Source organism: Vulpes vulpes, chromosome 14 (genome assembly GCF_048418805.1).
Source record: "Vulpes vulpes isolate BD-2025 chromosome 14, VulVul3, whole genome shotgun sequence".
NCBI classification, from domain to species: Eukaryota; Metazoa; Chordata; class Mammalia; order Carnivora; family Canidae; genus Vulpes; species Vulpes vulpes.
The window spans coordinates 92,956,796-93,217,500 of NC_132793.1; the positions used below are offsets into that span (position 1 = coordinate 92,956,796).

The 260,705-nt window shown below is 37.6% G+C and overlaps 3 long non-coding RNA genes across 4 annotated transcripts in view; 1 reads left to right on the top strand and 2 right to left on the bottom strand.

The window, feature by feature from the left end:
- Positions 1–110,298: 110,298 nt before the first annotated feature.
- On the bottom strand, positions 110,299–234,258 carry LOC140595463 (uncharacterized). Of its 2 annotated transcripts, XR_011997093.1 has the most exons (4): positions 234,125–234,258; positions 154,860–155,065; positions 123,020–123,067; positions 110,299–111,558 (listed from the first exon to the last, which is right to left on the bottom strand). It is a non-coding gene; the product is annotated as an uncharacterized lncRNA (long non-coding RNA). The 2 variants fall into 2 exon arrangements; XR_011997094.1 differs by lacking the exons at positions 110,299–111,558; positions 123,020–123,067; positions 154,860–155,065 and adding exons at positions 200,695–202,347; positions 203,342–203,461.
- Positions 234,259–234,491: 233 nt separating this feature from the next.
- On the bottom strand, positions 234,492–243,533 carry LOC140595305 (uncharacterized). The gene is made up of 4 exons (XR_011996797.1): positions 243,238–243,533; positions 242,677–242,732; positions 236,530–236,613; positions 234,492–234,864 (listed from the first exon to the last, which is right to left on the bottom strand). It is a non-coding gene; the product is annotated as an uncharacterized lncRNA (long non-coding RNA).
- A 9,438-nt stretch (positions 243,534–252,971) lies between these two features.
- The window catches only part of LOC140595462 (uncharacterized), a 14,824-nt gene continuing 7,090 nt past the window's right edge, over positions 252,972–260,705 (top strand). Inside the window, exon 1 of the long non-coding RNA XR_011997092.1 lies at positions 252,972–253,287. This is a non-coding gene — a long non-coding RNA (uncharacterized lncRNA). The remainder of the gene's footprint in view (positions 253,288–260,705) is intronic.

Below are 260,705 nucleotides of genomic sequence, written 5' to 3' on the forward strand. Positions count from 1 at the left end.
AACTAATTAATTAATCTTATACTTACAAAATTTGTTGTAATAATTGAGAATTTAATGTTAATGAGAAGTCTGAAATCTGTACATATTTAGATTTCTGAATATCTTTGACATTTCTCAGATCATCACCTATTGCCACAATTGCAAGGACTGGGATTGGTTACATTTTAGTCAGTTATCAATCTCACTAGGGAGATTTTTTAAATTGTTTAAAACCAGGGGCCTGACAGAGATGGTGCCATCTTGTGTAGTAGTCCTTTAATTCAAGTATACTGGGAATTTGTTGCTTTTAATCTCTGCAAGTAAACTAGGCAGTTTCATTTAGTCCACAATTATGGCAATAAGCCATAATTTTGCTTTGCTTTGCTTTGCTTTGTCAGGCAGGCTTGGATAAGATTGCCTCTAGGTGGCTCGATGCTGCTTTATCTTTTTGCTATATATGCCACCTCTCCAGAGAGCCAGGGATAGATATATCCAAGCATTCAAAAAACAAAATCACTTACATTTGTCATTTTAGCATTTAGGCTCCTAAGATTGTCTACTGGATTTCTGATATAAAATGAAGACATCTCTGTACAGGAGGGAGTAGAGGGATGTTTGCATGGCGCTTCTCCTAATGTATGCAGCATACACAGCAGTTCCCTCTTGGAGCCAATGGGGGGAGGAAGCGAGAGAACCCTGCACGAGACCCACTTGAGAAGTTTTCTCCAATGTGTCATTAAGGTGTTTCAGAGCATCTGTGTGGCTGCCATATGAACTGGATGGGAACACAAAGTAATCAATTTCAGTTGAGAGCACTAATTTATCACCTTGCCATCTTTTATTGCAGGGTAGAGAATCTCAATCTCTCATTCTCTTGCTCTCTCTCCCTCTCTCATGAACATGTGCACGCACACACACACATACCTCACACACACACCTACTTCCCATACACAATCACAAACTTTACATTCACTCAACACCACCCCCACCTTTTATTTTTTATTTTTATTTTTTTTTAGTATTAAACTGCAGAGATTTTTTATCTTTGTTGACTTTTTGTAGGTTTGGATTCAGGGTTGGAGATATAGCTGCTCACTCAACACTTCCTTTTCAAATTTTGAACATGTTTCACATTATCTTCCTTTGACTCCTAAAATAAGCTTGAGTATGATTACAATATTAATATAAAACTGCTTCCCAAATGTGCTGTCAGTAAGCAAAGTATTTGGCTTGTAGAGCTGAAAATCCCAAACTGAGGGAACAATTTGATACAGTGGTTGGAATCTTAATTCTTTGGGTCAATATGGCAACAAAAGTCAAACTTTCAAAATGGAAACTCAAACCTTATTGAGTACATATAAGGAAGCACAGCCTGAGAGCCTGCAGGACGATAGCCTTGTTGGGCCTTCATTAAAGCCAGAGAGCATCACCATGCCCCATACCTGCAAATCCTGTGGAGTGCATGGCAAGGCAAGTTGAAGGCAAGCTCCCTATCAGACACAGAACAAGGGAAAGAAAGGAAAAGCACCGGAATGAGCACGACGAGATGGCACTCACCTTCCAAAAATAAATTTTGCTTGTCTTATGAGTCCTCAAGGCTCAAAGCAAATGTTGAATACTTTTTCTCAGCATTGGAAGTTCAGATTTCTAAAAAGCCTAAGAAAGCAGCTGGTGTATTTTATTGAGCCCCTACTTTTAACCTTTTTTTTTTTTTTGATTTAGATTTTCAAGATTCAGCTTTGCATCTTGGCCCACTGAACTTATTCATTACACCATAATGGAAGAGCTCTCATTATTCACCATAAATATCTTAAGAGTGTGCTTTTTCTGGAAGTCTGGCAATTGTGTGTGTTATTTATATTATGATATGTGGCACATTCCCCCCACCACCAAAATAAATAAATAAATAAATCTCTTCTGGCCAGTAGGGCCAAAGTTCACCTGTCCACCCCAGATGTGTTTTCTTTCAGAATCCCTACAAGATCTCGGTGTTTTTTTTTTCCCCCCCATAAAATCTAAAATCCCACCACAAACATTTTTTTTCCCTTTTAACTCCTAATATATATATTTTTTTTCTGCAAGGCCTGATGTTCTCTGTTACTCCCAATATTTCTCCCTAGACCCCAATTTCCTAACCAAAGCACATTACTGATCTGATGCTTTCAACAGCCTGGTAGCACATCAATAAACTAAAGATTATTGTGCTTTGTCAGGTTTTATTTTGTAACATTATGGGAAATTCTCCGCTGTCTTGGATGAGTGCATAAACTCTGATTGCTTGACAATTAACAGAGCTAGTAATAGAAAAGGCAATGTAATTTACCTTCGTACAAGGGATCTCAGTTAACAAAAATTAAACTATTGAACTCTCTCTCCAAGAAAAGGGATGTCGCCTCATTATATTAAAAAGAAAAACAGATTCCAGTTGCAAGTGGGCCCTCAGTCTGGCTGGCTGAATTTATTGTTCAGATTATGTGTTTTTCTGACATGCATACAAAATTATGGCTTTTAAACTGGACCAAACTCTCTCTTCATTAAATGAGTATTTCCCCCCCTTTGGTACTATAACTCAAAGAGAGCATTCTAGATAAATAATGTCGAAGGGAGTATCTAAGTGTGTTTCGTGGTTTAGATGTTGAGGGTTCCCTTATCTACAGGGCTGAAGGGAACCTCTTGCTCTATCTCTTCCACTCTCTGTCTCTGTCTTTCTGTATTACAGCACTAAAGAAGAAAATATACAGTGTAATTAAATACAGAGCCATCACGCTAAAAGTGAAGAACTCCCACAGAGCAGAGCGCTGGGTTTTACAGACTCCCACGGAGACCATATGAAGCTTGCATTCAAAATGGCATCTGCAGCTTTGAGCCTGCCTTCTGCCCTTTCTGAGATTCTGCTTAGTTCAAAGAAATACTGTGTTTGCACATAGACATCCACATAACTTAGCAAAGTTACAAGGGAAGTTGAGATTTTGCTTCCCTCTTCCTTGGGAATTTCCACCTCTAAAATCTCCATCTCTCTGTCTCTCTCTGACTCTTTAAAAGTTCCTACATGCCCTCCTAATGTTCTCAATTTGGACAGCTAAAATTGTTATGTGAATTATGAGTAACTGAAGCTTTAAACTATGTGAATGATGAACAACTGTTGGACTCTAAAAGAAGATTGTTACAGTTCTGGTTACCATGGAAGACACAAAAAATAATAAGACAAGTTTCTGCCTTCGAGAAGTTTATAATCTTGGGGTCATTGAACTATGGCCCAGGGGTCAGGTCCAGCCTGCCATCTGTTTTTCTATCGTCTGCAAACTAACAATGGTCTTTACATTTTTTGATGGTTGAAAATCAAAAGAATAATGTTTCATGTCATGTGAAAATGACATAAAATTCAAATTTTAGTGCCAATGAATAAAGTTTTATTGGAACACACCCATTTCCACTCATGTGCATGTATGTGGTCTATGGCTGCTTTCACCCTTTAGTAGAGGAGTTCAGTAACAGCTGTGACAGACTGAATGACCTGCAACATCTAAAGTATTTACTATCTGGCCCTTTCCAGAAAGGATTTGCAACCTCTGTTATGAGCTCATTGGACAGCCACTTCTAATAATCATAAAATAATGAATGAGTGAAGAAATATAACACATTACCAACTGGTAAATGGGAATCTTGTGGAAAATCACTGTATTAACCCAGGAAGATATGTATCATTGATAATTGTTCTGTTTGAAGAAGCCCTCAAGGTAAAAAAAAAAGGACAGGAGCAGAGTTTTAAGTTCTGACTGGAGACAGAGTAAAAGGAAGGACATTTCAGGTTGGCCATTCAAAGAGGAATCTGACATGGCAAGAGTGAGGCTCCAAGAAGAGATGTTTGTGATCTACAATGAGAGTAAAAAGTCTAGGTTATGTAAAATATCAAGGGTAAATGAATTCTTATCTATCCTGATTTTGATATTTAGGAATAGAAAAAGAGTCGCTGAGAAGAGAAAATGTGAACTTTAAAAGTAAAATCAAGTTCCAGTAAGCTGGGCTGGGGAATGAAGGATCTGTGCTCAATGTCACCAAAACAGTTAATCTTGCTTCAAAAAGTGAAAAATGACTGCTGAAAAAGAAGTATCATGAGCAATAAGGATCTTATTTATTGACAATACACACTAAGAATATGATGGTGTCCTAAGGTTAAAAAAAAAAAAACACAGAAGCATATCTAGCATTTTTCATATTGCATTTGGATCCTTTTTTTTCTGTGACCATTTTGTAATGGGTTGAGATGACTACTGTAATTTTAATTACACAGTTAATTCTAAGCTATTATCTAATGAAATCATGGTGTATGAGAAAAATTCAACGTGTAGTTTTTCATATGGTCATTTCAACTTTAGAATAAAACACAGGATGCAGAGGGTTAAGAACATGATGAGCTGTTTGCTGGTGGAGGCCTTCATATTATGAAACATTGATGGAGGATCATTTAAAATGTGATAGACTTTGGGATTTAATTAGAAAGTAATGTAAAATAAAATGCTTAATTATGAAATTATAATACAGTTGCATTAAAGTTGACTTGTCATGTCATTTAAACATATTTGTCTTGTTTCCCTTGTCTTGGGGTTTGGGCAACTTCAAGGGCTATCTTCCTTTTTATTTACTCTCTGTTCACAGGATGCCACTTGACCTTATTTATGATATTATTGCATTATTTGGAAATAGTTTCCTCCTTCATTTATGGCTCTGGTATGAAGGGTGCAAAAAGCATATAAAGCTTTTATTGCCAGGTGTTTAAGATGCCTTGAATAATTCAGGAGCCGTAACAGAGAAGTTGTGAAAGCAGGCCTGGGCGGTGCTCAACCGTGACATAGTTGAAGGACAGAAAAGTTGTTCCTGAAAGACAACACAACTAGTTAAATATGTGGGCTTGAGCGGTGTAGACACTGAATGTTATATATACAAGGGTGTGTGTAGTGGGGTGAGGTCACATCAAATAGGCATGACTTGGGTGTTCACTGACTCACTTGTGAAACATTTATTGAGCACATACTCTGTTCTCAGAACTGTGTCAAGCTCTAGGGACATAGAGGCAAATGAGGCAGAAGTAGACCATTAAATTAATAGTCTAGATTAAATGTAGAGTGATAGATGAGTGAACTGTTTGAAATATGCAAAGGACGTTCAGAAAAAAAGTCCCTTAACCAAGACCCAAAGGCAGGAGTAGAGGTTAGTGCAAAGGCTTGGAGGTGGGGGTAAGGGAGCATCATCCTGCCCTCCTCCCCGTTTCTCAATGTTCTTGGAGGGTAGCAAGTGGTTTTGCTTGGCCTTCATTCACGGTGTGAATTTTGGGGTGTGAGGCAGTGGTCAGCCATCCTCTGCTTTACTTTTCTTATTTTATTTTCAAGATTTATTTATTTATTTGAGAGAAAGAGAGAGCCTGGGAGTGGGGCAGGAAGAGGGGGCAGAGGGAAAGAATCTCAAGTAGGCTCCCCTAACAACATGGGATTTGATCTAAGAACCCTGAGACCTGAGTCGAAATCAAGAGTCAGAGCCTCAACCAAAGGAGCGACCCCAGGCGACCCTACTTTTCTTACTTTTTATTCTCCTTGTCTTTCTTTGTCTCTGCCTGCATCTCTCTCTCTGCTAAAATATAATTTTGAAAAACAGTGATGTCATTGAGGTAAGGGGAACCTTTAGTACCATTCTTAGAGATTTGTAATAAAAGTGCTTGAGAATGGAATCTACCCCCCTTAGACAAACAGTAATATGCTTAAAGCATGAATAGGCATCTGTCAAGAAAAAAAAGATCGCCATAGACATTTAAAAAGTAGAGAGTAAGTGTCCCATTTCAATATGTAAGAATACTCTCTTATTTTGCTGTGACAATTTCTGCTAAACTAAAAAGATCTTCAATTGGTTCTTAATTCACTAATGCAATCCAGTGTGACCTGGTCAAGCTAATGCAGCGGCCATATTTGAACAGCAAGCTGTGAGGCTGTATAATGGTTCTCAAAGATAATGATGAATGTTATGGATTTGTGTATTGGGGTTTAAGATCGCCCTGTGCTGCCCTGAGCCTCCTTACACATACACATAGTACAAAGAGTTTAAGATGGTGGGGGAGGGGTACTGGGCTGACTGGTGAAAAGCTTTTCTCTTCTCACGAAGAACAAACCTCTATCAGATGTGTTGAAATCTCCTACTTGACCCTTGTTTGACCTTCAGCCCAAAACGCACAAAGTAAGATAGAGCTAATCCCAGAAAGCAGGTTTAAACAAACAGGCCAATAGTCTACAATGTCTTTGAGGAGCCTGATTTTCCCACTTTCCTCACACACGAGCTGTTTGGGAGACAGGAAGCCTGCAACTCTGAGGTAGGCAATGACGTCCTTGTTGGGAGGTTGTAAAACTCACTACAGCTACTTGACCACTGGTTTCTAGAATACCTGGTTTCCTGCTGCCTGGCTTTTCCTCAGGGAGACTGTATGGTTCTGCCATCTCTTTGTGGATTTTCATAATATATAAGAGTTTTAGAATTCCTGGCAACAGTATCTTAATTAACTTAAAGCATCCTCATTTATTTACTGGGGAACTTCTTTTAATAGATTGGTATTTTTAAAAATTAGCATGGTTGTTTTTTTGTAGAGCTAACTGATAGCTCTTCCTTTTTTAAGCTCCTTTTGGGTTAAACCTGGTGATTTCTAGTGTCGGTAAGGAAAAAAATCGTGAGCCATTTCCTACTCAGGATGAGCTCTTCATTAATACTAAAATTTAGTTGTTGTTTTTGCCGTAACAAATTATGTAGGAAACTGAATATTCTGATTATGTATGGAAGATATTAAGTAGGAATTATAAAAATTAATTGCAGGGCACCTGGGTGGCTTGGTGGTTGAGCATCTGCCTTTGGCTCAGGGCATGACCCCAGGGTCCTGGGATCAATTCCCCCGCATCAGGCTCCCTACGGGGAGCCTGTTTCTCCCTCTGTCCATGTCTCTGCCTCTCTGTGTGTCTCTCATGAACAAATAATTAAAATCTTAAAAAAAAAATTACTCATTAGTTGTAAAAATAGAGATACTTTGGATATTATACATGTTTGAATATAACCACTATACTGACTTGACTGGCTAATGAAATCTATAGATGCTTTCACCAAAAAAATCCATAGACTAACATTCCTCCTTACACAGTTATGCCAAGTATTGCACACATCAAATCCTTTTGACTTTATAGTGAATTTTAACTACATAGATTTATCCACATACGAATGTGTATTTATTTTTAGTCCTTTTCATAATGGGTACCTGAAACTTCAAATTCTGAAGTCTGCATTTGCTGTGTAAGTCCAATCTGTGAAAGAATTCTTGTTTATGAAAGGCTAACTGCTCTTATTTTGTCAATGATGATAGGGCAGAGATACAAACACTTCGGAATTGATTTAAAGACCAATACTTATGCTGGGATATGAAAGCTTCATTTACTTCTCCTATGGCCCAGACACAGAAGAGGCACAGAAAAGAGCCTGGAGTTCTTTGATGATATGAACAGAAGACACAAGACTAGCAAGATGCTGTTGAGTAGGATCTAGGAGATTGAGAGTGTGAACTGAGAAGGATACACATCATGAGAATAATCCAGGAAACCACCACATTTTGGTATTCTTAACTTCCAACCTCTCATTTTTATCTGTAGAAAACAAACACAGAAACAGTACTGGAAAGTACTGATCTCAAATAGGGACAGAACTGAAAGTAGACCACAGGATTTCTAATTTCCAATATAGTCCTTCTAGAGCATGAAGCTGCAATTCCATTTTTTTTTTTTTTTTTAATCTGATACCTGATGATGTTAGGGCACCATAACAAGCAGGGATGTGTCTGAAGTCTGCTGTTGAGCCCATGGGCTTTTATAAGTAATCTCCCTTTCTCTTCATTCTTGAAGTCAGTACAAAATATCTGTGTGTAGACTTAATTAAGTGTAGCCTAATTAGTATTTAGTAGAATTTTTAATAACTTCAGTACTTTCTCCTTTCTAAAAATTTTTCGTCTCGTATTTCTGTGAACACTGACTTTCCATTCTTTTCTCTGGTCTCCACTTCCACAAGTCCTTTCAAATGCAGAATACACTTCCTCTTCCTATACCCAAAGTTTCTTAGTTCATCATCCACAATTTTTATCACCTTATGACTCTGTGATATTTTTGTTTTCCAATCTTTAATTTTCTTTTCTACAGTATCTAATCTACTGTTCTATCTTCTGATATTTCTTCTCTTATAAGGGCTTGGTCAGAACATCAAATCTTTTTAAGAATGCTTGAGAGTGCATGTGTGTATTTAATCATATGCTAAGCATTTGGAACAGTTTTGTGGTGTATTAGATTTTCCTTGGTTTGTATTCTCTTCACCTTTGCACATTCATGTTGATTATTTCCTCTTTGTACTTATATCATATAGCACTTCAACATAATTTTAAGTAAAAATAACATATAAATTGACTCCAATTAAGATAACCAATATGCTTTTTATAATTTTTTTAAAAGATTTTATTTTTAAGTCATCTCTATACCCACCATGGGGCTCAAATTCACAACCCTGAGATCAAGAATTGCTTGTTTTACCAACTGAGCCAGCCAGGTTCCCCATTAATTAGTACCTTTGTTGAAGTATTCTAATGAATTAATTTTTTTTTTTTTTTTTTTTTTGATTCTGAAAGGAACGGGTGTCATCATCCTGTCTGATTTTCAGGCAAAGATCTGTATATTGGTGAAGCAAATTCATACTCCTCTATGGTTATTTTCTCATCTGACTACTCCTCTTGGAAATTTACAGGTCAGCCATTCTAATTCTGTGTTTCTTCCCTTCTGCCTCCAGTACTGGGATTTTGGTAGTGCCTAGCTTATAGACATGCAGTAGAGTTGGTTTTCTCACTGCATCTAAAGATACCACGTTTCAAAATATTTTGTTGATGTCACTAAGTTCATGCTGGTAGTGGTTTGGCATGTGACTAAAACCTGGTTATCTGTCTTCCAGATAGTTGTCTTCCATCAACTGCTCTCAATCATGTGTGATAGCCACATGTTATGCTACATAGCATTTCAAGCCCTTGGGGGAAATGTCAGAGAAAGTTCAAAGTTAACAATGATTTTTTTTTTTTCTGTGTAACTTACCAATGGATACAACACTGTACTGAGCTGTATAGTACTCCCTTATGATATTTAATTCAAACCATTAAGATTCTGAACTAGTAGAAAATACATGAGACAGTATGTCTTTAACATTAGGATCCTAAAAATTCTTATAAATTTAACTAATAACTACTAAACAATACTATGTAGTTGTTACTGTCTGCCTTACTCTGAGTTTCCTAGGAGGCAAAGTCTTAGACAGTAATTAATATGCTAGTGTCTCATTTGTGAGTACAATCCTAGAAAGAAAAAGGTAAAGAGAAAATCCTAGAATGAAAACGGTAAAGGGAAAAGCCTATATGAGGGTCTCTTACTAAGCCGGCTACTACACTCTTAACAGATTTTGCATAGCTGTTTTCCAAGAGATCATTTAAGTGGATTGTGCCTTGTGACAGTCCATTCTGGAGGAGGAATCAAGAAAACTTTATCCACTTGGTCTGGTTCCCTATTGGTCTAAGGTTTGCCACACACAATGTGAATTTCTCTGCATTTCTGTATTACACATGCCTCAGCCTCAACAGTGAAGCCTTGGAAAAGGATGGGTAAGGAGTGAAGTGTGCTCTAGGATTGTGCCTCTAGACACTGGGTGGAGTCCTTGCAGAGCTGGTTTTTCTGGTGTTCGCAGAAATCAGAAAAAAGAGCCAAAGGTCCTGGATAACAGTGAAGCTGATAGGATCTGATAGATATGCTAAGAAAACCACAATAGAGGTTTTCTCCTTCCAAGGAGGGTAATGATTCCACATGAGTACCACACCACCACCACCACCAACAACAACAACAAAAATCACAATCTCTCGGGGCACCTGGGTAGCTCAGTGGTTGAGTGTCTCCCTTTGGCTCGGGTCATGATGCTGAGGTCCTGGGATAAAGTTCTGCATCAGGCTTCCCTCAGGAAGCCTGCTTCTCCCTCTGCCTGTATCTCTCTCTCTGTATGTCTCTCATGAGTGAATAAATAAAATCTTAAAAAAAAAAAATCACAATTGCTATATAAGTTCCACCACAGTGATGCCATGAGGCGAAATATGAGGGAAAATTAATGCTGTTTATTGAAAGGAGAGAAAGTGTAGCTAAGGGAAGTTATGTAGTCAAAAAGAGATTAGATAGAAGATAGAGGGAAGGGTATTTTAGGGCAGAACAGAGGAAACAGAATGTACAAAATTACAGATAAGAGTGGTCCTAAGGGGGTAGAGATGTAGACTACAATAGCTCCATCCAAAGTGTATGGGCTGTGTGTGTAGCAATAAAAAATCTTTCTACTTGTAAGCAAAAATTTTTATTGCAAAAGAGGTATACCAAAAGCACTTCGTAGATATAACCTGTATGTATGTTATCTATGGGATAAAGAAAAGAGCTGTATTTGAATGAGGGGGAGAGGGTAGCTCACTGTTTAACCATCCATCCCTCCATCAAATATTCTTATTGTAATATAATAACAATAATTAATAAGGATGATAGACAACCATTTGTATTTGCAGCAAAAGAGTAATTGTTGCTCATTTTCCTCTGGTAGTGCCACTATTGAATTAATCACATCCTTGATGAATTACTGAAATAGTGTTATGCTATTGTAGGTATCCCTGGTCTTTGCAGCTGTTTCAGATTATTTTAATCATGAAGTTTTATAGCCTGGTAGCAACCAAATTACAGAACTGATAGAGATGGGGAAAAGCTAACTCTTCTGGCTATTTCTTTAAAAATGTGTCTTTACTTTTGCATGTGTGAGTTTAAAATATGTATACATGTATTATTGTTATTCTTGATTGAGGACCAATTGCTTTTGAAAGAAATCCCTATGCAAGAAGGGTAGAGAAAAAAAGAATAGAATTTCTTCTCCCTGATTTTGGTGGATTGAAGCCAGGAACATAATGACAATTTAATGTGCTTCATCGTGTCATGTAGAAATATAAAACCCATTAATGTGAAGAGAGAAGGAAGCTCCTGTGTAAGGTTAAGGAATTAGAAAATGCATGTTCCTGAGTCATTGAAATCTTACTGGTTGGTTTGGTAGTTTGCTGTTTAGCATAGAAATCCAATGTGACAACTTCAAATAGTTTAGGAATTTGGTATAAGTATCCTGTTCTAGAAGTGATTTGTTCAGTCCATTTATTCCTACAATGCTGCTAAACTAATTCTACAGAACAAACTCCCTTCAGTGATTTCTAATTCTCTAAATGACCCCCAAATTCCTTATTATGAAGATTACAACATAACTTTGTTAAATGGTCATCGTCTTTCCACATGGGTGAAATGCCATGTGGTTGAAAAAATATTAAGAACTAATGTCATGCTTTGCTGATCAACTTTGGTGACGGTCTCAAAATAGTGGTAACTTTGTCATTGTTGATTATGAAGTTGGCAACGTAACTTGATCTTTTGTTCATCCACTGGGTATTAATGCATAGCAAATAGCATAATTATATTAGTGAAAATTCCATAAGCCCCAGCATGTCTTTCCACAGTAGCAAACACACTGTGGCCATTATGGCCAAAATTGCTAGATTCCTTAGCTGACGCTAGCATAATGTCTGATGACATCAGAGGCTTTTAGCAGTCCTGTTGTTACAAATTGACAGCATTTTAATGGCATGCAAGAACAAGATAGCTCTGCCCAGTAGTATTTTCTGTATTCAGAAAAACTGTGTGTTAGCACAGCTCATCATTACATGGATTTAGATGGGAAAGAATCCTATCTTGTCCCTTGAAATATAATTACATGACCGCACTGCAATATGTCTACCATATGACATATGTTATATGTTAGTCCCTCCCTAACCAGTATTATAAAGCTGTTCTACTCTACTGGCTAAATATTTTCATTCTGTGTTGAGTACCTCAAAAACTGAAGCTGCTGATAACAGAGTTTGCTCCTAGAACTATCTTTGGGACTTGTTGGACAGCTCATTCTGAGCTAGCTGAGAAAAACAGATCCGTGTACATGGAAATCAGAATATGATGTTTATTCAAGTTGGGTGGGAGAGCATTGATTTAGGTTTAGTGTCCAAGTGGTGTTGCTCATAGTGCACTCTTGAATTTAATTTTAATTTACTACCCTATGGCAGATAGCACTGGAAACCAGGGAGCAGCTTCAGGGAAAAGACCATCTCTGCTAAGCCAACTCCCAGATCAAGAGATCTTGATCCCCCTACTGGTAGACAGGGAAGTAAGTAGCTGAGAGCCAGAGGGAGTCAGTCCCTTCTTCCAAATTCAGCCATCATATAAATCTGCTTCATCCTGTGGAAGGAGGGAGCTAGGGAGAGAAGTGATAAGTTTTCACTGGACCTTTCTCCAGGAGGACACGGGATCCTTTGCCCCTGTTGCCAACATCCAGGGGCTCAGAGAAAGCTGCCTTAATGACTTTCCATACCTTTTATAAACTATGTCATGCTACACAAACATGATTGAGGTTACGATGCATAAGTTATTGGCCAATTAGGCAGGACAATTTTTAACACCCTGTCTTGTAATTCCAGGAATGCTTGAAAAGCATATCCCTTTCCACTCTGTCCAGTCAATGGCTCCCCATTGCCCTCTGGATAAAAATAAAAACCTGTGGGCATTAAATCCAGAGTCCTGTGGTATCTGGCCTGCTTAACCTCACCTATTTGTCTCTTCTGTTCCCACCTGTACCCTAACTTCCTGTCTTACTGGATGATAGCCAGGTCCAGGGACAGGCCATGCTGTGTTTCTGGGGAAGCTTTGCACACACCACTTCACCGGCTTTTGTTTGACTCAAATAAAATTACTGCCATTAATATGCCCATTTTGTAGATAAGAAATCTGATGTTTGATTACAAGAATTGCTCAAGGTCACACAGTAGGTGCTAGAGTTGAGAATTAAACCCATTTGTATCAATCCAGAGACCAAGCTCTTTATCTCTGGGCTACAGCTTCTGAATTTAAAGCAGCTTTAACATGTTTTGAAACAGCAAACACTTAAAAGATATTTGTCGCCCCCATCACAGAAATATAAATTTCAGCGATTTATAAATAGGTGATTAATCTATTCCCATTGTCCATATTTCAAATTTTACATAAAAATAAGTTGAATAATAGTTTGTTTTAAGTTTCTACTATTGGAATTTGGGAAACTTTGGTAATTTTACAGATTCTCTGAAATTTGTGAGCAATAATGATAGAAACATCCTACAGTTTCCGAGAATCAGATGACAGGTCTGAGAAACTGATATTAGCTTGAATAATCACAAAGTTTTAAATAATATTTGATCTACTTTCTCCTACCATAGAGACTTTTTTTCAGCAAATATGTTTTTAGTGAACCAAGAGCACCTGCATTGTCTCTAAGAATTCTATTCCATACATGATATCACTTTAATAATACAACTACTGGGAAATATAAACTGATAAAGCTAACTCAATAGAGCTAATCAGTGCTATTGTATTTTTTAAATAGAGCTTATTCAATTAATTTTATTATAAAAATGTTTTATTGTAAAAAAATTGGAAAATACTTAAAAATATCAAAGAAAAAAACCTCAACCATATTACCTACAGATGACTTTGACTGATATTTGGTATCAATCTTTAAAATTTTATTTATTTGGTTAGCTTTTGTTTTATCATAATGCTATTCTGTATATAGAGCTTTGAATCCTGCTCTATCGCTTAGCAATTTATCATTTCCTTATTACCACAAACAATACATAAACAGAAATTGAATTCATTGTTCCACTTTGAGGATGCTTCCCAATTTATTAACCATTTCCCTGTTGGATATCTTCTTATACCCTGATTTTTGCCACTATCAGTAACATGATGTTGATCACTATGGGACATCAAGCATAAAACTTTATTTCTTTGCCTTGGATAATTTCTTTGGTCTGTATTCTAAAAACTGAAATTGTTAGATCAGTGAGCACCCTATTTTAAAGGCTCCTGACACAGATTGTCAATTTGCTTTAGAAAAAAAAAATAAAAAACACCATAAAAGCATGTGTCAATTTACAATCATACTAGTTATTGTCTCCTTCAGTCTCTAAGTTCTGTTTTCTAAGTCTAGAATTAACAACAACAACAAAACCACTTATTAAGGAAGTTGCAGTGTGCCATCTTGTAGAGAAGCTGCAATTAAACCAGTTTCTACACATGGTCCTCAGTCCATGCTTTGTATTCTTTCATCTTCATGTTGTCTTTGCTTGAGATTTGAGGCTGAGGTATGGGAGCACTTAGCATGAACCTCTCTTATTGCTATGCTCTTCAGTAAGACCAGCCTTTGTTGGCTTACATGAAATTTTCAAGCACAGAGGGAGGAAGGAGAGTTAAATGGGCACCTCTTGTTAATCATTTTATTCTATTTTTCTCTTCTATTTTATTCTTTGTATTATTCTCTATTTCTCTCTCTCTCTCTCATGGTTTTCTGCTTCACACACTCTCCCATTGGTGACAATCATTGCCAGAATCCTCTAGAAGCAGGGTAAAAAATAAAAAAAATAGATCAAAAGTTGAGTGTACACATACTGAGGAGTGGTGTGTATATGTGTGTGGAATGGAATGTGTGTGTGTGTGTGTGTGTGTGTGTGTGTGTGTCTATGTCTGTGTCTGTGTCTGTGTGTATGAGAGAAAGATAGGGTGTCACTAAGAGGTAGAATGGGTGATAAGGGAATAAAAAGATTGATATAACAAATATGGCACAGAAATTATTTAACCTGAGGCTAAGTGTATGATCACTTGGAAACTAGTTAAAATATAGATTTACACTGCGGGTCTAATGAAATAATATTAGTTACTACATTTGCCTTTCCATATAAAGTCTTTTCCCAAAATAGATTTTGTTTTTGAGATGGGTCACTTATGTAAGTTTGATTAATTATCTGTGCAGTAAAAACAGAAAAGGCTGTTTGAAGATCTGGGTGGACAAGTTACAAAAGTACAGTTGGCACTGTGTACATGTTCCTTGGTAAAGAAAAATGATGAACTTACACGTTAGGAGATTTTTGGCTCATTGACCTTGAGCTATGAAATAAACTTAATTCCCCTTATATTTAACATCTAAATTTAGTACCTACAATCTGTCACTCTTGACTTTTTGTTGTATGATATTAAAATAATTATACTTATAGTACTCTGTACGTTTTATTTTTCTTCATCTCTCTCAGAATAATAATACTCTACCCAGTTAGCTGCATTCATAATGCATCTTGTCATTGAGGCATTTCTGTGACGTTAGGCATGGGTGAAGTCTATTTGACATTTTCACACCTTGAGCTGTTTTTCTTAGGTATCTCCATCTCTTGTATTGTATTGTACATTGTTTTCTTCTGTCTTCAGGTGTGCTTAAATACCATCTAAAAGCTACATTTTATTTTTAATCCCTAAAATAAATATAATTTGAATGTGGGTCCACATATAGTTTCAGAGGAAAGTGACAGCTATATAAGAGAAAAAAACAAAAACATATATTATAGATCACACACACATACACAGCAATTTATATGGCAATGTGTTTCTTTTTTTTTTTTTTTTTCTTGTGAGAGAGAGGCAGGGGGAGGGGCAGAGAGAGAGGGAGAGACAGAATCTTAAGAAGTCAAGACTCCCAGTGTTGAGCCTGATGTGGGACTTAAGCTCATGTTCCTGAGATAGTAACCTGAGCCAAAATCAAGAGTCAGATGCTTAACCGACTGAGCCACCCAGGCACCCCATGGCAATGTGTTTCTTGAACTTTACCACAGTCTAGACAACCTTAAACCTACCACACTTTTTGGAGAGTATGGGTTATATTTCTAGGAACAAGTAAGTATTGTCATATAGCTGTATAATTAGCTTTAGAGACTTCACATATAGATGCATTTCTGAGCCTACTTATGTCTATCCTGCCACTCCTAGATCTCATCTCTGCCAGTAACTCTGAAGTAGAAAATTAGACATTTGTGGTCTGTTGACTATGTCACCTTTGTTTTTATTTTTGTTTTATTTTCTGATTTACATAGAATCAATTCGTGTTCCAAAACATGAATATTTTAAAACTTTGCCAGGACATCTTTGTCAGGGGAGTGAGGGTTACATGATTCCCTATACTATAGAAATGGGATACTCACTGTTTTATCCTCATAAGATGGCTGAATAACAATGGTTTAACAAAATAGCCACAGATAAAATGGCTGTCATGTTCCCTGTTACACTTCCAAAAAATATTTAAAAATTAATAAGGCTAATACTCCTTAGTCTAGGGCTAATAAAGCTAAAATACTATTCTTTGTATTGGGCAGGGGACAGAGGATAAGGCAAACATCACCACATCCCTGGGTGGCCCAGGAGCCCTTCATAAGCAAATCATATTTTAACTATGAATGTCACCTTCTATCACTACCTCCTATGTATCCCCAGGCCCTGGGAATTGTGCTTTCCCCAGAATGGCTTATTCTATTTTGTATCCCTTGCCTTGCCTAACACCTCTCTTGCCTTGCCTAACACCTCTCTGGCTGCAATATATACTTTCCCCCAAATCCCTACTCTTGTCCATGACCTAACTCAGAAGTTGGCTGGGTCTTCTCTCCAGGCAATCATCAACTCTGTTCTTTGAGATACCGACAGCACTATCTACTGTATTGCAAATATCTGTTTACATGTCAATTCAAAGGTCCTCAAGTAGAAGCTCATAATAAAAACAGTCATGTCTACCTCTTCCTTCCCCTAACACCCAATGCTAGGTCTGGAAGGGAATAGCCAATAAATAAATGTTGTTTAAATGAATAAATGAATGAATGGCCTTGGGTCAACCATAGTCTCTCTAAAAGATTACTACTGTGGTACCAAGAAGCAGATAACTAATATTATTTCACTAGTTTTAGAAAGCCTGGGAGCTTAGGGTCCTACCTATGTTTCAATTCATACAGGATCAGCAGTTGTGTGTTACATCCCTCTGAAGACCAGGCTTTTACTCATAATTACATTTTTTTTTTTTCTATAAAGGGTAAATCAATCATGAAGGTTTAAGGGTAAATCAATTGTGAAGGGTTTTTTTTTTTTTTCAATCGTGAAGGTTTAAGGCTATAATGATGCTGAAGAAATGAGGGAAATCCTAAATAATTAGAATATCCAAATGATAGAAAATCATACAAGCAAAGTCTGAGAATGTGTGTTGATCAAGAGAGGGAGTTCCTCAAGTCTGAGTTGAAGTAAGGAAGGAATTGAGAAAAAAAAATGGTTAAGTAGAAATTCATTTGAAAGATGGACCCAAGTCTTCATGATACAATTTCAAACATCTTTCATCACCATTCATTTTTATCTCGAAAACCATGTTAGTAGTCCCAAATTTCCAAGCCTTGGGTTTCTCCTTCAGTGTGATGTTTTCAGCTGGAAGGGAAAGCTGGCCATGAAACTGTAATGTTCAGCACTTTTCCACAGAAACTTATTGCTTTAATAAGTTGGGAAAATGCTCTTAAGGAAAAAAATACAGTCACTGAAGATTCATTAGAGGGAAAAAAAAGAAACAAAAACCCAAAACCCCTATACTTGATTCTCCATAAAATCCATACTTCCATTACCATGGAATGCTGCACGTAGCCTGAGATCTTAGCAGAGTAGAAGTTAAACACTTACTCCTTACTGGGGGGAGCATTTTATGTTCTCAGGCACAGCACAGGAAGATAAAAGTACATCTACCCATGGTGTATACAGTCTGCACTTCTTCCAGTGCCCCAGCAGACTAGGGATTCCAAGATAAACAATGCCTCACACAGGTAAGCACTCAATAAATATTTTTTGAAAGCATGAGTGAGTCAGAAAACATGCTAGTGCTCTTTGATGACTATATTCCCCCAGTGTAGATGAAATTCTTACCTTTACATAAGCGTATGGGAAATAAATAACAATTACTTCATATCCAAGAGGATTTGCATGTCAGTATAATCTGTGCCCCCCCCCAATCTCTTTAGAAGTTAATGTTTATTCTAATAGTCTTAGAGTCATTAACCAATTTTGAAAGCAATGTGCAACAATACAGTAAGCATGCTTTATGGCCTAAATGGAAAGATATAGATCTTTTCTCTGACAAGATTCTTTTTCTAGTTAACCTCATTGATGACACCTAGGCTTTTGGAAAAGACTTGTGACTTAGATCATCTGAGGGTTAAAAAAACAACACTACAAGTATTATAAAATAAGAATAATAATCTGAGTCATGTGGGTACCTGATGAAAGCAAGAGGTGATGGTCCACTTTCCCAGCAGCAAGCTGCCCTCTCTGGGCTTCCTGCCTTCCCATCACTTCCCTCCACTGTCCCACAAAACCTCACCCTGAGGGAAGGCCTGGCAATTTTTCCTGCGAGGAGGCTACAAAACTTGGATACTTTTGCGTGAGGTTGTTTTAAAGTCTCCGTCCGGTGTGGTAAGCAAGGTCAGGAGCAGGAGATGGGGTGGGCTCTCTACATCCATATTCTGTCTGTGACTAAAATCCAAAAACGTTCTCAGGTTCAAAGCAATCACCCACTCACCCAATGGTCTCTCTGGATGATTGAAAATGGCTTAAGCCAGTACATATGGGTTTAAAGAGCCACTCAAAATGACTGAAAAGCAGGCCGTCCACAGAGAAGCCATGTCACTCCGTTGACAAATAAACATGAGCAGAGCAGGCGATGGGCTTCCCGGGGGCTGGCAGACAGAGAGAGAGAGAGAGAGAGAGAGGAACCCTCAGTGAGTGTGGGAATCATAAGAGTCCGTAGCATCCTCCCCATTCCTACTATTATATAAATGTTATATTTGTTAGGCTAGCTCCCTCCCTGAGCACCCCCCAAGCAGTTCATAGACAATAAAACACCAGGAATCCCTGAAGAGCGGTAAAATGCTGACATGATTTAAGAAGGAAGACTCTGATAAGAAGATAAAAATCTAATAAACAGAGTCTGGAGAAACTTGGTGCGTCTCAGGCTCTTGCCAGTGTAAGCAAAACCCTCCCAAGGAAAACAAAAGGAGCCTTAATCGTGAGGACATTCCACTCACAGACCATCTGAAGGAGAAAGTTAAGGCCGTGACCTCCACAGGCTGCAGTTATGAGTGCTCTGACAAGAAAATATTTGATTTGGTTCAAGAAGCAAAATCAGTCACCGGATTTTTTAATATCTTTTTTCCTTCGATAAAATAAAATAATAAAATAAAATAAAATAAAATAAAATAAAATAAAATAAAAACATATTTTGTTTGTGCCTGAGAGTGAGTTGTGCATATGCGGTAAATGCTTCTCCCACCCAGGTAGTTTTTCTATTTAACTTGTTCCTAATTTCTTCTTGGATTTTAATCAACCCCAGGAAAAGGTAGCTTCACAGGCCCATTGGTTTCCTTTTCTTAATTAACACGAGGCTCCTGAAGGCTAAGCTCAAATTTCTCACATGAATCTGCAAATATGTAAAGATGTACATTCCCTATAAGAACCAGACTGGGAGAGCCTACGAAGCTGTGAAGTTTATTGCTGAAGATTTCAGAAGTACTCAGGGAGTCTATCAGAGTCTCTGAAATCTAGAACAGAGAATTTGATGGCAAAATGTTTACCTGCTGCCAAGACTCTGCCTGCCACCCCCCCCCCCCAAGCTTGAAACAAAACTTTAAAAAAATGGTTGCAGTTCTGAGCAATTTTGCTTCATCAGTGATAAAACATGACATAAGAAATCCTACTGGACTTATGTATGAGGAGAAAACTCATGGAGCTTTTGAAGGGTTCTCTGAGTACATTTATAGGCGCTTCAATACTTGTTGACACTAGTTTATATTATGATTAGTTTGATTTTAAGATTCAAGGCTTTCTTTTCTTTTCTTTTTTTTTTTTTTTTTTTTTTTTGCTCTTATAGGCAAGGACTGCATTTATGCTCATCAGGCACAATTAGTTGATTTTTTAAATATTTATTTCTTTTTTCCCCCAAGAGGAAAAGCAAGGGGACAGAAGTGAAAGTGGGCATGATCTTGAGGAAATAGAGAAGAAATGAGCCTTTTAGGACAGAAGTGAGAGCAGAATGATCTGGAATGAAGGGAAGACTATAAGCAGTGGAAGAAAGACAAAAGAAGAGATTCAGTTCCTGGTACCCTAATCCACTGGGCAGGCAGCAGGAAGCAAGACCAGGGGAATAAATGGAAGCAAGCCTGGAGAATCATGTAGGGCTCAGAGGCTCTTCCAGGCTATATGATGATCAAAGGTCCACAGGGAGACAAATGAGGCGACAGGTGAGGGGAAGTACTGAGAAGGTGGGGAGCAGGTTCAGAGCACAGCCTTGGGCTAGGCAGCAGGTGAAAGGCTGGCCAGAAATTACCCCTGGTTTTATTCCCTTAAAACCTTGGGGGGCAGAGTCAATTTCCTTATGGACATATTTACATTTCAAATTTTAGAGCTCTAAGGGAACTTGCCAAGAGAAAACTCGAGGCATAGGTATAGGCAGGTACTTTCTTATACCATGAGAACTTTTGTTCTTTTAAGGAAGTCCTTTTCCTAGGAACAAACATATTTAAAGATTTTTTTTATGACCATACATATGTCAAATTGAACTGGAGATTCAGCAACTCTGTAATCAATCTGAGAATATTAGTACAAAATTGTTTCCTTTAGGTTTTTGGAATAGTCTATCCTTACTGATATCATTACCAGAAGAAAAACCTCTTTATTGGTAACATATAGACATGGCGGCAAGATCCGATCTTTGATGCCATCTGTGACCTTGCACCTGGAAGGTCAAAATTGCCTATGATAAACTTGTTAGCAAAAACTACAACTAGAATAAAGAAAAGTTAATTCTATAAAATTACACAATTCTGAACCTTGACATAAGAAAGATGTTAATGGCTTGTTATTCAGATATAGGCAGCTTTTACTTGGGTTTGCTTGAGCTTATGTTATCCTCCTGGGTAATAACATTTAGTTTTTAAAATTGTGTAATCATAAATATGCTGTTTGGATGACCTGTTTTATTTAGAAAGTATATTAAAAGCATGAACCTTGGAGTCAGGCAACCAGGGTTCAAATCTTGGCATGGTGATGTACCAGCTGTATGACCTTGAGCAAATTTACTTAACCTCTTGAGAATCAATGCCTTCATTTATAAAATGAGATAAAAATAATACTTATCTCATGAGAATTAAATGAGTTAGTTTATGTAAGTACTTAAAACATAGTAACAAATAGCTATTATTGTTTTTTTAATTATAAAACGAATATGTGCATGCCAAAATTTTAGGATGCAGAAATGTATTTAAAAAGGAAAATAAAAATGATATCTTCATCCTAACAGCTAGGAATGATCACTGCTTGTCCTAGTTCTTATACTTTGTGGGTACTTTTTTTTTTTACAAAATTGCAATTACAGCATATATATGGCTTAATTTATTTCATTTATCTTTTTCTCATTCAAGGTGATAGATACATGGATAATTTAATATTCTCTCATGTGTATGTAACAAAGTTTGTTCAAACCCACTAGAGGTTCGGATGCTTTATAAATGTATGCCACGATAAATAATGCTGAACTGGACATCTTTCAGTACAATCCTATTCCTGTTTTTCCTATATACTTTGGGTGATTAAAAAGAAATATTGAATTACTATGTGGGCAATGCCAAAATACAAGAAAATCATCATTAAATAGTTTCAAATTTGGAAGCAGGGACACAGCAAAAGTTGAACTCCTTGAGGTCACCATTAAAATTTAAGAGTACCAATGTATTTATCCCTTCTTCTTCATCTCTTTCTCCATATTCAATTCTCTGGATTTCTTGAAATTCATCATTTTAAATTTTGAAAACCTAGGGTAGAAAGATTCATACACATTAACATACTTAAGCTTAATTAAAAACTAATATGAATGGCTTGATTTGATAACATAGAAATGAAGGAAGTAGACATCTCAATTGAATGAGTTTCATTTGGAATCTCTATTAATACTACCTAAAAGTGTAAGCTAAAATTGATAGAATCTGCCCCTCAAACAACCTACTTTGATATGCAGTGCAAAATGACATATTCTACTGTGTTGTATAATGACTTCTAGGCTGAGATGTTTTCATACTGTTCAATGTCATAATATATCATGGGTCATAAAAAATTCTACTACCTCTACTTGAGATTAGAGATATTTGCGATATATAATATCAGTTTGCAGATTTCAACCTCTAATTGAAGACTTCTTTTTTAAAAAAAATTATTTATTTATTTATTCATGAGAGACACACAGAGAAGAAGCAGAGACATAGGCAGAAGGAGAAGCAGTCTCCTCACAAGGAGCCTGATGCAGGACTCGATCCCCGAACTGGGATCAAGCCCTGAGCCAAAGGCAGATGCCTAACTGCTGAGCCACCCCAGTGTCCCTGAGGACTTCTTCCTAATTCCATGGATGCAACTTGATTTCTCAAAAAGGATTATTCTCATTATGATTTCAAGGAGGGTGAACACTAACATTTAAGGCCATCTGAATGAGTTCTAATTTCAAAAATGTCTACAAATATTCATGAATGCATCCCTAGTAGTCATTTTGAGTACAAGAGTCACTTAATGTTAAGTGTATTGAGTATTCTAAGTGCAATTTGAGTTTTTCCAAATTCAGGCAGTATGGATTTTGTCTACAAAATAATAAATTTGAAAAAGAAAATTTTGCATGGAGAAAGATTAAGAATAAAAGTCTAAAATATATTTACAGAGACAAAGTAAAAAGATAAAATGCAACAATAGACGTAAAAACAGCACAATTGAATGTTGGATGGATTATTTAATTCCTTAAGTTTAGGTCAAGTATATTTTGTAAGGTAAATGTGCTCTTATTATCTTTTTAGAGAAACAACCATTAATACTTGATAATCTTTGGATGTCAAGAAATATCCTGAAAAGAAAAATTTACCAAATGGCATCTGAAAAAGTGAGTACTTTTCAAACAACATTTCAAAGATCCTTTTTTATTTATAAACTTATCTAGAGCAATGAGAAGCAAGACATACATATTCATTTTTACTTCAAAAGTAGTAATTGTTTTTGTGACATGTCAAAAATTACCAAAAATATCTTTAATGTTTTCCTTATTTCAACTTCTAACAATTCATCTCATTGAAGGCAACCAAAGTTAAATACTTGTTCATTCATTTTATAGTGTGACCAACATAAATATAATTATGTCATATATATTATTTTGCAGTTTGCTTTTAAGAATTATCAATATATTGAAAAAAATGTGTTCCTTTTCCATACCTGTGGCCTTCTTTATTTTGTTAGTATTTTAATTTATAAGTGAAGACTTTGTTTTTACATCTTGCTGTGATACTGGTTGAAAAGTAAAAATGTTAATGAAATAATGTGGAGGGTTGCTTAGAGGAGGTTAGATATTAGAAGGATACTAAAGAATTATCTGCATGGGATTAATGATATCTTCGTCACGTTCTACATAGGTAGGCAACAGTTGCCAGACATTTGCAATCCAAGATGGTTGTAGGTTCTTCCTGATTCTACAACTGTCTATTTTGCTCTGGCAAAAACCACGTAGAAAAGATTGTACAGTGTCTAGGAGGACCTACTTAGGATTGTGCAAGCCAAATTCCTGAGAAACCTACTTGTGCAGAATTTGGACAGAATCTGGGAGAAAGATGAGTTGCCTCAGTTATATACACCATTCCTACGCTGAGCAGCCCAAACACATTTCTCAGGCTGCTAGCCAAATGACAGGTGGCCCAAAGTGTGGAAGAAATACCTCAAAGGTAATTTTCCTTATTCAAGTGGAAGTTGAAGGCTGGATTTCCTTATTTCTTCCCTCTCTTCAGATCCCAACGAAGCAGCCCTCTCCAACTACGTTATGATTCCCAGGACCCGTCACTTGTAGCATAAGCAGCCCTCCCCAAAACAAAATATAACATCATAACTTGTTGCCCTTTTTCCCTTCCAAAAGGGTAATGCCTCAGTGCTGTTGCTAAACCACTAATCAAAACACCCCTCTTCTCATCTTCTTCCCAGAAACATTCAGAGTCCTACTCCGTGAAAAACTGAGACATGTGTTTGCTTTTTTTCTCTCATAATCAGTGAGAAGATGTAGATCTTGATGTAGAGGTGTGGAAGAAAGCAAAACTCTTTTGCTCAAAGAGGAAAAAAAAATGGATGGGGGAGGAAGGAAGAAAGGACAGTATTTTAAATAAATCTAAAGACTGAATGGATTTGATTCTAGCTAAATCATCAGGCTGACCTTTATAACATCTAATGCAAATGAATTTCCACTCAAATTTCTCATGTTCTGTATGCAGTCTTTACATCAGAACCCAATCTAGAATAAATTCACACAAATGCCTTGCCTTCCCTCCACATGGCAGACTTAGAATTCTCTAACCTGCCCCATGCCTTTGCTTGTTTTTCCTCTTCCCCTACCCTCTAAGGGTGTATTCTTAGGCCCGGGAAGAAGTCAGAGCCAGCAATTGTGCACAAATCATCTCCCGCCTGAAGTTTTTGGTGGCAGCCAAGAGAGGAGAAGGGAAAAAAAAAATTAGAAAAATTTCAATTTCAGGACCATTATTATTTTCATTAATCATAAGAGGCGCTGTCACCCCTGTCCTTATTCTTTAGAAGGAGATCTATTATACGGTCCATTTAGTCCAAGCCATATTACCTCATATGTTTTCCTGGCTGACCAAATAAGACTTAAGAGATAAAACAATTTACTGTTCATTATGATCCGTGTCACTGGAATCAATCTATTAACCTACATTAACTGGATATGTGACGATATCTCACATACACGCTTCCTCAGTTTAAAGAAAAGGCGAGAATCTGGGGAGGGGGCAGGAAGAGCGAGGGGAAAGGAAAGGAAAGGAAATCAGGGCCCATAAAATGCAGCAGACGTATAATTTGCCAAGCGAATACAACTTCATTTTCCAGTGCCCACTGCTGCGCCCTCCACATCTTCACGCAGCCCCTGACCTGTAAAGAAGTCTAACAAATTGGCTTCTATTGTGGAGGCAAAAGGTGCCATCAAAGAAGGGACGGTTCGCTGGTCCTAAAGTATGATGGGAAATCTCAGGCTGGAATAAAGAGCTGCCGTTTTATGAAGTTAACCCATTAAGGTTAAAAGCAAGCAGGAAGCTCCTCGCTGGTGGGGCAGCAGCATCAGGAGAGAATCCCTCCAACCTCCTCATTCAAACAGAGGGAAGGAAGCACCAGGTGAAGGAAGAGCCACACAAAGTTAAATAAAAATCAACATCATCTTGCCATTATAAGCCATGACTATCCCCCTGTGGGGTCTCTGGACAACCCCCTCTGTTTCATTGTCTCTTCTTCTCTCTCCATGGATGAAGGGTCATAAGCATCTTAAAAGGAAAGAAATCGATGGGCTATCTCGATGTACCTCTATGTGGCAATATAACTGTAGAGTAGACAGTAGAGAGGTTAAGGTGGCAAACTCATTAGAGTGTGAATCTAGTATCTCATTTATCCTACCTTTGCAACTACTTGTTAGGGGCTCATCTGGGTGTTGGCTGGCATGATGTAAATTTCCTTCTGAGACACCAGGGCCTAGGCCATGGCTTCCCAGCCCACAAGCAGATTCTTGCATTTCTGGTGCATTAATTCAGACCATCCAAGATGTCAATGAACTGAGCATGGTTAACTCACAGCCAGACCATGTTGTGCTCAGTGTGGGTGTAGTGCCTGATTTCATTGTGGAGTGGAGGGAAAAAATTCTGATTGTATTCATTTCCATTTATTAGGTGATTTGTCTCACAATTACCATAGGAACCTGGGCTAAAAGGATAAAAATGCAAAACTCTGTTCCTTACTCAGTCTTCTCAGTTCTAGGAAGAAGGAAAAAACACCTGTCGCATCATTGACTCCTCCCTAACTCGAGGTACAGTTAGTGTGGGCAAACTTCCAGGCATTGTGGGCCTTTGGGTGAAGGGTGAGGAGTGAGGATGTATTTCTTGACAGCTATACCTGAGTTATTGCTTACTGATCTATCCTGCTCTGGAGAAGAGGAAGTGGAAGGTGGTTGGCATTATTGGGAAGCCATGTTTTTCCTAACTCGCAAAAGGCTAGACATTACTCACAAACATGAAAAATGCTGAAAAAATATAGAGTTACTTTGTGTGCTGGAGACATCACTACACATCCTCATGGGTGTTCATGGTTGCATCCCAGGCCAATGAAGTCATATTTCTTTTGGCCCATATCAAGAGAGTCATATTTTAAAAGACCAAGAGGTGTCTCTTCCACTTGAAAATATACACGTAGTCCCTTCCTGCTTTCTCCAGAAGTACTGAGAGAAATAAAAAAAGATAAAGCTAATAGGAGAAATGTCTTTATATCCTTCATTTCTCCACAAAGCTATTGAAATGAGAAAAAATAGCTTGAACGGTATTTCCACACAAACTTCTAAATCACTTTAAACATGCTGTAGCAACATTTCGGGTGTCTTTCTTTGATCTCTTCATTTTCTCTCTTTATTCTTGCCACGCTGAAAAGTAGGGAATGTATTTTTTCGTCTCTGTACTTGCAACACCGGAGAGAGTAAGGGGGACAGAGAAAGAAAGCAGGGATCGGGGAGGACAGGTATTCCACGAGTGTTATGGAATGAAGGGGAACTGTCAAATCCTTCCAGAAATGAGTCCAGGGAGAGGTTAGTATTCTGCAGTTCCCCTGAAAAGAACTCTTCATCAGGATTTGACTTGATTCTGATAATCATCTCCATTTGGGTTTTGTCTGAGCTCTTCAGATTGAATTTCCCTAACTCATTTTCCTTCTAGGACTCTTCCCTTGGAGTCATGTATTAAGACCTTTAGAAAGTGTGCTTCAAGGGGAAGGTGAAGATATTTGGCATTTGGGGCCATTCCAGATGTTGTATCCATAAGAGTCTACAGTCATAAGAGTATGTTAAGTATTTTCATTTTTTTTTTAATGGGCTTGTTATACTTAGTAAAAGCAAACTTAGGAAAATAAACTAAATTAAATGAATGAATCCATTCAACACATATTTTTTGAATGTCTAACTTATGATATGTTCCAGGCATGAGAGATATTGTAGTGAATAAGACAAAGTCCCCGCCTTCCCAGGGCCTGGATTCCAGTGGGGTAAGGGGACAATAACAAACAGATGAGCCTTCAGTAAGCCAGATGGTGATAAGAGAGCTATGGGAGAAAAATAAAGCAGGGGAAGGAGGATGTGGAGCATCACTATGTATGTAAGGGCAAGGGAGGCATGCAATGTGTATTGATTTCTATCTAGATACTTATTGTTGCACAGTGAAGCACCATAAAATGTACTGGCTGAAAAAAAAATGCTTTATTTCCATGATTCTGTAACTTGACTGGACTCAGCTGGGAAGTTCTCAGTGGGGGTCCTCATGAAGTTGCAGTCATCTGCCAACCAGAACCAGAGTCATCTGAAGAACTGAATGGGCTGGATGTTTAAGACAGTGTCTTTACTCACCTTGCTGTCAGGTGGAGTCTGCTCAGACACACTCTGCTTCTGCATAACATTTCCATGTAGCTATTCTGGGCTTCCTCACAGTGTAGGGGGCACAGATAGTCAGGTTTCCTATATGTTACCCACCTTCTTCTAGAGCCAAGGATGACATGCAATCCATGTGAAAGCTGCAAGGCTGCTTATGACCTCACCTTGAAAGTTATAAAGAATCACTTCTTCCACATCCTAGTGGTCAAAAGAAAGTTGTAGGGCCCCTCAGATAAAAAGGGTACATGAATAACAGGAAATGTGGTTCCTTTGGAGGGCCATCTTTGCAAACTGAGCTGTCATGATTGATAAAGGGTTGGCCTCACTGATAAAGTGACAGGGGTGGAGCTCTAAGGAAGTGAAGGAGCCACCTGTGATATCCATAGAAGAGATTTCCAAGCAGGTTGAACAACATGCCTGAGGCAGGAGTACCTGTGCTGTGTTTGAGGAAGGCAAGGAGGCCAGGGTGGCTCTAGTCAGGTAAACTTAGTGAAGAGACTTAAGAATTACGTCAGGAAAGGAAGAGAGAGGCAGAAAGTGGATAGCCTTAGAGGTCATTGTAAGGATTTGGGATTTCATTTTGAGTTATACAAGAAGACAATTGATTTTAAGCAGAACAAGGATGAGATCAGTTAGTTTTCTATCTAAAGAATTACTCATTTGTGAGAGTTTCTAACTGAAGACTTGAACAACCACTTTATTGAAAGTGTCATGGGATAACCAAATGAAAATAGGATGGATAATGGAAGGTCTGCTTTCAGGTTTAGACTCTCCAAAAACTTACCTCCTAGAAATTATTTGATTTTTCTTGACTTTAGATGCTCTATCTGTAAAATGAAGAGTTGGGTCAGATACAGAGCTTTAAAAGGAGCTCAATAACCAGCCCCAAGAGGGGGAGGATGAATCCTATCCACCTCCCTCCTTTCAATCTGAGAAGCATTGTTTTATTCTGCTTCCTGTATTGGACTTCCATGTAAGGTTTTGTTTGATGACAGGTTTTGCCATTAAAATACATTTGAGAACCCACTAGTCTAGACAAACCCTAAGTTCCTTTGAGCTTGAAACTTCTAGAGTCTTGCTAAGGTTGTTGGGCACATTGAAGGGAAGATAAAACCGGAAGGCCTGGGTAGCTCAGTGGTTTAGCATTTGCCTTTGGCCCAGGATATGATCATGGAGTCCCAGGATCGAGTCCCACATCGGGATCCCTGCATGGAGCCTGTTTCTCCCTCTGCCTATGTCTCCTCACCCCCCCCCCCCCCCCGGCCCCGACTCATGACTCATGAATAAATAAATAAAATCTTAAAAAAAAAAAAAAAAAAAAGGAAGATAAAATAAAACCAAAAATGTGTTTAGGCCTTGACTCATATTCAAGCAGAAGCAATACTTAAAGGTTTCTTCTGGGAGCCCCCAGGTAGCCTCACCCTGGGATACTCCCTCTGTGTATTCCTGTTTACTTCTCATTGAGAAATGGAGAAACAAAACAGATGGGAAAGATTGGCAAGTAGGGAGGGCAAAGATAAAACGCTTATATAATGAAGACCCAACCTTAAGTTTTGGAAGCTGGGAGAACTGTACCCTTGAGGGCTTTCAAGCAGTTTCTGTTTTCTAGGTGGGGACTGGAATTTGCCTTGTAGGCAGACCCTCCATTTATAATGGGAGGGTCTGTTTGGTGAGACCTTTTAATTAACCTTTTGTTCTTTGGGGAAGCTTCAGTGCTTCAAAGCTGGTTAATACTGAAAATCAAAGGGTTGGTAAAGCTGTGTCCCAGCAGAAGCCCAGGTGGCTCACTATTTCTAGCAATAGTTGTGGGCTTCTAAGGCGTGGTACATCCCATACCCCCAGGGTTTTAGTTGAGTGCTTAGTAAAGCTTGGTCAAGTCTCAAAAGGGGATGTGGGGAATTGGAGAAAGCAGTGTGCCCGCCTTCCCAGAGGCCAGCAAGGAGACCACTTGTGCCCAGGGAACTCTGGTCTCAAAAGGGTCATCAGTAAAGAGTATAAGCTCCAACAGAGAAAGGGCTGCCATGTTCATAGCTGCCCCATTAGCCCTCCTAGGTCTCAGAGAGCACCGAGGGACTGCCTGCCTTCCAGAAGCTGGAAGAGCCAAGTAGCAAGCAGAAGAGGGTAGAGTGGGCTTGTCACAGGACACTGTGAGGCTGTCATACGGAATCCCACAGAAGGAGCGGGGACAGAAATTACGCAGGAGGCCTTGTGCAATAAAATAGTAGGCACAAAAGGGAGGGCAGTCTCACTCTAGTTACAGGCTGATTGGGACCAGTGTTACATCTATTACGGGAGATTGACTGAGGAGAAGATTCATTCCTGGATGTAAAGCTATAAAAACATCCAGGCAACAGATTCCAAATGGACAACTGAATTGCTCTTAGATTCTGGCACTCCATAGTGTATTCTAATTTTGGAGAGAACGAAAGGCTCTAGAAGCTTTATCTTACTAGTTTCTCTCTCTCGTGCAGTGACATTTTCTTGTATTCCAACAGTGGTTCTGTTGCTTCAAAGTCAACCCAGTTGCTCATGTAATGTATTTTACTGATGGAGCAAACACCTCTCTCTCTTGCTTCTCTTTACCGTGTCCTTCCTTATTCTCTCACCTCACTAAAGTCCTTGGTAGACTCAGAAACTATAAGTAAGTAATAATTTGGTCACTTGATGTCTTAGCTCAATACCTGAAACATAATAACCAATATATGGGAACTGTTATTTTGACATTATTGTTAATGTTGTCTCCCGTTAGTCCAAAGACTAGATCAGCACTCTCCAATAAAACTTTCTGCAGTGATGGAAATGTTTTGTATCTGTGCTGTCCCTTAGATGGTCACCAGTTGCCTGTGGCTATTGAGTACTTAAAATGTGGCTAATTCAAATAAGAAACTAAATTTTTAATTTCATTTAATTTAAACTCAATTGCATTGAAATAACCATAGGACAGTATACGCCTAGATTTATTTTTTAGGGTGAGGGTTGGGACATCTCTGTCATTTAAACCTGGCTAGAGAATTTGCATCAGAATGACCTAGAGGAGGGACACCTGAGTGGCTCAACCATTGAGGGTCTCTCTTTGGCTCAGGACAAGATCCTGGGTCCCTGGATTGAGTCCTGCATTGGGGTCCCTAATGAGGAGCCTGCTTCTCCCTCTGTCTATTTCCCTGCCTCTCTCTGTGTGTGTCTCTCGTGAATTCATAAATAAAATCTTAAAAAAAAAAAATGACCTAGAGGAAATGTTAAAACACAGACTGCCGGGCTCCCATCCCAGAGTTTCTGAGTTGGTGTGTCTAGGGGATGGCTTGTGAATTTGCGTTTTAACGAATAATGTGGATGTTATCACTCTAGGGATGAGACTTTGAGAACCACTCACTGCTTCAGAGCCATCCACGGTTCTCAATTTGAGATGTACGTGGGGACTGGTGGCCAGGCTATGTCCCAGAAAAACTAAACCAGCATTTTTTTTTTTTCTAAACCAGCATTTTTAAAGTTTGAGGTCATTTCCTTGTACAGTCAAGAATTCAATAAAATTCTTAAATCAGAAGGCGTGTGGAATTAGGTCAGTGGTTCTCAAATTGGAATGTGCTTATGAATCACCTGGTGATCTTGAGAAAAAGCAAGTATGAATGTACTAGGTCTGGGACAAGACCTAGGATCAGCTCAATAACCAGTTCCCAGGCCCTGTTGATGCTGCTGGTTCAAGGCCCACACCTTGAGTAGCAAGAGATTCAATAATCCCTGTGGTTGATTCCAACCTTTGCATTCTGCAATTCTGGAATAGAGCAGACTATGTGAATCCTGGCATGCCTGCCAAAGTCTAGCACTGCTGGAGAAGAATGAGAGAGCTGTCAACAGCAGTGACAGGACTGGCCAGTGTTGGGAAGGAAGAAAGAAAAGTGGCTCCCTCCAGATGGCTGGGCCTCGCTGCTGTGAAGCTGCCAAGGATGAATGACGCAGGCAAGCACCTTCCTCCCTCTGAGCAGGAGCGGGGCAGGCAGACTCAGACTATGGCTATGAATATTATGCAAGAGCCTGTGTCGTTCAAAGCCTATAAAACAGGTTTTTCTCCATGGTTTCAGCCACTGGAGAAAGGAGCTGGAGGCCAGACTGCCTGATGGTTAAACAGGGCAGTTCCATGCTCATAGCTGTCAAGTTGTCCAGCATTAAGATCCTTTAAATTAAGGAAGAAAACCAAACACTGAGGGCTCCATTACATGATTGGATAATAACCAAGGGGCAGTACAGTACTTGTAATGTCAAATAAAAAGAACACTTATTGTTACTTTTCCTCATTTCAGGTCAGAGGTGAGTTACAATTGAGGCTTCAGAGTTTAAACAGTTGATAGTGAGGTAAAGCGAAAAAGAGGATGTACCAGTCCACCAAAGGGGGTCCCAGGAAGGATGAGGGGGTGTGGAAAGCCTCTGCATTAGCCTTGGGCTTGTTTTTTATTTTTATGTTGTTGTTTTTTTTTCCCCTCAGGGAGAGGATGAGCATTAAGTTAATTGGAAGTTAATCATCCTATTGAAACTATCCTTTGCAAAGCTGTATATCCCCTTCTGTACAGTCAAACAGAAAGAAAAAAGTTTTATTTCCATACAGTTGTAGCCTATTACCATGAATAGAAATGATATCTAATAATGATGATTGCCTGGTGGTCTGCGTAACTTTCTTTTTCCTTTTATGGAAGGAGGAAGGAGGAGGAGAAGAAGAGGTGGAGGACAGGGAGGAAGAGGAGAAGAAGGAGGTGGAGATGGGGGGTGGGGGGAGGAGGAACACTTAAACCATCCAAAGCAAAGCACTTGTTTTGAATTTCAAGTACACAACCAGTGAGACCATAGCAAGTTTGTTATAAACGGCTATTTAACAGTGATTGAAATAAGCCAAGATGAATTTTCTTCAACATGTTCATTTAGAAAAGCTTTTAATTCTCTTTTCTTTCTGTCTCTCTTTCTCTCTCTCTTAAACACACACACACACACACACACACACACAGTTACCTACAGGGTTGATATTATAATATCCCAGGACACCACAGAGAGAGAAAATAGTGCAGGAATGCAGTGTTTTAAACATAGAACTCAAAGAAGTTCCTCTGCAACCTTGTTTTCCGCTGAATTTGGAATTTCATGTGAGAACATTTCTCTCTTGTCTCTAGTAAAAATGACTCTATTTGTTCTTTTTCAGGGACCCCCTCAAGGGTCCTGTCCCAGAACAAAATGAATAATGATGCTTTATTTTTCATAGTACCTTTTCCCAAGAAGCTCACAATGCTTTAGAAAACTGATCTCATAAACTTTTAAAACACCCTTGAGAGGTAGAAAGCAGTCGTCTCAAGCCCATTATACAGGTCAAGAAACTGAGAACTGCATGGAGTTTAAATTACAGAGCCTGAAAGAAGCTGATCTTAGCTTTTCTAAATCAGCCTCCTGAGTATATGCATGCCTTCCTCATTAATGTGTCATATATGCTACTATCCACTGGCATAAGGGACTTATTTAAAAAATTCAAGAAAATGTCTCCTATTTTTTTGAAGTAAATTATACTAACTACAACTAAATTGTCTAAATAGTTGGCCAATGATGCAGATTGCACTAAATAAATGCATATGAGTGTCTATGTATGCATGCTGACTCCATATGTATAATGAATATCATTTTGGGTTATGGAACTTTCCTGAACATGTTTTTAATATGTTTTGAAAGACAAGAACATACTCCAATCTGTTGGCTTCAAGATTAAGCTGAAATACCTCCTTGTGGAGGTCTCCCTTTTGATACCTTTGCACTAGTTGGCATATTCAGAGAAACAGGTGACAGAATCAAGACCTCGGTGAAAATCAGCGACACTCTTGGATTTGTCGCTCTTCACATCCCGGAAGGAGGTACAAGGCTCAGCTAAGAGTTCTCAGCATGAATATCACGGGCACATTACCTGACTTCAGTTGCCCTTTTCTTCTGGTGTCAGCCTTTTAGAAAGTAGAGAACTTAACACTTAGAACTTGGACTTGTCATGGATATGCTTAAAGCATGATGATTGTATTGTATATTAATATAAATGATCAACTTAAGACACTATGAGTCGACGTGTTCAGGATTTTGAAGCAATGTAATTACGGACACTCTTCTCACTGCTGGCAGAAGTGCCTCCTGATGTCTTCCTGGTCAGGAGAAAGATAGCTCAGGATTTCTTAGGTTAGGGACATCACAGATGATTAGGAAGAATTTGAGACTGGATAAAAGAGATGAATTCAGCTGGTACAGATTTCTCAGATGACTTGAGCTTTTGAAGATTCACCTTTTCTCCCCCACCCAAGTGCTCAAACAATGAGAAGACACCCACCCAATCAGACAGCAAAATATTTATTCCTTCATGCCTCTTTTTTTCCTCTTTTTGAGCAGTTGGAGACTATCTAATCAATATCAACTCTACTTTTACAGTTTATTAGGGGTAAATCTTTATCCTATTCAAAGAAAGAAACTCGCCATTCAGCTCCCCTTTCAGTTTGGGGGTCCCTGACTTCAGAGTGAACACTTCCAGGTCTGGAGCTCACTGCTTCATAAGAAGATGTGCTCCACTTCCACTGATAGAAAATTCTTTCTTATTTAAAGCCCAAATCTCCTTCCCTGTCATTTCTACTCATTTGTTCCAGTTTCGTCTCTGGATCAATATAAGTCCCTTCTCTCTTTCAACTATTTAAAAGCAACAATGAGTCCCCCCCACCCCCCAGCCCCCAATCTCTTTTCAGATGTTTCAACTGCCATTCTTTTATTACTTTTTCTTGAGTCAATTCTATGGTATGTTAAGCATTAATATAAGGAAAATAAAGGGCAGCGCTTTTTAATTAAATATAGTTAACTCACCAACTTAGACTCACGCACTATTCCTCAGGAAGATCACAGAGGAATAACATGGCCATTGGAAAAGGACATCTAAGCTCTTTATAGCTAAGGAAGATGAAAGGAATATTTCCAGCAGGGTGGGGGCTCGAAATGGCTCAGGCTTAAAAAGACATTGGGTAACTGAGACTGAATTTAAACAACACTAGAGAATAAAACGATTGAAAAAAAAAAGATAATTATGTCTTACAACAATTACCCTGGCTATGAAGCAAAATTAGCATAGTCCTTTCTAATTTAAATGTGTTGAAAGTGGCTGAGCATGACAGCAGGAAATTACAAGGTTTAAGACAGAGGCTTTGGTTAAAGTGATAGCAATCGGATTATTGTAGCTCTTTTCTGCTGATAGTAATGATTACAAAGTTACCTATAAATATTAACTGTTTAATGCTAGGTGAGTTTTTATTTTGTTGGCCAATACAGAGTCAATCCACACTTCAGGTGGGTTTTGTCTATTTTGTTTTTACTTAGTTCAATTTTGGTTGATTTTAACTCATCATTAATAGATTTAATTGCTTTTTTAGTTCCATACAATTCTTTCCTCCTTTCTTCCTTTCCTCCCTTCCTTCTTTCCATTTTTGGCCCCAACAAGAAAATGAAGAAGTCTTAGAGATGGAGTTTCTTCCACGGACTTTTTTTTTCAACTTTACCCACTTTCCCATAGTAGACATCTCATTCCAATGTCTCAATTTCCAATTCAACTATGGCTTTATTTCCAAACAAAAGCTTACCAACCTGCATAACCATCTTTAGTTGACACTGCAACATAATTTGTTTAGCTGCTGTGCATAATACATTGACCCATTTAATTACTTAGCACTTTCTCATGCTTCTTCATCCTGCTCTACTTTTTTTTTTTTTAATCTTTTTTCTTTTTTTTTTTTCTTTTTTATTTATTTACTTATGATAGTCACAGAGAGAGATAGAGAGGCAGAGACATAGGCAGAGGGAGAAGCAGGCTCCAGGCTCCATGCACCGGGAGCCCGACGTGGGATTCGATCCCGGGTCTCCAGGATCGCGCCCTGGGCCAAAGGCAGGCGCTAAACCGCTGCGCCACCCAGGGATCCCCCATCCTGCTCTACTTTTATGAGGGAAAAGTCATTGGGCCAATACTTTGTATATTACACACCCTCCCATCTCATCACATACAAAGTAAAATATACTTTTATTTAATACATTTTGCTTCAAGATTTGAAGTGACATGACAATATTTGGTGTAGGCAAAGGCAACAAACAGGCTTACATTGAAAAGCAAACATTAATCAATAGTTAAAGGTCAAGTGGGCTGTGTAGGCAGCTTAAGTAATAAAAGATTTACCCCAGAGTTTCTTAACCTTGGCAGTATTCACGTTTTGGTCTAGATAACTTTTTCGTTGTAGGGTTCTGTCCTATGCACTGTGAGGCAATGAGCAGCACTCATGGCTGCTTCCCATTGGATGCCAGTAGCCACACCCCCAACTCCCAGCTGGGGCAACCAAAATATCTCCTGTCTCCCCACATTTTCAGATACCTGAAGGAGGAGTAGAGGAGAAACCCTGACTGGAGAATCACTGATTTAACTCAAACCAAAAATAAGACTCAGTTGTGGTGGAAAGAAGTAACATACTGCTCTCGATGGGATTGGTTTGTAGATTCTATATGTCAAATTTTAGCAATAGGAACTTGTAATGATTTGAATCTATTAGAAAAACTTCTGTTGAGGGGCACCTGGGTGGCTCCATTGGTTAAGCGACCGATCTTGATTTTGGCTCAGGTCATGATCTCTGGATCCTGGGATTGAGACCCACATTGGGCTCCCCACTCAGTGAGGAGTCTGCTTGTCTCCTTCTCTCCACCCCTTGCCTGCTCATGCTCTTTCTCTGTCTCTCTCAAAAAATAAATAAATAAATAGACCTTTAAAAAATGCTGTTGAGCTACTACTAGTAGCAGAACAGGAAACAGGAGTTTAAGTAGGATGGAAACTTATTTTTCTATTATGCCAAAGACGTCTGGAAGTAGGCCTTTCATCGCTGGTCTGGGGGGCTTCAACATACTTTCAGGGCCCTGGGCTCCATACATGCTTTTGATGTCATTGGTGGTGACTTTGGTTTGTTTGTTTGTTTGTTTTTGCTTTATCATTCCTAAAGCTTGACTTTCATTTTCATAATACAGCTCCCAGATATTGGTGGGTCATCAAGCCAGCTGGGTTGCTCTATTTCTAAATTGGAAGCAAGAAGAGGAACTTTCCAAGAAACCCCACAACCACTTGGAAGTGGGAAGGAAGGACATGTGTTTTTCAGGTGAACTATTGTCAGTATTTTGAGAGTGAGAAAAAACAAAAAAGGGAGAATGTATTTTGTGTTCACAACCAGAAGAGTTTCCTATTTATTCATTCTTTGATATTTTGGCAACTCCTTCTTAAATGTTTATAACGGCTAGATATTCTGCTCTGCATTGGAGATTACAAATAAGGAGTCAGCTTTGCTATCTGGGAGCATACAGCCTAGAGAGGTAGAAATGTATTATTACATGATTAATTAAGCAATTAATGCATAAATTGTGACTGTTAAAATGCTAGAAAAACACAGAGGATTTCCTGAACCTCTTCAAGACAAAATGAGTTTTTATATTTCTTCAGTACCTATAAGTGGTTTTGTATATAGTATATACTCAATAAGCCTTTGGGGACAGTTGTACCATCTGATCTGGGAATCATCAGGCTGATATCAAATATTTATGGCAATTGTCCTTATATGAATTTCTGAAATAAAAATAATAGCATAGCTATACAAGTAAACATCAGTCAGCTTCCATTATATTTTAGTTTCACAAATTGTAATGCTAAACCCAAATTGCAAAATATACTATCTTCAGTAAAGTCCTACAGAAATTCTATCCCCATGTTAAGGGAGTTTACCTTCAGTGATATTTGTACCAGAAAGTTCAACTGCTGAAATATTTCATTTATTATTTCTGCAGTCAATTAATATGAATTTTGCTGAACAACTTTGCAACTTGGGTGGCTCAAAAAACAAAGCTGAACCCAATTTTCCCCCCAGAATCCTATTTTTATAATCCTTTTTTGCATTTATATCATACTTCCTATATAAATAACTCTCTGTGGTGGGCGAGCAATTTAAAGTTGTTTTATCGGAATCTAGAAATCAACACATTTGGAGAGTAAACAAATTCATTTCAACCATATTAACCTTATGTATTACTCTGATTTGTGCAACACTGAAGCTTACCCACACTCAGACACAAACCCATCCAGAGACACATAAATAAGAGACTGTCAAAAATATCCCCATTATTATCTAGTATCATCCAGTCAGTTCAGAAAACAATAACAATTGAAATATGTCTGTACTAGGAGACACCTTCCTTTTATTGCCTTAAGAGATATTTCTCTATGGTTTTATTTTGCTACAAGAGAGCAATGGGCAAACTCAGGAGTTTTCTGTTTCTCGTGTGAACCTAAACTAACTAGCTCTTTTATAAAAACTATATAAGTGAACTCCTACTCTGAGATTTTGTTTTTCTATTGCTACTTGAACATCATTTAAAAAAAAAGTCTTAAAGACTCTAAGTTTCTTAACATCAGAGTCATTACATGGTTTAATCTCTAGATGTTAAATTGGCAACAAAGCTCATTTCTCTGAAAAAAACAAAAACAGTCAAATGCATTTTACTTCCAAAACACAATATAAGTTAAAGAACTAATAAAGCTGCTACTATTTAGAGTGAGAAATACATTTGTCTCTTGAACATTAAAATGTATTCTCCTTTGACCAGTCTTGAGAATCAACAATCTGAAGATACCTAGAAAATTATGTGTGCAGTTCATCAGACACACATACTTAGTAATTAAGCATGTGTAGCAACTGGAAGCACAATTACTATTAATAGAATGAGAAATAATTGGTTGAAGTTTTGCATGAAAGTTATGAATACCCCTGAATGGATAAAGCATTGAAGTAACTATTCACAACCACTGAATCTAATATGTTTCTACCTGCATTAGTTAATGGTGGAAAAATCAGGTGGAACATTTTATCGGTGTGTTACATGCATGATCTAATTGGTGTCTTGGCATGGTGCTGTCTGTGCTATTAGTGCCAAGCTGGAAAAGGGCAATTAGCCAGTATTTAACAGATTATGTTTCTATTTATATTAACTCTTCCTACATTTCTCAGGTTGGCCTTTTAGATTGAAGACCGATATTGGTCCAATATCAGGTCCAAATTCAGAGTGGAGGGGATGAGAAAGAACCAACACATGGAAGCATGGGTCAAGTGGATCAGAAGCAGTCAGAATGGTCATTTTTGAAGAAAAGCATTATTTGGAGTTTAAGAGAGTTTGCCTTAGAAGTTAAGAGTTTAAGTTGATTTTTTAAAAGCATAGTCATAGTTCCTTTGAGCTCTCAAGATCTCTCCTCAATAATCTATTTTTTCTTTCAAGAACCCTAAGAATTTGTTCCTATCCAATGCAATTTGAGTATTTAAGTGATTTGAGAATACTGAATATATAAATATTTGAGATGATTTGTTTATTTTTAAAGATATTAACTTAAATTTCATTTAATACACTTTTATTTTAGAAACTTCAGATTGTCAGAATTATTTTGAAGGTAGTACAGATTATCCCACATCCAAGGTTTCCTATTATTAACATCTTACATTAATACAATATATTTGTCATAGTTGATAAGCCAATATTGATACACTATTATTAACCAAAGAACTATATTTGATTAGGATACCCCCATTTCCCCCCCTACTGTCCTTGTTCTGGTCTAGGAACTCAATCAAGATACTATCTTACATTTAGTTGCTATGTCTTCACAGGCTTCTTTTGGTTGTGACAGCTTCTCAGACTTTGTTTGCTTTGGATGACCTTGAAAGTTTTGAGGAATACTGGCTGGGTATTTGTAGAATTTTCTGTAATTGAGATGTGTGTGATTTTTGTTGCTGTTGGTTCTCATCATTAGACTCAGGTTGTATGTTTTTGGCAGGAAGAACACCGAGGTAAAGTGCCATTCTCATCACATCATATCAATATACCTTACCACTGTTATTAACCTTGCTCACCCAGCTGAGGCTAAGGTAGTGTTTGTCAGGCTTCCCCACTGCAAAGTTACTCATTTTCCACCCTTTCCTTACCGGGCTGCTGGAAGGAAGTCATGATGCACAGCTCACTCTGAAGGACAAAGTGTTATGCTCCCTCATTTATTTATTTATTTGATAAATTACTTATATTGACATAGGCTCATGGATATTCATTTTATACTTCAGTTATAATTCAATTGTAATTTCTTTATTTTATTTGTCAAATTGTTCCAGTTTTGACCACTGAGCACCCTTTCCATTGACTTCTGTGTTCTTTTGATATATCCCTATTAATGTGAGTATAACCCTACAGATTCATCTTGGATTTTGCCTTAGCCTTCAAATCAGGCATTTCTCCAAGGAGCTCTGGCTCTGGCTCCTTTCATTGGAGAATAAAAAACAAATGTGGGGCACCTGGGTGGCTCAGTTGGTTAAGCATCTGCCTTTAGTCAGGTCATGATATTGAGGTTCTGGGATCCAGCCCCATATTGGGCTCCCTGCTCAGCAGGGAATCTGTTTCTCTCTCTGCTCCTCCCTCCCTGCTCTTGTGTGCTCTCTCTTTCAAATAAATAAATAAAATCTTAAAAAAAAAAAAAAAAAGCCGAGATCTGTGTGTTCTAGGTCCTGGGGTTTTTGAGATATTGCTTAGAATAGAATAAGAAACATGATGCAGCTTTACCACAGCAGATACTCTTATAAGGAACTAATCATTATTAATGATTGCTTTGTGCCTCTTATCCTAATATTTGTTTAAAGCAACTATATTATGTAAAATTATAGTAAATTTTCCAGATTAAAGAGTTCCTTTTACCTATCTTTTTGTCTTCTTGTTTAAAATATCTTTCCTTTCATAAGACCAGTTGGGGCAGGGCTGAATTAAAGGAACATAATGAAAACAGGTTTGTATTAGTAACAAGGCAAAGGGTTTCCATACAATGTTCCCATTCAGCTTTTATAACAAATTCTTCAGAAGATGAATGTTCTAGTGTCTCACACTGATTGCATTATAAAATGGGAAAATAACTACATTTTAAGAGGCATATAGAAGCGCTACCACATATTTCTCCTAAGAACACTCACACACTCATATATGAATACATTAAATAATACAGTCCGCAAATATAGATCTGCCCCCACACACAGATAATTTACAGGATGTGTATGTGTGTGGGTATTCAGACACACAAATACGCACACACACACACAGCTTTAAGTATCACAAATCCATGATCTTTGTTTTTCTTACTGTTCATTTTGTCACTGATTTTTATGCATGTGCTCATTTACGTTGCTTACGGGGAGAAAAAGCTGTACATAAAAACAGATTATCTTTTAGAGCACTCCAGGGTTAGTTTCATTTTCCCCTCTTCTTTTTATGAAGAAAATGATAGGAAACATAAACCGGTGCCCTTAAAGAAGAAAATGCATGAAATGAAACAAGTAAGCTTTCAAAAATACGCAAAACACGACAGGCAGACCTCCAGCTTAGCGGGAGGGCCGGGGGTAAAATATGCACTGCGTACACGCGCCGGTATATCTTCAGCACTTAAAAAAAGATAAAAGTGGTCTTGAAAGTGAATGAAGTTGACTCTCAAAAAGTGGGTTTTAGATGTTGAATATTTAATTCACTGATAAAAGGGACCTGATTTCCTGCACACGGCTGCCATAAATAAAAAAAAGCACATCTTAAAAGAGAAGCAATGAGCAGAAACTGACCTTTCTGTGAGCAAGCAGATGAGAGAAGGTATTTGGCTAATCCCAGCTGTCTCTGATTGGCCAGACAGCACCGTGTTGAAAATGTCTCCATCTGGGCTAATCTGCTCTCAGTTGGATGAGCTGAGGCCTTCAGAGTTAACCTGACATTTAACAATAATTACCCTTTTGAATGACCCCGGCCCAATCGCCTGCTCTCTTAGAAATCTCTTTTTTTGTGCGTGCTCCTAAACCTCTTGACTTTTGTGTTAGAGATAGGGAAAAAAAAAAAAAGATGAGATGATATTGCTTGTGTGTGTAAACACGCAGAGGTGGGTGGTTGTGTATATTTATATATCTATACATTATATACAAATACTTATATAATATCATGCATGATAGCTGAGGATCTCCGACTAGTAATGGGGCCTGATTTCATGACACTATTTTACAGTCCTTCATTCTGCCTTTTATTAATTCTGCCAGTTTATCAATGCTTTCTGGTATTAAAAAAAAAAAAAAAAGGTGGAGGGAACTATATCACCAATTAAAGTGGGACAGAATTTGTTTACTAGCTATTTTATAAAAGTCAAAGTTCCAATCTGGTCTTGCTCGAGTATTGAGTGTCCCTTATCAGACACCAGGAGAAATGGTGCATGAAAAGAGGTGCAGATAGAAAAACCAGGTTCAGGGGTCATGGAGGCTAACTGTAGATGAAATGTGGCCATTTCTTTTTACCTGAGGCTGGCTTCATCTTTTCTTAGAAAGGTCATTGTGATAAAACAAAAACACATCTTGGAAAGAAAATCCGTTCTGGGGTTTTATTTGCTTAAAAAAAAATAAATAAAAAGCCTTTCCCAGTTTAGGTCTGCATTTTTTCCAGTTTCCCTATCAAAGGCCATCCTGAGAAAAGGGAGTTTCTAACACTAATATTTAGTAAGGATCTTCCATAAGGCAGAAGGTTGGAATTGGATAGCCACCCAGAAGTTCAAGTACTTTCTGTTAAGTCCAAAATAACAGGGTTGGTTAGCTTGGTGAAAGTGATGTGGAAATTGCATAAGCAAAATTTCCTTTAAGCTTTGTGTTATTTGCATTTTGTCTTTACTTTAAATACCAAGAGAAAAAAAAATTTTTTTTTAAATATCTCTCACTACTTCCTCTGTAACAAAGACAGAGAAAGCTAATATGGAAATACGCCTAGGCAGGCGTAATACACCTATGTAAGAAGCTCTGTCGGTGGTCCTACTCCACTGTGGATTTTCTTTTGAGCTGATTCTTCAGGCCCGTGCAAGGAGGTTGTAGAGAATAAGCACTCAGCCTGGTCTACTGCATGGTTGCCAGTTTCACACACCCTGCTTCTGAGGGTCTCAGGCACCACTTGTTTAGAATTTGGGAAATTCTTTCCTTGGAATAATCCCCAGACCCTTCTATCACTCCACCCACCTACTTTCTAAGGTTGGAATTGACTTGATGTGTTGTTCCCCTTCAATAGCCCAAATCCTAACTATCGTCACCACTGGCCAACCTCATGGCACTGTTGCCATGGCTTGAGCTCAATGACAGTCATCAGAAACTGGACGAACAGGATTATGTTAGGATTCTGAAGGATAGCAGAATATGTCACCCCAAAATGTGCCACTTGGTTATATTGATTATCATGAGCTGTAGGCACTTGAAAACCGGCAAAGGCAGGGAGAGGCTTTCCCTGAACTCCCCTTATGGACCTAAAGATAAATCCTCTAAGAGGAACTTAATTGTAATAAGTCCCTTCCCTGAGAGTTTCATCAATCAGGGAAGACTGATTCTTATCACAGGAGAGGCAACTAGAAGTCAACACCACACCCAGATAAATTTTGTCACAAATTTCTTACCTCCCATCTATTCTTCTAATCCCCTTTCATCTTTCCTAAAAATTACCTTTCCCCAAAATCCTTACTCTCCCCTAAGAGGCCAACCTCCCCCTTCTCCTTTCCCTACAAGATGGTATTTAATCCTGAATTCTAAAGTCACTTTTTGAGTTGCTCATTTTTCCTGGGTATCTCCATTATGTAATTGAGATATACATGCTACTCAACTTCTGCCCATTTTTCTCTTGTCAATCTGTTTTTTATTATAGGGGTCTCAGCTAAAAACTCAGAAGGATGGAGCGAAAATTATTCACTCCCACAGGGAGGGTAAAAGGGAAAGGGAAAGAGAATCATAAGCAGGCTCCATGTCCAGCATAGAGTGTGATTTGGGCCCTAGTCTCACAACTATGAGATCATAACCTGAGCTGAAATCAAGAGTCTGACACTTAACTGACTGAGCCACCCAGGTGCTTCCACAATTCCATTGTTAATAATAATTAGACTCTGTAGCATTAGATTCAAGAAGATAGAAAGACCTTTCGTCTATGTATACACACTGTCTTTCCTCAAAAATAATCAGTACAACTTCACCTTTTTTCCAGCGTCAGCCCCCAAGAACACTGCAAATCCTCAATAAAGTGGCATTATTATTATTATTTTTTGAACCATTACCCAATCACTGTTCTTATAAATGAGAATTCTTTTGCATAAGTGGTGCCTAAAAGTGTCTCTTTAGCATGCTCAGAATTTTCATTATCTCCAAGTTTAACTTGAAAATAAATCATCTTAGTTGAGTTCAAGATGCTGGCAAACTTCACTGGCTATATTGTAAGAGTTGGATGATTGTCAAATGAAAAAGATACCTGCTAAGTTGGCCTTACCATACAACTCCTCAAATTTCCCACTTCCTTAATAATGAGAAAAAAATATACCCGTGGTCATTAACTTAGCAACAAAGTCTCTCTTCTTTTAAAAATGATATTTTTAAGGGATGCCTAGGTAGCTCAGTCGGTTAAGTGTCCAACTTTTGATTTCAGCTCAGGTCATGATCTCAGTCATAGTCATGAACTCAAGCTCTACCTTGGCCTCCTCCCTGTGCGTGGAGCCTGCTTAAGATTCTCTCTCTCCCTCTCCCTCGGCCCCTCCTAGCCTCTTGTGCATATACACTCTCTCTCTTTCTCTAAAAAAAATAAAAATAAGAACAATATTTTAAATATCTGGTATATAACCAATTATGCTTATGGGAGAAAGTTTGGAAAAAAATTGGAAAATTTGAAGGAATGAAAAAAGTTTTTTACTTGCTACCATTCCTTTCTGTTTCTAAAAAAAAATGATGGAACAGTGATAGATAAATCATATAATTTCATTGTGAATTGACTTAAGCCAGAATAAAGTTTCCTTCAGAGATTATTTCATTTAATTCCACCAAACAATCTGATTTGGTAGGTATTATTGTTTTGTTTTGTTTTTAAGATTTTATTTATTTTATTTTAGAGAGAGAGAGAGAGAGCATGAGTGGGGCAAGGAGCAGAGAGAGAGAGAGAATCTCAAGCAGACTCATCACAGACCACAGAGCCCAACTCAGGGCTTGATATCACAATCCATGGGATCATGACCCAAGCAGAAACCAAGAGTTGTCGCTCAACTGACTGAGCACCCAGGTGCCCTGGTATTATTGTTTTTATTTTTAGATTTTAGCAAACACATTTAGAGAAGTCATGGAATTCATTTGATGCTGTTTCTCAACCTTAGCCATTCTCACATTTGAGCTAAAAGTCTTGGTTGTGGGGGCTGCTCTGTACATAATAGGATGTTTAGCAGCATCTTTAGCCCACTAAATGCCAGTATCTTTCTCTCCCAAGCTGTGACCATAAAGGTATCCCTATATATTGCCAAATAACCCCTGCACAGCAAAATCGTCACTAGTTGGGAACTAACTACTGTTTCAAGGTCATACTTACTGATGTGGACAAGAAAAAAAAAACAAAAACAAAAACAAACAAACAAACAAACAAAAAAGGTTATATCCTGCTTCATAGCTGTGATGTGATTTCAAATATATTTTGCTTTTTTTTCCTTTTAACATGGGTTATAATTGGCTTTATCATTTCCCTTTTGTTCTGCTTTCCTTTTTTTTGTGGATAATACAAATAACTAACGCTTTAATGATTCTAGTTATACATAATCTTTGTTTTCTTCTATCATTACAATTTTCCTCATGGTATGTAATTCAAGCTGAAATTTCTGAGTGATAATGTGTGAAATTTGTAAGATTTTTGATATACATTCCCCTATTAGTTGAGTCAACTTATATTCCAAACAATCTTACATGTGAAAGTATCTTCTCTCTGCCCCTGCCTACCATGTTTGTTTGAGGTTTGTAAATGGTTAGTTTTAAAATTGTGTGTCCCTTAAACATCCAAGGTGGGTTAAAATGACCCTTGAGAAATAAAAGTATGTGTGTCACTATTAATGTCATTAGTGCAATAACTTTTATGTAAATTACAGCAATTAATTCCAACTACAGCTAGCCTATTAATACTTACTGAGGTTCCTTCCCTTTCTGAATCCCACTGGCTATCCACAATATCCCAGGGGAAGTGCTAGACCATGAAACAATTTTTACTAACACTTCTGAGATGAGTCATTATCTTCTGTGTTGCAACAGAATCCACTAGTATCCATTCTCTCTACTGGACCCCATTTCCTTCCCAAGAGCTAGACATCTGTACCTCAAAGAAAGAAGAGTAAAGGAAGCGTAACTTACATAGTTGCTTGATTCAGGGTTATACTGTTTTATGTATCCCATTTAATATGTGTAGAAAGTATTATTCTTTTGCATTTTGAGATTTAATATTAATTATAGAAATTCACAAGCTAGAAAGCTGTAACACTTAGTATTTTAAACTGAACCTTGGCTGTTTGGACTTCTATCAGATGAGTAGATGTCAAACATCTTCCCTGACAAAAGCCTTAAAGCTTACAGATACCTTGAAGATATTTCTAAAACCAGCAGTGCAGGTCACACATGAGAACTTGCTAAAAATGCAAATAGGGATCTCTGGGAGTGAGATCCAGCAATCCCTTGTAACAAGTGCTCCAAGTGATTCTGAGGCATGCTCAAGTTCTCTGGCACTACTCTCCCAAAAGACCTCCCCCTCTACCCTGCTGCCCCACCGTGGCCACTAATGTCTGCCACCTGAATATGATTCGTGTAAAGACAAGGTGTCATACAAAACATCAAATTTTTTTTTTAATTTTTATTTATTTATGATAGTCACAGAGAGAGAGAGAGAGAGAGGCAGAGACACAGGCAGAGGGAGAAGCAGGCTCCATGCACCGGGAGCCTGACGTGGGATTCAATCCCGGGTCTCCAGGATCGCGCCCTGGGCCAAAGGCAGGCGCCAAACCGCTGCGCCACCCAGGGATCCCCCAAAACATCAAATTTTAACAAAGGCTTTTAGCCTGACTTTACAAAATAACTACGTTTAAAATTTCTCCAGTTTTCCTTCTTGCTTACTATCCACCCTACTTGGAGCTTATCTTCTGACTTTTTATACCTCTTTCCTATTGGTAAGCCTGATTCCTACTGGACTCTTGCCTGGCCAAGGCTGAAGAGAATAATGTGCAATACATTAGGGTCAATGATTCTAATCCTGCTATTTTCATTGATGCATCCCATCCTTGTATCGAAATTATGATCAAGAATCGTGGTGACTGGATGTTTCCTTTTTCTATATGGTTTTAGAATAAACATATGGCCTGATCAAACTATCGAGCTTTTTTTCCTTAAGTTGACTACCTTTCCCAAACTGTACTGAAGTTTCCAAAAACTGATCTCTTCAGACCGCTGCATTTTCCACTTTCACAATTAGTGATGGCTACCAGAATTGGTCAGGGCAGAAGAATTGGAGCTCTGCCCTTGAGAAAATGCCATGATGAGATTTTGCCATTGAAGACATGTCATCAAAGATAATAAGATAACTGAAGCGTTCTCATTTAGGCAAAAGCATATGGTCAAACTTATGAAAATTGCTTAGACATCCATATCTTTACCATGGACTTTAGCAACTAGGCTAACACAAATGATATAAATAAAGAAACCTGGAAATATTTGAGATTAGGAAATTAATTCAGCATAGGCCATGAAGTCAGTACTCATATACAAATTCTACCCTCATCATACATTTCAAACAAGGTGTCCTAATCATTCAGTGCAAGCCATGTATGGGTTTCATTGACAGGCTTTAAATGTGGCCTTTCTCTCAGAGTATTTTAGGGTCTCTTCTCTCCTGGGGGCTACTTGGAGAACCCCAATGGGCCAATAAATGATTCTTTCTGCACAATACCCAGCCACAATCTATATAGCAAAGACACGTGCATTAGTGACTCATCTCCACTGTGCTATTTTCTCTGTGGTATAATAAAAGTAGTTAATTAGATCACACCGGAATGCCTATCAGTAAACTGCAGAAGTAGAAATGGCTGCTTTTAAAGCTATGCAGCTGAGACAAAGCTCCTTGCGAAATTCTTCTGAAATGAACACATGTCTCTTCCCAAGAAACTTACCTCCCTTCCTTCCTTTCATCTACACCACCCTTCCCCCTGCTTTATTTTTTAAGTCACCCAGACCTTGTCTTCTGGTAATGTCATAATCAGCAGGCTGAAAGCAAGGTTGCTGATAATTGTTCTTTATGTTGCTCTTTGTTTAGTATCTGATTCAATACATCTGTGTGGACAGCATTTCATCACCTTCTTAGTAACAGAGGTGAAAAAAATCAATGGCAATCAGATTACCTTGTTAACAGAAAGGCTAAAGGGCCAGTGTGTTAAGTTCACAGTGCATCACCTTTCATTTAAAACATTTCACTTTTTTATTATTTATCTTTATTATTATTTATAGCACCCAACCCAGAGTGTTGCCTAACGTAGACTATGGCCTTGCATTTGTCTTCTGCAGAACCAAGCTTTTCTGCCATATCCCAGAGCAGGTCAGGGACCCCTAGTGCAGACCCGATTAAAAGCTTGCAGGGAAGCCCACTGTTGCCATCTCTCACAAAGTGCTTTGGGCCAGTCCCGAAGGACTCGGCTTGCAGGGCTGATTCTGTGATCTGAGTGGTCATAGGATATTGTATCTGTTGTCGTGTTTGTTATTTGCTGTTGATCCTTATTAAGATCACTGCTATCATCCACAGCACCAATGTGCCCTGGGCTACACAAGGAATTTTATAATGGGCCCAAAGAACAAAGGGTCTCAACAGGGGTTTTCCAGATGAAAGATGTGATGTGAGACTGCAGAGGCTAAAACAATTGGGACAGGTACAGATGCAGGGTAGTCAGACACAGAGGGTTAGGTGATTCCTGTGAGAGGAAGTGCTTTGAAGAACAGGTGGGTATGGAGAAGGTTTTAGAAAGTGGAGAAGGATGTTTTGTTATTGCAAACATGTTATTGTTTGAGCTTAATGGATAGTTCAACAACATTTTTTAACAACTGAAGGCAGTATTGAACCTAAAACTGATAACTGGTGAAGTGAAAATACAAGAGGCATGTGGGCAGGCAGAAAGTTTCATTCGAAATGATTAAATATCAAGGCAGCCCAGGTGGCTCAGCAGTTTAGCGCTGCCTTCAGCCCAGGGTGTGATCCTGGAGACCCAGGATCAAGTCCCATATCAGGCTCCCTGCATGGAGCCTGCTTCTCCCTCTTCCTGTGACTCTGTGTCTCTCATGAGTAAATAAATAAAATCTTTTAAATAAATAAATAAATGGTTAAAGATCAAATGTTATGGAGAGGGACCACCTCTTACCCTTCATCACAATACAATTGGTCAAATGTCAGCTGCCTGTGCTCCATTAGGAGACTCACTAGTGCCCATGTAGGTGGGTTCCATGAGCCTGAGCTCATATCTCTGCATTCTTGGCATTTCAGGGGCTCACAGGAACCTTCAGAGGACATGAACTTGGCCTGAGTATCAGGAGGCAAGGCCCTCAAGTGAGCTGAGGTAAGATGGTCCTAGAGGTTGATATAGGTGGCAAGCTGATTCCACTTGTCAAGTTTTTGTTTTGTTTTGGAAAACCAAATCAAACTCTGATTATAGGCTGAGATTATGCTAAATATTCAGATTTTGGATCAAATCCAGCAGGTCATGCCCACTGTAGCTGCAGATCAGCTGCAAGATCAACAGGCAGGTGAAAGTATTATCTTCAGAGATACATGAAATTTAGAAACTTTGTTCCTCTGACTTCATAATGCTCTCAACGGCGTTTCCATCAGAATTCCCTTTGATGCGTGGAAATTGGAAGGTCATCTCATGTCAACTATAGGTGGTGGAGTCTGAGTTTGAAACTCAAGTTCCTTTGACTTAGAATCTATTTATACCACCCTATTGTTGGTTCTTAGAGTGTGGTCCCTGGACTGTTAGCATAGCATCAGCATCTCCCTAGGAGCTTGTTAGAAATGCACATTCTTATATGGAAACTTTGCACAAGTATGTACAGATGATTAACCTCATCTTTTCAGAGAACTATGCTCTCCTCAATGGATTTTAGGTCACTGCAGACACCCTGAACCAGAATCTCTGGGCATGGAGTCCAACAGTCTGTGTTTTAATAAGATTCTGATGAGTATCCAAGTTTCTGAACCACACATTCCACCATGTCGTGGTCCTACCATCCTTAGAATCATTCTGATATGCTGGTGGATAAACTAGGACAGCACATGGTAGAGGACTCGGCGAGGTCTCCCAACATGTCTTCAATGTCATTAGAACAATTCCAGAGCAATTTGGGTTCCTTAGTAGAAGATACTTGGGTATTGAACAATTAAGCACAGGTCCTTATTACAAGATGCAATACTATAAAATAAAGTCATATGTAGATTAGATTGATTAGATTAACTAGGGAGGCTAAGATAGGAAACCAATGGTGTTTACCTCAGAGCAATAAAAAGCTATTGTTTTCTCAAGACAGGTATTGCCTTGCCCTACATATCAAATTTGAAAGTGATTTTTAGGTACTAAATTCTCAAGAGACTTTTTAATGCATTTTTTTTTTTAATTTTAAGCATAAGACATGCAATTACAGTTCAGGGCTCTTCAAAATTGTCAGAAGTTTAAAAAAAAGATATGATAAAGAAACAGGGTGAGTTTCTTTGATTCCATTCATCCAGGACAAATGTTGCTGAAAAACAAGTGCTGCTATTGGCTTCAGATTCTGTTCTGTTAGCTAACTAAACTACACATTAGAAAATGAATAATATGGATCAAGATTGTACTTTTCATTTATGCTTGTTAAATATGCACAGATAGAGATAAATATATGGATTGGATACTGGTCCAAGGAAGATCATCAAAACCCATTGCACTTTTCTTAATGCTCAAATTGCCCTACCTTTGGGTTCTTTTGATATAATCTCAACAGTCTTCAATAATTTCCTTGCTTCCTGCTAAACCAACATTTTTTGTTTTATTGGATATAGAATTATTTTCTTCTCTATCTTTGCTACTTATGTATTTTAGCTTTTTTAAAAATATATTTCATTTATTTATTCATGATAGACAGAGAGAGAGGCAGAGACATAGGCAGAGTGAAAAGCAGGCTCCATGCAGGGAGCCTGACACGGGACTTGATCCCGGTCCTCCAGGGTCATGCCTTGGGCCAAAGGCAGGCACTAAACTGCTGAGCCACCCAGGGATCCCCTGTATTTTAGCTTTGATAGTGATTTTTGTTTCAATTTTTTCGGGGTTTTACTGTAATACATCTGCACTATAAATAAGCAACACATACATATAAATACATTCTGAGCCAACAACTCTTTCCAGGTACCATTTTGGCTGGAGATATTAAAGATATTTGTATAGTGTTCAGACCCTTTGGCAGAAAACATGTACTTCTGAGAGTCTATCCTGAGGAAATACCCATGATTTGTGTATATAACCTGTGTGTATAGTGGTGTTATTTTTTCAAAGCAAAAAAAAAAAAAAAAAGAAAAAAAAAGAAAAGAAAAGGTAATAAATACAAAAACTGAAGCCTATAGTGCTAAACCCAATAAGATGGGATGAATAAGGTGAATATCATGCAGTCTTTAAATATTAAATAGGAAAACATTTTGGCATCTTGAAAAGTACTTCCATAATTAAATGTGAAAAAGCACAACATGAAGTTGTATAGACACCGATCACAACTATCAAAAGACATAAGCCTATGATAGAGATATCTCAGATGATAAAAACAAATGAATAATGATTGTGTATGGTGGATTAATGGTACAATCAAAATAAATTTTTCTTGGTTTCTTAAAGTTTCCGTGATGCTGTCATATTACTTTTATAATTAAAAAAAATTTATTTAAACCATTCAAAACAACCCTGGCATTAACACAGTTGAAATGTATTGATTAGCTCTCTCTTATTTTTGCTCATTGCTTTATATAATCTGTGAATATTGTCTGGAAAAAGAAAACAGAGCATGCTGATCTCTTTTAGAAGCACTTGGCTGCTTTGCCCAGCCAGTTCTCTCCTGGTTTCCTTCCGCTGAACAACTCATCCCCACTGCGTGTACTTAAACTGCCCACAACATGCACTTTTGATTCCATTCATCCAGGACAAATGTTACTGAAAAACAAGTGCTGCTATTGGCTTCAGATTCTGTTTTGCTAGCTAACTAAACTACACATTAGAAAATAAATAACATGGAACAAGATTGTACTTTTCATTTATGCTTGTTAAATATGCACAGATAGAGATAAATATATGGCTAGTTTTAAAATCCATTGAGACAATCAATCTTTATATTCAGGGCAACAGAATCTGTGTCTCAAATCAAGATCACACTATATAAATTCATATGTAAGTGTTATATACATTTCGATGCTAAGTCCCACATGCCTTTTATTTTGCATTTCAAATATGGATGGAACTTAATGAGAATGAAAATACAATCATGAAATCTTGGAACTCTATACCTGACACTATTCCTTCGAATCTTTCTCCTCACTGCTGTGGATATGACAGAAAAAATAATACAGTTTTTATAGGAAGACTGGAATATGAAGCCTATTTGGATACTCACATATAAAGTTGGGTGGCTTTGAACATGTTCCAATTTCTCAATTGCCACATGTAAAAAAAAAAATGGGTCATGAGGCCTTGCCAATTTTGTGTACTCCTTTGAGATCATTGTGGAAAAAGAAAATCAAAAAGTGTGAGAAAAAGTTGTAAGGAATTGCGTTTCTAATTAAACTCATGAAGGTGGAATTTTGTTCTAATTTGTTTCACTGTCTCTTTTTTCCATTTTTTTTTTCTCTTTGGTTAATTTCACTACTAGTGTAGTGGTTAGCTACACTACTCTTTTAGAATTTCTAAGGGTGGGAAGGGGGATCCATGGGAATGTCATGACCCCAGCTTACCCTCTAGATTCAACAAAATACTGACCATGAGAAGCGAAAATAAAGAAGTTGTGATTCATGTTTACGAGTTTGTAAGCTATGACATCTCCTCCAGACTTGAAGAGTCACATCTGCCTTCAGATCTCAGAGTCTTCACCCATTTTCATTTACTTATTATAACTGCTTTCATTGATCAAGGAAAATTATGAAATCTTATCAGATTTCATCTTACTTCCATGTCTTTTTCCTATAGTAATACAGTAGGCTACACATACACATCACCCACAGAACTTAATCACCCTGTGCTGAACACAATCCACTGTTTTACTTCCCTATCTCTTTCCTTTTAATTCCCTGTAGGCAGCGTGGACTTCTTCTCTTTCCCCTCCCCTTCCACATCTTCTTCCTCCTCCTCCTTCTTCTACTCTTCTTCCTCCTTTTTTTCAAGTATCTGGTCCCAGATCCCATCAAGGCTTCCAGCTGATTTCAAGCACCTGAGAAATATTTGTGCAAAACCTTTTGAGGAAGCAGTTGACCACATTGATGGGAACAAGAAGTGCTGGGTATAAATTACAGATTGAGGGGGATGAGAGAAGGTCTTAAATAGATGGCTACATTCTTCAGACTTTATCTCAAAGCAATAAATATTTATTGAGGATGATGTGAGGAGTGTTTGAGAAAGACTAATCATGTGGAAAGCAGTATAAGTCCTAGACGAGGAAAGAAGACAGAGATATTGCATAAGTTAAAAGAACCCTCCACTGCAGGTGTGGATGTGGGAATAAATTAAAAAAAAAATCAGAGGAAGAGAAAAGAGACACTATCAAGGTAATGTCAAAATACCAGTTGTTCCATATTTAAATATCAGTCACTTGTTTTTCAGGTACTATCCTAAGATTTCAAAGGCTAAGACTATTTTGTTAATTTTTGGCACACTCAACTTGGTCTAAGTTCTAAAGGTCTTGATGAGCTATACATAAATATGTGGTAAATGGGTTTATTCTTCAGTGGGAAAAGCTCTTTAAACAAGATTTTGATGTCAATGATACTGTTGCCTTTCTCAATAGCCATATTTATCAGACTAGTTTGGTGTTAATCCACATGAGAACATTTTGATGAAATGAATTAGACATGTACTTTGGCATTTTTAACTAAAAAAAAATTGTAACAATCATCTCATCAACATTTAGTCTTTTCTATATGTCTACTAAGCAAGAGCATTTTAAACATTTATTTAGCAAGAAAAAAAATAAATGTATTAAATCTCAAAGGAAAAACAAGATACAGGAGAGGAAGAAAAAAAGAGGCGAATGATTGATTAAATTTAACTGGGTCTTCATTTTTCATTCATTGACGTATGTTTAAGTATCCTTCAGTTTTAACTGAATTTCAGGTTGAATCACACATAACTACTAGGAACCTCTTTGCCACAGAATCCCACGGCTGGAGTCATTTCAATTAATTAAGTGTTGCAGAGGTTAGTAACGATTTTAGGCTACGGAATGAAATTATTTCATGAAGTGGCAAGTTTCTTGTGTGTTTTCTCTTCCTTCATCTGGATTATAGCAGGCAGAAATTGAATTTTGTCAATAGATTAGAAAAAGCCTTATCCCTGGAATGACTTGAAAAACCAATCCAATGCCTTGTGTGAAAAAAAAAGAAGAAAAATAAGTAAATAATCACATATAATCAAAAGTACTTCACTCCCAATTGAGAGGTTCGTACAACTTTCTATAATGTGGTTAAGTTAAAGAAGAGATATCATTATAAATTCTCCTATCATTCTAAAGTTTATAAAATATTAAAGAAAATCAGTTTCTTGTTCAATCCTTAATATCTAATGTAAAAAACCCCCACATAGACAAAATAAGAAAAAAATACCTCAAACAATCAATAAATATATATTGAATTCATTCTGAATCTCAGCAACTACAGTACTACACTAATTGAAGTTAAAAATAGTAGAAAGACTATGATCTTGTACCCAGGTGCTTTATAATCTTATTCTCTTTTCAAGATGTATACATAAACAACACTTAAAAATAAAGGCAACAGTAATAAAACAACAATTCACACAGTGGAAGGGAGGAGGGTATGAAAGAGTCTTAAAAACTTAAGATCATTCAAAGCTTACATTGTAACACACCTTATGCTAACAATTTTAGCTAAAAAAAGTCATTGTTTTTTCTAGCAAAAAGGTAATAACAAAAACAATTTGTTATATTTGCTAAAGTTGAGAAAGCACATGTGAGAATAAAAGAAATGAAAACCTTCTGTAAATTGACTATCTATTAACCAACATTAAAATTTTGACATGACATGTCTTCCAGCATTTCCTATGATAATGGCATATCAATATATATTGATCATATCATGTAAGCAATTTAACTGAATTTTTCACTTAACATCATGAGCACTATTCCGTGTCATTAAATTTTTTTTTTTCTGTAACATTATTGTAAATCTCTAAAACATTCCACTTTATGGATATACCATCATTCATTGAATTAATCTTTTAGTTACTCTTAAGTTATCTCACTTAATTTTAGCAATCTCTGATTTTAAAAGAAAGTTTCCCACCTCATTAATCTATGCTATAATACTATATTTACTTGCTATACTAATTATATATAATAAATATCACATTACATTATATTATATATGTACATATAAGTACTACATTAGTGACTAAAAATTAGCATTGTGCCAGAAATAGGAAGAAACATGAAGCATTGTCATGTGACCCTAAATTCCTGGGAGATGCTATCTGTGCTAGACATTCTCTTTGCTAATGCAATGCCAATGGTAATCAATAAATATTTATGGATGATCACAAAACTTTATAATAAGCACATATACAGTCTTCTTTATTTGTGCCTGTGCATAGGGAAAAAAAGGAAGAAAGGATTGCCTAAATCAATGTACTAACATGCAAGCTGCTTAAGTAATAAGAAAATTAGAGAAGTAGAACTAGGGCAAGGGAGTATTTTACTCTGGAAGCTAAAGAGACAAATGATAAAGAAAGAAGTAAATTGGTTCAAACACATGGAAATTAAGGACAGGACATTGTATTTGATGAAATTCCATAAAAAGAGAGTGGTGATATAATTAAAGCCAGAGAAAAAGAGAGTGGTAACAGGGTAATAGTGTTTAAATAGAAATATTTTTACAAGTTATGCTAGAGAGAAGGTAAGCAAGGACTTCTGTTTTTTAACCAAGAGGCAGTAACAGAAAACAGATTTGCTCTCTTGTCTAAAACAACCAAAAAATCCAGACAAAACAATGATTTCCATGATATTGGATGTCAGGCAGAAAAACAGTAATGCCTAAGAGATAGGAAACGAGTGATGAATCTTATGACTTCTTCAACTCACCACCTTGAGGGAGTTCCTGGGCTGTGAAAGAGAGGTGGGATGCCAAGCTGACCATGGCCATCTTCCCAAGCTGAGGAGACAGAGATGAAAGTCTGGAGAGGCTCATTTGGTGAGAAGTCACAGGGTTGAAGTCATGAAGTAGAAAGCTGAACAAAGTGAGAATTGCAAAGATCTGCAAAGGGCTCCTCTTGAGCATTCAGCAGAATACTGAGCAGCACATGTGTGTGATGAATATACCCCAAGCTAGGGTAAGAGCCACTTGAAAAGATTAGCAGGAACAGTATCCAGCATCATACAGGGTTGAAAATAGTGTTTTCTCCCTATTGCCAACTGGAGAACTTCATAATTCAGAACTTACTGAGTACTGAGAAGAGTTTTACCTTAGCACTGGGGGAATAATTGGTCCTAGATACTGCCCTGACCTTGCCTGAAAAATACTAAAAGCAAGACAGAAAAACATCAAACTGTGTTCAGGTAACACAACTGCATCCTAGAACAGAATTCAAGAATATTTATTGGAATACAAAATTATTCAACACTCAATATGAAAAAGTTCACAATTGTCTGGTGTCTAATCAAAGATTACTAGGAGGAATGCAAGCAAGCAGGAAACAGGAACCATTATTATGAGAAAAAGCAATCACTTAAACTAATAGAGAGCTGATATAGATCTTAGAATTTTCATTAAACATTAAAACATTCAACATTAAGCATAATAAACATTAAAAGAATTATACTATATTTTATATGTTCTAATGATAAATATTAACATGAAGATATAAAAAAATGGCCCAAATCTGAATTTTAAAGAAAAATTCCACAGTGTCTGGGATAAAATGCACAGTGGATGGGTGTCTAAGTTAGCTTGAGCTGCTATAACAAATTACCATAGATTGGATGGCATAAACAACACACATTTATTTCTCACTATTCTGGATCCTGGGAAGGCTGAGATCAAGGTGCCAGCAGATTCAGTGTCTGATGAGCACCCTCTCCCTGGTACGCAGACATTGATCTTATGTTGGAGAGAGCTACTGGCTGGTCTCTTCTTATGATGGCACTAGTCTCATAATGAGAAGACCACCCTCATCTAAACCTAATTACTTCCTCAAGTTTTCACCTCCAAATATATCACATTGGGGATCAGAGTTTCAACAAATGAATGTGTGACAAACACTCATAGCAGTAGAATTAACAGCAGAGGAAATGATAAGTGAATTTTAATACAAAATAATAAAAACATTCCAAAATTAAACACACATAGAAAAATAATTTTAATTAATTAATTAAGAGTTTTAAAAATAAAAAAAAAAAGGCATCTATTTGACAGAGAGGGAACAATAATTGTATCCTGTTAAGGTTTTCACTACAGATACAAGAGAAAAGTTTCCTGGAGCTTTCTGTCTGAGTATGGCAGTCAAGATTGAATGAGGGAATATAGTAATTACAAAATACAGAGGTGGGGGAAATATTTTCTTGCAACTCAGAAACAAACTTGTAAATAGCAAAGAGCTTGGTTATACCACAAAAGTAATATAAAATTTGAGATTTTTAAAAGATGGAAAATGGTCTGTGAGCTGAATGACAACTTCAGGTGGCCCAAAATACATATAATTGGAGTTCTTGAAGAAGATGGGAGATAGACTAAACCATATTTGAGAAATAAGGAGCAGAGCATTTTCAAATTTGATGAAAACCGTAAACTTCCAGATCTAAGATGTTCAATAAAATCCATAGACAGGAAATGTTAAGAAAAAGCACATGCTAATAATCAAATTTCTCAAAACCGGTAGTATAAAGAAAAATTTAAAAGCAACCAGAGTATGTATGTATGTATGTATGTATAAATAAATAATAAGTAAATAAGTAAATAAACATAAATAAATAGGGTAAAAATGTTACATACAAAGAAACAAAGACAAGAATAGCAGAGAATTTTTTTTTAACAATGCAAATGAGAAGTCAGTGAAACAATAAGTAAATTACTAAAAGAAAACAAACCTGTTAAATTTGAATTATACACCTATAGAAAATATATTGTCAAAACAAAGGTGAAGTAACCATTCAAATAAAAGTAAAGACTCAATTGAAATGATTCATATTAAAGCTGAAAAAATTAAAAGAAGTCCCAAGTTATTTGTGCCAGGGATGAATTTATAGTGCTGAGTGATGATGATACAGAAAGATCAATGCCACGCAAAAGAGTTTCAATGTTGGGCAGCCCAGGTGGCTTAGCAGTTTAGCGCCACCTTCAGTCCAGGGTGTGATCCTGGAGACCCGGGATTGAGCCCCACATTGGGCTGCCTGCATGGAGCCTGCTTCTCCCTCTGCCTGTGTCTCTGCCTCTCTCTCTCTCTTTCTCTCTGTGTGTGTGTGTGTGTGTGTCTCTCATGAATAAATAAAATCTTAAAAATAAAAAAAAAAGAGGTTCAATGTCACAGTTCCCCTAGAAATGAGAGGCATGACTACAGGAGGTAGCATGTGTGTCAGCCCAGAAGCAGAAAGGAACAAGGAGAAAACCTAGAGTCACAGCCTCTATTGTGTGTTTTGTGGGAAAGGCAAGGCAAGGAAGGGCAAATAGCTTAGAGTTCACTAGTTAGAATTATTCCAGCAGGCCTTGGGATCTAGGGACTGCTGCTAGTTATCTGGTTCCTGGTTCTGGATCAATTTAAGGTAGGAGACATTAAATTGGTGTGTGAATTAAATAAAGGAGGTGGTCAGAGATATGGACACAGAATTGGTTGGTTGTATAGGAAAAACAGGTAGGTTCTCCTATAAGTTGTTTATTGTCTCTAGGAATTAGTATGCTCTGGGAGGAGCAGTCTCTTCCCTGACAGTAGGGCTTCCTTAAAGATGTCAAAACACCATAAAATATATTATTTAAAAAAAGAAAAATATGATGAACACAATTGGCTTTGTAATATTTAACATAATATGTGAATAGCATATTAAGGAAATTTTGGGGTATTGATAGCGGAGACTTTAAGAGCATAGGGCTTGTGTTACTCTAAACAGAATAAAAAGCATTTTATTATGAGAGTAGAAAGGCAGAACACAAATAGAAATATAGAGTCCATGCAGGCCTGCCCATAACTTAAGTTTTCCATTTATATGGCATTAGCCAGGAAAGTAGACTTGGAATTTTTGTCCTTAATAATATTTTGGTGGAGTTGTAAAGTATGTTAGAAATATGTTCAGGTCAAGGTGGCTGGTCTGGCAGGCATATTGTTAGAGGATACAAACTGATAAGATTGTGAAGATTAGTGATATTTGCATGTAGCCAAGGGGAAGGAATGGTCATGGTGAGAGATGCAGGGCAGTAGGTCTCAGCAGAGGATAGCAGTAGGAAAGGAGCTGGGGAGTAAGTGGTCCTCTCCTAGAAGGTTGATGGGGTTGGCTGATATGAGGCAGGCACCTTCTGAGGAAAGCAATAATCTCTATTGGGTTTTAGAAAGCACAGATCATAGCAAACACTACCAGATTTCCCTTTAGACATGACAGTGTAAGGACATAGCTGGGAACAGAGAGCATACCAGGATCCTGGGCTAAGCAGATGGCAAACTCAGAAACATACTAGAATTCTTGAATATTACAAAGGGAGACAAGCAAAACTACCCTAGGTCCAAGTTGTGTCTTAGGAGAAACAGCCCATGTGTGTTGCTGGGACAGAGAGTGCCCAGGATAATGTTGTCTCTGGTTCAGGGGAAGGTCTTGGGTTGGGGTGATGTCATCTGAGTCAATGTCATTTCCAGGGATGATCATCTAGGCCAGGAAGATTCCATCTGGAATGTGGAACTGGGAGTATTCTTTCTCAACACCCAGTTTGGGATGACATGGATCTCAGCATTTGCCATATTTGGTTGAAATAAACATGAGAGATTGGGCCTTTACACCAAAATCAATGAAAGTACCTATGATGAGATGTCATATGACCAATAGTCACCTGACCAGTGTGCCACTGCACTTGGAAGGGTTTTGTTTTTGTTTTTTTTTGGTGGAAGTGTAGGTTCAAATGGGACTCATATCAAATGATTCATGGGTAAACCTATGATTAATAGGCCCTAGTAGAATATGTGCCCTCAATCTATCTGACCACCAGCCTTTATGGGATGGGGATAGGATTGAAAATCTGTAAAGACAGGGGCAAAATATAGGCTCATCTGTCAGACTAGAATTTGAAAAGGAGTTTTTGAATAGACCACATGTTTCCCAGTAAAACCAGCAGATGGGACCTATTGGGACATCAAAGTTCCATTAAATGCCTTTTCCAAGAGCCCAGAATTATGCATATTGTAAAGTAAAATGTAGGTCTTAGCTGCAACTGGTAATGTTGATAACTCCAAAAGAAATAAAGTGTTTTCACAAGGCCTTGTATTGAAACCTTAGGACATGTAGGGACTTGCAAGATTCTGATTTATATTTGGGGTATCTATAAGACAAGAGGTGCCTAGGGTTTTATTTCCTTGAAGGGGCAACTTTTTGGTAATAGCTTAATAGTTTATAATAAATAAGAAGATCATTTATTGGTAGGAGCATCCAGTGTTAAGATGACTGCTTGACCAAGTGTGTTGCCCTTTGGGTCCTGTCCTTCATATCTTGGCTAAGCAATGGAAAGCAGTAACATTCCAATGAGCTCTATCACATGTAATGGTTAGTAGTGCTGTTCTCATAGTCTACAAACTCCCATTGCTGTTCACTCAGCTAATCCCAAGGGCTCAAGGTTGTGGGGTGTTGTTCTCATGACCCAAAGCATAATGGACAGCTGAGTGTGCAGGGTCATTGGCTTAGGATCATTTCCAGGAGACCCTACTGTGAAGCCAATGATTTGATTATTCTTTCAATGATGTAGTCTATCAGACCAAAAGGGGCAGGTTTTCATATCAGAAGACATTGAGTAAGTAATGAGTATCAAGGGTGGTTCAGAAACTCCCAGAGGCATGAGAGGCATGAGAAAAGAAGAGAAAGGAACCCTATGTTTCCTGAGTTTGACAATGATTTCTCAGGAGTGACACCAAAAGCATGATCCATAAAGGGCAAATAAAAATAACTTAATCAAATGTAAAACTGATATTCCTCCAAATTCACTAAGAAATGAAAAAGACCAGAACAGACTAGCAAAAACAAACAAACAAAAAAACAAAAACAAACAAAAAAACTTAGCAAAGAACTAATATCTAGAATACATAAAGACCATTCAAGCTGCATAATAAGTTGAACAACTCACTAAAAAATAAATAAAAAAGGTGTGCCAACACTTCAAAGAAAGCCTACAGATGGCAAATAAGCATATACAATATTTGACATAATTAGTTAGAATAAAATTTTTTAAAAGTGAAATACTATTACATACCAATTCAAATGTCTACAATCAGGAGAGGAAAAAAAGTTGACCTTATGAAGTATTTGCAAGTATGTGAGGAACTAGAACTGGAATTCCCAACCACTTTGGAAAGTCATTGGCATTTCTTTAAAAAGTTTAGTATCATATACCATATGCTCTAGCCATTCCACTTCTAGGTGTTTACCCAAGAAGAATAAAAGTCTATAACCATAAAAAGACCTGCATATAAATATTCACAGGGCTTTATTTGTAATAGCCTAGACCTGGAACCAAACCAAATGGCAATCAAAATGGAGCTGCAGGCATAAATTTTGGTGTCTCTCTAAAATGGTTTAGTACATAGCAACAAGAAGGAATAGAGTATTGATACATGCAAACACCTGGGTAAATCAGACAAGATTGAGCCTGTTCAGGGAGGTATGGCAGTGGACACATCTGGATAAATCAAAGAGTGATTGCACGGAATTAAATAATCTTGAGAAAAGAGGATATATATTGAAGAATTTTGTTTACATAAATCCCTGGAAAATGAAAATTAACATAAAGTGACAGAAAGCAAATCAATGGTTGTTTGAGGATGGAGGATTTACAAGGAGGGGCAGAAGGAAATTTAAAGGGGTACCAGGAAATCTTTACCTTTGCCTTTGGGGGTGATATTTACTACGTTGATTGTGGTGATGGTTTCACAGTTTTGTATGTATGTCAAAGTGTGTCAAAATGTGCACTTTAATCATGTGCCCTCTATTTCTGAATTAAGTGTCTTAAAAAAATGACAGCTTAGGAAATATACATGGAATGATACTTATATTGTTGGTGGGATGCAATCCTGATAATCTCTGAAATAAAAATGAACAAAGGTGTGGCAAAACTATCAACTGAGTATTTTAGAAGTCCCTAGCTTCACTGCTGATAGATGATAGATAAATGATGGAGAGATGGAGAGACAGAGAGACAGAGAGAAATGGATAGAAAGAGAGAGAAAGAGAGAGGGAAGACTGTCTAGTTAAAACAAATGAGCTGTCTTCTTTCTCAGCTGTTTAGATATCAGAGTAAATTCCATAATATAGGAAGGTCTTCGTTTTACAGAAGGGGCAAGTCAAGGTGAAGAGGGTCAATGGTCCTGCCTGAGGCTGTCAGGCTACAGAGAGGTCAGTACCTGAGCCCCTTTGCATTATCCCCTCTGTCTGATAACAATTGGAAAGGTCTGGAAAGGGCTGAGAGGCAATCCCTTGTGTCCCACCCCCTCATGCCCAGAGCTTTGTCACTCTCAAAAGACATTGAATAGCAGACCCATATTTCTCACTTAACCCCTGTATAAACTTAACCATGGCTACCCAGGCTGGTAACATGAATTTGTTGAAAGTTCAGAATGTTCTCAGCATATGATGCAGCAACTCTGCAGGGAGATTTTAGTTCATTCTGGGTACTTCTGCTACTCTAACAAGATATACAATAGCACTGAACTACTCATCGGATGATTTCCAGGAACAAAGCACTTTGCAGATCTATTAGGAAGCCATGAGGTCAGTGCCTAATGCTTCTGTACATGGGAGTTTGGGCTTTGCAGTTTCCCATTCTGGCCAGGCTCTAAGGGAATGAATAAGGCTTTTAGTTTGGAAAAGAAGTAGGAAGGAACAGTTATCAAATTGCATAGTGGGGAATAGGGTTCCTCTTATCTTATTAAACCCTGAAAACTTTTATCACTGAACATCACTCAGGACTTTGAAAAGCGAGACTAAAATAATTATGTGGTGCTTCTTTTTTTTTCTTCAAGTCAAAGATTAAAGAGCCAATCCCCTCTCCCCCCAACCTCAAAAAAAGTTATAGCATAGAGAAAAAGCCTTGGAAAATTTAAACGGGGCACTGGTAAAGCCTTCCCAGCAAATGAAAGGAGAACAAAAGTATGAGTTAATTGTGGCGCGTTATATTATCTGAACAGAATAGTTAACTGTAAGAAAGACAATTTGAAAGCTCAAGAAATGGCTGGAACTCTCTCTCTCTTTCTCTCCATTCCATCTCTCCCTTCCTCCCATCCGTTTTTGTATAAAGAGTAATATTCAGAGGCAATCTAATAAAAAAAGTGATTCTAGAATTCTAGAGGAATGAGATGCACAATAATAAAAAATTTGGAGTATATTTGATTTTTAGCAAGCAGAATATCACTTACTTTATCAAGAAGTTGAAAATATCACAGATTTTACCCAAATACTTCTAATATTATTAAATTGTCAAGTTACAAATCAGACAGAAAGAAGCATTTCTGTAAAATAAGAGAGTTTTGGAGACATTTACCATTCTAAGAACAGAAGTGAGAACAATGGGTGATGCCTGGGGGGCTCAGTTGGATAAGTGTCTGACTCTTGATTTTGGCTCAGGTCATTATCTTAGGGTTGTGAGATTGAGCCTAGTGTGGGGCTCTATGATCAGTGTGGAGTGCACTTGTCCCTCCCCCACCACTTGCTCTCTCTCTATCTCTCTCAAATAAATAAATAAATAAATAAATAAATAAATAAATAAAATCTTTTAAAAAAGGAAATGGGAGCAAAAGGGTGTTTTTCACATATACACAAATTATATACTTATCCAATTTGAATGTTAAGTATTTCTATAAGTATCTAAGGTCCTTCTGGATGGGATCAATGAGTATTCAGTTGTGGCACCATGAGGCATTTTCTCAGGGATTCTAGTAACTTTCATGATTATATCATTAAAATCTACAAATATATCACATACATCCTTGACTCCATTCTAATAAAACAGTACTTACCATTATCAATGGTTTTACCTAAAATCACTTGAATATTTATATAGTCATCTTACTTCATTAGAATATGAAATAATACAGTTAATCTCTAGGGTTCAAAAAGTGTATGTGCTTATAAATGATTAAAGTAATGTGGTAAGCTCTTGAATTTAGGATCTCATTTAATTCTAACAATGACTCTGTGCAGCGAGTACACTTATGGATCTCTTTTTGGCAGATAAACCTGAGGCATTGACAAGATAAGTTAAATTTCCCAGGGTTACAAAACTAGTTGACGTTAGAATTATGTCATGAATTTAGATATGATTTTAATAGCCAGCATTTTGCATTTCAGAGATTATCTCTCAGTACTGGTGTTCTGAGATTTGAGGAAAAGTTCTATATTGATCTTATATATCATCCTGATTTTATGGAAAAAAAAGATCCTCATGATAAATCATTAAAAATGATTCAAGAACTGGATTTACCACTTAAATATGAATCTGTTGTTTAAATCCAGTTATGCTTTCTATTTTAATCTCCACATAAACATTAATAAATCATCATCATAATTATAATCATTATCATTACCATCATAACTTTGTTTAGAACTTTTGAATTTATTTTTGGTGTATTGTAGAAGGGGCTTCATGGGTCCTTGTTCTGTATGGCACTTAAATTTTAAATAGAACTTTGAGTAGAACAAATTTACACATAACTCCCTTGATGAAATTAACAGAAGTGGACACACAGACATAGTTGGAAGGTGTTATTGGATGGAGTAATTTTGTTGATAAAGATGTTGCAATTATAGCAATAAAAAAAGACTTCTCTTTGTCTCTGGACTTACATAGTGTTTGTTACACAATGATAGCCTATCCTTGGTGGAATGCTGAAACTCAGCACTGCTATGTGTGTGGTTCAACAGCTCCTAAAACTATTTACTTAGAGTAACAATACTTTCCACTGTGCATTGTAAATGAAGAACTGAAATGAATGTAGTACCATTGCATTTAATTGGAAGATTTAGTGAGGCAGGCAAGAAAATCCCCTAACCAGAAATAGCGACATGTGGGCTAGTGTTCTAGCCACTAGTAATTGCTTAATGGTACAGAGAATCCCAGTGAAAAGCCCACGAGATAGTCTTACTATTAGTGTAAACCAAATTCAAAGCTTTGGTTTGCTTGCTTGGGTATTATGTGCACTTATGAGATTAGATTAATAATAGCCCAAACGGGTTCTGTTATGGCAAGTACAATCTTAATGTGTCATGGCTTTAACCATATTATTTCAGCAAGTCCCAGGTCTTAAATGAACCTCATTATTACAATCGAAGTGACTGTGAATGAATTCAATCCCATAATAAAAAAATGTCTAAGTCTCTCCTTCAATTTCCCTCATTTTGTCTGCAGTCTTATAACACCATTCCCATCCTCAGAGCTTTGAGTTACCTTGTATTCTACTCTCCCATGGAAAGGCCTGGGCTAGTCCATTCTAGTACTTTCCACAGCAACTTCATATCAAATATTTTCCTATTCATCTTGACAATTACAAACCTTCTTTAAGCCTAGCCATCTTACTCATGATGGAGACTAGAAGCCTGCCATCCAGCATCCATGATGTCAGACCCTGGGCTGCCTAGAGTTTTCAATCACAGTGGTCCTAGTTGTTTTCCTTTGGGGTTTAAAAAAATCTTAGAGACTCAATTGCCTCTTCCATCAAATGGTAACATCAATTTTCTGAATAATTAGTTAACTTCATGTTTGTCATTATTTGCTTTCTTAAGCCTTCTCCCCTTTCCCCTTATTCATGTCTGTCTAGATCATCTTAGAAAGTTACCCAGACCTAAAGTGAGGAGTCCCCTTTGAACCCTTCCTTCATGTTCCATTCTTTATGGGTGATCCAATCGATTTCCACTCCCCACGTGGTGTTCCTTCACACCTATCCCTGCCTTTTCATGCCTCCTATGTTCACCTCACTCCAGGCTTGCACCTCTTGTGACTAGATAACCTTAGTCACTTCTTGAATGGCCTCTCAGATTCTCCTAAAGCATACTCTTGTCAATTCAAATATCCTCAAACAAACACCACTAGGTTAATTGTGAAGTATTCAAATTTCATAGCACTTTATCATGTTACTTTATAATGCAGATTCTTCCCACCTGCAATGCATAAATAAGAGACTCGGAGTGCCCCAAATGGGACAGGCTTGTTTGGGAGATCAAGGCATATATGGATCATAACTTGGGGCCTGCCAGTCCTATCTTCCATCTTACCATATGGCCACCTCCAGCTCCTGATTTCTCTTCTCCAAAGTGGTACAGCCTCATGAAGGAGGCACTATGTATGTAAGGTTTTCATTAAGTAAAGATGTGGGGTAAGCCACAGCTAAAAAAAAGTCACATATAAGAAAAAATAAAGTTCAAAATGATTGTCTACCAACCATGAGCTGTTCAAATAGTTGTATATTATATCACTGAATCTGCGTTATTATGCTTTCAAAGATGATTTATCACCATGAGGAAATGTTCATGATATGATTTTTTAAAAATGATATTAATTGTAGTAATCATGTTAGTTCTGAGCCTCACTGAATGCTCAGCCTTTTACCTGAATTCCTTTTGTAATGCTCACTGTGAAAGCAAGATATAAAGCTGTCCAAAATGAGATATTTTTTGACTTGTGTGAATTTTTCTGATTTTTGTATTAATCAGAAAACAATTTTTTTTCAAAAAAAGTTAAATAATAATTCAAGTCCAAACACAATTAGGCATCTCATTTATATTTTGTCAAAGCAATCTTGCAAGTACCTTTAAAGGATCATTAATCACACCCTGTGATTATCACATGTACAATTTACCAGAACATACATGCCTTACTAAAATGTAAGCTTCTACAAGGAAAGGGAAAAAAGGGGAGGGGGGCAAACCAAGAAACAGAATCTTCACCATGGAGAACACTCTGATGTCCCCCAGAGGGGTGATGAGTGGGGGGATGGGTGAAATAGGTGATGGGGATGAAGGAGTGCACTTGTGATGAGCACTGGGTGGTATATGGAAGTGTTGAATCACTACATTGTGCATCTGACATTAATATTACATTGTATGTCAACTACCTGATTTTAAATAAAAACTTAAAAAAATATGTTACACGAGGGAAGAGCCACGTTCATCTTTTTAAACACACTGTTGGACACAGTAGGCATTCAGAACACATCCATAGGGACAAAATATCTTGGGCTATGATGGTAGGAAAAAAAATTGTGTTTTCTAAATTTCTACGATGAGTGTATAACTACACAGGTAGCAAGAAAATAACCCTATTATTAAAAAAGGAATTTTGATGAAGAAGAAAATAGTCAAATAAGCCAGACATACCTAGAAGTGTATTACTCTCACTCACAAAATCAATATGAATTTATAACATAAAAGAATATAAATGTATGGTTTAAAAACTCAAAACAACCAGAGTAAAAAGTGAAACAAAGACTCCCTTTCAACAAACTCCATCAGATCCTTAAATGCAACCTATGTACCTAATTTCTTATGATTTTTTCCAGAAGCCCTAAAGACTCATCAATGTATTAGTTTATGCAGTACATGAGCACATATACATATGTGTTTATATTTATATGTAATAGACATAAAAATATATAAAACACATGTGCATACATAAAGGTGCATATATGCAATAGATAAAAAATATCATGTATTCCTAAGAAATCACATCACATACATCAGTGTACATTTGATTTTGTTCACTTAATATACCTAGGGATATTGCTATCCAGTGGAGGATATCATAACTTCGCACTCTTGTATAGACAGATATTTTGTTGCCAAAATTATTTTTAATAACAGTTTGCAAAAAACCTATATATTTATAACACACACATATGAATTATATATGGGAAATATTTGTGTGTGTGTGTGTGTGTGTGTGTGTGTGTTTAGTATTTATTTTTAGGTTGGAAATGCATCAGTACGTAGCTTCTCAGAAAGTTTGGAGAAGGTGGTAGCCTGCCTGCACACTCACCAGCTCTGGGGAGAAACCAACCTTGGCATTTTTTCTGTCAGTAAGATAAAACACAATAACCTCTGATTATTTTGATATGCAATTTTAAAAATTGTAAGTAAAACTGAGAAGCTGAGTATATTTATTGGCCACTTGTATTTCTCTGTAAACTGCCAGTTTTCTAATTTTCCTATTCATGTGTTTGTTTGAGTTTTTATCAATTAAAAAGTAGACCTTCATGAATCGGTGAACACATCCCCTCACACCCCACCCCCAGCCTGGGTTTGATTTTTAGACTTTATAAAATTGTGGTATTTGTTCTTGTTGTTATCCAGAATATTTTTACTCAAGTATTTCTACTATTTTCTTATAGTATCCAAATTTTGTTTGTTAGGAAGACCTACCCATCCTAAGTCAATAAAAAAAATCTACCTATGGTTTTTCCTAACCTTGATGCATTTGGATTTACATTTTTAAAAAGAAAATTATTTATATATATTCTTGGGTGTATAGAAAGGTAAGGTCAAGGATCCTGGTTTTGTTTGTTTATTTTTTTTGTTTTTGTGTTATCTTACAAAATGTCTTGTTCCTCCCTATTCATTTCTCACCCCCCCCCTCCCTGGATGGGCACCCCTGCCCTCAACACTCCATGTGTCCTCTATCCTAAGAAACAGAGTTTGAGGGCTGGGTTATCTGAAGCCTGAGGATTCAAGATAGGGTCTATATGTAACCCTGGTAGCTAGACCTTTCCTCATGTTTAATGTCCAATGTCAAGGTTGGCCTCTCAGTGGTATATTTCATTCTAGCAGGAGAGACACAATGTGGGAATGAAGACTTATTCACATCAGATATAGCATGGGCTGTTCCCTCTCCTCTTCATTTTTCACTCCCTATAAACCCAAGAGACAAAAGACTTTTAGCTTCTTCCTTTGCAGTGAAGACAGCTAGATGAAAGAGCCTTTGGGGCTGCCCAGATGCTTTTTTCCACCTCTACCCTCAGCAGACCACAAAACTCGAGCAGGGTCTCTGGGCTCCAGCTTGTGAGGAAGCTTTGGAGCTTCCTGCAATGTCTCCTGCCACCTTTACTTAATGATGTGGATTATTGGAAGCTTCTGGCCACCAGCCCTTTCCACATTTGAGGGCTGCTGATGGAATTTTGTCATTGCTTGTTTGTTTTCATTATGCTTATATAGAGATGCTGGAGGGTGGGAGTAGGAAGCATAGGAGATCTGGTTTTACTCTCTATCTCAAATAACAGGAAGTTCAAACTATTGTAATCATTTCTAAATCATCCACTGCCATGGGAAAATGACTAAAATAAATAGCTCACAGCAATCGCTTCTGGAAAGAAAGTCGTGTCTCTTGAGAAAAGGTTAAAAATCCAAGGAAGAGTTCAAAAGAGAATTTCGATCAATGTTATTAATCGATCCATACTAATATAGGAGAATTATTTCTTATTCAAATCTTCTCTTTGAAAGTAGCAATTCTTATCAAATTCTTCAAAAGGCACTTAAATTGGAAAGGATATAACATTAATCCTTTCTGTTCCTGCTTCTTATCACCATAGAATCGGGCAGAAACAACATTAAAAAATTATGAACCTAGAATACTAATCTAACTATTGAATCTGTGGATTTTTCTTCCCATGGCAATTCAACAGCTATTCTATGGGGACCAAGCACCTTGACTGTTAAAATAATATAGAAAATTAGTAATTCTGAGCACAGTTTAGATCATTGCTTTACTTACTGTTTTCAGGCTCAAGTCAGATTTTAAGTGTATGTGAACAGGCTTTAAACACATGTCAAAAAATTGAATTGCAGCAGGAATGATTTGACAACATTGATTATGCAAGCCTTAAATTTTTCATAACACAGATTCAAATAATCATCATCTATTCTTTCCTCATTTTTCAAAATCGTGATTTTTCTTCACATTTAGAACAGTTGCATTTTCACAAAGCTGGTGGGATTGGACTCTTTAAAAAACAAAACAAAACAAAACAAAACAAATATATGACTCTGAGTCCAATGTTTGGGCTATGACTCTATATAAGCTTCCTGTTTTTCATTCATACAGGGCCCATGGAAGATGCCCTCCAGGACAAATTTTCTCCTGTACCTCCAAAGATGAAAGACTCCTACCAAAAGGATGAAATTTGCCTCAAGCTTTCAAAATATCATATCCAAGTTCATTACTCGTGTGCCATTCCAGTCAACTGGAGTCAAATCCACCAAGCAGAATCATTGCCCGCGACCTTGTCTGCCATTTAGAAAATGACTTCCCAAACCACAGAGGGTTAATCTGGAGCACACCTCTCCACACAGAGGTCTGCTTTTATATCTGAAGAAACCAAGGCAATATCTTGTCCCACACTGATATTTCCGTTTTCAAAAAGAAAAGTTTGTAATTGCTGTTATTTATTTATTTTTTAAACCTCCCATATAAGGGTCCCAAACTATAGCCCTGAGCCTGTGGGTTCCTCAGAAGCCACCAGATTGTGCAGTGTACTATCACAGAATGTCATATTAGAGCCCTGCCACAGTCTCATCCAGTAAGTAATCTGGCATGAAGAAAAGTTAACTGAATTAGTGGCCAACTGGGACACTTGGTGACCTACTCTTTAGGAACTAAGTCCTCTGAACTTTTCCATTCTGCTTTGCCTTCATACTTTAATAGGGACTGAATCCCCATTAACAATTGAGCGGCGACAATAAGTGCCATCAGGAAAAGGAAATTCAATTTTCGTGGGGGATGACAGCCTTACCTTTTCGCGCTTAATTGGCCGTATTGTCTCCAAAAGTTAATTGGTTACTTAGTCCAGGTAGTTAGTAAAATGTTTAGCTGCGTCAAAAAGCTCAGGCTCCCGCTGTTAATGGGGCATGAAATGGAATGTTTGATACTGCAAATAAAATCAGTGATATTCAAGGATGTTATGGTAGGTAATGCGTTGAAACTGCCATTTAATGGGTCCTGGAAGATTAGGGTAGTGTCAGCCGGAACCGCCCGGTCTCTTTTCTGACATTGTTAGTTGCCTCTTCATTTACTTAACGGCTGTCTGCACTGATTACATAGGCATAAAACTCCCTACAAAAAAACAACAGAGACACGCTCTATTAGCAGTCCAATTAGAACTATTTGCATATTACAGTTCATTTCTGCTTAAGTGAATCCCTAATACAACTTTAGGAAAAAAAAAATTCTATTGTGTCATTTGAAAGAAAGAGAAAAGAAAAGACTTAAAGGTGATCTCTCTCTTCCTTTCGCTCACTTCATTTTTTTCCCCCTCTTCTCTCTCTGTCTCTGTTTCTCTTTCTCCTTTCCTTTCTCTGCTCGACCTCAGATCTATTATTACCTACTTTGGGGAGAAAAGGAGAAAAGACAAACTCTAAAACTTGAGATAATTTGGTGGATATTTGTGAAGACGAAGGCACCGTTATGATCATTCAGTCCTGCAAATATTCCGAGTGGTGCCATGTCCTGTTCAGCTTCATTCAGAGAAAGTATATATATTTCTGAGCGGTGGTACTAGCTTGTGTTAGACCAGCTATTGCTTTGAATTTTCGAGCACAGCAGTTAACAACGTCCCCGGTGAGTCAGAGCCCCTTACGTGGCATCGGTGTCACACAATCACCGAGAGCAGAAATGGGGCTCTGGTGTCTGCCTCTGTGTCTCTAAGGACATCTACCATATACATCTGGTGGATGTGCCACCACACATAATATTAACACATATGAAATCAATTCGTTTTCACACAGATGTGGGTAGTGGTGAGTCTGGTTAGAGCAAGGCTAGAGATCTTCCCTTGCCAGACGTTTCTCTGTTTTCCAAAACCTAGTGCTTAGAAATGACATCGCTTGATGGCTGTTTATAAAGGCACTAGATATATTTTATTTATATTGTTATTAATATTAATAATGATGATAATATGGAAATCAGAGAGCCTTTTAGTGAGGTTGGAAAGGAGACTTTTCGCTAGCACGGGCTGTGATAAATACTAATGAATTAAGAGCAGCGTGCTGTCTTCAGCTGGTGCTTTAAGATGATATGAAGGGTTTTGAGATCGCAAACAGAGTTTGCAGTGGATGTTTCCAAGATGAGCCATGGACATTCACACCCTTTCCAAGTCTCTTTGAGCCCTGGGAGTTAATGGGAGACTGAGAGATTGTAGAGGGGCTGCTGGCCAAGAGGGCTGTCTGTTGGGAAAGAGATGCAGGCCCACCGCACAGGTGTCTGTTAGGTCCTGCTGTGGAGGGGAGGGGAGTGTGACCCCCGTGTGGGAAGGTCTCATAGACAGCGAGAGGCTGAAGATGCCGTGTTAGGAAAGTTCAAAGCACTGAGGTCCACGCAGCAGTCACTGTTCTTGATTCCCATCAGCAGCTTTTCAATCTTATGCTGACCATTTTATTTGGGATGAATAAACAGCTCTTTCAAATAAATAAATGCGTGGAGGGGGCAAGACTGGAAGCCACCCTCAAAGCATCTGGTCTGGACAAAGCAGGAGTGGAGCTTGGGGGGATGCGACATTTTTATTTCAGGGATCATCATGATAGTGACTCTGGTGGGACTGGCATGCGTCCCTCTGCACAGAGCATTGGGTCCCAGCCCTGGCTCAAAATCATGCCCTTGAACTTCTTCGGGCCCAAGACTAATGAGAGTCCCCACCCCTGACAATGGATCAGCCCTCTCCTCCTAGATGGATTCTGGGGTGATGTCTGTGAATGGGGAAAAATTGCAGCCCTTGGGTTGGTACTCTGCTCAGTTACCCAGAAAAGCTCGGGGCACCACTGCTGTTTACATGCCTCCGCAAATATCATCGGGGTGTTTCCACAGCTCCTGCCACCCACTTTCCTTTTCACCTGCAGCCCTAATTTCACGGGTCAGCCCACCCACCTACACAATTACCTGGATTTGTCAATAGACGGAGGAGTTCAGGAGTTGACCACAACAAATAGGGGAACAGAGAAGGAGATATTGAAGGTGACAAAAAACCATTGGAGAAACACCAGTGTTTCCTAAGTGGCCGTCTCCCCTTTTCGTGTCTCATCCATTATTTCAAGTGTAACATGTACACAGTTGTAAGAAAATGCACAGAGGGAGAACAAGCGACAGCAATACCAGCCGTGCCACCCCAGAGCAGTGTAAACAAACCAAACAAAAAAGCCAAACAGAGGCAAAGGTAAAATCCTCGATCTGTCATTTTCAATTCTTCTCGCCACATGAGCGGAGCCACAGTGTGAAATGTGTTGGCTCTGCCTGCCATAGGTATTGTTGTGATGCCCTGTTGGGTCCTTCGTGCGCTCTCTCCAGCTTTTATCCAGTGCTCATTAACACCACCACCAGATGAGCACCGTCAGAAGCAGAGGCTGACATGCCAGCCCATTGCCTCAGTGCAGTGGCCCTGCCAGTGGGGGCGAGGCAGTGCCAGGGGTGGTGAGCAAGACAGCGCTGAGACACGCACTTCTGCCCCTGAAAGCACTGTTTGCACCCTGCCAGGAAAACAGCTCTCTGGAAAAGCACTGCCTGCTAGTAAAATGGACTAAATCAGTAAACAGTGATTAAGGCTCTTGCTCCACTGACTGTTGTCACCACCTCAGACACATGGCTTCTCCGCCCTACACACACACACACACACACACACACACACATGCATACACATACATGCACACACATATATGCAAAAATAAATCAAAATAAAAACAAGCTAACTAGAGCCAAAGCTAAGATCCAGAGGGAGCAAGGTGAGAAGTTAGGAAGATTCATGTTCCTTGAAGGTGAGATGTTCTATTTCCCTGAAAAATAAAATAAATATTTCAGGATATTCATTTCCCTTACTTTTTTATTTTTAGACTTGTGATGGGAATCGGCTTTCTAAATAGAACACACAGTGATGAATGTAAGTGGTCATTGTCTAGATCTGTAATATGCATAATATAATCCCAATCCCTTGAATAACAGGGATAAATCCAAAGCATTATAACAAACCTTGATGTGCACTGTTTAGTAGGAACATGTCACTTCATCGAATTGCTTTCTTAAGTCAGGAGAATAAACACCACATGCACCAATCTACATTCATTCATATCCATCCATCTATCTACTTACAGATAGATCCTATATATACATATGTTTGCACACCCTGTGTTTTACTCTTCTTTATAACACTATAACCAAAATAATTGAAAATAGATTTGGTTTTCACCTCAAAAATGTGTTTACATGAAGCATACGCCTTATACCTGTGCTTTGAACCAAACAGAGAAGGATGACTGGAACTCTAGAATACAGGAGTATAAATCAAAAAGACTCTGACAAGTTGGAGAAATGGTCAGAAACAAGCAGAATGAGGTCTTCTGAGTGCAGGGTCACACATCAGAGAAGACAAAAAAAACAATGAACTCCACAAATGTGGAATTCAGGGCTCATAGTCACTGACAGGCTGATCATGAATCAGAAATGAGAAGCTGTGTAGGCTCATGGACTCAGGAGAAGTTATAGCACCTGTCAGGCCCCTACAGGGGATGTATCTAGCCCTAGAGAACCCAACTTGGGGTGTAACCTTGACCCTGGTTCAGAGTGGGATGGTGCACAGTTGCTTAGGAAGAGTCAAGGAAGTAGGACTTTCTAATCAAAAAGAATTTTTAAAAAATGAAATATTTAACATCCTCACATATGTAGATGATAGTCCTCGAGGTAAATCAGCAAATATTTGCATAGATTCTTTCCCTAATGTCTCTAAAAACAACAGTTTATGAAAAAAAACTCAAGTTATTCGTGGAGGAACTATCAAACTCAGAAGTGCATGGCATCTTCATTTGTGATCCTTACTGTGATCTGACACTATTCAGGGATGGTTCTGAGGGCTGGAAACTACACAGGATGGGAGGAAGAGGACATAATGAGGTGGGAAAGAAAGCCCAGATTGAGAAGAAAAGAACAGGAACATAAGTGCACTTACAGACATACAACCACATCATGCTCAGGAGGTGATGTGGCCAGTGATGGTACAAATGGGTACAGGGAAAATTCTTTTCTTTTCTTTTCTTAAAAGATTTATTTATTTATTTATTTATTTGAGAGAGGGGAGGAAGGAGCAGAGGGAGAGGGAGAGAGGGAATCTCGAGCAGATTCCCTGCTAAGCATGGAGCCGAACATGGGGCTCGATCTCACAACCTTGAAACCATGACCTGAACCAAAATCAAGAGTTGGGCACTCAACCAACTGAGCCACCCAGCTGCCCCAAGTTTCAGGGATCTTAATTTCTTTATTTGATCCAGAATTGTCAGTGTCAGGCAATAATAATAGTAGTAGTGGCAAGCAGAAGAAGAAAGGAGAAGGAGGAAGAAGGGGAAGAAAAGGGAGAAGAAATATTTACAGAAATGTTAAAACTTTGTTGATCATTAACAATCATTCTTATCTCCACTTTGGTCACAAGGAAACTGAGACCTAGAAGAGGCTCTGAGTAACTTACTAACCCACTATCCCTAGGGATTGCTGACTAGCATTTAATAGCTTCCTTGTTAACAACAAGTGTACTAGGAAAATTCTGTAAACATAGGAAAATCACTAAACCATTATAAGGCTTTTATTATTTCCCAGTCTAACTTCTGTTTGTGTCTATGTTGGGGGTGGTGCTTGGAACATCAATATTATTGAAGTGCTTTGGAGAGGTGAGGCCACTTCATGTTTGAAGGCGACATTCCTTTTGAGGCTTTGTGTGAGTGTTTACACATGCAGGATTGACTCTTTAATTTTCAGGGCTGAGTGAAAAATGAAAATATAGGTGAGGCCAAGGACCCAGAAGCTCCCTACCCAAAAGAGTAACCATCTAAGACATGGAGGGTATCTTCCTACCTTCACTCACATTCTTCATTTTAAATATTTATTTATTTATTTTAGAGAAAGAGCATGAGTTGGGGGAGGGATAGAGGTAGACAGAATCTCAATAGACTCCCCGTGGAGCATGGAGCCCACCTAGGGCTCAAACTCAAGATCCTGAGATCGCCACCTGAGACAAAACTAAGAGTTAGACATTTAACCAACTGAGCTACCCAGGTACCCCAAATTCACTCCCATTCTCAATGGACTCTAACTTCTGCATTGGGATGTGTTCAGTATCTGGAGTGGCCTCTGCTGGTATGCCTACTGAATGTACCCTAACACTAACAACACAGGTCCTAAACACTGTGCACAAAGCTGGTGATGTGTTTGTGTGTGCATGTGTATGTGTATGAGTGTGCATGACAGAGAGAAAGAGAGAGAAATAATTTTTCTAAATAACTTAAAAATATATTTTTATTACAGTATTATCCAAAGTAAATACTATCCTGAAAATTAGCTCCCTTAAGGCTGTGAGGCTATGAACTATTTTCAACACTCAAAATAGTTCACTGGCTCTTATCAACATTTGGAGGCCAGTTTATAGTTTCATTACTAAAAGTCATTGCTCTCCTTACATAGAAACATACAATAGAATTATATGTACATATGTTAAAATATGCATATATATAAAGTTATACACAAATATATGTGCATTTAATAAAAGATGCAGACCATATTAATTCTGAGGTTTAATTTCGAAAACAATTGCCTTTCTAGGAAGTGACCTTTTCATTAATCTCTCTCTCTCTTTTTTTTGTCTCTATAGTAAGAGACAAACCCTCTAAATCACTGTTAAGTACAATGTGTCTCATTAAGATTGTATTTTTGAGAAACTGGCAAATAGGATTGAAAATATCATAAGGGGATGAAACAGTAGAATAAAATAGCCTCAAATCCCTCTAATTCCCACTTGATTTCATCTTTACTCAGAGATAATCACTGATATGCAACTCATTGTTTATTAGCTTTTTAAGACATTCTAGGAATCCTTAGGCCTTTGAGAAGTTCACTTGAAGATCTAGAATGCTATCTCAAATTTAGTGAAGCTCCTTTTGCAAGCAGTTTACATCAATATTGATTACAAATGGGCAGGACAATGTCATCGTACAAGTGGTCAATGTAAGTGAATTGAAGCAACTCTTGCCTTCTTGTCAACCTTCCTCCTCTCTCGCAGTGTAGCTATGATCAGGAGTGGGGGTGGCAGGTAGTCTTTCAAACCTGCTAAATAATCACCAATCCAAGTAAAAGGATGTTCACTTGTAAATAAAGCTTCAAAATAAGTTTCCTTCCAATGATGGCTACCCTAATTCCCTCCCATTCCAATTGCCAGTTGCCATTGTTCTTCAACTCTGTCAACAATTGCTGGTATTAAAAAAGTCAAAGTTGCCAATACAGAATTGGAAAGGATACCAGGCCACTTACTAAGCTTTCTGAGTAGCACCCACACCCTCCCATTAATATCAAACATCAACTGGGAGAACCAATTGTGATGCTTCCTTCTCTAAACTGCCCTTTACCCTAAAGATCAATCTTACACATCAATCTATCTGTCCCTCAAATTAATCCAATATAAATTCCTCCTTTGTATTAAGGAGCCATCTTCAAAAAATACCGGATGGCTGTCAATGTTATTATGATACAGCATAGTTTCATGGAAAAAGTGTGGACATTGAAGAGACCCAAATGCTGATTCTACTCCCATTCACTGAGTAAACTAATAGAAGTAGCCTGATCTCTCTGATCCTCAGATTTTTTAACCAAAAAAAAAAAAAAAAAAAAAAGTGATAGTGATAAATGGGATAACCTATGTGTTTGTGCCACATAAATTACAAAGTGACATACATGCTTGATTATTACCTACTTCAGTAGATATGTAACATAAAATGTAATAGTGTTATTTTTTTTTCTGTGATCAAGAACCTAAGGAAATGGAGAAGGTTATGATATTTTTATAAATATAAGATGTGACTTGGAGAGAGAAGAGTAGAGCCAATGTAAACATCCCAGTTTATATTGTTGATAACCAAGGTGTAATCCAAGGAAGGGCAGCACCATAAGCTTTGAGAAAAGAGAAGGTAATTATAAATCAAAATGGAAAAGAAAAATCAGTTTATTTTCCAATTTTTTTAGCATCAACTTCACCCATATACTCCTCAATTATCCCACTGTGCAGATTGTCATATGGGTGCTCATTGCCCCTGCACCAACAAAGTTGAGTGCTGTTTGCACACACACTGAATCAGCTCCATTTGGGAAAAGTGATCAGAAATTTTATTTCCTATATGCACCTCTGTTAATAAGAAATGTAAATCCTGGGGAAAAGCTTGGATGAAAAAGAATTCCATGGGTGTGGTTGCAACCCTTCATCAGAATAACAACTTGAAATTGAAGCAGAGAGTCTTAGAGCAAAATGCAAATCAAATACGTGAATATACCCCCATACATTCACATACTATCTTCATCATTGATTAACCAGCCACATGACCTTTTCAGTAAGAGAAATAATTGGCAGTTTTAACAAACGAAAAATTGATCCCATTACTCAGGATAGAATTTTCCACCTTTTTCAAAAGAGATGCTTATTAAAGAGGTCAGTTCCTTTTTTTTTTTTTCTTTTCTCAGGGTCATGCATATGTAAGTAAGCATGGCTATTATGTGCCATCTATGAGAATGGACGGGTGAGCCATAAACACAAACATTCAGACACAACCAGGTCTCCAGCATTTCTGTTCGCCAATTACAGTAATGCTGATGACATATCTAGTTTAATGCACATGGCATTAAAGTAGTCCCCCCTTTTCTAGGAAAATCTAATTACAACAAACCCAAGCACTCAATCAAACCTGTTATTCTGTGGCTAAACAGCCTGGCGTTAATGCAATTTGAGGAGATCCAGGCCGTGACTGGAAACGTCATGTATTAACAATAGCTAATGGGGGCTCCCGTAGGTAAATGAATATGCTAACAAGCAAGATCACTGCTAAATCTAATATCTTTAAGCTGTTTAATTCCAAACAGTCCCTTAATAAATCAATTGACCGGGAGAGCTGATGCCCCTATCAATTATTCAAGAGAGCAAATAAATATTTCAGATGATTTGATAGGAAGGCTAGTGCTGGTCTTATAGAAAGCTTTGCATTTCATTAGCCTCTTGCTAAAAGTTTTATAATGAGCGGAACACAGGTGGCATCCCCACTGCAGAAATGGGAATGAGAGAAATAAGAGATTGGAGACGAAGACTCCCTTCATCTCCACATTATTCCATTATCCATACTTTTCTTTTGTAATGTGAAAATTGGAGTCAAGTCCCCCAAAGAATTATCATTCTCTGCAATCACAAAGGAAATTAAAATGATCAAAAGTATGTCATATTGTAAGGGTCTTAATTGTAATTCCTATTGGAAATGCAATTATCAGATACCAATATTGTGGATATAATTTATGCAGTTCCACATCCAAATAGCCCTTCACCAAATATTTAATATTATCAATTCCATTTTCCAGAAGAAGAAACTGAGTTCCCCATGTCATTTATAAAGTGCTGACTAGGTCACCTGTGTTTGAAAGAAGCTGCTTTTTTTTTTCAGTGTTAGAGACCATTATTCATATTGAAAGCATACATTTCTGTTTAACATGATATCTGTCTTATGAATAATCTTCATTCAGGCTCCTGATCTTTTGTACCAGGAGAAGAAAGAAATGAAAGAAAGAAAGAAAGAAAGAAAGAAAGAAAGAAAGAAAGAAAGAAAAGGAAGGATGGAAGGATAAAGGTATTAAAGTGATTGACATCATTTTTTAAAAAGATTATTTATTTTAGAAAGAGAGAGAGAGAGGGAGAGAGCACATTTGAACAGAGGTGGGGGGCAGAGGGAGAGTGAAAAAGAAAAGCAGACTTCCCACTGAGTGCATGGAGCTTGACATAGGGCTCAATCTCATGACCCTGAGATCATGACCTGAGCTCAAATCAAAAGTTGGACCCTAAGTGACTAGGCCACCCAGATGCCCTGATTGACATCATTTTCCTTAATGTGTATGTGAAAACTTAAATGTTTAAAATGAACCTGGTAGAGAAAGATGAGAGGAAGCAAATGGTTGAAAGCAAAGTCCTTACTCCTGACAGAATGGACAGGAAGAGAGACACCCTATTGCTTTTTTGTTTTACTCTGTGGGTGTAGTGATCCATGTTATTGGAAATGCTTGAAAATTGCTGGTGTCTTAAAGAAGTATTTCCATACTACATGTGAAAGGAGAGGATTCATCTATTTTTTCCTAAGCTTTGAAATTGATCAAACAATAACTTGATCAAATTTTGCATTTGCAGGCCTTGAAACTAAAATGGCATGCCATGTCCTCACAACATTTTATAGTTTACAAATGTAAAATCCCTGTTAAATTACTGTAAGTGTTATTGTTATGAGAAGTACTGTGAAAGAGAAAAAGAATTGAGATTATTTGAAAAATAAAACTTAATTGTCAGAAGGTTTGAATATAAAAACAGTTGACAACTATTTCTCTAAATGGTAAGATCCATATAAAAGTCACTGCATGAGGATTTTCTGTGCAAGCAGTTATACTCTACAAAATACTCAATGAGCTATGAAAGAGACATCTCAGCTACAGAAAATCATAATTTAAATGTTAGGTTTGTTCATTTTCAGCTTCATGAATCAATAGAGTAAATCCTTTCTATTATTCTGTAAGTAAAATCTGGTCATGTTTAAAATCAGATTTTGGTTCTTCCACCCCCTAGAAACATCCTTTCAGGGGAGCCATTTAATTAAGTGTTTTTTGTTTGTTTTGTTTTATTTAATAATCTAACCTCCACAGGAATCACGAAGGATTTGAACAAGTTGGTAGCCTCAACATATGAGGCAATGTCCCCATTCTGTCTTACCCCAAATACTTAGTAATTATTAAAAATAAATATTTAAAAAAACTAACTTCATCTAAAAAAAAAAAGAAAGGAAAGTCATATTGCATCAGAAATTAAAAAGAGGCGGATCCCTGGGTGGCTCAGCGGTTTGGCGCCTGCCTTTGGCCCAGGGCATGATCCTGGAGTCCCGGGATTGAGTCCCACGTTGGGCTCCTGGCATGGAGCCTGCTTCTCCCTCCTCCTGTCTCTCTCTCTCTCTCTCTCTGTATCATAAATAAATAAATAAATAAATAAATAAATAAATAAATAAATCTTTTTAAAAAAGAAATTATAAAGAAATTTCAAAGATGAAAGACATGTGAAATAGGACCTAAGAAAAAGATAAGATCCAGAAATCTATCAAGAAAGAACATATACTATAGCAGGTGCAATTTTCTCCTGAGGAACTCTAAAGAGGAATGGCATAATGGACATCTCATGGAGTTATACCACATCAGAGTGATTCAGGGAACCAAGGTCACTCCAACTCTCAACTTTGTGAAGGCATGGAGAAACCGAATAGTGGTATCTACCTGGAAAGGAACATCTCCATACTCAAAAGACTAAGCAGGAACACTTCCTCCTCACCAGATGACTCATGCTGTGCGTCTACACCATCACTGGAGGAAGGCCTCTGTAATTATATACATAAATTTGTGCTCATGTCAAGAAATACACACAATTGAGCAAAAATAAGAAGAACCCCTACCTCCACAAAATATACCTGGGGAAGCAAGAAAGTTAATAGAAAAAAAACAGATCAACATGTTAAAATAAGCACCATTAAGCTTATTATTAATTCTACTAATAGCAGTAATATAATTTTGATCCAATGAGCAAATAATATATTAAGCATAACTAAGAGCATATATAGTGCTCTGGAAAAGTATCTTATATTTATCTAGGTCCCTGTCAGACTATTCAGCTGGAAATTGATCTTACACTAATGCTTGCCAAAGACTAGCTTGAGATGTAATATTTCAGAGTAGTGGTTGAAGTGAAGGTACAAATAAACATCCTTCCCCTCTTCTGGAATCCCCACGTTTTATTCTCAGATTAAAGTAAAATCATCAGGGCAGCCCCGGTGACGCATCAGTTTGGCGCAGCCTGGGGTGTGATCCTGGAGACCCGGGATCGAGTCCCCACATCGGGCTCCCTGCATGGAGCCTGCTTCTCCCTCTGCCTGTGTCTCTGCCTCTTTCTCTCTGTGTCTATGAATCAATAAATATAATCTTAAAAAAAAATAAAGTAAATCATCAGACTACAATTACCAGGACAGAAACACTTAATTTTTTCAGAGCAATGCCTTCTTTGCGTTGAGATTTAACATTATGCTCTCAGCTTTCATTAAAAGATAGTGTAGGAAATACTCTTTTGAAGAATGTTCTGTTCTTTTGGAAGATCAGAATTGAAGATATTGCTCATTACAATACCTAATGTCCCTTAGATGAAGATTTATATAATACTTTTGGTGTGACACATTTAGCACCGGAAACAAATTTTTTCCCTAGGTGATTTCCTTTACATGGTGATAAGAAATCTATATTTCAATATGTATCCCTTTTACTTTGTCTGCCAGGAAGCCCCTAGCTAAATTTATCAATGAACTAAATGATTATAGATATGAAAACATACAATTTTAGGTTCTTCATCTTTAACCCTATTTTATTTTTTAAAATTTAACTCTCAGTAATTAAAATGAAAAAAATAATGCTTGATATTTTAAGCTGCCTAAAATTTTGTCCAAGTATATGAAAATATATAATAAATAAATAAGAAGCCATAAATTAAGTAGAGTACCATAATTCATCCAAAAGAGGGGCCTCTAAGTGATTCAGTAAGGGCCTAGCACACAGTATATTGAGTTCTGTCTTATTAGGATCAAAATAACATACCCTAACCTCCAATTACTCTTAACAGTGTTCAAAACTTACACCTCATAACTCTTGTAGACATTTCGTCTCTATGCTAACATCTGTACCACCCACCTTCTTTCTCATCTGCATCTATGATTTCCCCACCTCCTCAGAAAGAGAAGCTTTAGTGAGAGATTTATTTTTCCTTACTATCAGTTGTGTAAACTCACTGATATCTTCCATTCCTGTCTTTTCAAGAATTGGGTTTGAAGGAAAAGAATCTGAAGGAAGATGTAGCATTTAGACAGATTTTTTTTTTAAAGATTTTATTTATTTATTCATGAGAGACACACACAGAGAGAGAGAGAGAGAGAGAGAGAGGTAGAGACACAGGCAGAGGGAGAAGCAGGCTCCATGCAGGGAGCCCGATATGGGACTCGATCCCGGGACTCTAGGATCACGCTCTGAGCCAAAGGCAGGTGCTAAACCACTGAGCCACCCAGGGATCCCATAGAAGTAATTTTTATTTTATTATATTTTCTAGTAGAGATCTATAAGGGAATTGAGGTCTTGAACAACATTATAAACCAACTAGACAATATAGATGATAGATGATGATAGATAGATGATAGATGATAGATAGATAGATAGATAGATAGATAGATAGATAGGTAGATAGATAGATAGATGATAGATAGAGAACACGCCACCCAATGAGAGCAGAATACTTTTTTCTCAAGTGCACATGGAACATTTTATAGTATAGACCATATGTTAGACTGTAACATAGGTCTTAATAAATTTTAAAGGATTAACATTACATAAAGTTCTTTTTCAGTCTCAGTGCAATGAAACTAAAAAATTAATATCAGAAGGAAAACTAGATAATTTGGAAATACATGATAAGAGGAAAAGGCATTTCTCAATGATAACAAAGAGAAGAGGGCAAATAGGGATGGAAATAGGTGGGCATACACAATGGGCAGTTGGGAAAAGAGAATCTTTATTTAAAGTAGGGCATAATATTCCCCAATTATCGTTGTAGAACTGTCTATTTCTCTCTTCAATTCTGTCAATATTTGCTTCATAAATTTTGCTTCATTGATTAGTGTATGTATACTTGAAATTGACATATCTTCATGATGACTTGATCCTTTTGTCAATATGTAATTTTTCTTGTCTGTTAGAATACTTTTTAGTTTAAAGTTTATTTTGTTTAATATTAATATAGCCACCCCTACTCTTATTTTGTTACTATTTGTATGGAATGTCTTTTTCCATCCTTTCACTTTCAATCTCTTTGTGTCTCTAGATCTAAAGTGAATCTAGGTCTAAAGTGACACTAATTTTAATGGATACCAAATTAACTTCAATTGCAAACAAAATTTCTACAATTGTACAGCTCCATGCTGTTACTGATGTCACAAGCATTATGTCTAGTCAAAAATATGGATTGATATTTTATGTATTTAAGTCCTATTGTAAATACAAAGAGGAGTTACAAACCAACATTACAATAATACTGGCTTTTACATTTGCCTATGCATTTACCTTTATCAGAGATCTTTTTATCTTCATATGACTTTGAGTTACTGTCTAGCCTCATTTCATTTCAACCTGAAGGAGTCTCTTTAGAATTTCTTATAGGAAAAATCTCAGCTTTTGTTTATCATAAAATATCTTAATTTCCCCATCATTTTTGTAAGACTGTTTGGATATACTAATGTGGTGAATCCTATTTTTCTTGTTTTTCTCAGGATTGTCCTTGTCTCTTGAGTTTAACTATAATGTGTCTCTGCTTAGGTCTATTGAGTTTGTACAACTTAGTGTTTATTAGATTTCTTGAATTTGAGGATTTATGCATGTCATCAAGTTTGGTTAAGTTTTCAGCCATTATTTCTTCAAATCTTTCTGTCCCTACATTTCTCTCTTTTCTGTTTCTGGGACTTGAATAGTGCATATGTTGGTCTGCTTGATAGTGTTTCAGAAGTCCCTTAGGTTTTATTAACTTTTTTCATTCTTTCGTTCTGATCTTCATAATCCATATTTTCAATTGTTCTGCCTTCAAGTTTAGTGGTTCTTTCTTATAATTACTCAAATCAGCTGCCTAGCAACTTTTTCATTTTTGTCATTGTACTTTTCACCTTTAGAATTTCTGTTTCATTCTTTTATATTGTTTCTAACTTATGGTATTCTCATTTAGTTTATGTATTGTTTTCTTTATATCCTTTAGTTCTTTTCTGTTTTTCTTTAGCTACTTGAGCATATTTTAGATAGTTTTCTTAAAGCCTTTGTCTAGCAACTCATTTCTGAATTTCTTTGGGGATTATGTCTGTTGATTAATTTTGTTGTCTTGTATGAATTATGTTTTCTTATTTCTTTGTATGTCTTGTGATTTTTTTTGTTAAAGATTGGACATTCAGATTCTCTCTCTTTCCCAGAGTTTGATTCCTTTATCTCTCTGATTCTATGTGTGTGTATGTTCCAAAAACATGGACACACACACACACACACACACACACACACACACACACACTTTTGATTGTTGAAGGCTTTAGTAGTCGACTTGTTTGAGACTTTTCCAAATTTCCTTTTAAAAATATTTCTTATCATATATGATCACTAAATTTTTTGTTTCTTTGTCTTATGATCAGCTAGAGCTTTGACAGAGATTTCTTTGAATGCCAGAAGCTCTTCTACTTTACAGATTGACTTTTTCTGGGGTGTAGATCAACACTCATTTAGGCCTGCTCTGGACCTAGGATTTAGCCCAAGGTGAAAGCTTAAGGTCTTCATAAGACTTTTCTGAGCATGCATCTAGCCTGAAAATGTGCTTGACCTTCTAAATTTCCCTTTAAATATAACTGCTTTTGAATGTCCTAATTTCTCTAATTTCACTCCACCTTCTTCTCCAGGCCTTAGATGGTTTATTGTATAATCCAATTATATTTCCATGCTCTATGTGTCTGTAAGGGTCTGTAGTCCCCTTGTAGCTTTTACAAAAAGTGCCTGCTGTATTTCTGCCTGAATTTAGAACCAGGAAAAATAGAGAGAGCCACCTTTTTTAGTCCTTGTGTATCTCTCAAACAGGTTAGAACAGATGTCTATGATAACTTGCAGATTATGTCTGCTCTGCTCCTTCTGGTTTGGTGGAGGAAACTGGGAGCCAGACTGCTGCCACTTCAAAACCACAACGACTGTTTTGCTAGGGGAAAGTAGGGTTAAGGGTGATTCAGAATACCACAAAATTTTCCTACCTTGTAAAGATGACTTTTTCTTGATTGGTTGCTATGAACCTTGGACTCTTTTCTAGAGCACTAACAAGGTTAGTTCAAATAGTTTGTCTTTAAATAATTCTTTTGGGGGGCACCTGGGTGGCTTGGTGGTTGAGCATCTGCCTTCAGCCCAGGTCATGATCCTGGAGTCCTGGGATCAAGTCCCATATCAGGCTCCCTGTAAGGAACCTGCTTCTCCCTTTGGCTATGTCTCTGCCTCTCTCTCTGTGTCTCTCATGAATAAATAAATAAAATCTTTAAAATATAAATGAAATACATATTTCTTTTGGGGGAACAAAAGCTTGGGTAGTCCTAGGTCACCAATTTGTCCTCTATATGCATTTTTAAGTTGCCACATTGCCAAAAGTCTTGAACAGTTGGGTGGAGAAGCCCCAAGACTCAATTAAATAAACAACAATAACAACAGAACAAGTTGTGATAGTTTGAAAATGCTATCAGGTTTGAAAATAAAAGCAGTAAATCAGTGGATTTTACTCAGGATAAAAGTAAACAATGTAAGGACTGACAAGTATTCCACTATGTGGCCTGCAAGTTTTTGTAAAAGGGGATCTTTAAATTTCTGCAATAAAAAAATAGTAAGAACAAGAAGAGACATGAACAGCTAAGAGTACATGAAGTTTGTTGAAAGGTAAAGGTTTATTCAGTTTTTATTTTTTTCAGTGATTTCTAAGATTATACACAGCTAGTTTTGCTTAGAGACTATTTTCAGTAGATGCCAAAGCAGGTAATATGAAAGGTAAGTGAAAATAGTCCATTTTAAGAAGTCAGGTTTATCTTCAGAAAAGACAAGCAGGATTTATTTATTTATTTTTTTTTTATTTTTTATTTTTATTTTTTATTTTTTTGACAAGCAGGATTTAAAAGTAGCTGATTCTTCAGCAGAAGCTAGAAATAATATCAGTGTCCAAAAACTATGCTGATCATGAATATGTTTTGCCATCAAGAGAACCATCCTAGTATGCCTAAACACACCACAATAAATAAATAACTCTTTCAGAAGCAACTGGGCATCCATTCTCTGTAGTCCAGGAGCCACATCAGCTGAGGATCAAAATGTTACATTCATCAACTTCAGCTGAATTAATTTTAGTGAAAGAAGACCCTCCATCATTGCTTCTGAGGCACAATAGAATTTCTCACTTGTTATAAGCTCTCAGATCCAAATGTTATTTTTGGATTAACATTTCTTGAATATTTCACCATTTTTGGGGAGCACTTTTGTGGGCGTTATCTCAGACATCTAGTATTTCACTCCCATTATAGAGAAGAAATTGGGCTTAAAGATTTAAAATCTGACCCAAATCTCAAGACTAGTAAATGATAATGCTGGAATTTATTGTGGGTCTTTTGATGTTGCTAACACCGAAACTGATATATTTTCTTTAGTTTTGCTGCAGATATGATGCTGAATCTCCCTTATGGAAACTCTTTTTCTCTCAATCACCTATGATCAGCTATTTTATATTTAACAGAAATCCATCAGTGGCTCCATCCCATTGACCATACGTTCACTTATTTCACGATGTTTGTTAGTTTTTTTTCCTGCATCTTTTCTATGACAAACCAAACACCCCCTTGTTCTTTAGCTATCAGAAGAATAGGTGAATGCTATAACATACCATCACATACAACAGGCAGAACAGCTTGGAATCAGATAGCATCAGTTCAGGAGTGAGACATACTAGCTTCAGACCCTGCACCAGCACTTGCTAACTCTATGACTATGAGAATATTATTTACCAAAAAAAAAAAACCTGAGGATAAAAGTGATGCCATCCACAGTGGGCCAATACGAGGGACAAATGAAATCATCTATATAAAAGCTTAGCACAGATGTTCCTTTTTATTTGCAGGCTGGGATGATGCCTGATTCATGAATCATTGGATATAACCAATTAGATCTTTATAAATAAACAAACAAATTTAGCACAGATTTGATACATAACTAGTGGTAGTTGTTACTAACATTCTTCTTACCCTTTTCTAATATTCCAGTTACCTCTTTTCCTCTAAAACTTGATATCTAGAACACTACAAACTACCCCCAAGTTTATCTGTTTAGTATTGAGTGCCATGAGCCTCGTCCAGATATAGATATTTTATTGTACCCTATCCCCAATCATAGCACTTTGCCACCACATCTTTCTGGTAACTTAAATGATGCTTACTCTTAATTTAAGCCCTTAACTATTTTTTCCTTTTAGTCTATAGACAGACAGACAGATACAGATACTACAACTAAGCCACATTTTCTCTAATCTGTTTTTCAGAATTTGGAATTTGAATCCTAAGTGCAAGGCCTCACATTTTTGTAAGTGTCATCTTCTTAATTTGAGTCCATTTTGGGTATCAGTTTTGTTATCTAGTTGTCAATACCCTTATTCTTATACTATTAGTAGCTTCCATTAACATGTCTTTTATCTTCCTACAAGTTGTCAATAAAAACATGACAAAGATAGCTATGTAGAGAGAGTCCTGTGGCAGGCTACAAGTACCTCCTCAAATGTGTCACTTGACATATATTTACACAATCTCATGGCATAGTAATAAAAGCTAATTTTTTTTTTAGAGCTTATTCTTTTTGGAGGGCACTGTGTAGTTTGATTTAAAAAAATAAACTCTTCCGAGCATTAAAAAACAGCTTGAAAATTAAATATCAACGTCTACATTTTGCTAATAAGGAAATTAAATCATAGAGATGTTCACAAATTTTCTTAAGGTCACTTGGAAATCTTCCCTTTCTGTAGCCCAACAGGATTTGTTGCCAACAAATGGCACTAATCATTAAAAAGGCTGCATCAGATAACTTACAAAACAAACAAATGATGTTTTGAGCCCTTTTAAGAATTACTTTCCTTTTCTTATATTGGACACTTTAGATTTGTCATCATATTTTGGAAATTGATTAAAAAATTCAGAGCAGTTTGAACTGATAGTCTAAAATCAAAGTATAGGGACGCCTGGGTGGCTCAGCGGTTTAGTGCCTGCCTTTGGCCCAGAGCATGATCCTGGAGTCTTGGGATCGAGTCCCACGTCGGGCTTCCTGCATGGAGCCTGCTTCTCCTTCTGCCTATGTCTCTGCCTATGTCTCTGCCTCTCTCATAAGTAAATAAATAAATAAAATCTTTTAAAAAATAAATAAAATAAAGTCAAAGAATAGAGAATATGCTGATTTAATTAGAAGTATCTATTGTTGTGAGTTCAGATTGCCACCATTTACCAAGATGACATTCTGATACTGGGTGATATGTGCTATAGATTCTGGGAACACTGTACAAAATCATTAGTCTCCTCATCAATATATCAGTGTTGGTGCAGGAGAGACTCACTACATCTCATTGAATTTAAAACCTGATGATAATTTTACTCATAAGTGTTAACAGGTGCCAAACAGATACTATTTTTGTTAACATAGAGTATTTCAGAACTAATTTCCAACTGATATTTGAACAAGCATGGAAAGGAAATGTGTGAAATATTTTAACTGGTGTCTCATCCCAGATATGGATAGAGCCTCACTGGGGATGAGTTAGCTGTTTCTCTACACATGCTTTTCTTCTGTTTTCATTAATTTAATTTAATTCCATTTATATGTAACCTGAGAGTAGCATTCCCCTGCAGTATGCCCACTCCATTTGTAAACTGAATTGAAGTCATCATCCCTGCTTTAATGGCTGTGAAGGGCTGAGAAATTAATAGCTCTCTCTTGAATTAGTAAATTATATTTTTCCAAAGAGAGAAAAGTACCTCATAAAAATAAGTGACTAGAGTCACTTTTATTTTATTTTTATAACAAGTCTTTTTATGCTATAGTTTTAAACCTCCTTTTACAATAACATCTTATGTTTATATAGTGCTTTATACTTTTCGAAGCACTAGCTTGCACATTATCCTATTTTATCTTCCCAACAACCTTCAGACTTATGTGGAGTAGAGCTAAGAGGAGGTCTCTGCCTCAGACCGAAGCATGAGAATATTAAAAGACTTTTCACAAAGTGAGCTGATGGGCCAGGGCTGGGCCTCCTGGCTGCCAGTCTGGAATGTTCTGTGATGTTCCTGATTGCCAGGAATTGGCATATAGAGAAAGCACTAGTGGAAAAAGAGTTTCTTGCTAGGATATGCATCCAATGATTAAAACAAGTCACAAAACCAAAAAATAAAAAAAACTAACATACTGCCAAATGCCATGTGTTCATAATAATAAAGTAAATAAAAGTCCTTAAGAACCTTCTTACCTAAACTTCAGAAAATAACATATACTCCATAGTTTAAAACCTTAATACCCACATGCACACACAAATATGAAAATTTAATATTATGAAGGGTAAAGTCATCTTCTGATTTGAATACACAAGGGTAGTTCTAAAAGGTATTTTTTTATGCTGTGTATTTTATTTTAAAAAAATATTTCATTTATTTTTTTGACCAAGATATAGAGCCAGAGAACACAAGCAGGAGGAATGGCAGAGGGAAAGGGAGAAGCAGACTCCCCACTGAGTAGGGAGCCTAACCTGGGTTCAATCCCAGGACCCTGAGATCATGACTTGAGATGATGGCAGACACTTAACTGAGTCACCCGGGTGCCTCTAAGCTGTGTATTTTAACGTAATAATTTAGTTCTATAAGAAAAAATGAAGGAAAATATTAGTGTATCCTTTAAAAATTTCATTTTAATGTATTCCTTCATTATTACTACCCTATATTTGTTACATAGCCTATATTAAGTCTATGTGTTGATTTATCCTAAATATCATATGCAGTTTAGAGTTTTCGCACTATTTCAGAGTATAAAACTGTAGAGTTTTACAGTACTACACACTTTGTTTCCAGAGTTCACAAAATCTCACCAATACCTAATAAATTTCCAGGGATGTTTGCTTAGTTCAATCATACAGAAACACATTTAGTTTTTTTCTGAGCACCTACTATGCCCCAGACTCCATCCTAAGTGATGAAGTTAAAAAGGTAAATAAGGGGTATGTGGATGGCTCAGTCTTTTAAGCACCAGATTCCTGGTTTTGGCTCAGGTCATGATCTCATGAGTCATGAGAGAGGCTAGAAAATGTTAAGTTTACATCATACACAATGGGAAACCACTAAAAAGGGTAAACCACTAAAAGGGTAAATGGGAAACCACTAAAAAGACCATGCCTATGTTTCAATTAAAATGGCAAAGTATGACCAATATACTTGAAAACATTTTATGTGTATAAAGCATAGAAACTCACTCAACCTGGCTTAAATGTCATGAGCTTTTCCAAACACAGGCACCACACACACACACACACACACACACACACACACACACACAAGCCCTGAGGTCACAGGTTTTTCCTACTAAGCAAGGGCATGGCATGCAGCCAGGAAAACTCACAAACATCAAAGAAGAAAGTCAGGAAGGCACTCAGGAACTGTGGAAACTCATCCCATTCTCTCTTCAGGGCCTTGTGGGTCTCTATATTTGCTGATCTTTCTATGTGCTTTCCTGTCTTTCTCCACAGATTGCCTCATTGACCATGACAGATGAGGAGTGATCCACATTCTTGAGTTTGCAAGTTCCCTTAATTTGAGTTCTGCACCATCCAGTGTGTGATGAGACACTTTGACTGAGCTAGGTTGAACCAACTGAATAGAATCATATTAGGGTAGCAACACATGGAACAAGGTTGCCTTTGGAGGTTCCTTGACTGTAGTTGAAGGGATTTGAGGCCATGCTAGATCTTGGCTAGGAGCACAGATGCTGAATCTGAATGGTCTGTTTTCAAATCCCAGGATCAACCTCCTTGTGTGACTTTGAGCAATTTCCTTAACACAAGATATCATACACTACATTACCACCCTTCTACTAGCTAGGACCATGGAGGCCAGAGAAATTAAGTAAATAGTTTAGTGCACGTATGGGTCAGTGCAACGATTTGCAGTCTTGTCTTAGAGAACACTCTCTTTACCACTAAGTAATTCTAATTGTAAGGAAACTCATTGACGTGCCTTCTTTCTTTGCTAAGACATTTAAAAATATTTCTTTGCTTAATCAGGGCAGTAGCTATTAATAATCAAGCAGTCAAGGGAGATAAAGACTTGGAAAAGACGATACTTAGTATTTACCTGTAAAAATATCATCTCTTTTAAAGGAAATATAATGAGATTTTTTTCCAGCGCTTACTGTTTAAAAGTGGAGGGTTTTTTTTCAATACATGTATTGTGGTTCCAGATGTATCTTTCTGTGAAAAATAGCCTTTAATATATTTCTAGCAAACAATGTGGGTGGCAAATTCTTGCTAATTCTTTTACTCTTCTCCACTCTGGAAGATTAGCTTGCTGTCAAATTCTGGATAATTGTGAAAATATCTAAGTTAGTTTTTGTAATATTATTTATCTTTATTGCTGAAAACCCAGCAGGTGAAGAAAAATGAAGACAATTTGGTAAATAATGAATGCAGAGATGACTTATTGTTTTTCGGCAATGAGAAATAAGCACAGTTTATTATGTGACCTTTCTTCAAGTACCTGTCAAGAACCCAGAAGTAATAAAGCTTTACTTGCAAAGAGTGACTGATTAAAAAAAAAAAGATATACACTTAAAATGTATCTCTTTATTAAAACCTAATCTTCCATTTGTGTATCTACAGAAATAACAGTAGATATAATTCCTGCCCCCTCCAAAAAAAAAAAATACTCATGATTGTCCTCCACGTAATTCACATCAATGCGTCTACCCTAGATGATCACATTTTTGGATACACTTCGATTTACAATGCACTAGAAAAGAGGATCTTCTGCAACATATGTGTGTTTTTTCTTCTTTACAAAAGGTCATCTTGGATGCTGATCATTTTTCTCCTGGTGGGGCTTGAAGGTAGAAAGCTATTTTGACTTCCAGAGTTCTTTAGCATCCAGCTGCAGGTTTTATTTCTATGAATAGGCAAAGTCTTGCAGTTTCTTTTCAAGCATCAATTCTAGAACATCACCTAATTAGAACATTTTGGAACTACATGTGCATCACACGACATTTCAGAATGACCATGCCTATCATAAAATATTGTGGTAGAGCAGCTTCAGGAATGCTGCATTCAACAATCTGGTGTATTGGAAAGATTTTGTTTCATTTAACCCTGTTGGTATTCTAAAGTTTTAAGATTACTCACAAACTAGACAAGATGATTTTGTAAAGGCATAAACATTTAACACATGTTCCTTTTGTCAGGCCAAGTTTTTATGGAGATCTTAAATAAAAGCTCTTTTTACATGGAAAGTTCTTATAAAAATAAAATGGGAAATGCCCTCCGAAATAAATGCAAAATTAATAAAACAAATGAAACACAGCAATTGTAAATCAACTCACAGCAACAGAGTTTACTTATGATGGCATATGGGAATAATGATTTTCAATTTCTATTTGGTTTTCTGTAAAGAACACAAGAACCTATTTTTTTAGAACACACTATTTAAAAATGTGTCTTTTCTGGTCTAGGCTCTGTAATTAGCAAGATGTTGAATTATCTTCCCACACAAGAAAGAATGCACTGGGATTCTGTGCATCAAAATGATTGCTTGACCAAACATACACACACACACACACACACACACACACACACACACACTGAACACAGAATAATAGTAGAATCTTTTTGTTGCTAAATGTTTGTAATTAGTTTTAAAATGTCAGAAAGGAGAGAAGGGTTTGCTGCAAATTTCACAAACAGTAATCACGTAAGCTTTTAATTTTACCTATAAAAGCTCATAACCCAAAAAGGAAGAAAACTCAGAAAATATGAGTAATCCTTTAATAAAATATATTCTAGGCCAGGTGTAGTTTTGTTTTGTTCTCATACTTTTATGCAACTGTTTGGCCTTGGGCTTTGAAAGGTTTTTCAAGAAAACGTATTTTACTTCTATTTGCTTGTAGCTGACAGAGAAAAAAAAAAAAAAAAGAAAAGAAAAGAAAAAATTAAAAAAAGGAAAAAAATTCCCAAATAATGAAAACTCCTTTTAATATTTTTTAAAGAAAATATATCCTATAGGGTTTTTTTTTCTTCCTTGAAATTATCAGGCTTTGAAAATCCTAATCAGTTTCTTAAATATGAGATTAATTTGCCTTATTTTCACTCAGAAGAAAGGTTAGGTTGCACTTTATTTGTAAACTGACTCAAAACAGTTGAAATAAATAATTCTTCTAAGACATCCTAGAGCAACTGAAAGACAAAACAACAACAAACATTTTGTGTGGTGTGCTCATTTGTATTACCAATTCTAAACACAGTGCTCAGATTTTTTTGTTTTTTATTGTTTCCAGAAGAGAACCAAAAACTGTGTGTGTGAATGTGTGAAAGGGAGAGAAAGAAAGGATGTATGGATGTTCTCTTTTCGTGCTGGTATCTTAGCCTGATGACTGATATGGTAGAAAAATCATATCAAGCATAACAGGAGAATAAAGGAATTTGTCAAAGCAAGCTGGGAATCAGGCTTAAGAAGTCTTGCATTCTACCTTCATCTAATCAAAGTAGATGGCTTTGCGATACTTTTGTTAGATCAGATATTTTGGAATATTAGAGGCTCAAAGATCAATAAAAATTATGAGTTTGTTTTTGTAAGTCTTTTAAACCATGTCAATAATTAAGTCTATCACTTTTTTTTTTTGAGCATTTTCCCCAGCACTGGTGGATAATTATATGAAAATTTAAAAATTCATTTCCCAGTCATACTGTACCTCTCTGTATTTTCCCCTTTAGTCTATTTCTCCATACTGCTTTCTTAAGACATGCACAGGCGCAAACTCACACGCACAAACACATATGCTAATCCCATATAAATATCAGCAACTCATAGCCATAAAATTATCCCTGTCTACCTTATTTCATTCTTCATGAGAGTGAATGAGATGGAGGTGTAATTGTATCTGTGCTCTCCTTTGGACACTAAGAACCGATTTTTAAAATACAGAACTTAAAATTTAGAAACTTATAAGTTCAATGTCAGAACATAGGAAATGTGCCCTGTACCTTTAATATGTAAATCTATTGAAATCCAGCCCTCCACATGGTTAGGGTCTCCCTGCTTATTACTTTATGACATTTCCAGACTAAAGGTGCAGGAGGGGCTCACATTAATTTGCTTTATGTTTGACTAGAGATGCTTCCCATAACTATTAGAGCCCACTTCGGGCCCACTTCATTTCAGAGTTGTTGTCAGTCATTTGAGAGTGATATGGCCGGCGGCCTGGGAAGAATAAACACATCATATATTAGGTAAAGCTGTGATGTATGGGGGTTGCTGAAAGCCAACACCTCTTTCTGAGGATAGAGAAGATCACAAAGTGGGAATGAGATTAGGGTAGGAAAATGTATTACAGGCAGGGGTGCAGCTAGTTTTTCCAGAACATTCCAGCTCAGGATAAACTGAGTGGGCAAAGCTGGTTCATTTTATTTATGCTTTACTGTGTTTTGTGGTGGTTGTTTTGAAAAAAAAAAGGGGGGGGAGCGGATAGGCAAGGGAATATGTTATTTGTTTCTCTTTCCTTTAGCCAACACGGAAATAAAACAACATTGAAGAACTGATACCACAGTTCAATCTGCAATACTTCGATCTCAACCACGATTAACAAGTGCTCAGGAGTTGATGGATTTCTCTAAGTCATCATTGGAATCCACACATTTTGCTTTTATTATGCTCTTAAGTGCTTCATTTTGCATATTTTTGAAAGGAGATTTAAAAAAAATTAAAAAGTTAGCTTTTAGAGAACAGGAAAATAATTTTTTCATTCTAGAAATGCCCTTGAGCTACAGAATGCATTAGTGACTATCATAATTTCAAGTTGGGGAAGTCAATGAATGACAGCATTATTTAGTGAGAAGTTTCAAAATTTTAGAAAAAGAAAGTTTCACCCAGAGGGATAGGTTTTATTTTTCCATATGTTCAATATCAATTTGTTCTAGCTTCTCTGTACTTCATCTTGAAGTGATTGTCTGTTAGTCTGATTTGAGCACAGGCATTTGCACTTATGGTGTAGCTGGTTTTGTTGTGAGGCCATATAATTCCTATTGAAAATTAATTATGTCATCCAGCTTTGATACTGCCCGATCTTGATGATGGTGGGCATATATTATTATCTCACAGAGTGTATTAAGCAACCATATCTCACATCTCCATTGTATCACCACTCTGCATGCCTACCTTGCCTTGAGTTTCATTTTCTAGGACTGTCTCTTGGCCTATTCACTGTCATCTGAGTTAAGAGAATATCCCATTGCCTGCTTTTCTTCCTTGTGAATGAATCAAGGGAGCTCCATTTGTTGAAAGGAAGAACCTGTTTATGAAATTACAAGTTGGAAATTAAAATCTAATAATACTCTCCCTACGGCCACAAATCTGAGCCTTTGGGAGGGAGTCCAGTGATACTACAGTGTTATCCCTCCTCTGTGTGGTTTGCCTTAAACAACCCAACAGCACATTTTTTATGTAGTTAAAAGAAGTGGGGAAAGCAGGGTGAACCAAACTTAATGTAAGTGGTTTTATGACATATATGTAGGTACCAAAAATTATATGTATGTGTATACCAGGCAAGTGTATACATGCATATACAGATCTGAAACCAGAAGATATGCAAATGTTTCTATATACCTTTAAAAATACACAAATAATAGTGAGCCACAATGGTGAAAACTATTCAGCAGTTACAATAAGTAAAGAGTAAAACAAAAACAGTTTTTGTCCTAGGAGAATGGGAAAAATAACATAGTAGAGAGACCATATTTTTACCTAAGTTGTAATTTTCTTGAAGATGAATGAAGAGTAATGGTTTCTTTTCCAGAAGCCTAGAATCTTGATTCATCATGGTGAATAAATAAAGATGATTCTTAATTTCTTTTTATGGACCTTTTAATATTGGTTGGTTAGGAATACTTGAACTCTCTAAATGGGATGGGATGAAATTACTTAAAATAATGCACACTCACATGTTCGTAGCATTTATAGCAATGGTTAACATTTGCCTATTGTGCCTAAGGACTCTTCCTGAATATCGTGGTCCCAACCACCTAGAAGTAGTCACTTTTAGCAATACCCATTGAGCCATTTAGTTTTGGAAAATTAGAAAAAAATAAAATAAAGATGTCCATGAGAGTGGCTCTCCATACTGACATAGTCTTATCAACATTGCCAATAAGGTTTTATCAGCTTCAGGCATGAGGCAAATCTATCTTATTAGTGTGAAAACTAATGAAAGATCATCCTGACAATGATAATTAATTGCAGTTGTTGACAAGGACTCCGTCCCTTTGCACTCCCTTTTCTGTTGCTCTTTCTCAGTCTTTCAGCTCTCCTCTCTCAATTAGACATATGAAAAGTGCGGCCCTCCCCTTTGAGAAAGAAGCTTTTAGATTAATCATATTATCTTAAGGTTCCAAATCTCCATGCCTGCGTGACCTTTCTTCCGTTAGAATCCATTATCTTAAACTATCACAATAATCCTGGCTTTAGGGAGGGAGAGAGGGAAGAGGAATCAAACCTAATAGATGGCAAATAAGATTAATCTATGATCTAAGTGCCGATTACACTTGGCCCTGCCCTTGAACACCCAGGTGTAACCTTGAAATTCACATCCACTAAGACACGGCAATTGGATTGAGTGTCCCTGAAGGCCTTAAGGGCAGCTGGCCAAGCTTTACCCATTACTCCCCAGCGAGATCCTGAGCTGTCTCAACCTCCAACTCTCTTTACTTGTGGAATTTGGCAGCTGTGCTTTTTCATGTTTGTTTTGGGATAGTTCACATTTTTTAGATAAAATACTTATTTTGGGTCCTTGGTTTTTGTTTGTCAGAAGCACCCGGCCATGGAGGGAATGAACTTTTACCTGGACCTCACAAGAGGAAAACAAATGATCCAGCTCCTCAAAATCTGATAGCTGCACCAAAATAAATTCAAGTCTTTGCTCCTTTCCAAACACTGACACACTGATCTCTAAAACTACATGTGTTTAAGAACAATCAAGAGGAGGGGGAAAATCCCCTTTGCAACATTTGTCTTCTGAACTTTGAGCTGATTATTTTTCTTCTGCATGGCCTGAGGTCTTCGAAAGGACACTCTCTTGGTAAAATGGAACGTGACATAGGGAAGTTCAGGCTACTGGTGATATGGACAGGAAAAAGAATTGGGCTTAATGAAAATGGTTTCAGCCTAAGAGAAAGATCACTGGCTCAAAGAGAGGAAGGAAATGAAATCATAATGCATTCCCATTAAGAGTGAGCCCTGTCTCTGAAAATTCAAAGTTCACCAGGTAGCATGTCCTCTTTTCATGAATCTGGGCAGTCCAGATCTCTTCCCCAGTCTCAGATGTCCTGTGACTGGGGAAGCTAGCAAATAACTAACCCAAAATGAGAGTGAGAAGGAAAAGTGAGGTGTAAATGAGGAAAAACGAGTAGGTTTTAAAAAATAAATAAATAAAGATAATATGTAAAACGTGGTGGGCAGAAGTGATGACCATTTCTTCTGAAAAAGAAAAAAAAAGGCAAAATAAAAAGTGTAAGGGATACCAGGTAGATAGCCCTTCCTGAGACATTCTTATGAGTATTGAGCTTTGCTCAGTATTCTCTCTTGGGCATGTTCTCAACCACAGCTTCTCTCTCAACCCAGAGCCACTCTGGCAGGCTTTGTTTTCTAAAGGCTTTCTTAAGTGTTTTAATAAAAAATTAACACTTGTTTCCTCTTCTATTTTTGTGAAGCCTGTGGGACAAGGGCCTCCTCTTCTTAGCCACTGAGTGGTTATTTTCAAATTTTCTTGTAATTCTATAACTTGATAAGATATTAAAAATAAATTCAAACTTACACTTTCAATCTGTTTCCTTCTTTTTCTTTCAAAGGCAAATTACAACTTTTTTTTCCTTAATGGGTTTAATACATCAGGTCTACAAATGGAGATGAGTTACATGATCTTGGGCTTGTTGCATGACATCTCTGAGTCACAAATGTGAGGAAGGACATGGAATCAGCTCTGTTTCCATCCAGGGTGGAGGACTCAACCACTGTATGGATAAAAGTGTGTGAGAATGGCTGGCTGATTGAGTTGAATCCTGGCTCTGCAGCGTTTCAGCTGTGTGGCCCTGGGTAGACTGCTGAACCACTCTGTACTTTAATTTCCTCATCTTACAGTGGGCATATTCATGCCATTTACCTTAATGCATTTTCGTGAGGACTTAAGTGAGTTAAAAGAGTGTTAAACTGCTTGGAAGATATTTAATAAGTGCTGCATGCCTGTTAACCGTTGTTGTGCTTGATGAGGCCATCATTAGTGTCTCAGTCAACACCATTTCTCTTTTTTTTCTTTTCGCTGTGAACCTAAGAACACTGGAAAACAACAACGCTGTTGGCTTCTTAGGTGTTTGAAGGGATCGCAGCTGAAAAAACATCAAAGAAATGAAGGATTCTGGGCACGATGGGAAAAACACAAAGGATTCTTCGGGGCCTCCCTTCTCTTGTGTGTTAGGACGGTGACATTTTGACTGAATGTAGGAGCCCTCGTCAGCTGTCCGAGGAGGGTTAACTCACACCTCAGCGGGAGCCTCGTGCCATTAAGTCAGGGAGAGTAATGAAATTTCATTTAATTTGTCAGGAAGAAAGTGCTAATGTTAAAAGGCATTTAATAAAAAAGGGAGAGATTCTTTGAAAGGGAGGCCTTAAGTAATTACTTCAAGTGTCTTAGGCCTACTCACCAGAATATTTACATTAGTGTCTTACAGAGCCAGTGTGTAATTAAATTAGTGCAGCATTTACATGCCCTGTCTTTTTTTTTTTTTAAAGGAAGTGTGATTTTATTAATAATCATTCTTAAGAAAGAGAGAAAAGAACTTTATCTAATCAAATTAGATATTAGTGTTTTTTGAAACATTCTTAGTGAAAGAATTGCTGAGTGAAAGGGGTGTGTGTGTGTGTGTGTGTGTGTGTGTGTGCTTGTGTGACCGGAAGGACTGGTTCCAGGGTGCAGGCTGTGCTCCTTCCTCATTTCCACTTGGGAGGACAGCATCTTTTATCTTCTCAAACCTGACGTGGAAAGTCAGGTCAGCAACCACGGACTGTCAGCATATTGCCGTGGATATCCTTGTCTAGCTCGGGTTCTCTTTTCAACGTGCCTGGGAGGACAGGATGGATACAGATGTGTGAGTGAAAGGAAGTCCTGCGAAGCTGGGGGAGGCAGGCTCACCCCTCTTGCCTCCGCTCGTGTGTGGAGAAGCTCAGCGCTATCACCACCCTTGGCAAGGGGTGATAACTAACGTGCCAGCAGCGGCGGGAGGCTCTTGGGGCTACCACCAGCTGGGTTTGGATCTCCAGAGGCAGGGCCACATTAGGAGATTCTGGAACATCTCTCTGGAAGTAACCAGCTGCTGCTTTCCACATTGATTTATAAAACATCCTCGTGTGTGAATCTGCACAAATACCATGGGAATGTTTGAGTTGTATCAGGTTTGTCTTCTGAGAGAGTGTTGGTGTGAACATAGGTTGCTGAGGTGAAGACAAAGTAAGTAAAGACATGTAAAAGATGATACGATACAGGTATATCTCACATAGATGAATGCAAGATTAAATGAGGTCAGAAAAGTTTGTCAACAATAAATTGCTGATAATTCAGGCTGTTTTTCTAATTACCGCTAGAGTGATTTTACAAAAATACAAACCCTTCTCCTGGATTTCCATAGCCCTCCATAGAAGTCTGAATTTTTCAGGAAGCCATTCATTGCTCTGTTAATTTCCAAAAGGATCATCCTTCATGGATCTGTTCCTCAAAATGTCAGGTCTTCGGAATTTAGAAACTCCCTCATCTCTGAAACTTCACACATGTTTTTCCCTCTGTCCAGAGCTGTGTTGCCTAGCAGAGTAGTCACTAGGTGCATGTGGCTATTTAAATTTAAATTAAAAATTAAATAACACTAAAAATTGAGTTCCTCACATGCACTAGCACACATGTCAAGCCTTCAGTCACTTATATGTAGTTAGTGGCCACAATGTCGGACAGTACAGCCATAGACCATCACTGCAGAGAGTTCTCTTGGACACTATATGTCTACAACATTCAGGAGATCACTACCTTCTGATTCCATTAACTCTCAAGCTTAGATATCAATTTTACAAGGAACTGTTTCCTACCCCCACCTCATGCCTTAAAGAAGAGTTAGATTGTCTTAAATATCCCACCACAGAGAAGTTGTCTATATGCTCATCCAAATGTATTTTTTGTTTATCTACTTATTTTTTAATCAGAGTATGGTTGCCACATAATGTTCCATTAGTTTCAGCTGTATAACGTAGTGATTCAACAAGTCTACATGTTAGTTCTCTGATCAACAGTGAACTCAGTGACCTCAGGGACTCCTTGTCAGTATTGATTAGCCTTGTATTGCCCTTTTAAAGAGTAAACCATAGCAAAAGCATTCACTGAGGGTTAACTAGGTGCCATTCTATGTACTCTATATGTATAATCTCAATACCTAAGCAAGTACTATCTACCTCACTTAGTACATAAATAGGTACTACTTATTATCTTAATACTCCAAGTGGAGAGCCTGACACACAGAGAGGTGCATCACTAGCTCAGGTCTGATGGATATTAAAATGGAGGTTAAGTGCAAACCAGGGCAGCCTAACACCAGCGCTTCTACTCTGAATGTCCCTGTGGTTAGCACTCACTCGATTTTGTTGCAAGAATGAGGAGTACCCAGCAACAGGCATTAAAGTAGATGATTTCTCTCCCCTTCATTGCTGTGTTTTAAAATTGTACCAATTTTCCCACCAGCCCTACTGCAGAAAGTATTTCTCTTTTCATAAGTGTTTTCTGCTCACTCCTTTCAGCTCTCAACTGGAGTGTGAAGAAAAAAAGGCACAGCATACCTGCTCTACAGTTAAGAAATCTGAAAGTCCAGAGGGGGAAGCAAGATGAAAGACCATTGGGCAAACACCATGAGGTCACAGGAAGGCAATCCTGGCAAGGATTCAAGTGACATGGAGCATTTGAGCAAGGAATCAGTCGTGGAGTTTGAGTTTTCTTAGCTCTCATGTTTTTGTTTTCTGACCACCCTAGTCATATTAATTAGCAGTATTGTTTCTTTTTTCATAGCAGCATGTGCTGCTGATGTTAATTGTTAGATAATGAAATAACTCGACATCATTTGCAACAAATTAAGACGATGTCTAGAAATAGGTCCCCATTCAGATATTAAGCATCATGACTACTGTATCACTACAGCTAATAATAACACAATACTGTGGTTGTCTTCATAGACTATTATTATTATTATTGTTAGTATTATTATTATTGCTATTATTTCAGATGGGATGCTGATACTAAAAAAAAGAATTTTTTTTTTCTTAAAAAAGTAACTTTGTTAATCCACACTTTTGGTTAAGTGAGGTTCTTATTATGACTGAAACTTTAAGACTGAATGTCTTTCTAGTGTCCATATAAATGAGTCAATATGACTAATTGAATCCCCAGTGAGATTAGACTCTATTTTGTAAAAAAACAAAACAAAAAAGGGGCACCTAGGTGGCTCAGTGGTTGAGCATCTGCCTTTGGTTCGGGCATGATCCTGGAGTCCCAGGATCAAGTCCCACATTGGGCTCCCCACAGGGAGCCTGCTTCTCCCTCTGCCTGTGTCTCTGCCCCTCTCTCTGTGTCTTTCATGAATAAATAAAATCTTTAAGAAAACAAACAAATCAAAACAAAAAATCCTAACGTGTCAAAATGGGGAACTTCATGACTTTATGTTCTGGATTTTGTACATTCAGAGGACTTAATATCAGCCAAGGAATTGTCTGTGAACTTTACCTATATTGACCCTTTTACTCCAGGTAAGAAATCTGTAAGATTATTATCCTCATTATACAGATGAGAAAATTAGAATGTAAGACTATAATAACTTGCCCAAATCATAGAGCTGGTGAATGGGAGTGGGGATTTGAATTTAGGCCACCTCGTTCCATAGCCCATTGCTTAACCACTACCCTTTATCATTTCCTCCTCAACAGGTGCACACACACATAAATACATACAGAAGTACATATTTCGTATAGGAGTTTAGAATGACTTTTCTAAAGAAATAGGGAAAATAGAAAGAGTCTCCCAAGTTTTTATCTGAGAATAGCATCTATGTGTCATATACAATTTGGAGTGTCCACACATTTAAAAAGCACCAGAAAAAAAAAAGAAAAACACAACTGGTGTCCATGCCTAAGCGGGAAAATAAAAGAAGTGGTTCCTAGTAAAAGTGAGCTTTTCAATCTGACAAATGTATTTGGTTCAGTAAAGAAGGGTATCAGGGAATAAATATTGTATAATCCATTTTATGCTTCTATTTTCTTACTCTGCAAGGTAATGTCACTTTTGTTCGATGGAAGCAAAAAGCTTTAGCTGATAGTTGCTTAGAATCTTTCTAAATTGATGCCACTTGGTGAATTTTAATCTTTAAATAAACCTGTGTATCTGGTTATTGTCTGATACTGGCGAAATTTACAATCTCTTATTCCAAACATTAAAAAAAAAAAAAAAGCAGAAATAAGGTAGCTAAAAATACATTCACAATTTCCTATTAGCAACAGCTTTAATCAAAACCCAGACCTAATATTTTCTTCTCCCATGTCCATAATGACATTTTATAAATATACGGAATGTATCTTTTCTTAAGAGCTATTTATAAGGAGTGTAAAATGAATGGTTCATCCCGGCGTTTGGCCATCTTAGTTACTTAGCAGACTGACTGAAGAACCAATGTGATCGGGTCTTGCTGTAATCAATCTGTCCTTTAAATAAGAGAGGGCCTCACAAAATCAGAAGCTAGGGAAAGAGTCAATCCAAGTGAAAGGAAAACACACCCACGCTGTTGAAAACCCTAAAGTAGTTGAAAAAACAAGAACCGGTAGATTTGACCCAGTAGATTTAAGGCTCATTCTAAGCCAGGGGAAGAAAAGAACAACAAGAGCAGACCACTTTGCTTTCCGAAAGAATGCTTTTTGGAAAAAGTAGCATTCCGCAGAAGGACATAAATGCAATTAAAACAATTGCTGACATTATTTAGAGTTAACTCCTGACAAAAGAAAACACTCAATGTCCAAAACCCATGTTTGTGGCACTGAATATATATGTATATATTTAATATATATATAAATACATATATTTAATATATATTTCAGAAGAAATGATTTGTAAGGATGTGGTTAAAACTATTTATATACCGGGTTCTATTTGTTTTACAGCTAGTGGTGCACGGACAGCATGAAAGGTTATCTTTGACAAGGTTTTAGCTATTATTTTCTTCCAGTGAAATGGTATTTCTTGAGAAAAAAAGGTCTTTGGAACAAAATAACAATAAATCCTGATTTAGATACATAAACCTGCCACTGATATCACATAATATCAGTGTTCTTTCTCACTCGATACAGGCGTTTTAAAGATAAATGGTAAAACTGAACTGGAAATCCATCTGGCCGGCTGCCTGCTCTAATGAATAACCCCACTTTGGCTCGTGCAATGTAAGCAGAAAGTTCTCTCCCGGCCTCTTTCGTCTGTCATGAATCTACGAGACAGCCGACATAATATCTGGGCGACAACGGTGCGCTAACAGTGCGGTGACTTCCATTTTCTTTGCTTTCTATTGATTTTCACTTAATAACTGGCGAAATACTAAACGTCCGCCCTGAGTACCTAATAAATCCTGCCTGAGCTTTTTATTGAGGAGAATTTAATAAAAACAACCATTGCGGCTGAGGGATTTTTCTTCTGGATAGAACATAGGGGTAGGGGACAGTGGGGTTGGGGCAAGAGGAAGCCATTTGATTTTTTTCTTTCTTTCTTTCTCTTCTTCTTTCTTCTTCTTCTTCTTCTTCTTCTTCTTCTTCTTCTTCTTCTTCTTCTTCTTCTTCTTCTCATCCTCCCTCTTTTTCTTCCAAAGGGACTTTCACCCCTTTGGAAAAGCAGCACCGTGTCAAGGATGCCCAGTGTTTGAAGGGGGTTCCTTCGAGAAGCCACCATAAGTTCTGCATGCAGGTGGTCTGGCCAACGTCAGGAAAGAATGCAAAGGTTTGGCAGAGACTAACTTTTCGGTCCTCTGGTGTGTCCTCTGACATCTGATTTCCAGCTTTGGCCAAGGACTTCCTCAGCGTTACCAGCGGCTGCCAAAAATCTGTAGGAATATGTATTTTACTATTCAAACAGTCGCCTACATATGATGGCAACTTGTGTTTTGTTTTGTTTTGTTTTTGATATGCACTCAGTGGAAACTGTTCCTTGAATTTTGAATCTGGATCTTTTCTAGGATTAGTGACACACAGTATGATACTCTCTCTGCGATGCCAGGGGGTAGGTGGCAGCTCCCAGCAGGTCCCAGTCAACCACATGATCAGAAAGGTGAACAACAGATGTACTTACAACCTTTCTGTTTTTCGCATTCAGTATAGTATCCAATCAATTCCATGAAATGTGTAACATTTCATTATAAAATGGGCTTCATGTTAGATGATTTTGCCCAAATATAGGCTAACATAAGTGCTCTGAGTACATTTAAGGTAGGCGAGGCTAAGCCATCCTGTAGGTTAGCTTTATTAAATGTATTTTTGACATAAGATATTTTCAATTTACTGTGGGCTTATCAGAACATAGCCTCATTTTATGTTGAGAGAGATCCATATTATTTGATCCTTGTTTTGTATCTGCTATTAGAGATGAAAGCATGACATGGCTGTTGGAGTCCTTCCATACTTTACCAGAATTCTAGAAATTAAAGGAAGTGGTAAACATCATCTGAGGGGTGAGAGCACATACACATTATTCCATTTAAAGCTAATTTAGACTCACAAATTCACTTTTTGCTCAACAAGTTTTATTTGTGGCTATTTAAAACCCAAAGAAAAATGGAAAGCACAGGCTTTACACCCCACGCCATTTTCTTCTGCATAAACTTCTAGAACAATTTCCATTGTTGATACTTAAGAAAACCCTGTATTCTGCTATGTGGTCTTTTAGGAACATTTCACAGCTGATGGTTCTCACCCCCTTACATTTTAATTGCTCCTGAGGTTATTTTCAATTCACTGGGTTTAGTGACCAAGTATTTTAGAATTTCCTCCTGTATATACACCCATTCCACTCCATTCTTGGTAAAATGCTTAAAAAGGAATCCACATAGTTATAAAAATAAAAATAGAAATCTTTTGTTAAAATGAAGTGCTTTGTTTTGTTTTACAAAATCCATGGGTGTCAGGTTTGAGTATCAATGTTATAAAAATCAGTCACTCAAGCAAAGCTATGTATGACTCAGTTATTCATTTACAATTCCATGGTTGCCTTTCCTAAATGGGGACAGAGGCGGTATAATGTAGGGCAGGTTTCATGTCACGGGACCTTTATGGAAATCTTGGCTTACTTCCCCTTTGCTATTTGGTTACTTTGTCGATGCAATAGGGATCTTGTTGCCAAACAAGCATGGTGACACCATCTTGGCAAAAATCAATACATGTGGTGAATGCTCAACAAATGATGTTGATTAATTTCACTGAGATACCTCAATAATGAGTAATGGTTAATTAACCGGCTTAAGGTTTGAAATTAGACAAATCCTAGAAATCACCCATTCCCCTCCTCTTAAATCTTTTAAGTGGTTAAAAGATTTACTGGTGTGAACTACACATTCTGGGTGGTTGTGATGTGTTGATGTAGGTTCATCGATGATAATAAATGGGCCATTCTGACTAGACATGCTGGTAACTGGAGAGACTGTACCTTTGGCAGGGGTCTGGGTGGGGAGAGGGTAAGGAGAAATCTTTTCCTCAACTTTTCTAGGAGCCTAAAACTGCTCCAAATAATAATAATAATAATAATAATAATAATAATAATAATAAATAATAATAATAGTAACTCAATCAAAAAAAAGAAAGAATACAGGCAAAAAATAACCCAAAAAACAAACAAAGCAAAACAAAACAAAAAACAAAACTAACACAAGAGTTAGTTTCTTTCTGTGCCTAGAAACACTCAATAATGTTTGCTTTTATTATTTAAAAGTATTGTTTATGAGTAACTGAATTCAAGTCGTGAATCTTTACAAAGGAGAGCCTGAGCACTATTCTGATGATGAGACTTTCACTTACTTTAGGTATCGATGCTTTTTTGTTAATCCCAGTTCTTTTTTTGGGTATCCTATCCTTTCTTTGTCCAGTTTTATGAAAAAATAAAGAGGATTTAGTAAAACCTTTAACACTTTCCTTTTTCTGATCATTTTGTTTCACCACCACCCTTCTCTGAGAAGGTCTTGTTTTGTTTTGTTTTAGGTTTCTGTGAAACTCAGTCCATTCTCTCTTCAGCAGAACATTTTGGTTCCATATCATCAGAGAGGGTAACACCGCAAAATATACAGCAAGGTTCAGTGCGCATCCCTGAGCTGAGATTTGGGGGAGGACATGTCAGACTGGGAATTCTCAGGTTTTTGCTGGGCCGCTGGGTGTAAGCACCCTCTAATCAGCTCACATAAAGGTGTATTGCTATTCAGATAATGTCTTCCACTGCTCAACAAAGGTTGTTGTACTGAGCTGTGATTGTGACAAATGATTTACTATTAGGAACATTCTGTAATTATTGTTCGGTGGGACCGCAGACCGATACATCATTAACATGATAGACGGCCTTTTATATCAGCAAAAATAACTAAATTAATAAAAATGGCTTCATTCCAAACCCTGTCAGAAAGCCAATACTCAGAACAATCAAGTAGCAGTGATACCTGAGAAAGCCATAGTTTATATCCCCCAACAAACCATATTTTATGCATAAGTAATAAAATATTTGTATATATAATCTCTATTATATGGATCTGTGTAACATAACAGATTTTTATAGATATCAGCTCTAAACAAAAATATAGGATATTTAAATGTTTTCTCCCAAATGATTTAGATTTAAATTTACGCTTTAATGCAATTGGATTGCACATTTGGAATATTAGAATCTGCCTTATGACAACTTTTCTTTCCATTCTCAAGCCCTGGGGAAGGTTTTAAACGACCATCCTGCAGACCAGAATCTTTCCTTCAACTTCCTCTCTTCCCTCCTTACTTTTTTCCTTTCCTTCTTCCTTCTAGTCAATAAACTCCTCATTTATGCTTTCAATTCTTAGCCTCACATTTCTTACTTTTTCACAGAGAATTCAATAATTAAACATTTTATGATTAAACAGTTTTTGGGTGCTTAGCAGTTGAGTGTCTGCCTTTGGTTCATGGTGTGATCCTGGGGTCCTGGGATTGAGTCCCGCATCAGGCTCCCTGCATGGAGTCTGCTTCTCCCTCTGCCTCTGAGAGTCTCTGCCTCTCTCTCTGTGTCTCTCATGCATAAAAAAAAAAAAAAAAAAAAAAAAAAAGCAGTTTTCTTGCCCTGAAAACACGGCAAAGCCTCCAACACTTTAGTCAAAACTGCCTCACTGGTACCTGAATTAGAACCTCTGGGGATCCCTGGGTGGCGCAGCGGTTTGGCGCCTGCCTTTGGCCCAGGGCGCGATCCTGGAGACCGGAGATCGAATCCCACATCGGGCTCCCGGTGCATGGAGCCTGCTTCTCCCTCTGCCTGTGTCTCTGCCTCTCTCTCTCTCTCTCTCTCTCTCTCTCTCTATCATAAATAAATACAAAATTAAAAAAAAAAAAAAGAACCTCTGAAAGGATTGACGACCAAGTAATGATATTTGTAAAGAAAATTAACATGACAGCATTAGTTGAAATTAGCGGATTGTCGAAATTTTTAGCCTCTGCTAACCTTGGAATTTCTGTTGTGCTGTGAGGCTAACATAGATGAAATTCTCTAGAAACTTTGACTAATTTAGGTAACTGTTGTTGCTGCCACCTTACAGAAAAGGAAACTGAGGTTTAGGATGGTCGGAAACTTGCCCAAGTTCTGTTTCTTTAAGATTTTCACCCATATACTTGGGGTCTATGTTGAAAACCAGGACACACAGGATTTATCATTGAAGAATAGGGCAAGCACTCAATTTTGCCATCTCAAACAAATATTACTCCACAGAAGTAAAATCTACCACTGTGTTTTTCATTTTGCTCATATTGCTGTGATCCTTACACTTAAAAAAAAAAAAAGAAACTATTAACCACAAGAATTAGTATGATTAACTATAATAATTAGTATGATTAAGCCAGCAAAATATCTTTTAAAATCTAGATTATCTGCTAAAAATTCTAGTATCCTTAAAAAGTATGTGCTTTTTTCCAGGGACACCTGGGTGGCTCAGTCAGTTAAGCATCTGCCTTAGGCTCAGATCATGATTCCAGGGCCCTGGGATCAGGCCAGGTGTCAGGCACCCCATTCAGCGGGAGAACCAGCTTCCCTGTCTCCCTTTGCCCCTTCGTCTTGTGCGCTCATGCTCTCTCTCTCTCTCTCTCCAATAAATAAATAAAATCTTTAAAAAATATATATATTTTTCCAGTATGCATTTAAAGGCAAAATACCCTTTGCCTTGCCCTGAATAATCATTGGAGGATGATTACGATGTCTGCCTCACCCTTCATGCATTAGTCAAGTTGCATAAAGTATATACAAGCATGTAGAATTCAGTAATTTGGCAGATAGAGTACAGGAACTATGTAAATTAATGACTGGGATTAAGAAAGCAAGAGGAAAGAAAAAATATTTCTGAAAATGAAATGAATATAGTCACACTTTATGTTTCAGTGAATATGTATCTAGAATATCATTTTAGATTTAAAGGTGTAACTAAGTTACTTGGACCTATCGGCTGGCCCACAGTTTGAAACTTACAACAGCAGCAAGTGCCTTACTATTCATTTTAATGGAATTTTAACATGTTGAGTTAAAATTAATTAATTAAAAAAATAATTTTTAAAATCAATCAATTACTTTTTAAAAACACACTAAGGTAAATGCCTAGGAACATAACTATAATGTTTAAAAAAATAAACCCCAAAAATGTGATTAGTTAGACTATTTTCTTGGACCTAAGTTTGCTGAAATTAAAAGTACACTGGCTTTCAAACACACGCATTGTCTCATTATCCTAAAGCAATGAGTCATCCAATCATAGTTCATTGATGGTTTAGAGGAAAGAAAGCCATGTTTCTGGGTACTCTTTTGGAATAGACTTACAGATACAGAATGTGCACTGTAAGTATTCATATAAAAATCTTTAAGATATATCTGAGTAGAAATCACAATTATTTTAGTAGGTTTTAACACTTTACTGCTGATAGTAAATTTCAGTAAAGAGCGACCATTATAATAATGAGGATCTAAAAAGACACCTAAGAAATCAGAAAAGCGATAAAATAGAACTCAGTGGTTTCCTATTCTATTCTTTCTTTCCTGCTTTCTGTAGTTCAGTGTATTTGTTCCAAAATCTCTTGTCTAAGATTCTTGAGGTAAATGTATTTTATAATTTAGAACGGTTTGGGTTTGGGAAAGTGACATGGCACATATATCCATATATTATCCATATCACCAGTGATGTTTGGGGTGGCATCATTAACATGACTGCAACAACACACATGAGCACTCACACTCAGTGGGATAAAGACTATGAATACCCCATATCAGTTTGGGTCATATTTTGCTACATATGATTTAAAGTCAATTTATATTGGCTGATCCCTCTGCCAAAAAAAATGTAAACACATGTTGATATCTTAGATTAAGACTCAGATTTGCAAATGAGGTATTATGGATCTATACACCCCAACTCTGAGCCTCGTGTTAATTTAAATACATTCTAAATTAACTTTTGCACATTTTTTAAAGATCTTATATTTTAGAGCTGTTTTTTGGGGGGGGTTCACAGCAAGATTGAGTGGAAGATACAGAGATTTTCCATCAGGCCCCTAGACCCCCACATATGCCTGGCCTCCCTCATTACCTAAATGTCTACCAGAATGGTACAAGTTGTCACAAGGGATGAACATAAGTTGACAAGTCATTATTACCCCTACTCAAAGTGCATAGTTTACATTCGAGTTCAGATGGGTATTTGTTGTCATTATACATTTGTCCTTTTGCACCTTTTTGCAGGGTTTTTCCACTCTTGATTGTAGCTTAAGAAAATATGTATCACCATTTAGTAGATGCTCAATAAAATCCCCGTTATTCATTGAGTAATAAATATTCAAGAAGATAAACCTTTTAGAAGGACACTCTTGTTACTTCGTTCTTTTTTTCTTAAGATTATATTTATTTATTCATGAGAGACACAGAGAGAAAGGCAGAGACATAGGTAGAGGGAGAAGAAGGTTCCCCATAGGGAGCCTGATGTGGGACTGGATCCCAGGATCCTGGGATCACATCCTGAGCCAAAGGCAGACGCTCAACCACTGAGCTACCCAGATGCTACCCTGTTATGTCATTCTTGTATGGAAACTTTGAATGATCTAATGCTTCAAACTGTCACTCCCATAACTATTTTCAGAAGCATTCATGCCTTGTGGAAAAGGTGCAGACATAGTCCATAATTTCCTATAAACAAGACATTTTATTAAATAAATACACGGTTTTAAAGCAAAATCCAAATCTAAAAAGATTTGGAAAAATCTTGTTATGGTAGGCTCTGTTCTTCAAATTCTTACTGTGTAAGTGAAAGCAGACTCCGAGGCTGGTTGTAATGGGAAACATGGTCCAGAACTGTAGCTCAAAGACACTTAGGTGATATTAGAAGTCATCTTAATTCTGAAAGCAAAGAAAAAAAAATAATCCAGTCAAGTATCGGGCAAGGTGAGGGGAGGCATGCGGTCAAAGGACCCAGACCACCGACCTTCTCCAGGTCCACAGGGAGAGAATCCGTAATTGTTTTTATGGCTAAAGCTTGATTGAGACCTATTTTAAACCTCGTCTTTTCTGCTTTGGCCTTCTCTTCAAGGAAGACAAATGTCCTTGAAAAGGAGTCTTAAAAATATGATTCACAGACTTGGGAAGAATGACAGGATGTAGACAGCCTAGAGCAGTGTCTTTCCCCAGAGGAGTTCACATTTCCTTCCTCTTAATCTGAGTGAACCATTAAAAAGTTAGTTAGTTCCCTGGAGGCCCTTCCCAACGAATCTCCTAAAAGGAAAATACCCTGCACTGGAAAGGTAATTTACGTAGGCAGGCTTTAAAAAGTGAAGTTCCAGTTCAGAGATAACCAATGACTTCACAGGGGCTGCTGTCTTGCATCTTTTCAGGATTCTCCCTGAAATTAGGTAGCAGACCAGAGGTGGGCAGAACAAATACACAACTACTCTTGTGCACACTTTCTTTCTTTATTCTCATAAGCAGTGAAATCCCAAATAGGACACTTTCATTGCTGTTAAGATGTCAAAGTGGAAACACGCGATCAATTGATTATTCCTGAAAATAGGCTTCTGGTGAAGCCAACCACATAGGGTTTCTATTCTGAGAATGTTTTTAATTATTTTATCTAGTGGGAAAACTCTTTGCTCAGGGAGAGGGATGTGGGAGGGGAGCAGAATTCTGTGTTCAGGACCTTAGGGAGTGCTGTGGTAACTCAGTGTCTAAGGTCTTCGGGAAGCCGGATTTAAGAGTTGATTACCTTTTATGGCAAAATCCCTTATGAATTTGCCTTTTTAAAGTCCACTGGAAAGGGAGCATGGCTATGGGGAGCTGTGAATATTTGCAAAGCAGCTTGGTTTCCCATCCCTGGCAATTCTGTCTCCTCTCCCCCACCCTGTCAAGGCTCTTACCCCCTTTTTGAGTAAATGGTAGAGCAGGAAAGAATGAATGAGGACTTTGGAGCATATCAATTCCTAGCAACCAACTAATTTCTTTGCTAACATTTTGTAGGCGACAGAAACGGAGTTGACCACTGCGTGACATTTATTAGGCATTTCTGTAAGTCGTAGATCGAGACTCACATAAGAAGGAATTTTACTGATGGCCGTGAGAACTCAGTCCCTGTGGTATTGCTCAAATAGTATCAGGACACGCATTCAACGTTTACACACTCTTTCGGCTGATTACTTTAAAGTTCTCTCTGCAGAAAATGGAGAGGAACTATAAACAGTAATGTAAAGAAATTAAAACACTGATGCTGGCCCATGTAAGTCAGATTTTCTGACATACCAAAAACACGGACTAATCGGGGAGGAGGCTGGGCAAGAGAAGAAAGCATGTTCTCATACTTCCATTTTCTGAAACTAGGAAGGACTGGAGTCTGAAACGCTGTCAGATTAAAACAACAACCACAACAAACAGGATCTTGTTTTCCTCAAGGTGCTTAAAGTTTCTGAGCTATAGGCCTGGGTTCTGCTACTCTACTTTATTAAAAACCAAATCAGGCAAGTAAAATGTTTTGGGAATGCTGAGATTTTCATCTTTCTAATTGAAGCAAACCCTTTAGCAGGTGAAACAGAAGGAAAATGGTGGGGAAAAGGAAGTTTCTATTTATCAAATAGTCACATCTAAATTATCTGATTATAACCCAAAATTAGGAGAGATATTTTAAAGCTACCCTTGTATCGCCTAATTTGACATTTAAAAAAAATGGGAAAACCACCCCCATTTGATAACTAATTTGTCCCATTATTTCTTTTTCTATGAACTATGAAAAAGAGCTAAGAAAAATCTCTCTCCTTTTGTTTTTTTCTTTTCATAAAACTCAATTTGCAGGCCTGCATATATTATTCACATTTTTCTTGTGTGCTTCCTTCTGTATTTTTTGGCTGCACTGGTGGAATTTCTGTGATAAGAGGACCACCAATCCAGTGTGCATGGTGTGGGGTTGGCCACAGTTGAGTGGGCCCCACTGGGGATCTGAGAGAGAGGGCCAGGAATTCACAGGGCTTGATTACTGCAAGAGCTTATTCTGCTTTTAAGTTAACTATGCTCTTCCTGGTAAATCAGCCCCTAAACCTTGGAGTCTTAACACCAACTCAATGATTGAGCAGACTTTCTGTAAAAAAAAGAAGCCCTGGCCATTTGTACATGACATTTCTCTAAGCTCGCTTGCAAGTGAAATGACAAAGATTCAAGGGGAAGCAAGGTTCATTATGTGAACTACATTTAGGGCTTTGACAAATTTCAAATCAGCCATAGTGAAACATGCAAACATGAGTAAAAGTGTCTTCATTCATAAAGGATGACCACTTTGAGTTTAAAGCTTTTCATTTTGTGCTCATGTCTGTCCACCATGAATATTTTCTTAAAAAAAAAAAAAGGAAAAACAAAGACGTCGGGATTCTTTCAATTCTGATTTTTAAAATGTCCTATCTGTGATCCAACTTAATTTAGTAACTATTTATGGACCACATAAGCCATTAAATTGTTGGGTACAATTACATAATAGTGGTACTATGAGGATAAAAAAGATAATATTGGTGTTTAGTCAAATGGCTCTAAAAGTTAGGAACCAATATTCTATTCTTCCTTTAATATAGTTATAAGTATTTCCTTCTTGGTAGATTTCATTTCATTACTGTGACTGGTTTTTTTATCTCTCATTTCCTTGCCCTTGGATATGTGAGTTTGTCATATGACTAAAGCCAAAGAGTCTATTTGCTTGTCCTTTGACTTAGGGTTACTCATGCGGGGCTCAATCTCAAGACCATGAGTTCATGACCTGAGCCAAAACCAAAAGTACAACGCAACTGCCTGAGCCACCCAGGACCCCCAAAGCCACAGCATTTTAGAGTAGTTTGTTGTACAGCAGTAGTTATCTGATACAATACAATTCAATTGTTCATTCACTTATTCATCCTCAAACATCAGTTGGATACCTAACAGGCTTCATATTCTGTGGCCACAGCCTGAGATACACAGTACAAACTTCCAGTGGAAAGAGATAAATGGAGCAGTAAATGAAATAGACATGCAAAGTGCTGACATAAAAGCATGCATGATGTGCTGTGGTGAATCCTTAATAGAGTGCCATACCAAAAGCATTCTGGAAGAGAAAGGATAGAGCCTAGAAAAATTGTAAAGAGTATGGAGGGATTAAGAAGACACTAATGTTGGATTTTGAAAGGGAGAAGTACAGAAAGGCTTTCTAGGCACAGAAAGCCAAACAGCATTTGCAAATGTCCCATTGAAGAGAAAAGAGCCTGGTGCCTTGAGAGCAAAGCAATAAATTAACCAGAGGCAGGAAATATGCCTCACATTTTCTTAAATTCCACATGGTTCTAGCATAGGGAAGTCAGCAATGCTTCAAGAATGGCTTGGCAGTATTATTGGTCACTGTCTTGAGTGGAACCTAGAGATAATGTTTAAAGAGAGTCCCTTAACATTGCTCAGCTCTATCTAAATTCAGACCTAACTTCTTGAGAATGTCAGACTAACACAGGAAGCCTTTTGATTACTTGTGGTGTTTTTCTCTTCACTTCCTGCTTTAATCTTATAGCACAGGGACCAAACTATTCTAAAGGGAACTACATCCTTGGTATTTTTGGCATGTCTCTTACCAGGAAACTGGTGGAAGTGTCAGAGCTACCCTTTTCAAGAGATTTCCACTTCAGCCAAGGGGGGTTGCATCCACTTCCTAACCATTCAAAGCTTTAGCCATTTGTGGTTTACTCATGTTCTCTAGCATGAAGACTTGTTGAGAAAAAGTCAGGAAGTCCTTAAAGATCCCACAATCATGTTTTCTTAACTGTCAAGTTATGACCCTGCCATTTGTATGAAAGGGTTGTAGAAGTAGAGAGATATAGAAAATTAGTATATCCTGATTGGAAGGATACTTTGAGGTCATTTATGCCTAGTGCTCCCTATTTACCAAGTTAGAAGGGACTGGAAAAAAATTGGGTCAAGGTCTTATTAATTAAAGACAAAATTAGCTCCCAGGCTACTTACTTGGTACCACACCCCGTTGCATTCTTGACTTATATACTGCTCATATTTTCTAGAATTCTAAACTTGAACTAGAGACAACGCTTCTAAAGAGAGAAACAAAAATGTTTCCAGTGTCTTGAAACAAGAAAGAACAAGTCAAAAGAGAAAATGGTATCAAGAATTTGAAACAGAGCTGAAAGAAAGTGCTTGGCAGGTATGGTGACTATTTTATAGTACTAAAACTATTCGTAAACTTAAGAGGCATGTGTAGGCAGTAAGGAAATGGCCAAGAAAGGAAGAGGAGGAAAGAAGACACTACATCTTTAAATTAAATTGAATGTTCTGTGACTTTAAATGAAAGCTCTTCTGTTGTTGGGCAAATAAATTTAAACCACTTAACATGGCAGAGAAGGTCAGGCAAGCTTATTATAGTGATCATAGCGTTACAGCTATTGCGATTGACCGCTGCTCTCTGGAATCACCAATAATCAGAGACCGCAAGCTGTGTTTGCAGAGAAAGGTCATCATTCATTTTTTTCAAAGCATTAATATCTTTTGTTTGTTTGGCTCAACATGAAACAGGAATCGATAGAGGTAATTCACAGAGCAATTAGCCCCTCATCTGTCAAACGGCATCTGGGTGTATTTAACAAAAAGACCTTTGGAAAGGTTTAAAAAGGAAGAAAGTGCCTGTACGATCAACAATTTATATTTTCTACATGACATGTTGTGTATGTATCTGTGAAAAGGGGGGCCTTGGGACTAAGAAAATATACATAAAGCATGCTATAAATCTACACTTCAATGTTATGGTGTCTCAGTGTAGAGATACACCAAAAAAAAAAAAAAAAAAAAAAGCTCGGATTACATTCTTGCCTCGTTCCCATGAAGACAGTACATAGCGTTTGGGGTCTTTCTATCATGGACGGTCACAGTCCTAGAACGTAGATTTCTCATAAAAGAAGACCTCAAGGAAAAACTTATTATGGGCAATTTAACAAATTGGAGAGGTTCGACCATCAGGAACAAATGCCCACTTTTGGTATCAGAGCCTACTTTTGTGCTGGGCTAGACGTCTCCTCCTGAGACTGGCCAAGGCCATGCTGTGTGACTCACTGCATGGACACAGCTCCCACCCAGCCCAACACTAGCCACACCACTCTTAAGTTGGCCCTGTCTTCACATCTAGTTTATTTGTATTAAAATAAGAAGTGAAAAAGTGAAATGCAAGATTAATATAAAAGAGTCTAGAACTTAAAAAAAATGAATTCGGGATCCCTGGGTGGCGCAGCGGTTTGGCGCCTGCCTTTGGCCCAGGGCGCGATCCTGGAGACTCGGGATCGAATCCCACATCTGGCTCCCGGTGCATGGAGCCTGCTTCTCCCTCTGCCTGTGTCTCTGCCTCTCTCTCTCTCTCCCTGTGACTATCATAAATAAATTAAAAAAATAAAAAAAAAAAACAGTATGTTTAAAAAAAAAAAAAAAAAGAATTCTGTTCTGGATCCATATTTCTTTACTGAATTTCAAATGTATGTACTATGAGATTTGTACAGTTAGTATCAAAGAGGTATAGGCTTTAAAAAAATCATCTTAGGGACTTGTCTACACATTTACATAAATGCTATTACTCTCAGCAGGACCAGATGTATTTCAGGAATGTGGTATTTTCTTTTAAATTTTCTGGCTCTTCTCATTTTTTCTTGACTTTTCTTTCTGTCTTTTTCTTTTTTTTTTTTTTTTTCCTGCCCTCACTCCACTTTTTAAAAAATTTTGGTCTTTACTCAGTCCATAAGATGATGGCCAAAAAAGAAGTCATGAGGTAAAAAAGGAAGTCACAAAATTTTTGCTTATTTTGTGACTTGAGATAACACATTTTTCGGTTTAGATTTTAGCTTCATTCTGAATATCCAAACATTTTAACAGGTTACCTGTCCATCTCTAAGGCTTTTTCAGATTAATTATGAATGTCTTATCTGGAAATTATATTATACAGTTAAGTGAAAAGCAAGAGACTCCACTGAACTCTGAGTATAATAATGACTGTAAAAAAATACCATAGCAAAGATGGAAAGGAAGCAATTCTTAACTAATGCTTTTGGGTGGAGGTCATTTTTATTTAACTTGAAATTTCAATATTTTCAAAATTTTGTATCATAAACACAATACTATTTTAATTGGAAAAAGTAAAGCATTACTTACATTTAATACAGTAACACGAACAAGGCAATCATGTCTTTGCAAAGCCGTTATGTTCCATACTGACCTCAGATAACCAGAATTTTACTTTTTGTAAACACTGTCAAGCACTCTTATAGAATTTGTTTCATGGCTAGAACTAATATGAGTTCTTAGAGCCTCAAGAAATTGTACAGAGCATGTACAAGTCCAATCACTACAAGATTGAAGTTGAGGGCAGTGTAGCTCGTGGCACATCTACATTTCTCAAATAATGAAATCCTGTTATAAAAGAATTTCATTGTCAAGTACTTGAGTACATCTTATTTTCCTGGCTGTGGAATTTAATTCTGGAGGCATTGTGACACAGTGTTTCCTTCCTCCTACCTCCCAACTTTTTTGTTATTTTTTCTGTTCATGTGAGCTATGTTAGAAGTTTCCATACATTCAATACACAGCTTCCTTTAATTAGAAAGGTTCTCTGTAACTCATAGATACTGACTAATAATCATTTTCCACACTTCCCAGTTACTAAAACAAACATCACAGTCAGCAGTTGCCTAGGGTCTATTTTGCTCTCATGTAAATACTATATTATACTTCAACAATAATCCAAATCATTCCACTGTCCAAATGGTTATTCACAAGCAGAGGTCATTATTTCCTTGTTAGACTATGTTAAGGGTGGGTCTGGCTTCCATGGGCTTTGCACATTCTTCTGATTTGTAAATCAAACCTGAGTTAGAAAGATGGACTGCCACCTCCTCCTGGCTCTGCTTAGTGTCACAGGGGTACAGTTCATCAGACAAACACCTCATAAGCATCAGTTCTGGCTGCCTTCCAGGGAAAACCATGTCATGCCATTGAATAACACTTAGGACCCAATCTTTCATCCTCCTCCTCCATAACTAAATAAATTGGGTAAAGGTCTTGCCCTGTCTCAAGATAACAAGAAGTTTAAAGAACTTACTAGTGTTTCATGTTGCAGACACTAAGCTTTAGAGAAGTGAACAAAAACAAGATGGCGGCTTTCCTGAAGTTCAAAGGCAGCTCTGATAGCAAATGAATACTGATGGGCACAAATAATATTGCTAAAAGAAACAGGGAAGAGGATCTGGACTGAGGGAGAAAAGAGAATGAGCCTGGACTTTTCTAATGCTCTCCTACTCAAAACCTAATCATCTTGGGCCAGAGTTGCAAACTTTTTCTCTAGAAGACCAGATGGTAAATAGGGGTTTGCTTTAGGGGTTATATCATGTCTGTAGCAGTTACTCCGTTAGCTTTTGTAGTGTGGAACTGCCACTGAGATATGCAAACAGATGAGTATTGTCCATGTTTCAATAAAACTTTATTATGGGGACACCTGGGTGGCTCAGCAGTTGAGAGTCTGTCTTGGGCTCAGGTCGTGATCCCAGGATCCAGGATCAATTCCCACATCCAACTCCCTATGGGGAGCCTGCTTTTCCTTCTGCCTAATGTCTCTTCTCTCTCTGTGTGTCTCTCGTGAATAAATAAATAAATCTTTAAAAAATAAAACTTTATTATGGACAGTGAAATATGAATTTCCTATAATTTTTATGTGTCAGAAAATATCATTCTTCTTTAGATTTTTTTCCAACTACTTCAAATGCAAAAATTAAACCAAATTAAGCATTCTTGGCTCAAAAGGGATAGAAAAGCAGCTATTGGATTGGAATTGGCCTTTGGGTCATAGTTTGCCTGCACCTTGTTCTAGAATTCAAACTCCTACTACACGTTAGTGAATCGAAACTTACAAAATGACAGGTCAACTGCCTACGCTCTGTTCTAGAGTTCAAAGTTTTAGTTCAAGTTTGTGAGTCAGCTCTTACAGAATGATAGGTAGACTTGTTTACCATTTAACTACCTATCATCTCCTGTGAGTAAGGGTGTTTTTCTTTAACTTGAATCTTATTTTTTGTTATTTCAGAAAAAGCTCATTAAACCTTTAAAAATCACTGAATTTAGAAGAGGATCTCAATTATTATTGGGGTTGGAGTGGAATGGGGGATATGTAGAACCAAACCAAGCTGTATAAAATCATGTCTTTCTTTGGTGACAAAAGAAAATGTTCCCCTTCTGATATAAGTGAAAGCAAATCAGAGTGCAAAATTCTACATTTATCTGTATATGTATTTTATATAACAGAAAGATATAAATTAAAATGTCAGCATTATGGGGCAGTGGGGCTAATACTTCATGTTTTTTTTTCTACTTTCTAAATATTTCACAAAGTGTATACTGCTTTTATAAATAGAAAATACTACAACATTATAAGAATATCCTTTACTTCCAACTTTTTAAGTATTTCTATGGACAGATCTCTGCCACTACAGCAATCTTGGATGAAGAATCATGAAATATGCTGCATGATTCATTGACTGCTGTACAGCTTTGTGATAGCATCGAAGATAACCTCCAAGGAGCTCATAAAAATAATTACCTGAAAGTTAGACAAATTCAGCATTTTTGTGACATGCAAATAAAGAAAAGGAAGGAAGAAACATGAGATAACACAAGAAAGATTTCATAAAAGGGACAGAGATAACTATATGTAAGAAGGAATAATGGATGTTACTAAGTTCTGTAAAATTTTGGCAGGTCAATAGAACTGAATGAGAGAGAGCCAACAAACCTCCCTCACTTGTTATTCAAAAGAGGAACAAAGCACTAATTACTCTCTGGCATTAAAATCTTATTTATATTTATAACCAAAACTTTCTTAAAAGCTTGTCTTCCTTTTCATTTGTAAGTTTCCTGAAAAAAAAAAAAAAGTGGCCAAGGCCAATTAAACTCTCATTCATGGGGACAATGAAATAAAGAGAGATTCTTCTTGGCATCATTTAGAGCAGTTTTATTTCAACTTTTTGAATAAAGTGGATCTCAATCCACAGCTCAACACATGACTCCTACCTATGTGTTTATTCCTATTACATTCTAGACACCTCCAGAAAGAGGTTAATGTAGTTTGACTTCTCTTTACTAAAAAAAAAAAAAAAAAAAAAAAAATTAAAGAGACTGTGAAAGCATCTCTGAAAAAAGTATTATTTTAAAGGTTTATTATTAGTGACCGATTTTAAATGACCAAGTTTTTTGTTGTTTTGTTTTTTAATTCATGAGAGACACAAAGAGAGAGTCAGAGACATAGGCAGAAGGAGAAGCAGGCTCTCTGTGGGGAGCCTGATGCAGGACTCCATCCCAGGACCCTGGGATCCTGACCTGAGCTGAAGGCAGTTGCTCAACTACTGAGCCATCCAGGCATCCCAATGGCCAAGCTTCAAAACAGCTTTATTTATGTCCTCAATGATTGGAGGACAAGCAGGAATATGAGAATAAAAGAACTAGTGGATTCTCACACCTAAAATAAAGGCATTTTGGCCAAAAAGCTTGAGATTTAATTGTTAGCTTTGACATCAAAAATTTTTGACTGAAAATACCAATAGAAACATATCTGAGAGAGATACTGTCTCTGCTTCTCTCTCTTTTTCTGCTTCTGTCCCATAGAAACCTAGTTCCCAAGCAATCTACTTGACTGACGGAATTGCAAGGGAGAAGAAATTATAGCTGTAGGACCCAACTACTTTACTTCACCTTATCAAATGCACTCACCAATTTATGTTCTTAGCACTTTTCCACAGTCTGACAAGAGTCAGGACTATTCTGGGGCTCTTGTCTCTGGGGATGGTGAGGACATTCTATCTTGACAACTCCAATCCAGCCACCAGGCACCACCCACAGGCCATTGATAGCTTTTCAACTTGTTCTAGGTGAAGAGGAAGCATGCAGACTTCAGTTGTCACCACTCTGTATTATAACTCATAAATTTACCTTCACATTCAAAACTCAACTCAAAAAGATTCACCTTTTCATTATAAACTGCTGATTGAACGCTTATAATAAATAGTCATGGATTCTATGGGTGTGGGCGTGCTGCTCTGATTTTTGATGGGGACTTCACTAAGTGCAGGAAGTTGCCTGTAAGTGGAGAGTTGTACAGAAAATGTACTTAAGAGATTGGTATCATAGCTGCTCAGAAAGAGTCACAGAAGGCTTTGGGAAGGACTCAAATGGAGATTGAGATTTAAAAGATTGGTAAATCTGAGTGGGTACAGAGAGGAGGAGAGGCAAAAGAAAGTAATGACTCATGTTACTAACCAATGTATGGTGCCCCAGAGCCTATGTTGGTTGCTGTACACACACTCCCTCTTGCTTCTCATCAGGAAACTGAGGCTCAGAGAAAGTAGAGTTCTCCTAAGATTGGACAGCCAAGAAATATGGAAAAATTGATTTAAGCTCATATCTGCCTCTTTCTTAAGCTTATGTCTTTTTCAATGCAGTGAACTCTATCAAGGATGTTTTTTGGAAAACAGATTGAGAGGAGCAAGAGTAAGGAGGATGAATACACAAGAGCTTCAGGATAGGTAGATCTTCCTTCCTAGAAACAGTGGTTGGGATGAAGCAACCAATCAAAAAAAAAATTTTTTTTTCTTTCTAGGAAGAGCAGAATTTAAATGACAAGGAGATGAGATTTACTTCCTGATTGCAAAAGTATTCCATGTTAGTAGTAGAAAATTAGGCAATTATGTAAAGAATCATTAGTATAAAATCAACCAGGGCTAGCTAACTGTTTCTGTTCTAACATATTGTTTTCCGGTCTTTTTTTTCCTTCAAATACATACATGTATTTATATATTAGAGTTTTTATAAAGTTAGAATTTGGTTTTCATATTTTTATAATCTGATATCTGAGTTAATAACATACCACAACCATATTGCATCTCATGTTCTCTTTGAAAACATATTTTTAATATATTGAAATATCTGATATGCATGGATTGCCATATTTTATTAAACTCCTATCATTTATTTTATTTTTTTTATTTTATTTTTTTAAACTCCTATCATTAAACATTGAAGTTATTTCTAGTTTTTCTAGCTTTTTAATTCAAAATGATGTCAAAATTTTCATGTCAATCATTTTGTTCATTTTTTATTTTTCTTTTAGAAATAATTTCTAAACAAAAAATTCAGCTTATCTGATTTCTAAGGTTATAGAAAACTGAAATCTATACTTAAATCTTATACCATTTTAGAAACTGAAGCTCAGGGCAGACTCTTGATAGAATAAACCAAAACCCTAGCAGAAGCTTGACCCAATCATCACTATCATTATCATTACCATCCTCCTCCTCCTTCTCTTCTTTTTCTTCCTTCTCCTTGTTAGCATCTGGAAGAGAGAGAGATTGAAGAGATTAAGGAAGGAGGCAGAGGGGAAAAAGAATACTGAAAAAGAAAATTAGTTTTCCTTTCTTTGGGGCAGATGCATTTTTTCCAAGTAAATGACTTTTTTTTTTTTTTTAAGAGTAAACTCTAGTGTTCTTGGGAGTGGAGGGAAGCACGCATTTCAGTCTTTGTCAAAGTAGATATTGGCTTTTTAATATCCAGTAACATTCAGAGGTGGTGCATCTACATCACTGCCGATGCATTTCCTCATTCGGACACCACCCAGTGGATAAAATCACCAGGTTTCGATTCTCGCTGCTCAATTTAACAGTTCTGAGACTTTGAACAAGGCCTTTAACTTCTCTGAACCTCAACTTCCACAGGAGTAGAGGATAATAAAGGGAATGTTTGGATCACGATGGTTAAATTAGATCCTGTATCATCATCCAACCATATATACTAGCTCCTTTCTCCCTTTCCTCTACACTTTTCCTTTCCCAGAGGGCAAGAAAGATCTTATTATTCTAAGAGATTTTTTTCAGTTTCAAAAGCTGTGTTCAATCATTCCACAAAGTTCTGAGTCTCTGGACACTGAGGATTCAAAGGCATTACCCATTCCCTTACGGGGACAGTCCAGCAAACAAGACAGGGAGGGTGACATAGAAATGAGCTAAGATTTCCAAGGGAGAGAATTTGGCACAGAGTTGTGTGTGTCCTCAAATAAGGAAGGGTCAAATCTATGTGAGGAGAGGGGTGCCAGACAAATTATCATTGAGATGAGTCTTACAAGATAAGTGTATGCTTGCCTGGCAAGGGAAGGAAAGAGAACATCCCTGGCATGGGTTAATGCTTGATCCAGGGGTGGCGGGGAGAGATTGGAGGTTGGCATAAGAGTCCTTAACAGAAGCTAAAAGTTATTCAAATGGCACTTCCTCTGTAGAGCCCTGTCTGGTCCCTTATACAGGAAACCCTCCCTACCTCCTTAGCACTTTATTTGTACCACATCTGTGGATTTCTTTGACATTTACTACTTCCTGCTTTGCATTAGAGCTATTTGTGGACTTATTTTACTTTCATACACACTAGAGAAACAGGGAACTGTTTTATCCTGGTATTCCCTACAGTGCCTTCAACTTAAAATTATATATACATATACATGTATGTGTACATACATATACATATATAAAATATATACATATAGTATATATAAATACATGTAATATTATATAGAGATTGGTCTTTCTGTTGCTTATATTAAATTATTAGTCAAGTCAGAAGGCAAATATATATAAATACATAAATATATAATATAAATATAAATATGTATTATATGTAATATATTATAATTATATATATTATATTATATATAAACATATTATATATATATATATATATATATATATATATATTTAAAGGATGAAGGCCAAGCTACTATCTTTCACATTCATTCTCTTTATCATGGTGGGGTTCTTGGGTTTTTTATTTATGGATTTACTATCAGTGAAAAGAGTTTTGTCTTTTAAGCATTGATAGACATACAACACTTTCTACTTCACCAATGAAAACAACCGAACAGGTTTTGCTCTGATGCCATTGATTCTTCTAGAATAGAGAAATAGTGCCATCTCCTTTCTTATTGCCCACCCAACTTAGAATATCTCAGGCAGAGACTGGGACTTGACAAGGAACCCCCAGAAAACTGATTTGCTAAGTTCCTAGTAAAGATGGAGAGTTGCTGGGATCCTGGGCCAGATGGGGGTGGGGGGCCAATTCAGGGACTTTTTTTCCTTCAATATTCCAGGTTTAGAACTCTTTTAATCAACTAATGGACTATTCTAGTTGGCTCCAAGTCAAACCTGCCAAGAAGACTGTTAATATTCACCTCATTAACTTGATTATTATGGGTAGTAATAGAAGTAATACTATATTACAATAATATCATTCATAATGGCTTCTGTTTATCGAGCATTAGGCCAGGCACTTTCTAAACACTTTGTCAATACTAACTAGATTCATATCTGAAGCTATGCAATGACTTGGTTACTATTAGCATCCTCATTTAGTAGATGATGAAACTGAGTCATAGAAAGCATAAGTATCTGTAACTTGCCCAAGAATCATCTGGTAAGTGGCGACCTTGAATTTGAGCCAAGAGCAATTTGCTAAGGAGTCTGAGCTTTTATCCTCTGTTCAGTTTCATCGACCCACCTGCTGGAGGAAATATTTTCTGTATCTTACAAATAAGGTGTAGAGACTTTAAGCTACTTGCCCAAGTCCACATGTTGGAAATGGTAGAGCCAGGATTTGGAGTCTAGTCCAGTCAACTCCAAAGCCTGAATCTGGGACTCTACGCTTTCCATTCAAGGTTTGTAATACATCTGCTTATAACTGCATGGTATCTTCTTTTACCTACAGGCTTTATCAGGCGATGGTTTCCTATGATGAAAGAGAAATGAAAATAGGATGGATCATGACCCTAGTATAGTAGTCATTGAGGTCAATTGAAATCATATTTGATATCTCTGTGAGTAAATTAATTTCAGGATATTTAAGGTCCTATGAGTGTTTCCTATATGATCTGTTGAAGATGACTTACCCCTCTTTGTTTTGCAGTGAAAACTGTAGTCACTTTACTACATTTTGTTATAGGCCAGGCTTCAGGCTATGGTTTAAGACAAAAGGTGTCAAGAATCCAGGTCAAAGAGGGGTGCTTGGGTGGCTCAGTCAGTTAAGCATGGGACTCTTGAGCTCAGGTCATGATCTCAGGGCTGTGAGATGGAGCCCACCCCCTCCCCATGGCTCTGTGCTGAGCATGGGGCCTGCTTGAGATTTTCATTCTCTCTCTCTCTCTGCCTTTCCTCCTCCCCCACATGTGCATTCTCTCTTTCTCTCTTTAAAAAAAGAAAGAAAGAAAGAGAGAAAGAAAGAAAGAAACCATATCAAAGAGTCAAAAGGAAGTATTTCAGAGGGATAAAAGATACAAAGCACAGTACCTCAAGATCAAATTCACCCTTTGAAATACTGAACTGATATAAACCAAAGATTAGGGAAGACAAATATGTTTTCATGCCCAGAATCAAGGTCTGTCTGGGTGCCTGAACGCAAAGGCCAAAGCAAGTAAACCCTTCATGTGGGTTTGGTGGACAAGTGGGGATGAAGGCTGCTCTAGATTGAGTTAAGTAGGAAATATATGATAAATAAAAGTAGTTGGTTGATTGATATTAGTGTAATTTGTTGTTTGTGAAGTCTTAAATGGGAAATCCCCTGTTCTTTCTCATTGGGGTTGTGTTTATACCCCATCAAATCTGTGGGATCAGAAGATGGACTAATAAATTTGATCACCACAACAAAATCATGCTAATTAACCTGAAATGTCTATCTTATGTGTCTCTTTCTTCTGATAATATACAATAAAATTGCCAGCTTGGGATTTGATTCCCTGAAGTACCAAAAGAGACCTCACAGAAAGCATAAAGCAAGCTGTGATTTCTTATCTATTCTGAGGGTGAAATCGGTGATATGTGTTTATTTATAGTTGGTGCCTACAATTGTCCCCCTTAAATGAAATCTGACAATTGGAAGTGGCTGCAAGAAATGGCAGTGAGTGCTTCTAAATAAATAAGATAGTATGGAAGCGAGGGACTTTCTTCCCACTCCTGTAACTAAATTTGACAAAGCCATCACAGTTTGCTTTGTAATCATCAACAACTACTTATATGACACATAATCCCTTAACAATCTACTTAGGCCTTACTGTTGCTTAAATTATTAAGCAGGTCAGAAGGTGATTGTTTTGGTCAAATTGGCAGCTAGAATAATTAACTTCTTAGCATTATAAATGATTTATTAAGGAAACTTAACAAATTGGGTCAGAAACAAAACAGGCTTTTTCTGTGATTTTAGTTTAGGTTTTTTTTTTTTTTTTTTTTTTTTTTTTTTTTTTTTTTTTTTTTTTTTCTGATCCTGATCTTCATGCTATGTCATAATCTTACTTTCCCATTCTTTAAAAATATCTTGGCAAGGTCCTATAACTTTTCCGTCCTTCTCAGATATTAAAACTCGGGTTAGACCATTTAAATTTGAGTCTCACATGAGATTCAAATTTCTTCTCCTTCCTCCCAACTGTCCCCAAAGCAGACTGGACTCTGGTTGCTTGAATTAAATTCTCTATCCTCTTGGTCAAGCTCTCCAGGCCTTCCTGATCTGACTCTGAGCAGGAAGAATTAAAGGCACAGGAGATTTCTATGTCCTTGATTGACCTGGTGTTGCAAAGAGGATGTCAGGGAAGAAGGTAAAAGAGGAAGGATCTCTCTAAATTGCTAGGAAGTCAGGTGGGGGTGGGGTTCTTGGCTTCACTGGTTCTCTTTGCAACTGGTAACCAACACTCATGGTATACTGTTTCTCCCTCAGGTAGTATAATAGTTTAACCCCCAAGACATCTTTCTCAAGATCATGTCTATTCCCTTGATATGTCCAGAAGTTCTCAGCCTACCTCTCCACTGGCCAACTGGTCTCCTGGGCAGCCATAAGTCTCCTGGCTCCCCTTTAGTCTCATTGCTTCCTCAATTGGAGATGGAACCAATGGGCCATCTTTGCACACTCTGAGGGTCAGGGAGGCCACTTAGATTGAGGAGGTGGCTCTGTCTTCTTCCCAGGAATACTGTATCATAGTCCCAGCAGGCCTCACTCTCGCAGGTTACTTTGATCTACGTCCTTAGTAGACTTCCCGCCTCTGAGGACCTCTCTTGACCAAACCTAGGCAAAGTCTCTGTGAGCATTTTGCCCCAAAACACAAGTAGGCCTTTGTTAAAGCCACACAAAATCTCTTTCAACCCTGGTCTCCTCTCTTATGGCAGCACTGGGACATGCTACAGTTTGTGGGTTCTAGCAAGACCATGGCTAGAGAATAAAAAGTAAGTTCCCCTTTCTCACAGGCACCTTCAGGATCTACCACTAATTCTTTTGAATCCTTGATTGTGCAACCGGTTATCTTTGAAATGAGGAGGAAGTATCCTCTCCCCATGAACCTGCACTCCCCAAATAGCTGAAAGATGTTCTCCTCATCTTTCAAATGGGTACTGTGCCCTTCTCTATGATGCTTTCTATAGGTAGACCAGCAATAAGTTGTGAAGTTGAGTTGAATGAACTATGGTAGGTGGTAGCAGACTCCATTCACATCACCTGGGAAAAGCGTCTGGCCCCAACTATACTTGGCTTAGTGGTGACTTGACAGTGTGGGGATCCTTATTTTGCAGTTGTAGATTCTGATTGTTGATTTCAGAAAAATATAAAAACTTAAGTCCCACTACACACACACACACACACGAGTTTTTGTTTGCAAGGGTAAAATAGATTTCATGTAAATTCTACTTCTCCTTTCCACAGCATCCTTTACTATCCCAAAAGCCAATACATGGAGAATCCCTGAAATTCTAATGCTAGCACTAGAAGGGAGTTGCCAAGTGCTGCTCTCTCACAAATTAACAGTACAACTGGAACACTTGTCCTTCTCTTGGTTGGAGTTCTTTCCAGAAGCAGTCATGCTTTTGACCACAATGTTCACTTATGATCCTTGATTCATCCTTGTTCCTATTATGCTAGGGAGCAGAGGCATGGGAAGAAGCACATGTGGTAACTAGGGCGAATTTTGTTTGCAAAAGTCAAATGGGTACTGTGCCCTTCTCCTGCCCACTGCATCCCCTACTTCCGGAAGAGCCAGAGCATTTCCTCCTCCTTTCCCTCAAGTGTCCTTTAGAGTTGTCCATGCTGCTTCTTAATAAGCATAACCCTGCTCCTTGTGCCTTACTGGAAATAAGCTCAGTGCTGACGGGATCTGATCTCTTGGGGGGTGGAGGGGAATGAGGGGTCAAAGCTACATTTGACCTTTTGTTCTACAGACTTACTTCATAGCTGAGCAGTCAAATTTTGATTTAAAGTTCTTTTTTTTCTAGGCCCTAGATCAGTTCCTTACCTTGGAGCATGTCCCCTCTGCTGATCTCATACATTTTTATTTTATTTGATACTTGATGTTATGCTTGGATTATAGAACTTCCATTCAGTAAAGGTTCTGTAACAAATTGTTCTTTTGTACAATTGCCAACTATCTCAGACTAAAAACATATTGGGGGAAAAAGCCAGATAAAAAATTAAATGGAGTCAAAATTAGGGACTGGCTAATAAAATCAGATTTTCCTGACACTTTTAGTCAATGCAAAAATAATTGTGGGAATATAAAAGGTTTTTTATGGTCAATTATTCTTGTCTTAGTAAGTATCTATAATCATAGCCCCTTTGGAATAGGTAATAATCCTCATAGAAAAAAAGTGAGACTTCCCTACAGATCCATAAGAAAGGTAAAACGTTATCACATGCATGCATAAAATATATTAATATTGAAATGTGCTAGCTTTAAGGTCAGCTGGGTAGATATCTTCTTTTCTACTCCGAAAAAAAATATATATATATACGTATACTATCTGACGTTATTGGGTTGCTGACATCCAATTGATCTGCATTATTCTTAGCTGGCAAGAGCCTATATACCTAAATGCCTCAGATAATAGGTATTACAGTATTAGGTAAAAAGCCTCCATGCAGTCTATAGCAATATCAAAAAGGTAGAAAGTGTAAAATAAGGGAGATTAAGATGACACCAGAAAGCTTTGAATGAGGTGTCATTTTGCATTTAGAGAGACAACCAGGGAAGTTAAGACAGAAGAAAAAAAATGCCGCTTTCTCACCAGCTGCCCTTAAAGGTTTACAAATGATCTGTTAACAGAAATGAGTTTCTCTTGGGCTTCAGACACCATTTATTACGCTGGGAGAGAGACAAAAAAAAAAAAAGAAAAAAAAGAGAGAGAGATGGAAAAGACCGGAAAATTATGCTTATTTGAAGGCAAAATGCTTCCCATCAGCAACATGATGAAAATGTAGCAAAGGTGTCAGCCAGATGTTGACATGTTAATATTTTTCATGAGGTCTTTCAGTGAGGAATGAGTACAAAGAACTTTTTGGGTGTTCTTTAGAATATGAATTGAAATGCATTGTTAGGCTAGATGCCTGGTCCAGGAAATCACGATTGTAGTTGATGATGAAGAGGAAGAGGAAGTGTGTCCCAAATAGGGGGCTTGAACCTCGATTCCCTGGCTGCCTCCCAGATGTCTTGTGCTACGAATGGGCTCATCTGATCTCTCCTAGTCAATTTCATTCTGGAAAGTAGCCAGTGGGCCTAGTTCATGACCCAGTGATGTCATTATAATTCATTCTCCCTACCACAAAGACTTCGAAACTTTCCAATTTACAATGGGTCTTTTTAATAAAGAAGAATGTCATGCCCAGAATTTTTAAGTGTTTCTAATGATTCATCTTTTTTTTTTCTATTTTAGCCTCAAAATGGCCTATCTTATTCTACTAAAGATCGGACTACCAAAATCATTCAAGGATTTTATGTCTTTGTTAAGTTTTACAGGCTGAACAAGGGTAACTGAATCTCATTATGAGAGCATCTTGTCTCAACAGCAGTAACAAAAACAACTTTATATCTTATGCATTAATCAGAATAGGGCACCTCAAATGTAATATGATTCAACTGATGCTTCATCTGGAAGGCTCACGTAGTAACTCTAAGTGGCATAAGTACCATTTTTAGTGATGTTCTGTCTTTTGAGCCAGGCTTTACAAGGGAGGGGAGGGGCGAGGGGCTGAGAGAGACACATGTAAGTCATTTAAGAGCAGGGGCTAAGGTATCATCTGTGTGTTCTCTCAACACCTCTCATAAGCTTTGTAAGGAAATATTCACTGATGAAGGTCATGCATAAATTGAGCTTAACGCTGGAGAGTTGGGACCCTCTCCCTGAACCTCACCTCTTTGAACTTGGTTAACCCTCTCTGCTAAAAAAAACTTTGCTGAGATGACTTCACTTATCCTTGGCCTGTATCTTTAAAATCCTGGGTAGTACAAGCTGAGTGGATGATCAATGCATCTGTGGCTTGCGCTGTAATTTAACTTGCTCTGTCTGACAGGAGATGTGGAATAGCTAAAGAGAGGCTTTACTTGTAATCTGCTTATCACCTTATCCTGGAGTGTTTGTGAAGAGCGAGACCTTTCCCGTACTCAGTCCCAGTTGAGGGTTAATGCTAAGAAAGAGAAATTGCCCTTTGGTGTGTCTGACGGAGCCACCAGATAAAGCCTCCTCCAGACACCTTGGGAACCCCCACCTTTATAGAAGGAACAGACACTGGCTTTCCTGAGCTAGCATCACTTGCTTCTCTTTATACACTCATTAACAGAAATAACTTACTATAATTAAGATGCGCCAGGAGTTGAGGTGTGTATGCGTGTGTGTGTGTGTGTGTGTGTGTAAATCCATATATTTTTTTCTACTGCTTTTCTCATGGATAGATTCTAAGTCAGATCTTCACTGCTGGATCATGATTAGCAAGAGACTTTGAGGAATAAGAGAGAGGCGGCCAGACCACCAGTGCAGGATGGAGAAGAGATATTGCTCATCTGAGTGTTGATGGACAACAGTGGCTAGGCCAAAGGGACAGGAGTGAAGGTGGAGGGAATTTAGTAGGAAGAAAGAAAAGAGAGAGAGAGTGAAAAAAGGCAAGGAGAGGGTTTTTAATAAGAAATCACAGTGTGGAGGAGTGCAGAAGGCAGGCAACTGAGGATAAGACAAAATCAAGGAGGGTTGGATGCAGAAGAATGGCTGTACCTAGAAAGGCATCAACCATTTCAGGAAGCAGTTTTTCTATTTTTACTGAAAGCTGAACCATAGCAGAGAGTCTGACAGTCTTAGGGTCTCATCGTCAGGGAATTAAGTCTCTTCCTGTTGACTTGCAGGTACATACAATTATTTGAAGTGAGTCGTCTATGAATCTGATAGAGGAAACATTGTCTTTCAAGGGAGCAGATCCTGGATTGTACGTGCTCTCAAAATGATCATATGTTAGTAGGACTGCTAGTTACATAAGCCAGTGATCACAGCCAAGGGGAAAAGTGTTATGGCCATGGGTATGAAGGCCTAGAAGGACCTTTACAGAGAGTAAGTAGGAGGGGACACAGGACAAGCTTAACAGAAGGGATACAATAATGACGATGGTAATGTGGTAATAAAAAAAAAACAATTGCAACGATAAAATTAAGAGCAGCTACTGCTGTTTTTTTGTTTCTGTTATGGGCATGTCTCTTCTGTAAACATGTCTGAATATGCATGGATCTGTAAACATGTATGTATGCAAATATGTGTGGATCTGTAAATTTGTCTAATGCTCACAGAATCTCACAATTTTATATCTGAGGATATTAAAGCCTAGAGAGCTTGTAAAACTCACTCAAAGAAGCATGCCCACATATTGATAAAATTTGACTATAGTATATTGGTATAAACATGCAATGATATCTACAGGATCCATAATGTACATATCAGAGCAAGGAAGAAGGGGGAAGATGTTAATGAAGGAAGGCACCATTAGAAGATTTGTTGGAAACCAGCTCAGTGAATAGTTTATATGCTGCCCATAGGAAACCACATTGTATCTAACAGGCACTAGGAAGGTTGGGGAGGTTTTCAGCAGGGGAGTCATATGGTTAGACTTGTATTTGTGATAGATAATTGATTAGAAGAGAGAAGAGAATTCAGATAGGGTGCCAATGAGAGGTTATGGCAATAGGCCAAGAAAACCATAATATGGACCAATAATCCATAGAAACAAACATGGCAATTTATTTGATCCCAACACTGACATCTACCACTCCTAGTGCCATCCCCTTTTTACGGCAAAGAGGATATAAATAATCTTCCCATGGTAGCAACATTAGTCATGGCAGAACTGGAACTGACACCCAGGTTCCAGAACTTGTTCTTATATTGACCACACCATATGTTTGAGAATGATAGTAAGAGGAGAGATGGAAAGTAAAACTTTGAGCCAAGGGATCCCTGGATGGCTCAGCAGTTCAGCATCTGCCTTCAGCCCAGGGCATAGAGTCCTGGAGTCCCGGGATCGAGTCCCACATCAGGATCCCTGCATGGAGCCTGCTTCTCTCTCTGCCTATGTCTCTGCCTCTCTCTCTGTGTGTCTCTCATGAATAAATAAATAAAATCTTAAAAAAAAAACTTTGAGGCAGATTTTAAAATCTTTAGTGAGTTAGAGCAAAATGAAGACATGTATAGATAAAGGAGAAGAGGGTGGAGAGTTGATGCAGGCATTTTTATAGGAGCGTGGGGGAATTGTGGTCAAGGTGATATGAAACATCAAGATAGTGACCACAGTTCTGACCCTGAAGAATTTGGAAATAAGCAATAATCATCCTTTTCTTTTGGGGGATGCAGAGGGAGCAGTGTCCTGCAGGTCCAGCCCCTATCTACAAAAGTGGATTCAATTGGACTGATGTGTACTCTGGGCATCTATTTTTTCCCCAAGCTCCCCCTAGGAGTCTAACATAAACCCTCAATTGAGAGCCATTGATTAAAGTCAAGGAAGGGAGAACATTTTCTGACAAGTAGAAGACAGGCAAAAATTTGCTGCTCACAGAGTGGGAATCCTAGTAGGATAAGTGGAAGTGTTTGAAAGAGAAGGAAAAGCAGCCATTCATGTTATTAATGCCATTGTACATGGATCTTTGAGTAACTTCCCCCTCTATTGCTTGATTTTATATTTATTCCACGACAATGATTCAGTCTGATTGCATTATTCTTTTACTGTAAGCTTCTAAAGTATTTTTGATAAGAGAGAAGTGGGATGTGAATACTAAAAAATAATAATGATAATAAGATGTAGAGATGTGTGACTGACTATTGGCTTGCCAATACGTAGAAGCTACAATTCATTAACTGCTGCCAGAAGGGTGCGTTTTTAACTATTCAGGCAGTGAGGGGTGATGGCTTGGGTTGAACCATCTATAACGCTGTATGCTGGCACCTCCTCTGCATTTCCCTTTCTCAGATATTCATCACCCCATATAACAACAGCAACAATAACAGCAAAGCCTGTGACCTCATTTAAACCAGGTTTATAATTAACAGAGAGAGAGAGGAAGGAAGGAAAGGAGGGAGGAAGAGAGAGGAAAGAAAAATGAAGGTGGGAGGAAAGGAAAGAAGAAGAGGGAGGAGGGAAGAAGGAAAAAGGAAGGAGGGAGAGAGAAAAGGAAGGAGGGAGAAAGGAAGAAAAGCGGGTGGAATGAGGGAGGGAGGAAGGAAAGAAAATAACCAGAAGAAGGAATTACACAGCAAGAACAAATAAAATGAATTTGATGGCAAGCCTAAGAGTGGAAGGAATGGCTGGAGGACAGGTTCATGACTAGCTATTGGGCTAATAAGAAGAAATAAGAGATGTGATCAAACTATTCCCTGAACTATGTATGGCACGTGTAGACAGAGTCACAGAATGTTGCAGTTTCACCTTTGTTTGTGCCCAGTTGATGCTCCTATAGAAGCAGGTGGAATTAATTAAAACACTTTTTTTAAAAAAAGATTATTGGGCAGCCCTGGTGGCTCAGCGGTTTAGCACTGCCTTATAGCCCTGGGCGTGATCCTGGAGACCCGGATCAAGTCCCACATTGGCTCCCTGCATGGAGCCTGCTTCTCCCTCTGCCTGTGTCTCTGCCTCTCTCTCTCTCTTTCTGTGTGTCTCATGAATAAATAAAATAAAATCTTTAAAAAAAAGATTATTAAGGAATAGTTTCTTTTAGTATTAAATGTCAGTTCAAAAACTTCATTTTGATTATATTTGAGAAATACATTATACTGTAAGAATAAGGAAACCATACTATCTTGGAAACCACTTAATTGCAGGTACTTGAGTTTGTCAGCTAAATACCAACTCTATCTTTGCGTCCAAGCCCCTTATTTGCATAAGGACAGTGTGATTTGACTTATAAGTGGCATATGTGTCAGCTGTACAACATGGCCGCATAAGAAGCAAAGTGGCGTGGTTGTGGCATAGATGACCCAGAGCAGGGAGGAACCTCATCTTGCTTACCTATGGGCTGTGCCATCACACCTATACATGAGGCTCTGTTCAGAACTTTAAGAGGGACACTGATGAGCTTAGGTACAGAGAAGATAACCATCATATATATTTTTTTCTTGGCTAGAAGACTTCCAGTGACATAATAATCTTCAAAATGTTGGTTGTCTTTTAAATACCATCCTAGAAAGTCTGTTAAAAATAATTTTGAGAAGGTCGATTGTCAGCTGGCTATAAGGAAGAACATTCTAATAACTAGAATTTTACTGGAGTTAGAATGGACCTCTCTAGGAGATACTAAGTTCACTTTAGCAAGAGGGATTCATCTCAATACTAGGTAATCACTTATTGGATCCATTGACAAAAGAGATTTGGGTATCGGGTGGGGAGAAAAAGTAGTAGAAATAATAATAGTAATAGTAATAATGAGTTCTAGTTATTAAGTACTTACTATATACCAAACACTGCTTTATATGTATCCTCATATGTATCCCAAAGACTGTTCTGTGAGATTAGTGATACCCTCCCTATCATACAGATAAGAAAAATGAAGCCCAGAAAATTGCTTCTAAATGGTGTAGCCCAAATTCAGCTCCACACTTTTAACAACCACCCTCACCTGCCTTTTAAGGTAGTTGCAATAAGAGATCTTCAAGGTCAGTTTAAACTCTAATGATCATTGATTTTAAAAGTTACACTTCAGGAGTTTAGATTAGTGGTTTGGAGTCAAACCAGGGTTCAAATCTGGATTCTTTCCTGTTATTAATGTGTAACCTTGGGTGAAGTACTTAAACCCTTTGAAGCTCATTTTCTTCATCTGTGTAACATAGATTACAATATTTAATTCACAACATTGTGAGGATGAAATAAGGTCATGCATACAGCTGTTCAGCAATGCCTAGTATTAGTTATTACCTTAACAAAAAGGGTGGCTATTACTTAAACAATACACAATAATAATAATATGTTCTAAGAATAAGATATTAAGATGATGTCTTGCACTACGTGTGACACTCCTAAGTTTTAGTATGTAATATTAAAAAAAAAAAAAAAAGAGAGAGAGAGAGACCCGACTGATTACTAGACCAGGTTTAAATCCTTCAAGAGAACAACCATTTGATTTCCTCCCTCAACCTCTTTTTTGCAGGTGGAGGAACGGACAGTTTGAGGAAAATATTTGCAATATGTATAGAAAAAGACATAGTATCAAGAATATAAGAAGACAACCCAATAAAGTAGGCAAAGAACAGGTGCTTCACGGAAAAAGATGCATGGGGTGAGTGAACATAGGAAAATAGGAAAACCTGATCAAACAAGTTATTCTGAGTTCAACTCTTTGGAAAAATAATCATCGCCAGTATAATAATTACAACATCCCACTCATTGTCTTACTTCTTCATCCATATTATCATATCATCACTCCATGTCTCTGCTCCCTTTATAGGAAACTTTAAAGGTTGGTCCATACTCACTTTTCCCACTTCCTAACTCCTCTCTTGCATTTGAATCAATTCAAACCCAGGTTTTTCTCTCTTTCTTTCTCATTGTAAAAGAGAAAATATGTTTCTCCTGGACTTGTCAACTGCGATTTTGAAATTGTGAAGGAAATTAATTCTACATAAATCATAGCAGAAAAGTAGGAGGAAACCAGGTCTTTAGTGAAATTACCAAGAATTCTAACTGGCTTTTTGGGGGGCGTGGGCAGAGGGAGAGGGAGAGAGGGAAGCTCAAGCAGATTCCATGCCAAACATGGAGCCTGATGCAGAGGCTTGATTCCACAACCTGGAGACCACCACCTGAGATAAAACCAGGAGTTGGATGCTTAACTGAATGAGCCACTCAGGTGCCCTAAGAGGGAGAATCTTAAGCAGGTTCCATGCCTAGCACAGAACCCAAGGCAGGGCTTGATCTCACACGCCAGAGATCATGATCTATGCCGAAATCAAGGATGGGATGCTTAACTGAAATGAGCCGCCCAGGCACCCCTGGAACTAACTTTGAAGCTTACTCTACTTTGGGACATTTTTCTTGTTATTTAACCAGTTCAAATGGGGTTTCTGTTTCCTGGAATAAACACGGATGAGAAGAGACACTGCTCTAAGACAGTCTCAGGATGAAGATGGATTCCCTGAGAAGACAGAATACGTGGGGAGGCAATTACTGGCAGCTTTTAAGGAGAAAATTTTTAGAGAATTTGGCCTATAAAAATGCCAGTCAGCATTCAATCTATGTAATTCCTGCAGATTTGTATCTAAATTGCACAGGACAATTCACATATGAGCCAAGACAATCAGTGAGAGATTCAACCAAGGTCTGAAAAGGTTTGTGCAAGGATGAGTCATAGGCTTTGAAAAAAAAACATCAAGACACTTTGAATTAAAATATACGACTTTTTGCTCTAGGATTCAGACTAAAACAATTGTAAAGTACGAGCTGTTTATCATTGAATTATAGAAGCTTTGTCTCCTTCTCTCCTCACGCTTTTTTTTTTTTCCAGTTACTTTTGCCAATATTTAGCTCTGACTTGGTAAGGTGTTAGAGACACAATTATAAAGAAGATATTCCTTATGTCCCTATGTAATATCACACAGTATAATGGGGTGGAAGATATATATGAAAATTATTGTTTATTTTCAGTATGGTGAGTGAATTTCTTGGGTTTGATTTTTTCTTTCAAGATTTTATTTAAATTCAAAAATTTTGTTAAAGTCTTTTTTTTTTAAGATTTTATTTATTTATTCCTGAGAGAGAGAGAGAGAGAGAGAGAGAGAGAGAGGCAGAGGGAGAAACAGGCTCCATGCAGGGAGCCTGATGTGGGACTCGATTCCTGGTCTCCAGGATTAGGCCCTGGGCCAAAAGCAGGCTCTAAACTGCTGAGCCACCGAGGGATCCCCTAAATTCAAATTTGTTCACATACAGTGTAGTGTTAATTTCAGCGGTTGGATTTCATGATTCTTCAGTTCCTCATTACATCAAGTGCTCTCCTTAATGCCCATCACTCAGTTACCCCATCCTCCCACCCCACCCAACCCCTTCCAACCATCCTCAGTTTGTTTCCTATGTTTAAGAATCTTATGGCTTGGGTTTGATTTTTAAAAGCCTAATTGAAGTTCTTTAACCTTCTTTAGAAATACTCTTTTTTGTTTGTTTGTTTGTTTTAAGATTTTATTTACTTACTGACAGAGAGATAGAAAGCAAGAGCAGGCGCAGAGGTAGTGGAGAAGCAGACTGTCTGCTGACCAGGAAGCCCTATGTGGGGCTGGATCTTAGGACCCTGGGATCCTGACCTGAGCTGAAGGAAAACACTGACTGAGCGACACAGGCACCCCAGAAGTACACTCTTTAAGTTCAATATTAACCAAGAAATATGGCTTCCTTAAGTCCTTTGTCAGTCCCACTTCTTTCTGTGCTTTTTGACCTTAAAGAACCAAAGAGGGGGATGTGGGAGAGGGAAGATGGCAATGTAAGACCTTCTCTATGGGGAACCAAACAGATCTTGGGAAGCTCAGGACTATGAGGAATTGAACAAAAAGTAAGGTCTGGAAATCTTTGACGTGAAAGGGAATTGAGAAGTTATTCCATCTTCAGGTGGTTTATTTCAAAGTTTTAATCATGACATGGAAAGTGATCCTCAAAAGCCTGGATTGTAAATCTCGACTGTCAGAGAGTTGCAAGGATGCAAATTGTAGTCCATGACCTTTACCCATGGGTCCATTCAAACCATTTTCTCTGTTATGCGTGCTCTGTTGTGCTAAATAATTTTTATAGAGCATTTGTAGATGATTTTTTTCTCCAGAAAATAGTCTCTACTCAAGCTATACATTTTCCAAGTAATCCCTATATAGCTATATATTTTAGAAATGTAAATTATGTTCTAGTTTATGGCATTCATGAACATCCATTCCATAATTAATATTTGTATACGACTCCTGAACCTGAGGAAGAATCATTACAAGTACGATGGATACTAAAAGGAAGGTCATCTGAGAAGTAGAGATTTGCTTTCAGGGAAAGGCACATTTAACTGTGCTTTGAATTAAAGAAAGAAAATATTTCCTTCACTGAGAATTTCTTTAGTGTGTTTTATAATAATGATTAAGTCCCCTGGATTGAATTCAGTTGTTTCCCCATAATAATATGTTTTTGCTTATCATAATCTATAAATTCTTAAAGCCTATATTAAACACTATATCCAACACAGAATAAAATAAATGGTCACAGCACATCAGGTTATCAATACATTTGAGTATATTTATGTTTGGCAGAGTAAGACATCCTGACTCTGTGTTTATAGATACTCATGTTTATGTTATAATAATGTATACACAGTAAGTACTTGTGTATTTGGAGAGTGCTTCATTACATCTTCTATTGTACCAAAGAAGATTTATTATGTGGAAAAATAACCTCATATCTCATATTTCCTACTATTTCAACCAAAAGAATTGTCATCATTATGTTCACTGTTATCTTCAAACAAACTCATGGTCATTCTGCTGGTTTGTGAGTGCCAATAAATTCAATAAAATAAAATAACAACATTAAACAAACAAAAAACATGGTCCCTACATTTGAGGGGATGGAACTCTTCTTGGACAGGAACTATTAATGTGCATGTGATGTGTGCATTAAAGAAAAGCTAAAAAAAAAAAAAAAAGCTAAGCATGAAAAGCAATCCGTGTGAATACCTACATCTATGTAGAAAGCAGTGATAGAGTTGGTAAATAAGACCCTGTTGGAGAAGGGAGAAGGCTTTCTGAATTGTATATGCATAGGTATATTTGGGAAAGAGTTTTCATGGAAGGAACATCTCTAAGCTTTAGAGGACTAGTAGATGTCAGATTGTGGAAGGATGGGAGGGAGAAATCTATTTCATATATTAAGAAAGGAAGGAAAGAAGGAAGGAGGAATGAAGAAAGGAGGAAGAGAGGGGAGGGAGGGAGGGAGGGAGAGAGGAAAGAAAGAAGAAACTCTAGAGGCTTCCATTTTTGTTTTGTGTGGAATACAGAACAATGAAAGATTTTAGCTCTCAGGAAATAGCAAGAAATCATCAGTTAACAATAATAGAAATAATTTAAAAACAAAACGTTTTTCTAATTAATATCAGTTAATCAAGTAACTGATTAAGTTAATCAGTTTTCTAGTTAATATCAAAAAGCTGTGGATAAAAAGAAATTTAAACCCACACATACACACACACACACACACACACACACACACACACACACAAATGAAAAAACAATGAATAATAACAGCAACAAAAATCCCTAAATACTAGAAAGATAATTTTTTTCTAAGTGAAAAATATAAGACACATTCAAACCTAGAGTCAATTCCTGAAGCTAGAGGCAGGTGGTCTGAGGAGCAAACCTGTAAGAAAGTTTAGTCAGTGCTTAGAAAAGGAAATAGACTTTTTGATGAATCTATAGGCTGCCATTTCAGACTGCATCTGAAGGAGCCCTGAATGCAAAGTATCCTTTCAGCCAAGATGCTTACAAAGAAATTTAGATGATTGAGCAGAGGCTGGGAATGGAGGCTGGAAGATTTCACAGACTCCCAGTTGTCAGAATCTCAGTTTCTTCCATCTCCCTGGGGTTCCAACATCATGCAGCCTCACAGTCTTCTGGGCCTTGGTTGAATGGTACATATAGAGACTACTTTCTTAAATTCTTTAAAAGTCAAACATTCTTTAAAAGACTAGGTAAAGGGAAAAAAATCACAACAATATATTACGGGGTTTATAGCATGTAAAAGCATAAAGATAGCACACAAGATAGGATGAAGTATAAATGAAATTATGCTGTTATAAGGTTATTTCATTACATACAGAAATGATATAAAACTAATTCAAGATTGTGATAAGAATGCATGCTGTAATCTCTAGTGTAACCTCAAAAATGACAACACAAAGAGGTATAACAAAAAGCCAACAGAAGAGGGGAGCCTGGGTAGCTCAGTCAGTTAAGCATCCACCTCTTGATTTTGGCTCAGGTGGTTATCTCGGGGTCATGAGATTGAGTCCTGAGTCTGCCTCTGCACTGTTCCTGGAGCCTTTCTGAGATTCTGTCTCTCCCTCTTCATCTGCCCCTCCCCCACAACTCGTGTGCTCTCTCTCCAAAGAAAACAAAACAAAAGCCAGTAGAAGAGATAGAATGGAATATTGAAAATTTCTAAATTTGGGGCCCCTGGGTGTCTCAGTCAGTTCAGTGTCTGCCTTTGGTTCCCATCATGATCCCAGTGTCCTGGGATGGAGCTCTGCCATGGGCTCCCTGCTCAGTGGGGAGTCTGCTGCTCCCTCTGCTCCCCCTCACCCCGCTCATGCTCTCTCTCTCTCTGTCAAATAAATAAATAAAATCTTAAAAAAAAAACTAAAATTAATCCAAAAAGAGGACTAGAAATGTGAAACAAGGAAACAACCACAAAATAGAGAGAACAAGTAGAATGTGAAACTTAAATTCAGACATATAGATAAGCACAATAAATGCATATGGGTAGAAAAAATTCCATAAAAAACATTAGACATTTCAAAATGAATAGAAAATAAGACTACACAAATGCTTTTTATAAACGTGTGCTTTAAATAATAAACTCACAGATAAGTTGAAAGTAAAAGAATGGGAGAAAATATGCCATGGGAACAGTAAGTAAGAGAAAGCTTGCATTGCTATATTAATATCAGACAGACTAGACTTGAAAACGAGGAATATTATTTCCAGAAATAAATTGGGTCACTTCATAATGAAAAAAGGATCAATTCATCACAAAGATAAAACAATCCTAAATGTATATTCATCTAAACACAGTTTCAAAATAAATTAAGCAAAAATTGATAGACCTAAAGGGAAAATTAGATAAATCCAGAGTCACATTTGAAGCTTTCTTTCTTTCTTTTCTTTCTTTCTTTCTTTCTTTCTTTCTTTCTTTCTTTCTTTCTTTCTTTCTTTCTTTCTTTCTTTTTCTTTCTTTCTTTCTTCTTTCTTTCTTTCTCCTTCTTTTTTCCTTCCTTCCTTCCTTCCTTCCTTCCTTCCTTCTCCCTTCTTCTCTATCAGGAATTAATAGAACAACTAAAGAAAAAAATTATTATAAATATAGAAGATTTGAACAACACTCAAGAACTTGACCTAATGGACACAGATCATTATACAACTATGAACACATATTCTTTTCAGTTACACAAGAGACAGTTCAAGATACACCACATTTCAATAAATTTAAAAGGTTGAAATCTTATAAACTATTTCCTCTGACATCAGTGAAATTACATTAGAAGCCAGAAACAATAAAATATATAGGAAAGCCTAAAACATATCAAAGTTAAACAATAGACTTCTAAATAACACACGGTCAAATAAAATATCACAAGGGAAATTAGAAATTATTCTAACTGAATGATAATGAAAGTACAACATATCAAAATGTGTGGAATGCAGCTAAAACTGCTCTTAGGGGAAATTTATATATTTAGGTACTTAAAAGGGAAAAGAGTCAAGGTTAAAAAGTAGTCTATAATCTAAATTTCCACTCTAAGAAACTAGTAAAAGAAGCACAAAGTAAATCCCAAGAAATTATAAGTAAAGAAATTAAAAGATCAAGGCAGAAAGCAATGACAAAAAATAGGCGAGCAATAAAGAAAATCATCAAAATGGTAAATAGCTTTAAAAAAATGAATACAATTAATAGAAAAAATAGACAATACAAATTACTAATATCAAGAAAGAAAAGAGGGGTATCATTATAGGTTCTATAGAAGTTAAAGGGATAATAATCAGATATTCTGAACAACTGTTTCCAATAAGTTCAACAGCCTAGACAAAATTGACAAAATGGCTGTCTTCCTGCTATGGTATCACATAGTCTTTTCTTGTCACTTTGGAGTCCCTTGACAGGACACTAGTACTATCAGATCAGAGGCCAATCCTTATGACCTAATTTAACCTTAAATACTTTTTAGAGGCCCCATTTCCAAATAGCCACAATGGGAGTTAGGGCTTCAAAATACACATTTTGGGGAACAGAAACATTTAGTCTCTAGAACTCTATATCTATTAAAATGTTAAATATAAAATTTTAAAAGTTTCTTATTCCCCCCACTCCAAGAAAAAAAAACAAAGAAACAGACAAAACAGGCCTGTTTCCAGGCCCAGATGCCTCAATGGTGACGACTTTCTAAAATTTAAGGAAGAATTAATACCAATGTCACACAATGTTCATAAAATTGGAAGGAAGGAAGATACACTAATTTGGTTTATGAGTTCAGGATAACATTGATTCCAAAATGTTAAGAAATTGAATACATCAGTCTATAAAAACAATAATATATACTGCCTAGACATGGTTTGTCCCAGGAAGGCAAGGTTAGTTCAACATACAAAAGTTAATTTAAATTTACCACATTATTAGCATAAGTGAGAAAAAAAATCACATGATTATCTCAATAAATGCAGAAAAAATTATTTAATAGAATTCATTAGTCATTCATGATAAAAACTCAGATAAAATTAGGCATATTTTCAATCTAATTAAGGGATATGTATATAAAAATTCACTTAATTGTGATATATTCACAAAGTAAATTTTTCATCAAATTAAATATTTTCATCTAAGATCAGAAAGCTAGTAAGGAAGTCCATTCTATAACTTTTATTTCATTTTTCTTAAAAGTTGAGACAGTGTAATAAAGAAATGGCTCAAAGATTTGAAAAGAAAATGGAAAGTTGTTGTTATTTACAGGAAACAAAACTATTGCAAAGAAAATCCTAAGGAAACTACCAACGAAAGTCCAAAACTCAGAATTTATGAGAGAGGGAATGTAGCAATATTGCAGAATTCCAGGTCAATAAAAAAAAATCAGTGGCATTTCTCTTATATATTAATATTTTACAAATAATAAGAAAATAAAATTTTAAGAGATGCTGCTATGTAAAAAAAAAGTCAGAATAAAACAAATCATTTACAAATAGATTTGACAAAAGATGTACATTGAAAACTAATTAATAAATTTAAAGATAAATAAATTAAGAAAACTAAAGAAAGAGGACTGAAAATTTTTAATATGACAAATTTCTCTCAAAGTATAAATTCAAAGCAATAGGAATCAAAATCCCAGCAGGCTGTTTTTAGTGTAAATTATCAGTCTGATTCTAAAATTAATATTAAAATGCAAAGCTGAAACTGTTTTAAAAATAAAAAATATTGGCAAATTTTCTTACTTGATTTTAAGAATTTTTATGAAGGTATAATAAAAATCAAGACAACATAGGCTGGTTAGGCAAAATAGAGAGTCTAGAAATAGAACCACACATATATGACCCAGTAATTTTCAACCAAGGTGCTAATACAACTCAAGATGGAAAAGGATAATAGTCAAATTTAGTGTTTTTAAGTTGTTGAATGTTCAGGGAAAATATTTTAAAACTCAGAACTCTTATAATTGGCAAATTCAGGTAAAAGTTTTAATTACTGTCAAATAGGAATACCTTTTGAGGGAGAACCTTTTTCAAGTCTTTTCACATGATTTCAGGCCATTTCAGTTGCTCTTGAGGAGTAAAATACTCTGACATCGCTCATTAACTAAACTGACTCCTTCTAGTGAAATACTATTTGTAATTTCTCAGTGTGAATGTTTTACATCAAATCATCTCATATTTATTTTTCCCCCCAATGTATTGATGTGATTCACTACTTTTGATTATTTATAAGAGCATATTTGAGGCCATTCCTACAGTAGGATTGCTAAAACAAACTAACTACATGTAGAAGTGACAGTAAGTCATGTAAATGAATTCTCATAGATCCAGACTGAGCAGATTCCCAACTCATCCCCTAATAACTAAAGGGAATCCCTCAAATAACTGGGGCCACTCCAGTGATTTACCCAACACAAGGGAAAATGTGAACAAGTCAAAGTCAAAGAAGAAAGAGAAGTCGTAGCTCATTATATCTAAAATATCTTTTGCAGGGGTACTTGAGTGGCTCGGTTGGTTGGGTGACCAACTCTTGATTTCAGCTGGGGTTATGATTTCAGGGTCATGAGGTCCATCTCCATGTGGGCTCCATGTTCAGGTGGGGATTCTGCTGAGTGTTCTCTCTCCCTCTCCCTCTGCTCCTCCATCTCTCCACACTCTCTTTCTCTCTCTAAAATAAATAAATAAATCTTCAAAATATATTTTGCAAATGGTACAAAACCAAATGACCCAGTGTTGGGTTCCCTACTTGGACCTTTGAAGGCTCAAGCAAGTAAAGGGTCTTGAGGCTAATGCTTCCATACCTTCCCCATGATTTTGCCTGTATCTATTTTGCCTGTATCTCTGTTTCCATCGCCATTGCCATCTATAGATATACTAAAAAGAAATAACATATCTATATTTTCATCCATATTTATGCTCCATAAATCCTCTCCTAGCCAGCACAATGCCCTATGCCTAAAATAGTTTCTTACTTATGGTAAGCACAAGATACGAGCTTTTAGAATTAGTTGAATTGAACTAAATTTGACAGAGTGTAAAAAATTTAATTGGATCAGTTCTTATTCTTTTTATGCCTTATGGCAAAATGAGAAGAATGCAGACTTTGAAATTGCTTACTAGCTTTTTTTTTAATTTAGGAAAAATTATTTTACCTCTCTTAGATTCTGTTTCCTAACCTGCAAAACGGGAAAAATAATATCATTCCAGAGATAGCTAATAGTCTTTCAATATACCTTCTTGCGTTCTTCTACAGTTAGACAGTAAGACAAGTTCTGGTTTTAGCTGGCACATGGCTGCCCAGAATAAAAGCTATAATTCTCAGACTCTTTTGCAGTTAACTTTGGATGGATAAGATGTAAATGTCATGTAACTACTTTCCAGAAACTTTCTGGAAAAAAAAAAAAAAAAGAACTGAGGCAGGTCCTTGCTTTTCTGCTTTGTCTGTTCCTCATCTTGACACTCAACATGCACATGAGAAGCTAGAGTTCTAAACACCATCTCGGACCATGAGGGACAGGACCACACCCTCTGGGGAACCAAAAAATGGGGTAAAAGGCTAATCATCTGGTGCAACATTAGGGGCAGAGTCACAATGTCAATCCCAAACTGCTCACCTCGACATAGTTTTGTTTCAAAGAAATACCACCTTGTCTTATCAAAATCACTATTATTTTGAGCTTCTGTTGCTTGAACTCAATTTAATACAGACAAGTGCTATGCAGTGTTTGTGAAGATAGAATATGCAAGGTGCCTAGTACAGTGTCAGGCAAAGAATTGATGTCTAATAATAGCAACTACTCACCCTTTTCTTATCTAGATAATTTTGCTTGCCCAAAGAGGTGGCCCTTTAAAGTATTATTTATATTTCTGATCCTAGCTAGTAAATATCTTCATTCCTTAATTATCTAAAAATAAGTCTTCTTAATGATATCTATGACTTAAAGTCTCTAGTCTGATCTATTTTATCAACTGTTAGGAGGAGAACATTCCAGGATGGGATTACTATTTTGCTACTGTGTAGACTTTTCAGAATGTACTGGGGTATAATTTTGCCCAGCATATAATTTTCATCCTATTTTCTATTTTTTCATCTTGCTGTTGTCAGCTATAACTTAGAAAACATCTTTAAATAGATATCTGGAGGGGAAAAAAAGCACTGCATTTTCTTTTAATTTACAGCACAAGCATCTGTGTACTGTTTACAGAATGACCAAATTTTATCCTTATAATAGAGATCTCTGAAGCAGGGTTGGAGAAGGCCTATGCCTGAATCTCCATGAAACTGAAACAGAAGAAAAAGATGGCATTATTCTTTACCCCCAAGATGTGAATTGAATTCTTTTTTTAACAGAGATTATACACATGTTCAGTCTTACTTTTCCAGATTCCCATTTTTCATGAAAGTTTTCTTCTTCTACCACGCAGTAGATGATTTCTTTCCTTTCGGATACCTTGTATGGCTTCATTATCCTGCTGAGTTCTTTGGATCATGACTTATAGCTCTTTTCCACCGTGCACATACAAAAAAAAAATGCAAAATGCAAATAGAGTCTAAAGGCAAAAGAGTGATTTTCCAAGAGCAGGAAAATGCTATAGGACTGAGCTCCCTGCCTTTCAGGAGTTAGCTGCTTCTTCAATTACAGCTGCACCACTCCCCTGCTATGGAGCCCTGCGAGGTATACTTGTTAGAGAACACACAACATCCTAGTGGTGCAGGAAAGGCCCCCAAAATTAATCTCGCCTGGTACATTAGGAAACACTTCGCTGACATTTGCTGTCCCTGTCAGCCCTAATAAAGAGATTTTTACCTGTATTTGCCTATTCAACACTTCAGCCCCTCAGCCAATTTTGGAAATTATTTCTGATTTATGGCTCTCTCTCAGGCGGGTGTCACCCTGCCTGTCAATTATGCCTCAAAGCAAATGCTAAGTGAATGCTGGCTGGTAAAATTAATAAGGGAAACCTTTACTCAAAAACCTGGAAAGAAGCTTGTAAAGCGGATCATTCAACCAGGCAGGAACTCGGTGGCTGCCTGTGATATTTATAAGCAGGACCGAGGTACCTGGAGAATTCCGTCATACACACAGAAGGGAGAAGTGTTTCTTCTTCACTATTGGGAGCTCAGTGAGCCTGGAGATCATAAAGACCATGGTGATGGAAGTTCAGCGTTTCAGGCTTCAGGGCCTGAGTTCATGCCCATGCATCAAAAAAGGAAAATAATTTTTCCCCAGTTTGTTTTGTTTGTTTGTTTGTTTGTTTATTCATGAAAGACACAGAGAGAAAACAGAAACATAGGCAGAGGGAGAAGCAGGTTCCATGCTTCAGGGAGCTTGATGCAGGACTCCATCCCAGGACCACAAGATCAGGACCTGAGCCAAAGGCAGATGCTCAACTACAAAGCCACCCTGATGCCCCTTTATTATTATTTTAAATATTACTAATGTAAGCAATATACCCCCCTGGTTTAGATGGTTTTCAGATAGCTGACACTAGAGAAATTACTGCTGTCACCTACATTCATGAGTGAGTGTGAAGCAAGTCTGCTGAAGGGCTGAGATGCCTTATTTCTGCCCACCTGTATGGCACTCAGGATCTCTGGCCTCAACTCTTGATAAGTTCCAGTTTCTGAGCCTCTCCGATCCTCAAAGCTGTCTAGTTCTTTTCCATCCAGAGTTTTTTCCCCTCTATGCTGTTCCCACTGGTGATGGTTTCTCCCCACTGTTTCTTCTCCTGGAGAGGTGAGCTCATTTTCAGGCCCTAGCGCTGGTGGTACTCACTTAGATATACTTTCTCCCCCACCCAGAGGAGTTGTCATTTGTATCTCCTATCCCATCCTTTCCTTTTGCTTCATGGCACATATTAGTTAGTAATTGTGCATTTATCTGTGATGTTATTGGCTCTGTGTAAACTTCAAGCAAGAGGCAGGCAGACCTTGTGGTTCTTGTCCACTTCTGCCCAAACTCTCAGAATATAGCACAGTCCTGGCCCATTGTAGACTCAGCAGATACATCCAATACATGGCTGATGAATGAAGGATGATGTCTTAAATCTTTGCCTGGGTCCGTTTGATGCTGAGTCACTTGGAATCTGCATGTAGGTACTACCCTATATTCTTGCTTTGCTTTTCTTCATTAGTAATTTGAATACAAAATACATTCTAATATTATTGCTTAAAATAATTCTTGCCATTTAAAAATGTTGATGTCAGTAGGCTCATTAGCATATATACCTCCAGTGCTTTTTCTTCTGCTTCATGGTTAGATTAGTTGTTAAATGTTTAATCTGTCCAGGAAAGCATAATGTCCTCAAGGTTAGAGAACCACATCAGACTCACACATGGTTCCTTCCTGAATGTGTTTGTCCAGAGGTATTCAATATTTTCTGAAGCCCAGCATCATTTTTCTTCTGCAGAGCTGAATTGCAGTGTTTTTTAGTTGTTCACTTGACAAAGCATCCATCAAGCATGCACGAGGTGCTAAGCATTTAGCATGACCATGGAATACCAGAGATGAAAAGTATTCTGTGTATCCTTGGGGAGCCCATAATAGGCATGACTACCATGAGAACACATCCCAGTACTTCACTGATTTTTTCTTATTTCACATTTATTTTTGTGACTAAGATAGAGATATCACTGTGGAAAAAGTTTCCAATTTATGATAGAAATCTAGAGTGAGCTCAGATCCTTTATTCAGTCTCTAAATAGATCAATAATACCAGAATCTTACTGATTCTTTGCATAGTCCACAGTCCCACTGCCTCCTAAACTTGGAGATGACCTTCTAGAGACAAATTTCCATGTCCAGGAAAGCTTATCATCTAGGAGGCGTTGACGCAATATCTATTGAATGATTGAATGAGTGATTGGGATGCATTGAATTACCTTCATGCTTTAGTCTAGGCTGAACCAGAAGAATTTTAGAGGTTCATGGTTTCAGTGTTTTCTCTAAAGGAAAGAAAACTTCTCATTGATCTTTATTTCCAGAATTTGACTTCACTCCCTTTGGCTGGCTCCTACAGAACATTTTTCAGCACTGTGCAATTGTTCAATGTCAGCTTTGGAATATATTTCTTTAGCATTCTAAGGGGAAGGCTCTGTTAACTTTCCTCCTCATAGAGAGGCAGAAGAATGCAGTGAAAGACGGTATTGTATTTGAACCTGTGACATCTGCCACTTCCTAACTCAGTAAGGCACTATGCCTGCTACATCTTAATTCCCTCATCTTTAAAATCATGGGTGATTATGAAAATCAAGTGACTTTTTAAAAAGTATAAACCACTATAGCAATATAAGACATTGTTAATATGAATAAAGTTTAGTGATTTCAAGTATTATATTCACTACTCTCAACAGGATACACAGTACTGTCTATGACTTTAATCCTTTCTCTCTCTTTTATCCATTAGAACACTTTCAAAGGATTGTTTCAATATTCCCTAGGAGTTAAGGAAAAAACAAAAAAGAACTAAAGGAGAGAAAATTTTTTTATATATAAATTTATTTTTTATTGGTGTTCAATTTGCCAACATATAGAATAACACACAGTGCTCATCCCATCAAGTGCTCCCCTCAGTGCCCGTCACTCAGTCACCCCCACCCCCCGCCCACCTCCCCTTCCACACACCCCCCTAGTTCGTTTAAAGGAGAGAAATTTTAGTTGATGCAATAAAGGAAAAAGTAGAAGGGGGAAATAATACTTTGTTAATTCACCCATCAGATTCTTAGTTTAGTCACTGATTACCTACTATATACAAGGGATTGTTATAGATATTGAGGATATGAAGGAAAGCCAATGGGATCTTTTGCTGTACCTATGAAGGTTAGGAGTTGCTGCAGAAATGCAAGTTTGGAATCAATTTGTTTCCTCATGCTCCTTGAATTTCTCCTGGCCCACCTAATCACATTGTTAGGTTAAAAATGCATCCCCTACCATGGAGAAAATTACTGCCATTGGCCAGGCCAGGATTAAACTAAGACAATGATATTCATGTAGATTAATGAAATATGAGTTCTGAAAGGTAATCTACAGTCATTTATTCCATTTTTATTTTTATTCCAACTCCTCATAGTAGAAGTGAGGTCTTTGTACACTAATGCTGTTTCATCCATATGAACAGTTAGGGAACATCTATTTGTTGATGATTACTACTATTCAGCACCTTGGTCTTTCATAAAATGTCTTAGACAATACAAAATGTTACATTTATTTTTCCCATGAAATCAAATTATTGTAATTCTAATCTCTCAGAGTTAATAAATAGATTTGTAATGTGTATGAGTATCTATAGGATTCCCAAACATGTGATTTATAGTGGTTCTAATCAAAAGGATTTATTTTATTCTTTTCTCTACAATGGATTATTACTCATCCATAAAAAGGAACAAAATCTTGCCATTTGCAATGACATGGCTGGAGCTAAAGAGTATTATGCTAAGTGAATAAGTTAGTCAGAGAAAGACAAGTATCATCTGATGTCACTCATGTGTGGAATTTAAGAAACAAAACAAACAAACATGGAGGTGGGAGGAAGAGAGGCAAACCAAGAAACAGACTCTTAACTCTAGAGAACAAGCGGATGGTTACCAGAGGGGAGATGGGTAGGGACATGGGTTAAATAGATGATGGGGATTAAGGAGGGCACTGGTTGTGATGAGCACCGGGTAATGTATGGAAGTGCTGAATCACTAAATTCTACACCTGAAACTAGTATCACACTGTATGTTGAATAACTTTCTCCCATAGTCATCGTTTCACTTCAAGCTGATGTAGATTTATATAGTTTGCCTATGGCAGATGCATTTTTCAAGGGAAAGTGTTTGGGGTATAGAAATACACAGATAAAGAGATATAGATAGCTATCTAATTCGTATGAATAACAACGGGAAGTTGGTACAAGCAAGAACAGAAGTACTAGTTCAAAGTAAGAGACTTCATACCCACTTCTGAATTCCTATATCACAACCTCCTCATACTGTGTTAATGAGGTTCTAAAGATAGGTTTCAAACCTTGGAACAGGTTCCTTTGCCTAATGTGAATGCTAATCTCTTCCCTCTCTAGCAAAGGATTTTTGTCCCAAGTTCCTGTGCGTCAACAGATCTGTCTCTGGAATCAATCTCTGTCATGGGTGCACCTTCTAATTCCAGAGCAATTATGATTGAGGGTGAAACCATGTAGTTAATAAGCAAAAGTTTTTGAATGTCAATGAGTAACAGAATGCCCAATGTTTGCATATTCTCGGAATCTCAAATTTATTTTACTTTTGGTGGCCTTATTTTTCTATAAAATCCAAGGCTCTGGGAACACATATCTTAGGAGAACAACTTCTCAATTTCCTGGCATTGGAAAGCTTCAAAATCTCAACAGTTACATGGATCTCAGATTCTGAGGACAATGGAAAAGGGAGGATGAAATCCAAAATTTATGTAAAGTTTCAGATTAGACATCTCCTTTAACTGTCATATTAAACACTATCACCAAAGCCTTAAAATACCTTGCCTTGTCGAGTTTTGATTCATGTAAATTCCTTTAAACAGATAATTTCTTTGCTCACCAAAAAGCTCTAGAAAAAGTATTATTTTCATCACTTACTTTAGAGGAAACTGGAAGTTAGAAAACTCAAGAGTCACCCCAGTTCTAATATTTATAATATTTCTGGGCCCAGATTCCCATCTTTTTCTCTAATGCCAAATTCTATGTGCATGGGTGCACAAACATGTGGGCACACATGTACATATGAAGCAAGAACAGGGCCATTTAGAATTTCAAGGTCTTATTTCTCTTTAAAAATAATTTATAGGGGAGAATCAAAGGAATGGATAAAGGAAAAGGGAACAGATCAGATACTAATGGCAAACTCATAAGAGGTTAGGGGAAGAAGTGGAATTTGGTGTGGAGGGGGACAATATTCCATTGAATTGCACATGTGAAGTATATCATTCAGGGATAATGTTTTCTCACCATGAACATTTTAAACTATTTCTACATGCCCCATGTTGCTTGTCAGCAGAGATATGAAAGGGATAAATATAACCCTGGGGTTTCACAGCTTTGCACTTTGAAGAAATCAGCAATCTTTCTTGAGTTATCAAAACCCAGCATTTCTTGTAGTGATGGATGCAGCATCCTTTGGAATTACTCAAGTGGAGGTAGCACATGCTGGAATAAATTGGGGGCTTTTAAAAATTGAAAGCCTGATTTCATGTGGTTCAAAAGCTGCTAACACAGAATTTTCCTTTCTCTTTCCCTTATTCATCAGAGCACCTTCACCAGCACATTCACCTTCAGCCACTAGGCTTATTTTGCCCTTAAGTTGGCAGCCTGCTGTCATTGGATTTGTTCTCTATGGGAAAGGATGGTTTCTAAACACTCTTGTTGTGACCCATTCAAAGTAGACATGATGTCCGTGCTAAACAGGATGGTGTTCCTACTCATCAGAACTTCCAGTTTGGGATGTTTTGCTAGCTTGTCTAACTCTCCTATGGTAAAACCAGTTGACCTACCACTTAATGGTTCTATTTTCCACTCATAGACCAGTCATACCTCTGGTTTCCAGGAACTGATATAACCTGAGGCTGGTGGCTAGAGTTCTGTTGGCATTGATGTCAGTATCTCCCTGACCTTTTGCCCTTCCTCCAAACACAGGAAAGAAAGAGTAGAAGCAAGGGAAACCAATGTTACTGAGAAGGAATGGATGGAGATTCTTAGATACCTATTCTTCAAGCTAACGTTATTTCTACCTTAGAGATGTTATAGTCACTTGCTGTTGCTATGCTCAGAACCTTTTTTCCCTAATCCTTTGGCACTTTAGTCCTTCTAATCTCTTGGGTCACAAGTCAGTTGGGACTTCCTTAGAAGGATCCTCCTGAATCACACAGTTCAAAGTACCCTTGGACTTTTCAGATCCAATCACCAACATCACCCTGTTTTAGGTTCTTTAGGGCACATATCACAATTGAGAACCCTATTGTGTCATTTGCTTCTTGTCTATCTCATTCAAAATAAGCTTCCTGAGAAAAGGAACTATACCTATTTTTTTCAGTGCTGAAATATGTTCAATTTGCTGAATAAATAATCAATGTTGGGTTCTTGTGATCTTTCTTATTTTTATTCCTACCTTCTCACACACATATGCAAAACTATGTTTATTAGTTAATCACAACCTATATGGTACCATGAATTAGGCTAACAATTTTCTATGGTTAGTGTCATATTATTTTAAAATTCCAGGATATTGAAATGATGATGCAGCGTAACACCTCAACATCTATTTCCCAGCATAAAATTATGGGATAGTTTCCTTTATTCTATGCCCTTATGGAATTAGATCACTTCCTTCTCTGTTTATCGGCATGAATATTGAATATTTTATTAATTCCTGACTTCCCTCTACAAGGTAAACTCTGATATAAGAGGGACTGTGTTCACCACCTTTGCACACCATTGTGTCCATACCTAGTTTAGCTCCTAGAACAAGGAATCTCTCCACATTCCTCAACATGAAAAAACTAAGGAGAAAGTAATAACCCTCATGTTTAATCTGTGTCCCATTTTCAGCTGGGTTTCCACTTTTGACCAGAACCCCTGCCTCAGTATTGTAGATCCTCATTCCTTCCAAAACAGGCTTTTGACTTTCTAGCCTTGCCATCAAAGAAGTCCTGTTGCTTGGGTGTATCCCCAGGATCTACAGCCCAAGCTCCATGCATGTCTCCTTGTTTTCAGGAGCTCAACTTCCAGACTGTAGAGATGATAAGCTTTACTCAATTCCTTGGGCATCCAAGGTTGTGGGGACTCCCTAAAGCAGACAATTAGCATGCTTGGTAGGAATAATGCTACTACTGCTCACTGCTGTGCTCTGTTCCATTAGCTTTCCCCCTAAAGAAATGGGTCCTCACCCAGCAGTTATAAGCAATCTCTAAGAAAAGACAATCTGAGCTCCTACCTTATTCCAGTCATAATACTGTTTCTTAGCTTGACATAGGAAGAAGAAATTCTTATTGAAAATATTTAGTTACAAAGTAAGAGATATTATTGCCTGACATTATATATGAGATGTATAAGAGATATTATATAAGAGATATATTCCTGACAATAAATATGAATTGAGATAGTCAAATAAAATGGTTGAAAATTCATAGGCAGTATTACCTAAACTTTTCTTACTGAGACCCCATCAGTAAACATTTTTTCAAACATTACCCACATGTGTTTATTTGTAATCTATACACACATATATAAATATATATATATATACACACACATATATGAACATGAACTTACCTAAATCTATACATTTTAAAAGGGAAAGATGAAAATAAACAGAAAAAAATAATTTTGTTCAGGAAAAAATTATCTTACCCACTCCTTGTCCAGGCCCAGAGATACACTGGCCATCCTGCATCACTTTTGCCTTGGAGGGACGATCACTCAGGAAAGTTCAAGATGCATTTCCTCTGCTGCTCCTTCAAGTCACTATTCACACTTGGATCACACTGCAGTTCCTGATCTGGCTTGCCTACTTAATGGTGCAGGATTACTCAGGCATTCAGAGAAATTGACAAACCCTGTGAAAACATATTTTTAATGGGGTAAAATGGGGTGAAGTTTTATGGTTGTTTCCATCTGACACATAGAGAAACCCAAACAAAACCTGGCTGAGAGAGAAAGAAACAGTTCTCTTGATCTGTAAGATAGTTATCAGAAAGGCCGCAGGGAGTCAAGGGAGTGATCTGGACTGTGTGTGTATGTGTATATGTGTATGAATATACATATAAATATATATAAAACACAGCTGCCTGATCATGAATAAGCAAGGCATGTTTCACTGGCAATGTATGTTCAATAAAACCTTCGTACACATGCCAAAATCCAGCCTACCAGTGGTGTTTGTGGATTGTGTCATCCAACATTATTAGCAAAGTGTATAGTTAACCTAGTGCAAGAATTTATTACCACCATATATTTGGTACTCATCTATCAGAAAGTTTTTTTTTAAAATATTCAACCCCTACAAGCTTTTTGAACAAAGAAATTAGAATTTTTAAAGATTTTATTTATTTATTCATGAGAGATACAGAGAGAGTCAGAGACATAGGCAGGGGTAGAATCAGGCTTCCTGCTGGGAGCCTGATGTAGGACTCGATCCCAGGTCCCCAGGATCACAACCTGAGTCAAAGGCAATGCTCAATCACTGAGCCACCCAGGCACCTCGAGAAATTAGATTTTTAACAGAATATTTATAGTTAACTAGAATTATCATAACTGTAAATTCAATATAGGGGAACAGCCCATCGGCTTTATTTTTAGTTAGTTGTGGCAATTGGTATTTCTTTTCTTTCTTTCTTTCTTTCTTTCTTTCTTTCTTTCTTTCTTTCTTTCTTTCTCTCTCTCTTTCTTTTTCATTTCCCAGAAAGGAAAAATGAACACAGATCAGCAGGCTTCCAAATCTATCATTCCACTTCAGAAATGTGTCATTTTTCTCCTTGACCAAAATGCTTCCCAGCTGTCCACTCCTGTCCTAAGCCCAAACAAATCTCAGATAGTTTTGTTCAGTGATAGGAAGACATCCTTAGTCTGACATTCTGGTATTGGTGTTCTGCTAAATGCTCAGGATGGCATGAAATAGCCAGTGAGAAATGAAAATGCCTCAGTGACAACACAAGGGAATATTCTATTATCTGGGGTACCAATTGCAAAGAAATAAAATACTAGATCCACAGAATGTGTGCTTTGTCAGGCTGCATGTCTTTGCAATTGCCCTCTATGGTACAATCACAAAGGCAGGATTTCATTTCCCCCTAAACACTGTGCATATAATAATGGCTTTCAAAATTTCACAGCATGAGTCTATGATGTTGAAAGACCAGTAAGTTACTATTGATAATTCAAGAGAGATGGATTTAGTAAGTGCAACTTTAAAGGATTTTGAGTTTGAACATGGCTCAAAGGAGGCTACAGTTTTGACTGTGGCCTTCCTTTCTCTACCCTACTACTGCCATCCCACAAGGCTGCAAAATTTGACCAGGGGTATTTGTGGACATTGATCAATCATAACATTTTTTAACCTCCCAGGTATCCCATGATGAGGTTAAGTAAATATGTTTGGTTTTCCATCCTCAAAGATGTACACTTAAAATCATTTGGAATAATGGCAGTTTACATGAGCAAAATAAGCAGTGTTAGAACTTTATTTTGTCTAAGAAACAAAAGAAAAGAAAAGAAAAGAAAAGAAAGAAAGAAAGAAAGAAAGAAAGAAAGAAAGAAAGAAAGAAAAAAGAAAGAAAGAGTAGCATCATCAAATAAGCTTGGAACTTCGCCAGAGCAACCAATTATAAACTTACTTGAAAATGTATATTTCATTTCAAAACCACTTAAACATGTAGAAACATGGAACATCAGAGTTGCTGAAATGAATATTTTTATCTACTTATTTCTGTATTTATGCACAGATCGACATAATAATATATATAATATTACATGATCATTGTAGAATGATGTATTAGCATTGTAAAAGTGCAAGAAAAACTTCTAAATATATTGACAATAATATATTGTCATTGTGAAAATGTATAGAAAACAGAAAAATATTTTCTAAAATAGAAAATTGTTAGGAAGACAATAAATTATCCTTTATTTCAGTACCTGACAATAACCACTATTAATAGCTTTTTTTTATACAGAATATAAACTTTTGGGTCCTAAGGTTTTCATTATCACAATATAAGTCCTTGAATATGCTTCACTGTAATTGGTGTATGATGTAGCATTGTACAAAAACACCATAATTTATTTAATTCAATACCTTATAGCCCCATATGTTCATTATTTGATTTCATAAATTATATAAAAGGAAAAGTTTTAAAAATAACATCATCTCTTCTATCTATATTTTAGATAATCCCCTAGGATAGACACCTAGAAATGTAATTACTTGGCCAGGGGATATGGGGATTTTTAAGGCTGTTGATTAATAATGCCAAATTGCTTTCAACAAAAACAAAGTAATTTTCATTATAAGAATAATTATTTCAGGGAGAGAGACTATACGAAATGTTCAAAATATTTGAATCAATGACCTTACTCTCCAGAGCTTTGGCTAATGGAGAAGGGAAGATAAGGAGGTTTTAAATGAAAGAAGGAAGAAAATGAAATATTTGAATTTCTAAAGTGTTTACATTTATCAACTTACCTTGCAATGAATGGCTCTGTTTCTAACATACCACTTATATGCCTACCAATTAAAATAGTTAGTCAAGTAGCATTGTCCAAATGACTTGTCTTCATTTTATTTGATCATTTATTTTTAGTGAAAATATTTTGGGCCAATTCTAATCACTAAATCAGTATTCTTAACCTCTTAATGATTAAGAATATAAGAATTTGGGGATGCCAGGGTGACTCAGTCAGTTTAGTGTCCAACTCTTGATTTTTAGCTCAGGTCATGATCCTGGGGTCCTGAGATGGAATTCCATGCTCAGCGAGGAGTCTGGTTGAGATTCTCTCTCTCTCCCTCTCCCTGTACTCCTCCCCATACCACCATGCTTTTGTGTACACTCTTACTGTCTCTCTAAAATAAATAAATAAATCTTTTGAGAAAGAAAAACAATCTGAGAATTTGATGAAAGCTCTTGATTCTCCTAGAAAATACACCTATACACAAAACTTTGCATTTATTATCAGAGATGCACTGATCTCCAAGACACTCTGCGTAGTCCCTTTAGGTGTGTAGTGACTTTTGATTAAGAAACCCTAAAAAGGAAACATCAACCTATCCTCACAACATTTGAGAAGGAAACTGATAGTGACAACATTTAAATGCTATATCTGAATATATTACTACTCACAGAATCCTCAAATGCTACTAATGAAAAAAAAACTATAGAAATATTTAGTTAAGTGGGTCCCCACATTTTGGGGGACACAGATTTCTTCGAGAACTTGATGAAAGCAATGGACCTTTCTTCCAGAGAGAAATGCTTAGAGACACATTTAGCCACAATCTTAAAATAGCATGCGGAATTCAGATGATGAGTTCAAGGATCTTCTGAATTCTTTCCTCAGGGTCCAAGAAGTCCAGGCTGAAGGCCTTGAGTTCCAATCCCAACTCCATCCCAACTGTACAGATGAGGAAAGTAGAGTATAGAGTAGTTAAAAGATCTGTCCTTATTCAAAAGAGGGTTTGCTAGAAATGCTGGAATTATAATCTACGTTTTATGATCCCCTCATTTGGTACAATATTAGACCCATTTTACAGATGAGAAAGTTGAAATCCAGAGGGGATAAATTACTTACCATAATTATGTACTATATGAGAAACAGAAAACAAGGGAGTGATTACATCTCTAGGCTTTCAAGCTTATAGATGGCTCCCTTTCCTCACCAAGATGATAAATTTGTGTTTGATATATAAATTTGGAAATAGATCAGTTAACTGTAGGTGATCAAGTTATTTAACTTGATCAAATAATGCATTTGCACTGAAATACATTGTGATTAACCATACAGACTCCACATTTAAGAGCTAAACAGGTGTATTTGCATACTTAGGCAATTTCTGGTACAGATGTTAGCTTCTCAGTATGCCTACCGAATTTGCATTGGCAAATATGAACACACTTGTCATTGAAAGCTTTCCCATCTGCATTTTAAAATTTGACCCTTCCAGTTCCGAAACTGACAATAGTAACCTTGTTTAATTTTAGAGTGTGCAGTGTCTACAACCAGCAAAGTTCTTTAAGCAAACTGAATATTTCTGTTGGTCATTGTCTCAGGCCCACCAATTTAAAAGAACATGTAAAATGGAGATGTAAAAATGTTCTGGTTTTTATGATGTCTTTTACTTATCCTAGCTTCCAATTTGGTGACACTGCAGTGAGATACCACAGATCATCAGAAATCCACCTTCTTGAAGCCAATATATCAATAAATATATAGACATACAGGTCCAAAGACCATCCCCTGCTAGCTGTCTAATCATACCATTGCTCTCAGAATCATAGGAGGCAATTTAATTGAATGGTGGTTAGCCATTAGGTAATTATTTTCCAGGCCTTTAGAAAAATACAGGTCAGTGCTTGTTAAAGGAGTATCTTCTTGTATGTTGCTTGCTCTGCTAACTTCTTATTCATAAACCCTGGTTCTATCTTTCAAGAGAAGACTAACTTCCAGCCTAGTGAATGAGTACACAGAGGGATAAATTAAAACTTGGAACCATGTCAAGGGTTGAGACTCCGGTAAAGTCAGGGCATGGAGTAGAAAGGTTGTCCATAACTGAGCTAGATTCCTTTAACTTTCTTGCTAGATGTATTTAAGGGGTCCCTTTTTCTTAAATGGCCACTTTCTGTCACTCATGCTATGGAATCTGTGACACTTTATACACCAAAGATGACTTTTGTGTCCATTTCTGAACTTGACATAAAATGGAGAAGCACTTGTCAGGACTATATCTATATAGTCTGCTGCTGGTGAAAAAAAATGAAGTAAAGGCTTGAGAATAGGAAATTACCCTTTAGTTCAGTTTAAAATCAGTTCATCTTGCTATGAGTTAACTAAACTGGCCACTAGTATGTTTCAGTAACTGTACGATTCTTTCTACAGAGCTCATCCAACCTTACCTCCAATTGCCCCTAATTAAGCGAGTAGATCATCAGACTAGGAATTAAGAGGAATACAATTTGGCTATCATTTCTTATTTGACCAGATTGTGTGATCTTTAGTGAAACTTGTATTGTATATAGAAAGGAGAGAAGGAAGATAATCTTTCCTCTTTCATATAGATGTTCTTACCACGTACACCAGGTATCCGGTTATCAGCACTTAAACAGATAATGGAAAGGGAAAAATTAGGGAGGCAAAGCAGCCAAGGTTTGAATCTTAGAAAAGTGATGATCCTGAATAAATTCTTTTTCCTCAATGAGTGTAAGCTAACTCATTTTTAAAATGGAGACAGTAAGAGTTGTCTCATATCTTGTGAGATATCATTGAGAAAACACATGGAACACTTAGTATGAGCCACTCTACCCAGTATTATACACATATTCAGTAGGTGATAGCCATTATCATTTAACATCATGAGACTTTTCTATTTTCATGTGAACTTATGGTACATTAGAGTTTGGCAGAACTGAGATATGAGAGAACCTAAGTACTTGTAAAAAGACTCAAGAATTGCTATTACTATGTATCCCCATCAGCATCCATTTAATCCTGAAAGTGGCACTCCAGGGAACTTCCTATGAAGATGTATGGAAAAAGAAATCATAGAAGGTCCCTCTCCACTTTATTTCCAGAAGTTCTGAAAAGACACAAAATTCATTTTTGGTATAGGGAAGTCACAGGTTTTATGACATGGGTGACAGAGTTTGGAATAGTGAGAAAGAAAGGCTATGTGGTTCCTCTGTGGCAAAAAGCAAATGTTGCACTTATTTTGTCTCTGGAAAAAAATCACTCATTAATTTTTTGACTTCAAAGAAACACCTAAAATGTAAGTTTTTAAAGAGAATATTTTCCAGCAGGTAGCAGAAAAATGGCACAGGCTAGTTCAAGCCCACCTTCAAGTACAATGATTTATTTGAGTTGAATAACTTTCCATATAATCATGCTTTCATATACAGTTTTAGTTGTTGATATACTACTGTATGAACATGTGTATGTTTCCAAATTCAAATAGAAAAACTATAAAATATGATTCAAGCCATATGTTTTCTCTCTTTCCGTTAAAAGAATTATGTACATAAAATAAATTGGGGCACGGATTCATAGGGGCCTGCATACATTTTATTCAAAAATATTTTTAAATAGCCAGGTGACACCTGAAACAAGGCCTCTGTAATACCCCCAAGAGATCCAAGTTGCCTTATATTAAGGCAACTTCACCAGCCCCGAGGCTGGAAACCTTGGGCTTTCCGGCTGGTAGACCCAATTAGATAAATTTTTCCATCTGCTGGTGAGATTGCTGGTCTAGTTATCATGAACCACAATGTACATGGTATACGTGGAGACTAGACACAGTGATCTGAGTAATTCAACAGAAAACTGATACAAATTTTGCCTGCTCTACCATCCAGTCTTAATTGGTCAATTCAATATGTAAAGCACATCAAAAGGTTGAGTCAGAATTATCAACCCCCTCCTATACAAACATGTGTTTATGCCGTCATCATCATTATCATCATCATTGTCAACATCATTATTCTTATTGCTGTCTATTGCATGCCAGGAATTGCCAGGTCTTGCCACATATTACACCAGGTAGGTCTCCAACCCATATTGTGAATGAAGTATACCCATTACAACCAAGAAGAAACTGATAGCCAGAAAGAGCCTTCTGTAGCCTTCTGGCAGTCCTGAGTAAGATAGAGACACTGTTTTTTTGTTGTTGTTGTTTCATTTATCATTATTTTATACATTATTTGATAATCATACATGGTTTTATAAACATGCATGTGGTGCCATACACATCCGTCATGGCATGGCCAGGTAGGGAAGTGTCTTTCTACTTTCTACGTAATCCACTGATTTGAGTTGAAATCCCAGCTCTGATACCTACTTATGGGCTGATTGATTTGGGGCATGTACTGTTAACCTCTCTGAGTTTCGTATCTCCCATTTCAAGATGAGAAAAATTTACACGGACTTAATAATAAACATACAGCACCATAATCAGGATAGGTATCAGTAAAACAGCTTTTTTGTTATTTGGCTTTCTTGTGACTGAGGGTCCTCAGTAATTTCTAAAGAGAAAGAGAAATAGTCCTTGAACAGCTTAAGAACTTTTACAAATACAGCTTATTTTTATTCACGTGCTTAAGAACAATAGACAGGCCTCCTATGATAACTCTGAAGGGGCTTGAGGAAAAACAATCAACCCTGTGCCGTTAGGATGTCTCTTTTCACAAGAGGCCAGAAGGCATGGCTCTAGCTCATCCTCTGGGTTAGAGGGGAGCTGGACTTCATGTCCCACTTGTTCCCCAGGGCCTGTTTATAAAGCCCTAGGCTGGTCCATGCTGCTGCCTCAGGAATCTTCCCATTTCTGGCAAATAGGGATGGATATCATAAAAATTCATCTCCCCAGAGGGAAGAAGTCCGGTTGTAGGTCTTTTAAAGCCTTTTAAAGTACAAACAAACAAACAAAACAAAACATATTTTTACTATTTGTTAATATGTTTTTGCCAATGTGCACTTAGAAAGGCATAAATACATAAATAGGGAATTTCCTTTTCTCTGAATAATTAGGAGAAAAAAATGTAGCCTTCCATTAGGGCATGTCTGCTTCAGGTTTTCAGCTGTGTATTTAAAGGGAAAGGGTATCAAAAGGAACCGATCTTTTTGTGCAGCCGCTATATGCCAGAGTCCTCATTCACTGTGATATACGTATAAACTTGGCACACAATCCTCTGTAAGAGGCATTATTATCATTTCCATATGGTAACAACAGCAATTTTATTGGTAATGCATTTATAATAATTTTATTTGTAAAACAGTGTATTTACAGTTTTAATTCAGACTTGCACTCAAAGAGCATTTGATATGACTCATCTCTTATTTTAAAGATGACAAAAACTCAAAGATGATAAATGCTTTGCCTTGTCTGATGGTACATGTCCAGGGACACATAGTGCTAAATGTTACAGCCAGGATTTTTTGGGTCCAAGGCCCATCTTCCTTCCCACTGTGTAACACTTCCTTACCAATGGATGTCTAGCTTATTCCTATTTCTGTTTCTTTAAATCAGAAAGCACACAGGGTGCTAAATAAATTCTGGTTGATTTGCTATAAGTGTTATTTGCACATTAATATTAGATCTTGCAAGCAGGATTTATTTTGATCACTGGACTCACTAGGACATTTGAGGAATGGAATGTTGGGTTGTGTGGGTTAAGGAGACCGGAATAGAACCTGGTACTTCAGCTCTGGATGGGGCTTTGAGGATGGAGGGGGCAAGTGCATTTAACCTTTGGTGGTTTCTTTTCTTTTCTTTTTTAATATTTTATTTATTTATTCATGAGAGACACAGACAGAGAGAGAGGCAGAGACACAGGCAGAGGAAGAAGCAGGCTCCATGAGGGAGCCTGACATGGGACTTGATTCCCGAGTCTCCAGGATCAGCCCTGGGCTGAAGGCGGCGCTAAACTGCTCAGCCACCTGGGCTGCCCCTTTTGGTGGTTTCTAATGGCCATAGGACGTCTTTGCAGGTAAGCAGGATAAGCACAAGCAGGGCGTTGAAATGTGTTTGGTGTCATTGGGCTTGCCTGCCTGCAATGCACCATGAGAAGTTTCTCCCCCTTCCACCTGGGCCCCAGAAGAATTCTATACGGAGCAGAACAGAGCCCAAGCCATTATAAGGCGGGAAGCAGAGCCCAACTGGATCCGTTGCTTACAGCAGAGTGGTCCAGCTGACCTCAAACCGATCCTCAGCAGAACTGCAGACACAAAAGAAATGAATGCTTTATTGCATCCTCCAAGAATTTGTGGCCATTGTTCTGCAATGGTAGATGAATGACATAGCCTCTGATTATATTTTTTGATGCTAAAGTAGTCAAGCCTTAAAATGTATAGCCATAGCATCTAATGTTTATAAATTTAAGGATTTAAAAAAAATGATTTCCAGAATATTTGCTTGTTACTATTCTGTAGAAATTAAACCCTATTTAAAATAAGGCTTAGAAAATGAGATTACATGAAGAGGTGGACAGAGAGAGCTAGGAATCACTGTCCTCTATTATTATCATGTCGTTCATCCAAGTAATGAAAAAAAAAATCTCTCATTTGTTCATTAATTTATTCAACAAACTGCCATTAAGCATAATATGCAGCAGGTAGTGGGTTTTTCAGGATGAGCAGCCCAGGTGCCAAAGTGAGTTCTCAGCTCAAAAGAGAGACGGGTTCAAACAAACAATGGGTAGACAATGTGATAAGAGGCTAGAATGGATGTGTGATTGGTGTAGATTCTGAGAAGGTTTTTAAATAAAAATAGCTAAAATGGACTGTGCACTTACTGCAAATTCAGTGCTGATCTGTATGCTTTACATCAATGGTCTCATTTAATCTTTGAAACCCTCTGAAATTAAATTGAAATCACTAATACTGTCTCCATTCCACAGACGAGAAAATAGAGTTCCACGAAGTTTAAATAATTTGTCCTGGTATCATGTAATGTCAGGTATCATGTAATGATAGTGCACATTATCTGAACTGGTGCACTGTGATTCCACACCTCACACTTTTCACCAGTATACTACAGCTAGAGATTAGGTTATACCTGAGCCAATTCTTTTTTTTTTTTTTTTTAAAGAGTTTATTTAGAGAGAGAGAGAGAGAGAAAGAGAGAGAGAGAAAGGGCAAGCATGATGAGGGGCAGAAGGACAGGGAGAGAGAATCTCATGCGGGTTCTAAGCTTAGGAGGGGCTCAATCTCATGATCCTGAGATAATGACCTGAGGTAAAATCAAGAATTGAGGGCTTAAGTGACTGAGCCACTGAGAATCCCCTACCTGAGCCAATTCTTAAATGACAAATGTAGAGGACTGCAGTAATTAGCTAGTGTCTTGGCATAACCCCTTGTGGATACAGCTGGTTGGCCAAATTTCACATCCACAGGGCTATGTCGAACTCTAACTTAATTCATGTTGATGTTGATATTTAGAGGAACCCAAAGCCCTCTTTCACATGGATCATGCTAAATGAACTACCAACCTGTCTCTCCTTCCTATTCATAGATAACTGACTCACACACTTTCCATCCCTCACTCCATTTTTATCCCAGAAACCTTCAATGTCCTTGTGAATGACACAGCCAATACCCTGACTCATAGCTTTTGACTTCAACTCCAATAGCCTTCATCTCTATTCCATCAGTACCATGGGATGAACTTAATTTTGACTTTCTCACTCTCAGGAAGTGTGCTACCCATTTAAACCTAACATCTCATTCTCTGACCACAAACTCTGGTCTTGATAGCTTTCTAGGTCTTCAGGTTCCATTTAATCTGCACACAATTTCTTAGTTTCTTCCCTCAGCACTTTAATTTCTTAGTTTCTTCCCATCTACCCCATATTTCTTTACTTGCATTCATATAGTCATACACCTGACTAGGAATATGTAGTTCCTCAGTTCCTGGGCCATTCCAGCACCTTGTCTCCCACAACATGTACTCAACATATCCAAGTCTGTAGATCACTTAATGGACCCTTGTGTCCTACTACAAATTTGTGACTCTTAAACCCAACTAGACTTTATACCATTCAAGTATCTATATATGCATACTGGGTCATCTCTCCCTTCTTGACAGTAGTTATTCCAACATTTTATGTCTGTGCCATGGGCCACATTGTGACCCCTCAAAATTCACAGGTTGAAGTCCTAACCTCCAGAACCTCAGAATGCAACATAAGATTTAAAATGATGTGATGAAGTCAAAATGAGATCATGACAGTGGGCCCTAACCAAATATGACCAGTATCCTTCTAAGAAGATAAAATTTGGGTACAAACTCACACAGAAGGAAGAGCATTTGGAGATACAACGAGAAGATATCTACCTATAAGCCAAAGAGAGGCTTCAGGAGAAACCAATGTTTCCAACATCTCTATCTCAGACTTGTAGCTTCCAGAAGTGTAAGAAAATAAGTTTCTGTTGTTTATATTGCCCAGTCTGTGGTACTTTGTTAGACAAGCCCAAGAAAATGTGTACAATTAGCTTCTTTATATTTCCCCTTCTTACTTTTCTTGTAGCAAATAATCTCATCTTCTAATCCTTGGGGGAAAATAGAGGATTTCAGGCTTGAACTCTTAACTGCCTATTCTTATATCTACAAAACTCATTCTTCTCATTTTTCCAACCCAAACAAAGAAAACTTCTCCCTCTGTCCAAAGCTCATCTTCTATTTTCACTTTAGAGTCTACATCTTCTGTCTTCTTGAAAACTCATTCCATAAACAATATTTTTCCTCTCCTTTATCCTGAACATTTTTTTCTCTTTGTTGAGTCTTTTCTTTCCAATCTAGATATACGCTAATGTTATGACTATACTTTAAATCATATTGTAAATAAAACTTTATTCCACTGCATGAAATCTTAAAGAAAAATTATGCATTCTCTTCCCCTCCATAATCAAACTTCTCAAAGAATAAGTCAACATTTGCTCTGTTCTTTGGCCCATGACCCATTAAATCTAGGCAAGAATCACATCACAACACTGAAACTTCTCTGATGAAGTCACCCAAGACTTCTGAATGCAAATATACAGAGTACTTTTCAATTTCAATCTTTTTTGATTGCTCTCAAACTATCTCCCATTTATTCTCCTAGGCTACCATTGTTTTCCCTCCCAACTTCCTGACTATTCTTTCTCTTTCAAGTTCTTAGATTCCTCATCTTTATTCTCATTTAAAAAAAAATCTGTTGATGTTCCTGTGGATTCTGTCCTCCTCTTCCCCTTCCTTCTCCCTCTCTCCCTTTTCCTCTCTTCCTCTTCCTCCTCCTCCTTCTCTACTAATGTCTACTATATTCTACCAGAATCTCAACTCCTTGGGGTTATCAGCATGACTTTTTTTTCTTCTAGGATCTATAGTATAGTAGTTAAGAATGCAGACTCAAGAGCCAAATTATTGGATTTACAATATGACTCAAGTCCTTCCTAGCCATGCAACCATGGGGAGGTTATTTAACCTCTCTATTTTACTTTTTAATCATTTTAAATGGATTTAATGTTTTTGGTTCAAGAATTAAATGAGTTAAAATATGTAAAGCACTTAGAAATTTCTGGAACATAATAAACATCAAGTACATTTCAGCCATTATTAAATAATGGTGCAGAAATCCAATTCTATATTTAAAACTACTTGCTGCCCCCAGATATCCCATAAGTACCTCAAAATCTTATCCAAAGCTGAACTCATCACATCTTTTTTTTTTTTTTTAGATTTTATTTATTTATTCATGAGAGACACAGAGAAAGCGGCAGAGACATAGGTAGAGAGAGAAGAAGGCTTCAGGCAGGGAGCATGTGGGACTCGATCCCAGGACTCCAGGATCACACCCTGGGTGAAAGGCAGACAGATGCTCAACGGCTGATCCATCCAGGCATCCCTTATCACATCTTTTTATCACAAAATCTTTCCCCCTAGCTGCCTTGTCTGAATGATTTGTATCACTATTTTCTAATATGAAGTGACCCTGATTGTTTGCTGAGACTTTTTTCTCACCTTCTTCTCCATCTTCCAATAGTTACCAAGTCCTATTATTTCTACTACTACATTTCTCTCCACCCCGCCTCCTACCTTGCATCCCATCACGATTGTAATGCAGGTCCACATCTTTGATGTGTGTGTTGCTTATTTTGGAGGAGTAGAGGTCTAGACCATTACTGTCAAGTATGATATCCATACTTCAGAAGCACCCCCCTGCCTTGATTTAAACACTCATGTCTACCTTTCCAATTTAAACTCCACCAAGTCCCTTCTGTGCTCCACAATTAAGTAAAATCTCACCTCTTGCCTTTGATCATTCATGTTATCTCTTTTTCCCCACCTACAATATAGACTGTAATCAGAGGCTTTTAAGTACGGACCTCAAATAAATAGTTCTAAACATGCCAGCAAAAATAAATTCAGATAAAAGGAAAGCCTAGATGTATGTATTAACACTATCATAAGGGGTTAAATAAACTAATTACATAAAGCTAAAATTCTTTCTGTCTTCTTATAGTCTTTTCCCCAATTTCCTCATTTAACAGATAACTTCTTTTGAAAATGTGTTCTCTCTCCCCTCATTTTAGAGTTTGACTCACATTCATTGTTCTATTTGGCAATTCCTTTCTCAAAACCATGCTTAAAATACTTTGAGTATGGATGTGGCAATCAATGGTAGTCCTATTTTTTTTTTAAAGTCACAAACAGATTGATAAGAAAACAATGAATGTTATTATTTGTGTAATCTTCATAGTTTCCTCTGTGGATGCATGTGTGCATTTGCATTTACTCCATTTAAACCTATACATTTATCACATTTGTAATAAGAAAAAAATGTCTAAAAAATGAAACAATTACTGAGCACTCAACAGCTTAGAATATGTAATGGAATCTATATGCATGTTCTCTTAGCATAAAACATTTGCAGTTAAGTGTTAACTGAATGTAAATGTGGAGACACCTGCTAGTTAAATGGTACCTTACTATAGACGTCCTGGGGATTTGCTATATTCTTGCCAGATGTAATTTTCAGATTTTCGCTCCAGCCTAGATAGCACAACCATTGATGAAACACATAGTAGAATCAGCCGTATAACTCTGGAACTCTCTCAGTATCAGTGTTGATAGACTTATGTTTGAACTTAACTCTCCGTAACAAGATTTGAGGAATCTTCCCACATCTCAGTGTGCATGATGGTTTAAGGTTTTCATTTTTGGCTTCAAACACACAGGCTTTCTGTCTTTTCTTTTCTCTAACAAGTTCCCTGGCTTTGTCACCACGCACCTCTCTATTTATCTCTGTGAATGCTACTGCTTTGTTTATAGTATAGGTGACAAGATACAAACCAGGATTTGGGAAGAGTGAGTGGGATGGGGCTGACTTGAAGTTGCCTTTGAGGAAATGTGCTATAACTAACATTTGCATCTGGCATTTTGTAGCCTCCTCATCTTATGCTATGTGTGAATTCCAGTTGGGTGATTCATTCTGACATGGGAGTTCTTTGCTTCTTCTACTGTGCAAAAATGTGAGAGAATGAGGGGAGAAGTTTTTCATTCCTTCTGATTTCTCTAAGCAATCTTTATTTTTTTTTTCCCATAGTCATGAAAGAGATTTTCCGATGAGAAATGTTGCAGTTATGACATAACAATTCCATGTTTCACAACCCAACTGCTCTTCTTGTTGTGTTTCCCACTCCCATTTCTCACAATTCAAAGTAACTTGTGAGATTACTAGGACAATTAAGGCTCGGGAAAGAGGAAAACTGTGTATTATGGCCCTGATAACCCTTCATGGAGAACAAGTCACAACTCTGCCCCAAATTCCAATTTTAGAGTTGGATTCAACAATAGTAATGAGTAGAAGAAACACAGGAAAGCAGATACGTGTTTTAAAAATCATCTTGGCCAGAAATGTTTATCTAGACACATTAGGCTCCGGCAAGATGTCTATCATCTCCTCCTTCCATAATATTCCAGTTTGGTCAGAGTAGCCTTTATCTATTATTTGAGTACTATTACAACTTATTTTGGAAAGGTCTCCCTGGTCACACGTACCTTGAGCTAGAGAGGAAGGCAACTGATTGCATTTTTTTAAACTGAAGTGTTTCAGTGGAACAATACAAATTATATTTATACCATTGCTTGCAAAGATTAAGTTCAATTAGAATCATCACATCCACTGGGATTAGGATTGAAAAATTCTTTGTTTCACGGACAATGTGTGTGTTTCATTATCCAGGTAAAGCAATGTGCAAAAGGGAAAACAAAAATTACTAAAGTAAGTAATCTACCCAGAGGTTAAGTATTTTGAATTAAGATACTAATATTTGTACAGTCTAATTTCAAGCAAATACGTGAAAGTCATAAGAATGTGTTGTCCTTTACTTATAGAGCTGCTATAATAGATAACACATTACTAGGTAGTTTTCATGTCCTACATTTAATCTTTCTATTCTTACTAGGATAGTCTCTGCAATCCATACCCCTTTTCCATTTTCATTTCCATTCTCACTAGTTTAGAATTCCATCATCTTTTTAAAAAATATTACTAGCCCTCTATCATATCTTCTTGCCTTGAGTCAAACTCTCCAGCTCTTTGTACAACCACTGAAATTACTCTTTGCCTATATTAATTCAACAAATAAGGAGATTATTTTAATTGAAAATGACAGAAACCCAATTTAAAAGTATCTAAAATAAAAAGGAAATTCCTTGAGCCATACAAACAGGAACTGTAAATGGTTAATACGGGTATAGCTCTCAAGCTATTGTTTGACAAGATAGAATCAGGAATATATTACTTTCTTAACTTTGATCTTAATTAATTACGTTTGCCTTATTTCTCAGATAGAGTCTCTTGGTGTGGTAAGATGGCTTCTTCAAGAACCATGACACAAAATTTCACTCTGCTAAACACCTCATTAGAAAAATGGGAGGTCTTCCTTAATATATTTGAGGAAAAACAAACAAGCAAATTCTTGGGAAATATTATGGTTAGCTCTGCTGGGGTTATGTTTCATCCTGGAAAAACAACTGTAATATCCAGGGGACAGAGACCCTTCAAATGAATTAATCTGGGTTGAGAGTCCAAACTCTATCAAATATCCAGTGTACAATAATAAATTAGCAGACACATAAAAAAACAATTCAGTGTGAGGGAGGAAAAAAGTAAACAAACAAAGAAGCCCAAAATTGGCAATAAAACCGTGTTCCAGGTATTCCAGGAATTGGCATTACAAAGCATACAATTTAAAATAATCGTATTTACTATGTTCAAGGAGATAAAAGATATAATGAAAAAGAAAGAGCTGAACATTATAAAAATAGTCCAATAAAAAATGTAATTAGATTAATAACTTGATTGGTTTAACAGGTAATTGGGCACAGCTAAAAAGAGAATTAGTGCACTGGATATTATTGTAGAAGGACATATACAGAATTAAGAAGACAGAAACATTAAATGAGAGAGAGTTATGTATTTATAGGATACAGTAACAAAGGTAAAGATATGTGGGTGAGTTAAAACCTGAAAGGGAGAGAATGGGCCATAAAAAGTAGCTGAAGAAATAATGAATGTGAATTTTCAATACTCAGGAGAGATAATGTAGTATAGGATTTATTATGTTACTTTCATACTGTAGAGTGGGATAAAATGCATAGGATAAATAGTGTAGGTAGTCTTCATGTAGAAAAAAAAGAGAATACAGATGGAATCTCAGAAGTGCAGAAAGAAACAAAAAGCAGCAAGATGATGAGTGTGGGCAAACAAAAATAATAGTACATATTTAACAATATTGGTAACAATATCTTATAGATTTTAAAATACAAGTTATTAAGATACACAAAAGCAGAGATATGTATATTAGGAAGTAACAAAAACAAAGGAAAAAAGTGTTCTAGTTTCTTGAATGGCTCTGTAGGAAGGTAGAAAGAACTAACATTTGATTTTGAAAACTCAAATAGTCATAGTGTGATTTCTATGGCAACTACCAAAAAAAAAGTAAAAGGTACAATTTCCAAGCTTAGAAAGAAAAGTTGGATTAATAAAAAAACCAAACAAACTAAAATAAAGACACAAGTGTAGAGAAATGAAATTTGTAAAATGATATATTCAATCCCAAATATATAGAAATTATATTAAATATAAATTGACTACATTATTTGATTAAAATGCAAACTGGCTTCCCAGAAAAACACGTCAAAACCCAATTTTGTGCTATACAGCAAAATCCAATTTATAAGAATGAAGAATTATTTTAAATAAGAGTAGAAAAAGGATGTGCAATGCAAACACTAACTAAAAAGAAAACTGCCATGCTATGTTAATATCAGAGAAGGTAGACTTTAAAGGAAAGTATTAACAGAGATTGAATAGGATAATCCATAATCATAAAATTGTCACTTAAATGGGCCAATATAACAGTCTAATTCAAAATTGTCAGAACCACAATGAGAAATAGAAAGATCCAGAATCACAGCGAATGGATTTATTAAATCTCTCTTAGTCACTGAAGCAAGCAAAAAAGGAATCAGTAAGAATATAGAAAGTTTGAATTATATTATTGAAAAATTGGACAAAATTTTGACAAAATTTATCCATATAGTGCACCACAGAGCAAGCCTCAACAAAATATAAAAAATTGAAATCATGGGATATAATCTCTGAAAACATTATTAAACTGGGAAACATTTAAGAACAACAACAACAAAATTGAAATCCCTATATGCTTATTTTGTTTAATTTTTTACAAAAGATTTTTTTTTTAATTTATTCATGAGAGACACAGAGAAGGAGAGAGAGGAAGAGGCAGAGACACAGGCAGAGGGAGAAGCAGGCTCCATGCAGGGAGCCTGATGTGGGACTCGATCCTGGGTCTCCAGGATCAGGCCCTGGGCTGAAGGCGGCGCTAAACTGCTGAGCCACCCAGGGCTGCCCTATTTAAAAAAAATAAAAATAAAAATAAAATAAGATTTTTAAAAAGATTTTATTTATTTTTATTTATTTATTCATGAGAGACACAGATTGTGAGAGAGAGATAGGCAGAGACTCAGGCAGAAGGAAAAGCAGGCTCCATGCAGGGAGCCGGATGTGGGACTCAATCCCGGGACCATGGAATCCCGCCCTGAGCCAACGCAGACGCTCAACTGATGAGCCACCCAGGCATCCCTCCCCATATGCTTAAAACCAAGAAATATACTTCTAACTAATCTATGGGTAAAGACAAAATGGCAATTAGAAAATGTGAATTGAGTAATAATGAAAATTCTAAGTTTATTTTTTTTTTTTTTATTTTTTTGAAAATTCTAAGTTTAACAGATGTAGTATTACATGTGTTAATACAACAAATTGCTTCAATCTCAGCCATTAGGGGCTCTTTCAGGTTGGCTTTTGTGTTCCTGTGACATTTCGCAGTCCCATCCTTTTGTTGATTAAGTATTTCCTTATTTTCTGGCACTGTATGATACTCCAGGCTCCCCTGTGTTTTTCCTGTTCCTGTTCTAGAAACATCAATCTCAACAAGGTCCTCTATATCTATCCTTTTTATTTTTATTTTTATTGAGTAAAATGATCAAATCTTAATTGTACACTTCAGTGAATTTTTTACGTAGACATACACTGTAACTTTTTCTAGTTCAAGATACAGACAGATTTCATCACCCTGGGAAGTGCCTTCAGACTTTTTCTCAAGCACAAACTCCCATTATCCTGACTCCCATTATCCATTATCCTGCACCCAATTTAGTTTTGCTAGTTCTTGAATTTCATCTAAATGGAATCATAACAGTTTGTACACTTTTGTTTCTGGTTTCTTTAATTTAATGTAATTTCTTTAATACTCATCTATATCAATAGTTTTACTGAAAGGTTATATTTCCTCATGTTAATTTGTTATCCTTTCTCTTACTGACAGACATTTAAGCTCCTTACTTTGTTTTGTTTTGTTCTTCCTTTTTTTTTTTTTTTTTGGTTTGGTTTAGTTTTTGTTTTTTTTGGGGGGGGGTTGTTTTGTTTTTTTGCCAATATGAATTAATATGACTAGGGTGTCTTCTGGTAAGACATAGCCTCTCAGTATAATGTTTTTGAGATTCATCCATATTGTTGAATATAACAGCAGTTTATTACTTATTATTACTGACTACTTTTGTATTCTGAGTATACCAGAATTTGCATATTCATTCACCAGTAAACAAATTGTGTAAGTTTTGAGCAATTATAATTAAAAGTGTTAAAAACATTCAGGTACAGTCACTTGTGTGGATAAGTTTTAGTTTCACATGGGCGAGGAGGATTCCTGGATCACATGATAAGAAATTGTCAGTGTTTTCGAAAGTGGCTGACTCATTTTGCATTCCCTCCAATAATGTATGAGAGTTCCAAATTGCCCCACATTCTTTCCAGTACTTAGTATCATCTTTCTTTTAACCATAATAAGTGATTTGTAGCAATATCTTATTGTGGACTTTTATATTTATAATTTCTATTTTCCTAATGACTAATGATATTGAACAGTTTTTCTTATGCTTATTGCTATCTTTAGCTCTCATTTCATAAGTGTTGCTTAAATCGTTGACCCATTTTTGTATTCGATTGTTTTCTTATTGTGATTGTTTTCATTTTTATTGTGAACATTCCTTATAAATTTTGAATACTAGTTATTTATCACATTTGTGTTTTGTAGATATTTTATCCTCCAGTGTTACCTAACTTTTCATTTTAGTAACAGTGTCTTTATCAAAGCAAATGATTTTAATTTTGAAATACAATGTATCCATATTGTGTTTGTTTCCTGCTTTTTTTGTGTGTTCTAAAAATGCTTTGCCTGACACAAAGTCACGAAAGATTATCTACTACTTCTCCAGATTACTGGTCAGGAGTGTGGGAGCCTTCAAGAATAATTTCAAATTTTCTTATTTCTCCATTGGGACTATTAGTATTTGCTTCATGTATTTTGCAGCTCTATTAGCATCCTACAGGGAATAAAAGGAAAAACTAATGACCCAACCAACAACAATATAGTATAACAGGATACATAGTACAGAATTTGGCCTTGTTCAAGAAAAGGTCTGGCCTCTGTCCAAGCTACTGAGAGATGACTTCTAAAGAGTTGGAATTTCTCAAGAAGTAGTTATTCACGGTAAGCTCCTCAGATTGTGTAGTGTTTATCAGTCAATCAATCATGCTACCAATAAAACCCCACTAAAACCCCTGGACCTTGGGACGCCTGGGTTACTCAGTGGTTGAGCATCTGCCTTCAGCTCAGGGCATGATCCCAGGTCCCAGCATCAAGTCCCACATCAGGCTCCCTGCAAGGAGCCTGCTTCCCCCTCTGCCTGTGTCTCTGCCTCTCTCTGTCTCTCATGAAAAAATAAATAAAATCATTAAAAAAAAGGACCTACCCTAAATAAAACAATGAAAAAAATAGACCCAATATTTATGTGCCAAAATGATTGTCACAATGTTTTTTTTTTTTTTTTAATTTGGAAGCAATCTAAATGCCCTCATACAGGATAATACTAAATAAAGTATTCTCAAAAGTCTCAAATGGAATATTAATTATCTTTTAAAAAATTATGTTGTGGAAAATTATGTTGTTAAAAATGTAATGTTAGGTGGAGAAAAATAGCATGATTTGAAACTGTAAAAGTCTAGAGGAAAGTCTAAAAGGCAAATATATAAATATATTTATATAAATACAATTGTAAATAAAAATCCAGAAGCAAATACATCAACATATTGACTGGTTTCTCTACGCCCTAAGATTATGAGTAGTTTCTTGGCTTAAGTTTATGATTTTTTTTCACTTTTCCCCATAAAGAATGAACAGTACTTCAAATGTGAAAAGTAGGCCAAGAAATAGAATCCCAGGACATAGTATTAGATATAATTCAGTAAAATTACTTCTACGTGGTGACAAAAGTAATTTAAATTTGTACTAAGTATTGCAGTTAATCAGAATAACAGCAAAGAAAGATGCCTATGCCCTAATCCCTATAATCTGTGTGTGTGTTAACTTACATGGCACAAATAACTTTGCAGATGGAATTATATTTCTGGAATTTAAAAATGAGAAAGGATATCCTGAATTTCCCACATGGGCCCAATATAATCACATGGGTCCTTAAAGTGGAAGAAGAAGGCAGAAGAGTCAGTCAGAGAGAGGGTATTATAAAAAGAAGATGAGAGATTCTTTTTTTTTTTTTTTTTTTTAGAAGGTGAGAGATTCTAAACTGGAAAGGATTTCACCTCTCTGCTGGCTTTAAAGATGGATCTGGGCCAAGGATTGTAGAGTCTGTGCTGATGGCCAGAAGGAAAGAGGGACTTCAGTCCTTTGAAGACAAAAGGCTGAATTGTGCCCATAATTTAAATAAGAAAGGAAATGTTGTCTTCTCTAGACCTTAAGGTAAGGATGAAGTCCTGCTGACATCTTAGGTTACTCCAGTGAGACCTATGTCAGTCTTTAGACCTATAAAACTATGAATAACAAATTTTGTTGTTTTCAGCCTCTAATTTTGTGGTGATTAGTTCAGGTGCATGAATAGAAATATTTACTAAGTATCAAGTTGAGGATTCAAATTAGAAAAATGCTGTGGTCTAAGGCCTCAAGAGAAAGATGGATGCAAAAATAACCATATATACTCTGCTAAACTATATATGTAAAATTTTATGAAAACACAGGTAAAAAGTTATCCTGCCTAGGAGATTCATGAAAGGTATCAGAGGGAGTTGATACCTACATGTTATCATGATTGTCAAACCCCAAGAATTAGGTCTCTTATTTAAAGCATGCTCAATAATGTTTGCTGATCTGTAGACTGATAATGTAATCCAAGTTCAAGACTACAAAGAGTAGACTTGGTCAAACCTACAAATACTAGAGACCTTCTCTGAGCCCCCAGGTTCAAAAATTGCTTCCAATTTGATAGTCCTTGATTTTAGATAGGACATCTGGAGAGATTAAGCAATTTTCTTAATGCAAATATATATTCTCTATGCAATATATTATTATTATAATTATTTTAAAAATGATAAGAAAAAAAATTAAAAATGATAAGAAAGTACAGAGAATCTGAGAATCACAGTGGTTTTCCCTCATAGTTTTCCCTATTATTTATATCTTATGTTAGTGTAGTACATTTGTTATCACTGATGAACCAATATTGATACAATATTATTAACTAAAGTTCATATTTTACTTTAGAGTTTGCCTTTTGTGTTTTACAGCTTATGGGTTTGACAAATGTATAATGACGTGTGTCCATAGTCTTGGTATCATACAGAGTATTTTCACTGACCTAAAAACTGTCTGTACTCCACCTAATCATCCATCCCTACCTCCCCCTGAACTCTAGGCAATTGCCTACATAGTTTTGTCTTTTCCATAATGTCCTTGGAATCATACAGTATATAGCCTTTTCAGATTGGCTTCTTCCACTTAACAATATGCTTGCAATGTTGTTCCATGTCTTTTGCGTGACTTGATAGCTCATTATTTTAATAATTGAATAATAATATTTTATGGATATACCACAGCTTATTTATCCATTCACATACTGAAGGGAATCTCGGTTGCTCCCAAGTTTTGTCAAATATGAATAAACCTCATTTAAATATATGTGTGCTGTTTTTTTCATGGACCCAAGTTTTCATGTCATTTGGGCACATACCAAGGAGGATGATTGCTGGATTGTATGGTAAAAAAAAAAATTTAATTTTGTATGAGACTACCATACTGTCTTCCAAAGTGGTTGCATAATTTTGCATTATCACTAGCAATGAATGGAGGTTTATCTTGCTCCACATCCTTACAGCATCTAATGTCAGTATTTTGGATTTTATTCATTCTAATACATAATAATATCTTACTGTTTTTAGCTGAGAATTTCCTGATGACATTTGATATGCATCATCTTTTCATATGTTTATTTGGCAATTGCCATTTGTATATCTTCTTTGATGAGGTATCTGTTTAGCCCTTTTGCCCATTTTAAAATTGGGTTCCATATTTTCTTACTGCTGAATTTTAAGGGTTGCCTATTTTGATACCAGTCCTTTATCAGATATGAGTCTTGCAAAGATGTTCTCTCAGTCTGTGGTTTGCCTTTCCATTTCCTTGAGAGAGTCCTTTGCTGAGAAGTTTATAATATTAACAATATACAACGTATCCGGTTTTCTTTCATGGATTGTTCTTTTGGTGTTGTACCCTAAAAAATCATCATAAAGCCCAAAGTCTCCTACAGGTTCTCTTTTGTGTTATCGTCTATGAATTTTATGATTTTGCATTTTACATTTAGGTCTATGATCCATTATAAGTTAATTTGGGGGAAAGACGAAAGGTGTGTGTCTTATTTCTTGTTTCTCTATTTTCTTTTTTTCTTTTTTTTTCCTTTTTTCTTTTTTTTCTCTTTCTCTCTTTCTTCTTTCTTTCTTTCTTTCTTTCTTTCTTTCTTTCTTTCTTTCTCTTTCTTTTTTTCTGGCATGTAGAAATTGTTTCAGCACTGTTTGCTGAAACAACAATCTTTCTTCTTTGAATTTCCATTGCCTCTTTGTCAAAGATCAGTTGAGTATATTTATGTGGGTCTGTTCTGGGTTCTCCATTCTGTTGCATTGAACTATGTGTCTATTTTTTTTTTAATGCCATACAGTCTTGATTTATAGTAAGTGCTAGAGTCAAGTAACATCAGTCCTCCAGCTATTCTTCTCCTGCAATATTCTGTTGGGTATTCTGGGTCTTTTGCCCCTTAATATAAAATTTAGAATAATTTTATTAATATTTACCAGAAAAGTTGCTGTGATTCTTATTTGGACTGTCCTGAATCTAAAGAATATGTTGGAAGGAATTGACGTCTCAACCATATGATTCTTCCCATTCATGAACATGAAATATTTCTCCATTATTTCATCTGAGGCTTATGGTTTTCCTCATATAGATCTTGTACATAGTGTGTTTTATTTGTCCCTAAGTATTTAATGGTTTTTAATGTTAATATAAATAGTATTGAATTTTAAATTTCCAATTCTAATTGTTCATTGCCAGTACAGAGGAAAGTAATTGGCTTTTTAATAAATTTATTTTTAATTTGCCTATAGTATACTTTGAGGGATAAATGAGAAATGGCCATTTCTATTTGTATCGCCAAAGAGTGCCAGTGAAAGATTTGACCAGACATGATTTCTCGCCCTGTTTGCCAGTGGTTGTCACTTTAGGCAGTGTACAGCTCATCAATGTATTAACACTTAATATCAAGACTCGACCATAAATTTTTGACAGCTATCATCAGACCCCATCAGGAAAATAATTGCCTCGTCTAGTAAGATGCAATTTTGTCTAAGGAAACATCTTTTCATAGAACAAGGGATTTTTCTGGGATAAGATGAAGTCTATGGTCTCATGTTTCCTTTCTTTGTCACTATAAAATCAACGATGTCTAAACTTGTAGTCTTCAGAGATACCTGGGATTAGAGTCAATAATCTGACAGCACATAAAGAATGCAGTCTCATCATTGGCATATTTAGCCAAAGTGAGATATATTTCTCTAATCCATGGGTGTCTGCATTAAGAAGTATGTTCATTCTTCTTACCAGTGTTCTTTCACTAGAGAGAGTAACAGAGACTCCGTCAATAATAAGCTGAGGCTTCTCACTAACTGGCAACCATTTACTTTTTGGCACACATGTCAGTGAGTGTGATCTGTAAAGTTAGAGAACAGATTCCTTAAACACTTGACAATGTAAGCCCTCCTCATATATCATATGCACGTTATGACTTGTTGTTTGAGGAACAAAAAACACAGTAAAATACAGTAAAAAATACAATCAAAATTGATATGCAATAAAAACACCTTTTTATGTATGCTTCGTGTCCACAGCATGATTCTCGGAATAAATGGTAAAATCTAGATATTTTTTAAAAGGCCATAATGAAGTTGTTTCCTGAGGCTTTATCATGAGCCTGAGCATCTTCTGTTACTCTCACTCATCCTAATTCTCACTGATGGAATTTCCTTGCGTTTTGGAACACCAGAGGTACCTCCCCAATGATAAATCAAGAATTTCTAGGGAATTGGGTAAGACTCTAAGATTTGTTTTATTTTTGTTTATTTACTTGTTTTACTAGTGAGAATGAGTATTGTGGCTCTGGTCTAATTTTATGCCTAGCCTATACCAAATGTCAGTTGTCTCTGTTCACATCGGAACATTCAATATTGAATATGTAGTTAGAATTATGCTAAGAACTTGGAGATACAAAGATGAATAAAATAATTTCTCTTGCAGAGTTCATAAGCCTAAGACTCATACAAGTATATATATAGCTAGTCAGCTCACCAATATAATTCTTCCATTCTCACCCTCCAATCTAATTTTAGGAGCAAGAAGAATAACAAAAAGGCCCTAATGTTCTCTGCAAATATTCACTTATAAGAAAAAACAAAAAAACAAAAAACAAAAAACAAAACACCCACAAAAACCCAAATCTACTTTTTCTCTGTTATCAGTGCCCATTCGACACAAGATTAAAGTGAAATTTACTAATTTGACAAATTTACAGTTTTTAAAATAATGTGTTCCTCAAAGTAACATGTTTTCTGTTAGATTCATTTTAAAAGTCATTGAATTTAAACCAAAAGTCTTACCGATTTTTTGTAAATTGCCAACAGGATAATTTTTTTTTTTTAAACCAGGAAGAACTTTAAATTTCCTTTCATAGTTTTATAAATATAATTAAATTTTTACACAGAGATATTCTTCCTTAATCAAAAAAATTAACCTGGTCATATATATGCTGTGACCAAATCTGTGACTGAATATGTATTTTTAAAAATTTTTTATTTATTTATTTATTCATGAGAAACACAGAGAGAGGCAGAGACATAGGCAGAGGGAGAAGCAGGTTCCTTGTAGGGAGCCTGATGCAGGATCCGATCCCGGGCCTCCGGGATCACGCTCTGAACCAAAGGCAGATGCTCAACCACAGAGCCACCCAGGCATCCCTAAATGTGTATTTTATTAAATGGTAGATATATTCACAATGGACTGAAAGGGGATTCTCCACATCCCTCAGTTTTACTTAATGTTGATTTAGTTGCATCCAGAGTTTAATCCAAATATCTCATGCCTGACTATGCTTCAGACATACCTCCGTAGATCTAATTCAATCAAATATCCATGCCCATGCAGTCAGCTATATCCAGGATGTAATCATGCTATAAAGATATTGTTTCCAGAGACCCATCTCCATAATGAGTGAACAGAAGGAAGGAATGCGGTAAACTACATACACAACTAGAAAGACATCAGTGTCATTTCCCTATGTGGAGTGTGAGCAAATCTTCCAGTTATCCCAGGAGATTCCAGTCTTAAACACAATGTTTTCATGTAGTTATTAGCAGTCTCCTCTTTTACTCTTAAAGACAATGTGTTGGCTAGGACAAAGAATTATTTGATAGGCTTAGACTTTCCTGGTATGGTATGAATTAACTTTGTTAAAATCATACTTCCTTTTGGCTATAATTATTGTTTCTGGCCATAAAATGAGATTGCTAAGATTTTAGTTTATCAAGTGCATACGGAATGCCTGGAAGCATGGGCAAGCAGGTTAAAATGTAGATGATTAGCAAAAATGTAAATCCATGTCATCCCAAAATAGCTACATGTAAATTGAGATAAGAGATAATATATCCAGTTCTTTGCAGCATTTAGAACTTATGGTCAGTTAGATAAGACACTGGGATCTTATATGGAACTTGTCATTAATTTTTTTAGACTTCTGGGGGCCATATTGACTTTCTAAGATGCATTTTCAAGATTTTTTTTTTCACAGCTACTGCAAATTTTAAGGTAGCTTTCATTTGAATATGGAGAATGACCATGATATTCAGAGAAATGGGGAGTGAAGGTGAAGCTTTCCAGGGAAGGATGAGTTAATTTTAGCAATAAATAGAAATTTAGCTTGTTACTGTTCTTCATGTCCAGCACACTCTGATAAAACAGTGGAAGATTTAGTATTATTCATATGAAATAATCAAATTTGGTGCATGTTTTAAACACAAGGAAGAGAAAAGAATCCAGATATGATGTCTTCCTAGCAGGTATTTTTTAGAAAAGTGTTTTGCCAACTTTGAAAGAGGTGTTGGCAGCTTTTTAATGGGTGCTAAAGATAGAAGTCTGAATACTCCTCTCCTGGGCTCTGAATGTTATTATCTCCAAATACTTGGACTAAGATTATGAAACTCATAGAGAAAAATTTGTCTCCTTCACCATAGAACTGTATACATTCCACTCTGGTTTCATTTCATTTCCATACTCTCTCTCCAGAGAGAACCAGATATGCAAATTGGAGCCAAAACATAAACAAAGATTCAGTCTCATGGTACAATCCTCAGAATAATGAAAATGCTAGGAAAAAAAGAGAAGTTTATGAACTCCATGTTCAGTGGAAGCAGGCTACAAAAGAGTTTAGCTGTCCTTCTAGAAAACAAAAATTAATTTGCTCTGGCCAAATTAAAATTAATTAAAATTATGCAATGTTGCCCTTGTGTTAATTTTAACAGTGAGGTTGTTGTGATTTAAGGCTACAATTAGTTCTAGTGTTTGAAAGAGAAGCTCTGTAATCGAGACAGGACATTTTAATAATCCTGGTTATAAACATTTAATACATCATCTTTAGGGACTCACAAACACATTGTAATTAACTTTTACAACTGAAATAAATCAGATTGCATTAGCATATTGCAAAGGAAAAAATCATTTGCATGATTGAAAACAGCTTTAGAAAATTATGTATAACAGGCTTCGTGCAAACACCAGCACAACTTTTACCAGGTTTCTTGAATGAGGATTATTTTTAACAAGTACAGTTTAGGATTCCTCAGCTAATTATAGCTTTTACCATAAAAGGAAATATCCTGGTCCTCAAGAGGTAGCAAAAGTCATTCTGTGGTCAGTAGGACTATGTCTAAACTTATTGAAAACTAATTGGGGAATATATAAACAAAAGTATAGTAGGTTCTGGCTCTTATCTGTATCTATGCTGTGAGCAAGTAATGTGGTCAGGAGAAGATACTTTTTATTTATGTGTTACTCATGTTTCTAGTGTGAAAATCATTAGCAAGAAGAGGGGTATTGGACTTATAACTGTTCCTCTGACCAGCACCTACTCTGCTTCATAGAATGCCAACTTCTTCTTGCCTATGTGGACATTCATTGGTAAAATGGCAGTTTGCACATTCACTTTGGGAAGAATAAAATGAATTAAGTTCTTATTAAATAAAGGCTATTATTTTTGTCAAAGAGTTCTCAAGTCATGTGGACCAGTTTGATGCGCTATTGATCCTTTGGCTCTGGTCACTCATTTGGTCTATGAGTGATCACTGGTAGCTGGGTAGTTGTCAAAAGCACAGAATTTGTAGTTATATTTCCCAGGTTTGAAACCTAGTTCGACCACTTACTTACTCTGTGACGTTGGGTTCTATGTCTCAGTTTTCTCCAACGGTAAAGTGAAGATAATAAAGTAGGCATTAAAAAGTCTTCTTTTAGGAGTAAATCAGATAAGGCATGCTATTTATCTTAGGATGATGTCTGGAGCATAGTAAGCACTCATCAAATTTTAATGATTATCACTGTAAGCTTTATTTTTGTGAATTAGCTATCCCTGGGTCAGTGCCTAAGAGAAGAAAAGAATCAGTTCATTGCTGTCTGGAACCTAGTGACTTTCCAGTATAGAATTTACCCAGGGCTTTTCGCAAATAACACAATGTGGCTCCCACCCTTCAGTTCATTTACTAGATTAATATTGTGCCTCTATTATGTGCAAAATATTATCAGATTTACAAGAGAGGACATGTGTGAGACTTTGGCACTGAAGCCGAGGTAGACAAAGCAAAATCTGGAGTCAATCAAAGGGTCAGAAGCCTTACCAAGTTATGAAATCAGAGTGAGGGGGATAGCCAAGTTCAGATTCCAGGTGTGAGGCAAAGCAACTACAGTTCCCATCTCCCATCTCCTTGTGACAAAAGCCCCCACAAAAGAGAAGAGAAAACAGTCAATTCCCAAGTACAGCGGGACAAAAGCCAACATCTATGGATCAGTCTTTGATCCAACGTAAGGAACAGGGCGAGGCATGTGGGTAAGGATACTCTGAGTTGCATTTAGGCTCTGTTCCCAGGACAATTCTAAAAATAGTCTTTTCTCCCTGCTAGATCATGTGAGTGATTTAACGCCTAAATGAGGATGACACCATTTTGGAAGGAGTTGAATCCTGGGTGGAGATTCCTGAGAGGTAGGTTAGAGCAGGTCTTTGTGAGACCAAACGAAACAGAAATAGTTTAATTTCTCTTAGACAGAGTTTTCCAAATGACAGGTTAGTTGTTTCCCTTCAAGTTAAGAATTTCTATTCAGATATCTATTTAATCTGGATTCTAGAAATAGGCATGGGATGAACTGGAAATACAATTCATTTGTAAAAGTTCTTCCTCATTTGGGTCTCTGTTGTGAAGGAAAAAGAAGGGTTCCCTATTCTGCCCCATTTTGGGGGAAGTAACTGGACTCTTCAAATGGGAAACTTTTCATTTCTCCTGAGGCTACAGCTTATTGACTTAAAAGAGCAGTAGCTTAATTAACAAAAGAAATGAAGCTTATTGCATAATTAACTAGACATTTACCTAAAATCAATAATCTAATTGCCACACCTATAAAGGGGATAATTTTCATCCTATTGAAAACGATTTATTTATATCTATGTGTTAACAAGGTGATTGGTGGTTTGTTTAAGACACTAACCCCATCTGTAAAGTGATAATTTATTGAACAATCAATTAATCTTTTCCGTGTTGCAAATGTAAACAAGCGAGGAAGACCCACACGGTGTCTGCTTTTGAAAGGTCAAATTTAGGGGACTTCTATCCGGTGTTCTTTCTCAAACACCACTAAGATGTGTGAGCAATGAATAAGATTTTATTTTAACTGTCCCTTTGGACATGTTTCTTTCATGGGGATCCCATAACATGCAAAATATTTGTAATACATGAATCACCAATCCAGGCCTGTATCCTGTCTTTACAATGGATTCCTAATCTAAATTGTGTTTCCTTTTTTAGAGATACACATCACTCTGTCCCACTGTCCCAATATACTCAGATTTTTTTAATATTCTGGGCTTTTAATCCAACAGTGTGAAGAATTGTTTCATATCTAGGAGAATGAATTATAACCTGTATCTAGGAATATGGTTCAGTGTCAAAAAGCTATATAGTTTAGTATCCCAGTCTACATGTTTGTCCAAAGTTTATTTTAATCTTTCCCCTTTGCGCAACTGGGTATGAGGTTTCCCAAGACTTAAGGCACTTCCTGTTTTATAACTGTTCTCAAAGTGTTTCATTTCTTAAAATATTGTCATAGCTTAGTATGAATTCTCTTGCATCTACCTTCAAACTTGGCTCATTTAAATTCTAAGATTTTTACCAATATACTCCATTCCACTAGAAACATAATCATGATAATTATGATGGTATACTGTGTGTAGGTAGGAGGAACAATTTAAAGTATCCACAAAAGTTTCTAAGACTTAGTTTCTGAAGGTCTTTACAAACTTCGTAAGATGGTAAAGTATGTGCTGAGGGGTGAACAGGGTGGTGGTCATGGAAAAGTATGGTATACCAAGCTGATTAAATGACAAGAAACTTCTAGGTCTTAGGCCAGGGTTTTAAGTTGGGATTCTAGCACAGTGATTCTTCATCTAGGGTTCTAGAGCAGGAGATCCATGAAATCAGATGGATATAAGTTGCATCTTTATTTTCACTTGATTTCTACTGAATTGTAGCATCCCCTTTTATTATGAATGTGGAGAAAACATAGTAACAGTATGAACAATACTTACTATTTCTCACCAAGAAATGGATAGATACAATTCTATCATGTTAAGCATGTCATAGATACTTCACAACATCATGTATGCTCAATACATCTTTGACAGGATGCTAGGTATGAGACCTGCCACTAGATCTTGTTACTTGTTAATAAAGAAGCACATACATATTTTGATATTATGAGTTTGTCTTATCAACATTTTAATGATTGTATTTTAAAATGCATTTTATATTATTCACTTAAAGTCATTTTTTTCTAAGACAGGTTCATAGGCTTCATTAGATCTCCAAACACATCTATGCGCTCATATCTTTGGAAAGACTCTTGCCTTAGAGTCTACATGGAAAAGACATAGCACAGTCCTGGCCCTCCCTGTATAGTTGCACAAGGCAGACTCATTCACAAATGACAGACTCGTTCCCTTGAGTCTCAGACTCTGAATCCTTTTTACCAAAGCACTGTTCCCAACTATTAATGCAACTATTACCAAATGATGTTTGTCCTAAGTTTTTCATGCCTAGGAGAACCCTCTGAGGTGAAATTTTCTGCAAATAATGATTATAACAATAGCCATCATTTATTGAGTACCAGGTATTTAACATAGATATCTCACCAAGACTGGTGATGACATGGATTGTGATCCCATGAGGTGGAATTTAGAATTCTCTTTCCCCATAAAGGCTAGCTTCCTGCAGATGGAACAAAATCCTAGTCTGGGGGCACCCGAGTGCCTCAGTGGTTGAGCATCTGCCTTCAGCTCAGTTCTGATCCTGGGGTCCTGGGATCAAGTCCCACATTGGGCACCACACAGGGAGCCTGCTTCTCCCTCTGCTTATGTATCTGCCTCCCTCTCTCTCTCTCTCTCTCTCTCTGTGTGTGTCTCATGAATAAATAAATAAAATATTTTTAAAAAGTAAAAGAAGATTAAGAGGAAAAACCAAAGCACTAAGTTGAGAAGGAAAGAAATGTTGTAGTCAGAGTTGTTTCACTGACTGCTACCTGCATGAAAACATCAGCCTGTCTTGAGTCCTTCTTTTTTAGGCAGGGCTTTAATGCTAGGTACAGATGTACCATGGCATTGAATAAGACTCTTCCTGTCTTCAAGGGGTTCACAAGTTGGGGAGAGACCGCAACAAAAACTGTACTGAAAGTAAAATAAAAATGATATTATAGCTGATTTTTATCAAGCACTGCAATATGCCAAATACTTTCCTAAATGATTTACAGGTATTAAGTCATTTAATTCCCAAAATAACTCCACAAGCTAAGCACTACCATTATTTTCCCCACTGTACAAAAGAGGAAACTAAACCAAAGAGAGATTCAGTTAGTTGCCCAGAGACATGTAGTGATAGAGCTGGGATTTTGACCAGAGGACATGCTCTAAACCCCTGTCGTTCAGAATAAACCAAATATTCTTAGGGCAGTGACATCAGTGATGAAAGAAGGATGGATTCTGATTGAAAACCACAGGTCACTTTCCCAAGCTGTGTGTGATATGCATTTGAACACTTATTTGACTTATTTGACTCAACAGATATTCCCCGAGTCTCTACTATGATAGTATTAGCTGCTTCTGGGTGATGCATCATCTCCTCTGTTACAGAGATTTTTAACCACTTTTCACCTGAACTGTGGAAGCAAAGAGCCGTTTGGACAGATCAAGGGGACATTTGAGTTTTATGTAAATATTAACAATTTTGTGTACATTTTCTATCAAAAAATTGGCCATACTGACCAAAGCAAATTTTAAATAAAGAAAGTGTCACCCAGGAGGGAAAATCCCAGTGATTTGGAAGGTATTTAAATGTGTTCATGGGGCCGCCCAGGTGGCTCATCAGTTTAGCGCTGCCTTCAGCCCAGGGTGTGATCCTAGAGACCGGATCGAGTCCCACGTCAGGCTCCCTGCATTGAGCCTGCTTCTCCCTCTCCCTCTACCTCTCTCTCTGTGTGTGTCTCTCATGAAAAAATAAATAAAATCTTTAAAAGAAAAATGTGTTCATGGTGGGATTTCCTCCCGCATTCACATACACTGATTTTTACATAAAATTTTAAAACTTTCGAGATGCGTTTAGCATAAAGAGACGGAATTGCATGATTTTTTTTTTCACATTTTTGCGAGTCCTACAATATGTTAAACTTGGAGGTAAGAGAACACTTAAATCCAATACAATTCTCTGTCTTTTCTTTTATTTCCAACAAGAGGTTTTTTTTCTTTGAGAAGTCATTACTCAACCTGAGAGGGGGGTACTTCTTATTATTTGACTTTCTTAAACTTATTTTATACTTGCATCGAACATAACTTAAAACATTCAAATTATTTTGGCCATGGAAATGCCTGCTCGAATTAAATGTCCTTCATTTTTCCATTGGTTTTCTGAAATGACCTATTTTGACAATATTGCTGTTATTATCCAATTTATGATTTTTTTTTCTAGTAAAAGTATACTCGACAGGATGCTTTACTCATGGTAAAAGGCTAATTTTCTTTACGTTTTTAATTCCAGTTAGTGAACATACAGTGTTAGATTAGTTTCAGGTGTGTAATATAGCATGTCAGCACTTCCATGCATCACTGGGTGCTCATCAGGACAGGTGCACTCCTTAATCCCCATCACCCATCCGCAGACTCATCTTCGCGCTGGTAACCATCAGTGTGTTCTCTATAGTTAAGAGTCTGTTTCTTGATTTGTATCTCTCTCCCTTATTTTTTCCCTTTGCTTGTTTGTTTTGTTTCTTAGAAAAGGCTAATTTTCTCACTTGGAGTCGATTAAGCACTCTGAGGGGCTCTTTAGGAGTCTATGTTCAGGATATTTAACAGACTAAGAACTATTATGATCAATTTTAACTATTGGAATGGAGTTTACTCATGACTAAATAAAAAACCTATTTCTAGAACTGTAGTGGAACAGGAGGCCCTCCAAGTCTCAGTGTTAAGTTCACATCTGAGAAGCCAGGCATAAGCCAGGTAAGGAGGATTGGAGCCATTGTCGGGAGATGCCAAGTCAGGCCAGAACAGCTGGAATGAGTTTAAAAAAACTGATGATTTAAAAGCAAGTGAGGAAAAGTAGAATTCATACATCAGAGGCCCAAGCATATTTGTCTACACAGGATTTTGGAATAATGGAACTTTTTTTCAAAATCCATAGACCAGCCCATGAGAATGTCCCCCTGGAAGGACCTAGAAGTCTTTGTATTAAAAATTCCCAGCATACCTACTTCCTTTCACTTTGAATTCTCCGTAACTTATCAGGACTCACTGCATCTTTGCCAGAAATAAACCCTGTAATTTTCTTTGACTCCATGAAAGTAGATGAAAGCTGGGTTCCTGATGTCAGAGGGGCCAGGGTGGGAAGGTTCAAGGTAAGGGGAAGCCTACACAGGTGGACCTTACTGCTTTTTATTATTATAAAAAAGTCCAGCTACATTGATGTTTTCTTTTAAAATAGAATTTTCACTTCACCCCTCAAACTGCCCTCGATAGTTTGTTTCTAATAGTTTGTCCATTATCAATTCTTTCTGGCCTTGGGAGAGTTGTCTTAATGTCTTTAACCCTTTCCTGGTGTTGCTTCCTCTTCTCTGTGCTTTCCTTTTATTTCATTGGACTTTAACCAGCCATACACAAACATCCCAGCTAATCTTTCCAAATTAGCACAGCACCAGCTCTGGAGGTTCTCATTAGATGTGCAGCTGAGATTTATCAGATCTCATTTGCCTAATATGGGGCCTAACTTTGGGCACCTGGCCCTTGCAGTAGGGGGTAAGAGAGAATAGGAACGGGTCTTTTGTCACTGCTATGCAGACTCGCTAATTTGCTCCGCCTAATAAAATTACAAATGAATACAGCTTTATTCACATTGCCTTTATAGGTTATAATAACCTTGGTCCCCCATAACCTCCTGCTAGCTGAATTAATCAGATCATATTAATATTTCTTCTTACTTTCTTTTAACTGGTTCTTCTCTTAATTAAAGGGGCCAAAGACGTAAACAGGGTAGGTGACTAGAAACATGGCGTCAGGTTATAAACAAGGCTCATTAAAAAGATGGATGTGCAGGCCGACTGCAAAAATTGCTTACTTCGCAAGTGTACATTTTGTAATTTCCTGACGACTAAAAGAACTAATGCCAGATCCCACCCCCTCCCTTTTGCACATGTATAAAAGATGATAATTTTTGAATGCTGGGGTGGGAATGGCAAAACCGAGGAACCTATTCATCAACTAGAATAAGGTCTTTCACATTACAGGACTCTGTGCTCCTTCCCCACAAGCCTACAAATGTGAAATATATTCGGAAGTGGAGGGGGGGAAAACAACAGGAAATGGTTTGAAAAGAAAAAAAAAAGATGAACTTTGAAGAGAGAACATTAAATGTATTATACCACAGTTAAATTTGAAAGACAAAATGAGGGTCTTCTTAAAAGATGAATAAATCTTTTGAACTTGGCCCTGGTCACGTGTGCACTGGATATGCACACACGTGTTTGCTTGCACACACAGGGCAATGAGGAGCTTCAGTTTTTTTATTCATGAGTGCAAGAATCATGAAAGTGGACAGCCTACACTATCAAGCTCGAGGAAGTTGTAACTACCAAACCCAGCAGAGCTAGAAAGAGCATGGAGTAGGAAATTTAATTCAGGTGTATTTTCCATTGTTGGAAATACTTTATATCCACTTGTACATGTGCCTACACCAGTAATGATCAATTTGGTTTAGAGAGATGGAATCGACCTGTGTATTACATGTGTATTCTTGTAATGGACACACATTGATATTTCTGATACGGGGTTTTGTCTGTACCCTCACACACATAGAGATGCTACCTCAGTTCTGGCTCATTTTCGAAACTGTTGCTCACATTCACTTGGCCAGGCAAGAAGGCACCTGCATTTTTATCCTCACAGCAATTACAAGCAAAGCCCAGGCTCTGATTTCCTGTCCTTCCATCTCCCTTCTCAACACGAGAGAAAGTCATTCTGACAGGATGATGCACAGCACGACCAGGCAAGACCTCACTCCTTCATGAATAAATTAGAGATGAAAGTTTAACTGATCCCCTTGCATTTTTATGGAGGGACCTCATCCTAATTTACCTAAATGCTTTGACTAAAAGGAAAGAAAATGTAAGAGGCTAAGGTGGAAAGGTTAAAATCTGTGTTTAAATGGAGGGTTCTTTTTTTTTTTTTTTTTTAACACACCACACCACACAGATGCCTGCGACTGTTCTAATGATTCCTTACTCAAACATTTAAGGGAAAATCAGAGGAAGGAAGAATTTTTCCCCCTCTGCCGATATTGCTTTTTATATGAACTGCTGCAGGTGTGACCAATGATTCTTAGTTCAAGAAATTCTTTACAGATAGATTTTTATATAGCTAGATTATATATATATGTATATATATATATGTGTATATATATATATATATATATATATATAGTAAACACAGGAGTGGAGACTCCCAACAATCTGTATTTAAGATATTATTTTTCTCAATGGAGCTCAAACTCTGCAGAAATGGCATTCCCCCCCCCCCCCCAAAAAAAACCACTTCTCAGATATGCTTCAGCGAGTGATCTGTTTCAATATTTTCCCCACCAATGCACTTTTAGTACCAGACAGGCATGCCATGAGATGGGGTATGTATGTGGTCCAAAAATGAAGTCTGCCCATGTAGGATCAGACCAGTGGGCTAATGGTTTTGGAATCCCGCCTCTGGCATTGGCTATTACCTGCTGCTTCAAAAGTCAGGATTGAATTTGCATGACCCCAGCCCTTAAGATGTCCCCTGTGGAAAAATAGGAAATTGGCAAGTAGTATCATTTCGCGGATGTGCTGAGGTTGTCATTCCTAGAAATCTTTGGCTTCAGCTCTGTGCCTGGTAAGTTCACCTGCAAACGCAGAAGCCACCCTTCCCATCTGCAAATTGCTCCTTTTTATAGGGAGAGGATGAGCCCTCAGCCCATTCTTAGTATTTCTTGCCTTTGGCTATTGAAAAGGTTGCTAAATACCATGTCCGGATAATATTGGGGTTGAATGTGCAAACTGAAACAGTGAGAAATCATACTTTTTTAAAAGGGTCAAAGAAGAAAATTAAATCATTTTGAGCCACTGGTTGTTTTTGTTTGTGTTTTTTTTAAATGGCAGCTTTATATGTGGTTGTAAAAATGGCAAAAGAAAAAAAAATAAAATGAAAAATAGAAGCAAATCTATTCATTTTGTGATGAAATGACAAAACTTAAAACTTGAAATATGCTGAAGGATTTGTATGAATGCGTTTTATGTTTGAAATGACGTTTCCTGAGCATCAAATCATCGTGAAACTCATTGCACTTTGTCCTAATAAGGCAAATTTTCAAATCTAGTCCACGGCCTGTCACGTACACATTTTTATAGAAAGCCTTTTAATTGCAAGTTTTTCATAATTGTTATATCTGCTTCAAAAGGAAACAAACCTCAAGGTTAGGACAGGCTATTTGCAACCCAGTTCCATGTGATTTCATATTTTAACAACCATTTTAATTTAGTATTAACTGAAAACTCTCTGTGTGGCTGGAGATCCTTATCCTACATTGTTTTTTTGTTTTTGTTTTTGTTTTGTTTTTGCTAAAATGACTAAATCTCCTGAAATAGTCACCAAGATCCACCATTAAAAACTTTGACAACATCTTAATTAGCCTGTGGGGGCGCCCTAGACTATTTCTACCAAACAGAAGCAGAGCCTTTTCAAAGGGTCCCGCAGGCTAGCTGTGTGTATTTTTTGAATGTTAAAAGTCTTTTTTCTTCCCCCTTCCCTTTTGATCGTTTTTTCTGAAGTGAATGTCTGTTTCCCTCTCACCATTTGGCATTAGAGGAGTATAATTTCATGACCCGTTTCTTCTACTTGCAACTTCCTCTAAACAAAAGGACACAATAAATAAACACAGGAGATAAGGCAGTTCCCCCCTCCCCCCCATCTCTTGAGCAGCCAGAACCACTTTAGTCCTTCAGATATTGTCCTGAATTAGTCTCCACGCGGATGCAGTGAGGCTAGAGTGTCTGATAATAATAAACACCAAATGGGGTCCCAACTGTAATCCGTGTATTGATATATATTTTTTCTAGTTCTTTTGGCAAACCTATCTTGCTGACTATACTGATGAAGGTTGCAAGTAATTGTGTACGCGTTTCTGTGAAAGATAAATGACCTTCCCTCCCAAGGACGCTTGGCCAGGCCTTAATCCTGAGCAGGCGGGCGCGTGTCTGTGTGTGTGCGTGTGCGTGTGTGTGTGTGTGCATGTGCAACTGTTTTTTGAAGGCCTGACAAGGCATCTTGATCATTTCCTCATTTTGAGGCCTACCCACAGCCTACTCTATGGCCCCCCTCTCTGAAATGTTATTATTCTGTCGTGAGGCCTTCTTTGGCCAGGATGTTACTTCATTTCCACCTTTTGTCTCAGCCTGAATGTGAATGATGCTCTTTCAGCAATATACAGCCGCTTAAACTCCCTGCTGCTGCCTTACATAAATATACAACACCCGTCTCGCCCTATAACTCACTTTAGGCCTGGAAAAATAGTGACTTCCTTTATTGGTCAGATTCTCTCCCAATTCCCAAAAGCTGTATGTTCTCACCTCTGAGGATCCAAATCTTCAAGTTTCCATTTGTCTCAGCACTATTCCAGTGGATTGCCAATAAAAATGATTCCCATTTTTATAACCCCTGAGAACACAGGAGCGAGCTTTCCAGAGAAACCAATCCTCCTGCCCCACCCCCCACCCCCACTGCCCCACCAAAAAAACAAACAAACACGACCTCTCTACAGCTTACCAAAAAGCGGTATTTTGTTTTTAGGGTAGATGGCCTTCACACTGAGTGAGTCGGGGATTCAGTAAAACATGAAGCATGGTCTCTGAACACATCCATTATATTCAAGATAATCTGTATTTATTTTCTTCCTTAAGAGAACAAATTGGGAGACATGGCATATCATCCTTAAAAATAATACATGTTCGTAGGTATATTTGATATCCATATGTGGGAGAGACTATGTCTAAAAGGAATACCAAATTCACATTACATTAGTTACTTTACCTCTGTTAATAAATTCAGTTACTTCCCTGTGCCTGTGAACTGAGAGTGATTTTTAAGTCGGTGGGTTCTATTGGATTTATTTATTAAAGGAGACAGTGCAGGAAAGAAAAGTGCTTTTGAAATTAAAATTGCTCCCCCATCGAAAGGTGGTTGTGTACTGCCTAAAGGCACCCCATGTAGTTACCGATGCTCATAGGTTTGGAGTTGAGCTCAGGTTCTGCTTAAGAGCTATAGAATTTGGAATAACTTCCTACATATATCTGAGCCTCAGTTCTACATCTGTCAAATGGGGGCTAACTACCTCCTAGTCATTCTTTTTAATTAAAAAAGAAAATATACCTTAATGAGTAAAATCCATGATGCTTTAGAAATGGGGATCTTACTTTTTTTGTGTTCTTCCATAATGAAGTTGTGGCCACTATATGAAACTTTGAAATAAAAATGTTCTGGAAGGGCAGTGGCATGAGATGGAGAAGATGAGCATCTTGGGTATATGCATTTGTGCCACAAAACCACAAGCTGAGGGAAAAGGGCAAGAATATGAAATACTAATCCATCAAGGCTATACTTTACAAAGATGTAAACTCAAGAAACAGGGAAATTTGCCAGATTAAGGTCAATGATACCCCTCTCTTTTATGACCCCGCAACTCTCCATAGGGGGAAGAAAGATGATTGCTGACATACAGCATGTGTTAGCAGAAGGGACTGCCTGCAAGCTTTTTGCCAAGCACAACCAACAGTTGTTCCTGTCTTCTGCAAAACTCTGACTTTGGGAAGGATTTTCCTTTTGTGCGCCCAGCACCACCCCAAAGCATGACTGATTATTTTGGAAAGTCACCTAGCTGCATTGAATATGTTAAACTGCACCTAAAGAAAGCTCCCAAATTAACTCAAATTATCTGTTCAGATTTGATGCTGGATATGTCCTAGAAATGTGCCATCTCTTCATTCCGACGCCTTCTCCTTGGATATATGGGCAGAAGGAGCTTTTTATATATTCTCTGCTACTCTCAAATCGGACCCAAATCTCCAAAACTGTCCCTCTGAATGGGAGGTGATTGTAATCGTATAGCCTACATCATTGAAGGCAGCCCGGAGTCTTCTATTGCCTATTTCCTCAAACAGCTGTGGGTGGAACTTAACATTTTCTTAGGGTCAAATGTTCCCTTGTCAGTGGGGAAATTTTCCTGCTCTAAATGAAATGTTACAAAATACATTTCCCCCCACAAAGCTCTGGACTTGGAGCTGTTTTATTTATCTGACCGTTCTGAGGACTGTAAAACATGCTGTTTCACATTGTAACATAAGCCTTTTTTTTTTTTTTAAGTGTGCCCTGAGTATTTGCAATTGTTATCAGGCCCAGATGTATCTGAGTGTCAGCATGAAGCTCTGCTAGCTGGCTCAGATATACAGAATGTAATTAGCTCAAAGCCCTCTGTGCTAAGTTTGTAGTAGAAGCAGCGCCTGAGAATAACCATTTGGTCCTCTCTCCCCTCCTTCCCCACCCTCCCCTATGGTGGCAAAGGTTAGAATCTATTGCTCCTGATGCTGAAATCCTGAAAAGAGCAAAATCATGTTCTGATGGAGATTTTTTTAAAACCAGAGAGAGCCAATGGCAAAAGTTAGCTGGGGAAAAGAGACAAGATTAATCGAAGCCAAGGCTGAAGTGTATGGGTGGAGAGAGCCTGAGAGGTTAAAGGTGGTCCTCATTGAGTTTTAAGACTGGATGCTTGAAATCTCAAATCCTATCGTTTTGCTTTTTTCTCCATTCCATTTTCCCCTTGTAGACTTTCAACTTTTAAAAATGTATCCAAGAAGGAACATTTGCATTTTCTAGGCATTTCTTGCCAACCTATGCTCCATCCTGTGGCTTGTTCTAGAAAAAGCAAATCTGGTATGATGGCCCTAGAGTGACCTGAGCTGCATTCTAGAATTTTCTTTCTTTCTTTCTTTCTTTCTTTCTTTCTTTCTTTCTTTCTTTCTTTCTTTCTTTTAAGATTTTGTTTATTTATTAGAGGGAGAGAGGCAGAGACACAGGCAGAGGGAGAAGCAAGCTCCATGCTGGGAACACAACATGGGACTCGATCCTGGGTCTCTAGGATCACACCCTGGGCTGAAGGTGGCGCTAAACCGCTAAGCCACCCGGGCTGCCCCTGAGCTGCATTCTAAAGAAAACTGATCTTTATGTTAGTTCCTGAAAAAAGAAAAAAAAAAAAAAAGAGCAAAACCAAACAAAAATAGGTGGGTCGTTTACCCGATGCAGTACACATTGGTGAAGGCAACGTAATTCCTTCCTGACCCTTGGAGGAAATCAGTTTATGCCCTGAAGCATGAAATTTGATTGTAATTATTTTAGCTTGCTCGGCTACATATGTTATTGATGATCTTTCCTAAAAATCACCAGCCTTTTAGAAATCCTGCCACAGTACTTGACTCAATGACCTGTAAGGTATACATAATAGAAAATAAACCATGCAGGGTTTCTCTATTGATTGTTCCATAGAAACTCTCTCTTCCTAAAGAGCCAAGCACCAGTGTTATTACAACGGCCGTGTGGAAAACAAGATCATATTTACAATTGCCTATGTATTTATAAAAGGTGCAAAGTCCACATGAGTTAACCAACTGCCTAGAAATCTTACGTATCTTAGAAAATCTAAAGTTCAATAGACATTTTGCCATTATCTTATAAAAAAGCTGTGTTATAGGGTTTTAAAAAAATTTTTTTGGGGGGATGTTAGGGTTTTTTCCTGCAAATAGAGTGAAGTGACAACCTGAGACAACTGTCCAGATGACAGAGGTCTCTGAGCATGCTGTTGAGAATACATATTGACATGAAGATCCCATGCAGTCATTTATATTTATTGAAGTTTTTAAATAGCTTTCCAATTCTTCACTTTGCCTTCCTGCTCAACAAGTGAGTAAAAAGACGCTAGATATGTAAATAAATAATCAATAAATTAATCAGATCAGCCAGGTAATATAAGATTATAACTTCCTGAATTCCAAATTGGAGGCTTGTGGCATTTATGGGTTGGGTTGCAGACCTTCTTTCCTTTCCCAGATGCTTTTCTTATCTTAAGAAAATCAAAGACTTTTCCTGGAAAGCAGAGAAAGTTCTTTTTCATGATACAGGAAATACATGCCAGTATCAATACACTTTCTGTTATTTTGCTCTTTGGAGAAGGCTGCCATCCAGTCTGAGCAAGAAAACTTAATTGAAGCAGAATTAAATCTTGACTACATCTTGAATCTCTATCCAAATGCCCTGCTAGACCAAGTTTTACTCAGAATTTTGAATGGCTTCAGGTACATGTCTTTAATTCTTTATGCTCTGCTTCCAAATAATTAATGCAAACCTACTATGTGCTTTGTGTTTGATCACAACCCTATGATCAGAAATGACCATGGAGTCCCATGGAACTTCGACCTTACCAAGTAAGAGGAATATTACAGAAATGAATAATACAATTAATTCTTGATTAGCCCTGCAATAAGTATAAAGAGGGAACAATGAATAGTGTGAAAGCCCAGAGAAACAGGACCTCAGATGGTGGCTGGGAGGGAGGAAGGGAAGGGTTCCCTGAGGAAGGATGCTGAAATGAGATTTGAAGCTCCAATAGGAACTAAATAGGCAGGAGGTGAAACACATTTCACATGAAGAAACATCTCTCTTTCTCAGTGGAATGCACTTGACTGCTTGGAGGTCTGAACTCTTCATTTAGAGCAAAAGTTGATGTCAGCACATTCAGGATGAGGTATGTATAAGAAACCTGTTCCGTGAGTTGCCACAGGGACAGTTCTAATCTCAGGGCATCTCTGTGACTCTTTTAAACTCCACTCTGATTTTTCTTCAGACTTTGCTCCCATGGCCCCTGATTTGGCTCTGGTGAGGCATCAAAAAGCCTCTTGTGCAAAGGCAGTAGTACCCCAGAAGTGAAATTCAAACCAGCCTAATTTCAGGGAGAAAGAGGTTAAGACATAAAGAGCAGAAGAAAGACTTTACAAGACATCAGAATATTCGAGAAGAGGACAAAAGAGAAATGGCAGATAATGAAAGAAAGAGGAAATCTCATCTTCTCTAAAGATGATTCCTATATTGTTTATAAGATAAAGAGGCACCCAGATGCTTCTAGGAGCACCAGCAGGTAAATAACAGAGAGGAAATGGGAGAAAAAGCACATGTCTTTATATGTGAAGATGCTCTATTTTTTTCCCTCCCTCATCGTCCCCACCTGGTTAGATTTTGCAGGCTCTCTCACACCTCCTTTTATGAGATAATTTCCCCCTGAAGCCTTAGTTCTGCAAAGTCAACATGGCTTATGAAAATCAAGTTGTAGTCTGTATATTTAATACATCATCTCTAAGGATAATCATTCTGGAATCTGAACTTGTTTCTGTTATCTAGCTCCGCTTGACAATGATTTATGAACCAGAAAACAAGACAGCTTCATTTTCATAAAGCAAACGGAACCTTCTGGACCAGGAGGAGCTGTGAAACTCGTTTTGACTAGTAAACTGAAACAAACATGACATAAAAGTCAATACAATCGCACCACTGGGCTCTTATTTTACAGAGTAACTTTTTCCCCCAATCCAGCAGGATGACAGTTGAAATGTTGCATTATCCAATAGCAATTTTTATCTTACTAATTACCAGCCTGGTGTGATCAGGAAGGACGCTGAGAAATGGAAATAAGCACATGACAATCATCTCCTAGAAATGTCAGTCTCACTCAGAGAGTGAGAGTGAAAAAAAACTGCTTTAAAGGAAGTATTTTACAGTTTCTATTAAAAACCCTTTGATGTCTTTAACTTAAAGGGATGGTGATATTATGTGCCTGATGAGGACATAACTTACCAATAGTAAATGTTACTCATAATGAGAATTTCAAAATAATTTAATGATGCACGTGAACTACACTAAACATTTGAAGATGGTCTTTTGCCTATATACATACATAACATATGCATAATTATAGTAATAAACTCTTTGCTTATTCACACGGGAGGGAGGGTCATTTATTAGAGTAGTTGAGAGAACAAAGCATCAGAGTTCATACCTGAGGGTAGCCACTTATTTGGGGCAAGTCTTTACATTCACGGGGTATCATTTTTCTCCTCTGTTAGAAGGAGATAATTAATAACAGTATGAACCTGACAGAGTTGTTGAGAGAGGATAAAATGACTCATTTTGCTTTGTGTGCCTTCTTTCATTGTTCTTGTTGGGATGTTCAGCAAGCATTATGGAGTATTTGCCACCCTCTCCCAGTCTCTTTTGGAAAATAAAACAAAGGTAAAAAACTATTCAAATGGTATCCACTAGTTTGAAATGCAAGAATATGATTTATCAATATCTTCTAAAACTAGACAACAATGGTGACTTTAAAGTTACATCATGAACACATCTGGGGAAAATGAGATGATGGTGCCTTAAGTGCCTGATTTAGTCTTTGAAAATTGTCTTAAAAGGAGACAGGAACATAAAACAATGGGCATTTTAATGGACTGCATTTGGCTAACTTCGATGTCTGAATAATTGATTTGAAATCATAATCTTCATACATACTGCTATCAAGGGTATATAAAAAGTATTAGATAGAACACATAAGATCTCATAGAGTTCTCATGTATATTAAATAATCTCTGTCTAGCTTTGATTTAAGTCTGATATACTACAGAAAAACATTCCTTTGTGAAGTAAAATTCACAATTTAGAGGGGTGCCTACTTTTGCCTACATCAGAGACTACTCTGTGGTTGCGTCAGAGGTATTTTTAAGAGTGTAAAGCTAGAGAAAGGAACAGAGATGTGTCTTTGGAGTCATCTCCACCTTTTATCTATCATTACTTTTTTATCTATTGTGTTTTTTTTTAATTTTGAAAGATATATTCAAAACATGGATACATTATACATGTTCATTTTATTTAAAAGAAAAAACCTTACACCTACCTTCTAAGGTAACCAGTGCATTAATCTCTTGACCCCTCCCATCACATTCCCATTCCTTAACCCACCTGTTTATCACACCACTCTCCAGAATTCTGGGTTAATAATTCTCTCCTTTTTTTTTTTAGGATTATTTTTCACTTTCATATGGATTTCTAATCAGTATGAGATTTAGATTTGCTTTTGAAAATTTTTATGGAAATGGAGTCATCTGTGTGTATCTTTCATCATCTCGTGCTTTTTTTAACATTAAGTTTTTGTGTTTCACTGTTGGCCATACAGGTTTCCCAGCATAAACATGCCATCAATTTTTTTTCTTCTATTGTTGGTGGACATTTGGATTATTTCCAATTTTAGACTATGTTGAACAATGTTGAGCACATTTCTAAGAATTCCTGCAGGTGTACATCCAGAAGCCAGATTACTATATTGGAAGGTACATACATTGTCAAGTAACCTGATAATGTCAAACTATTGTCCAAGATGATCACATCAATTTATTCTCCATTCAGCAGTGGACAGAACTCCCATTGCCCTACATCCTCACCAAGTCAAAATAACGAAAATATTCATTGAAACACAATTCAATTTTGGGACAAATCATCAAGGTGATATTTTGATTTTATCCTTAGTTGTCTCAGGATCTCATAAATATAATAACATTGAACTGACATGTTCTTAGCTAATTAACTCAACATTGGTGTTTTCCGTAAAGCACTAAAAACTGGGTGGCTCAGTGGTTGAGCATCTGCCTTGGGCTCAGGTCATGATCCTGGGGTCTGGGATCGAGTCCTGCATCAGGCTCCTTGCAGGGAGCCTGCTTCTCCCTTTGTCTGTGTCTCTGCCTCTCTCTCTCTCTTTCTCTGTCTCTCATGAATAAATCAATAAAATCTTAAAAAAAAAAAAAAAAAAAAACAGAGTCAAGATGACCATCCAGGATTGTGCCCAAAACTATCTGACCAGTTGAAATGCCATACAGACTCTGGAATCTCAAAGTTGAAGGTGAGGAGATAAAATATACCATGAGATAAGGACTGATAAGGACACCACTTTTTCTCCATGTATGCCTTATTTGGATATAGAGGGGGAGGAGGAATCCAACAACTCTTGCCCAGGTGGCATGTCAAAGAAGAGTTATATTTTGCTTAGGGAAGACCAGCCAGGTGCTTCTAAATTTCCTTTTAGCTCTACATATTACAATATTGTCTCTGGATGCCAATGCAACAGTGTGGAAAAATTACATGGCTGTTAAGATACATGAATGTCCATAAATCCTCAGTCAATGATTTTGACTAATTACTCTGGCATTTTACACAGAAAGACTTCATCAAAAAATATTTTATCAGTGGGATCAAATGTTGGAAACTTGGTAAATTTACAGACTTAAATAAGTCTAATTCTTAATGATTTCTAGCAATAAATAGACTAAATGATTTTATGACTAGCGATGTGACTGATGAGGAACTGTTGCCTATCGACAGGTATTAAAAATGTATTTATGTTAACTAGATTGTGTGAATGGTAGCGTTTACAGAAGACAGTTTCTCTGTACATCAAATTAATGGTTTTCCTTCAGATGAAGAGACATAAAGTACTCAAAAAAGGTTAGGTTAGGTTCTCATGTGATGACCAGATCCCACTGAAAAATACACGATTTAATCATTTCCTTTCTAAGAAAAATCAGCCGTAGTTACTATATAATTAATCCATCAGAAGCAATTATTGTATTGACTATAAAATAGACAAAAATATGAGTTTGACCCTGCCCTGTCTCCTTGTTCAGGTGGGAAGAGAGATAGTCTAAAGTATGAATCATCATTTTCTCACCTAAATTAGGCAAATGCAGTGGGGATACAGAATTTAGGAGGGCAATGTTGAGCAAACTGAAACAAAGCTACGAAATCAACAAAATTTAACCTGACAGTTGCACTTTGTGAGCTACAACTTGAAATATTTGCACAACCAAGAAATAGAAAGACCATGTGTGGAGATGGAGATAAAGATATACATTCTTCTTATGTTATTTTCAAAATACATTCCATTCAAATAATTAAAATAATTTGCCAATAGACAGTGTGGATTGCCTAGTGGTGTCTATTTGCCATTATATAGTGCTATTGCCTTGAGTGGATCTGTATAGTCTGCTTTAATGTGGAAGGACATATGCAAGTTAATGAAGAAAAGCATGAATTGAATTAATCTCAGATTGAGAGATGCCATAGCTCCTCTTATGGCAGCTCCTGATGTGTGTTTGTTGCTTGCAAGTAACCTGTTTTGATGGCTATTGACAATTGGGAACAGAAATCCCAATGCAAGATGGAGGAAATTATAAATGCATTTACTCACTCTTCCAACCAACGTTTATTGACTATCTCCTATATTCTAGACCCCATTCTAGGTGCAGTGATTTTGACTAAAAAGAAAACACTCCCTAGACCCTTTGATTTCTCACTGAGTTAGTGGTGGTGGTGGGAGTTAGCACATACATCCAATAACTAGTTGAATACACATCTGAGGCAACATATAGCCAATAACGTAATATTGATAGTGTCTACGTGTGGCTCATGTTTTGTTCTGATTCTAGTACCAAAATGAACATTATTTTTTTTACTTTAATCTTCTTTTAAGTCACAAACGAGGGGATCCCTGGCTCAGCGGTTTAGCGTCGGCCTTTGGCTCAGAGCACAATCCTGAAGTCCCGCGTCGGGCTCCCGGCATGGAGCCTGCTTCTCCCTCCTCCTGTGTCTCTGCCTCTCTCTCTCTCTTTCTCTCTATCATAAATAAATAAATAAATAAATAAATAAATAAATAAATAAATAAATCTTTAAGTCGCAAACGATTTGAATTTTACAGAATATGGTAAAATTCCCTTGATGTTGTGTGTGTGTGTGTGTGTGTGTGTGTGTGTCCTCATTTTTGGTAGAGATATAATGCTATTGCTGACAATAATTTAAAGTTTTTTAAGATTTTATTTATTTATTCACAAGAGATATATATATAGAGAGAGGCAGAGACATAGGCAGAGGGAAAAGCGGGCTGCCTCTGAAGAGCCCGATGCGGGACTTGCTCCCAGGACCCTGAGATCATGATCTGAACCAAAGGCAGATGCTCAACCACTGAGTCAGCCAGGTCCCCCAATAACTAAAAGTTTTTGATCCAGGTCACATAACGTCAAGAATATGAAGATATATGTTCCTACGAAGATATATGTTCTGTTTAAACAGGACACATAAGCGGAGTTTATAATTCTATTATACTTACAAAGCAACACCTGTTTATTTTTGAAATTTAAAACATGTATAAAACTCTCACATTGTTGGGTCTCTGGGTTTATACCAGCATCGCAGATACGTAAGCCTGGGCAGCCCCGGTGGCTCGGCGGTTTAGCGCCGCCTTCAGCCCAGGGCGTGATCCTGGAGACCCTGGATCGAGTCCCGCATCGGGCTCCCTGCGTGGAGCCTGCCTGTGTCTCTGCCTCTCTCTCTCTCTCTCTCTCTCTCTCTCATGAATAAATAAATAAAATAAAATAAAAAAAACATACATAAGCCTATATGCTCGTCACTTAAAGGGGGAAAAAGCCTCACAGGATTTCTGTACTTTGAAATAAATGTTGGCCCTTTTGAAATGCACCATGAACCACAGGATGTATTGTCATTTATGACAGCTCACAAAAAAAAAAAAAAAAAAAAAAAGAAAGAAAGAAAAGAAGGGATATGTGTCTGGGCAGAAAAAATTTCAAAGGCATCCGACGTAGGCCTTGCCTACCTGGGACGTGCTTCCAGAATTTCACTTCTGGCCAGTGATGCCCTTGGCTGCACATGGACTCCACAGACGTCTGGGCCAGAAGAGCCAAAGGGAAGGAGCTCCTCCCGGCGAACCGCACAACTGAAGTGAGCGGGCGACAAGATTAGCCCCAGAAAGCCATTCATTATGTGTTTTCAATATCCTCTAAAAGGGTTGCCCACCCCTAACTACATATTTATACATATTTACTTGATAATCAATAAAGGAAAATGGCTGCATTATTTTGATTAAAATATCAACTCAGCGTGTGACTATAAAATCACGTTGAAGAAGCCAGAAAAGCAGGAGAGAGGAGTTCATGGTCCCCTCCAGCCTATGATATATGATATTTTCAGGCCGTGAGGAGAGCAGACACATTAAGAAAATAGTGCTAATGATATTAAAGTACTTTACAAGGCTTGTTACTAAGAGCTGACAAACCTGTCAAGTGTATAATGTAGGAGGCTATCGTAACGTTCTCAGAAAACCATACCTCTACCCCATTTCACTGCAATCTCCTAATAATGGAGCTGCTATAAATTCTAGCCAGCAATGGGACAGAGCCATGGCTTCTCACCCCAATGTGAGGACATGATAAATATAAAAGAAAATGGCTGTCACTCTTGGCGCCTCCACCTTATTACAAAGTCTTAATCTTACTGGCCTCAGCACCTTTTATCACCGCCTTGTTATGAGCTGATGGCTTTTTTATTTGCTGGGAGATGGAGGATGTGTCATTTGATGTCCTTTTATGTAGCCACTGCTCTGTCCTCTCATGAAACACACACACACACACACACACACACACACACATTTTATATGTTTATTACAGTAACCGATTAAATGCGAGACTCATGCTGTTGGCTCAGGTACCATGTGCGCCTAGGCTTTCACGGAGTCTGGATTTAAATACATCATTAGAAGTATTTCTGTGAATGGGACCCAAATAGGAAATTAATTTCTCTCCGCACTGGAGATACATAGAGCGTTTGCAGTATCCGTGACTATTTATTCTCGCTATTATTGGTACCGGGGATTGGTCATTCTCGGTCCCAAGGTCAGCCGGAAATCCTAGCTCTCGCTTTAAACATCCAGCTCTGAGGAAGGAGGCCCTTGTAAACACCGTGGAGCTCAGACTGGCTCAGGTTCAATCAGCTCGATCCTTAAGAGGAGATAAATTGCAATTATCTAAATATTAGTCTAAAAATCTCACAGCTCACTTCCCATCTTCTTCATTTATGGCAAATGAAGAGTCTGAACTTCGCCTGAAACACTGACCCTGCCAGAACCTTTATCCACCGGAACTGCTGCAAAGTGCTGGCATCAGGTACTTAACAGAACCTGACATTGATGGGCTGGTTTCAAGCTGTGGCTGGAGACTCCATCACTAGATCTTATCTTCAATTTGTGTCCATAAAACGCGATGGCCCTGAGTGTCTACGCACAGAGAGCTTTATCCTGTCTGTTGTGCCTGCCAGCTGAAAATCAGACTCCCGTGTTGGGAAATTGCCAATTTCATGCAGGGGTGGGACTTGCTTGGTGTCTGTCTGCGTTGGAGCGGGTGCTCAGCATATGTTTCTCTTCACCCAAGGCTTCTGCATTCCAGAGTCAAAGGCCAAGGGTCCCCCAGAGATTTATTTCTCTATATCTTGTAGGAAATGGCCAACTTGGTTGTTCCAGCCACTGAGCCTATGTATCTCCCATCTCAGAGGCAGCGTCTGCTGGGAGCTGGCAAAACTGGTTTACAAATAAAAATGCAGTTCCATGGCCAAGGCCTCTGTTCACTATGTTCCATCAAATAACCAATTTGACTAAGTTTTTGACATAATGGATTTTTCGTTTTGCTAAAGAGACATAACTAATAGCTGGTACCTTGAGCATTGTAGAGGTGAAATTCACATTCTCTCCTTATTTATTGCGTCATGAGAAATTGATTTCACGGGAGCCCATTTTGTTCTGGTATCTAGTGTGGGGCCATGAGAAGAGATGGAAAATACTTTATGTTTTTTTCTTCAAAAAGGAAAGTGTTTGAGTACTTCTGTTTCCTGGATGCATTTGCCATGTGAGAGCTAAAATCTCCTTGAGCTTCCTTAGCACCCTGACTTTTCACTTGTAATTCTCTAGTAAAGGTGCATTTATGCTTGAAATGCAGCTTTGGCGTGAGTGCACACCACCGCTAGCCCTTCCTGTGATTGTCCCTGAAATAAGCCATTCGTGATTTGCCACTACAGGACCTGATGAAAAACCTAATACATTGGAAAAGGCAAATTGCATGTCTAGAAATTTAATTTAAAGAGAAATAACTCGAGATGCCTAGGTAGCTCAGTGGTTGAGCATCTGCCTTTGGCTCAGGGTGTGATCCTGGGGTCTTGGGATTGAGTCCTGCATCGGGCTCCCTGCAGGGAGCCTGCTTCTCCTCTGCCTATGTCTCTGCCTCTCTCATGAATAAAAAAAAAAAAAAAAAATCTTAAAAAGAAAGGAGAAAAAGAAAGAAAGAAGAAAGAAAGAAAGAAAGAAAGAAAGAAAGAAAGAAAGAAAGAAAGAAAGAACCCACCCTGTATAAGGGTTGGCAGTCCCCCTCACAATCCTCCTCTTGCTCCTCTTCTTCCTTCTCTCCCCAAGTACAAAAAGTAACACACAGTGAAATCCACACATGCACAGTGATGAGAAAAAGCAGTCTGTTTTGAGGAACCCAGAGATTCTTGGCCCCTCAAAATAAGTGAGCAGATTAACCAGTCTATAATTTAACAGTATCTCCTCTCATTGACTTTCACTGTGCATCCCTCAGCCTGCTTGGAACAGATGATGAGGAGTACACTCTTCATGCTGGTAATAAGAGCATTCCTTCATGTCTGAACCGCATGTTACAATTTACAAAACTTTTGCTAGTATATTTCTTTCATGTCATGCTCTGGTATAAGATAGGGTAAATCTAACTATATGCATTCATCAGACAAGGAGGAATCAATGCCAGGGTTGCCAGGTAACACCCAGGATTCCCAGTTAAATTTCCAATTCAAACAAACAATGAATACTTTTTAGTGTATTGTAGGCCAAATATCTCATGGAACATTTTTCAACTTAAAAAATTATTTTTTTTATCTGAAATTCAAGGTTAACTGGACATCCTGAATTTTTGCTTGCTAAGTAAATAAGCCCTGATGGAAGGTCAAAGAAGGATTTTCCAGTCGTGCAAGTAATAAATGGCAAGAGTTGCTAAACTCGACATTATAAAAATTGCCAACTATATGATTTATATATATTATCTCATTAATCCTGACAGTAGGAAATTATTCTCCCCATTTTCCAGACAAGAAAACTGAGACACCCACGGAGTAAGTAGCTTGCTCAAGGTCAAAAAGCTGGCAGAGTAAGGAGGGCTATAGATCCAGACTGACGTTTCTAAGCCCCCTAATGTCGTCACCACTCTACCATGTTCAGGGAGCTGGGATGCTGGCTCTGCCTTGCTGAGTCTCATTTGATTGCATGTTTCAGGCAACTGCTTTGTGGCTTGCAGGCCAGACACTGGAGACTCCATAAAGATACTGGAAGATTGTCATCCACAGATGTCCACTGTACCCCGGAGTGCCAGCTTCCCTTTGCAGAACCATTTAGATGAGATTTTGCACTAAGGGCATCTTCACTAAACTGCTTTTGCTCTGTGCTGAGAAAGTCAACATCACCAAGTGGAGTCTGACTTGCATCAAATGAGATCTAAGGCACAGATATATATATGATATATTATATATATAAAAATATAAAATATATATCAAATATATAAAATATATATTTTTATCTAAAGGAGATTACATTATCTAAAGATGCTGTATATATGTATGTGTGTGTGTATATATATATATATATATATATATATATATATATAGTCCTCCAAATAGAGAAAAAGGTGAGAGAAAAAATATTTGAGAAGGAAGAAAATGTGTTGCAATTTTTACATCTGTTCCACATCTGCATGCAAAGGTGGACCTTAGAGCTTTTATTTTTTTCCTTCTGAGCTTTAGATCCTGTTCTCTATAAATTGCCAACAATACACGTTATAGGATCTCTGGATGCCCAGACAACGTGGACACATGAATCATACCATTACTTAGCTCTCCTGTGCTTTTATTTATCTGTCAATAAGTCAGTGAGTGTTTGGTGCCTCAGTTGTGGTTTCAGAGGGTCTGGCATGCTTCCCGACACTTAGCAAACCACCAATGCATTTTCTTTTTCTACTTCCTATGTAGCTCCTTTTCAAAAATGTCACTGCCTTGATTCACTTGCTGCTTCCTCTCATGTTCCGATGACATTTGGGAAACAATTTTCCCGGCAGAACTGACTTCCCATATTCCCCACCACTACATGGGACTGTGAGTCAAGATGCAAATTAGCATCCCCCTTGGAATCTCCACCCGAGGAAAGTGTAAGATGCACTAATTACTTTGTTGTGACTGCTTTGTAATCACACGTGGTCATGCATTAGCAAAGTGAGAGAGCACTGACAACAATGCTAAGTGGTACACGTTATGGCTATTTTCGTGAAGGAGGATCACTCTCTTTCCCAATACTGTGTGCAGTAGAAGTGAAAGCAATTTCTTCTTTGAATTTGAAAGGAAAACCCACTGTAAATATGCAGAGCTGGTGAAACATTTTTAAAATTTCACGAGTCCCATTTTGTTTCCAACCCCACCCTCTCAAGGTTACAATTCAGCCCTGAGGCTGAAATCAGGACACAGGAGGAAATGGCATCAGAGAAGTGAAAGACAAGCCAGGCAAGGGGGGAAAAGATGGGAAAGAAGTTGGAAAAAGAGGATATCAGACATGGATTTTTTTTTTTAAGATTTTATGTATTTTTTCACGAGAGACACAGAGAGAGGCAGAGACATAGGCAGAAGGAGAAGCACTCCACAGGGTTCCCAATGCGGGGTTTGATTCCAGGACCCCAGGATCACGCCCTGAGCCAAAGGTAGATGCTCAACCACTGAGCCACCCAGGCATCCCCAGATATGGATTTCTTAATCTTCTTCTTCTAAGTTTTAGCCCAAAGAGGGCATTTAGAACCTGGTAAGGGGTCAGTTCAGAGCCTTCACACATGCTACATGGGGGCCTGCCCCGTCACAATAAATCTGGGGTGGCAGCAGAGTTAGAGAAGAAGACATCGTTTACTTTTCCCAAGCTTCACTTCAGTTAACCTGGAATGGGTCCAGTTTAGAGAAGCGCCCATGTGCACTCTAGATAGGTAACTGAATGAGGGACAGTCAACCTGCCATGGGGCACACAGGGACCAGGAGGCAACATGACTCCAAAGCAGAGGCCGTCAGATGCACAGCTCAGACCCAGGGACATGTGAGCCATTTGACTGTGACTCTAGAGGAGGCAGTGGGAGATGCCATGAGGCTGATTCAGGAGCACTGGTGGGCCCCGGTAAGGCTGAACAAGGAAGATCATCAATGCAAATAGATACAGGGTGCAGCCAAAGGATGTGGCCTTCACACCAGGTGTCACCTATCCTGGAAGCCACTCAGAGCAGCAACCTCACCCTTGGTGGGAGAAGCCAAGGATTCTTTGTGGACTCAGAGACCTCATCTTTCCTTGAGGCTTGAGAATAAAGTATTCATACAACAATTCATAGAAAAGAAAGGAAGGCAGGGGAGTCCCTGCCTAACCAGACATTCTATCTAAAGAAAATTACATTGTCTAAAGACGCTGTCCAAATTAAACTGTTAAACTGAGATGACTAGATTGTTATCTTCCATGAAGCAAAGGAGCAAAGAACCATGAGAAAGATCATATATATATATATATATATATATATATATATATATAGAGAGAGAGAGAGAGAGAGAGAGAGATATTACATGGGAGTAATTGTAATTGTCAATAATTGTGTGATTGTTTTACACATGCTTACATAATATATAAATGTGAGTCTCAAAGATGTTTAATTCTTTATGAGCCAAGAGTTGACCTACTCAAGGAACACTGGAGAGGCTTGGGCTTGGAGACCACGAGGAGCCTCACACATATTTCCATCTGTAAACAATGTTGTGATCATGGATAGGGGATGTTTGGCTTAAAGGTACTCTGAGTTGGTCTCATATCTGGGGCTGTGCTCATTGGGAACCTCTCTTATATAAATATTTAGCCCCGTGTTCCTCACGACTTTTCAAGGGACAAATTACAAGGGACAAAATATCCCAGTTCAATGTAGACTAAAGAGAAGGGGAACATGTTGTCCTGCAGAACCCAGAAATGGGCAGGGAGATTTGAGGAGAATTTTCCAGCCTTTATCTCTGCCCTTCTCAGTTCATTCTCATGACCCATCTTTCTCATATGGTCTCTTGGCAGTTCTAGGCTAATGCCTCCCTGGCCTTGTACTTTATCCACTAGCTATGTCTTAAAAATGTATTTGCATAAACACCCTTGTACTAGTTCCCCATTGCTGCTATTACAAATTACCACCACCTAAGTGGCTTTAAACAATAGAAAATTATTATCTTACCGTTCTGGAAGTTATAAATCTGAATTGGGTCTTCTTGGGGGGCACCAAATGCAAGGTGACTCAACAAGGGTTGGCAGAGTTGAGTTGAGTGGCGAATCCCTCTTTTTTTTTTTTTTTTAAGCCTTTTCTAGCTAGTAGAAATCATGGTCCTTCCTCTTTACTCCCTGAGCCAGCAATGCTGGGATGAGTTCCCATAAATTATCCCTCTGACCTCTCTGCCTCTCTCTTCCACATTTAAGTACCCTGGTGATTGTACTGGGACCATGCAGATAATCCAAGGTATTCTATTTTAAGGTCAGCTAACTTGCAATCTTAATTCTATCTGGCACCTTAATTGCCCTTTGCTATGTAACATCTTGTATACATAGGCTCTGATTATCAAGATGTGATCGTATTTGAGAGACCATAGTTTTGCCTACCACCCTTGAGCCAGTTGTTTTGGCAAGAGAAGTGAGGTGCTCTGATTGGCTCAGCTTGGATCAGAGTTTATATTCCTCTGGCCAGGGAAGTAGTTTATCTTACCAACAGCGTCTTCTGGAATCACGTAATTGGGACAGAGAAACAAAAAATAAGGTGATTCTTTTAAAGAAAAAGAGAGGGAACAGTGGCTATACCTTTCCTATACTTTTGATATTTGAATCTTAGAACAATTGCAAACCGCATCAAGGAACTGATACCTCCAACGGGAGCGAAGGTACAAAGCAACTGAATGTCCCCAGAAGGTCCCAGTAAATCAGATTACAGATCAAAAAGAAGAATTTGTTTTAATACCTTGGAGACTTTGATCGGTCAAAGTCTCTCTGAATATGTCTACATTCTATTACCTCTTTATAGTCATGTCTCCAAAATAGCAACTGTCAAATCGTGTGTCTTAATATGAGGGAAAGACTTGAGAATGGAGGCTGAGAAGTGGATGACCTTCAGTGTGCATGGGTTAGAAGCAGAATGATTGGGGCTTTCTGCAAACCACACAACCTCCAAATTCTGAAAATGCCCTCCAAGAAGATGCTGTTCCTTTGTGTGAGACTTAAGGCCCCAGAGGCTGATGCTACCATGTGACCCTGGGGTATTCCTGGTGGTGCCGTCAGGAACAGAAGATTGAGCAAAACCTAGCTGGGAGTTGGCTTGAAGAAGATCCCTCGAGGAAAAGGGTAGTTAGGCAATTGCGCTACAAATAGAAGTATTCGGTATTTCATAGCAGAGAAAATTATTTCAGAGCATAGCGTTCAATAGAGGAAGAGCAATCCGAGTGTTACAGTAGGCACAAATTAAGTATGAATTTCCTGGATGACATTTTAAAAAGTATGTGACACAATTAGAAATGAAGCTGGCATTGAGAATGGCAGCATTCCTGATTGCATGTGGAAATCTAGGATTTATCCCACCCACCTGACCTATTGTACTTAATCTTTCTGTACTGGTTTCCCAAATGCTTTCTCATACATTAATTCATTTGTTTCTTACAACAATCCTCTGAGGTAAGCAGAGCAATTATTATTGTCCGTCAGTTAGAGATTTGTCATTTCAGAGTACCTTGTGCATATGGTTAGCGAGTCTTTATTTCACACTAACCAATCTTCCTTCCTTCCTTCTTCCTTCTTTCTTTCCCTCCCTTCTTGCTGAACTTTCTTGACTGTTTTCTTTCATTCTGCCTTTTCAAAATCTGCTTCCTTACCAAATTATGAATAGGTAGTATCTCCAATGCCTACCATATTTCTTAAAAAACAATTTCAATCTACCTCTTTTTAAAGATTTTATTTATTTATTCATGAGAGACACAGAGGGAGAGAGGCAGAGACACAGGCAGAGGGAGAAGCAGGCTCCATGCAGGGAGCCTGAGGTGGGACTTGATCCTCACTCCCCAGGATCATGGAAGGCAGCACTAAACCACTAAGCTACTGGGGCTACCCTCAATCTACCTTTAGTGGGAACTCAATTCATGCTCATGGAATGCAACTTCAGCAATACTCATGAGTGACTGGGGAAATGAGGAAATATGGAAACAGGAAAGCTTAAACATATATAACCTAAGCATGTTATTCAGTAGCTATAAACAATAGCTTTAACCTAAATCCAAAGAATTAAATCCATAATAATAGAAGCATAAATTTGGTTAAATTAAGAAATAAAATTGATGAGACTACATCCTCATGCTAGTTTAAAAAGACACCAAGAAAATAGACAGACTACTGGCATGTCCAACCAAGAATTTAAAAATGAGTAAATAAATAAAATAAAATAAAATATATTAAAAATTTTTAAAAATCTGTAAGAATGGGGAATACTTTAAAAGAATGATATGAGAATATTCTGTACTCCTTCATGCAAAATATAGAAATCATAGAAAAATATTTTCTAGAAAAATATAGAGTATCAAGTTTCTATCAAAAAAAAAAAACCTGAATATGCAAATAATCACAGAAGAAACTAAACCTTTGTTAGAGCTCTGTTCCTAAAAGTGACTCCAAACTTTGAAGATAAGTTTTATAGAAACTTTAATAAGCATCTACATGATAGAAAGTGTCCCAAGGCACAAAGAAAAAAAAGGACATCTTTCTAACTCATTAGATGATGGTAGTATAATCTTGAAAATAAAATTGTGTAAAATCACAAACACACATAAACACACACACAAACCCATTCATCCAAAAGAAAACTGTAGACCAAAATATGTATTACAAACAGATGCAAATACTAGTGAATTCAATCCAGCAATGGGCTAAATGAATCATGACCAAACAGGGTAAATCTCAGAAATGTTAAGATGGTGCAGCATTGAGAAATATATTAATATATGTCACTATATTAAAAAAATGTGAAAATCAAAAGTATATTTCTATAATAGTAACAATAATGATAAATAATAACTCCTATTGAGTGCTATGTACTAGACACTATTTTAAACTTTTTAACATTCATGAATCTACTTTATTTTTAAAATAACTTTGTGGAGTAGATCCTATTATTTCTCCCTCTTTTCAGATTAAAAAAATGAGGCACAGGGAAATTAAGTGGTGGAATGACACAGGATATGCAGAATTTGGACTCTCCAACTTGCTCTCTGAACCAATGTGTTATGATGCCTTTGTACAGAGAGTATTAATGATTTAACTGAAAAAAAAAAAAGTAAGTGATGACAACACGACTTATGCTAACATAGAAAAAAAATGCTTCTATTTGAAATATGGAATCTACCAGAAATGTATAGTCCAAATCATACTTATTTCTAGAATGTTACAATCATTCCTATCAAAGCTCACACACAAAAAAGACAGGGGAACTGACTCTCATTGCTGCTATTTAGCACTGTAATAGAGATTCTGATTAATGTATTAAAATGAGAAAGACATGAGAGATGATGCTAAAATGGAAAAAGAGAGAGAGTCATAATTTACAGACACTAATTATTTATCTAGAAGTTTTAAGAAAAGAATGGACATACTTATTTTGAGAATCACACAATTCAGAGGATGCTGACCAGATCCAAGATCAATATTGTAAAAGCAATATGCTTTCTTAAGACAAGAATAATCAACTGGAGAATATAATAGAAATAAAACAGGTCTTTCATAACAGTAATAAACACCATCATTTACCTAGAAATAACAGTAATTAGAAATAAGAAATGCCTATGTGAACAAAATAATTAAATGAAAATTAACCACAAAACATAAAAGAATACATAATTAAATGGTGAGTGGAGATGTATGTTAGAAAAATTCAATATTATAATGATATAAATTTTCCTAAATATATCTATAAGTTAAAAATGATTCAAATAAAAATTGCAGTATGATAGTTAGTGGCACTTCACAAGCTGACTCCTCTGTAAAGAGAGGAGTTGTTTGGAAAACAATGATGCTAAGAGAAACTTCATTAGATTATAGAACAAACTGCAAGCTTATAATAATTAAAACTCTGGTATTTGCAAAGGGACAGAAAAAATGTATCAATGGAAAAGAAAATAGAGAAATAGGTCTCTGTGTATCTAGGAATTGATAAAATTTATATTTTAAATTAGTAGGAAAGGAAAAACATTTAAGATATGTCAAATTGGATGTCAAAATTTAGGGAAAAAGTTCAAGGTAAACTACTTCACAGAAAAGAAAAACTTTGGGGCATCTGGGTGACTCAGATGGTTAAGTGGCTAACTCTTCATTTTGCCTCAGGTTAGGATCTTAGTGCCCAACATGAAGCCTACTTAAGATTCTCTCTCTCCCTCTCCTTCTACCCCTGCTTCCCTATTTGCTCATGTGAGTGTGCTTGTGCTCTCCCTCTCAAAACAAATAGTAAGTAAGTAAGTAAGTAAGTAAATAAATAAATAAATAAATAAAATTAAAAAAAAAAAAAAACCATTTTAGGTGTACCACAGAGATACATGCATTTGAAAACCATAAAAAAAAAAAAAACTTAGAATAAAATTTCTGGATGAGGGATGCTGGGTGGCTCATTAAGTGTCTGCCATCAGCTCAGGTCATAATCCCTCAGTCTGAGGATCGAGTCCTGCATTGGACTCCCCGCATGGAGCCTGCTTCTCTCTCTGGCTGTGTCTCTGCCTCTCTCTCTGTGTCTCTCATGAATAAATAAAATCTTAAAAAAAAATTCTGGATGGTATTTTTATAATCTTGACATGTACATAACCTAAAACCTTAGAAGACTATTATATCATCTATGATGTCGTAGTATAACACATTTTTTTTGAGTAAGAAAAGACTTCATAAACCAAGAACAAGTATCAGTTTAGAAGAATTTAATGTTTCCAGTCAATTATTACTATCCAGAATTTACAAAGAACTACTATAAATCATTAAGAAAATAATGTAATTCTTTGATAAGATTCATTACATTGAATTAAAAGAACTTTAAAAAAATTTAAATTGCAAAATATTTGAATATACTCTATTTTTTTAAAAGATGAAAACAACCAGAATAACACAACTGTGAGAGGCTCCTTTCACCATTCCTAGACTCTCAATTCCCTCTCCTTCTTCTCTGTCCCCCAGAAATAACAACGTTTTTGGTTTTTTTTTCCACTTGACATATCTTAAAAGGTTTTCCATTCTAGGCATTTATAAGGGCTGTCTGGAATCCTATGGCACAGCTGAACCAAGGTTTAGATAATCACTTACCTACTTGGTGGACATTGAGATTATTTCTAGTGTTCCACTGTTAATAATAAGTCCTTCCTGCACCCATGATGGTAGTTTTCAGAATAAATTTCTATTACTGAGATAGCTAGGTCAATCTATATTTGAGTACAAAACTTCCTGCCAACTTCTATCAACCATATATGAGTATGTATCATTTTCAACATTTGTTTGTTAATATTTTGTTAATTGTTGTCAATATGAAGGACAAAAATTGGTAATAGTTTCTCCGTTTGCTTTTGTTTGGTGACTAGTATTCCATAAACATGTTGTTTTATAAATTATTATTTGTTTCCTACATTTATTGTGTCTTTTTTTTCTTCCATGAATTCACTGTTCATGTTTTGCCCATTCTATAGGACTTCTTACTGATGTGTAAGAACACTTTATAGTTGAATATTAGAGTTTTAGCTCAAATCATTACAAACATTTTCTTATGGTAAACTTCAAAAGATAAGTAGCAGTTTATTAAAGAATGACGAAGCATATTTTAGGCCTAAAGAAATTTTGTCTACTTTATTTAATGATATTTAGGTAACCAATCTTATTCTCATCTATTCAGGTAGAGGGCTTAATATGTGTAGACAACCTTACCCAAATTAGAGTTACCCCACAATAGAGTTCTTGGGGTACCTGAGTATCACAGTCAGTTAAGCATCTGACTCTTGGTTTCAGCTCAAGTCATGATCTCAGGGTCATGAGATCAAGCCCTGCATCAGGCTCTCCACTGGGCATAAAGCCTGTTTGGGCTTATCTCTTTCCCTCCACCCATTCCCCTGTCACATATGTTCTCTCTGTCTCTCTCTCGCCAATAAATAAATAAATCTTTAAAAAAAATTTTTTTTCAAGAGATTTCCTTTAGGCGATTTAAACTAAGGTTCCAAGTCTTATAAAGTAGAAGAATATGGCATATGACTGCCCACACTGTACAATGAGAGGTCAGAATAATTTGACCTACTCAAAAATAATAAACACTATCTGCTTGCCATGTTCTCTATAATTTCTTTAAATAACATTGTGTGTGTATGGTTTGAGGCAGGCAGTTTTTCTTGAACTGAAAGTGGAAAGAGAACACAGGAAGAGGTCTAGCATTGAGAGTTGCCCAAATGTTTCCATTTATGTCATTACTCTCAAAAGTGACATTTTGAGAGTTATAAGGTTAGTATATTTTCTTAGAGGACATTGAATGACTTGCCCAAGTCTATGGGTTGGTGAGGAGGATGCTTCTTCCCTTTCCCATTCCTCTTTTCTGTCTCATAAGCCTATACATGTAACCATTTAAGAAATTTTAGTTAATCAGATTAGTTAAGTGATAACCAATAGTGATCAGGTAAGTGTATGAATGTGACACAGTTTCATTTGTTCACCCATTCAAAAGATGTTTCTTTCTCACTTACTATGTATGAGGCATACTATAGAGGAAAAAGAAAAAAATATAGAGACTGACTTGCCTTCATGGAGCTGACCCACAGGGGCAGGGGCTGTGTCCTAATTTGACATACCCAGCTCAGAACATGGCACCCACCATTTAGCAAGATGGTAATAAATATGTAGTTAGTCAGTGAGTCTCAGACTTGGACTTTTAATAGACCAGTAATAATAAGAAAGATAAAAATAGTGATTGACACACAGTTGATTGTCAACATTGTAGTTTTACCAATAAGGCTATTTAAAAACTACTAACCATTTAATGATTGAAAATATATATATGCACTCCACATGGGAGTACCTAAATATTTAAAGCAAATATTAACAGTACTATAGGAAAAAATAGATAGCAATACAATAATAGGGGATTTTAATACCCCACTTTCAACAGTGACTAGATCATCCATGAGAAAGTAAGAAAACAGAGAATCTGAACAATACTATCGACCAAATAAACCTAACAGACACATATAGTACATTCCATTCAACAGCATTAAATACTCTTTCTTCTTGAGCTTTGACAGAACATTTTGCAGGATAGATCTTATGTTAAGTTACAAGGTAAGTCTTAAAAAAATTAAGGTTGAAATCAAACCTATTGTTTTCTCTGATCACAGTGGTATGGAAACTAGAAATCAACAATAGAAGGAAAATTGAAAAAATTCACAAAAATGTGTAAATTAGACAATACTCCTGAGCAACTGACAGGTCAAAGAAGAAATCGGGGGTGGCTGAATCACTCTGATGGTTAAGCATCTGCCTTCAGCTCAGGTCATGATCCCAGGGTTCTGGGATCGAGCCTTGCATGGGGCTTTCTGCTCAATGGGTAGTCTGCTTCTTCCTCTTTCTCTGCCACTCCTCCCTCTTATTCTTTCTCTTTCTCTCTCAGAAAAATAAGTAAATAGAATCTTTAAAGAATGAAAGAAATCAAAAGCACAGTCAGTAAGTATTTTGGGACAAATGAAAATAAAAACACAACATACCAATACATATGATATACAACAAAAGCAGTTCTAAAAGGGAATTTTATAAAATACCTACATTAAGAAAATATTATTAAGAATGTCATAAATATCTATGTTGAAATAAATACCGACATTAAGAAAAAAGGTATCAAATAAACAACCTAACTTTACATCTCAGGAAAGTAGAAAAATAAGAACAAATGGAGCTGAAAAATGAGCTAAAAAAATGACATAATAAAGGCTAGAGCATAAATAGATGAAATCGAGACTAGAAAGACAGTAGGAAAAAAGTCAATGAAACTCAAATTTAGTTTTGAAAAAATAAAACTGACAAACCTTCACCTAGACCAACCAAAAAAGGAGAGAGAGAGAGAGAGAGAGAGAGGACTCAAAGAAGCAGAATTATAGGTGGAACAAGAGACATTATAACTGACACCACCGAAACACAATGGATTGTAAGAGGTTACTATGAATGATTATATGATGCCAACAAATCAGATAACCTAAAGAAATGGATAAATTCTTACCAATATGCAACCTCCCAGAACTGAACCATGAAGAAATAGAAAATCTAAGCAGATCAGTAAAGACTAAGGAGAGTAAAGCAGTAATCAAAAACTTCTCAAAGGGGCACCTGGTGGCTCAGTGGTTGAGCAGCTGCCTTTGTCTCAGGGTGTGATCCTGGGGTCCTGGGATAGAGTCCTGTTTTAGGCTCCCCACAGGGAGCCTGATTCTCCTCTGCCTATGTCTCTGCCTCTCTCTGTGTCTGTCATAAATAAATAAATAAAATCTTAAAACAAAACAAAACAAAATCAAAAAACAAAATCAAAAAACAACAACTTCCTAAAAAAGGAAACCCCAGATCAGGTGGTTTCTCTGGTGAATTGTACCAAACATTTAAAGAAGAATTAACATAATTTATTCTCACATTCTCCCAAAATACTGAAAAGAGAGCATTTCCAAACTCATTTTATAAAGCCAGCATTATCCAGATGCCAAAGTCAGATAAGGACATTATAAGAAGAGAAACCTATAGGCCGGTATCTTTGATGAATATGGATGCAAAAATTCTGAACAAAATCCTAGTAAAACTGAATTCCACAGCACATTATAAGGACCATACATCACAATCAAGTGGGATTGATTCCTGGGATACAAGGATGGTTCAACATATGCAAATCAATAAATGCGATGCACCACATTAATGAAATGAGGGATAAAAATGATACGATTTTCTCAACAAATGCAGAAAAAAGGCATTTGACAAAATTCAACACCTTTAAAGAAAAGATTTTATTTATTCATGAGTGACACTGGGAGAGGCAGAGACATAAGCAGAGGGAGAAGCAGGCTCCTCGGGGAACCTGATGTGGGACTCGATCCTAGGACACTGGGATCAGGACCTGAGCCAAAGGCAGATGCTCAAGCACTGAGCCACCTAGGCATCCCTTGACACCCTTTCATGATAAAAATTCCTAGCAAATTGGGTACGGAAGGAATATAACTCAAAATACTAAGGACATAGATGACAAACCCATAGCTAACACATTCATGGTGAAAAGTTGAAAGCTTTTCCTCTAAAATCAGGAATAAGACATGGAAGCCCATTCTCAACTCTCCATTTGAACCTAGTACTGCAATTCCAAGTCAGAGCACTTAGGTAGGAAAAAAAATAAAATAAACAAAGACATCTAAATGAGAAAGGAAGAAGAAAGGGGTGCCTGGGTGGCTCAGTTGGTTAAGCATCAAGAATCTCTTGATTTCAGCTCGTCATGATCTCAGGGTTGTGTGATCAAGCCCTGTGTCGAGTTTTGTGCTGAGCAAAGAGCCTGCCTGAAATTCTCTCTCTCTCCACTTGCCCCTCCCCCTGTTTGTTCTCTCTCTCTCTCTCTCTCTCTTATTTATTTATATAATAAGTAAATAGAGTCTTTAAAAAGAAAAAAGAAAGGAAGAAATAAAATTGTCTCTTTTTGCAGATACATGATCTATGATCTTACATGTAGAAAACCTAAAGGAGTCCACCAAAAAAACTGCTAGAATCAATAAGCAAATTCAGCTAAGTTGAAGAATATAAAATCAAAATGGGAAAGTCAGTTTTATTTCTATGCACTAACAAGAAAATATCTGAAAACAAAAAGAAATAAAGAAAATAATTCCACTCACAATAGCACCATAAAAATAAAACATTTTGTAATAAACTTAACAAAGGAGGTGGAAGACCTGAATACTAGAAATTATAAAGACACTGATGAGGGGATCCCTGGGTGGATCAGTGGTTTAGCACCTGCCTTCAGCCCAGGGCATGATCCTGGAGTTCCGGGATCAAGTCCCTCATCAGACTCCCTGCATGGAGCCTGCTTCTCTCTCTGCCTGCGTCTGTCTCTGACTCTCTCTCTCTGTGTCTCTCATGAATAAATAAATAAAATCTTTAAAAAAAAAAAAAAGACACTGATGAAAGAAATAAGACACAAATAAATGGAAAGGTATTGTCTGCTTGAGGATGGGAATGATTAATATTGTTAAAATGCCCATAATATTCAAATCCATTTACCATTCAATGCAATTCCTGTCAAAATTCCGATGGCATTTTTTTACAGAAGAAATAGAAGAGAAAAATTCAATCCTGAAATTCATGTGAAACCACAAAAGAACTCGAATATGCAAAGCAATCTTGAGAAAGAAGGAAAAAGCCAGAGGCATCACAATTCCTGATTTCAAAGTATACTACTGAGCAATAGTAGTCAAAAAGTAAGCAACTGTCATAACACACATATACACACACATACGCACACACACCAGTGGAGTAGAATAGATAGTACCAAAATAAACCCACAAATACATGATCAATTAATTTTTGACAAAAGTCAATAAATGAGTTAGGAAAACTGAGTATTCACATGGAAAGAATGAAATTGGACCTCTATTTTACACCACTCACAAAAATTAACTTGAAATTGGTTAAATACTTAAATGTAAAACCTGAAACTATAAAACTCCTAGAAGAAAATATGAGGAAAAAGCTCCTCAATAATGGTGTTAGAAATGAATTTTTTTGATATGACACCAAAAGCACAAGCAACAAATAAATAGGACTACATCAAATTAAAATTTTTCTGCCCATCAAAAGAAACGATCAACAGAATGCAATGGCAACCTACAGAATGGAAGGAAATATTTGCAAACCAAATATAAGGTAAGAGGCTAACAACTCAAACATAGGAGAAACTCATGCAACTCACTAGCAAAGAAGGAAAAAAATCTGACTAGAAAATGAGCAGAGGCCTTGAATAGATGTGTTTCCAAAGAAGACATACATATGGCCAACAGATACATGAAAATATACTCAACATAGCTAACTGTCATGGAAATGCAAATCAAAACCACAAGGAGTTATCACCCCATGCCTGTTAGAATGGCTATTATCAAAAAGATAAGAGGTAACAAATGTTAATGAGGATGTGGAGAAAAGGGGATTCCAATGCATTGTTGGTGGGAATGTAAATTGATGCAGCCATTATGGAAAACAGCATGGAAGTTACACAAAAAATTAAAAATAAAACACCCTATAATCTGGTAATTCTATTTTTGAATATATATCTGAAAGAAATGATCACTATCACAAAGAGATTATCTGCATCCCCAGATTCATTGCAGTGTATTTCACAATAGTCAAGACATGGAAAGAACCTAAGTGCCCATCAACAGATGAATAGATTAAGAAAATGTACACATATATACAGAGAGAGAAAGAGAGATGCTGGGGCGGGGGGTGGGGAAGGAGAGAATGAGAGAGAAAGAGAGAGATTATTCAGCCATAAAAAGGAAGAAAATCTTGTCATTTGTAATACCATGGGTGGGCTTTGAGGGTATTATGCTCAGTGAAATAAATCAGAGAAATAGAAATTCTGTATAATCTCTCTTATACATGAAATCTGAGGGAAAAAGGCCAAACTCATAGAAACAGAAAATCAAATGGGAGAGGAGGACGGGGAGATGTCAAAGAGTCAAACTTAGAATTATAAGATCAATAAATTCTGAGCATCAAATGTACAGTGTGATGACTCTAGTTAACAATACTGTTTTATGTGCTTGAAAGCTGTTAAGAGAGTAGATCCTAAGGGTTCTCCCTACACACAAAATTCACAAAATTTGTATTATGTGAGGTAATACATGTGTTAACTAATCTAATTGTAGTTATCATTTTTATACACATATAATCATCACTTTGTACATCTTAAACTTACATAATGTTATATGTCAATTTTATTTCAAGAAAATTGGAAAGAAAAATAAAGTGCTGTGATAGCTTTAAAATTTTTTAAATAAAGACTATTAATCACATCAGTAAGGCAAAAAAGAAAAATCATGTGATCAAATGTTACATGTAGAAAATACATTTGGCAAAATCCAACACTCATTCATGATCAAAAACTGTCAGTAAACTAAAAATAGAGGGTATTTTCTCAACTTCATAAGGACTACCTGCAAAAAACCTATAGCTAGCATCCATCATGCTTGAAAGAGCTGACACACATACACACATATACACATTCACCAAACCTTCTACAACTATAGCAAATGACTATAGCAAGGTTGCAGGATACAAGGTTAACATATAAAAGTCAATAGCTTTCCTATGTATCCAAAATGAACAAGTGGAATTTGAAGTTAAAAACAGAGTACCATTTACATTATCACCCCAAAATTAAACACTTAAGTATAAATATTTTAAAAATGTGCAAAATTTGTTTTTATAGGAAAACTACAAACTTTGATAATAAAATCAAAGATGAATTATATAAATGAAGAGATATTCCATGTTCATAGATGGGAAGACTCAATATTGTCAAAATGTCAAGTTCTTTTGAACTTGATCTATAGATTCAATGTAATTCCAATCAAAATCCAGCAAGTTGGATGGATATTTGGTGGATATTGACAAATTGATTCTAAAGTTTATACGGATAAGCAAAGGATCCAGAATACCTATGACAGTGTTGAAGGAGGAAAACAAAGTTGGAGGACTGACACCTCCCAACTTCAAGACTTAATATAAAGTGACAGTAATCAAGACAGTGTGGTATTGACAAAAAACAGACAATGGAACAAAATAGAGCATCCAGAAATAGACTCACACATATATACTCAACTGATCTTTGACAAAGGAGCAAAGGGAACACAATGGAACAAAGGTAGTCTCTTCAACAAATGGTGTTTAACACTTGGGTATCCACAGGTGAAATCATTAATCTAGACACAGACCTTATCTCTTTACAAAAATGAACTCAAAATAGATCATAGACCTAAACATAAAATGCAAAACTATAAAACTCCTAGAAGGTAACACAGGAGAAAACCTAGATGACCCCAGATATTGTGATGTGCTTTAGATACAACTTAGAGGATAGGAGCCATGAAAGAATAAATTGGACTTTATTAAAATTAAAAACTTCTGGTCTGTGAAAGGCAATATTAAGAGATTTAGAAAACAAGCCATGGATTTGGAGAAAATATCTGCAAAAGACACATCTGACAAAGGGCTATTATCTAAAATATGCGTGGAATTCTTAAAACTGAATACGAAGACAAACAATCCAATCAAAAACTTGGCCAAAGTTCTTAACAGACATCTCACCAAAGATGTGCGGGTGGCATACATTTTTTTTTCTATACCATATGTCATCAGAAGTACAAATGAGCACACCAATGAGTGAGATAATACTATACACATTAAAATGATCAATATCTGGAACACTGACAAAACAAAATTCATTACAAATGCTATCAAGGATGTGGATCAACAGGGCATCTCATACATTTCTCATGCGAAGGCAGTATGGCACAGCCACCTTGAAAGACAGTTGGACATTTCTTATAAAACTACACATATTCTGGTAAGTTTGATCCAGCAGTTATAGTCCTTGATGTTTATCCAAAGGAGCTGAAAACTTATGTCCACACAAAAACCTGTACATGAGTGTTTAGGGAAGATTTACTCGTAATTTCCAAAACCAGAAGCAACCAAAGGTGTCCTTCAGGCGATGTGTCGACAAATAAACTGGCACATCCAGACAATGGAATATTATTCAGCACCAAAAGGAAATGAGCTATCAAGCCATGAAATGACATAAGGAACTTTATTTATTTTATTTTTTATTTTTTTAACCAAAACCCAGTTGTATTTTAACACACTTGGAATGAACAATTCAAAAGTGAAAAGATTAGAAACATTCCCATATATAATAGGATCACAAAATGAAACATAAGAAAGCATTCCTATATAATAGCATCACAAAGAGTAAGATACTTATGAGTAAATTTAACCAAGGAAGTACAAAACTATTCATTGAAAAACATAATATATTCTTGAAATCAGTTAAAGATTTAAATAAATTGAAAGACATCCATGTTTATGGATTGGAAAATATAATATTATTAAAATGGCAATATTTCCCAAAATGACCTACACTTTCAATACAATCCTATCAAAATTCCATCTTCCTTTTCTTTCCAGAAATAGATAAGTTCACTCCAAAATGTGGAGTGTCATATGCCAAAATGACTGATGTCATATTTAAGAAAACCCTACCCAATCCAATTCATAGATGTGTCTCCTTCATAGATTCATAGATTCATAGATCTGTCTCCTTCTCAGATATATATATATATGTATATATATATATACATATATATATATATATTTGCAAGTAATTCAAAATAGCCAAAACAATATCAAAAAAGAAAAAGTTGGAGAATTCACAGTTCCTGATTTCAAGACTAATTCCCAAACTGCTGAGATGGCCATATAGTGTTTTTTCATCTCCTATATTTTAGACATAAGGAACTTTAAATGCGTATTACTAAGTCAAAAAAGTCAATCTGAAAAGGTTATTTACTGTATTATTCCAAGCATATGACTTTCTGGAAAGGTAAAACTATGGAGACAGTAAAAGTATCTGTGGTTTCCAGGGGTGGGAACAAACACAAGAGATGAAAAGGTAGAGCATAGAAATTTGGGGGCAGTGAAAATACTGTGTATGGTATTATATGATTGATATATGTTCCTAAGAATTTGTTCAAACCCATACAATGCATAATCACCTATTACCTAAATCTTAAGGTAAACTATGGACTTTGGATGATTATATGCCAGTGTATTTTCATCCTTGGCAAAAAAAATGTATCATTCTGTGAGTGATGTGGATAATGGGAGAGGCCATGCATGTGTGGGGATAGGGGATAAATGGAAAAATCTCTGTAGCTTCCTCTCAATTTCTTTGTAAACCTAAATTTGCTCTAAAAAATAAAGTCTTCAAAATAATAGTAATATAATAATGTAATGATCATCTACTATTACAATTATTTTGAAATATTCTTTAGAACTTGAAAGGAGAGGGAAAGTTGGCTCCCACCTTTGGCCTATGGCTGGTTCAGCCTCCTTTCCAACCTCTTCTTCCTGTAGCCACATGGATGGATTGGCCCGCACTGAATGGACAACTGCGTGCTCTGGCTAGCTCTGCCTACCTCCACTCCTTGAGGTGTTCAGATTATGAAGATACACTCAAATATCAGAAGGTTTGGAGGTCTAATATCTAGTTTTTTGTTCTTCACGAATAAATGTAAATGAAACTCTTGTTACATTTCTTGGATGAGGGGCCTGTGGAAACCATTGGGATGCTTGGCAAAGTTATATACAAAAGCATGTGTGCCTCAAAATGCATAAATGTACAATTGATAGGGAGGAAGGAGAGCACTTGTCATGATGGGTACCGCATGATGTATGGTCTTATTGAATCACTATATTGTATACTCAGAACTGATATAACACTGTATCTTAACTAAACTGGAATTTTTTTTAAAGATTGTATTTATTTATTCATGAGACACACACACACACACACACACACACACACACACACAGAGGCAGAGACATAGGCAGGAGAAGCAAGCCCCACGCAGGGAGCCCGATGTGGGACTCGATCCCGGGACTCCAAGATCACGCCCTGGGCCAAAGGCAGGCACTAAACCACCAAGCCACTCAGGGATCCCCTATACTGGAATTTAAAATAAATTTTAAAAATTTCATGGTATTCAAAATAAATAAATAAATAAAAAATAACAACAAAATAAAGAAGAAAAAAAAGATGTGCATTTGTTCTATGCATTTTACCTGTTACGCTTAGTGATGAGTATGGGGTTGTTTTTAATAAAATGATAATTGGATTAAAACATCAAATAGATAGAAGTCTCGAAGTCCAAGGTGGTACTTAAGAAAACCTTAAAAAGAAGATATCTCATTGTCATCGTTGGAGATTGCTAGGGAACAATTTATTTATTCTCAACACCAATAAAGTAAAAAAAAAAGGGTTTCATAAAATGTGGCCAAAATTTCTCTTTACTTTGTGCTTAATAAGCATTGATCCGGCATGAAGAAGTGTGGCTGAAATAGACAGGACTGATCAATTTGATTCAGCCCATCTATCTCATTATGACTCCTGTAATGACAGGACATATGACAGGGACCCTGACAGTATGAGGGGGAATGCCTTAAGGAGCCATAGTGACCAAATAGGTCTGTACTACATGTCTGGTTGGCTTCTCGTTGATAGTAATGATGGCAGATCCTATAAAGGAAAAGGGAAGACATAAGAAAAAAAAAAAAAAAAACAAGGGTCAAAGGTAAGGACTCTTCTCAAAATCAAATTCATCCAGAGAAAGCTCAGAGAAGTGAGATTTGCAGAAGTTTCCACCATCCACCCACGAGGGCCTGAAAATGAGCAGAGTCTTAGTGACTCAGGCACAGAAAACGTTTGATCTGATTACAAATTATGTCATTTGAGGAACTTCATCTCCGGCATTATCAGTATACAAAGCCAAGAGCGCTAAAATTATACTATTAGTTGATAGGAAAGTTAATTAAAAACAAAAATAATGAAATTACAGACCAATGATAAAATCACTGACAGCAGCAATGACTCCTCCCTCTGAGCCAGGCACTGTGCTATATGCCTTGCTGGATTCTGATAAACACTAGTTATTTTCCCCACTTCATACGTGAAGTAACCAGTTACTGCAGATAGGTTAAATAGTTGTCTAATAAGTGACAGACATGGGATTTGAACCCAACTGTGTCTGGCTCAAATCGTGCATTCCTAAACACTAGGACATACTCCCTCTATCAATTACAGCCTCAGGAAGACGTTGCAAATTATGAGGGAAAATCCTTGGTATTTTATTTCCAATGATAAAAAAAAAAAATCATTTCTTCAAGAAACAGAGCCAGCACTTAATCAGTATTTGCCACATGCTATCAAGCTCATTTTCACAATGGTAATATCTATTTGACAACCGGGGATAAAAGTGATATTCTTTGAAAACGAGGCCACAATCCAGTTAAAATAAAAACGTCTCAAGCAAGGTATGCTTTAATTTAATTTAAGTCCTGGAAAACAGTTTGCCCAAAAATGACTTTTGCAAGTCACGTACAGTATTTCAATCTGTCATTTTGTATTGACCTTCACAGGCCTGAATATATTGCACCAGACTTGGGAAGCTTATGAGAATGATATTAAACTTGGTAATATTTTTTAAATCTTATTTTATATCCACTCTGCTTTTTACTTCACTGTGTATAATTCTTGCAAGCATTGATATTACAGAGCATTCTTAGATGTATACTGATTTTCTTGCTAATTAGAATTTTTCGAGGTTAATTCAATAAATCACTGTAAAAGTGGAATGTTAACTCAAATACAATGTGGAGGAATCACGTATTCAGAATAGTCATCTCAATATTTTGATGATGAGTAGCAGATTTTACGTGAAGGTTTTAGGAAAGTGTGTTTAAGATCTAGCACTCAGTTTATTAGCGTTTGCATCTGCAAATAGAGTTTGGAATAACTTACTTTAATTAAATCTTACATTGCTGAGTATGTCTTCCATAATCTATCTCTCCTATTTTAATTTTCACCCTTCAATAATCTCATAATAGAAATTAATCTTCTTTAATGTGGGGTGCCTTTCACTTCGTTGGCCAGTACAGAACTCAGTTCTGCAGCATACATTCTGCCTACTTCCATTCCATACTCAGCATTCTTCACTAACATCAGGAATAATCAATTGATGAAATACTTAACAATATTACTTCAAAATAGCATTTTTTGAAGACTTATTTATCTATTTGAGAAAGAGAGTGTGTGTGAGTGAGGAGAGGGGCAGAGGGAGAGGGAGAAAGAGAATCCTCAAGCTGACTCCCCACTGAGTGTGGAGCCCAAAGTGGGGCTCCATCCCAGGACCCTGATGATATTATCTGAGCTGAGATTAAGAGTTGGCCACTTAACCAACTGAGCCACCCAGGCATCCTTCAAAATAGCATTTAAACAATATAAGTTGTTGATATAATCTTAAGAAAACAATAGGACATGTAGTAGGCACAATTATCATCTTCTAGAAAGGTAGAAACTTACGCATTATACTTCAGTCCAAGCCAGACTACTAGTAAACAGGTTGTATAAAATAAGAACATTTTTAGATTGTGAAATCTTCCTCATATTTTTATAGCCAGTCATAGGAGAATGGGCACCACATATATGAGAAAATAAATCAAGAAAGGGAAAGAAAGGGGATATAGAAAGGAGGATACCCAGCACAAGAGATAATTGAAGCATCTTCCAACACTGCTGGGAATTGAGAACCCAGAAAACAGTTGTGCCTAGATACAAGGGCATCCAGTCTAGGGGGAAGTAGACCAGATAGTCCTGGAAAGATTTTTTTTTTTAATTATATGTATTTTTTAAAGTAGGCTCCACACCCCAGATGGGGATCAAACTCACCATCCTCAGGTCAAAAGTCACATGCTCTATGTACCAAGCCAGCCAGGTGCCCCCTGGAAAGATTTTTTTTTTTTTTAAGAAGGCCTTAGAGGAACTGAAATATATGAATATTTTGAGAGAGATTGGGAGAGGATTTGATGATAATGCTATAGTGTCAATTACTAGAAAATTAAGTAAAAGAACACAGAAGCAAACAAAAAAGCAATTATTAACACCAGGGGAAAAAGAAATTGTGAAAAAAAAATGTTCACAGCCCTCAGTAGAATTTATTAGTGATAATGCACACTGAATATTAATTTAAAAAGTATAATGTAACTATTAAGAAAATAAGGAGTAGAGATAGAAAAGACAGACAAATCTTGATCTTCTTTAGGGAAAGTCAATAGATAATTTCCAACACTAAAATAGCACTAATACTGAGAAGGAAAAGATAGAGAAGAAGAAGTTTTTAAGAAGTAGCCACACAAACATGTTAGGAAAGCAAATTATAATAGAAATGTTAGAAATACTTATCTTTATGAAAAGGGAAATGGGATGAAGGACAGAATCAGGGATGAATATTCTTTTTAACATTACAGAAGTCAATGTTTGAAACTGTGATTGGTATAAACTGACTACATAGAATCTGCATTATACATAAATATATTTTATTTAGGAGGACAAGGTAGAAAATCCAAAGTTTAGTCTGTGGATAACCACTGAAAGTTCAAGTCATTCAGAATTTTTAATAAGCAATGCTCTCATTCTATCAAGACCAAAACACATGCTTTCCACCAAATAATATAGCTTTCCTTTGAAACTGTATAAAATATGCATCTAACATCATTCACAGCTTTAGTTCACATGTGCCTTTTAGCAATCAGTCCAGAAGATGGGGAAAAAAAAACAAAAACATATGACCAGGTTCTTTAAACTTGGTTTTATTTTTTTCTTCATTTTTTTTTTAATGTAAGCTCTATGTCCAACATAGGTGTTGAACCCATGTCAAGATCAATAGTCCCATGCTCTACTGACTGAGACAGCCAGGCACCCCCAAACATGGTTTTACTAGCACAATGGAACCATAATCTTCTGAATGAAATACAGAAAGCAAAACATTGTGATGTTTTAGGATGAGGAAACCATAAACAAGATCTAGTTTAATTAAAATTACTTAATATTATAAAGCCCATATTTTCATTACATTTCAGTTACATGATATGCAACAATAAACATTCAACTGTGTTTATTTATGCATTTAATTCAATAACGAGATTGAGGGCGTTCATCAGGTATTCCTTTCATGGGGATTCAGATTTAATGATGTAACCGAGGTGTCTGCCTCAAGAGCTAGCTCATCCAGTAAATAGGAGATTCTAAAATTCTCACACACAAAAAAATCAAAATTCCCTTATCAGTACTTTTATCTTCCTTAGCCAAACCATGCACTCAAATTAAGATCGCTCAGAAGAGTCTCTTTAATTAAATGTGAAAAACTCCTTTAATTTAAGTATAGTTGATTAGAGAGACTAGGAAGAAAATGGACAGCTCCATAGTCATGAAAAGACTGTTTTCCAAAGTATTCTTAATATATGTTACTTGGAACCTAGAATCCATTTTCCTCCGGAAATAATACTGAAATGAGGGCAGCTAATATTTTACAGATGTGCTTGGTGTTCTTGGGAAGCTATAGCTTATTTGTTTTCCATTGGCAACATTCACGTGTGTATTTACAGATGTAAATGTACTTAAATCATCTTTTGTGCATTAATAGTGTAGTCAATCGGAGTAGTGAAAGTGTTTTTTTTTTTCTTTCTAAAGGCACACAGTGAGTACTAAGACTTATGCCCTGAGGTTTCAAGGCAGCTTATGTTCCAGCATAAAATTTGATATTTGATGGTATATTATTTTCTCATTCCCATCAACATTTTTTTTGTAGGAAATGCATTATGCATAGCCAAGAATTTTTTGGAGGAGGTGTACCAATTAAATCTCATTGCCATGAACAATTTGCTTAAGGGTAAAATGCTGCCCCCCCCCCCCCAAAAAAAAAACACAAAACTTTTTTGTAAGGTCATTTCAATATGAATCTACTAAAACTTGTTCAAATAACAAGCTTTGAAAAAATAAACTTTTTAAAGATATTATTTTGAAGCAAATACAACATTTCAAAATAGGCTGACCTGGGCAGGCTCTTTCTTCCACCATGTTATCCTCTACGTAGGACTTCCTCATTTTAAAAGAAAAGGACTTTTTCGTAAATGTCCTTTTCTAAAATGTGGGAGAACAATTTCCGTTCCAAACGAGGTTTCACACAGTCTCTGTGATCATACCTAAATTATTAATTTGGTTAATCAGTACATTCCCTCCACAGAAATTGTAGAGGCAGTCTGGTCCTATTTCCTCTCCAAAACTTCACACAATATTAATCAGTGCATTTTTTTTCTATTTTAAAATGAAAGCAGTATTAAACCCAGTTAATGCTTAGCAGTCTTAAGACATAGGATGCAAACTACTTAAAGCAAACAACAACCACAACAAAAATGGGTGCACTTCATTACAGTTTACACAAAGGAATTTGATCTATGGTTCTACTACCTATACAATCTGTGGTTTATAACTGAGCAAAAATCCCACCCGCACCCCCAGACTGACCACAAATAATTTTTTAAAGATGTATAATCGGGACCCCTGTCTCAAATCCTTTGATGGGTTTTTAGTTCATTTCTTGGGAGAAGTGTTCTGGCTGCCTCCTTTTTAATCAAAGCTACTTTGCAAAATTGCTTCCCAAGTCAGACCTCAGAATATTAGCAAAAGTCCGGCGCTGGCCTTGTTGCAATTTGAATATTCACAGCCAGAGTTTTACAGCCGCTCCATCCTGAGTAATGTGCTGAAACTCCCACAATTCAGTCATCATTTCTTCCCTTCCTCAGCTGGCCCTGGCCCTTGGAATGTTTGCGTGGTGTCACCGTGAATGTGCTCGGAGCAGAGTTATATGGCATCATTTGGAGAAACATTGCGTTAATAACCAGAGTTCAAGGGCAAAGGATATAAACGGAGCAAATTACAAGTCTGAACAGATATATAGCTTTTGCTAAAAGGGACATGGGCTGCTACTTTATTTACTGGGCACTGGTGCACTTGTGAAGGTGCGGAAACGCACGAAGGCATTTTTAAACGACCACATCGCAGCTTAAGAAAACAACACACATTTTCAGGCGAGAAAGAAAGCTAGTGCAAGGATCAACGATCCTGAGTTTCCTAATGAGAGAATACGATTTGCTATAAAGTACCTTAAGTTTCCGGGGTAATTTCACAGAGGATAATATCATTTTATGTGTCACAATGGAGGGGAAGCAGAAGCTTGCTGGAAATCTAAATTCAATAGATCATCTCAAACTGCAGGTTAGCCCAATTTTGTCAGGGATTTCTTGCTATGGTCTTTTTAACCAGGGGGTGCAACCCTAGTTGAAAATGGACACCATGAAAGAGAAATTTGTAGAAATTTGTAGTATTTCATTTTCATATGTTGACTAGAGGTATCTCAATAATTAAATAAAAGGGGAACCAAAAATTGAAAAGAGGGAAAGCAAAACAATTTTTTAAAAGGATCAGTAGGATACCATCATTAATAATCAAGGAAAACAAAAGAAATGAGCACACCTGCTACATTACCAAATATTTTTATTAATATTCTCAATAACGCTGAGCATACTGTAAAATAAAGTGACCAGATATTTTCCTGTTAGATAGGATGGAAAGCTACAAGTTTTTTGTTTTTCTTTCCTTTTCTTCTTCTTCTTCTTCTTCTTCTTTTTCTTCTTGGTAAAGCAGTTTGTAAATTATTGTATAAAATTATCAAGATGTTCATTAAACATGGCCTATGTATCCCATTTAAATGGTTTCTTTGAAATCAATAATTTAAAAGACGGAAATTTTGCCTTAAGATGTTCCTTACTGTATTATTTACTTTATTGAAAGCTAGAAGCTACCTAATAACCAACAATGAGGAAATGGTTAATCAAATTATATATACACTCAAGGAAATCTTATGGTGTTACTAAAATTGATTAACATGGCTATCTTTTACTAATATTAAAAAGTTCTTTTGATATCATATATAAAAAAAACCCCACAGGATTCAAATGAACTCTTTTATAAATATTTAAGCATACATAAAAACAATTCTAGAAATAAACGTACATGAATTTAATTCATGTATACTTTACTGTGGGGGGAGGGCCAATACACTATCTGTGCTAGCTCGATGGGATTAAGTTTCTTTAATTTTTTTGACTTACTGTTGTACTGTTAAAATATGGTATTTCAAAGAGAAATTGCGTGGAGCTACGTTCTTGCTCCCTTGACTCATTTCCAACCACAATGGGATAAAATACACCTCTGTGACATGATTCAATTTCACTTATTGCTATTTTAAGTATGGCTTTTATTTTCTTAGAGGTGGTGGTTGCTAGGGCAGAAGTCGGATGGATGGTGGGTATTCTAAAGCACAATGGGATGGAATAACATCCTCCCCCCCCCCCCCAAAAAAAAATCCTACTGTTTTCTCTAAACTATTTTGCTCTCAGAGGTAAAAGAATCAGCTTATAGGCAGGACTGCCTTATTTCTTGACATGAGATGTATTAGCTTCAGTGCCTCAGCTTGTACAGGAGGAAACACTCATGGTGAATGCACCTGCCCTTCAGTTGCCAAAGAAGAGCCCGGATGATACAATAGCTCTGTACCAACCCAATTTCTCTGGTGGTTCATGACATATTTTTTCCTGTTATCCTCTGTCTGCTTCAATCCCTACGCTCAATCTAATGAGTTTGTAAAAGGACACTTCCTAAATCGAATTGCCTAAAACCATGTGCTGTCATCTTTTTGCAAGGATAAACAAAACATTCAAATTGCTCATGACTTTTAAGCACGTAAAAGCTAGACAAATTATGAAAATTTTACATTCTAGAGTGCAAAATTATCTCTGGAGCACACTCTTCTATTTTATTTTATTCTTTTGGAGCTAAGGTTTTTTTTTTTTTTTTTAAAGCATTTAATATCCAATTGTGTGTGTGTTTTTTTTATCCTGCACAGACCATCTAAAGTGCATCGTGTCCTCCTACACCCCCCGCCCCCCAATTTTTTGAAACCTATTTTTAATGATTTTAATGTTGCGGAGACGAGAGCCTGCAACTAACTGTTGAGGTCTGATTTCGTACTGCTGCCCGGAGAGCCAGCGGGGCATCGGCCACGCCAACGGCAAACAGGACGTCAAAACTGTTTGCAGTTTGGAAGGGGAGGCTCGGGGATTGTTCCGATGGCGAAATGATTCGTCCAACAGCAGAGTCCCAAATTGCGCGAGGTTCCTCGCCCTCCACTTTCCCACCGTGCGTTTTCCTTCCTCCCACGGAGATATGATAGAAACTCATCTTCAGGACCTAAACACTGCGAGCCGGGTCCTTTTGTGCAGGCGCCTCGCTCTCCCCGCCCAGTGCCCGCGCCGCGCGCTGCGGTCCACACCCGGGGCCCCCGCGGCTCGGACCCGGGCGGCCAGACAGGCCATCCATCACCCGCCCCGCTCCCGCCGAGCGCCGCCGCCGCGGCCAACCGGGCGGCAGGTGGGGCGCACCTGCGGGGCGGCCGCCGCCCCCGCCGCCCCCGCCGCCCCCGCGCCGCGCTGCGCCCCCCCCCCCCCCCGGCCGCGCCCTGGCAGCCCGCGCGTTCTCCGAGGCCAGAACCCGCCAGGTAGGTCCGGGTGACGGGGCCCGGCGTGGGGCGGGGGTGAGCGGGGCGGGGATCGCCTTCTCCCCTCAGGCACGCGCCCGCTCGGATTGGTCTGCGGTCCGCGTGTGCGGACACACGCGCCCTCCCTGGGGTTCGTCTCTGAGCAAAGTGGAAGGATGACGACGCTTACCTTTGCAAGGGAGGAGTGCGTGCGAACACATCTGAGTGCTCGGATTCCTTGCCTCGGGTCTGCTCCCTTTGCACAGCACGGACTCGTGATGGGTTTGGCAGCCAAGTCTGAATTCGGCATTGGCCCATGCAGACTTCAAGCAGAATTTCCCCCCACTGCACCCCAACACCTACCTAACCCCCCACCCCAGACCGAAGTGCACAGTGTTAGCACAACCCTGATAACCTGTCTCCATAGGATGCACAAACTACTCCAAGCAAAAGCCTCACCTGGATCTCAAGGGTGGTAAAAAACAAAACAAAAACAAAAACTTGTAAGAATTCCAAAAAGAAAAAAAAAAGAAAAAAAGAAAGAAAGGAGCAGAACCTCAAACCACAGGGAAGCTTTAATTTTCCAGATAGGTCAACTAATTGTAGTGCAATCACCTTGCCTTTAAGGGTGTGGCTGAGTTCCTTGGCTCTTCTGAGGAGGAGGCTACAATGAGTCCTGCTAACATGTTATGGATTCTTATAACTGGACTCCACAACTCCTTTTGGTGTAAAGGATCCACTACATCTACTTTATCATGTAATTTGAGAACAACTGAGGCCACAACGAATCCCCACCCCTCCCCCTTGTGTTCCACCAGTGTGGCTGTCTATGTAGATGTCACTTGTGTCCAGGCAAGGCCTTGGGAGGACTGGAGGAGGGGTCCAGACAGCCCTGCCAATGGCTTCCAGGTTTTCCAGAAAAGCAGGTGTCTAACAAAATAAAAATAAAAATAAATAATGGCAAGCACAGCAGTAAGCATCACCCCAGCCCTCCACCCCTGGCTTCCTTCTGAATCATAAATCACAAAAGAGAGATCAATGACCCCAGTTTTCCTGCCTTTAACAACTGGAACTGATAATGCCAAAAAGGAAGAGAAACAAACATGTGAGCCATATTGCTGCCAGAGGAGGGGTACATATGGGAAGGTCCAGGTTTCTCATCTGTTTGAGAACCGCCCTGGCTAGGAAGGGTCTCAGATCCTCAAAGCCGGTGGTTCTCAAACCTGGCTTCACATGAGACCCACACCTGGGTTGGTGGGTTTTTTTTTTTTTTTTTCTTTTTTCTTTTCTTTTCTTTTTTTTTTTTTTTTAAAGAAAATACCAATGCCTAGAGCCACATTCTGATTCTCTTGGTCTGGGGTGTGGTCGGACTAGAAGTGCTTTAGAAAACCACCCTTGTCATTGGCATGCACGGCCCTCCAGCTGCACATTCCATTTCTGTTCTGTTTCATGGGATACATGGATTGGATTCACGGGATAGGATTCAGTTCTGTTTCATGGGATCCAACCACCCCCTGTTCCTCTCCTCCATCAAATACACGCAGTCCACACTGAGGTGACAGTCTCTCTTTCTGTGCCATCCATCACTTACTCATATTAACATTCTGGTCTGTTTATTCCAGGTGTTAGAAATTGATCACTTCTTATTTTAACACCTTGATAGCAAGGGTTTGTTTGTTTGTTTTTGTATTAATGCATCTATGTTTTCATTATTATTTAAAGTACCGGCTGGGGAGGGGCAGGTGGAGAGCAAGTGATAGGAGGAATTTTGCTTGCTGGGGAATTCTGAAGTCTCAAATATTTTTTCTCAGAACTTGGAGAAGTTCCCCCCCTCCTCGGTGGCTTTTGTTCATCAGCTCCAGGCCCACCTGAGCCACCTCACAGTAGCCTACTCAGGTCTGGCTACGCATTTTGTATGAGCGGAGCATTCTTACTGTTCACCAAAGTGGAACCGGAATCTCTCTTTCCCTGGGTTTTTTCTCGCTCTCCGTGGCCAGCAGTGCCGCATTTCTGGATTATGTTGTACACTTTTCCTTGAGAGATAGATGATCTGTTCTTTGATTAGACATCCTGACCTTTTACGGGTGTTGATCATTGATCTTGATCTGGGCTGGGTAGAAAGCTCTTGACTCTGAAAAGTTACTCTGTTGCCAACACCACGGGGAAATTCAATTTCTGCCTGCTCCCAGCCAGGGACTCCTCCTCAATTAGGATTTCTCTTGTTATGATTTTACTTTTATTAAGCAAGCTGCAGCCTCTGTTTTTCCAGCCCTAGCTTTTAGTTACAGTAATCAATTTTTTTTTTCAGTGTAACTGGCTGTAATTGTTGGCTTGGGTATTGAGCTTTCATAGGCTTAGACATAGTGTGTTCCCATGAAGGGTCTTCTCCATACCTCGCAGACAGATGGGTAATAATAGCATACATTAATACCTCCACATTGGTTTATGTGTGTTTGACCACAGTGCAAGCATAATTATTTTTGCCCAGTAAAAGCTATTAGAGATCTATTTGGTAGGTTTTACGATCAATAGCTCCTGTGATATTTGTGTAGCAGCCACAGAATAATCAATTGAAGGTCATATAAAGTAAATTACCATCCTCCTATAATGATTCTTTTTTCTAGATGAGAATTGGGTTTTATTATTTCATCAGGAGCCTCTCGGCGACGCATGCTCTGTCTGTTGGAGAAAGAGAGATATAAAAGTTGCGAGCGTGTTTTGAACATAGTATTAATATCCATTACTTGAATTTATGTTATTGGATTATTGAATTAGTGGATTCACACTGGAATTCCTTCAAAACCCTTTCTTATGTACTCAGTGACACAGTTAATAACAGTCGGGAGCAAATGGACGTCTTTTGCTGCATGGTGGAGTGAGTCACTTTGCAAAAGTCAATCTTTGTAGCTGTCTCTTTAAAGCAAATTTAGAGTTGGTTAAATGTGTTATATTGACAGTGTGACCGAGCTTCTCTCTTCAAACCCTTTTGGAGAGTGACTGGTGAACTAAGCAGGAGACCAAGTCGGGAGTGCTGCATACTAATGCACTGTCCACCAGTAGCTCAAGGTGAAATTGGGGGTGAGGTGGAGTTGAGGAGGGGCTATGCCCCTGCTTTCCAGGGGTGGTGGGGGAGGTGTGTGGAGGGGGGGTTCTCCTCACCCGAGATGCCTAACCTGGATTTCAGACTTGCAGGGCGAGCCAGAGCGATGCCTATGTCTCTATAAAAGATTGCAATTTGCCAATGGGAGGCATGCAATCCCCCAACTGTCTTAAAGGGACCCATTTTCAGAGTTTAGCCTTTCTTTTTGTGGGTGCAATCAGTTGTGCACTGAAAAACTGCAGCCACAGTTGGATAACTGCAGGCACAACGGGCCACGAGAGGCCTCTTTGCTCCAAATTTTGTACCTGCAACTAATTGCACTTACAGAAAATGGGAGTGTGGTAGGAGCTTTTTTAAAAATTGGGGCCAGTAAATTCTCCATGGAGGAAAGAGGCAAGGAGGGAGACAATTACTCACTTTCTTAAAGACAAAGGCAAATAGAGCTATCCTTTGCCTCGCATGTTCCGTTGAGTCTGTGGGGCATGGCTTGGGAGCCAAATGCCAGGTACCACAAGTACCCTGATCATTTGAGATGCCGCCTGGCAATCGGTAACACTTTGCAAATGAACAGGAAACAATATGTTGAAAAGTACAATAGAAAAGATATGGGTGAGTTTCAGAACACAAGTTGGGTGATGTTGCATTAATGAAGAGTTTCAGAATCAATGGCAAAAGGCATTTTCTTTCCTTTAAAGCAGTGGCTGTTATAGTTGTAACTTCTTATTTGTTTTGGGGGGTCAGTTAATGTGGAAGTTAAGATAGTGGTGCCTCTAGAGAGTAATAAAATGGAAAATCAGGGAATTATATATATATATTTATATTTATATATGTATTTCAACATATATATATGCTTATGTATTTATACATATAGAAATACATTTCTACAAATTATATGTCTGCTTTATATACACACAAACTTATACATGTATTATACATGAGTGTATGCATGCATATACATTTTATTTACTTTTTTATGAGCTTAAGGAAAGAACAGTCTGGGGGTCGCCTGGCTGGCTCAGACAGTAGTACATGTGGCTCTTAATCTCGGGGTCCTGAGTTCAAGGCCCACATTGGGTGTGGAGCCTAGTTAAAAAAAAAATAGAAAGGACAATCTGTGGCCTCAGTCATCCCCTAGTCCCTATGGCGGAACCTCTGTCTAGAGGGGCTTGTGGAGCTATGTTACATTCATTCTTTTTTTTAAGATTTATTTATTTATTTATTCATGAGAGTGGGAGGGACATAGGCAGAGGGAGAAGCAGGCTCCCTGTGGGGAGCCTGATGCTGAACTCAATCCCAGGACCCCAGGACCATGACCTGAACCAAAGGCAGGAGCTCAACCACTGAGCCACCCAGTGCCCCTGTCATACTCATTCTACCATCTGATTGAGTACAGTATGGTGACAAGCAGGCTGAATTTGAAACCAAGAACTGGTTTTCCAGCTTTTGCAGATGACCATTAATTCAGCCCCTGTTCTGGAAATTAGAAATCAAATGAAAAATGAGACTGGAAATTTGAGATATTGTTCTTGCAGAAGTAATGATGACATATGATTATATTCAGTGATACATTTAATAACCGAACAAAACAGGAGCATGTCTTGGTTCCTGGGAAATTGATGAGGACTCAGGAGAGTAGGAGGAGTTAAAAAAAAGGAAAAAAAGTCCAAGATACCGTGGTAGACTGAACTCTGGAATAAGACACTTAAGAGCCAGGGAAAAGAAAATTAGGAGCCAAGAATTGGCCCCTGCCCTTCCAATTTCCTTGCTGTCTCCATATCACAACTCCTGTAAAGCAAGTTTTGAGTTGTGGGTAATTTCTCCCACAGAATACTGCTAAAGGAATGATTCAATGCTTCCACAAGTTTACTTTAAAAATTGGCTTGTAATGGAAATATAAATGTAAAATTCGACAATGTATTGGCATTTGGTTTCATCTAGATCTATAGGCCTGGGAATCTAGTCTCCAGGGAAAATGCTTTCAAGAGGAAAAGTGTCCCTGGAAATACAAAAGTACCCTCAACCAACTTCTTAAGGACTGCCTCCTCCAACCCTGCTACAGGTTGGGAACATTCGAGATTGTGGCGATGCCTCTTCATTTTCCCCGTCTTTCTTTTCATGGTATGTTAAAACATGAAGTTTCCCCCATGGTCCCTTGAAGGGACAAACCTTTGGTTTCACATTTCAAAAGGGGACAGAGAACTTGGCAAACAATCAGGCAAGGAGGACACAGTGCAGGACCTTTCTTGTTCAAAGGTAACAAGTAATAATTTGAAAAATGGACTCTAATGATGAACAATTTCATGTATATAGGAAAACATCCTGCGAACCCTGAAAGTTAAAAAAATTTTAAGAACCAACAAAGAGAAGCTACACAATAACAGTTATTTTGAGCAAGAGGTACTCTAGGCAAATGAGGTATTACATAAATAAAGAGCTGTGATTGAAACTTATTGATGATCATTATGGTGATGAACATTGTGATTACTTCCTTCCAAGTTTTTGTAACACCTTTGCATTCTTTAGCCTCTAAAGAGGTTGCCTTGGCCAAACCCGGACGTTGGATTAACTCAACCATCTTCCTTCCCCATTTCTGTCCCAGTAGCTTCACTTTGCTAGTATGGTCTGACCTTCGCTAACCTTGGTTCCTTTTAAGAATAATATCCCAAGCTTCCCATGGGCTCTTACCACTGCTCTGTAGCTCCACCCAATTTCCCCACTATGTTGGATCTCCATGACAATAAAACATCCCACACTTTACCTCTCTCCTGGAACTTCCACTTTAAGCCAACTTTGCTACAAATGTCACCTGAACAATAAATGCCATTAGTTGGGAATCCCTCATCTTTTATATAATTTCGAATATTAAAATTTCCCTGCAACGGCCCTGGCTTACCTTTTTCCTTAAAAACTACAACTGGTGAAAGAAGCCTTCTGCCTTCAAAAGGCCAGCTCTTTTGCTTAGGCTCTGAATCCTGTCTTCTCATCTTTCTCAAGGATTTTGTGGGCTTTGGTCCATTGCCCTCCTGTAGCCAAGCCTCATTTACTGGATCAGTTCACAGACTAAACAGTACAAACACCAAACAGAAAGGAGACACACAAACAAAACTCAGACCCTATTTCTGGTAAAGGATGATAATTGATCTCCAATGACCATCATTCCTTTCTCCCTTGATTGAAGAACCCATGTATTTAGCTGAGTCCACAACACCCAGAAGAGACAATGTTGTCTAGCTTCTCTTGCACCTAGCTGTGGCCATGTGACTGAGTTAGCAGATGCAGTACCTCAACATCTTGGAAGTATCCTCAAAATGGGAGGACCTGAGCTTGTCATCATTCCCTCTCATGTTTGTGTTGACATAGCTGTAAGGTCAAAGGATCTGGGGGGCCCTTGTGTTTGGGGAGCCACCACAACAGCCCAAAACTTCTTTCTGCTTAACATAATGGGGAGAAAAATAGACATCTATCAAGTTGTTGTTGGGTTTTCTATCATTTGGAGTCCAAACAAATCCTAGCTGATCTGCTGGAATTCCCTTGATCCCTCATTTCCGTAAAAGTATTGCCACGTCTTCATCTTCCTTCCATGTCCAAGTATTTTGAGTCATCCACATACACAGCCTCTATATCCTCACTCCTTTCAGCTGATTCCAGTGTGGCTCCTATCATCATACCTATAAGAAATTGCTTTAGTTGAGCTCAGGGTGTCCATTGTGCCAATCCACATTATAACCGATGGTGTCCTCTCTCACTGTCTCAAGTCTCTTTTTTCTAAGATTCTGTGACATCACGCTCTTTTGTGTTTTCTTTGGCCTCACAGGTCACTACCCTTGGGCCTCTTTTGCGAACCTACATTTCATTTGCCTTATCCAGCACTACTCCTTTGGTTTCAGAGACATTTTAACTCAACGTGTCCAGGATGGAACTCCTGATCTCCTACTGCCCAAACCTGTTCCTACTTCAATCTTCCTCATCTAAGCAAATTGTAAATTAGTAAATTTTCTAACTGGAATATGGAAGTCCTCTTTGATTCCTCTTTCTACCTCACTCTTCAAAACCCAAACCTCAAAGCCATTGTGGTGGAGTCTGTCTCATGTATCAACACCATATGCATCTACTTCTGTCTATCCTTCTGTCTGTCCTTTTGCCGCCCTCATATAAGACATCATCATCTCTCTCCTGAGCTATGGAACAGCATCTGATCTGATTTTCCCCACCTTCACTAATGCCCTGATTCAAGCTCTGCAGTGGATTGATATTATGTTGAGAATAGAATCTCAGATAGTTACTATGGAGCATATGACCCTATACAACATTGTTCCCTCCCACATGGGCTTCTCCTCAGTTCCTCAGAAAGGCCGAAGATTTCCCATCCCAGGACCTTTGTGCACACTAATCCTTCTCATTCATAGTCTCTTTCCTCTGGGGTTCTTGTGGTTGGCTCTTTCTTACCTTTCTGATTTCTCCTTAAGTGTTATTGCCTGAGCAAAATATTCATCGGCCACCTGATTTAAGGCGACACATACATAGACACACTGATCCTTTATCACACCCCCTCTTTAATTCCTTTAGAGCAATAATTTTTCATTATCAAGTAAGAATTTCTGGGATTTATTGGCCCAATTAGTTCTTAAAGATTTTTTAAAATTGTGCTATGAGGTATAACTTATATACCATGAAATTTCTCTGTTTTAAGTGTACATTCAATATTTTATACTTTAAGCCTAAAGAGTTGTACAGCCATTGCCACAGTTCAATTTCAGAACATTTCTTTCTTGCCTTTTGAGAGTCACTCCTCATTTCCATCCCAGGCCCAAGCAACCACTAATGTACTTTCCATCTCTGTAGACTTGCCTTTTGAGGACATTTCATATAAATGAATACATTTAAAATGTGGTCTATATACAAAAGACCATTTAGCATTGTGTTTTCAAGATCCATCTTTATGTGTTATAACACACACTAGTATTTCATTCCTTTTTATTGCCAAATAATATTTCATTGTGTGGGAATGCCATAGTTTGTTTTCCTGTTCACCAGTTTTTATTTACTTACATTGTTACCATTATGACTATTCCGTATTATTTTTAATGAAACATTTAAAAACTTGTTAATTTTGTCTCCTCCTAAGGCTTCAAGTTTGACATCAGTGAGCGACTGCCTGCTTTTTTATCAATATGTGCCTCCTACCTAGCAAATTCCTGCTACAGAGTAGATGCTCAGAATGTATTTGTTAAATGAATGAATGAGAATGAACTCCATATTAATTTCCAAGGCTCTTAAGGATTATAGACCAGAGGTGCCAGGGTGGCTCAGTTGGTTAAGCATCTACCTCTTGCTTTTATCTCAGGTCATAATCTCAGAGCCATGGGTTCGAGCCCATATCAGGCTCCACACTTAGCACAGAGTCTCCTTGTCCCTCTCCCCCTTCTCCTCCCTCTGCTCTCCTTCTATCTCAAAATAAATAAATAAAATCCTTAAAAAAAGAAGATCACACACGATTCAAATGATTGTAGAAGAGAGCAGAAAGGTGATATTCCAATTTTTGGATGACATCACCTCTGGGCGACATAATCTCCCAAATCTTCCTCTGTTTCTCCTTGTTGTACTTCTTCAGGATATAATAGTCTGGGATGGATGGAGCTCACCTGGCCTCAGGGTAGTTTGCAGTACGTCCATCTCTGACTCTGGAAAGTCTTGGAGCCTTGCAAAAAAAATATGTAACGTTACTGTACATTTATCTGGAGCTCAGGAAGTGAATCTTGGAGGCTGTCAGGAAATGTCTCCCATATAGTGAAATCAGACTGCATGACTGGGAAAATGCACCTGAATAGAAAATTCAGGAACAGGTTTTAAATAGAGGTGTGTGTGAATCTTGCCAGACCTAGAATCCTGTTTTAGGCTTGAGTCCAAGTAGCTTACTTTAGCATGTAGCAGACAGGATCAAGCGAACTCTGTTTCCTGCTACCACTAGGGAGACTTAACTCCCAGAAACAAGCAGAGTTCCCAGCAAAGTGGTTCTGTACCACCCCACAAAGAGGTGAAAACTAGCCAAGATTGTGAAGATGCTATGTATCTTTTTCATTGAAACAAGGATAGTCTAAACCTCCTGCAAGCAGTGACCTGGGTGTCAACTTTTGTAAAGAATTGCAATCTCCATTGCTTCTTTATGAAACAGTTAAATAAAATTAGAGAATCTGTGAACTTACCATCAGGAGCTGCAGATCCACTGAGAGAGCTGTGGTGATTGTATCCTGCTCCTCAGGGAAGAAGAGAGTCAAGGAAAAAAGAGGCTGAGCAAAGCAGGCAAAATACATGGGCCTTTGAGAAGCCAAAATGAGGCACATGAGGCCAATCTAGCAAAGGCCTAGAAGGGTCTAGGGTCTCAATAGCCAAGAGGTTCAAAGAGGGAGGGCTGAGCAATTTTCTTCCCATGTGGACAGAACAGACTCAATTTTACTCAATAATTTAAGCCAAACTCTAAAAAGATTGTGGCAAATAAATAACCCTCCCCCAAACATTCTATGTTTGTTGGAGGAAAACAAAAAGTGACCTCAAACCATGCAAATGAACTGAGTTTTGCAAGTGCGATTAGAAAAGCTTTTGATGAGTGGCTCTTATAATGTGTTGGCTGGGAACCTGCCTGTTTCAACAGAGCAGAAACAGGAATGGAGAACAACAGAGAAGGTTTTCCTAGAGCCAAAGGTGCCAGCAGGATGATTTTCCATGGGTTGCACGGTTCAGGCAACTAGAAGGACATGAAGTGTCCCAGGATGAGCTGGATGAGCTGGTGAGAAATTCCTGAGAAATAAGGAGGGGCCACTTAGCATTTATCACAGCAGCCAGAGAGAGAGAGAGAGAGAGAGAGAGAGAGGAACTTTGAAAAAGAGGTCCAGGGAAGAATACAGTTGAAGGAGTAACTAGAATTACCAGGATCATTAAGAAAAAAAAAAAAAATAGAATTACCGGGATCAGGTGAGTTTAGTTGTGGAGAAAAGAATTCTGACCTGGAAACCAAGAGGGGTTATTGACCAGAAAGCTGTGAGCAAACCCAAAGGCTATGGCTAAATAAATATTACCACGTTTTACAAATAAATTTGAGGATCCAGAACCCAATGTGCCTTTTTTTTTTTTTAAGGTATGGTCTCACACTAGTTCACAGAATAAGACTCAGCACCCATAACCCATCCCTCAAATATGCTCACTGCCTGCCATCTCCCCAGCTACTGTTGCATAGATCTTTTTCCTCTACATTTCCCAACTCTCCTTCCCCTCCAGTCCTTTCTGGTTTTCTTCTAGAAGAGAAAGAAAGTATAAGAACTTTGATTCAAAATGTCATGTGTATAGTAACCCTCACTCTTATGAAGTCATGGAAAAAGATAAAAAATAACACTATTGAGACTCCTCGGTGGCTCAGCAGTTAAGCATCTGCCTTTGGCTCAGGGCGTGATCCTGGAGTTCTGGGATCGAGTCCCACCTTGGGATCCTTGCAGGAAGCCTGCTTCTCCCTCTGCTTGTGTCTCTGCCATTCTCTCTCCACCCACCACCATGTCTCTCATGAATAAATAAATAAAATATTTAAAAAAAAATTAACACTATCATTGACAGACAACTTTTAGCAAAATTGAGAACAATTCTCACTAATTGGAGGTTGGCCAGAAAAGGTAAATCGATTCATCATCACCCATGCAATGCCATCAGGATGAATGTAAGCTTAAAGATTCTTTCTTTGCACTTCCCTTCCCCCTCACAACTCCCCCCCACACACACACCCACTGCCTCCCATGAGAACCATCATTTAGGTTCTCTAGCAATACGATATGTAGCTACAGATTTTTTTTTGAGGATCTCAGAATTCAGTTTCTCCCTGCTATCTCCTGTTGATGAATACATAACTTTTTAACATTGGTAGGCATTCTCTAATTTCCAGAAAAATATAAAGAGACACCAGTGTTGTGTATGTGTAATGGAGAGCTACGGATCCTAAGGTGGGGCAGGGCCATAACAAGTGTCATCGTTGGATATGTGGGATGTACCAGAGGAGTCCTTTAAGGGATGGCAGATTCTAGAGTTTTTTGATAAACCACATATACAGGCAGTAGGATTTGGATCAGATATAATTTTTGCCTAGCATAGTCACTGGAATTAAATACTGGGAATTGGGGTAGGTCAGGTGGCATGGAACAGGCAACAGCTGAAGCTCTCAGAAGAGATTTTCAAGCAGCACCCAAGTGGACTGTGAGTGGCGTTCAGAGGGCTCCACTTAACACAAGTTCTGGATGGAGGGCACGTTGGTTCAACATTGGTGCGGAGAGGAAACAGCACCAACAATGACTTGAAGAACCAAGATAATTTCACTACAGAAGCAATAAATAAACAGCATGTAGTCTCCTGCCAGAACCAGAAAAAAAAAAATCCAAGGAACAGTTTGATTTCATTGGCAAAATGCAAAAGAATGGGTGTAGGAACACTCACTCTTCTCCAGCATGCTTCTTCTTTAGTTTGTTTCATCCTGGTACCACACTTTGATACCAGCTATGTAGGCTTTTCCTCACCCCAAGCAATTCTCTGTGGCACCTGTTACGTGTCCTACAATGTAACTCAATTTCAACACTGTCTACCTGGAGATAGTGTCAGATCCCACAGGTGAAAGGCTATGAGACTGCCCCACCCCCACTTCCGATGCCATTCGAAGGCCAGGTTAGCACCTGTGCTTCTCAGCAATCAGCTATAAGTCACAGGTTCCCATGAACCCCTCCTTGGATTCAAATCATTGGCTAGCATGGGCCACAGAACTCAGGAAAGCAGTTTACTTACTTGTCTGTTTATTCTGAAAAGATATGAAATAGCATACAGGCTTACTTTCTGGCAACCATCCTCATGGACTTCCAGCAACCTGGAAGGGAAGATTACAAGAAAAAGGCTAGCATGCATTTGTACACTTGCCAGTGACTGGGATAATCAATCACATATGAACTTTCCTGTAGTAGACTGAATAATGGTCCCCCAAAAGATGTCCATGTCCTAAACTACAAACTTGTAAATATGGCATTGTTATGTGGCAAAAGGTAACCTTGAAAATGTGATTCAGGTTTTTGAGATGAGGAGATTATCCTAGATGTCCAATGTAATCACAAGGGTCCTTATATGAGGAGGCAGGAGGGTCGGGCTTAGAGAAAGGGGTGAGGTTGCAGTATTGGGGGCGGTCATGAGTCAATGAATGTAAGTGGTGTCTAGAAGCTGTAGAAAGCAAGGAAACATATATTCCCCATAAAGCCTCTAGAAGCAACCTAGCCCAGCCAATTGGTATTAGACTTCTGGCCTCCAAAACTATAAGATAATAAATGTATTTTTATAAAGGTTTCATCTATCCATTTGACAGATAGTGAGCACAAGCAGGCAGAGCAGAAGGCAAGGGAGAAGGAGAAGCAGGCTCCCTACTGAGCAGAGAGCCCCATGGGGCTCAATCCCAGGACCCCAGGATCATGACCTGAGCCGAACATAGATGCTTAAGTGACTAAGCCACTCAAGCACCCCAATAAATGTGTTGTTGTAAGCCCCTAAATTTGTTATAGCAGCAATAGGAAACTAATACGTATCTTAAGGAATGTTCCTGGAGATAATAACAACACGTATTTTGGCATCTGGGGAGATAGAAACCGTGTGAGAGAAATTAAGCCAATTTACAAAGATATTTCCAACTTGGAGCCCTGTATAATATCAGAACTGTGATGTATCATACCAGTGATACAAAATAAACCTAGAATATAATTGTTTCACTAGAGCAAGTATGGACAGTAGTAAGGGGCAGAAATCATGTTGAAAAATGGAAAACCTACAAAAAATATCAAGAATGAACTACAGACACTGCAATAAATACTCAAGGGAAAATGAAGTAAAAATGTGGAAGAAATTGATAGTAAAACAGAAATTCATAAGAGTTTTGGAGGAAGAAGACAGAACAGCTGGAACAGAAACAATTTTCAAAGACAAAATTAAAGAAAACCGTACTGTGTTACAAAAACTGAAATAGACACAGCAAATAGTCTCATAGCAGAATAAGCAACTTCCATGAAAAAAATAACAGGCTGGCATGATAATTAAATTATGGAAGTCCGTATCATATCGGCATATGGTAATAAAAAGAAAAAATTTTTTAAAAAAGACCGACAAAATAATACAAAACAGGCTGACCTCAGACTTTTCTGCTGAAAACAATAAAGGTAGTAAAAAAGCATCTCCTCAGTCTGAAGGGGATTCGACTGTGACTCACAGTATCGTCACTAGCCAATATTTCTCTGCTATGGAAAGGCTTCATAGGTACATTTTCAAATAATATGAAAATTGATCATCCATGTATCATGATTTTTGAAAACAAATTCACACTTAGATACTGGCCAACTGAGAGACGAATCAAAATGATAAAATCAGGAATGAGAATTTTGTGGCATCATACAGCCCCATCTTCACTTTCGCAAATTGTATTCTGATTTTAGAAATACAAATTAGGAAGCCAGTTTAGAGGATGATTATGTGTTGAGAAGCATATCCTGCCACCAGAGGCAAGTACGGTCCTGTGTTGCTGTCTTCAGCTATTCCTCTCCAAGACTCCTTCCTGGAACTGGGGAATGATGTGCGACATAACTCAGCTGCTTGTGTTTGATTGTGACTTTGGATAATAACTAATGACCTTATGTTTCACCCCTTGTTACAGGTGACCCTACTCTTACATTTTGAGTACGTGATGCTGCGCCGTGAACTACCCACTCCTCACTATTTTGCTTCCTAGAACCAGAGATACACAGAATAGCAAAAATGATAATCAGTTAATTCCCAAGGCTATCGCCAAACGAATTTTTTGCATCATCAAAACTCATATTGAATGACCTGAGTCACTGATTTTTCTTTCTAACTGAGCAAAGTATCACACTAATCATAAGAATAGCAGGTAGTATCTTTCATGAAGCCTCATTTTTTCAGGTTTTTAGTTATTAAAAGCTACTATAATTTGTGTTTTTTAATATGGATTTCTTTGTGTGTATGCCCACATATAAGAAATATGCAATGTGGAAAATATATTTCATTTTTGGTACCATTATAGTGTTTTTCTTTTTCTTTTCAGCTCGTGAATTCACTTCCCCCTCTCTCTCTGCTCACATCAGCCTACTTCTCCACAGGGAAATAATATGAATTACCCAGTAATAATCTTTCCATATGTCTTCAAGCACATACATTCTTATACAAATATAATCCTATGATCCTCAATCAGTGGATCTAGAGGCGTGTCTGTGTGTGTGCACACGCACGCACACATGCCTGCATGTGATTACTTGTTTCTCCAAAATGAACTATACTTCCTACATGAGGATTTTCCTACTCAACAATTTTTCATGGAATTCCATCTGAGTTATCTACTATGGCTCTATTTCTTTTTCTTTTTAGTGGTTGCATTATAGCCCATGCAATGGGGTTACTGAGCTTGAATCTTTATTCTTGTTTCCTTTACTTATGTTTTTCCTTCTGTTGCCTTCTTTCCTTCCTTCTTTCTTTCTAGCTATGAAGAACGCTATAGCCAACATTCTTATATATATCCCACATACTGCCTGAAAGAGGACAGCTATGATTCTGGGGGGTGTATTCCTGAGAGTGGGGCTGCTGAATGGAAAGATATAGATACTTTTAACCTAAGATTTGTTATGATTGCTTTCCTAAAATGCAAAAAGGTTTGACGTTTTTACAAACTGTATATAAATTGTACTCTTTGACACACATTCTTGGCATCAATAGGTGATAGAGACTTTTCTTTCAATTTTGTCAGCTTGGTGAACATAAAATGATACCTTCACTATTTTGTTATTTTCATTTTCCTGCCGCCAAGCCACTTTGACCGTTTTTTACTTTCCCCTGGGGCTTTGTGGACTGGCTCCTCCACTACCTTCTCAGAGCTCATGCTTATTCTTCTGTGGGGCTGTTTGTCTCTGTCTTGACAGTTTGTACAGAGTTGTTAGTATGTATTAGCTATTAACTCTTTTATTACCTTTGTAACACAAGGATGCTTCATTTTAGAAAAAGAGGCAGAAGATGAAAGGATCTGAAGTTCATTCAAAGATGAAAATACTTAAAATATTCTCTCTTGGAAAGACTTGCATTTTAATTGGTATCAAGCCTGAAAAGAAAGAAGATCCTAGGGATACTTCTAATCATCAAGGAAAGGGTATAAATCAAACCTCTCTGTGCTTGATTTGCACTTCTCCCATAGATGTTTAATTGGTTCGCCCTATAGTATATGGATATGCAATGATGCTGAAGTGTTCAGTATGTGTTACGTTCAGAACATATATGGAGAAGGGGCAAGAGCAAGATGCTAACAGGAGCAGTGTGTGGAGATTGAAACTTTCAGGTTCTAGGTGACCATGGGAACTTTTGTGGGTTTTGTTGTTGGTGGTGGTGGTTTCTGTTTTTTTTTTTTCTTTTTAAACTCTGATTTCTTTGTATTGTGGTAAAATCCATATAAAATAAAATTTTTAATGTATAGTTCAGTTCAGTGGCATTAAGTATAGTCATATTATGGTACAATCATCACCAACACCCTTTTCCAGAAATTTTTCATCATCCCAAACTGAAACTCTGTGCCTATTAAACAGACTCCCCATTTTCTCTTCCCCAAACCCTGGCTACCACATTCTGCTTGCGTTCCATTTTACTTCTCTAAGTACTTTGCTTGATTGGAATCATACAGTATCTGTCTTCTTCTTGTGACTCACTTATTTCACTCAGCATCATGACCCCAAAGTTCATCCAGGTTGCAGCATGTGACAAAATTTCCTTCCTCTTGAGGCTGAATAATATTTCATTTTATGTGTAGAGCACATTTTGTGTATCCATTCATCCACTGGTGGATACTTGGGTTACTCCTACTTTTTAGTGCTTGTTGTTGTTTTTTTTTAAGATTTTATTTATTTATTCATGAGAGACACACACACATAGAGATAGAGAGAGAGAGAGAGAGAGAGACAGAGACACAGGCAGAGGGAGAAGCAGGCTCCATGCAGGAAGCCCGATGTGGGACTCGATCCTGGGACAAAGGCAGACGCTTAACTGCTGAGCCACCCAGGCGTCCTCCCTTTTTAGCTCTTGTGATCAAGGTTACCATGAACATGAGTTTACAAATATGTTTTCAAGACCCTGTTTTTATTTTTTTAAAGATTTTTATTTATTTATTTATTCATGAGAGACACAGAGAGAGAGAGAGAGAGAGAGAGAAGCAGAGACACAGGCAGAGGGAGAAGCAGGCTCCATGCAGGGAGCCTGACGTGGGACTCGATCCTGGGCCTCCAGGATCAGGCCTTGGGCCAAAGGTGGCACTAAACCGCTGAGCCACCTGGGCTGCCCTGTTTTTATTTTTTTTAAGTATATTTCTAGAAGTAGAATCGCTGGATCGCACACTCTTCATTTTTGAAGAACTGCCATACTGTATGACACAGTGGCTAGGCCATTTTACATTAACAGTGTCTAAGCCATTTTACATTAACAGTGTCTAAGATCTTGATTTCTCCAAATCCTCATCAACACCTTTTTCCCCTTTAGTAGCCATCCTAATGGGTGGAAGTAATGCCCTATTGTAGTTTTGGTTTGCATTTCCCTAATGATGAGGGATATTGAGCACCTTTTTAATGTACTTATTAGTTTTTTGTATATCTTCTTTGGAAGGATCTTTGTCTTGATGTTGGCACAGGCTTGATTCCACAAAAGAAGTTGATATTCAGTTCTAGGCTCAAATTCCTAGAGCATCTAGATAGTCTGGAATAAGTGCTGATGTTTTCTCTTGTATTGTAGAGGCAACAGAGGTAACACTGAGGTAGTGTGTTTTTATCCCACTAACTCACCTAATGAGAAAGGACAAAGACAACAGCAGTGGTCCCTGGGGTAAATGCTCTACTCAATTCCCTCTATCACGTGGCCATAGATCCCTGATTTGGGAACCACTGTGGGCTCTACCACTTGTTGCTTCTATAAATTGGGCAACTTCCATGTGGTGCTCAGCCTATAAAATGGGTCTTGTCTTGCTTTTCTGTAAGATTTGAAAATATTTCTAGAAGCTGTTCATAGGATCAAGCATTGAATGCATATGAGGTCACCTTTAAATGTATTGATAACATTATAGAAATCTGACTGCTTTGACAACTTATCAGAGGAGGTCTAATTTCACTCTGTGAGCTGAAGAGCCCTAAGGAGTAATCATTAAACCCTTTTATTTATTTTATTTATTATTATTATTATTATTATTATTTTTTTTTTTTTTATGATAGTCACACACAGAGAGAGAGAGGCAGAGACATAGGCAGAGGGAGAAGCAGGCTCCATGCACCGGGAGCCCGACGTGGGATTCAATCCCGGGTCTCCAGGATCGCGCCCTGGGCCAAAGGCAGGCGCTAAACCACTGCGCCACCCAGGGATCCCCTAAACCCTTTTATTTGTGAGAGAATAAGAGGTGTTTTAAGTTTGGTTCCTTAAATGTGTGCATATGTTATTTAAACCTCCTCTTTAGTAGTAAAGATGTTCTTGGGAGAGACTTAGCCATGGTAGGATGTCCAATTCAAAGGTATGATTCATAAGAAAAAAGTGTTAAGCGATGGAAAGCCACTCCCTCTGTTCCCCATCCAAAATTACAAAAAGCGCAGATGAGCTACCAGCCGGCGATTGTGTAGCTGTTTGCCTGATGAGCAGCCTTTTCAACATGAGGACCAAGGTCCTGGGGAGTGGCAGGAATGAGCAACCAGCACCCACGCCTGACCTGCTAAGTAGGGACCACATTACTCTCCCTGTCTCCTCCTCAAGGCAGCCAGGTGCTTTTTGAACCCAGAAACATTATTTCCGCCATTTACATCAGATCAAAAAAATTGGAAAACATCAGTAATAAAAGTGAAATCTTCTGGTTGGCAAAGTGGGTTATGAATCATGGCCATTCTCTGAAGAATTTGAGTCAAGAGGATATTTTGGTTTAAACAAGTAATATAATTCAGGCCAAAATGGCTTCCAGATTTGAACTTGCAAAAAATAGTGGCAGCTCGCTATGTCACTTGGCTGACATAGAGAGGGCGATCCCCACTCCTAGGATGAAATACAATTTCTAGGAGAAAATCAAAATCAACTTGGGTATTTTATCTCTGGAGGGCACGGGAAGAAAAGAGACGGAATGGGGATCATTACGACGTTGTAAGCTGTTAGTCATCAAAAAGCCTTTCTCTATGTTCTATAAATTCTATTCCAGCTGCATAAACTGCGCAGGACCCAAGGACAGCCTCCACAAGGCAGGGGGTGGGGTGGGGCCGGGGTGGGGGGTGGGGCGGGGGTGGAACACAGCCACATAATAGGACTGGGGACCACTTTCATGGCAAAGTGGTCATAAACCAGTGTGTTGGAATTTCATCAATGTGACATCATTCCCGATGTGACATCGGAGAACCCACCCTCCATTTCCCCTCCGTCTCTGCCTCACACTCGCCTCCTTCCCTCTTAAAGAGATGATGAAGCTGCCCGTGCAGCACAGAAGGATAATAAAAACCTGTATCCCTTAAGCTGAATTCAGCCCATTGAACTGCACAAACAGCAATAACCAAAACAAAGCTAGCAGGAAACGTTTGCACACAGCATCTGTTATGATCACATAACCACGAGACAGCTGTTTAATCCCAACTGTTAACATAAGATCATTTGTGTGTTTGAAGAGCAATCCCATTTGGATTTCCCCCTTTATTTATTTATTTTCTAGCTTTTCCAAGAGAGAGGCTTTCTCAGCTGTAGGATGCAATTTGTGTTTGCTGGCTTTTTCCACTTTCACCCTTAGCTTCCGAATGAGAGGGGTGGTGTGGTTTTTCTGACTATAAATACTCAGAGGGGAAAGAGGACGGCTGTGTGGTCTCCTAGCTGGGAGCAGGGCACGGCCCTTTCTCGGCCTCTGGGACCTGCTTTTTGCTCCCCAGAACATTCATAAACCATTTTGGTCAGATTATGGGAAAAGGCCCTCACATGAAACGCGTCTGGTGGTCTCTGCCAGATTCTGGTTGAGACTTAAGTTTTTCTCAGCACCACCCAGGATTGGAATCGGTCCCTGTAAAGTTCAGTTCCAAAACCTAAAAACAAAGTCATTAGGCTCACGATCGCTCTGAAAGAGTCAATGGAGGATATCAGCAGTTTGGGTGGCCTGTCTCAATGCCCACTTTGGAAGCCTGAGCAGGACACCTAGATGGCTTCCAGTGGTGAGTTTTAAGATCATACTTTTCCTTTTATTTATATATTTATTTTTGCCATCTATATCATACCTCGGTGCCTGCAGGCCCCCAAATGCTCAGTAGAGGATATGCATGCTTTACTGTTGAACTGTAGCCAGCGTGTCAGGGAAGTGGTTGATGTCTGTGGCAAGCCCCGCAGAACTGACCACATGTCCTGGGGTGGGGGGAGTTGGCCGTGCAAATTTGGACAAGCACTACCCTAGAAGCTGCCTGAAGTGAGCATTACACCAATCTTTCTTCACCTCTTTCTTTAAATATTTCATCCAAGAGAATCCCCCATCTTGATCCCAACATCCCAACCATGTGTGATACTCAGTTTCTCTTTCTGGGAAAGTGGAAAGCCGAAGTCCTTCTAAACATCGAATCGATGTCTTAAACCTGATTTTTAGGACAAGTTCATTTCTCAGTCATACGAACCTTGGGAATGTAATAGACTTTCCCTTCCTTTCCTTCTTACCTCCCTTCCTTCCTTTCTTTGCCTGATGTTTCATTTAATTTAATTTTCAGCTTTTCTGAGGCAAACCTTACAAATAAAAATTGCGTATACTTCAGGTATACCACTCAATGCTTTGATACAGGAACACATGATGAAGGGATCACTACTACCAAACTAACCTTTTCAGATTTTTAAAAAAGATTTTATGTATTTTTCACCGAGACACAGAGAGAGAGGCGGAGACACAGGCAGTGGGAGAAGCAGGTTCCCTGCTGGGGAGCTGGATATTGGACTCGATCCCAGGATCCCGGGATCACATCCTGAACTGAAGGCAGATGCTTAACCACTGAACTCCCCAGCATCCCTAACCTTTTCAGTTTCAGCTTGTGAAAAATATAAGCTGTTTACAGGCAATTGGCAACTTTCTGAAGTGAACACTCCTGCAATGATTTTTGAATGACCTCTGAATTTCTCCTGAATTTAAGAGCTTCTCTTCTTCTCTCTTGTGGGCTCCACACTGACTGTTACTGCTTTCACGACTCCATCCCTGTCCCCTCAAAGAAGTTAGAAGAGACTAGATGTCACTTTCTGAGATGTAGTAAGAAAAAGGCAAGTCATCAGGTATGGCAGCAGTCAAAAGAGAAGTCAAAAGACTAATCAGTGTTGGAAAAATTAAATATTTAGGTCAGCCTGTGGCGTGATGTATTATCATACTTAGATAAAATGCTTCTGCTCTTGATGTTCTTTATCACACACAGAAAAGTTTGCATCCCCCTGCGGGGCGTAAAGAGGAGGTGGTGCTGTGGCGTCCACAGATTGTGAACATCTATCTTAATGTTTAACTTCCCCTGCATGGGACAAAATCACTGACATCTTTAATGGGAGAAAATCCTTTATCGACTGATTCATTTCCATGTTTTGTTTCTGCAGCTAGACGGGATATCCTGTAAGGTGGTGAAAAGGGAGGGAAATTTAGTACTATCCGTTTCTGATTTGCCATTTATTATTATTATTGTTCCTTTTTTACTCTCGAGATGATACTAGAGTCATCCACTGATTTTTCATACAGAACACCTATTTTTGGTGATTTTTTGTTTCTTCCCTCCCTTCCCATTCCACCCTAGTTAAGAAATTGCTCTTGGCAAGAATTGGAAAAGAGTTTATCTTTACTCTATGAAGAAGTCATATCATTTAAATACTTGCTACTTTTCTTAAAAATAGGTAATGGACCAGTTATTATGTACCCTAAGTGATGGAATAAAAACCTCGGTTTATTTATTTAGTTTTAAGATTTTATTTATTTATTCATGAGAGACACAGAGAGATGCAGAGACATAGGCAGAGGGGGAAGCAGGCTCCCTGCAGGGAGCCCAATGCGGGACTCGATCCTAGGACTCTGGGATCACGACCTGAGGCAGACATTCAACCACTGAGCCACCCAGGTGTTCCCTTGGTTTATTTTGTTTTAGTTAAATATAGGACCAGTTGAGGATATCATTTGGATTGATTTTAGAGGAAAAGGAGCTGCCTCAGTGGAAAGAAGAACCCCACTGTCTGAGCAGGCACACAAAGGTTACAAGGTACCTCTTAGATTCTCTTTAATCAGCTAAACCCAGGAAATAAATATCCTACTGCTTTTGATTACCTCCAGTTACATTTTACAGGAAATGTGAATTAGGGAGAGATGATCTGAGGAACAACGGAGTCCCAGTTGGACAGTGACTAATTCCCACACCACACACACTTCACCAGGACACCCACCTGCTGTGAGAAGAACCAGATATATCAATCGTTGCCCCAGTAAGTTCGAAACCAGCCACATTTATTTATGAATCTTTAGACTAGCAACTCGAAGTTTCAGAAAAGTATTTGTCTGGGTTATTAGGCTTTGTTTCATTTTGCCAAGTACAAAGTACTACATTTCAAGGCAGTAGAGGGCTTTGAACAAAGCCTGCAGATTTTCCCATTCGGTGCATTTTAGCATTCTACAAAACATAAGATACATCTTGGCAAACAACTATTCATCAAGAAATTGTGATTTTACACATAGGCATCTTCAAAATGAGGACAGGTAGAAAGTTAAATTGTTTGATATCACGGGTGACAGCTGAGAAATTAACCAAGTCTGAATTAACCAGACACTTTTTTTGCAAGGCAGAGCCTCCCTGTGCTTATACTGTCTTCCTTTTGGCATGATATGACTCAAAGTGACAGTCCCTTCTCAAGCTGGCCATCTTGAATGTAAGAAATAAAACTCTCAGCAACCCGACAATGGAAGTGAGGTTTCAAAAGGTGGACAGTGTGCTGGTGGGAAGACGTAAACTGGCAGCTTTGCACGACATCCATCAGAAGTCCAGTCTAGTTCCCTCCACTGCTGACCCAAGCCCTAATCTCCCTCCCTCACAAATGGTTTTTCCATGGTATGTGCCCCGGGTCTGCTGAGTTCCAGCTTTGCTTTTTCTTTTTTTCTTTTTTAAGATTTTATTTATTTATTTGACAGAAAGAGAGAGAGAGAGAGAGAGAGAGCACAAGAAGGGGGAGTGGCAGGTAGAGGGAGAAGCAGGATCCCTGCTGAACAGAGCCTGACATGGAGCTAGATTGGATCCCAGACCCTGAGATCATGACCTGGGCCAAAGGCAGACATTCAACCAACTGAGCCACCCAGGTACCCCCACCCCAGCTTTGCTTTTCAAGGTCTACATTTCCTTTCCTGGTGAGGTCAAAGGCCACAGGGAGACCTTGCATGCCTATTATCTACTCCTCTGATTATTTCATTTTATATCAATTTTCCTCATGATTCTTGATAGTAAGCTGTACCTGACAACTTATTCAGCATCCTTTAATGTAAGACACAGAGGACAAGATGAGAAGCACTCCTAAAATGTACCTTCTGAACATCTTTTAGAAAGCTAATATTTTAGGTTAGTCTTATAAAAGACAATATTTGCAATCTGATCTAAGTTATTGGACTGTAGCCCCCCCCCCTCTCTTTTCTCCCTCCTCAGATCATCTCATTACCTAACACCCCACAATATGCACATGCTATGGAGGCAAATGGAAACTCTGTCCAAGTGCGGCTCACCCCCTATTTGTTTTTATAAATCTGATAGGGCATAACTCAGTACAATGTGGAGGGTACATTTTATTTTGCTTGTTACAAATATTCCAGGGAAGGTTTTATACCTAGAAATATGTTTTGAATTTGTTAAATGGCTTGGTTGCTTTTTGGTTTTCTTTTCTTTCTTTCTTTTTTTTTTTTTTTTTTAACTAAATTGATAGAATTGATTGGTAATTTGGGCATTGAAAATAGGAAGATTCTTTTGACAATTCAATCAAAGTATGTTTAATATTTCTTTAAAGGCTTTTCATTGAGCAAAAAAATACTTTGAGAAAAATGGTCTGATTAAGCATTTTATACAATCAGAAAAGAAAACTTATGCCAGCCAATTCCTGATACCTCATTCCCTCAACCAACTGAAGTGGTAAATTGAGGCAATTATCCCAAACACCTTTCCTTAATTATAGGGATTGTCTAGGTAAGCAAGTTCTAGGCCTAAATTTTTGCAATAATTATCTTAATTTGCACTTTGTTTTGCATGTGAAGACACAGCCTTAGCATCATGGTCACTTATAATTTTGTATCTGAACTATGTAGCTAAACACTTGAAAACAGAAATTCATCCAAAAGATATTTTAATACCAGTGCTAACTTGTTTTTTTTTTTAAGCTCACACTCTTTTATTGTATTTTCCAAATTTCTCATAATGAGCTTGTATTACATTGATAATTTGAAACAAATGAGCATATCAAAAGTTATATTGAAATATAAATACATTGCATTAATTTCCAGCATTTCTCAATGTGTGGTCTGTGATGGGAAACTATCGCAGCCATCTTTGTAAAATACAATCTGTCACAGAGCTCTTCTTGGTAATATGCGGTACCTGACCACTTCCTCTCTTTAAAAACCACACGCGGAGTATTAGGAGCCTTTTTACTTCAATATACTCAAAGATCTGATTCAAAAGTGTAGGGTTGGTTTCTGTGAACAGGATGTTCACTCAAGGCGAGCTTTCTTCCTTCATCTATCCCATGAGACTTGTGCTGTCCACCCTGAAGCCTAAGCTTGGTCTCTTCCTTTTGGCCAACCTCTCATCTCTTTAATGAAACAAGAAAAATAAAAACAAGAACAGTTACTTCAGATTATTGCAGTTAAGGCAGCACTGTCTAGCCTGGTGTTGGCTCTGTTTGTTTATATTACTTAGAGCTCAAAATTAAATATGGAAAATAAAAACTGTGATTCTCATTTGGCCAATAAAGAACACTAAGGTTTACTCAAAGACTATCTTGTACCCCAGGTCGCAGAGCCAAGAAATGCAGACAGAAAATTTGAATCTAGGTCTATCTGACTCCAAACCTATCTGTTTCCTGCGGATCACACAAAATCTATGAAGCCATTGGAACCGTCACCAGAAAGATCCCAACTGGGATCTAAGAGCTTTTCTGCAGTCTCTCAAACCAATAGGACACATTCTCTTCAATTCCATAAAGTCAATCTGGAACTTACTATCTAAAAACCAGTAATAAAACCTTAAGAGGGCAGCCCAGGTGGCTCAGCAGTTTAGCACCTGTCTTCAGTCCAGGGCGTGATCCTGGAGACCCAGGTTCGAGTCCTATGTCAGGCTCCCTGCATGGAGCCTGTTTCTCTCTCTGCCTGTGTCTCTGCCTCTGTGTGTGTGTGTGTGTCTCGTAAATAAATAAATAAAATATTTAAAAACAAATAAAAAATAATAAAACCTTAAGATATGATCAGATCAGTGAAAAATGTAAACATTTACAAAGTTCTTCTCTTCCAGAGCTCACTTTGAACTTACTTATGTTGTACTTTACTCTTAAGAAAAGGGAACCAAAACTTAATTATTTACTTTTGGCCAGATCTTACATATCCTTTTTCATATACTTCTCACATGAAACGTGTGAAGTTGGTCTCCACTTCTGAGATTAAGATCAGACAGGTTGAGTAACTTACTCAAGGTTCTTCTTCACAAACGAAGAAGCCACAGGCTGGATTCCAATACAACTCCTTCTGACTCCATAATCCATGCCTCTATTCTCCATAGCATAGTGTTTCTCAACGTTAGCACTACTGATACTTTGGGCTGGATAATTCTTTGTTGCATGGGTGCATGTGGAAGGGGTGGGGGACTGTCTGAGGATTGTTGGATATTTAATAGCACCCTTCACTTCTAAACACCAGATGCTGTCAGCACCCACTCATCAAATCATGACAACTAAAAATAACTAAAAATGTCTCCAGACATTGCCAAATGTCCTTTTGGGGGCAAAAAACCATCCTCATGTGAGGACCACTGTTCTGGTATTAACCTGTATCCAAACTGATCCATGAAGACAAAACTAGTTAAGTGAGTTGGTCTTTGAAATAGATGATACGATTTTTTTGTTGTCATTGTTCTTAGAGTTGTAGATTCTGGCCAATAAAAACTGGAATTTTAAGAAAACACAACAAGCCCCTCAGTTAACAGTTATACTTAAGTATCTCCTAGAATGAGGGAGAAAAATAATAGCTAGAAGATTTCTGATGAGTTAGGTCAAGCAGGATAGGAATTTGTGAAAATTTAGTATTTTCTTCTAGTTATCCAGCCCCAGTGAGGGAAGAGTTTTTCATATTTGTCCATCTAGATCTTTTTTTTTTTATGATAGTCACAGAGAGAGAGAGAGAGAGAGAGAGGCGGAGACATAGGCAGAGGGAGAAGCAGGCTCCATGCACCGGGAGCCCGACGTGGGATTCGATCTCGGGTCTCCAGGATCGCGCCCTGGGCCAAAGGCAGGCGCTAAACCACTGCACCACCCAGGGATCCCCATCTAGATCTTAAAGCACTGAGTAAAGGCAGTCTTTAGAGAGATTTTGAAATATATTTCCCACTTCTGGGTTGACAAGTGGACCACAGAACATACGCTTATTTAGAAAAGTTGCAACTGCTGAGCTACAAAAATATCACAAGCCCAAGGAGATGGCCAATATTCAAGAAGACTCATATCTCACAAGATGGTTAAGTGGCTGCAACCTACCACAAATGAGATTGATGTTTCTAAAGACAGAGAAGTGACGAATAGTCAAGGTGGAAGAAGACTGGGGCAAATAAAACATGGCCTTCAGAATGATACCTGTTCTCTCCTCTGCCAACCCAACTGGACCCAAACAGCTGCCTTTATCTTGGCAAAGACCGGGAAGTGTTTGCTCTGCCCCTGCGGTCTTTAAGCATTTCATAACTCTGTGTGGCTGGCCATGTCTGTGTCGGGCAAGGCTCTGACAATAAAGAGCCATTCAAGTTTCCCCCTGTGACCTGATCCCATCAACACTCTGATACTGGAAAGACGCCATAAATACTGTTCACTCATTTTGTAGCATGGAATAAAAGGTCTTTACAGGAAGTTATTATCAACGATCTGTAAAGAAAGGGGTCAGAGCTTTGCTTCCTCCCCCAGCCACAGGAGTCACCCCAGCCAGGCTGGAACAGGTAAAGGAGTATGCGAAGAGGAAGCCCTGCCCAGCCTGGGGGGGGGGTGCTGGGCTTTGCCCCCCATTATATGACCAAGATGTCTCCATAGTTACCAGGTCCTGCAGGAGACCCAAGGAAGGGGACAGAGCAGAGAGAAAAAAAATGCTCACCTGCAGAGAAATGCCACGCGGTGTCCTTCAAACTCAAAACTGAAAATTTCCCAAACCCTTCCCCCCCAGAGGGGAGAGTGCCTTCCCTCTCCCCAGAACTGCCCAGCTGTGTCCCCCTCCCCCCACCCTGAGCTCCAGGACTCCCATTCTGGAAACTTGCTCGCTGAAGAAAAGTTAACTTGGCACTCGTCTTAAGTATTGACTATCTGTCTTGAGGGTGAGGGCTGTAAATTCTCCCTCCTAAGATCCAAGTCGATT